This window comes from Macaca mulatta, chromosome 11 (assembly GCF_049350105.2).
Source record: "Macaca mulatta isolate MMU2019108-1 chromosome 11, T2T-MMU8v2.0, whole genome shotgun sequence".
Lineage (NCBI taxonomy): Eukaryota > Metazoa > Chordata > Mammalia > Primates > Cercopithecidae > Macaca > Macaca mulatta.
In genome coordinates, this window is record NC_133416.1 from 134,986,355 (window position 1) to 135,267,607 (window position 281,253).

The 281,253-nt window shown below is 41.8% G+C and overlaps 1 protein-coding gene and 1 long non-coding RNA gene across 15 annotated transcripts; one reads left to right on the forward strand and one right to left on the reverse strand.

Moving 5' to 3' along the window:
* Positions 1–42,984: 42,984 nt before the first annotated feature.
* Positions 42,985–185,197, forward strand: LOC114670999 (uncharacterized). Of its 14 annotated transcripts, none has more exons than XM_077953225.1 (5): positions 43,006–43,181; positions 43,294–43,485; positions 44,369–44,407; positions 179,721–179,840; positions 183,659–185,197. In XM_077953225.1, exons 2-5 carry the CDS (start codon positions 43,396–43,398, stop codon positions 183,893–183,895), a joined length of 486 nt encoding a protein of 161 aa, XP_077809351.1. In that variant the 5' UTR covers positions 43,006–43,181; positions 43,294–43,395; the 3' UTR covers positions 183,896–185,197. The 14 variants fall into 14 exon arrangements, 5 of the variants coding, with proteins under 5 accessions (XP_077809351.1, XP_077809355.1, XP_077809352.1 ...); XM_077953229.1 differs by lacking the exon at positions 183,659–185,197 and adding an exon at positions 181,465–182,570 and having other exon boundaries at positions 43,024–43,181; XM_077953226.1 differs by lacking the exon at positions 44,369–44,407 and having other exon boundaries at positions 43,033–43,181.
* A 464-nt stretch (positions 185,198–185,661) lies between these two features.
* LOC144332716 (uncharacterized) lies at positions 185,662–189,980 on the reverse strand. Its single transcript, XR_013400734.1, has 2 exons — positions 189,354–189,980; positions 185,662–188,122 (listed from the first exon to the last, which is right to left on the reverse strand). It is a non-coding gene; the product is annotated as an uncharacterized LOC144332716 (long non-coding RNA).
* Between the last annotated feature and the right edge of the window lie 91,273 nt (positions 189,981–281,253).

Consider the following 281,253-nt stretch of genomic DNA (forward strand, 5'->3'; position numbering starts at 1 on the left):
AACTTGGTGTTGTATTAAATTTTAATTTGGCCTAAGCTGGAGAAGATGATTCCTTTAGTCAACAAAGAAGGTTGTATTAGCAGGTTACGGATGTAATTAGGCAGAGCTTGACTGAAGTGCTAATAGATTCACATACAGGGAAGGAATTAGAGATGAGCACGTGTGCACTCATTATTCAGTGTAGTTGCTGGGGTCTGTCAGTAACTAGGACCCCCCCACCCAGAATGAGTGGAAACACGGGGCACACAAATGCACAACCGATTCATGTTGAAACCAGGGTGTTCTCCACCTTCTCCTTCCACTCTCTCCTCTATTCTCCTGTTTCTCTGTTTTCTCCCTCCAGCATGCTCTGCGTCTCAGCTATGTGTTTGCTGTCATCTGTCTCCATCCCTCTCTGCCTGATGGTGTATTCATTTCATGCTTCTGCTATAACAAATTACCACCCACTAGGTGACTTAAAACAACAGAAATGCATCCTCTCACAGTTCTGGTGGCCAGAAACCCAAAATCAGCTTTTCAGGGCCCCAATTAAGGTGCCAGCAGGCCGTGTTCCCTCTGAAAATTCTAAAGGGGATCCTTCCTCACCTCTTCCAGCTTCTGCTGGCTGCAGCATTCCTTGGCTTAGGGTCGCTCTCTCCAGTCTCTGCCTCTATAGTCCCATGGCCTTCTCCTGGTCTGTCAAATCTTGTGCTGCCCCCCCTCTTTTAAGGATGTATGTAATTAAATCTAGGGTCCACCCGGATAATCTATGATAGTCATGCCATCTCAAAACCCCTAACTCAATCATATCTGTGAAGCCCTTTTTTTTGTCATTAAGGGGACATTTATAGGTTCCAGGGATTAAGTGTGGACATCAGTCATCAACCTACCACAAAGAGAGTTTCTATCTGTCTTCTGTGTCTTCTGTCTCTCATCTCCAAGAAAGGGGACCTTTCAGAGCGACCCTCATCTGTTCCCTTTTGGCCCATCCCATAGACTGAACCGTCTCCTCCCAAAAATCATATTTTGAAGCCCTAACCCTCTCTGTGATGGTATTTGGAGATGGGGTTTTTGAGAGATAGTTAGGTTTAGGCGAGACCATGACAGTGATGTCCTCCTGCTGGAATTACTCTATTTATAAAAAGGGAAGACACACCAGCACTGTCTGCCCTGAGGCCTCCCCAGCCATGCCTCCTGGACAGCTGCAGAACTGGGGTAATTAAACCTTTTTTCTTCATAAATTACCCAGTCTCAGGTAGTTCTTTATAGCCGTACGAGAACAGATTAATACGCCTTCCATCCTCTCATCTTTCGTCTTGGTCAAAGTGCTGTTCATCTTTGTGAACCCCAGTGGGACATAGTATTACTCCTCATTTTAGAGGTGAGGAAAAGGAGACCAGTCAGACAGCTGATTTGCTGGCATGGGATCACTCAGGAAACATGCAGCGTAACTGAGCGTTGAACCCTCATCTATGACCCTTAGCTCAGTGCCTCTCATGATGACCCCTCTACCTTCCCAGCAGTGAGGCCAAGGATGTGCCGCAGGGAGTGTAGTAGGGTCTATTCTGATCTCTGGCTTAGATGTGAAAAATGTGACCAGGGAAGGTGCCTTAAATTCTTCAGGATTATGTGAAAGCTGTAGAGACCTCAGGCCAGCAACCCTCCCGGAGGACTCAAGATGAAAAGGGCGTTGACTTTAGTTATGATAATGTTAGAGCGTCTTGTGGACAGCAAGGACAGGAACTTAGCCACCCCTCCCTTAAAGATGAGCTGGAACCAATGCTTTTATTCTGCTCTTTCTGCTACAGAAAAGCTCTTTCTCAGTGCATGTCTCAGTCAATGACCACCAACTGTCCCAAGCTTATATCCCTTCTTTTCATGAAGAAAGCTAAGACAGAGACCCAATGCCTAAAGCTAAGACAGAGACTGGATGCCTAAATTTCATTCCTGTCATGGACTGGCCTAGTTTGGGGCAGGTGTTCGCCTATAAACCAGTCAGCATTCCAGGGCAGGCAGGACCATGCTTTCCCTGTTGCTATTTCCATAGAGATGGTACTAAGAAAAGGGAATTTTCTGAGGGGTGGTTAGTACAGCACTGTTTGATGACTTCACATTCTTTCAGTGGACACTGGTTGACCACTCTTAATGTTCTGGACACTAAATTGACCTCTATTTCATGGGCCTTATGGTCTCTTTAGTTTTTCTTGGTGTATTTCCTCCATCTCTCTACGGAATAAACTTTTATCTTTATTGTTGCTTCACTAGCTCCAAGATTTCCACAGAGAGGTTAAAGACACACCGATTTTATATTTTGTTGCATATATTTTGCAGATATATTTGATCAAGAAAACTTGCTGAGCCAAACATCAAGCCATTGGCCAGGAATCTCCCCTGTAGTGACCCCAAGGGGGGTCAAGTAGGTGGAAGTTACTACCTAGTTTCTCTACGGTGCAGATGGGCATGCGCTGCCCACAAGGAGAGAGAGAATGGAAGCATCTTTCAAACACTTTCCACTCTTCCCCATATTGGCTATCAACCCCTTGACATAAAAGTCATGCATTGAGCTGAACTGAATTTTTATTGCATTTTTCACCAAGTACTATCTTATCTGAAATGACTTTCTTCATTTTCTTCAGGGAACAACAGGTATTTGAGTTTTGAAAGCATATACCAAGATGTTAGTATGTTATCAGGGGACACAAAAATAGAGTTGAAATATTGGGCCAGGCAGGCTCCAGAGATATCTAATGCCTAGTACTGGGATGGCAAATTATCATTTGAGTTGAGCCAAACACCCTAGGTTTTCTTTCACTGACGTTTACAGCTGTCTCACAGCTTTAGAAATCAGAACTGAAGGCAAAGGGAGGAAAACAAAATATCATGAGAGACACATCCAGAGACTGGCGTGGGGATGCCAGCTGACGGCAGATAAAGAAAATGAACCTCTGAGTTGATTCTTATGCTGGGGACTTTTTGCATACAGCAGAATCCAGGATATAATAAACTATAAGCCTTGTTGTCAGTGTTTATGAGATTTGAGGTTCCTGAGATATTTCTGCCACTCTTACAACCTCACATTACGTAAAATACATTTAATCAGCTATTTTGGGACATTTTGCTTAATCAAGTGTTTTGAAATTTAATTTTGACTTTTGAAGACTCTTTTTTAGATAAGATGAAATTTTAATTTTGTGTATCTTATGAAATAACTGATGAAGCAATTGTTTTGTGGTAATTATGGACTTTAACTTTTGAGTATCTATTCAAATCTGGTTGTACCACTAAGTAGCCATTATTTCAACTGTATCCGTCAGGTGGTGAGAAACAGAAACAGTATGATATGCACATATTTAAGAGACACATTGCAAGGAATAAGCCTATGCAAAAGTAGGGGCTGTCTAAGTGAGTCCAAAATCCATTTGCAGGTTTTCAGGAAAGAGAACTACAAATCCCTCTGCAGGAACTGATGCTGCAGGACATGGGGAATTCCTTCTGTTTTTCAAGAAAACCTCTGCTCAGCTCTTAAATTAGGCTCACCCAGCCAGATTATTGGCTATAATCTATTTTACTGAAAGTCAGTGATTATAGAGTTTAATCACATCTACAAAATACCTCTGCAGCAATACCTACACTAGTGTTTAATTGGACAACTGGGGTCTATAGTTTGGACAAGTTAATGCATAAAATTGACCCATTACTTTATTCAAAAGGTAAAGTCTATAATCGCCACCAGGCAGTTATCATTATTTTGAACTTCAATCTTTTGTTAATAAAATGAGTACTACAATACCAGCCTCTTAAAAGGGATACCATAAGGATTAATGAGATAATAACAAGAAAATTGATTACTTACTGAGGTGCTTACAAAGTACCAGACACTGTGCTCAGTGCTGCGCTATCATCATATGTTAATATGCTTTGTATGGTGATATGAATGTGTATCATCAAGAGATAATGAATGTACATTACTTAATACACAACTTGACAAATAATTAAGGCTTCATTAAAAGTTGAGTGATATGATTTAAGTCCTTTGTAGCACTTACATATTATTATTTTTTGTATTTGTTTGGTTAATTGTTTTTTTAATCCTTTCTCCTGATCTGAACTCCATAAGAACAGAAACCAAGTCTTAGTTCATTTGTTTTCTCTGTGCTGCACACAGCAGGAACTCAAAATATGCTTTCATTTTTCAATGAATGAAGGTGCATATGAGACAGAAAGAGGTGTCAAGTTTCCCTCAATCATCCATGACATTAATGCAGGCCAAATAACACTTACAATATTCTTCCTGCCCAGGACCAAAGGGAGTCACGGGGAGCTTACGGACAAGAAGGCAAGGTAGACTAATTAGACAGATCTGTTTTGTGATTTCTAGCTTGGACCCTCCTTAGAAGTCTTTGACTCAAATGTCTAGAAATAACCATTTTGTAGGGGTTGTTACTGTCTTATTAATTTGGGAGGGACCGTATGATGTAGGGGTGAAGAGCTAGATTTTAGAACTCTCATATGAATTCAAATTTTGATTTGATTGGTTAGCCCTTCTGGATGAATTATGACTTGTTTTTATTTTGTTTTATCTTGTATTGACACACACACACACACACAATTTGTTTATTACACAAATAATATGTAAAGTACTTACTCAAAAATAAGTATAAAGATTAGGCCCACTCTTCTATTTATCTGTTGATAAACAGAAAATATTTAACACGAAGAAATAGTTTCTCCCTGTATCAAAAGTAGGCAAGAATAGTGCTTGGAATTTCTGAGAAGTTAATAGAGAACTTTGAAAAAGATCAGTACAAATGCTATTGTTGGGAGAGGTTAGAAAGATTTACATGGTTGCAAATAATTGTGTAAGAAGCCTGGCAACATAGTGAGATGATGAAGAAAAAAAGTATCCCAGATCCAAACATAGCTTAAGGACTAGACTTTCAAACTCTAGCATTTTGGTCCAATCCTGGCCCCACCACTTTCTAACTCTTTGAACTTGGCCATATCATCTCAAGTCTTTGAGCCTCATTTCCATTCTCTGTAAACTGTGGATGATAATCATAAAATTGAATTAATTCTTATATGGAATATTGGCTCCAATGTGACCATATAGTGCAAAAGTTGCAAATTGTCAAGGTAACCCTTGGAAAGCACTTGTCATATTCCTCTGAGATTACCAGGACCTGAATCCCTAAACACTCGCAATATAAAGAAATACTCTTTCCTGTTTCTCTTTGCATGGGCTGTCTCCAAACTCCTTGTTACAACACAGAGCAAGATCCAATTTTTTAGAGGGTGTCGGGGGATCAGAGAGTAATTCTATTTTTCTCTCATTCTTCCTTTTGTTCCGAGATCATATAATCAAATGATGTATTTGTTAAACATGTGTATAACGTAATTCTACTGTGAGGTTTTGGGAAGGAGAAAATAAGATGATGTTTATAAAAGGCATTGCATAATGATTTATTATATCAAGAAATATTACTTATATATGAGTTAGTATGTACATGTAGGGGTATATATCTCTATAATTTTAACCCTCACTTAAGTTTAAGTTCCACCAGGTAGAGCACGTCCATTTTATTCACCCATACTTATCATCCGAAAGATACTCAATGTGTATGTAGAATGAATGAATATTAGAGTTATTCCAAGATACAGTGAGCTCCTCTAAGAGTAGCCACCCACACCCAGCCTTGCTAAAACATCCCCAGTGAATGTTCTGCCATTGCAAAGCTTCAAAAAGGAGAGGACCTGAGTTGCAATATCTTTGTTGAGGTGATTTAACTCGGTCTTGAGACCTTAAGAATTATGATCCCAAGTCTTCTTTTGATTTCATGGAATGCTTTTGTTCAATGTAGAGACTGATGATGTCCTCTGAGCAGAGTGATGCACGAAGACCTTTGTGATCTGACAGGATGGAACTTATGTCTCCTGCCCTTTGTGTGTTATAATGAGGCTAATTATAATAAAACGTTATTTTTTTTTATAGCTCTCACTATGTGCCAGGCACTATTATAAGCATGTCCAGTGTATTTAACCCTGTTGTTCAGGTAGATAATACTATTACCATGTGATGTAACAAATGTGGTGACAGAAGCACAGAAAGGTTAAGTCACTCACCCATAGTCACACAGCTCGTAGGGGGTGTACCTACAGGGAGTCGGTGCTTGGTGGCTCCAGAGCTAACACTGAGCAGCACGGGGCCTTTATTAAATTACTATACAGTGAGGTAGTGTCAACATAGAACATTCTTCGGAAGTTCCCCTCCTCCTGCTTTCCCATCAAAGGGATTAGTCAGTCTGAATGAGCTTTTTCTGAATTTTCGAAACTCTTGTATTTTCAAACACATCACCTATAAGTCATGTTTTCTTCTCTTCTATGATGTTTCTTTGAAAACTTGGCAAGAAAGAAGAGAAATGGGATTTCCAGGGTGTGATTATGGACCTTTGAGAGTGTATTTTTCTGGCACCAGGATGAGCTCATACTCTTATGTGATTAGTAACTGTACTGTTTGCCAATTAACACAGAAGTCGATCAAGGATCATCAGCACAGGGCCCGATTCTTTTCACTCTTGGAGAGAAATTGATAAACCCTGTTGCTACTCTGGAAGATAGAGACTGCCAACTTGGCTCTGCCATAATTAAGTCTGCAGCCTTTCGGTATCAGCTGGACTAGGCACTAAGGAGATGCCTAAGACTTATAAAAGAAATTTCACATTTGGAAGCCTTCCCTGCACCCATGGAAGCATCTTGTTTCCAAACTTGTTCTGAGGGGATAAGGTGAGGCTGAGTGTCTTCCCAGGATGTGCTGTTAGACAAAATCTGAAGCTACCTGCCACCTCCCGAGAAATGTGCAGGGAGCTCGTCACTGAATAGCCTGACGTCACCTCTGTCCACAGCTGTGTTTCCTGGGTAAACGTGGGGCAGCTCCAAAAGAGCTCGCATACCAAAGTTTCCTTAAGTAGTTTAATTTCCAGGAAGAACACAATGGCAAGTGGTGTGTGTCTTGAATGCAGTCCTGCAGAGAGGCCTGTCTAGGCCTTAGACAATGAGATAAAGACACCACTGAAGATACTGGTGGGAAGGACCGACATCAGAGAAGCAGTGGGTACTGGCGAGTCTACCATAAATTCCTGAAATAATTTATGGGAGCACTTTGGGAGGCTGAGATGGGAGGATCACTTGAAGCCAGAAGTTTGAAACCAGCCTGGGCCACATAGGTGCCCCACTGGTACTGGAAAAAAAAAAAAAAAGATAGTCTTTTGGTTAAATGTAGTAGAAACCCAAATTAAACTGGCTTAAGCCTCCTCTTCCTTAAAAGAAGTTTATTGGTTCATGGAACTGAAAGGGTTGTGATGATTTTTGTCCAAGTTGGAGTCTGAGGGTCTCCAGGACTCCGTATCACCCCATCACTTAGTTCTGCTTCCTTCTCTGTTGTCTGCATTAATAAGACATTTATTTTCTCTATAGCCACCACCACCCCATGCTCCAATGCCATGGTTTTTATCTTTCCAGTTTTAATTCCAGTGGACAAATTCATACCAACAAAAGCCACAGGAGTAAGCAGAACTGGGTCTGATGCCCATTCCTGAATCAGTCTTCTTTCTCTGGGTGTGAGATGGGTTATGCTGATCGGCCAGGCCAGGGTGCTGTGCCCATTGCTAGAACTGGGGCAGGAACTAATTCAGCCTGAACATGCAGTGAGGGTAAAGAGGCTTAAGTTCTTCAGAGAAAAACCGAGGTATTTTCATCAGGAACAGAAAGGAGGGGGTCTGGAGAGAACTGGTGTCCTCCCTCTCTATTCCCGACGGCAGCTCCCATGAAGCCTTCTCCGAAGACAGAGTGGGCCCACACAGCCTGAGTGTCTGCTCTGTGATGTACTTCAGGCCAGGCACCACAGCAAATCAGGGACGCAGATGGAAACCTCAGTAGGCATTCTGAGGTCTGGTTTGGGAGAAAAATTTCAGGATGCATTTGTTGAGAATCCGCTCTTACAGCAGGTCTTATGGGGATTACAAGGAGCTGAATCACACCCAGATCTCCAGGAACTTAGGTAGGTGGTGGAACATGGAGAAGCAGCACAAAATATTCAAAATTCAACCCAAAATGCGGCAAAGGCCGTACAAACAATATCGTTAATGTGCTCTAGAAACGTGAAAGAGGGAGAGCTGCCTTTTGATCTGCACTGTTGTCCGTCCACACATTTCTTGTGACTCTGTGGTATGCGGCTCTTATGTCTGCCTCCTTCGGTCAGAGCAGGCACCTTGATATGTCAGGCAAAGTGACAATGTGGGGCCCCTCTTCAAACAGCAGGAAAATGTGACATTGAAAGTACTAAATTATAAAGTGTTTTTCTGTCTTTCACAGTCTTTCTCTTAACTTGGCATGCTGTTTTACATTTGCTATTTAATATCATTAAAGAAAATTTTAAATTCAAATTAGCAGTCTGAGTTTTATTATTCATGTTCATTGTGTACAATGACAGACTCAAATGCAGATACAATAGAATTTAACTTGTGTGTGAGATATCTTAAACAATTTGTATTTGGTAGTCACACATGCAAATACATTTTGTTCTTTTTTGCCTGTCTGTTTTTGATGGAGTTTTGCTCTGTCGCCCAGGCTGGAGTGCAGTGGTACTATCTCTGCTCACTGCAACCTTTGCCTCCCTGGTTCCAGTGATTCTCCTGCCTCGCCTCCCAAGTAGCTGGATTACAGATGTGCGCCACCATGCCCAGCTCATTTTGTATTTTCAGTAGAGATGATGTTTCACCATGTTGGCCAGGCTGGTCTCGAACTCCTGACCTCAGGTGATCTGCCCACCTCAGTCTCCCAAAGTGCTGAGATTACAGACGTGAGCCACCACACACAGCCTCAATTCTTCTTTAAATGTTTGGTAGAATTCATCAAAGAAGCCATCTGGGACTATGATTTCCTTTGTGGAAAATTTTCAAATTCTAGTTCATCACTGAATTTACTATAGGTTGAGTCATATTTTATATAAACGTATTTATTGAGTGAGATTTGGTAGTGTCTACAAATTTGTCCATTTCATCAAGGTTAACTAATTCGTTCTTTCATAATTTTCCAGAGTATCAACTTTTACAACACTTTTAGTTCATTCAATAGTGTGCCCCCATTTCATTCCTGGTTTTAGAAACTCAAGTCTTTGCTTTTTTTGTCCTTGGTTGGTCTAGCTAAAGATTTGTTAACGTTAGTGATCATTTTGAAAACCAGTTTTGATGTTGTAGGTTTTCTCTATTGTACTTCTATTCTCTATACATGAATTTCTGCTTTAATGGTATCATTACTACTGTTATTTGGATTTAGTTTGCTAATCCTGGTTTATTGTCTGCTTGACTTAACTTTAGTTTGCTTCTTCTCTATCTAGTTTCTTAAGCTAGAAGTTGAGATTGTTAATTTGAGATTTTTATGATCTTTTAATGTGTGTTTACAGCTCTACATTTCCTTTGACCCCTGCTTTAGCTGCATCTCATAGGTTTTGGTATGCTGTGCTTTCGTTTTCATTCATATCAAAGTAGTTTGTAACTTTTCTCATAATTTATTATTTGACTCATTGTTTACATTGTGTAATGTAAAGTAAAAACTAAAAGACAGAAATGAAATCCACAGGCAGACAGCCCGGCGCGCACCCTGGACCTGGTAGTTAAAGATCGACCCCTGACCTAACCAGTTCTGTTATCTGTAGATTCCAGACATTGTATGGAAAAGCATGGTAAAAATCCCTGTCCTGTTATGTTCCATTCTGATTACCAGTGCACGCAGCCCCCAGTCACGTACCCCCTGCTTGCTCAATCAATCATGAGCCTCTCACACGGACCCCCTTACAGTTGTAAGCCCTTAAAAGGGACAGGAATTGCTCACTGCGGGAGCTCAGTTTTTGGAGACATGAGTCTCCTCGAAGCTCCTGGCCGAATAAAGCCCTTCCTTCTTTAACTCGGTGTCTGCGGGGTTTTGTCTGCATCTTGTCCTGCTACAAGAAGAGAGCAGCAGAGCCGTGCTAACTCGATTTTAGCACCAAGTGTTGAAAACCCAGAGATGTTCAAGGCCACGCCTCCTTGGCAGCCGTTGGCAAAATTTCCTATGAATTACTGGGCATGAATTTCCTTCCCTTTGTCTGTTACCAGGAGTCAAGCATTTAAGTATAAATTGTCAGTTGGTGTGGATGTTATTGCCTGATTTTGTCTTTTTTTACACCTGTAATTTAAATGTTTATTTTTTCTTTCTAATTGGATGTGTGGCATCTATTTCCTGTTGACTTGACTATAGATAAAGCTTTGTTCTTAACCTTTTGCTCTACTGTGTAGATTCCGATGTCAATAATAATTAGAGGGTTCTTTCTTCTCCATTTCTGTTTGGCTCGCTCAGTTAAGAACTCACATTCTTAGTTGAAGTCCTGCAACATGGCCCCTTGCAGCTGCAAGCTTCCCTGCCTCCCCTTTCACGCAATAACATTGCCAGGGGCTTTTCTCCTTCCTCGGCCTTTCCTCACACGCCAAATCTCCAACCAACTGGAGCACCTCTCGCAAAAGAGTGATGTCTTAGAGCGCTTAGGGCTGCCGATGTGTCTCAGACTTCAGACCCTATTTAAAAATTGCCCTGATTGTCTTCTTTTACAGATACGTTTATTTTGTGATCCATAAGAGAAAAGACAGCTTTCTTTCTGTTTTGATGGTTAGTTCACAATTCAAACACCTGTCCTGTGCAGAGTTAATCAGCTTCCTCTTCTTTTTATTGGGTTCCTGTAAAAGTTACTGTGAGCGTTAACTGGGATCTCTTCAGTTTCAAGGGCCAGAAAAGCAACTCCAGCGAAATTAAGGGAAGTGATGGAATATTGATTCACGTCAGATAAACATGACTCAGACTTAGGTCCAGCTGGATCTTGGTTCACGAGCAAGGCATCCAGGGTGCTGACTCCAACATTTGGCTTCGCTTTAGTCTTGATTGGAATTACTTTCAGGAAATGTCCTTCTCAGTGGGCATCAAGCAGTCCAGGCTTAGCAAGCCAAGCTTTCAGGGAACTCCTCTTTCCTAAGAGTTTCAGAATAAGCCCTGAAATTTGGCTTTGACTGGGGCAATTCAGGCCACCTGCTCATGTCCAAAACAATGGCTTTGGTCACAACGATGGGATATGCTGATCAGTTCTGCTTGTATAACTTGACCACTTCTGGATCCAGCCCTATACTCAAATAGCAGGGACTGGCCATTGGAAAGTGGAGGTTATCCAAAAGAGAAGCAGAGCGCTTTTACTTCAAGAAACAGAAATTATTATTAGGCAGATGAACAATAATGAATTTCTTCTCCATCATGACTGATCTCTTGAAACATGAGTACAGCATAGAAGAAATAGCACTGAAGTAATGATAACAGCTAGTGTTTGTGCAATGGTTTCTATGCACCACTTACTGCTCTAAGAAACTCACGTGGCCTAGTTCATTGAAGGCTCAGTCATTCCAAGGGAGGTAATTTTACTATCCTCATTTCACAGACATGGAAACTGAGTGACAGCTTAGGTAACTGGGCTAAGACTTCACAGGTGATAAGTTACAGTTCTGGAATTTGAACCTAGGCATCTATTATCCTGCCCTTCATGTTCATACCCACCACTCTGTTTTGCCTCTAATATAGAGAACCAAGGTTCCTCTCTTGGCTACTGACACTGTGAACATCAGCAGATCAATTCAACTCTGAGCATCTCAGTTTCCTCCTCTTAACAAGAAGATAAGTGCAGGTCACCTCCCAAGCCCTGTCATCATGTGAATGTGATTCAATACCATAATTCATCACTCAGTTAAACAGCAAATAGTAATGTTTCCAAGTGCATATTTAAGCCAAATGGGGCACAGTACCAAGTAAGGAATTTTGAACAATTGGGAATTTGTAAAATGCAAATCATGAAACAAATATAAAATATTTGATTATAATGATTTTTGCTGTTCCTGGAAATAATTCACTTGTGTCTCTGCAGGGCTAAGGAATTAAGCAAGGGAGCATTTTCCAGGTGTGCTGAGAGCAGAAAGGAAAGCCCTTTCCTTTACCACTCAGAAAGGCCATCGCTCAGCTCTGGTCAGCCCTTATTAGGCTCTTTTTACTAAACCTCATAGGCTGTTATTAGTCACAGCTATTAAGGCTGTCAAGTTCTCCCTTGTAATCAGTGCTCTAATACAAAGTGACATTCAGACATTCTGAAATGCAGTGGCAAAACTGTCTTGCATTCACTCAGCTAACACCTCTCAGCATCCTTAGCGGTGGCGGATTAAGCCTGGCTGACCTTTGAGAGCACCTGCTTTGTGGAGCTTGGTTTCCCCCACTCGCCTCTGTCTCAGAAAGCTGATCTTTCCATAAAAGACTGTAAGGTGTAGTACTTGCTTCTACAAAGGAGAGAGCAAGGTGCTTTTAAAGATGTGTGCGGAAAACTAGAGTTTTCTGATTGAAGATTGCCCCTGCCGCCACCCGACTGGCTGCCCAGTTGACATTGAACACGGCAGTGACCTTGCCCCTTGCTAAGTGTGGCTGTCGGGTATACAGATTCCTGAGATTCTGTTGGGCAGCTTTCTGGCAGGTGGCTGGAGTTTAGCCTGAGAGCCAGGCAGACCCATTTGCACCCTTTCCAAGTTCCAGGAGGGCCCTGATTCCTTCTTTTCACTGCTAGCTCACCTAGAGTCCTAGAGGCTTTGTCATTTACTCCCTACTCCACTTTATACTTAAATAGATTTTGTAAACATCCAAATTCCACCCCATCACCTTATCTATTACAGCTTTCCCCAAGACTTCTATTCCTCCTCTAGTCCTGCACACACACATGTTCATTTCACAATGGAAATAAAATGCTTCATTCCTGTTTATTTAATGTTCTGATGACACATTGTAAACAGCCTTTAGAATTGTGGTTGCGTTCGGGTAAACACCTGTGTAAACATCCACACAGCAGAATGCAGAGTCTAGAGCCACACAGGATGAATTCAAATCCTGTTTCCACCACACTCTGTTACCTTGGCAAGTGGCTTCATATTTCCAAGACTTGGTTTCTTAGTCTTTTCAAAATGTGTAGTCTGTTTATGGAAGGGTCCTCTGGTCTGTTTTCAGATCAATATGAGAAGAGTTGCCAGTTTCCTCAAGTTCCTTCTCATTACCCTTTCCTTACAGAAACCAGGAGAGAAGAGGATGGAGAACTCACTTTGCTGGATTTCACGTGTCTGACCCCTGCAGGAGCCCTTTATGTTGATTATTTCATCAGTCGTTTAGGATTTGAACGATATCTCCATTTCACAGCTAGAGATTAAGGCTTGAGAATTTATATGCCCAAGATCATTCAGAGATTAAGCAAGGAAAATGAGCCCGACTCACCCTACTCTGGAATCTGTGTGAGTTGGCTATGGGCAACCACTCATAATGTATTCTATAAATTGAGGAGCTGGTTGATGATGCTCAAGGATGTTTTTTAATTAGGTGGTGTATTTATGGGAGGGTCCTGTGAATCACGACTGCATACCAGTTTCACGATGAGTGCTGGTGGGCTGGGTGGAGGAAGCTAAGGTCAATCAATGTCTAGAATGAGCCTTTGACCCTCTGGGGAAGCAACTGAAAAGCAAACACTGAAATACCAATCAATGGCATTCACGTGGGGCAGCATCTCATTTCACTGTTGTACTGGCGATGAGGTGTACAGCAAACAGCACAGAAGGAAGCAAAAGCAAAAAAAAAAAAAAAAAAAAAGCAAAACTAAAAAGACAAAAACAAACAACATTCCGAAGGGCCTTTCTCTGCAAAGATGGGATCATTTCACTGTTGTACTGGAGATGAGGTGTACAGCAAACAGCACAGAAGGAAGCAAAAGCAAAAAAAAAAAAAAAAAAAAAAAAGCAAAACTAAAAAGACAAAAACAAGCAACATTCCGAAGGGCCTTTCTCTGCAAAGATGGGATCCCTTGAAACTGAACTTGAATCAATAGATGGCCACTCATGTTCTGTATTGAACAGTTCATTAAAACAATCAGTGACCTGCACCAATCAAAAAGACTTCAGGGACCAAGTTTTGTTAAACAGCACAGAGGCAGCAAATTGCAGAAAAATAGGCCTTTATTCTCCAGGAAGACAGAATTCTTCCAAGATAAACAAATAAGCCCACAGCTACAACCTGCATAAACCTTGAAATGTTGATAAAATTGTTTCAAAAACAACAACGACAAAAACAAAAACAGGGCTAATCACTTTGTTGACACTTAATTTAACTTCAAAAGTATGTCTGTAACACTGACAAAAAGGGAGCCAAACCAAGAAGGAAGGAAGTGTTTTTTGCATCCAGTCCAGTGAAGACAGTGTGCAAATGGACATCAGTTCTTTTAGCATGGAAACTTCCCCTCTGTAGAATGAACGTTTTGTGAAGTTGACTTGCAGATGTAACCTGATGGGTTTCCCTCACAAAGTAGAGTGTGTAGCCTTCAGCCTCAGGACGTAGCCTTCAGACGTCTGAGATACAAATGAATTGGCTAGCATTCTTGCTATAAGGGATGAGTGAACAAATGCAGATTTTTCTAACGCTGACATTTGAGGGCTGATCATTTTTTGTTATGTGTGCGTAGGGGACTGACTGCCTTGTGCATTTTGGGATTCCTGGCAGCGTTCCTGGCCTCTACCCACCATCAGTGGGCAACACTCCTCTAAGTTATGAAGACCAAAACTGTCTCCAGATATTGTTAAATGTCCCCTGGGGGCAAAATTGTCCCAGATGAGCACCATTGAACTCTACCTCCAGGAAAAAGGTGGGAAAAAGAGGAATATATTGGATCTCATAAGCTAATAGATAGAAGTCAGGAGTCTTCTGGATGACAGGAGCCAGAGCTGAAACTGAGACTCCACACTTCCTTTTTTTTTTCTTGTTTCTATGTGTAAGTTACCACTTCTCCAGACAAACTTCTCCGGATGGTTGCCATAAGTAGCTTCAAGCTCATATCTGTGCAATTCTATAAACAGGGAGAAAATAATCTTGTTCACTAAGGCGGAACCAAAAGTCTCGAGAAAGAGCCGTGGTCCAGCTTGGGTCAGAAGTCTACCGCAAGACAAGCTGGAGCTGTTTGTGTTGGGAGGTACATGCAAGGTGCCGGCCTCCATTTGCCTCATATCTTGGTCTTTTTGAAGGGGCATTGTTGTCTGGGGTAAATACTTGAGGTTTGTTAGTCTCATGCCAAGGAAATGGAGTACATGGACACACATGAAGTGAGTTTAGGAGCGGAGCTTTAATAGGCAAAAGAAAGAGAAAGGAGAATAGCTCTCTCCCCTGAGAGAGAGGGGGGTGCTCGAGTGGGACTTCCAGCCTACCCTAGTGCACAGGGCTTTATAGACAGGCTTGAGGAGGCAGTGTCTGATTTACACAGGGCCCAAAGATGGGTTGGACCATGTGTGATGTTTATATAACATGTGAAGAAGCCTAATCTTTTGTTATGCAAATGCGTTTTTTAACCAGGCCAGAGCCATGTTGTCTGCTCCTTACTGTGCACCTGGCTGATAAGGCAAAGGGAAGATGGAGCCTCCATGTCAGACACGCCTGGCCCCACGTGGCCTTTTCCTATTGGCACAGCTGCAGGTACTCACCCGTGCAACTTTCCAGCTTGCTTGTCTGTGTCTGCAGATTGATTTTACAGGCTGCTCTTTGTTAGAAAAGAAAATTATTTGGGGCTGCTTTTCATGAAAAGGGAAACCTTTTTGGGGACTTCCTTACCTTATCTGTCTAAATAATTGCTTTTTAACTCCTATATCATTTTGAGCAGGATGTCCAGCTAAGGAGAAAGGGAAAAAGAGCTTCTCATTCATTCACCTGTCAATCACACGCTTTGTGTCATTCACTGTGCTGAGTGTTGATGCTATAAAGATGAGTAACTCATGGTTGAGCTTTTGGAAAGTTTACAGAGTAGTTTATGAAACACACAGGTAAGAATGGGACGATGTGCTACATCAGCTCAGCAGCAGGTGACAATAAACTTGATTTTGGTGATTGGTGAAATGATGGAGAAGGATTCCAAAAGGCAAACAGGAGCTGAGAGGGAGCAGAGGGCTCTGATTAGGAAGACAATGAGAAATCAGGAAGTCTCCCAACTGAAAAAGTCTTGGCTATTTAAAAACCACCTGAAGCAGTGCATGGAGGCTCATGCTATAATCCCAGCACTTTGGGAGGTTGAGGTGGACGTATCAGCTGAGGTCAGGGGTTCAAAACCAGCCTGGCCAATATGGCAAAACCTCATCTCTACTGAAAATACAAAACTTAACCGGGCATGGTGGCACACACCTGTAATCCCAGCTACTCGGGAGGCTGAGGCAGGAGAATCATTTGAACCCAGGAGGTGGAGGTTGCAGGGAACTGAGATCGCACCACTGCACTCCAGCTTGGGAAGAACAGCAAGGCTCCATCTCAAAAATAAAAATAAAAAATAGAAACGAAAACTACCTGATGCATTTGGGAAACTGGGGGATGATAGCGATTTTCTTGAAGCACAGATTGTTGGGAAAGCGTGTTAGGAAATGAGATTGGAGAAGGAACACAGACTGCAGGGGAAGAGCTCATGAACAAAGGAGTTTGGAGTCGACTCCCAGGTCAGAGAAGAGACAGTGTACAATGTTCACTGGGTGAGAAATTTGGAAAATTAGCTGTGAAAATCATGAAATTTAGGAAATAATGTAGGAGTTAGACAGGAGTCGGGGGAAAAGTATGTCTAAAGTTTTCTTCCAGAGATGGAAATAATTCACTGATGTCCTTAAGGAGAGACCAATAAGAAACGTGGGTGATGTCAAAAAATAGAGTTAAACTCTGTAAAATATTGGAAGGAATTTATTCTGAGCCAAATATGAGTGACCATGGCCTGTGACAGCCCTCAGGAGGTCCTGAACACATGTGCCCGGGGTGGTAGAGGTGCAGCTTGGTTGTATACATTTTAGGGAGACATAAGATATCAATCAAATACATTTGAGATGTACATTGGTTTGGTCTAAAAAGGGTGGGCCAACTTGAAGGGGGAGGGAACTTCCAACTTACAGGAAGATTTAAATATTTTCTGGTTGACAATTGGTTGAATTTATCTAAAGGCCAGGGATCAACAGAAAGGAATGTCTGGGTTAAGATAAAGGAATGTGGAGACCCAAGTTCTTATTTGCAGAGGAAGCCTTGAGGTACGTGGCTTTAGAGAAAATAGGCTGTAAAACATTTCTTTTTTTTCTTTTTTTTTTTTTTTTTTTTTGAGAGGGAGTCTTGCTCTGTCACCCGGGCTGGAGTGCAGTGGCCGGATCTCAGCTCACTGCAAGCTCCACCTCCCGGGTTTACGCCATTCTCCTGCCTCAGCCTCCCGAGTAGCTGGGACTACAGGCGCCCACCACCTCGCCCGGCTAGTTTTTTGTATTTTTTAGTAGAGACGGGGTTTCACTGTGTTAGCCAGGATGGTCTCGATCTCCTGACCTCGTGATCCGCCCATCTCGGCCTCCCAAAGTGCTAGGATTACAGGCTTGAGCCACCGTGCCCGGCCGTAAAACATTTCTTATCAGACTTAAAGCCTGTGTTGATGTTAATGCAGAAGAGGTGTAATGAGGCCCATCGGACCCCCACTTCCCATCATGGCCCAAACTAGTCTCTCAGGTTACATTTTAAAAGAGCCTTGACTGAGGAGGAAGTCCATTCAGATGGTTAGGGGAGCGGGGAGGAGCTTAGAATTCTGTTTTTGGTTTACAGTGACAACTGTAGTTGAAATGTGAAAGGCCCAGAGTAGCAGGAGCCACAGCAGTGTCCAGAGGCCCTCTCTGCTTTGCACTCTGACAGTCTGTAAGGCCCTGGAGAATGCAGACCCTGCCCACTGCTCTGGCCCTCCCCTCCTGGCCACCCTCCACCCCACTGTCTTCTTTAGTTTCCTTCAGAGCAAGCACGTGCAACCCGCAGCTCTTGGCCAGCCTGTGGTGCAGGACAGCTTCGAATGCAGCCCAACACAAATTCCTACACTTTCTTGAAACATTATGAGATTTTATTTTTTAGCTCATCAGCTATCGTTAGTGTATTTTCTGTGTGGGTCAAGACAATCATTCTTCCAGTATGGCCCAGGGAAGTCAAAAGATTGGACACCCCTAATTTAGAGCATTTACCTATAGCTGGGCCTTTCCTTCGACTTGCGTGTTGGCTTGGTTATTTTCTGTCTCCCACGGTTGAATGAAATCTCTGGGAGTTTCCACGTCTCTGTTGTCCACGTCTTCACTCGTAACATCTAGCAGCGCATCAGGCGGCTACCGGGTGCTCCGCAAATACTCCCTGAGCTCGTTCATTCATCTCTTCAATTGCTCATTTCTTAATTCCATCTGTATTCAGTCCTACACTCTTTAATGAATGCCCGCTCTAGCCAGTGCATTAGAAGGAGCATTCTTAGTTGGCATGTGGGTATTAGAAATAAAACATTGTCTAAATTGAAAAATAGAAGCCGGAAGATGTTTCCGTTAATGATTTTGTGTCCACATTTAGATTCTGCAAAGAACGCCTGATGCATAGGGCATCATCCCCAACGCAGAATTCTTCCTTTGGACAGACAACTCAAATAAAGTTCTCTTTGAAATGTTTGTTTCTGGATGAGTAGAGAACTCCGGATTGCAACAGCTGGTACTTGATGTAGAAATTTGTTCCCAAAATCACGGCTGTCGAGAGTGTAGAAATGAGAACACTCATGACAGCTGGTGGGTGGGAAAGTACAACGGTGTAGCTGCCTTGGAAAACAGTTTGTTCCTCAAAATGTCAAATGTAGAGTTCTCATATGGTCCAGTGATTCTACTCCTAGGTATACACCTAAGAGATAAAAATAGATGTCCCACCTAAATTTGTACGTGCATGTTCGTTCATAGCAGCTTTATTCATGACATCTAAAAGGGAGAGTCAACCCAACTGTTCATCTACTGATGAGTGGATAAACAGGAACTGGTGTAGCCATAGGATGGAATATGATTCAGCCATAAAGAAGAGCAAAGTAGTGGTAGATGCAACAACATAGGTAAACCTTGAAAATAGGATGCTGAGTGCAAGAAGCCAGCCAAAGATCAATATTGCACGATTCCCTTTATATAAAATGTCAGAATAGAAAAGGCTGACAGCATGAAACTAGTTAAAATAAGAACACCAGATGGGCACAGTGGCTCAGGCCTGTAATCCCAACACTTTGGGAGGTTGAGGCAGGCAGATCACTTGAGGTCAGAAGTTCGAGACCAGCCTGGCCAACACAGTGAAACCACGTCTCTACTAAGAATACAAAACTTAGCTGGGCATGGTGGCAGGTGCCTGTAATCCCAGCTACTCAGGAGGCTGAGGCAGGAGAATTGCTTGCACCCAGGAGGCAGAGGTTGCAGTAAGCCGAAATTGCGCCAATGCACTCCAGCCCAGGCAACAGAGAGAGACTCTGTCTAAAAAAAAAAAAAAAAAAGAAAGAAAAGAAGAACCATTAGATTTTAGAATATTAAATCAGTAATTTATAGATGATACGTCAACTTGGCAAAGGTCTTTGGTATGACACATAAAATGCCTGAAGTTTGGGAAACACCAAGATAAGGTTTAGGAAATTACATTAAGAATGTCAAATTATCTCAATGTTTGCTGTTTCCTTTTGTTTACATTTTGATTATTATTCTGACATGTGAGAGATACTAGGAAGCAAGCAGGTGTGACTTCAGCACCAGGCAGCAAACAGATGGCCACAGTTTACTTCTGGGACCCCCGCAAAGGTGGTGACTGTGTCCATGCCGTGTGAGCAGATTGGGATACAGAGTCCCCAAGTGTCGACATCTAAACCAAAAAGCCTTGACTCCGATTTCTGAGGAAATCTCCACCTTTATGTTTTCTGTGGGCTATTCTGGGCCCTTGGATGGTAACCACATTCCCTCATTGTGCGGCATTTAATTGGACATAGAATTCTTTTGTGGAAGTCTGGGTTTTGTAGTCTATTTTGATAAGCTCGTCTGGGAACTGCTAGGAATGCGTGTCTGTATATTGAAAATGATTACTGTGATTTTGCATTATATCCCACTGTGAGAGAAGGGAGGGTCAGACAACTCATTCAATTTACAAAAGGGAAAAAAGGAGGCTTCTGCAGCTGATGGTGGTTGAAACAAGCCTGTTGCATTTTGAGAGTTACTTGCTGGTATTTAGGGCAGATAATTTTGTCTCAGGCTATTTGTCAGGTTATAGTAAAAATAGGCAGTGAGTAGGCAACACTGCTGTTCTGGGGTTCGATTCAGCATGACACCTCATACATGGACACCCTCAGTGGCATTGTCAAATGACATTTATGAATAATCTACATAAGATTTCAACAGAGCCATTTTAACCGGGCTTGCAGAGTTTTCCAGAAACAAATCCTTTAAGTCAGTGTTTCCTAAATATGTTATATGTATCATTGGTGATTGGAACATGGTGTGCGGAATGGGATATAGAAACCTTCAGAACCTCCTGAGGGCTTTGGGTTTGGGTTTATAGCCCAGAATGGCAGAGATAGATATGCCCAACAAAGGGCCCTGGCACCTACCCGAGGAAGACATCACTAATCAATCCTAGCATGCCTCGCGCCTGAGCCCAGATTCCTTCTCAGGATCCAGCTCTCGAGAGAAGTCCCTATGAATTGATTTTCCATTGACGAATGTGGCGAAACCTACATCTTATTTACATGACAGTCTGTCGGGAGACCAGAAAAGTAGTAACAACTAGAACATGGTGACAATGAGGCACAAATTTGTACCAGATGGTTTTACACATTGAAAACAAACACATACACACAACATAAACCCGCCTCAGTTTCTTTCTCCTAGCATCAGAATCCTACTATCAAAGGTAGCATTATGCCAGAGGCCATACAATGCCAGCTCTTGGGACAAATACAGTCCTAACACTTGCCTTGTTTGACTAGCACACTACTTTATGGATTCCTGCTAGTGGCAAATGTTGAGCATTAGGACAAATACCTAATGCATTTGGGGCTTAAAAACCTAAATGACAGGTTGATAGGTACAGTAAACCACCATAGCACATGCTTACCTATGTAACAAACCTGCACACTCTGCACATGTATTCCGGAACTTAAAGTAAAATTAAAAGAAAATGGATGGATTTCACCCAGTACCTTGATTTCCTGCTTTTCTTGACATATCAGATGCTGTAGAAGGACAGAACCAGCATTCCCACAAGGGCATAATTAGGTCTCATGAAGTGGAGGCTGCTTCTTTTGAGTTAAATATGCTCATTCCAGTTTGCCTGGCTCTCAACATCCCCAGGTATATTACACCAGATGCAATGCCACATCACTTTTCTGGGCCTTTTAAGAATTTTTTTTCCCTTGCTTACCTAGTCATAACAGTACATGATAAAGTGCCACTTCTGTTCAGGAGTCACAAGAACCTGTGAATAAATCACCTGTTTGTAGATTGAATTATATTACGGATGCACAAGATAAGAGGATAATGACATACATTCCTGTAACAGGTGTAATTTCACTGTAGCAGCGTGAGTGTGGGGAGCAGGAATTGTGTTTATAGCATATGCCCCGACAGTTCTTAATTGAGCATTATTTCTGTTGATAGCTTCAGTGCTTGCAGATAGACTTTTTGAGGCAGCCCAGAGAAAGGCTGGTATAGGCAGGGATTTCATCCACCACTAACCTTGGTGGACCAAAGGCAGAGTCCAACAACACTAACTCCTTTTGTGACACTGAAGACATCGCTTGTGCACCAAGCATTTTCTCATAAAACTCACGGGCTTGGCTAGATCCTGAAGGCCTGGGTCCCTTGAGAAACACATACTAAGAGTGTGAATTTGGAAGTCCAGTCTTCTTTTGGCAAAAGGGAACATATTTGTATTTGCCAGGTCTGGTGAGCTTAGGTCTTTCAAAGTCCTTATTTTCCACTTTCTGTTTGTGGAGTAGGTGGTTTGGAGGCCACCGTTTGTTTTCACTTGTTCCCCTTTCCCTGTAACCACAGAGATAAACTTTTCCTATTTGCTGCTTTATGCATTGAGTTTATGACACCTATTTTTTTTTTTATTTTTGTGATTTCTATTCCTAATAGAAGCTTTCCTAAATAATTTCCAAGGAAGTTTGGAAAATTCTGCAGACCTCTCTCTCTATGGTTTTCCCCTTGAAAATCTGTTTATCCTGCCAAAATGTTTTTCTTTTATGTGATTAATTTGCATGTAAACCCCAAGCATCTAAACTTGTGGCCCCAGCATCTGTGCTAATGGCACCTAACAAACAGAACTTCTCTCCAGCAGGGTCAGGGGTGAAGCTAGAGCTGGAGCCAGAAGCTGAGCGGCACCATATGCTGGGCTTTCACCAGATAATCAACTCACAATCCCTTCTGGGGCACCGTCTGATGAATATGAAATGCTTGGATTTTTTCCTAAGCTAACGAAGGTTGGTGGTACTTTTCAAATCTCCCAAGTCAAGGGATAAAATGGTGAAATAAAGACAACATATAAATAAGCATATGCTAAACTTGGTATCAATCATCCTGGGCCTGGGATGCTCTGAAATTTTGAAAAGTGATATGGTTTGGCTGTGTCCCCACCCAAATCTCGCCTTGAATTGTACTCCCATAATTCCCACGTGTTGTGGGAGGGACCCAGTGGGAGATAATCTGAATCATGGGGGAGGTTTCCCCCATTACTGTTCTCCTGGTAGTGAATGAGTCTCACGAGATCTGATGGTTTTATCAGGGGTTTTCGCTTCTGCATCTTCCTCATTTTCTCTTGCCGCCACCATGTAAGAAATGCCTTTTGCCTCCCGCCATGATTCTGAGGCCTCCCCAGCCATGGGGAACTGTGAGTCCAATAAAACCTCTTTTTCTTCCCAGTCTCAGGTGTGTGTTTATCGGCAATGTGAAAATGGACTAATTACAAAACGGAATAATTTTCTTAGGATATATTTGTCTATAAAGATAGAGTGAGGCATTATTGAACATATTTTGGGCAGGGCTCTTTCCTAGGGGAAAAGATCAACACTTCCTGGTTTTCTCATAAAGGTAGTCATCCAACGGAATCCCAAAATACTGCACTCTGCACTCTTGTCCTCTAGTGGGGGTGTGGCAGGTCAAATGAGGGCAGGGTGTCAGGGAAGCCTGTTGTGAAGGTTTCCGCATATCCCAAATTAAAGTGAGCAGCAGTCACTTTTTGTAGTTCTATGATGAAAGCAGCCAGTGAATATGTTTGTCTCCCAGACCCCCAAGAGAACTGTTGGGAAAATATAATTAAAAATAAAATATCCTGCTAACCTAGAAAACCCTTCCACAGAATTGGAAGAGAAAGAAAATGCTTGTATTATTAAATAAGCATTAGACCAGACTGTGATGCTCATCGTAGGAAATCTGCGAAGAAACTACAAAGACAGAAAGAAATCTCACCCTTTTGTACAGCCAGGCAGATACAACCTATTGCATACATTTTCTCAAGATAAATAATAATTGGTCCTCAAGTGACATTTAACAGAATCTCTGGTCACACATAGTTCATCCTAAATTCTCCTGGGAATTCAGGTCACCTCCTATGTTTGCTGATTGTCTTTATCTAAAGGCAAAATAAATTTTTCCTAGCTATTCCAGGAGGCAGTTTGCAGCTTGGAACTAGGAGCTTACTGAAGTTAGGCTGCTACCCTCCTATGGAAGCTGGGAGAGAGGGGCCCTGGCTTCCTTCATTATTATATTACCAAGTGATGACACTTCAGGTCCTTGAGAAAGACATGCCTCAGTGGTAAAGTTGGCAAAAGCCTTACCTAGATTTTTAATAAATTCATGTGCATCTCAAAGGAGCAGAGACAGAATTCAAAATTACAAGTTTTTTTCATGTAAATGCTTTAAGAAAAAGGAAAGTCTGTATTTCTTTTTGCACTAGGAAAAATTAATATATAATTTTTTTATTTTTAATTTGTATTTTCCAGTATGGAACCCCAATTTGTCTACTAAGGACCATGTATTTTGTATGTATCTGTTTCCTCTGTTAAAGTGGATCTTCTTAGGGCAAGAATGTATCTTTATTTACTATGTATTCTCAGTGCTTTCTTTTTTTGTGTTGTTGTTGTCCTTGTTGTTGTTTTTTTGTTTTTGAGACGGAATTTCACTCTTGTTGTGCAGGTTGGAGTGCAATGGCGCAATCTCAGCTCACAGCAACCTCTGCCTCTCAGGTTCAAGTGATTCTCCTACCTCAGTCTCCCAAGTAGCTGGGGTTATAGGCACGCACCACCATACCCGGCTAATTTTGTATTTTTAGTAGAGATGGGGTTTCCCCATGTTGGTCAGGCTGGTCTCGAACTCCCAACCTCAGGTGATCCACCCGCCTCGGCCTCCCAAAGTGCTGGGATTACCAGCGTGAGCCACTGCACCCAGCCTATTAGTGCTTTCTACAGCTGCTTTGCCATATAAGCAAACCAGCAACAAGCAGAGTTTGGTTTTTTAATGGATCAAATTTTAAATATTATTTTTAATTGACAAATAATAGTTATATATTTCTCTCTGTATACATACACACACACGCACACACACACATACATATGATGCAGTGTGATCTTTTGATATCTCTATGTACATTGAGGATTGATTCAGTCAAGTTAATTAGTATATCCTTCACCTCACATACTTATTCTTTTGTGGTGAGCACGTTTAAAATCTACTCTTTCAGCAATACACACTATGTTATTATTAACTGTAGTCCTCATGTTGTACTATAGATCTCTAAAACTTATTTTTCCTGGTTAAATGAAACTTTGTATCCTTTCCCCACCCTGTGCCTCCATGCTGTGGTAACCATCATTCTACTCTCTACTTCCATGAATTCAACATTTTTAGATTCCACATATAAGTGAGATAATGCAGTATTTGTCTTTCTATGTCTGGCTTATTTCACTTGACATAATGCCCCCCAGATGCATCTATGTTGTCATAAATGACATAATTTTCTTCTTTTTGAAGGCTGAGTGGATATCACATTTTTTTTACGCATTCATCTGTTGACAGGCATCCAAGCTGATTCCATATCTTGGCTACTGTAATTAGTGCTGCAATGAACATGGAAGTGCAGATAATTTGGAGGGAACTTCCATACTATTTTCCATAATGTCTAATTTACATTCCCACCAACAGTGTACAAGGATTCCCTTCTCTTGCCAAGGTTATTTGTTCCAGCAGAATACAAATTCAACAGAGTTGAGAGACAATCTATAGATTAGGAGAAAATCTTTGCAAAGCATAGATCTCATAAGGGGTTAATATCTAAAATATACAAGGAAATCAAACAACTCAATAGCAAGAAGACAATCTGGTTTAAAAATGTGAAAAATAAAACCTGAATAGGCATTTCTCCAAAGAAGACATACAATAGATAACAGGTATATGAAAAACTGTTCAACATCACTAATCATCAGGGAAATGCAAATTAAAACCTCAGTGAGATATTACTTTACACATGTTAGAATGGATATTATTAAAAAGATGAACTATAACAAGTGTTGGTGAGGATGTGAACAAAAGGAGACCTCTATACGCCACTGGTTGCAATGTAAATTAGTATAGCTATTATGAAAAACAGTTTGAAGAGTACCCAAAAAACTAAAAATAGAACTGCCATACGATCTAGCAACCCCACTACTAGGCATGTACACAAAGGAATTGAAATCAGCATGTTGAAGAGATATCTGGATTCTCATGTTCATTGAAGAATTATTCACAATAACCAAGACATGAAATCAACCTAACCATCCATCAGTGGATGAATGGATAATGAAAAGGTGGTATATATGCATGATGAAGTACTATTCAGTGTCTAAAATGTAGAAAGTCTTGTCATTTGCAAAGACCTGATGACCTGGGAGGACTTTATGTTAAATTGATTGGCGAGGCCAAAAAGGCAAATGCTGCATAATCTCACTTAAACGTGGAATCTAAGTAAGTTGGACTCAGAAGTAGAGTGTATTATGGTGCTTATCAGGGGCTGGAGTGAGGAATAGGGGCATGATTGGGGAAATGTTTGTCAAAAAATACATTTCAATTACAAAGGAGGAATTTAAGAGATTTATTGTACAACATGGTGACAACAGTTAATTACAACGTATAATATACTTGAACATTGCTGAAAGAGTGGATTTTTAAGTGTTCTCATCACAAAACATTATGTGAGGTAATGCATATATTAATTACCTTGATTTAGTCATCAGACAATGTATACATATTTCAAAATACCATGTTGTATGCCGTAAATATATGTACTTTTTATTTGTCAACTAAAAGGGTGAAGTTTTTTTGATAAGAAGAACATTAATTTTGCATTTAGATGGCATGAGTATGAATCCCAGTTGTCTCTTACTAGCTCTGTACCCTTCGCTGAATGTAATTTGTTTCATTATAATACAAAAACAGAGTACTTACCTTCCAAAATTATTGTGAGGATTCAATGCATATAGTATGGATATAGTACAGAGCTTGATTCAGTGGCCCAGTCTCTGAGATCCATACCCGGTACATGGTAAATACTTGATTCAATGGATCAGGTTCTGAGAACTATACCCAGTACATGGTAAACATTCCATGCAGAGTAGCAAGTATTACCCTTACTCTATTTCCAGAGGTTACTTGAATTTAAGACAAAACCAAAAATATATGTGGGTGATGCCTCAGTATGAAGACTAAGCAATCACTTTTCAAAACTCTGTAATAAATACTAAATATTTGATTCCAATGAAAACTGGTTATTAAGTTTGTTTCTACCTAGTTCACATGGGTTTCTAAAGATTTGTGCCATTTCTTGTGTGTGGGTGAAAAACATGCCATTTGATTCTACAACTTTTCTTCCTTTTCTTCTTTCATACGTAGATTCATAGATTCCTTATACATGGATTCTCAGATTGAAACTGGAATCATGAAAATGGATTATAATTCATGGTCAGGCTTCCTTCCATTGAGACAGATTGATCTGGTGTCAAACTCAGTGTGGAAGGAGGTGGCCACATGGATTGAATTATTGATTCTCTTTTAAATAGAAAACAAAGCAATGAATGTTCTTATGGGATCCATAGATGGAAAGAGGCTTTTTTCCAAAGAGTTTCTAGTTGCCACTGTTGCCCTAGAGAGTAATGTAGCTGTGCTATTTATCAGAAAAATTATTAATCTTTTTCAAGATAATATGTGTGGACCATCCCGCAGTGTGCATGAAGTGGACAGGCATGACCCATCTGCCTTCACTGTCCATGCTCACATTACCTTCAGTTCTTTTCTTACATTAGAATGTTTTTCCTTGACCCTTTTGGAGGTCAGGAAGCTTTAGAGTTATCATATAGCTTGATGGTGGGCTTCTGACTCTGACATTTTTTTCTATGTGTCTATTTTCTTCCCATCCTCTGCACTGCATACATATTTAATGTTTGATGTGATACAATTAGGTCTCATTTCTATGTCAGGAAGTAAAATGTGCCCCTTTGGACCCAAAGTCTAACATTTTTCAGCTTTCTGTCCAGCCTCGCTGGGCTTACATTTCCCACCTTCTCCTGATGTACTTCCTAGCATGATTTGAAAGGATCCTCATTCTTCTCAATGAAGAAAACAAGACAACTTCCTCTCCTTTCCTCATCACTCCTTATTTCAAAGTCACAGAATGAAACAAGGTTAGAGAAAATAGCAGTGGTGAATTAACACAGCAACTTGGAGCTATTGAACACCTTCTGAGCCAGGTACTGTGCTACCTACTGTACCTACAGCAGTAAGAAAGACAAGATTCTCGTTCTCATAAGAATGAATGGGCCTTCTAAGGAATAAGAAAAATGAGAAATAAGCATGGATGTTTCAGATGGTAATAAATGCTATTAAAATGATAAAGAGTAGCAATAGGATGGGTCGTAAGCAATTTGAACAGGAGGACAATTTTGGCTTTGGCAGTTCTCAAGGAGCACCTCTGAGCAGTGGCATCTGAGCTGAGGTCTTGTATCATTTATGATGCTTTTGGCTGCAAGTAACAGAAAACTCACTCAAAATGACCTTAACAAAATAGGAAAAAATTAGATTGCTTCAACCAGTAAGAAATACTCTAGGGGCCTCTTCCAGCTTTGATTAATTCTATGATTCCATGATGTAATTAAAAGTCCAGATTCTTTACTGCCTGCTGTCACTGTGTCCTCACCATTTCAGCTTGTTCCTCAGGCTGCAGCCATTCCAGCAAACATACATGATATGACACTTAAATGCATAAAGGAGAAAACTATTATGGTGTCTTTTTTAAAGCTAGTAAACCTTTTCCAGAAACCCCTATGATCACTAGACTGAATCATGTCGTATCCTCATTCCTACACCCATCACCAGCAAGAACAAAGTATGTGGCAAGTGGAGATAGATAGATTATCTGAATAAAATACTAGTTATTTTAGAAAATAGTAAAGTGTATGAGTGTGTGTTGGGGCATATAAAAATGGTCATAGAATGAGCCAGTGTTAATATCCACTTCTAATGCAAATGATAAGACTCCTGGTTAGAGGAAGACCTGGAAGAAGATTATTCCAAACGGAGCGCAGCAATTGCAGAACCCTGTCATGCTTCCATTTCATCCTCCAATGTGGCCCCCAGGAAAAACAGATGGACGTGGAAAGTGACCAGTGACCATGCCAGGTCGGTCAAATTGTAGCACCAATCACAGCTGCAATTCTAGATGTGGTATATTTGCTGGAACAGATGAGCATTGCCTCAGATATACTAGACATTATATGGGAAACTAATTTGTTTAATACATTATTTACTGGCCTAATCAGGAAAGAGGTTCAGAGACAGATTGTATTCATGTGGAAGAGACAATAACATACATTTATGGTTTTCACTCAGGGCTCTGTCATCTTCTCTGCTGTCTTATAATATCCTCAAAATATAATTGAACTATCTAGGCATACCAAAGAACATCATATTGATCCATTACTTTGATGATAAACTGGTTGAAGAGCATATTTAAAAGGTGGTAGTGGGACCAGTGGAAGTTTAGAAGGGACAGCAGAAGAGGTGGAATATCTGTTTTAACCTTGAGATCACCTGTAGTGACTAGGAATGTTCATCCCACTAACCTCTGCTTTCGAAGTGTGTCATCAACAATGAAGGTATACCATATGTCTGTAAGAGCTCCTCATTCTTCCAGTTGAATGGAAACGTGTATATCAGTGGCTCAGGGTGGACTATGTGCAACACAGAGGTGTGTCACTCTGATTTTCCTTCAACACAGGACTTGCTACGCAGGTGCAAGCAGTGTGGTTTGGTAGACCCTGCAGCTATAAACTTCTTCAAAGTTCAACTCAGTTTTCACCCTAAGTTACCACAAGAGGGAGCAAACGGGGCTCACTTTGTGGTAAGAAGTTTAGGTGTTACAGACAGCACTTCCTACAAGGTATTCAAATCTGAAGCAAAGCACTTTGGGGTTTTTGTGAGTAATGGATCCCTGCCACAGACTGAACGAGGATTTGTGTTCCCCCAAGTTCCTATGCTGAAATCTTAAGCCCCAAGCTGGTGGTATGAGGAGGTAGGGTCATTGGGAGGTGATTAGGTCATGAGGGTGGAGACCTCATGAATGAGATTTGTGCCCTCAAAAGGGAGGCCCCAGAGAGCTCATTTACCCTCTGTCATTCAAGCACACAGAGAGAAGGCGCTGTCTGTGAATAGGGCAGTGGTCCCTCACGGACATGAGATGTGCTTGTACCTTGATCTTGGATATTCCAGCCTTCAGAGCTGGGAGAAACAGGTTTTTGCTGTTTATAAACCACCCAGACTATGGTATTTTTGTTACAGCAGCCCAAACAGACTAAGTCCCATCTCGCATTTGGAAATAAAAGATGTTTAAGATTTAGGTGGTGGTGTTGTTTTTTTGTTTTGTTTTGTTTTTGAGGGTGGGTGGTTAATGTGTTTACTGTTGGTAACTAATAAGTTCATCAAAATATGTCTATATCATTATACAGGTTCTCTACCATTTTAGGGGGTGTATTTTAGAAATTTTTCTTTTCCAGGCTTTAAAAGAAGCCATCATTGTTAGTTGAACAGAAATGATGCTGAAAATAAAATGATTCGCATTTTCTCAATTAAAAATTTCCTCAATATGTTAGTAACTAGCTTCATTAAACTTTTAGAGATTTATGTTAAATAGTCAAATATCTGCTGACAATATTTACTTTGTTAATTGAATTCAACATATCTATGTTATTTAAACATAAAGATAATACATAAATTTAATAATTCTCCTTCCTAAAGTGATGTTCAAAAGAGTTGTTTACTCAAATTGGACACAGATTAATTGCGAGGTGATAATTCAGTAGAAAAAAAATGCTAAATCTAATTATGTGTTAAATTTCTTTTTAACTACGGAAGTTAGATAACTGCTATAAGATTTCAACTAGGCAGGATTGAGTGCTGGTAGTTGGTTGTTTCCAACTAATATGTCATCCCAAAGCAACACTTTACTGGCAGGTGGAAGAGCTATTTTGGAGGCAAAATCAAGGATACTGGTGCTAGATTGGAAGTGAACAGCGGAGAAGATAAAGGCATTAGGGACAACGCCCAAGATTCTGGCTTGTACAGTGGAACGTATGAAGGTGCCAGTTACTGAGAAAGGAAACTCCACTGGGATGGGGATTAGGTATCACGATTTTGTTTGGGAAGTTTGGGGGTTGGTGCTATTTTGAGACAGTCTCCTAAAAATGTTAGGGTGGTCAGTAGATCCGCAGCTCAGCAGAGAAGCCAGAGCTGAGCACAGAAATCTGCGTGAGAGAGATATATATCTAGAATAACTGTATGTCTGTGGCCATGAGGGTCCTCTGGGCAGCCCGTGAACAATGTGGTACTCTGTAAGTAGATGGGTCATCCTGAGCCATGCTGGTCATGCCTCTGGGCCGCAGTTTCTTCATCTAGAGAATAACAATGTGGGACCTATTTTGGCTCAAGACTCTGGAAAGAACTTTTCTTGGACATGGCAACTTTTTTTAAAAAAATAACTTTTAGTTTCAGGGGTGCATATGCAGATTTGTTACATAGGTAAACTCATGTCATGGCAGTTTAAGAATTATGATTACAGATTAAGAATAATGGCCTCCTGCTCCTCCACCCATGTTCCTGCAAAGGACATGATCTTGTTCTTTTTTAATGGCTGCATAGTATTCCATGATGTGTATGTACACATTTTCCTTACCCAGTCTGCCATTCGTGGGCATTTAGGTTGATTCGCTGTCTTTGCTATTGTCTTTGCTATTGCTGCAATGAACATATGTGTGCATATGTCTTTATGGTAGAATGATTTTATTCCTTTGAGTATATACCTAGCAATGGAATTGCTGGGTCAAATGGTAGTTCTGTTTTTAGCTCTTTGAGAATCGCCACACTGCTTTCCACAATGGTTGAACTAATTTATGCTCCCAACAGCAGTGTGTAAGCTTTCTCTTTTCTCTGCAACCTCACCAGCATCTGTTATTTTTAATTTTTTAGTAATAGCCATTAACCATTCTGACTGGCATGAGATGGTATCTCACTGTGGTTTTGATTTGCATTTCTCTGATGATCAGTGATGTTGAGCTTTTTTTCATGTGCTTGTTGGCTGCATGTATGTGCTCTGAACACTGCCTGTTCATGTCCTTTGCCCAATTTTTAAATGATTTTCTTATAAATTTGTTTAAGTTCCTTATAGATGCTGGATATTAGACCTTTGTCAGCGGCATAGTTTGCAAATATTTTCTCCTAGTCTGTATGTTGTCTGTTTACTCTGTTGATAGTTTCTTTTGCTGTGCAGAAGCTCTTCACTTTAGTTAGGTCCTATTTGTCAATTTTTGTTTTTGTTACAATTGCTTAGGTGTCTTTTTCATAATATCTTTGCCAGTTCCTATGTTCAGAATGGCGTTGCCTAGGTTTTCCTCCAGGGTTTTTACAGTTTTGGGTTTTACATTTAAGTCTTTAATCTATCTTGAGTTGATTATTTAATGTGCTGTAAGGAAGGGGTCCAGTTTCGATCTTCTGCATATGGCTAGTCAGTTATCCCAGCACCATTTATTGAATGGGGAGTCCTTTCGCCATGGCTTATTTTTGTTGGCTTTGCCAAAGATCAGATGGTTGTAGGTGTGAGGCCTTATTTCTGGGCTCTCTATTCTATTCTATTGGTTAATGTGTTTATTTTTGTGCCAGGACCATGCTGCTTTGTTACTGTAGTCTTATATTATAGTTAAAGTCAGGTAACATAATGCCCCCAGCTTTGTTCTTTTCGCTTAGGATTGCCTTGGCTATTCAGGCTCTTTTTTTGGTTCCACATGAATCTTAAAAGAGCTTTTTCTAGTTCTGTAAAGAATGTCATTGGTAGATAGGAATAGCATTGTATCTGCAAATTGCTTTGGGCAGTATGAGACATTGCACTTTTTTCTCAGGAAGTTAGACTTGTTCATTCTCCTTCTCCCATGTACATAGATGCAACATTTTCTGAAGGCCCAGGAAAGAAGGTTATAAAATGTCTTATTTCCTCAACAGGAACATGTGAGATACAATGGGGCCTTAACTTATCTAACTCTTAACCTGCTAATTAGGCAGCTCCCTCAGAGGCCTGAAGACAAAGACCATAAGGAAAATGCTTTTCATCAATTTGTTCTGCAAATTACAGTTTCCAGGAGAAAAAAAAAAAACAAACTCATTTTCAAAGCCTTTGTTGAACACTTTGCCTTCTAGAATTTTAATCTGCCAGGAAATCCTACTGTTTGATGGTTTTCAAGGATCCTGTTTATGGTTGACATAAAACTATTTTTTAGTACCATATGGCCAACATTTATGCATTGTCAAAAATGGCTCAAGCATAAAATTCGATGCACCAGAGATTTGATTTATGGAGGACTGAATACATCTGGTAAGGAACACACACACTCACACACACATACACTCATACACACTCACACAAACACGAGATTATGTGATTCCATAAAATTATGCTTGCAGTTTGACTAGTTATAACTGATTAGAACTAAATGCTTTTAAAAAAATCACGTTAGATACAAGTCCTGTTGGTCTGGTTGTTTTGGTGTCTAGAAAATCAGAGCAGTTCTGGTTTCATAAAATCTCATTGTGGGTTTTTGCCTGTGTGTTGTTTCTGTGGACACATCTCAAGAGTTCATTCTTTCCCCGAAAGGTTTCCAACAACCATGAATTTGTATTTGTGAGTGGGAAGAAAATGAAGAGCAAAATGGACAGGATTGGGGACTTCACATCCAGCACCCCCGCTCTTCTCAGTTCAAGGTGACCATCTGGGTGCCCAGAATCCCCCTGCAGATTGAGGGCTCGGACAGGTCGCTGAGCCAGATCCAGGGCTGGAGGAGCTCTGTGGCCTCCAACAGACAGTGAGGAAGCAGAGAGAGGACTGTGGATCTGATGCTCCTGGAGCCCAGAAATCTTTGTAAAGGTGGTAAAACCAACCCTCAGGGCCTAGGCCCCAGGGAAGCAACCCACCGTGCTTGACAATGGTCTGGGCTTGGGGGTCAGATGGATTCCATTCTGTCACCCATTAGTGGTGAGAGAGGCCAGAGAGTATCAGTGAGGACAGGGGCTTGGGAGCCAGACTCTACCCATCACTCGCAATTTGACTTGAGAAAAATTACTGAAATTCTCTGAGCCTCATATTTCTTATCAGAAAATAGGAATAATCATATTACTGACCTGATAGTGTTGTTGTTAACATTACACAAAATGATACATCTAAATAATGCACATAAACTTATCTAATTCTTAACCTGCTAATTAGGCAGCTCCCTCAGAAGCCTGGAGCACAGGCCTGACATTTAGGAAGAGCTTGATGGTTACCTTTCATTCCCCGTTTCCCTGTTGTGTTTTTCTTAGATTAGCCATTTCTTTCCTACTTGCAAAAGTCAACACAAGTTTCCTGAGTGCCTTGCAAGGTGAGAAGTAGACACTGCTGTTGGCCTGTCTGGGGCTTTTTTTTGGTTCTGCCACTTGCAGTTCAGTGAGCCTAGATGAGTAGTTCAACTCCACATTTATCAGTGTCCACATTTACACATTGGGAATAAAAGTAGTACTTCATCTTTCTGTTCTAAGAATTCATAAATTCATACACATACAATTAATGAGCCCATGTTGATATATTATCGAGCTTTTTTTGTTATGACCTAATGTATTAAAAAAAAAATTTTTTTTTTTGAGACACAGTTTCACTCTTGTCGCTCAGGCTGGAGTGCAGTGGCGTGATCTCGGCTCACGGCAACCTCAAGCAATTCTCCTGCCTCAGCCTCCAGAGTAGCTGGGATTACAGGAATGCACCACCACTCCTGGCTAATTTTTGTATTTTTGGTAGAGATTGGGTTTCACCATGTTGGCCAGGCTTGTCTTGAACCCCTGACCTCAGGTGATTCGCCTGCCTCGGCCTCCCAAAGTGCTGGAATTACAGGCATGAGCCACTGAGGCCAGCCTGTACTTTTCACGCTAACTAAAACAAAATGTAGTTACAGGATCCTGCCCATGATATCACATGACATTTAGTTTTTATGTCTCCTTGGCCTCTTCCTGTCTGTGATTGTTTCTGACTTGCCTCTTTGATGAATTCACAATATTGAGTGGTACTGACGAGTTATTTTCTAAAGGTTCTTCTATTGGAATTTGTCGGGTAGGTGTGCCAGTGTGTGTATGCATTCATGTGTGTGTTTTCATGTTTAACTAGGGTTATGGGCTTTTGGGGGAATACCTCAAAAGTAAAATGTCATTTTCATAGCATCGTATCAGGGTGTATGATTTATCACCGTTAGTGTTGGCAGTGATCCCTGGCTCAGATGGTGTTTCTCAAGTGTCTCCACTGTAGAGTGACTCTTTTTTCCCCTTTACATACTATACTCTATGAAAGGAACTCACTATGCACAGCCCACATTTTCTTGGTGGGGAGGGGTTAGGTATGAGCTCCTTCTTGAAGGGCAGAATATTTACATAAATTATTTGAAATTCCTTCATAGGAAAATTTTGTCTCTCTTCCAACATTTAATTGTGTATTCAACAATTCATTTATATCAGTATGGACCCACGAATATCTAGTATATGCTTTCAGTTATAATACAAGATGTCTTCATTTCGTTTGTCAACATTTCTTTTTTAAATGATTGCAGTTTTGGCCACAGGGAGCTCTTTCACTTAGTCCCTATCTCCCATTCACATATTTCCATCAATGTACGTTTTTGAACCCATTCTTACTTTATAGTACTATAAGATGTCTGTTCCTCTTGTATATTTTCTGTCCCATCTTAGGATCATCCGTTTCTCCTAGGAGCCCTAGTTTCTTCTACTGGAGAATATTAGAAACCAAGATCTGGGAACTGGGTTTGTGCTTTGTTGCCCAGTGTTGTTTCTTTTAGGTTCTTGTAGCTGACGGAAAGGAAACAAACATGTGTATACTAGCCCCTACATCCACATAACTGTAAATATTTCTGCGTGTAACCATCTGCATCTGTACTGAGTTCCACATGAATTTCTCAGGGTGTCTCCGACTGTACTCAGTTCACACGTGGATTGTTTCACCTCTTCCTCTGCTTGTCTCTAAAGTCTCTCTCAGCCATTTGCTTAGTTTAATTGTTCTGTGTCAGAATACACATTGGCAGTATCAGAACGATTAACGTGAAACACATACATTTTCTTTTGTTTCCTTTTTTTTTTTTTTTTTTTAGACAGAGTCTCACTCTGTCACCCAGACTGGAGTGCAGTAGCGCAATGTCAGCTCACTGCAACCTCTGCCTCCTGACCCCCAAAAAATTCTTGGTACTGCTGACACTTCCCCCAACCCTCTCTGTGCTGCCCACCCCTCCTCATTATGCTCTGCAGCTGCAGCTCTTTTCTGTGCCGCCTACTCTTCCACCTGAGCCCTTTTACATTTCTTTTTTCTTTTCTTTTTTTTTTTTTGAGACGGAGTCTCGCTCTGTCGCCCAAGCTGGAGTGCAGTGGCGCGATCCTGGCTCACTGAAAGCTCCGCCTCCCGGGTTCACGCCATTCTCCTGCCTCAGCCTCCCGAGTAGCTGGGACTAGAGGCGCCCGCCACCTCGCCTGGCTAGTTTTTTGGGGTTTTTTTTGTTTTTTTTTTTGTTTTTGTTTTTGTTTTTGTATTTTAGTAGAGACGGGAGCCCTTTTACATTTCTAAGCCCGTCTAGGCACCATGGTGAAGCCAGCAAACTTCATTTACCAGAACTTGCTGCAATAAGCAAACCCCAATTACAAACCATCCAGACTGCACAGGGGAAGGTTGTGGGAAGCATAAACAAACTTTACCTACATCCTCTTGTAAGTTCCTTCATCTAGCCGCTACCATAAATGTCACAAGGGGATATATGGCAAAGTTAACCAACAAACAACCCCAGGGTCTCTCTCCCCCATACAAACCCCTCATTCTGTAAGCTCAGGGGTGTCTCCTTTGTCTGTAGTGGAGCAGGCGGCAGGTTCAATAAACTTACTCACCTGACTTTGGGTCTATTATTCCTTTCTCTCAGCTGACCTCACACCTCCCTGGTTCAAGGGATTCTCCTGCCTCAGCCTCCCGAGTAGCTGGGACTACATGTGCATGCCACTGAAAGGTGAAGCCAGCTGGACTTCCTGGGTCAAGTGGGGACTTGGAGAACTTTTCTGTCTTACATTAGGATTGTAAAATGCACCAATCAGCAGGATCCTAAAAGTAGCCAGTCTCAGGGAGGATTGAAAAATCCTGCACTTTGACAGGATAAAAACGGAACATGGGAGGGGACAAATAAGGGAATAAAAGCTGGCCACCCCAGCCAGAAGCGGCAACCCATTCGGGTCCCCTTCCACACTGTGGAAGCTTTGTTCTTTCGCTCTTCACAATAAACCTTGCTACTGCTCACTCTTTGGGCCTGTGCCATCTTAAAGAGCTGTAACACTGACTGCGAAGGTCTGCGGCTTCATTCTGCATTCACTGGAAGCAGCCAACTTGGGACACACCACCATGCCTGGCTAATTTGTTTGTATTTTCAGCAGAGATGGGGTTTCAGCGTGTTAGCCAGGATGGTCTTGATCTCCTAACCTCATGATCTGCCCACCTCTGCCTCCCAAAGTGCAGGGATTACAGGCATGAGCCACTATGCCTGGCGAACACGTACATTTTCAACAGAAGAGCAAGAGACTATAGACCCAGAATACAGCGGCAGATAAGACCCTGCTGTGCAGGAGTCAAATAACTTAATTCTTAGCACAATCCTGTAAGATGAATTCTGTTATCATCCCACTCTCTAGATAAAGGATTCAAGGCACCAAGAGTTTAGTTCATGAGCAGTAAGAGATTTGGGCCCAAGTGGTTTCGTGTCAAAGCTTATGCTTGGCATAATTTTTTGATAGCCAGATGGTAAATATTTTAGAATATTAGTGTTCAAATAGTCTGTGTACAACTAATGCTTCTGCTGTTGTAATGTAAAAGCAGCCATAGCCAATGTATACAAGAATAGCTGTCAACTTAAATGCGCATCAATGATAGATTGGATAAAGACAATGTGATACATATACATTATGGCATACTATGCAGCCGTGAAAAACAATGAGATCATATCCTTCGCAGGAACATGGATGGAGCTGGAGGTTATTATCCTCAGCAAACAAACACAAGAACAGAAAACCAAATATTGCATGTTTTCGCTTATAAGTGGGAGCTAAATGATGAGAACACATGGATACATAGAGGGGAACAGCACACACTGGGCCTGTTGGAGGGTGGAGGGTGGGAGGGGGGAGAGGATCAGAAAAAATAAATAATGGGCAGTAGGCTTAGTAACTGGGTGATAAAATAATCTATATAACAAACCCCCATGTTTACATATGTAACAAACCTGCACGTGTAACCCTGAACTTAAAAAGTTAAGAAAAAAGAATGAGGTGTGTATGTGTTCTAATAAAACTTTACTTGTAAAAACTGGTGAAGGCCAGAATCTGGGCTGTCACATGGGGCAGGAAGAGATAAGGACTGAGGAAAGGAAGAAGCCGAGACAGAGAAATAAGGGAGGAATGTGAATAAGTTCCAAAGATATATTTCAAGCATTTTTAGTATTTTTTTTTCTTAACTTGCTCCTCCAGCAACAATTTATGTTTGTTTATTTATTTATTTTTAGACTAGTCAAGTGGAGTAGTGGAAGGAGGGAAAGAGTAGAACAAGGAGATTGATCTGTAACTGACTGTGAACAGTCGATTGAGATAACTCACTACCTTGGGACCAGACCAGCAGGAATTTTTTAACTGGGGCAGGACGGTGAGAGCGGAGGTGTATTTTGTCAATCTTTAGCATCATAAGCTCAGAGAAAACATTTCTGTAGAGATGTAAATGGCCCCAAAGAATGAAGATGTTGGAATTTGGAACCATTTCAAGCCAATGAATAGTGATTTCTTTTTTCAGTTTTTTTTGTTTGTTTGTTTGTTTGTTTGTTTGAGACAGAATCTTGCTTCGTTACCCAGGCTGCAGTGCAGTGGTGTGATCTTGGCTCACTGCAACCTCCGCATCCTGAGTTCAAAAGATTCTCGTTTCTTAGCCCCCCAAGTAGCTGGGGTTACAGGCATGTACCACTGCACCTGGCTGATTTTTGTTTTTTTTGTATTTTTGGTAGAGACGGGGTTTCGCTGTGTTGGCCAGGCTGGTCTCAAACTCCTGGCCTCAGGTCATCTGCCCACCCTGGCCTCCCAAATTGCTGGGATTAGAGGTGTGAGCCACCGCTCCTGGCTGTTTTGTCTTTTAAATCATCAACAACGATTTAATAGTCAATTGGTGAATCCTTCCTCAATCCCTGGCTGAAAGGTGGGTGACTCTCTCCCAATCCTCTTTTGCATTTGCAAAATTGCGGCAGGGAAGAGGCTTGGGAAGTAAACTCATTTGCCTCCTCCCCACTGGATTAGCAAACAATGTCTCCATCTTCCCTGTGAAAATATCGGGTAGATTGGAGGCCAGTGTAACCGGCACGTTTCACGGAGGAGAAAGCTGTGACCCATCCAGTTTGGATAAATGCCCTGTGGTTGGCGGGTCCAAAGCTCACAGGCATAGTTTGATATTTTAAACCCAAATTCCTAAATATATTTGTCTTTTTGCCAAAGCTGAACCTTAAATACATTTAATTTGGCCTGAAAAACATTATTTTTTTTTGAGACGGAGTCTCGCTCTGTCACCCAGGCTGGAGTGCAATGGTGCAATCTCAGCTCACTGCAAGCTCCGCCTCCCGGGTTCAAGCCGTTCTCCTGCCTCAGCCTCCCGAGTAGCTGGAACTACAGGCGCCCGCCACCTCGCCCGGCTAATTTCTTTTTGAATTTTTAGTAGAGACGGGGTTTCACCGTGTTAGCCAGGATGGTCTCGATCTCCTGACCTCGTGATCTGCCTGCCTCAGACTCCCAAAGTGCTGGGATTACAGGCTTAAGCCACCGAACCCTGCCAAAAAAACATTTTTATAATAGAAAATTCAGCTGTTTATTTTTTTTTAAGATCTCACTTAAAAGGCTAGATTTCTGTTGACAAATCAGGAGAGCTGGCATTCAGGGTGTTAGAGCTGTGACCACCAAGGTGAGGCTGGGGATGAAATATGAGGAGTGGGAAGACCATGGGGCTCCGAGCTTGTTTTCAAGGCTGTTTCTTTTAGAAACTGCTCTCATGTGTTTACTTAGTCCAAACACTCCATCAAGAAACAAGGTGGCCCAGATTAGAACAGTGTACTTGCAGCTTCTTGGTTGCTAACATTGCCACAAAACAAATTACAGCAACAAAAATTTCCTTTTATAATAGCACATCCATAACTGGTATTGCAGAGAGTCTATAACGAGAGGCACGGTATAAATACCCTGGGGCCGTGGAAGAGATAGATGAAGAAGAAAAGAAAAAAAGCTTTCCAAACGCTATCATAAATAAGTGATTTTTGTTGTTGTTGTTGTTTTGCTCTGACTTTAGAAATAGTTATCAGCTCACGAAATCAAGCATTTTTGAGACAATGAATGTCTCAGCATGGGGGCTAATGGGAGAACAGATAACTGCCTGGGGCTGAATATCTGATTTTTCAGGGAGAAGAAAAGCTGAAATGAGAGGATAAAGTGCCTATTCTGTTGTGTAAACAGAAAGTGAATTAGAGAGGAACATGTTTGTATCCTATAAAGTCTAACAGCCACTTAAGTGGATGGTATTATTTGAGAAGACAGAGTTTGCTGCTAATGGCCACTCCGCTCATCTCCCAGCTTGGCAGCTGCTTAGTCTTAAAAAGCTGTGAAAGAACAGGAACAGAGTCCTGCTTAGTGAGTGGACTGAGCACAGGGGTGATTCTGATGCTCTATGAGAGACAGCGGGTGATCGGGAATAGCCCATGGTTAGAAATCGAGTATATAGGAATCGATGATAGTAGCTAATGTTTTTCCAAGAGCTGATGACATACCAGAGACTACCCCAAACAACATTTTGCAGGAATCAACTAAATGTTTAAAACAGTCCTACTGATGCAGGATTTTTATTGGCCCCTTTGCTGGACTCGTAGCAGGGGGCACCGCATCTGCTCAGCCTGCCGTGCTCAGCCCCTGGTGGGAGGGAGTATGTGAGCGAGTGAGTGTGGGGTCCGGCTGGCCACCTGGAGTGCTGACACAGGAGCAAGCTACATGTGGGGCCCGTGACCAGACAGGGCATGTCACCCCCAGGGGAAGGTGGCAGGGCCCAGGCAGGGGTGCTCACCACCCTGAAGCCACAGAGCGGGTATTACAGTGTGCATAGCACTTTTAGTTCCACTGCCTTCCTGCAGCTCGACAAATGGTGTCGTGTTAGCAGCTCAGCCAGCCTCTTGCCCTGCTCTGGTCTGTGGCTCTGGGACTGGTGTGGCTCCAGGGTCAGCTATGTACCCCCACAGCTGCTTCTGTTGCATGGGGCAGCTGCCCTCTACTGGTGAGGGCAAAGGGCCAGTGTTACAGCCTTTCTGGGTACCCACGTCCCCTGGGTCCCAAGCTCTTGTCCAGCGTCCAAGAAGAATGAAGTCATGCTGACAATTGAAGGGCAGTAAAGGTGGAGAATTTTATTGAGTAATGAAACAGCTCTCAGCAGAGAGGGAGCAGGAAGGTCGGGTCATCTCTCCTGAAGTCAGGTTGTCTCTCTCAGTGTGTCTGAATCTGGAGCTTTTACAGGCACAGGATAGGGGAGTGTGTGCTGACTGACTTGCGAGTATGCAAAAAAGGTTAAAACAAAGCGACCAGTCAGAGGTGGACAGAGTGTAAAGACAATTAGGGTAGGTGTATGTAAAATAGGTGAAGGGTGAGGATCAATCAAAGGAAAGCACGCCAAACAGGAAGACGGGTTCTCAATCCAGTCTGTGAATTTGACTTGTAGCTTGGCCTTCAGACTTTAAACTATCTTTGGCTTGAAGGTGGGGTTTCACCGGGAACCTGTCCCTGTCTGCCTAGGATTTTTTTATTGGCCCCTCTGCTGGACTCGTAGCAGGGGGCTACTGCCTCTGTCTCCTGCCTCTGTCACTACAAGGTGAATTCTGTAATAATCCCATGCTCTAGAGAAAGAATTCAAGGCACACAAAGTTTATGCCATGAGTTTTAAAAAATTAGGCACCAGCAGTTTGGTATCAATGCTTATGCTTGGCATAGTTTTTTAGTGGAAGGCCACAAAATAATTTTAGAGTATTACTGACCAGATGGTCTCTCTCACAACTATCACCTCTGCTGTTACAGCACAGAAGCAGCCACAGACAATGTGTAAAGGAATGGATGTGAATGTTTTCTGATAAAACTTTATTTGTAAAACCTGGTGGGAGCCAGGAGCTAGTCTGTGTACCTTAGCTTGCTAGCACCTCTTCTAAACCCACTCTGTTCTGCCTCTCAGAAGCATGCTATTCCAGGAAAAGTGGCTGCAATTACAGGGTCCTGGGCCTTCGGGAACTTGTCCTATATCCTGTTGTGATGTCTCTCTGTCTATTGCTCTTTCTTTGGCCTTGATTCTTAAACTAGAAACAGAAGCTAACATATGCCACTTTTCCTCAAATTTTTTCTGAAGTTGTTGTCTTTTTACAGGATTTCATGTGAGGAGAGGTCAGTGAATACACGAGGAAGGATGCCTCTGAGAGCACATAGTTAGACGAACTAGGAACTTGCCTTGTAGGATCTGTCTGATGAGGGGGAGGTAAAAGATTATATTTGCATTTCTAAAGGGCTAAGTAGGAAGCTGGGAAAAGGGAAGGAGGAGAAAAGAAGATAAAATAATAAAACAATTATTTCCTAGTAAATTAGGGGTTCTCGGTTAGAAAATGAACTAGGTTTGTATCAATCTGTAGCTCAAACCAGTGGTTCCCAAGCTGTTTTTGCACAGTGGAATTACCAAGAGCTCTTAAAACATGTCTGTTCCTGGCTCCGACCCTCTAACATTCTGGCTTAATTGCTAGGACCTGAACCCGGTCATTAGGCAATTTAGAAGGTCTCCCAGGTGATTCTAATCTTCAGCACAGTTGGGGAACCACTGACATAGACTCTTCATCTTATAACAGCCTGTTGGGGGCTTGAGGCTTCTGCTTGGGGGAAGGCAGGGCGAAGGGAAGAGACGATGCCTTTGCCTTCTGAGTTTTGAGCAGTTCCAGTGCCCAGAAACAGCACCCTAGTACCTGACAAATAGACAGATTGGTGAGTGAATAGGTGGATGTGTCAGAGGCATTTGAACCAGAGCGACTCCATCTTGAACATGAGCTGGGTAAAATGAGGCTGAGACTGTCTGGGCTGCATTCCCAGGAGGTGAGGCATTCTAAGTCACAGGATGAGATAGGAGGTTGGCACAAGGTACACATCATAAAGATCCTGCTGATAAAACAGTTTGCATTAAAGAAGCTGGCCAAATCCCACCAAAACCGAGATGGCAAGGATGTGACCTCTGTCCTCACTGCTCATTATAGGCCAATTATAATACATTAGCATGCTAAAAGACACTCCCATCAGCACCATAACAGTTTACAAATGCTGTGGCAACATCAGGAAGTTACCCTATATGGTCTAAAAAGGGGAGGAACCTTCAGTTCTGGGAATTGTCCACCGCTTTCCCGGAAAGTTCATAAATAATACCCTGCTCTTATCATGGCATAAATCAGAGGAAAGTAAACAGACCAAGATGATCTTTGTAAAATTCCTGTAATTGTTAAGTGTGATTGAACAACAGCATAATACTCTCCTAACTGATTCCCACAGGTGCATGCATTGAGCCGAGGGCTGGGAGAGCACTTTGTTGGGAGCCCTAGTTAAGGGGTTCACGGTGCTTGTGAGGAGCAGAGATGCATGAGCCTCCCCGCTGACTTTTCAGGTCCTCTCACCGCTCTCGGACTCCATCCTGGCTGAGAAGACGGTGATCGTCCTGGATGACCGAGTCACCATCGCGGAGCTGGGAGTGCAGCTCGTAGCTGGCATGTCTCTCTCCCTGCAGCCTCACCCAGCAGACAAAAGGGCCATCGTCTCCACAGCCGCTGCCCTGGATGTTCTTCAGTCCCCACAACAGGTGAGCGTCCCAGGGGCCCAGCGTCCCTGGTCAGTGGAGACAACTTCTTTCTCAGCACATCCTGTGAAGGAGAGCAGGAGTCCTCATGCCTAGAACTGGGGATTCTTGAAGCTTCTTGCTTCTTATCCAGGTGGCCCTGTCTCTGAGGAAAGTATTCAGTGGCTTAGACACATTTCCTCTTATGTGCTTTTCCACACCCACCATGTCCCCATACGCCATTTGCTTTACCCTGGGCTTATCTGTGCCAGGCACAGCCTGCTGCTAGACCGTGACCAAAGGATCACGTTTTCACTTTTCTAGAATAAATTATATTTGATATCTGAAAATTCGATTTCAGCAATGTAAACAAATAGAGCTTGCGAACCCCGAATATCAGAGACAGGTCTCAGTCAATTTAGGAAGTTCATTTTGCCAAGGTTAAGGACGCACCTGTGACACAGCCTAAGGAAGTCCTGACAGCATGTACCCAAGATAGCCGGGGTCTACAGCTCGTTTTTATGCGTTTTCGGAAGATACGAGACATCCCTCAGTACACGTAAGATTTACATTGGTTCCATCTGGAAGGGCAGGGCAACTGCAAGGTTGGGGGAGCTTCCAGGTGATAGGTCGATTTCTACATATTCCGACTGGCAATTAGTTAAAAGAGTGTTGAATTATTATCAGTAGAAGGGAATGTCTGGGTTAGGATAAGGAGTTGTAGAGATTTAGGTTTTATCATGCAGATGAAGCCTCCGGGTTGCAGGCTTTAGAGAGAATAAATTGGAAACGTTTTTACCAAACTTAAGATTTGCGTCGATGTTAATGCTGGAGGGGCATAAGGAGGCATATTGGATCCACACTTCCCATCGTGGCCTGAGCCAGTCTTTCAGGTTAAATCTTACAGTGCTCTGGCGAGGAGGAAGTTCACTTAGATGCTGGAACGGTGAGTGGACCTTCGAATTTTATTTTTGGTTTACAAGCTAAAAGGCACCAATTCCTGTTGGTTTATATTAATTATTAACAAGTCTTAAACCACAACCCCATCTTTGAACTTGAAGCAAATCTGTTTCAATTATCCCAAGTTCATTGTGTCTTCAAGCACGCTAATCTCCCATAATACATCTTTCCTCAGATACTTTCAGCATGGCTTCCTAATAAAAATGCTTGACGAGATTTTATCTTGAGCCTGATTAGTTGCACCTGAAATTGATTTGCATGCATCATGTGATCTTTCAAGTTCTTTTTGGAAACGTCAAAGTCAAATCCTGTTATGTGAGATTCAATCCGTTAATATACACATGACTGCATTCATTAAAGTATATCATTTGTTCCTTGCACCACTGGGGCTATAAACCATTATTGACGTCAGTTGAATATATGACAGCCACTGTTCTGGATTCTAAAACACAGAAGCTTATTTTCCGTGGTATGCAGAAAACGTATTTTATAGGAGACCACATTTGTGTACGTGTTCAGAAATTTGAAAGAACCTGCGTTGGTTTCACTTTCTTTAGGAAGTAATAGTCCTTGGATGTTGTTCAGTGATAGTGTGCTCGGTTGATTTTGTTCCATGATCTCTTTAGAGATTTGTTAACCTGAGGATTCTTCAGTTACTGTCTTATCATTGGATGAAATGGTGGTGTCTGTCCAGGCAAACCTGGAGTCCAAATGGTTGGTAGCGATTGCAGAAGGTGAAGGACAGGTGCTCTTGTTTAAATTAGAAATGATGATTAGTGAGCTTTTCAGGTTCGCAATGAAGAAGAGAGTCAAGTTTACTTCCTACATCAGCATCCTCTGAGGGGATAGTGGACCATACACCAACTCTGTCCTGTTTGACAATGATGATAACATCAAGTGGGTCTGCCAAGGTGTGCAGCTGGGGGAACCCCAGGACTTTGGAGACTGCAGTTGGCCTTCTGCATTTGCGGTTCCGAATTTGTGGATTCAAGGAACCTCAAATTGAAAAATATCCTCCCCCAAAACAATGAAAAGTAACAATACAACAGTAAAAATAATGAAAATTTAAAAATAATGCAGCATAAACAATATTTACATAGAATTAGTATATAAGTAATCTGAAGATGATTTAAAGTATAAGAGAAGATGTGCATAGGTTATCTGCAAATATTGCACCATTGTATATGAGGGACTTGAAAATCCTTGGATTTTGGTATCCATGGGGTTCCTGAAACCAATGTCCTGTGGATGCCAAGGGACTATTTAATATGGGAAAACTGCAAGACCAGATGTAAACTCTTTTCTTATGTTTATATTTATCTGCATATCTTTTGGTTGCTTCAGTAGTGAAGTGGTGAGTTTTATCATCAATAGGGGATGATTTAGCAAAGCTTAATTTGTGGAAGTCTTGTAGGATCTCTTTTTAGGCAGGTAACAGAGGTTTGAAGCAGATGGCTTTTAAGTGAGGGTGTGCCCCAGACAATGACACGGAGATGCTGGAAACATCATAGGACAATATTTTCACATACTTCCTGGAACTGGTGTTGTACAATAAATCTAAGACTTTGGATGTTATTAGTCATCTGCGGGTAAACAGCCACTTGGAATCAGAAAGGATTTGGGCATTGATTTTTCTATTCTTAGTCTCTTACGAAGCATAGTGGCCACCGCTTGTCCTTGGCCTGAGAGTAGGTGCATATAAAAGATAATGGAATGTTACCACCCTTATTTGGAAAGAGCACTGCTCTTGTTTTGAATACTGAGGGAAAGGGCCGGGACTAAGGAGCGGCTGCCAGAGGGTAGTGGAGGGTGCCGCAAGGTACTGCAGGATGCTAGATGTTCCTTCAGGGTGGCAGAGAGTGCTGGAGGGTGCTGGAGTGTGCTGCAGGGTGCTCCAGGGTGCTAGAGGGTGCTGGAGAGTGCTGTGGGGTATCGCAGGGTGCACTGCATGACTCCGAGTGCACCTCATCCATCCCTTCCTACACCCTCCCTGCATATGCATTAGCAGCTAATTTCTTTGGCCTGTGTAATTTTTCTGGAAATAGGAATAGAAAACACAAAATCAATGTTTATTTCAAGATCTGTTTGATTGGCATATGTGTTTTATTTCCTGGGATTTTTCATGTCATGTCATCTACTGGGGTATCCATGCTGGCTGTGGGTTTTTTTCCACTTTTCCTCACTTTAGTGTTCGGGGGCAGTACCTAAATTCTTATCCTGACTTTATCTTTTCCTGTTTCCCGTTTTGAAATTTTGAGGTGTTTTTCTTGTTTGTTTTTGTCTGTTTTAATTGTTATTTTAGACTTGGGGATACATGTGAAAGTTTGTTACATAGATGAATACATGTCATTGGGGGTTGTTGTACATATTGTTACATCACCCAGCTATTAAGCTCAGTACCCAATACTTAGCTTTTCTGCTCCTCTCCCTCCTCTTCCCCTCCCCCTCAGGTACACCTCAGTGTATGTTGTTTCCTTCTTTGCATTCATAAGTTCTTATCATTTGGCTCTCACTTGTAAGTGAGAGTGTGCAATATTTGGTTGTCTGTTCCTGCATTAGTTTGCTAAGGATGATAACCTCCAGAAATCGTTTGTATATGAATTGGAAAAGAAGTTTTATTTAACATGTGAGTGTATAATAAAAAAGTACTGGTTTATAAATGATTTTTAGATAAACCTTGTAGAGTTTGGGGAAACACTGAGAACCATATACATATATATATGTAATTTCCTCTCTGGTCGTTGTAACTTCATGGGGAGCTAATATTTTGGGGGGTTAAAATCTCTTCATTAAAATACTATTAGCTCTACCTATGCAAGCATTTTGTGGGCATCATATCTCAGTATGCAATATGAAGTCTAAAAATAGTGTTGATGTGCACAAAAATGAAACTGCCTGGGAAGCTTCTGCAGCTGAGGCTTTCCATTTGCTTGAACAACAGTAAAAATAAATAAATAGAAGCATGTTTCTATTTACCAGTATGTAGAAATCCACCTGTAGGGTGACCAGAAAATATTCACAATTGTTTTTCTGGTAGAGGGAAAACATGCACAGTATGCTCACTGAGGGAGAAACTAGCAGGTAGTACAAAAAAAAATCATAGAAGTGAATGGACACTCTAAAAATTGAGAAGCAATTGTCAGGAAAAGCACAGGTCCTGCAAATCAAAGTGACAAAGAAAACATTGCATAATTTCTGCATTACTTTTAAAATAGAAAAGATTTCTGAATTAACCACAGAAACGATCCTACACAGAGCAAGACTGCAAGAGCAGGAAGATTTAATAACAAATTTATATATAAAGATGGACCAGCTGCTGAGACAAATATTGATCTAGACTGGCTTATGAGAGTCTCCGTTGAGCCATTTCTTCTCTAAGCAATAGAGTTTTAAGGAGCGGGCATTGGAGAGACTTGCAGGAGTCATCTGAGGTAGCTCCATGACTTCAAGAGGCTGATGACTCAGCTATTCAAAATAGAGCGCAGCCATCCTCCGATTATAGATGTCCACGGATGGAAGCATCCCAGGCTCGCTTCCTTGATGATCTCATCACATTAGTAGATGAGTTCTTCCTGTATCTCTAGTCCATGGGTCCATAGTGTGTCTAGGGGCCATGTGCAAATCACGGGTGATGTGATGGGTCTGCCCCCAGGAGCAGGTGTTCAATGAGTTCTGTAGATGTGAAAGTTGTAGTTGAAAGGTGAAGTTGGTAACACTTGATTTTCTTTTTCAATTCCAATGAAGCCGGGAGACCCAAGACATTTGCTGTAAACAGATTATTTAAAAAGATGACTAGTGCTTGTAGTCAGAGCTCCTCTTCTAGCCAGGATACGGCTCCATGGTTTCTGCATTGTTCTCTGGGGAGATACCCCCACATGGCAGAGAGAAGTACATGCTAAGTTAGGCGTAATTATTCAAATGAAACCTGCTGCTTCTCAAAGTTGCTTTCCATGGTCTCTCCTTTTTGATGCTTGACATTTGGCCCAGGCGTAATGAGAATTCATTTCTGAAACCGGAGCCTCAAAACTCCATTACAGGGTGAGTCATACACTGTCAGCCAGGACGGATCCCTCTGGAAATGGAGACTTTGTAGAATTTGGGGGTTGGATGGGGAGAACTTGCCTGGTGGGTGGGAGAGACAATGGGTATCACCTTAGTGATGAAAAACCCAATTAAGGCAGCCTGAAGTGTAACAGTTCCCATGGCGAGAGGGCTCAGTGTGGTACAGGAAGCAAACTCAGAGTATGATGATGTGGCAGAAGTTCTCATCCAAGCTGGAAACTACACCACTTTTTCAAAGAGAACTCTGTCAAGAGAACATGTAGAAATGACAGAAGTGCTCACTGAGATACAGTCTCTCCCATGCAGTCACGACTTTCCTTGTGCCTGAACTTTTTCAGCCCCTCGTCGAAAACTCAACAAAAGGCTGCAGTTTGTTGGATTGTGATTCTTCATTTTTTCTCAGGTTTGCCATTGACTTTCATCAGGTTAATATAATTTTATTAATTTTTTCTTCTCTAAATGTTTCTTGCCAATTAGAAACCGTGGGTTATATTTATCCTTGTTTTCCTCAAACAGAATAGGTATTGCACTCCAAAAAACATAAACCAATATGGAAAAATGAACGTGAATTATTAGATTCTGAGATGCAGCTTTTTCGTGGGTCCTAAGATGTTTGCCTGAATCAAGTAGGATCTTAGTGGATGAGATATTCAAACTTTTGATCTGAAAAACGATTTCATCCAAAATCTGGCATGAAGTCCCTTCCTTTTCTCCAGGATGCAATGGTTCAGATCTTGATCAGATACTAGAACTCCTGACATCATTTCAGCATCCTTTCATTTTGCAAATGCTTCAGGTACAGAAATCCAAATGCTTCAGATGCAGAAGTCCAAATGCTTCAATAAGACCATGCAGCTTAAAAGATTTGAGTATGTGAGATGTCAGTTCCTGTGCTCTAGATCAGCAGTCCTCAACCTTTTTGGAACCAGGAACCGGTTACGTGGAAGACAACTTTTCCACAGACTTGGGGGATTTGGGGTTCGATGCATTCCTATCTGTCTGTTTTGCTTCTGTTGTCTGTACTTTTAGAGTTCTTCCAAAAAAAATCATTGCCCAGGCCCATGTAAAGAAGCTTTGCTGATTATATTCAATAAAGATGGGAATGAAATAAAACACAATACAACAAATAAAACTAAGAAAAAACAAATAAAAAATGCAGGCTGGGCCCATCAGGGTTGACCAAGTCCATTAGCAATAGGAAGAATAATTGCATCCCATCTCGACACAGCATTCAAACCATCCTTTTCTCTTCATTTAATAGTCTCAATCCTCCCCTTCTCTGTTTGTGTAAGCATAGCATATGTGCCTTCCAATCTAAACAGCCATTTCCCCAGTTAAAACCACACTTGACTAATATAACACATATTCTCTACTTTACAAAGAGTACTAATTTAAAAGGATAGTGGAACGTTATGCTAAAATATTGACTATAGAGTTTCATTTATGTAATGAATACAGAATATTGAAACATTAAAATGTATATTGGAACAAGGATGCTTTAAAGTAGAAGCATGCAAAGGTGTAGATTTTAAATGCACAGCCATCGAACTCTGAAATATTTAAATGAAAGGGGAGGAGGCATTTCAAAAGAACAAGGTAAAATGCACTGCATTTAAATATCTGGCCTACGTTTGGGATGGTTGCTGGTATCACTGGCACGTTCTAGTCTTTCTCTGTTTTCCTTGTGATTTTATTTTTCCTGGACTTACTTCAGCAATGAAAAGACTTTATGTTCCAGCATAAGGACATCTTTCTACCACAGGGTGTCATATATTGAAACATGAAAATAAACAGTGAAGCATTCTTCCATTCGGTGCGATTATTGTATTACACACACTTATTTCAGCCCTGTAATTTTAGCCATTCACAAGCATATTATGATATGGGAAAGAGCCCCTGTCCTTGTCCTCCATTCCCAAGCTTAGGACTTGGTAGAAGGGATCAGAGGCCACACTTAGGCATTCAGATGGATGGAAAGAGACGGTTCATTCTGTTGCATGTGCTGGTTGCCTTACGAGGTTTCACATATTCTTCCAGGGATTCCATACACCAAGTAGAACTATGTAAAAAATAGAGGTGACCTCAGTGGTTGCATGCAGGCTTTCGGAGGTGAATAAACTGATCCTGCACTTCTAGTTACCCAGCTGCTTGGCATGGAGGTGGTAGCAAACATCTCTATGATTTGGCAATGTTTCCATCCAAATAATTTGAAGTTGATGATTTTTAATAAATCTGAAAAGATAAATGTGAACTTAAAAGTGTTAAAGGCACTTAGAAATTTTACCTTCAAGAAGCATTTTATTTATTCTCGTAGTATCCAGCCCAATGGTATTTGCAGATGCATATCCCATAGTGTTAAAGAAAGGAAGAGGTAGAGTATTTCTTACACCCCAGCTCAGGGGCCAAACCAGACTGAAACTCAGAGCCAAAGTTAATATTCCGTGTCTACTTGATGGTGATCCGTGTTCCACTATTGGGCTGTATTTATTCATGGCTTAGATGTGTGCATGCATGTGTGTGTGTATGTTTATGTGGGTGTCTATGTATGTGTGTATATATGGTGTGTATGCGTGTGTATGTCTTGGATGTGTGCATATGGTAACTGTATGTGTATTGTGTGTGTGTGGTTGTGTGTATGTGCATTTATGTATTATGTATGGCATGTGCCTGTGTGCTTGGATGATTGTCTTATGTGTATTATGTTTTTATGTGTGTATGCGCATGCATCTGTATGTTTGTATGTGCGTATATGTTTGTGTGTTTAAGTGTTGCATGTGTGCATATTGAGGGGAGGGATTTATATGGGTCCGAGTTTCCTGGGATGCTGATGCTATAGAACAGGAAGACCTACTCAGACATAAGCAAAGTGCAAAATGACTCGGGATTCTGTGCTCCTCTCTGAAGGTTTCTGTAGATGTCTCAACTGGGAGACTGGTTGCACCTGCCAAGACCCCGCAGACTCTCAGCCATCTCTGCACCTCCCAAAACTGCCAGCATCACCTTTGACGTTGTAGCAAATGTTATTCTGTGCTCTCAGGATGAAAAGAGAAATCTTGGCAACCCAGGGTTTGAATAGCTGGATGTGTCTCAGTAATTCCCCTAAGCCAAGCCTGCTCTTTCTCCAAGCCCCACAGGCAGCCCATGAGTAAATGGGGTAGTGCATGTCTGTGCAGCTAAGCCTGTGGAGCAGCGTGCTTGCATGCTTCAAAGAGTCAATAGAATAGGAGGCAAAATGCTCTCCCATACTTACGAGCCCCTTCTTCTCCATCGGCATTACTTCCCACAACTACAGAAAACACTGTTTTCCCTAATAGCTTCATCCTGTTCTTTTTCTACCGGAAAACAGGAGAACCAAGCTGCTGGCCACCGAGAGTTTTTCCCAGACCTCAGCGTGTGTGTATAGCTTTTAGTATAATTGGATTCAAAAAAAGAAGAAACAGAGACATTTTGAAATAAGATTCAGAAAAGAAAAACACTTTGTGTTTGGAAGTTTATTTGCAAAATGCAAACACGGCATTGAAAATATTTTGATACTGAAGTTCTTAACAGTTACTGAAAATGTATTTATGTGTTTAGATAATTTATATGGGTTATGGTAGGAGATGTTTGTTTTTTAGAAAAATTAAAATATATAGAAAAGTGCAGAAAATACATTAATGTAAACCCCTCCCCTAGCTGGGAACCAGCAGGACACTAATACTTTCTTGATGGGAATTAACAACCCAAGGGGTTTCCAAACCCACCAGGGACATTTTCCTCTCACCCTAAGGAGGCTGGGATATTATCCATAGGAAAAACAAGCCAATCTTTGTGTTTTAAGAGAGCTTGAAAATATCTCTGGCATTAACTGTTGCTTTGGGTTTTTTATTTAGATGAAATATTTTAATTTTATTTTAGGTTGAGGATCATCTCTGCAGAAGCTAACAGTAGAGGCAGCCCTTTTAGTCACTGGAATTAAAGTGCTATATGATGAGATGAACAATTTGAAACATAGGGTTGGTGAGAGACTGCCTCCTCTACTCATTTAACAGCATTTTACATTTTTTTTTTAGGATGGCTTAGATCACCATTGGCCTGACACGGTTCCATTTCTTTGGCTTAAAGTCATGTAAAAAAACAGGGAGACACTCATAACTTTTATAATTTATTGCAAATTTAGAGTTAAACACTTCCTCACTTTTATGATGAAATCTGAACCACCAAATGAAATATCAAAAATGTGCAAGTGTAGACACTGCCTGTATAAGGCACTTAATTCCAAACTCTCTCGTTTCCTTACAGGGGAGGGGTCTTCCTTCTTTCAGATCCATTTTAGAAGTTTCTTTATATCCCAGGTTTCTTGGGTACTCAGATGCAGTGCAGGCATTTCCCATACAGGTAAACATTTTGGGTGGGAGTGGAGCAAGGGCAGCTGGCTTCTGTGAGCACACACCACCCATCACTCAGCACTCTTGTTTCATTCCTCTGTTGTTGAAGACTCCACCAGCACAGCTGTGCAATGGCATGGGGTTTGCCACCTCACAGCTGCATTGTGCAAAACTCCATGAGCCAATGCTGCACGGAAGGATGTAGGGTTGCCAAGTGGAACGATGGAGGTGCTCCCTCTTAGCACAGGTTTGGAAGGGTGGAGGTGCTCCCTCCTATCATAGGTTTGGAAGAGTGGAGGTGTCCCTCTTAGCACAGGTTTGGAAAGATGGAGGTGTCCCTCTTAGCACAGGTTTGGGATTACTGCGGGGTTTGTGTTGATTGCTCCTGTGCCCACACCATTTTAACAGTTAGCTTTCATGCAGAGCCTTATTTTCAATTTCATCACTGTAAACTACAATTCAAAAAACAAATTGAAGGACCAGCATTCCTGAAGATGATGTTCTAGGCAGGCCTCACATATCTTTGGAGATTTAGGCAAACTCTTAGACATGGGAAAGGCAGGCACTGGAAGTGAAAAATTAAGTAACAGAAAAGATCAAAACCAGGAAGAAAGAAATGGTTATAAAACCCTGTGAACAATACACACTTTCACTTTACCTAATCGTACCTGGGCTCTTGGGGGGAAATGGCTTTTATGCTGTATCAATGGGAAGTTAATGTTGACAGCATTCCTTATCTATAATATGTGTCTTAATAGCATGCTGTCCTCTCACAAATTAGTTTGCACACCAGTCATTAGTTCTCAGCTACAGACTGTTGTCTCAGAGCAATGAATTCGTTCTGGGCTTCTAGAATAGGTTTGAGAGAGAATTGGAGTGAGGTTCCCAGGAGACTGTCTGATAAGGTGTCTGCATGAATGCAGCAATGCATGGAAGGAGAATGAGGTAGAGATTTCTATGGGTTAGCAAACAAGAAGCTAGTGACCTGCTGGACCAGTAATGTGTTCACGTTGGTCATGGAAGCAGCAAGAGATGAACTTAGCCCAACAGGAATCTCCTGACAAGATCACAGAAGCAACATGAACACGTGCTGGATTGGAGAGCATGATGTTCTTTTACTAAATTAACAGCTCAGGTACAACCTTCCCTAATCCCTTACCTGCCCTCTATCCCTTTCACACCAGAAGCTCCCAGGCAGAGGCCGGCCAAGCTAGGTAAGGGGAGAAAGTCTGCAGTTAAATCAAGAACATAGTTTGGATCTGTATCTGGGACAGTGAGATTGTGTTCATTAACCAAGCTGGCCATGGGTGAATGTGAAGAGGCAGGCCAGCTGCACAGGTTGAGGGACGATCCCACAAGACATTTCTGACACCAACTGCCAGCGTGGAGGTTTCCGTAAACCATCCTCTATTTTAACACTTGACTAGGATGATGTTCAGATCTCAGAAAAGTGCTATCTTTATGAGTACAGTTTTGTTTTAGTGAAATGATGCAAATATAGAACCAAGCAAAGGATGAGACCCATAGGGAGGGGTCCAAGGTGAAGCTCGAGTGTCCCCTCCTCATGAAGGCCTTGACAGTGTTACCGCCTTCAGGCTATGATGTGTGACAGTACACACAGTGATGCCAGCCAGGAAGCTCGCCTGAGCTGCAATGTCCAGAGTTTATGTTGGGGCTGAACTGCATAGAGATGATTTATTGAACCTTGGGTCGCATGGTTATACTCAGTTTTCGGCCCCCTTCCTTCCCTGGAGGTTGGGATGATGTCACCTGGCTCAGAAACTCAAACCTCAGGGCATAGTTTTGGTCTTTCTGGCCTGCCATCCCCTGCTGAGTCATATCAGCATAAGGCATCAGGTGTGAAAAATAAAGGTCCTTCAATCGCTCAAGACATTTCAAGACTTTAGTGGTTACTTCCCAGGAGCTAGGGCAAAAGACAGAACTTGTAATAGAGTTGTTTGCTACACAATGGCCTATTATTTAAACATGAGCAGAAAAGCCAATTTATATAGGAAAAGGGTGATGTTGCCCCTACTGAGGAAATTTGAGAGGGGCATCAGGAAACAGAAGAAAGTTTGTGTTATGATCCTGTGTGACACACAAGGCATTCTTATCAGTCACCTCAAAGATGGGAGGAAATTGGAGTAGATATTGTACAACTGACCACGTCCCAGCTGTTAAATAATTCTCCATGGTTTCTTCTCTTACCCACTGTGTCCCTGGGAGGTCAAAGCGTGGTGCTGGGTTTGACCTCTGCCTTCCTGTTGTGACTTCACAATTGATGGGGTTAGATGTTGACTTAAACTTGCAGGTGCTACTTATTTTGGGAAATAACTTCCCACGGTCCTATTATTTTACCTTTTCAAGAACCTTGGAGGCAGTTAGGTCAGAATATTAGTGTTTCATTTTGCAGATAAGAACCCTAGCCATTGGAACTGGCCCATAAACCCTCAGTAAATTGAGGGAAGAACGATGATTAGGATCCAAGCCTTCCTCCCGTTCCATGGCTCATTCCAATAATCCCACAGGGAAGTCTACCACTGCCCTTGGGTCATGAGAATGAGGCTGCTGCTACAGCTATAAAATGTAGTGCCAGACACCATTCAGTCCCTTTCCTTGTGTCATCCACAAAGTGCAGTTGCTGGAGTAAGTATTAGAGTCATTCCATATGTGTAAAGTAGAGGAAACCCTAAGGTCAGTCCCTTGAACTAATAAACGTTCATTGTAGCACCAGAAGCTTATGCCAGCACCATGCATTTTACCCCAGAAAAATGGATGAGAAAGGAGCTGCTGAGCTGGGGAGGGGAGAAGGGAAATGAGCTATGTCATCAGGCCCTGAGACCCCAGATCAAACAACATTCCAGCACATAAATATTCATCCAAGCAGCATGTCCAGTTGCAGTCCATTTAGCATGACGTTAACAGTGAGCTGTAAGACAAAAGCCCAGGAGCTCATTATCATGAGCCGGGCTTGGGAACATTTGCAGCAAGTTCTGAAATAATTAATATTACATTTGAATAATGTGATGAACATGCACATTTGTTCTATTGTGGGGCTCTTTTTGAGATCCCTGCACCCCTCTCCCTCTTGCAGAATGCCTGGTGGCAAGGGACCTGCCCATCAACATTTGGAGGAAGAATCAGGAGTGTTATTTTTAACTCCTCATTATTAGAGGAAACACACACATCTGGAAGACTGTGAGGAGTGATTATTAGCTGTTCAGCTGAGAAATAGCCTGGTGTCTACAATGCATCATTTTCCAATTATTTAGATATTTTTCAATGCCTTAAATACTGGAGGCATATAAAATCCAGCTCATTTAATCTCCCTAAATTATACTTTCTCCATCTGCCATGGTCTTACAGTTTCATAAAACCTCTACTTTTTACAAGCCCAATAAAATCATGGAAAATATGGAGGAAGCTCAGTTTCAGCTTGGTTTGGTTTTTGTTTTTCTTTTGGGGGGAAATTGATATATCTGAACTGGAAAATAATTTTCATATGTTCAGTTTGCTAATACAGTTTGGAGATTTTTCTAAGGCCACTTACCAAAACTAAGGTACTTTTATATTTTTCTTATGAGATATTCCAAAATACTGTGGCATTAGAAAGTTGTGTTTTCACTGGAAACAGAAAGAAATAAGCCAAACTTCCCCACCTCCATAAATCTATTCCAGATCCCGATGGTTTTGACTGCATTTATCAATCTTTCTTTATTGAAACTGTCTGTCTCGCATGTCTGGCCCAGAGCTCTAAAATGCTGAATAGAAGCAAGGGAGAGGTCTGTGCACTTTGCTGAGTTTGTGCCATGAAATAAATCAATACTCACACATGCATGGACAAGTGCTTGATATTTACAGTGGCAAAGAACTAGTAGTTATGCTAAGGTCAATTTTGTGCTAAAACAATAAGAAATATTCTATATTTTATTAATTTTTTAAAAAAATTGTAGGGCCTCTGGGAATCCTACATGTGAACCCAGAATATATTCTGTCCATGTATTATAGGTTCTGGAACTTCAGCTTTAGAAAATCAGTTTCATTGGAAACCCTCTTCCAATGTGACCTTGTGTTATTGCCAACTAAAAAACACTCAAGTAGAGGATTTCCAAGTCCAAGTTACATTTTTTCCTACAATAAGATGCCTAAAGGCACGCATCCACGTGTTTGGTTCAGAAACTCTCCGGTGTCTTCCAACACCCAGGCTTTTTCCATCCCCCTGTTCCAGTTTCTTCTGCCTACTGGCTTGGTCCTTATACTGTCATCTCATGCCCTAAAATGGCTGCCGGAGCTCCTAGCATCATACAGCCATACAACTGTGTTCACACAACCGTGTTCAAAAGAAGAACAAAGTCAAGTTTCTGCATGTGCGTCTCATTAATTACGGAAGAATCCCCTCACAGATGTGCCCAGAGATGTCTCCACAGGTATCTGTGACCAGGGTTGAGTTACACGTCTTTGACAAAGGAGTTCGGAAATCCTCTCAAGTTTGTGAGTGTATCAGAAAAAAAAAAAAAAAGGAAAACAACTGAGAAGAAGCAAAGAAAGAGCTTCTACATACACCTAGACCTGATTAAACCATCCTTTGATCTCTAACACCCCTTTGTGGTTCATAAATCTCATGAACTCAAATGCCCTTAATTTGAAATTTATGATAATTTGGACAAGGACAAGGTATAAATTAAGAAAATATCTGGTAAGCGAAGAAAATATTTCCAAGTTAATAGTATCAAATGACAAAAGTGCAGAAGTACTGCCAGCCCTTGCAAGGGATAAATAAACAGGTCCACATTTATACTGAGCTGATAAGATAGTGACAATTTAATCTTATCAAGTTCTTTATTTATTTATTTTATCTATCTTTTTTTTTTTTTTTTTTTTTGAGACAAAATGTCATTGTTGCCCAGGCTGGGGTGCAGTAGTGCAATCTCAGCTCGCTGCAACATCTGTCTCCCAGGTTCAAGCAATTCTCCTGCCTCAGCCTCTCAAGTAGCTGGGATTACAGGCGTGCACCACCACACATAGCTAATTTTTGTATTTGTAGTAGAGACAGTGTTTCACTATGTTGGCCAATGTTTTCTCGAACTCCTGACCTCAAATGATCCACCCATCTCGGCCTCCCAAAGCGCTGAGGTATCAAGTGATTTAAAAGGTATTTGGGGGAAAAAAGAGTGTGGTTAGGTGTTTTTAAATTTTATTCGAATACCATAGGTACTATATTTGACAGTTATTATATTTGATTTCAATATTTTAATAATTCAAATTGTAACTAATGGAGAATTAATATTTGTCAATTAGAAGGGTATACGATTTTGCTGCACTTCTATTCTGAATTCTCAACAGTCTTACTTGAAAAGAAAAAAAATTATGGAACAGGAAACTTTAGTTTGTTTTGGCTAATGGGCAGTTGGTCATACTCTTCCTTAACCAGAGTATGTTTATTCTTTTGGAACAACAGATTCTCAGCCTTTTGCATGAAATCTTAGGTCCAAGTTGAGAAAAATAAAAACTGGATTGAGAGGTGCAGAGGTGTGCCTCAGCATCTCCTCACTATAAGAATGAGTGGCTGTGCTGTGATTTGCCCTGAGGGACAGCTTAATTTTGCTGCACTTTGAATGTTAATTGCCAGTTCCCACATGTCCAATTATGCCTGGGAAGAAGAGATGCTTCTTTATCTGGCACTCATTGAGTGTCTTTCTGGCAGAGACAGGATCAAAACTAAGAACAGCATTAAGTGTTACTCTACTATCTCTCCTAGGTCCTGAGGATATTCTGACAAACTCCAACCCTGCACAAATCACCCATGAAATATAATATACACAGCTAGGATCAGCCATCCAAGAATCCTATCCAATACTTTAGCCAGATCCACTCAGTGCCAAGCATCACCACACACCACCTTTGCGCATTGTAGTGTCTCTTCTGATGATCTTACAGTTCTGTTTTATATTGTTGTCATACATGGAATTTAAACTGAAAAATAGTGCATATAAACAATTGTGTTTGACTGTATTCATTGCCCAAGCAGAAGCCATTTTTCCGTTTTCCTGTCAAACAATTTCAATTTTGTGCTGAGAGTAGCTGGGTATCCCATCCCCAGTCAAAAGGAATGAAGCCTGATTGGTTTGAGTCAGACACGTGTTACCACTCCCCATTGCCAGTGATTGGGCTAAAGATGGGCATGTGACCTGATAGTGGCCAATGAGGCAAAAGGGGAAGTCAGAGGTGATGCTTTGGGGATGGGGACAAACAAACTAACAACAATAATGACAACAAACCCCAAATAAGAGGAAGGAGACAAGCCAACATAAACATCGAAAGAAAAAAAACTCGTAAGAAAAACAAGATAGAGCTTTCAAAAAAAAAAAAAAGATTTTTTTTCTTGCCCCACTTTCTTCTTGCTTGGGAGGGTGATAGATTTGGTATTTGGCACCCAGGCAGCAATTTCTGTCTAAAGAAGTCTGGAAGAATTGCATGGACAGAGCCTTAGATCCCTGAGAAAGGGATCTAAACTACTGTCTCCAAACTACTGGTTGTGAGAGCTAATTCATCATCTGCGTCATTCAACTGTTAACTGTAGTTAAGCAATCTGACTGGTGAAAGTAAAAAATGCCCATTGCTATTAGATTCTGATGCTTTCCAAAGGGGCTGAGCTTGATCCTCATGCTGCCTTTGATTAAAAGGAAAACATAGAGGGCTAGAGGTGTTAACGATATTTCATCTGCCAAATGAGACTTTCTCTTCAATGTAATGTGAAGGGTTGAGAGAGAATTGAAATGAAGATGGAAAATGAAATAAAATGTCTCCCATGTGACTCTATGTTGTTTAACACTGTCTGGGTGTCACCTAAAGTCATATTGTACAACACCAGTGAAGCAGGCACCCTTTGAAAAACATTGTTACAATATGTGCTATCCAAAATCAAGACTTTTATTCCTCTGAGGCTATTTTAAAAACACAGGGTGAAGCACAAGATTTTTCTGGGTGTGAAATATTGACAGTGTGTGTATGTAGATGTGCATGTTATGTACACAAAAACATCAGCCTATGAATTCTTCAGTCATTGTAGTTTCATATATAAAAACAAGAAATCAATAGATGATTAATAATGACTGAACTGAATCAGGATGTTTTCAGAAACAATGGTAATTTTGGCAGCAGTTAATAACAAATGGCATTGTTGGTTCAAACAAACTTTGAAACCACACAATATTTTGATGATTAAAATTGTAACAATGTGGGTGTTTGGGGATTGATTGTGGAGCGGCGAGATGCTGTCAGAGGGAAGGAAGACCTGGCGCAGGGTTTATGTTTACATAATTTGCCTTATAAATTAATCTGGAGGCAGCTTTCTGGTTTCCCGTATGGGTCTAGCTGCACTGTCGGCCCGTGTCTCTCCTCAACCTTCTCTCCTACTGTGCTTTAAATAGCATTTTCCAATTTTCAGCCTTTTGTCAAGTATTCTTTTTTTTTTTTTTTTTTTGAGACAGAGTCTCGCTTTGTTGCCCAGTCATGATCTCACTGCAACCTTTGCCTCCTGGGTTCAAGCAATTCTCCTGCCTCAGCCTCCCTAGTAGCTGGGATGATAGGTGCCTGCCACCACACCTGGTTAATTTTTTTTTTATATTTTTAGTAGAAACAGGGTTTCATAATGTTGGTCAGGCTGGTCTTGAACTCCTGACCTCAATGATCCACCCACCTCGGCCTCCCAAAGTGCAGGGATTACCAGGGTGAGCCACAACCCCCATCCTCAAATATTCTTATAAAATTTCCTACAATTACTATAATGGCTGTACTATTATCTACTTAAGTAGATTATCTACTTAATCTACCTAATTTAAAAGTATTATCTCACTTAAATAAATATATCTGGAAAAGATTTTCTAACAGGAAACTATACCAACATGATAAATGGAAAACCATTATCACTTGCCAAAAATAAAAGGTAATTATGGAAGTAAATACCATAGATAAGCATAAAATATCATTACCTGGATACCACTGTGTGCTTCAGGTTTACTGTCTGAGTTCTGCTTTTTTGGGGGGGCCGGAGAGGTGGTCAGAAAGGAAGACTCAGTAGTATCAGGAGAATTTTCAGATATAAAGCATCAAACAGAATTCTCGATGTAGCCAGCGAGAGTCCAAACTGCAGCATTTTGTAAGCCCTGCCATTTCACAGACCCTGATGAGAGTGAAACATTCCATGGGGGCTCAGACCATGAGAAACATCCTACCTAACCACCTGACCACAAGGACAGGAACATCTTGATCATACCTTGCCAGGCAAAGGCTTAACTGAAGGAAAGTCTCCACCATATCCTGCTGGGCTAAGGTCTAAGGAATATCCTATCACATCCCACAGGAGAAAAGGCCAAACCACCTGATCATAGGAACAACTTATCAATATCCTGCTGGGCAGCAAGCCATACTGCCCAGACCTCCCCCCGCCAAACCTATAAATGACCCCAGCCTGTAAGCAGCAGCAGCAGTGCGTGCTGGCATTTAACTGGTCCCTCACCCCTGCAGGTCTTGTGCTGGACAAAAAATCTGCTTTGCTGGCCGGGCGCGGTGGCTCAAGCCTGTAATCCCAGCACTTTGGGAGGCCGAGACGGGCGGATCACGAGGTCAGGAGATCGAGACCATCCTGGCTAACACAATGAAACCCCGTCTCTACTAAAAATACAAAAAAATTAGCCAGGCGAGGTGGCGGGCGCCTGTAGTCCCAGCTACTCGGGAGGCTGAGGCAGGAGATTGGCGTAAACCCGGGAGGCGGAGCTTGCAGTGAGCTGAGATCCGGCCACTGCACTCCAGCCTGGGCGACAGAGCGTGACTCCGTCTCAAAAAAAAAAAAAAAAAATCTGCTTTGCTGTAGAGCTGCCAACTCTCTCTCTGTCTTTTTTTAGCCTTCACCTTCCCTTCAAAACCCAACAGCCAGAAGAACCCAAAGCTCGTGGAAAGGGAATCCCTTAGTCTCCATACAATTTAGTGTAATTTAAATGGCAGATTTTGTGTCATTTAGAATCACGTCCTATGGTAACAATCTCCCCTGTTGTGGCTGACCAGGTTGGAAGTCCACCATGATAGGCAGCTGTAGACCCTCCCCCCATCCCAAGGGATGGCTCATGATTGGCCTAATCCAATGGAGGTCATTCCATTCCCCTGTCAATGACTGGTTGAGGGATGGGGCAGGTAACCCAGTTTTACTCAGTTAGATATTAGGAAATACCTTTGCGGCAGGAAAATAGGGTCTGGAGGCAGGGAACATAAGGCCAATTTACACATCAGCTCTGATAGGAAATATTATCTCCACAGGGCATAGGCTGAGTAAATGACTTTGTAACTTTACTTCATCCCCTTCATTTATTTAGGACTTACACCAAGTAGCCAATGGAAACTTCTAGAGGGTATTTAAACCCCCCAAAATTCTGTAACGGTGCCCTGAGCCCCTATGCTTGGGCCCGCTCCCACACTGTGGAGTGTACTTTCATTTTCAATACATCTCTGCTTTTGTTGCTTCATTCTTTCCTTGCTTTCTTTGTGCGTTTTGTCCAATTCTTTAAGACTCCAAGAACCTGGACACCCTCCACTGGTAACACCTTCTGTGCCTTCTGAACAATGTTTACCTCTTTGATAATAATTGTAATGTAAGAAAGCTCATCATTTGCCTCTGTCTTCCCATCATGTTTTAGAGGCTGTTCTGGGAGGGAGCTTTGGAAAGATGACACAAATTTAAGCCTTAATGCACAAACCCATTCTGAATGTACCTCAGTCTTCGTAAGGAAATCACATCACACATATCCTCCTGTTTTGTTTGTTTGTTTGCTTGTTTGTATTTTAAGACGGAGTCTTGCTCTGTCTGTTGCCCAGGCTGGAGTGCAGTGGCCGGATCTCAGCTCACTGCAAGCTCCACCTCCCGGGTTCATGCCATTCTCCTGCCTCAGCCTCCTGAGTAGCTGGGACTACAGGCGCCCGCCACCACGCCTGGCTAATTTTTTGTATTTTTAGTAGAGACGGGTTTCACCGTGTTAGCCAGGCTGGTCTCAATCTCCTGACCTCATGATCCACCCGCCTCGGCCCTCCAAAGTGCTGGGATTACAGTGTGAGCCACCGCGTCCAGCACACATATCCTCATGGTTTAAGGACCTGTTGGCTGAATCTTCTGTGCCTTGCACCTGGAAACATTTCCAATTAATACACTTGTTTCCTGTTTATACTTGTGTGAACCCCAAATATCCAAGACAGATCTCAGTCAATTTAAAAAGTTTATTTTGCCAAGGTTAAAGACACAGTCTCAGGAAGTCCTGAGATGTGTGCCCAAGGTGTTCGGGCGGTACAGTTTGCTTTTATACATGTCGGGGGACATGAGACATCAATCAATATGGGTAAGATGTACATTGGTTAGGTCCGTTAAGATGGGACGACTCGAAGTGGGGGCTTCCAGGTTAGAAGTAGGTAAGAGACAAAAGGTTGCATTCTTTCGAGTGCTTGATCAATCTTCCACTGAATACACAGTTTAGTCTGGCTCAGTGAATCTGCATTTTTACGTAAACAATAGCAGAGAGGGAGCAATCAGATAGGCATTTGTGTCTGGGGAGTCACACAGGGATGACTTTGAATAGAATGAGAGGCAGGTTTGCCCTAAGCAGTTCCCAGGATAACTTTTCCTTTTAGTTTAGTGATTTGGGGGTCCCAAGATTTACTTTCGTTTCACACCTGCTTATGCCAGGATTATTCCGTGTTTAACTTGGTTCATCCTGTGTTCTTCACTGACACAGTCGTACAAAAATCTGAGGCAGGATGACTTCTATGAGTGATAATATTTTTGAAGGCTCTGATAAAACAAAACTATGACACAACAAACTCAACAAAAATATTCTTCAGGATATTGTACCTGTCTGCGTTTGATCAGAAAAATGGAGCCACCACAGTTGTTACAGGTGCAATTACTGGAAGTTTAATGGGCATAATATTGGAATTAGATGGTGGATGGAACTGGGAGAAGGAAGGTCTAGGAAGCGGCAGCAGGAAGATCAGAGGAAATGCAACTAAGGACTTGCCTAAAGCAATGGAAAAGCCAGGGCTCACAGAGAAGTCTGATACGCTACTTGCTTCGAGCTTATGGAGAGCTGTGTGAAGCCAACACATTTACCTGCATGGCCTGCCAGTGACAATAGCTTTCACCTCATTTTTGTCTTACACATCTCAATGTATTTCCTCTCATTGGGAGAGAGTTTTGGAAAGAGTTCCTAGGCTTAAAAGGAAGTAGTAGTAGGCCAGTCATGGTGGCTCATGCCTGTAATCCCAGCACTTTGGGAGGCTGAGGTGGGTGCATCACTTGAGACCAGGAGTTTGAGACCAGCCTGACCAATAGAGCAAAACCCTGTATCTACTAAAAATACAAAAATTAACTGGACATGGTGGGGCACACCTGTAGTCCCAGCTGTTTGGGAGGCTGAGGCATGAGAATCACTTGAACCTGGGAGATGCTGGTTGCAGTGAGCCTGGATTGTGCCTCTACACTCCAGCCTGGGAGACAGAGTGAGACTCGGTCTCAAAAAAAGAGGAAGTAGTGGGGTGGCTAAGTTACTAAAAAACAACCCAACACGGATTTACATCTATCAAAGAAAGAGAAAAAAATAAGTTTGCAACCATCTTTCATTCATTCATTTATTCAAAATAATAATCATCATGTATTATACACCAGTCACCATCCTGTACCTGGAATGACAGTTGCTATTGACTGAATTGTTTCATCCTAAAATTCATATGGTCAAACCCTAACTCTGCATGTGATGGGGCCTTTCAGAGCTAATAAAGTTTAGATGAGGTTGTGAGGCTCAGGTTTCCATGATGGGATGAGTGTCCTTATAAAAAAGACACCAGATAAGTATGGAAATATAGTAGACGTTGGAGATACATAATAGACATTGGAGACTACCAAAGGTGGAAGGGTGTGCAGGGAGTGAGGGTTAAAAAATCACTTACTGGGTATACTGTTCACTGTTCAAGTGATGGAGAGAAGCCCAGACTCCTCTGCCATGCAATGTATGCATGCAAGAAATCTACACTTGTATCCCCTAAATCTATAAAAATTTAAAATGCATATAAAAAGACATGGGAGAGCTTGCTGTCACTCTCTCTCATGTCCATGCGAGGACACAGCAAGAAGGCTGCCATCTGCAATCCAGGAAGAGAGCCCTCACCAACACCCAACCATGCTGGCACCTTGATATTGGACTTCCCAGCCTCCAGAACTGTGAGACCATAAATTTCTGTTGTTTACGCTACTCCGTTCATGGTGTTTTGTTATGGCAGCCCAAGCAGACTAAGACAGCCATGAATAGAGGAGACATGGTCCATGTTTATTATTGTTTTTACAATTATTTGATGATGACAATGTGATGATGATATTTCCCTTTCATCATTGTACCTGTAAAGGCTTACTGGATGGTTTTATTTCCCTTAGGAAGTAAATTTCATGACCCTTGAATAGGTGTTTGCTGTTCAGAAAACCTATTTAGGAAACTTTAAGTGCCAAATTTATGTCTGATCCCAAGCTAGATGGGGGTTTGGAAGAGGTGAGACAATTAAGAGAAGAAGAAGGAGGTGGAGGGGAAAAGAGAGAGGAGGAAGGGGAAGATGGGAAAGATAAGAGAAACAAAACAACATATATTCTTGTTTATTTTTTCTCATTTTCCCAAGAAACTAGATTCTTGTGGCATCAATTTATCTCTAAATTCAGGAAAACCTCACCAAGATAAGATGTGCATGGTGGTTAGGCTGGACGCAGTGGCTCATGCCTATAATCCCAGCACTTCAAGAGGCCAAGGGGGGAGGATCACCTCAGGTCAGGAGCTCGAGACCAGCCTGGCCAACATAGTAAAACCCTGTCTATACTAAAAATACAAAAATTAGCTGGGTGTGGTGGCAGGCACCTGTAATCCCAGCTACTCAGGAGGCTAGAAGAATTGCTTGAACCCAGGAGGCAGAGGTTGCAGTGAGCCGAGATTGTGCCATTGCACTCCAGCCTGGACAAGAGTGAAACTCCACCTCAAAAAATGTGCTTGGTGGTTAGTGACAACTTCAATGTTTATGAGCTGAATGTGATGGAATTTTGAGTTATCATCTGATGTTCATGTATTTTCTACTTCTTTACAGCATCAGTGTCCACTGGCAATGAGCTAGCCACATTGAGGCAGCCCAGGTTCTAGCTTGAATGGTTATTGATGAAGACTGTATGCCCTGAGTTTTAGTTCTACTTTCCAGAACTCCCTTCCAATGAGAGGAAAACAAATAAGGTGTCTAAGTCATTATTCCTGGAAGGCCATGCGGGTAGATGTGTCTGTCCCACAGAGCTTTCCACAAGCCTAAAGCAAGGGATCACACGTCTCTGAGCTGCCCTTTTCAGCTGCTTCTGGCTGAAGTCATCAGTGGTGGGTGTGTCCTCTGATCCATAACTTTGCATCAGAGGGTACTGGTTTTCCCACTTCTTGCAAGAAGAAAGGTAATAACCAGACTTAGGCAATCCTTCACGTAGTAAGGAGAAAGAAATGGAATAGAATTCTCCATCAGGAATTTTGGCTTTACTCTGACAATTTTACAATTTCACATTAGTGACTCCTGCAGCAAATGCATGTATTTATGTTCAGATTAAACCGATAGAGGGGAGATGATGACTAGAGCCAGCATTTCCTGAGCTGTAAATGGAGGATATGCCATAATGAATTTCAGGTTCCCCGAAGCTTTTGCGTAAATAAATTCATGACACCAAGAATTGGGGAATAAACATTTTAGAGGACAATTACATTCTAAATGAGAATTGCTAAGAGTGGGAGGCCCCTGTCATTTATTGCATTAGTTGTAGAACTGTGCATGAGCCCTGCAATATTTGTTCTGCTGCTGTGGTGTGACTGGTGAAATGGAAAGAGGCGTCCGGGGAGTGCTCAGCAAATGTTCCCCTTCTTTCTGTCATCGTTTTTATAGCTCTGGGAGGCATCTGCCACTCAGAGTTAGAAATTAATATCATACTTGTATGAGAAACAAAAGTGAAGATATGAGATGGAGACATTTTGGCCTCAAAACAATAACTCCATTGATTGAGTTAAATGTGTTTAACTCTGGCAGAAAGACACGCTACCTATGTGACACCATCGTAGCTCCCAGCAGCCAACAGGAACACGTGCAGCCGCTAAGCTGGAGGGAGAACGCCTGGTAAACCAGATGTCCCTAGCTCTCGGGTCTGTGTGTTTTAAATGTCTTGGAATTATTTGTGGATATTGACAGATTGAAATTCATAGATCTCCAGCTCACAGATAGCGTGGGCTATTTCCAAATTCCCCAAGTTAATTTATAGCTGAAGATGGAATTTCAGTCTCTCTCTCTGTATAGTTGGAAAACGATTTAGTGAATCCATATGTGTTCCTGGGGGGCATTTTGAGGACATTTACTGAGACTGACAAATATTTCCAGTATTGTGTCTCTCCATACCCACAATAGCATTAAGTGGAGGCGTGTGGGATTGAGCCGTCGCACATCCGTCTAACCACATTGGCTCAAATGTGATGGGCCAAGGCCTTCAGACATGACCAGGTAACTACGGGTTGAATTTAAATCGGTGCTTTGCCTAAGAGAGAAGAAGAGAAAAATGCACACAGGTAATTGACTCCACTCACATACTATGAATCTAGGAGGAACAAACAATAGAAATTGGGACTTTTAATGTTTTGTTTTAAAGCAGACAACAGGTCGTGGACTACACTCAAAACAGAGAGAGCCCTTCCGTCCCGTCATCAGGGCAGCCACACCCTCTGCCCTCCAGGCACCAGGCTCTTCCTGTGTTCTCTAATGTCTGGTAGGGCAGGACTCTTGAACTCCGTCTACACAGCAGCAGGGGCTTGGCACTTATCGTTCATTTTTTGCTTCTAAGAAAAGAGTCCATTCAGGGCATATGGAAAAGTAAAATAGATAATATTTTTCTGAGTAGCATAATACATGCTCTCATGATCTTTGGGACTGAAAAGAAAGGTAACAGCCTGCTGTCTCACCTGCTGTGGCAGAACCTGCAACCTCCAGTTGAGAAGTCCGAGTCTTTGGATGAAGGGGCTTCCTTCAGCCTGAGTTCCTGAGACAGAACAACGGGAAACAGATCCTGTGACCACCCACATTGTGATAATGCCAAATCAATTCTGTTGTGTCAAGTCTTGGAAAATTTGGGCTTGTTACCTTAGCAAAATCCAGCCTTTTTGGAATAGCCCCGAATCTCAAGTTTCTTATAAACAGAAGGGAAGTGACGTTAGGTCCTCACCATATAAAGTTATTGGGAGAATCATACACACAACCTCACAATGGAAATCATCATCATAAAATCTTGCATTTGTGATAAATTTGTATCTTGATTAATTTATTATTATTAGAAAAGGCAGAAAAAGAACACTGTGTATTCTCGAAATGCCAGGTCATCCTGGGTGACTGGAGCAGGCTGCATGGGGAGGAAGCATGGGTGACGTGGCTGGTGGTGGGAGTCTGCCTGTGGAGGGCTGCTGAGCTCCAGCTAAGCTATTGGCCTTTATTCAGTGGATCCTGGGAGCTATAAAGGGTTTTCAAGTGTTAAAGCAAACTAAATATGGCCTGAGAAAGAATCCGTACTTCTATAATGAAGTCCTTGTGGATGAACTGCAACCTGACTTAATAGGTAGACAGGACGGAAAACCTAACTGAGCAGTATGCGCCTGTAACAGTCGCTGAGTCTTGGCCAATTCCAGAGGCCACACTTCAACCAGTCATACACTGCTGAGTGTTCAAACTGTGTTCAAATAAGGCAAATGCTGAGCTGTTACCAATCCAGCTGTTTCAGTACCTCACTTCCGATTTCTGTATACCGCTTTACTATTTTGGTCTATAAATTTGTTCTAATCACAAGGCACACCTGGAGACACCTCTCTGAATGTGCTGTGATTCTGGGAGCTGCCCAGTTCACGAATCGTTCATTGTTCAATTAAACTCCTTTAAATTTAATGTGACTGAAGTTTTTCTTTTAACACGAGTGACACACATGGTGGTGATTGGATAGCTATCCCTTAAGACTGGTAGAATGGAAAGAACTAGAGCCTGGAAACAGGAAATTGTGCCACCGTTGCTCCAGCCAGTCTGGGTGGACAGGAATGTCTATGGACCCTGTATTGCTGGCCCACTGACTGGAAGCTCAAAATGTCCTGGAAGCTTCGGCGCCTCTCAACTGCACCAGCCAATGCAGCCAGCACTCCTGTCACTGTGCATCCCACACACTGGTTTGAACATATCCGTGAATACCCTCTTCTATGATTTGTTTTCTCAGTTATTTTGTAATTACATATTTCCTTTAATTTTTTGTACATTTGTGCAGAAAATGTGTATAGGTTGAACTTCACGAATTCCGCACACCCAGGTAGAAATCCAGAACATTAACTGAGTCCTATGTAAACTTACAAAAATGTCCCAAGGTGTAAAACCACAAAACTTATGGGATAGGGTTACAGGGCACTTGTTTCTTCTCATGGGATTCACTGGGAGCTATCAGTAGATCTCAGTCTCATTCACTGCCTGAGTCTATCTGGGTTGACTAAGTCTCATACCGTATACTGGGTGGTTGAAACCACAGAAATGTATTCTCATATGTCTGGAGGCTGGAAAGTCCAAGATCAAGGAACCAGCAGATTCGGTGTCCAGCCTCATAAATCGCCTGCTGTCTTCTCCCTGTAACTTCACAGGGCAGAAGGGGCCTCTCTGGGGCCTCTTTCATAAAGCCACTCATCCATTCATCAGGGCTGTCACTCCCAGACTTAATCACCTCTTAAAGGCTCTACCTCCAAATACCACCACCTTGGGAGTAAGGTTTTCCACACAGGAATTTGAGGGGGACACAGACATCCAGACACTAGCACTCACCTTTCTCCTGTTTGCACATCCCATCGACCTTTCAATCCCTGTTGATGGTTAGGAATAAGAAAATCACTGGAGACAACCTCCCCAGACGGTGTTTGACTAGGTGACTAAGTGAGGAATGGGGCAATATAGATACTCCTGAGACATTCCATGGGCACAACAGGTGAGTGATCTCTGACCTTCTCTCTGCTAAGGATGACGTTGATACCTTTCCCTACATCCTACACATGATCTAAAAGGTAATAAGGACTGGATGGTGATATTGGCAAGAATACCATTCTTGATTGAGCACTTAACATGGGCCAGGAACTCGACTTAGAGCTTTGCATTTATTAAATCATTTTAACTTCACAAGAGCCCTGAGATACAGGAACAATTAATATCCCCAGTATACTAATGAGGAAGCAAGGAGAAGTCAAATGAGTCCCCAGTTCACGTGGCCAACAGGCAGTAGGGCAGGACTCTTGAACCTTGTCTACACGGCAGCAACCCAGTAGGACAGCCCTGTGTACACAGCAACAGTCCAGTAGGGCAGGACTCTTGAGTCCTGTCTACACCACAGCAGACTATAGGGCAGCTCTGTCTACACAGCATCATTCCAGTAGGACAGGACTCGTGAACCTCTACACAGCAGCAGGCTCATGACCTTAGGTACTCTCTACTGTGTTCCATGAAAGACAGTGGGATATGGGCTTCAAGTCACACTTGCCTGGGTCAACGTCTGGTATGTCTTTACAGCTTATTGCCCGTGTGACTTTGGGAAAGGCTTTTTAAGTGTTTATCTCAATTTCCATACTTGTAAAATAAAGCATCAGTGAGTTGAATTGTTAGGACAATACACACAGTACAGAGTAATAACTTTAAAAGTGTCATTACTATCATCATTTTACTTTTCTGCCTTTCAGTTGCTACACCGAGTGGTTCCAAGGTGGTCGCTTTCTCAGTTAGGAATTCCTAACCCTTTTCTTTAAAATTGTACCCCCACTCACCAAGTACTCTCTTCCTGGCCTTACTGTTATCAGTTACACTTACAGTCATCTGATACACTATGTATTTAACTTACATACTTGTTTATTGTCTGTCTCGCCCCATTAAAATATAAGCCCCATGAGTGGAGGCTTCTATCTACCTTTATATCCCATGCTGTGTATCCCAGCCCTAGGCAGTACCAGACAAACAGCAGGTATTCAGTGAAGAGCTGGTGTCTTTTTAATCATTGTGGTTAACAGTCCACTTCAGGGCAGACAACCCCTCAATGCTGAGAAGGAATGAGGTTTTTGATGGAGCCTTGGCCCTCCCAAGAAATCCATTCTCCCTCTTGGAAAAGCTCCCCGGTGGACTATTACACATCACTTTATTACATCCAGCCACCTGCAAGATGACCATTTTATCACCACCTATTCATCATGTTGTCTGCTTTTTGGAAGTGCTGTATTAAAATGTTGCCCGCATTCCCATCTGCAGCAGAATCTCTCCGTGTTAGGTACTGCGTGGTCATGGTCAATACAGGCGATAACGTAAAAAATGTTGGCCTAGGAGGAGATTTCTGGACAACTAGTTGATGGTTCAAAACACTAGAGAAATAAACTATGCCCATTAAAGACTCGATGAGAAGACTTGACAAGCACAATGAGAATCACGGTTGAGAAATGACTGGGAAGTGTGCACCACCACGCTTTATACCCAACTGTGGAATGGGGAGGCTGTGACTGTGCCTGTCAATCGCCAATGCTGTCAAAGGCTGGATGGGGGGTGACCTCCCCTCCCTCATGGGGAGCTGCCGTGGAGGCCGCCTATGGGAACCTGGAAGCATCTTGTCCTACACAAGCGTTTATCTTACTCCAGCAGGGGGTGGCTGGTCTCTCAGTCTCTGTCCCTAGAGCAGAATACAATCTTGTCTTGCTTCTGTTTCTGCTTCATTGTCAAATTATCCCAGTTTCCACATTAGTAAAACAAGGATAACAGCAGCATGTGCCATTATTCACTTCCACAATTAACCGTCTTAATGCCTGGTGCTTAGATTTGGGGGTCTGGTTTATAATGAGGTGTTGAGCAAGCCTAGTCTTTTCTTATTATAATTTATTTCTAGCCACCCTCTCTGTTGACCATTTCCTCCATCTGCTCTGCTTCCAATCCTTCCTAGCTTTGGGGTTCTCACAAATACCTTATAACCTCGAGTTATAACCACCTGGTGTTGGGCCTTAGCTCTGTACCACTGACTGGCCCGGGGTTCCAAAGGAGAGTGTATTAGTCCATTTTCACATTGCTATGAAGAAATACCAAAGACTGAGTAATTTATAAAGGAAAGAGTTTTAATTGACTCACAGTTCTGCATGGCTGAGGAGACCTTAGGAAACTTTCACTCATGGCCGAGAGGCAGGCACCTTCTTCACAGGGCGGCAGCATGGAGTGAGTGCAAGCAGAGGAAATGCCAGATGCTCATAAAACCATCAGATATCGTGAGAACTCACTATCATAAGAACAGTATGGGGGAAACCGCCCCCATGATCCCATTATCTCCACCTGGTCCCGCCCTTGACATGTGGGGATTATGGGAATTACAATTCCAGATGAGATTTTGGGTGGGGACACAGTCAAACCATATCAGAGAGGGTATATGCCTGTCCCACCTAGGTCCAGTGTGTACACCTGTTCTCATAGCTGTGGCTCCAGGGATAAGGGCACAAGGATGGAGAAAGGAGGTTTCTTCCAGGCTGGTGAGTTGGGCAGGCTATTTAGGAGACATGATGATGAGGAGGAGAAGGTGGGCATTCCTCAGCTCTTTGTTCTTCAGTATCATGGAACAGTATTTGAACACCAGGACTTGCTCTTTTGTTCTTAACACCTGAAGAGTCAGGGCTTCATGTCATTACGTGCTCAGAATCTCAGTGCTCAGAGGCCCTGAGACCCTGTGTGCCTGGCCCACCTTCCTGCATGAACTTCTCTCCACCCTCCCATTCCCCACAAACCACATGGCCATGTGCCAGTTCTATGACCCAGACTGGTTCCTACTTCTGGGTGTTTCCATTTGAGCCATTCCCTTTCCATAGAACCCTCTTCTTGTGGGTTCATTCAGGTCATTCTCAAATAGTTCTAGTCCTTCTCATATACCAACCTGTTTCATATCCTTCAAAGCATTCCTCATTCTCAAATATTATCTTAGGCATTTACTTTTCACCAATTTATTGTATTAGTTTTCTCACTAGACCACAAGCACCATGAAACGGGGGGTGTTGCTGCTGTCACCCACAATGTACCCACAAGGCATACATAGAGGGGCTCTCATGTTTTTAAACATTGAATGAATAAGCTGGCATCTCTGTCTTTTCTTAGCTGAGATTCCTGTTCCTCTTTTCCCTTTACTTGCTCCAAAAGTGACGTCAGATTTAAATGCACTGTGATCTGATTTCTCTGTGAGTCAAGGTATGATACCAGCCAGGTATTTTCTCCTCTCCATTTCCACTTTCCATCAACCACCTAAACCTGAAACTGAAATGTGACTGGTCTTGGCAGTCAGTTGTGTGTTTTAGATAAATATGTGTGGGCAGGTCATTGTAACACTATGAATTTCCAATAAGCCAGATTTCAGCCACCAGAGAAGTCAAATGGATGGATTGGTTGTGAATGTCCCTGGAAGGCCGGCCATGAGACTGAGTGAGCGGCCCTGATCTGTGCTGTGCAGAATCCTGACCACACACAGCACAGAGGCCTGGGGCAGGGGCGTCACTGCCCCCCAAGAGTGCGTTCTTGAAAGGTGCGATGTCCTCCCTGGCACAGGACCCGGTGACTGTTGTCTCTGGTAAATATCTGCTAAATGCATCGATGAGTAGACTAATGGGTGGATGAACTCTACTTCTCTGATGATGAAAGACTCATCAAATCAACACACCCTGCTCAGGAGTGGAAGTGGGTCCATTGCAAAACATTCTGTGCTCCATCATGTGGAGCAATGCCACCTAGATTTCTATGCCTTGCCATTTAGCCCCAAGGGCTCAGTAGCCAACAGGCCCCACCTGCTCAGGCGGTCCAGATCTGCCTCTGTTGTTGAGCTGAGGCCACACTCCTCCCAGGCAGCCAGTTGGCGCCGGAGCCGAGTGCTGCAGAGACGTTGGGGTCTGACCCCCCATTCCCTCCAATGCAGCACTCCTCTAATGGGCACCCCCACGCTGGAGCCCCCATCTGTGCTGGCTTGGGCTTTGTCAGATCCCTTTCCCAAACCCTCCCTGTCCAGCCCCACTTCCTCCCTCTTCTAACGTTCAGAGGTGTGATGGTTAATATTGAGTGTCAACTTGATTGGACTGAAGGATATGAAGTATATTCCTGGGTGTATCTAGGAGGGTGCTGCCAAAGAAGATTAATATTTGAGTCAGTGGACTGGGAAAGGCAGACCCACCCTCAATCTGAATGGGCACCCTCCAGTCAGCTACCAGCGTGGATAGAGTCCAACATCGAGGTCGTAAGCTCTATTGTCGATATGGACTCTAGAATAGAATTGCGCTGTTATCCCTAGGGTAACTTGTTCCGTTGATCAAATTATTGGATCAATTGTAAGTGTTAGTTCGCTTTGACTTGTGTGGTCTTAGCATGTGTTATTCGGAGGTTTTGTTGTGCTCCGAGGTCGCCCAGAGTAAAGCAGGCAGAAGAAGCTGGAAGTAACCTACTCGCTGAGTCTTCTGGTCTTCCTCTTTCTCCCATACTGGAGGTTTCCTGCCCTCAAACATCAGACTCCGAGTTCTTCAGCTTTCGGACTCTTGGACTTAGGTTTGCCAGGAGCTCTTGGGCCTTCAGCCATAGACCGAAGGCTGTGCTGTCAGCTTCCCTGCTTTTAAGATTTGGCTTCTTTGCTCCTCAGCTTAGGTTCCGTGCTCCTCGCTTGCAGACAGCATATTGTGGGACTCCACCTCGTAATCGTGTGAGTCAATACTCCTGAATAATCTCCCCTTCGTGTATACATCTATCCGATTAGTCCTGTCCCTCTAGAAAACCCTGACCAATACAATGGGTATTGCCTCCCGTAAACGGCCTGCATTCCTAACACGATTTCAGCATCGACTTCCCGGAGAGGCAAATTAAGGACATTTTTCCCATGCATACATTAGAGGTGCCAGACTGTTCAGTTAGTTTAGAAAGATTGAATTATTTGACAACACATAAACACTGGAAGGCCACGAGTAAAAATATAGCTCTCCTATCTTTTCTTGTGAAGGTGGGAGCTCTGGTAACTGGACTCCTTTTCCTCCCTGGCAGCCAGCATGGGTGGTGAGGAGTCCCCTTTGCAAGGGCTCTCTCCTCCCAGTCTCCAGAAGCCCCCGCCCCGTACTATTTATCGGGGCATTGGAGGTGAACGGAAGTTACAGTCACTAGGATGTTTGTGCTGGATTATTTCCAACACAAAATAATCCAGTGGCAAGTGGACCCACTTCCACTCCTGAGCAGAGCATGTTGATTTGATGAGTCTTTCATCCTCAGAGAAGTAGAGTTCATCCACGTTTTAATCTACTTATTGATTCTTTTAGCAGATATTTATAGGGAGAAGCATTCACCAGGTCCTGTGCCAGGGAGGTCATCACACCTTTCAAGAACGCACTGTTGCGGGGCAGTGACGCCCGTCCCCAGGCCTCTGTGCTGTGTGCGGTCAGGGGTAAAAGGGAAATTAAACTTTTTTTGAAAACCATGGTCTTTATGGGTAAGCAGAAGAGAAACTAAGAGGACCAGTTATTTCTAGGGAACAGGGAGAGTCCGTAGTTGTTTTGGAAACTTTTAAAAATGCCAATACAATTATGGGTCTTAGAAAATTCCACAGCGTGCTTCACTCTGACTACCGACCTAGCCCCGTGTGGGGCCTAGATGCTGTCCTCAGCCCCAAGAGATGACAGGGGTCATTGCAAATTCCCTGAGCACTGGGGCCAGGTAAAGGTGGAGTCGTGGCTGCAAGGTTGGGTCAAGGTCAGTGCTGTGCCCTGCCCGCTCTTACTGCTCTTCTGACCCTGGCTGAATCCATGCAGTCTGCCTTAGGGAAATCATTTCATTTGAATAAGATGTTGAGAGTCGTAGGATCCCAGAACAAGTTGGACACAGCAGCTGTCTCCTTGGCCAGCCTTCAGCCGAGCTGCTGTGTCCTTTATCTCAACTTCACTGAGTTTCCTACATCTTGAAACTTGAAAAAATTTATTATTTAGCTGAATTCTTCATTTTATTCCATTTATGGATGAGCATTTAGGAGGGCAATAAAAGTAAAGTTGGGTAAAAATAAAAGCCCTTCTTTTGTTAATGAGAGACATCTGTTTATTTATCTTTTTTCTTTTAATGTGCATTTGCTTAACAGGCAAGTTTTTATTTAAATATCAGTTGAGGCTCTCATGACTTTGAGAAATTTATCAGAGTCATGGCCATTTTTTTTTTTCTTGGTAGTTAAAGATGCATTTAGGAAGGCTGCTGGTGTTTACTGGGATGAGGAAGACTGGGAGAGGGAGGGGCAGGTTTAGGAAAAAGGGGTGAAATAAAGGGCTTGAGAAGGCATGTTCCTGTGCTAGGTGGAATAATGGTCCCCTGAAGACGTCCACGACCGAATCCCCAGAACCTGCGAATACATTACTGTATGTGGAAAATGAGATTTGCAGATTTGCTTAAGAAAAGGATTTTGCTATGGAAGAGATGATCCGGGTTGATCCATGGGCCACTGACATGGTTTGGATCTGTGTTGCCACCCAATCTCATTTCTAATTGTCAATCTCAGTGTTGGAGGTGGCGCCTGGTGGGAGGTGATTGGATCATGGGGCAGATTTCCCTCTTGGTGCTATTCTCATGATGCTGAGGGAGTTCTCCTGAGATCTGATCATTTAAAAGTGCATGGCACCTCCCCCACCTCACCTTCTGCCTCCTCACCTCCCCTCGCCTCACTTCCCCCCACCTCACTTTCCCCACCTCGCCTCCCCCGCCTCACCTCCCCTAACCTTGCCTCTACCTCTCCCCACCCCCTCCCCGCCTTGCCTCTCCCCCGCATCCCCTCCCCCGTGCCCCCGCCTCTCCTCTCCCCGCCTCGCCTCCACCCCGCCTCGCCTCCACCCGGCCCCGCCTCTGCCTTGCCTCCCCACAAAACCCCGCCTCGCCTCCACCCTCCACCTGCCTCACCTCTCCCCCGCCTTGCCTCCCCGCCCCTCTCTCCCCGTTCCCCGCTTTGCCTCCCCACCCCCGCTCCCCCTTGCCTCTCCCCTATCCCACCTCGCCTCCCCCAGCCTTGCTCCTGCTCTTGCCATGTCAGATGTGCCTGTTTCCCCTTCACCTTCCGTAATTGAAAATTTCCTGAGGCCTCCCCAGAAGCCAAGCAGATGCCAGCATCATGCTTCATGTACATCCTGTGGAACTGGGAGCCAATTCAACCTCTTTTCTTTATAAATTACACAGTCTCAGGTATTTTTTTATATCAATGCGAGACTAATGCAACTCATACAGGGATCCCGAGGCTCCTTGTGAGAGTGGGCAGGAAGGTCAGTCAGAGAAGATAATGCGGGGGTACAAACCAAGGAATGTGGGTGCCTCTGGAAGCTGGGAGAGGCGCAAATGAATTCTCCCCTAGAGCCTCCAGAGGAAACGCAGCCCTGCTTATACCATGATCTAAGGACTTCTGACCTTTAGAACTATACGATAGTAAGGCCGGGAGTGGTGGCTCAAGCCTGTAATCCCAACATTTTGGGAGGCCAAGGCAGGCAGATCACCTGAGGTCACGAGTTCGAGACCAGCCTGGCCAACACGGTGAAACCCCATCTCTACTAAAAATGCAAAAATTAGCTGGCCCTGGTAACACATGCCTGTAGTCCCAGCTACTTGGGAGGCTGAGGCGGGAGAATCGCTTGAACGCAGGAGGCAGAGGTTGCACTGAACAGAGGTTATACCACTGCACTCCAGCCTGGGTGACAGAGAGAGACTCCATCTCAAAAAATAAAAATAAAAAAGTACTACACAATAATAAGAGTGTGTGTGTGTGTGTGTGTGTGTGTGTGTGTGTGTGTGTTTAGGCTGCTGGATTTATGGTGATTTATTAGAGCAGCAACAGCAAATGAAAATGGTCTCTAAGCACATTGCTCCCTGAGTGCTGCAGATCACATTCGATATTAAGGGATTTCACTGGCGGATGGGCCAGGAGTACAGCCATGAACAGCATTTTCATGGCATCGGGTAATAACAATAAAGCTAGTCTTCATATGATGCTTCTTACATGGGGAAGACACTGCTAATATTGGCTCATTTAGTTTTCATAACAAACCTGTGAGGCGGGCATATGCACCATTCCCAGTGGCAAATGAAGAAACTGAGGCCCAGAGATGTAGAGCGTATGGCTCCAGGTTGCCCAGCTGGCAAGAGAGAGAGATGGGATCTGACTCAGGCTGTCTGGCTCCAGATTCCAGGACCCTAACTACTGTCCTGAACTGCCTCTTCTGGAAGGTTGTGTTTTGAATATAAAATTTGTACTCACAGAATCAAAAGTGACCTTTCATAGAATTTCACCAAGGGATTCTCACAGCATATAATTTCTTAGTTAGGGAAATTATACCAAAAAAAAAAAAAAAAAAAAAGCACATTGGGGACTTGCAAATACATACTCTGAATTTACAAGATTTAGCAAAGGCTATCCAAGTGGAGGAATTTACAACGACCTTTGAGAAATATTAGCAGAACCATATGCTTTTGTAGTTGCTATTATTATTAACCTGTATATACATACAATACGCTATATAATTTCATTTATTTATTTTTTGAGATGGAGTCTCACTCTGTCGCCCAGACTGGGGTGTAGTGGCATGATCTCAGCTCACTGCAACCTCTGCCTCCCAGGTTCAAGCAATTCTCGTGCCTCAGCCTCCCAAGTAGCTTGGATTACAGGTGCACGCCACTATGCCTGGCTAAGTTTTGTAATTTTTGGGAGAGACGGCATTTCACCATGTTGGCCAGGCTGGTCTTAGACTCCTGACCTCAAGTGATCCGCCCACCTCGGCCTCCTAAAGTGCTGGGATTACAGGCATGAGCCACCGTGCCCTCGGCCATGATATGCTGTTTTTAAAATGCTTTTATCTTAATTTCCTTTAAGTATCCTCAATCATCTTTATTTCTTGGCCCAGCAAACTCTTTTATCTTAGACATGACAAAGGTCCTGTTTATTCCAAATTAGATGAATTGTTCATGTGTTCTGCGTAAGTAATGGACACTAATTAGCTTTATAGAACTTGCAAAACAATTAATGACTATTGTTGGTTTAGAGTTTGATATGGAGACATGGATTTTTTTGAACCACCTGCAAATGACTTTGTAAACAGTTTAAATATATTTCACTGCACCTGAGTAAAAATTGTCCTTTTACTATTCTTACAATCATTATTACAAAAGCTATTTAAATTACTGTTTAATTGCCTCTGTACTACTTAACTAATTTAATGTAAAATTAAACTTTTAATGTGTGACTAAATCTCCTTAAGATCGTAACCTTATAACCCTCTCCCTTCTCCCCTCAACAATTTCAGCACCTAACAGAGGTAACCAACAATAATGGTTGAGGATAAATCATGTTGTACTCTTGCTGGGTATTTTTTTCCATACAGATATAACTGCGTGTGCTATTTTGGAGCTTGTTCTTCATAGTACACACAGGACGCCTCAGTTTGCACCACTGTCTCCATGCTAAGTGGTATCAGGAACTAAAGTGGCATTTTTATCGCTGACTTAAAATTCCTCCTTATCAACTACCATTGCCAGCTCTGCCACTTTTGGGGAAGCTGGTGTGGCAGGCTCCATCTTCCTTCCCTACTTCTGTTCTTTATCCCAGAGCTTAGGAGAAGGGGCATCTCTGGAGATAAGGGAGGCTTGGAGGGTCCTTGCTCTGTGCAAAGCCCCTCCCAGCCAGCCAGCTTCCCTCTAGAGCCTTCCTGATTAATCACTCACTCATCAGTCTCCTCTCGCTGAAGTCGCTGCAGCTAAGCCAAGCGGTAGCAAAGACTTGGATCTAATATTGAAAATTCAAATTTAATTCCCCCTCCTAATGCCTAAAAAGGTTGCGGTTTGGCTCCAGTTCTTGACAATGGCCTTTCATAGCATCTCACCAAGTGGATTCTCACAGCACTAAGGTGCCATCTCTGCATTTGACTTCAGGGCAAGCTTATTCGCACTGAATAAGCAGAACCAGTTCAAGGAACAGAGGCTATTTCCTGGGCGTTGGGGTGGCCTGAGAGAGTGGGCACACATGCCACCTTCCCCAATTCACCTCTCTGTATATAAGAAGGATAATAATTCCATCTTTAAATGTTCCAAGTAGCTAAGCAAACTTGTTGGGAACCTTCCTTCAAGCTTTAAGAGGGAAGTCGCATCCTATCAGATAGATCTTTATTTTCTGCTTCAAAACCTAATGAAGAAGAATCCTTTGCTACTCACGCTTCCCTGATGTGGGGTGAGAATGAAGTCATGCTTTGGCAAATGTGGTCCCTGAGACCATCTGTCCCTTGGGCAGCATCACATACCTGCCCAATTCTTGCTCCTCGTGGAAGCATCTGGGTTAAGTAAGTGTGCACAGACAAGCTGAGAATTTGGAATTGTTTCTTTCCACTTAAGACTTAGAGATCTTTGCTTTTGTTCTTGTTTTCTACATCTTATTATGTCCTATTTGGTTCTCTTCAATTCAAAAAGTGTTTTATAATAATCAAATAACCGCTATCCTACGCCTGACTTTGTGTTTTAGGGACACGGCATAGGGACAATTTAAGCCCAACAGCAGCCCACAGTGTGCTCACAGTCCAGGGAAGAGATGGCCATGTAGACAAAGAAGAACCACAAGCTTACAGAGCCATACTATCTGGGATTGTCACTGGCATTTCATTTTCCTAGCATGAGTTTCTCTGAAGTTGTTCTGTATTTCCAGTACTTTCTCTTTGGAGCATCAATTGAGTAGGATTGAATGCCTAATAAATTAGCCAGCCTGGATGCGACAAGATTTTCTCAAATCACAGTAGATCATCAGCCACCAGTGCCATTGCCATTGGCTTTTCCTTGACCAATTGTCATTGCTGATAATTAACTACAGCTCCTAAATCCAAAGTATCATTATAGAGATAATAAATAACAGAAAGCTTTTCTGTTGGATTCTCTATTTATTTTATTGTGAAATCCCCTCCCTTCCCTTCTCCCAGAGAGCTCCTGCAATGGGTCTTTGTATGCAAAATTCTAATTCTCATTCTTAGATCTTGCATGCCTTTTTTCCTCTCCTACACTGGAACCTTTGTTTTATTTCTTTATATTGTCTATTATTCCAACACTAAAAGGAAATAATTCCATGAACATTGACCTTGGTATGGGCAGAATGTTAATTAACACTGGGAGAAATGCCAGAGTGCCTTCAGGTGCCATCCAAGAAACAATTGTTTTACTTTTAATTGCAAAGTTCTGCATAGAAAGTGAGGAGAAGAAGCAGGTCCTCATTGTTGAATAAGACAGCTGAAAGAGGGCCAACTCTGGGGAGTAGCTTTCTTAGCCAGGGCATTCTGCTAGGTAAAAGCCTGGTTTTGATTTTTTTTTTTTTTTTTGAGACAGAGTCTTGCTCTGTCACTTAGGCTGGAGTGCAGTGGCACGATCTTGGCTCACTGCAACCTCTGCCTCCTAGGTTCAAGCGATTCTCCTACCTCAGCCTCCCAAGTAGCTGGGATTACAGGCATGCACCACTACACCCAGCTAATTTTTGTATTTTTAGTAGAGACGGGGTTTCACCATGTTAGCCAGTCTGGTCTTGAACTCCTGACCTCAAGTGATCCGCTTGCCTCAGCCTCCCAAAATGCTGAGATTATAGGCATGAGCCACCGCGTCCAGCCTGATCCTGATTTTGTTGTGAATTGTGGTTTTGATGCAACAAGAACTCATAGGTAAAAATGGTTGCTCCCAAAAAGGAACTGTTTTTGATCCTTTAGTAATTACTAAAATTACTAAATAAAATAAATCAAATAATGTGCTTAAGGGAACGCAGTCAAGGTTTCCAGTTCTTACTCTGCAACAAAGATGAGAGACTAGACTTGTTGCTTTTTTTTTTTCTCCTAGACCTCAGGTTCCCTTATCAGAAAAATGAGAGGGTAGGTAAGTTCCAGGTGTCTCAAGCATTTTGGGGGAGATATGCATCCAGTGTTGTACTGATCAAAGCCAAACTCTCCCACAGTCAACCCTGGGCAGCCAGGCAAACTATATCCCCATCTTGGAGTTTCATGAGGTGTAATTAAAATATTAATGATTCTGAAAGTCCTGCAAGAAAGAAACTTGTTTAATGTACATGATTCTTCTTTCATTCCATTCACTTCCTTCTCAAATATTTTATAGGAATATCAAAAAGGGATGGATATGAATGGGCTACATGCCTAAACTATGGTAATTCAAGTCAACAACCCTATTGTATCACTTTGCTAGGGTTGCCATAACAAAGTACAACAAACTGAGCTGCATACACAACAGAAATGGATTCTCTCACCATTCTGCAAGCCAGAAGTCTGATATCAACGTATTGGCAGGGCCGTGATCCCTCTGAGGGCACTAGGGGGCTCTCTTTTCCAGTTCTCTCTTCTTGAAAACTGGTGAACTTTTGGCATTTTGTGGCTGGTAGCAGCAGCGTAACTACAATATTTATGTGAGGTCCTTTCTGGGTGTGTGTCTTTGTGTCTCCAAATTTTTCTTTTTCTTAGGATACCAGCCATCTTGAATTGGGGTTCTATACATGTGCAGTGGCCCTAGGAGAGTCAAGATTTCAACCTATGGGTTTTGGCAGGGGACACAGTTCAACCTGTAACACAAGTGCTCAGCGCGTTTCCCCAGGTGGCTTCTGTGTCCTGCCTTTCCACCCCCTTTCCCATCTCCCACTTATTTCCAGCCTCCATCACCTCTACCACGGATGTTCTGCCTTGCAGTTGGTCTCCTGGCATGTCCTATCAGCTCCTTTAATCTAATGGCCGTATTGCACCTCATAGGATTTTTCCAAATGCAGTTCTGATCCTCTCTCATCTCCACCTGTCCTTTGGTCTCCCTCAGTCTTGTAACTCCTCCCTGGCTTCCCACTATCCTTGGGATAAAAACTTCAAATCCTTATCTGTATATGCTTCTGCAGGCTTATCTTTCACTGTGTTCTACCACCTGCCTCCAGTGGTCCCGCCATTCTCCCAAGGCCTCTGTCATTTCTTTTGCACCTGCTCTTCTACCTGGAACACTGACCTCCTCATCAGCCTTTGCCTGGCATCCTCCAGGCACTGACTGTTTCTCCTAGGGGAGCTGAGAACATGTCTGCTTTTTATCTGCCATATCTAAAGCTCCTGGCTTAATATGTGGCATAAGGTAGGAGCCCAGTAAACATTTGCTGAGTGAGTGAATGAAAGAATTAATGAATGACCCAAACTCTGTACTAGATTTCAGAGATAAATGCAAGAATTGGATATGATCACTTTCCATGAAAGATAGATGGGGAGGTAATGGTCATAATGTGTGTGCTGATGAACTTGTGTTCAGAGTGTGGTCACTAGTTATAGCTCTAAGAATAGAAAGGCAATTGCCTGTGGGACAGAGGAAAAAGTGTGGGAAAGATTCCAATGAATGCTTCATTTGAGCTCAGCACAGAAGAAGAAGTCAATGGTAGAGTTGGCCGTGTTTTTATTTGCCTGGCCACCATCCCTAGCTAGTTATTCTGGGAATAACATTAAATCAGTTTTCTTGGGGGGACTTTTCCCCTCAATTCTTTGGTCCATTTGGTTCTGATGGTGCAAACTTATGTGACTGTTTTCAAACTTGGCCACTAATTCGATGAGTATGGGGACCCCAGGCTTATACCTAAGCTGTCCAGGGCAGACCATACCCCTTCCTCCTGAAAACAGCATGAACCGCAGCCCTGGTCTTCAGAGTCCACAGCCCTGGTGTTGTTCAGAGTCCACAGCCCTGGTCTTCTTAGTCCACAGTCCTGGTCTTCAGAGTCCACAGCTCTGGTCTTCAGAGTCCACAGCCCTGGTCTTCTTCAGAGTCCACAGCCCTGGTCTTCAGAGTCCAGCATCCAAGTGGCTTAGTGAGTTGTTCAGGAATGGACACAGCCCAGTTTTGCTTGAAGAGAATCAGGGCCACAATATCTTGAAGTGGTTATTGTTGAGTTGCTGGTGTCATTTATAAGAATGTTAAGAGGCAGAGAGGCAAAGTGAACCAAGTCAGGAAAATTGACCATTAGATGTAGATCATTCACTTTTGTGAATTATAAAGTCATCATCTTTAATTTTATATTCAATATTTAGCTTTCCCAGTCACACATTGTTTTGCTCCATCAACTTTACACTTTGCCTAATGCCATGACCTTAACTTTATTTTTCTAAGAATTGCCTTTTGTATTCTACTGGAAAGTCAAAACTTTATCTTAACTTTATGGCAAATGATCCTTTAGATTTAAGAGAAATCCCAGATGACCAAGAGGAATTAATGAAATCACACACAAAGAAGACCGATTGCCACCCACTTGGATGACATGGGCCAAGCGTGAGATGAGCCATCTTCCGGATGCAGATCCCACCAGCTCTATCTGTGCTGTGATGTCACACATCAGGGTATTTGCAAGCTTTCTTATGCAGGGATTGGCAAATGAGACCAGCCACCTGCTTGTGTGCATGGAATCTGCACTATTTACGTGAGCCTTTAAGAATGTTATAAAGACACTCTCCAGCCCCACTCACTTTTCTGGTCTTTAGAAGCAGCAAGAAATAACACAGAAAATTCGATGGCATTTAGAAAATTGCAGTGGTGTGCTTCTCTCTACACCAAAACTGCCTAAGCTTTATAATTCTACAACTCTTTTCTGCAACTTAGTTTAGGTAGTTAACTCACTATCGGCTGCATGTTTTTCCCATTTTTTTTCCCTAAATTTTCCATGCAATAAATTAATGGCTCCATTTGTACAACTACGACTAGTGACGTAAAGCTCTGGATGGGGTCTCTGTGTTCTGGACTCTTAATTTCTCGTCCATTGGAAATCTGTTCCTGGAAACAGTCCCGTTCGTTTCCGGAAATTGTTTTCCATTTATAAAAATGCTCTGAATTGCCATCTGATACTGAGTCATGGGTATCTTAGGGAGAAAATCTGTCTGAACACATCTTTCTCTGGTTTCAGGGAGGTAAGGAGACAGGGGCACTGAGGTGAGGGCTGATTAGCATTGAGGCTGAATGGGTCCACTTGATTCCACAACCAGAATCACCGGTTTTTGTCTCTCAGAATGTGGATGGGTCTTGGATTTTTGCTTTATCTCTTTAATCCTACACTCAGGAACTAAGCAGTATTTCCTTGTCAGCTACTCTGTTACCTCCCACGATGCAACTGACTTCTGATTTTCCAGCCAGGGTCTAAATGCACCAGATAATCCAGATGGGTATCTTTACACACCAGAAGAGCCACTGGCCAGAATGGAAGGGTAAGAAAGTCACTTCTGGCTTAAGAGCACATTGAAGCAAAATAAAAACAAACAGCAGTCTGTAGAATGACATGGCAGCAAAACAAGCTGGAGAGTTGTCAGATAATGATGTTTTAAAAATGTATGCCCACTTTGGGAGGCTGAGGCGGGTGGATCATGAGGTCAGGAGATCAAGACTATCCTGGCTAACACAGTGAAACCCCATCTCTACTAAAAATACAAAAAATTAGCCGATTGTGGTGGTGGGTGCCTGTAGTCCCAGCTACTCAGGAGGCTGAGGCAGGAGAATGGCGTGAACCTGGGAGGCAGAGCTTGCAGTGAGTTGAGATCGCACCACTGCACTCCAGCCTGGGTGACAGAGTGAGACTCCATCTCAAAAACAAACAAACAAACAAAACCATATGCCACTAGGTGCAGTGGGTCACACCTCTAATCCTAGCACTTTGGGAGGCTGAGACAGGAGGATCACGTCAGGTCAGGAGTTCAAAACCAGCCTGGGCAACATGGTCAAACTCCATCTCTACAAAAACTAAAAAATAAGAAAAATATTAGCTGGACGTGTTCATGCGTGCCTACAGTCTTGGCTACTCAGGGGGCAGAGGTAGGAGGATCACTTGAGCCCAAGAGTTAGAGGCTGCAATAAACCATGATTGTGCCTTTGCACTCTAGCCTGGGTGACAGGGCAAGACCCTGTCTCAAAAAGAAAAAAAAAAAAAGCATTTGCTTTCTTCACTGCTGAAAACGAGTGATTCTTTAATACATCCAAAGGTGTGTTATCTTTAAACATCACAACTTTATTTTAGCTGTTTTGTATGGCATCCTTCCAAAAAGAGTTCTGTATTTGCAATTTTGGTATCTGAAGCAGAGTCCAGTGGATACACATGCATGTGTGTGAGTGTGTGTGTATGTTTGTGTGTGTGTTTGTGTGTGTGTGTCAGTGAGAGAGAGAGAGAATGTCATGGACAGTCTGGGTTATATTTATTTTAATGTTTTTAAGCACAGTGTTGGTCTGTGGAGCTACTTTTCCAAACCTGTTGGTTGTCTTTTATATACTTATTACTGAGAAGCTCTTCAAACGCTTTTCATTTTTACATCTTTCCCTGGCCATTCTTTCCATGATGTGCCATCTCTTTCCACTGCTCTCAGGATGCTCCTTTGTTGGACCCATGTCATTGAATTTGCTTCTTGTGCATTTCTTCTCTGGGAACACATAGAACATTATTTAAGAAGCTAAATTTGAGGAAGGATGAGAGCTTGTTTATCATGGCCACCCTATGTCCTGCACACAGCTGTGCTGTGGTACCCATTCAATATTTGTTTCATGAATAACTGAAGCTAATGCAAAGCAGGAGAGAATTATTCCTGGAATCCAACAAGCTTCCCCTTGCCTAGGTTCACGAATATAAATGCATAGACTCAGTGGGTCCACCATGTGTTCTAAGGAGCTCTTAAAAGAACCCTCCTAGTTGTCGGCAGTGTAATTTGAGACTGCGTTCCTGCGTGCCACAGACATCTATTTTCTTTGCTGAGGAATCCTCATCCATTTCTTCTGGGAAATTCTCCAGCCTTTTTATGCTTCTAGACAGAACTTTGCTGATCAACCTTTGGAAAATCTCTAGTCCAGAGAGTCACTCAGGGTTTGCTTTGTGGCCACGAAGCTGAGAAACCCTGCAAGCCTTTTGACCACCCTAATTTCTCACAGATTTTATTCTGCAGCATATTTTCGGTTCCTTTCCTCTTCCCGAGACTTCATACATCGGCCTCATCTGCAGCTGTGTGCGTTCATTTATTTCCCTCTAAACCAACGAAAGCCACTTGCTATTTTGCTGATAATTGACTGACCTAGGTGTGGACACCTGGAGTATAGCCGAGAATCACGTGCTGATGTTTTTCCACCTTCTATGCTTCATTTCTTCCAGAAATAAAGGTTTCTCACCGTGAGAAGGCAGTTGACAGGTTGCTTTGCCTACTCCTTTCAATTTATTAGAAAATTACACTTTCATGGGACTAATTGTCTTGTAGAAAATTCAACCCAGGAATCTACACAGAATACAGTGACAAACCATAAAAACAGTGTCCTTTGCTCAAAGAAAGCTCTTTTTCAGATATTTGTGTCTAATGAAATTCTAATGATTTTTTTCAATCTCATTTTTTGCACTTTCAAAAATCTTAGAGATACCCAAAAGAACCCACAATAGTATTTGCCTTTAGAATGTAGTGATCATCTTAATAGCTTTCACTTGAAAAGGAGTTCGATTTCATGTGTTTCTGAACACCTCAGTTCCCCAAAAGGATGCTTCTTCATTTATATCCTAGAAGACATTCACTTGAAACATTTGCAACTATTACATTGGGGCCGGGTGCGGTGGCTCATGCCTGTAATCCCAGCACTTTGGGAGGCCAAGGCAGACAGATCACTTGAGACCAGCAGTTTAAGACCAGTCTGACCAACATGGTGAAACTCCATCTCTACTAAAAATACAAAAATTAGCCGGGCGTGGTGGTGCGCACCTGTAATCCCAGCTACTCAGGAGGCTGAGGATCACTTGAAATCAGGAGGTGGAGGTTACAGTGAGCTGGGATTGCACCATTGCACTCCAGCCTGGGCAACAGAGTAAGGCTCTGTCAAAAAAAAATTGAATATTAAGTTGGTGCAAAAGTAATTGCATTTTTTTGCCTTTGAAACTGATGGCAAAAACTACAGTTACTTTTGCACCAACCTCATATAAAACCCTTCCTAGGATTTGGGTTTTTTTAGTTTTGTAAAAAAAAATTGCTAAAAAAATACCTCCTGATAAATTATAATTTCCAAAACTGACATTTATTAAATATCTCAAGTATGATTTTACACTGCAGTGTGGATTATGCATAAGCTTCATGTTTGATTCATTTTTCTTTAAGATTAAAGGTGGTAGATGACACTTATGGGAGGGTGTTGTTTAAAATATCTTCTCCTTGCAGCTCTTCGATGTAGATTGACATCTCTAAGAACTAAGAAAAACATAGAGTAAAAAAGGCATGAATATGCAGAGACTGTTCATGCACTTCACGGAGTCAGAGGCAGGGGTAGACCTGCAGTTCTAAGGAGGTGCTGGGGTGATGGCTCAGGGGAAAAAATAGACAAGGCTAGAAATAGTGGGCAACCTCAGGGAATCCTCAGATACTTCAAGGCTGCAAGCTAACCCTGTGAAATACTAGAAAGGGAAATCATGGTTTTTATTTAGGGTGCAGGAAAAAGAAGAGAAATACTGTGATTGTTTATTGCCTGTGTTTTTATTATGGAATTACTCTTGCTGCTGTGTCTTCCCCAATATAATTTTAGTATGGTATAAGAACATGTAGTCACGTGTGGGCGGATAGTGTCTACTGTGGGCTAGAGAAATATGGAATACAGCAGGGCAGCAGAGAGAGAGCACGGGATTTCTGCTTTTATTGCTATGTTGTTTTGGGTCCTGATGTAGCCATTTCTAGCTGTGTGACCAATGGCAAGTTGTTGGAAGTCAGCTTGCACATCTAGAAATGGAATCACAGTAACTGCAACCTCAGGAACCTTACAGGAAAGTCGTGGGAATCCAATGAGTTAGTAGATAACAACAGTAATAGTTCATAAAGTTCATAATAGGAATACTAACAGTTACCATAAATAAGTTAAACTATTAAAGTTTAACTTTGATTGATATAAGCTATTATATCAATGGAAGGGAATACTGTTACTGAGATTAGATCTGACTTTTCCCAAGGCTGATCTTTGGATTCTATAACGCCTAGAAAATATTAAATTAATATTAAATTAATAAATGTAAATATGTATATGTATGTGTAAAGAGGGAGAGAGAGAGACAAACAGATCATCAGACATTCCTAGTCCTATGGAATACAGAAATGTTCATTGTGTATGTGTGTGTATACTACAATAAAATCTCCAGTGTTGTAAGCATAATGGAATACAGTTAGCCTAGTAGTTTCCTTTCTAGAGTACAGTGCAAATTCTTTATTTTTCTTCTTCCCTCAAACCGTCACAATCTATATCCATCTCATCAGTTTCTGAATATACAGAACACTCCCATTAAGCAGTTGGTTGTGTTATGATTTGCAACATTTTCGGTATTTATCATAAAAACCATCTTTTCAAAAATTAGAGTATGTAGTTGATACTGGCAGGGGACCGACAAATTCCTAGGCAGACGGGCGGATCCCCAGTGAAATCCAACCTTCAAGCCAAAGACAGTGTAAAGCCTGAAAACTGAGCTTCCAGTTCCAGGTAGAGTCCACAACCAGAGTGAGAACTTTCTCTATGCCTTTTAACCAATTGAGTGGTGCCTTTTCAGGGCCACCCATGGACCAATCAGCACACACTCCCACATTCTGAGCCCATAAAAACCCCTACCTCAGCCCCACATTGGGCTACCTGCTTTTAGGCCCCTCTCACACAGACAGCTACCTCCTCTCTGGTCCCCTTTCCACTGAGAGCTTTCCTCCTACTGCTCAATAAAATCCTTCTCCACCTTGCTCACCCTCTGGTGTCTGTGTACCTCATTCCTCTTAGATGTGGGATAAGAACCTAGAACCCACTGAATGGTGGGTGTGAAAGGAGCTGTAACAGTAACCCCCCCTCCTACTCACTGAACAAGAGGGGAGAAAAGGCCGCTGGGCACCACATACTCCCCTCCCTGGTTTACCCACTGCTGTGGGTGGTGGCAACAAGCTGTGACATGAACGAGCTGTAACACAAACGAGCAGTAACACAAATGAATGGTAACGTGCCCTCCAATTTGTTGCTGTGGGTGGTGGGAAGGGGAGAGAGTAGTAACAGTCTTTGGGGTGCTCACACTTTGGGACTCTCCAGGGCAGAGCCCTAACACCCTTTGGGGTTCCACAGTTGCTGGCATCTCTGAGTTTTGGGGTGCCGCCACGTTCCCCTCCTCCAGACTCTGGCACCAAGGTGGAAGCAGATCTCAGCACACCTGGCCCAGCCACGGGCTGAACACTGAGCCACAGTGGGCATGAAATCCAGGCTGGTAACAGGAGCCAAGCACAGCCCACCAGGCCGAGTGGGCAGAGCGAGCCTAGCAGCACGCCCAAGAGCCGAGCAAAGCCCAGGAGAGGCGCACCAGCTCTGGAGATTTCCAGCTGGCAACGTGGCTCTGAAAGAATCCTGTGTCATAGTCATTTTAAATAGTATTTAGGAATTGAAGTTTTTGAGGGTTTTGATATTAATAAAAATATATTTTAAGAATATTCAGACAAATCCCAGGCCAAGACTGGGCATGGTGGTTCATGCCTATAATCCCAGCATTTTGGGAGACCAAGGCAGGCAGATCGCTTGGGTCCAGGTGTTCAAGAGCAGCCTGGGCAACAGAGAAAGACCCCATCTCTAAAAAAATTATTTTAATTAGCTGGTTGTAGTGTTACATGCCTGTAGTCCTAGCTATTGGAGAGGCTGAAGTGGGAAGATTGCTTGAGCCCAGGAGGTCAAGGCTGTAGTGAGCCGTGATCACACCATTACACTCCAGTCTTGAGGGGTAAGGTCCTGCCTCAAAAAATTTAAAAAAAAAAAAATCCCAGGCCACTAACCGGTACTCAAGAGTTATGTTTATTAAATTGCAACAGACACATTGTGAAATGCGTCATACTGGCTGGGATTCTTGGCGGTGGTGCACGGTGCAGGGACTCAGTGAGTGGAAAGGAAGTCGGATCTGTTGTCTGAAGCATGTGCAGACCTTGTCTTCTCCGGAAGCTGGAACCTCGACGGAGATCCCATTCTGGAAGCTAACTAGGAAAGGACATCCCTGTGCACGGAATGGAATGGAGTGAAGTTCAGCTTCTTTGTCATTGGACCCCTAAAGGAGCCTCTCACTGGGTCCTGGGCCCGCCCACCAAGCATGGAAGAGTATTAACACTTCGAAGCTGCGTTGATAATACCCAATGTTAGTTCCAGTGTAAGAAATTAAGGTGCTTTTAGAAAAGAGTAATGGCAAATAAGCCACAAGGAAAACAAAGCAGGAAACTCCATATGGTTTTATATTTTTCTATTCTCAACTCAAAGCAGAGGCCCCTCAGAGATGAACACTAGGTATGGAACAAGACTCCCGTCGACCACACTTAGTTCAAGCTGAAGGAACCTGACCTCTCTTTGCTAATGTGTTTTTGAAGATTGGCATTGCTCATCATTATGGAAACAAAACTCCCAACACCATAATGTTAGTTCAAAGAAGGAAAACAGCAATCATTTGCCAACACTATTGATTTGGAACCCAGTGTTTAATTTCTCATGAATTAAAGCAAAAGACAATCAGAAAGGCAATTACCGGTAAGAGTTAAAGGTATCGGTTTCATTTATTATAAAATATAATAAATTTAAACTTAATTTAAAAATCCAAATCCAGGTTAAGCTTTTGTTTTTCATTCCTTGAGAAATTAAAGTTTTAATATAAATATCTTCTGTTACAAACAAGACCCTAGAGACACAGAAGTTTCAGGCGTAAATCTGCTGGTGTTTCTTTGGCAAGTTTAGCTGAGAATATGAGATGGGAAATGTATGTGATTTTATTCAGTGGGTTCTGATTGTGTAATAAACGGTAAAGGCCTGGGAAACTTTTGCACTTCACTTCTCTGTGTTAGGATTCATTTAACTGTATCCACTTTCCTGCCCAGATAATAAGCTAAATTCCCAACTGCCCACTTGAAAAAAATATGTATATATGTGTGGGCATGTGTGTATTATATATGCAATTTAGTTTCTGAATATACAGAACACTCATATCAAGCAGTTGGTTGTGTTATGATTTGTAACATTTTTAGTATTTAGCATAAAAATCATCTTCTAAAAAGTAAGAGTGTATAGTCATTGTAAATAATATTTGAGAATTGAAGTTCTTGAGGATTTTGATAAAAATATATTTTTAAAAGAAGGAATATGTGTATTCCATATCAATATAAAAAATTTATATATTCTATTACATAATATGTATTGTATTTATATATTGTATAAATACAATGTATTTATGTATTATGTTACATAATTATACAATGTATTATATAATATGTATTGCATTTGTTGTATTGTATTTATATTTTATTTTGTTATTGTATTTATATATTATATTGTATTTCTGTATTATACTTGTATTTATATATTATATTTATTTTAATTATATAATCTATATTTATATATTATATATTGTATTTATATATTATATGTATATTATATACTATAATATTATGTATTGTAGTATATAATATTGTATTATATACAATAGACCCTACATATTTTACATATATCATAGTATATATTATTATATATCATTATATATTACACATAGTATATCATATATTGTATATATTTAATATAATATAATATAATACAATATATAATACTGTATATAATACAATCAATATAGTAGGATGTGTATTATAATATATTCTATATATTATACAGTATATATATTATTACATAGTAGTATATATAATGTATACTATATGTAGTATATATTATAATACATATACTACTGAATTGATTGTATTATATACAATATTATATATTATATTACATTAAGCATATACAATATAATATATAATAGATATATAATATATGTAATACACACAGCTATATATGTATGTATATGTGTGTATACATATGTATATATGTGTGTATACACACACACACACACACAGAGTTTGCTTCTATTGCAAATTGAGCTGGCAGGTTACTTGAAGCTCTTCATCATCCCCAAGGGTCCCATCCCACCTTTCCTGCACTTCAGTGTAGAGTCACTTGCCTCCTTCCCGGTCTAGTTCCAGAATCTAACTGGATCCTGTTCCTTCTTTGCCTTTTATGATGTGTTATCATGATCTGGAACTTGGGGTCCAAGCTATGATAGCTATTTAATGCTCTTTTAAAATTTATTATTTATTTGCCCCAACTCATGCTGGCCACCAAATTAATTCTCCTCCATGTAGTAGACCTCTTCTTGTTTCTTCCTTGTTACTTCATTGTATAAATAATTAGATACTATGCAAATAGAAAGAATGAGTATGAAAAGATTAAGACATTCCATTTCTTGGAAAACCAAGTTAAAGGCGCCTCTATGGGTGCTGGGTGTATTCTATCCTGATTCCCTGATTCCTTTCTTCACCTTCCCACTGGGGCATGGGCGCTTACTTGGAGTTGAGTTTTGAGTCTCTCTCATCTTTGTGTTTTTGTGCCTCCCGAGCAGAGATGGCCACACACATTGCCCAGTGCTCAATGTGTCTGTTTAGTTGGACGGACCTGGACATACCCACTCCCTGGGTGAGCCTCCCGCTTTTGTAATTTTGTGCCAGGTTCTCTGCCCCTTCCTGTGAAACAGACTGATAGAATGCCCTTGCTTCTAGAGAATTTAGGACAGAAAGGTGCCTCAGAGAATCGTGGGGTCTGTTCCATTAATATACAGAACGGGGCCAAGGAGGCTTCCTCCAGTATTTCATCGTCTGGTTCCAGCTGTGGATCCAGGGTATGCCTGAAATTATGGACAGAATATTAGGTTTTTGTGAGTAAAATGTTGGTGATCTGAATAGGGTGAAATCCATAAGAAATGGTCTTCTCTTTCGTTTGAGGCCCTGTGAGTGTTTACTGTGGCTTGCTGGTATTTGAACAGACTTTCTCTCCCGGGGAAGCCACCTGTGAAGGAGAGGTACCCCCTGCTTCGGAGGGACACAACCCTACATGGGAGACACAGACAAGGAGGTGAGCTTTCTTCCAGCTCCAACCCATGCGGTGTCTGTGGAGGTCTTGTTTCTCCCCACTGTCCCTCAAACAGGCTCCGGTTGGGACTGGGTTTTGCTCATTTAGGATAAAGTCTTTATTGGGTCCCATGGCTTTCTGTTCCTTTGTATTCATATTTTAAAAATCTCATTTCTAACACCTAGTGCAAAATAGGGAAACAAATCTGGCTGATGAATCTTCAGTCATCTTCTACCTCTGCCTTGACCTCGTGCGGAAGTCCAGCCAAGAGATCTGGCTGATGAATCTTCAGTCATCTTCTACCTCTGCCTTGACCCCCTGCGGAAGTCCAGCCAAGAGAGGGAGACAGTCTGCTTCCCACAAATGTCTCTGCCTTGCTGTGTTCCTTCCAGCCTTTCTCATTTGTTACTTTCAGTTTCCACCTTTAACAGGGTCAGTCCTGGGAGGATGGGGGCGGGGGGCGGAATTAGGGCAAAGGGCAGAGTTCTATATAGCTGGGCAGGTGTAGAATCTGCCCTGGGGCATAGACGCTCAGTTACTGGTCCTTTCTTGGATGGGGTTTAGTGGTCTCCTCAGATCCTCCTAACCAGAATCCCCCAACCCAGCTCCCATGGTGTGGACCCCATTTCTCTGCCCACTCACCCTTTCCCTAAGCACCCAGGCTCCTCCTGGCCAGCCCCTCACAGACTCTGTCTGTTGGGTTCTCCTTCTTCCCCAGGAATGTATTGCCAGTAGAATCCTCGGTTGAGTTGCCCTAGGCTGGCCTGCTCTCACGAGGTTCACATTTGGTTCTCAGAACCCAGTGCTGTGGCCTCCATCATGGCACGTGTGCAGATTGCCCCCAGTGCAGCCATCTCTTCCTCCAATCTCCCGCCAGGGGAGCAGCCTCAAACACTATCTCTCACTGTTAAGTTTTTCCAAATAAGGGTTTGAGGCCCATCTTGCTTTTCACAAACTCCACTTCACACATATCAAAGTCTCTGATTGGTTGTCTTAAAATCCCTCTCTCTTGACCTGGGGCGAGGACGAGGTCCTCTCCACGCCTGCCTACGAGGCACAGGGAAATAGAAACATCAGTGACAACCTGACATAAGGAAGTCTTCTCCCTTGGCCTCTGCAATCTCAAAGCCTCTCTTGGAATCTGTGCGGGTGATGACGAACACCTGCAGCATTCCTGTCTCAGTCTCTTGGCGTGTGTGGGAGAGATGGTGTAGTGTAGGCTGGGGTGTGTGGGAGAGGTGGTGTAGTGTAGGCTGGCGTGTGTGGGAGAGGTGGTGTAGTGTAGGCTGGCGTGTGTGGGAGAGGTGGTGTAGTGTAGGCTGGCGTGTGTGGGAGAGGTGGTGTAGTGTAGGCTGGCGTGTGTGGGAGAGGTGGTGTAGTGTAGGCTGGCGTGTGTGGGAGAGGTGGTGTAGTGTCGGCCTTGGCACACTTTTCCATAAAGGACTAGGTAGCAAATATTTCAGACGTTGCAGGCCAGGTGGTCTCTGTCACCATGACTCAACTCTGCCAAAGCAGCTGTGAACACCGTCACAGAGCCACAGCCCAGGACTGGAGGACGGTGAGTGATGGTTAGGAAAGAACTGTAAAACCCATCTTCCTTTACTGGACCAAAAAATGACATGCTGTGAATTAATGTTTTTATAAATAATGCAATTATTTTGGATAATCACACAGTATGTACATTCTATACAGTTTCATTTTGGCAAATACTGAATAGTATTGGATTTAATACTATTATTATTGATTATACTATTATTTTGATTATATTGGATCAAAAATATAAATATTTAAAATGTCTAAGACATTTAAGACAGTTTCTATTGCTTATGCTGGCATTTCTCATAGATACATATAGACATAGAGATAGACATAGAGCTAGACATAGCGATCCATGTAGATACAGATCTAGGTATAGATCTATATAAATAGAGGTATGAGGGAGAGACACACACAGCCACGTCGTGGTTGTGTCTTGTTATAGACTGCCTGCTTCTGTTCCCTTCAAGTTCATATGTTGAAACCCTAACTCTCATGTTAAGGTATTCACCAAAATGTAATTACGTGAGACTTATGCCACCATCCAATGGGATGGTGCTAGGAGGTGGAATCTTTGGGAGGTCACAGATCTAGATGATGTCCTAAGAATGGAGCCCCCATGATTGGATTTGTGTCCTAACAGTTAGAAGGGAAAAAACTGGAGCCTGCTTGCTGCTGCATGTGAGCATCCAGGGAGCAGGTGGCCGTCTACAAGCCAATACGCCAGCAGCACAGGACGAGGCCCACGAAACAGCCAGCTGGTCTCCACTCATTGACCCTGCAGCTTCATTGAACTAGAGACCCTGCCTTTCCAGGGTAGGTTAAATTAGTCCTCCTGTATCCTTGTGGCTGTCAAGGTCAGAAACAATCGCTGGGCACCTGCCACAGACGTGGCTTCTAGTGACCCTTGCCTTTGACAAAGACCCCAACCCGTGTTTGTACTGACTCTTGTGCTATCTGTCAATTGCAAGCTCCATTTTGGTTAAAGAGAGGCCTGGCTCTGCCTTGGCAATGCCCTCCACCATTTCCAAATAAATTACTGAGCACAGCAGCCCGCTCTTTTGTTAAGCATGTAGCAGGGTCCAAGGAGAGACCCTTGAACAATTAGCTATCAAGTTGTAGCGTTGCTTTTATGTGTTTAAAAAGGATAGTCTTTCCTAGGTCTGAATATGCAAAAGTATCTGGCAAAGGATGAAAAAACATTTTAAGACTTCAGTGTTGTTTGATTCAGATAATGCCAAGATAAAGCATTTTTTCCGTCTCTCAATTACTGAAAACAGTTGTTTCTCCAAAAGAAATATCCTAGCAGTCCACATTGTTTTCTAAAGAAGGATATTAGCTTTATTTTCAAATGTTTTTCAAAGGAAATGCTTCTAACTTTCTCTGAGGATTCAATGAATGTTTTCCTCTGAGCAGATATGACAGCCAAATATTTTAGATATTCACGCCTAAATTCAAAGAAGTGCAGTGCCCTCTCATGGACACCATTGCAATCTCCACCAGCACTGAAGGCATCCATGGCGTTACTGCAGGCCCAGTAGATGGCTGGGAAACCTCCTGCAGCTGCTGGGAAGGGTCAGAGGCTGTTACAATCCTTTAACCCCAAAGATGCGTGCGCACACACACACCCCTTAGAGTACAAAAAGTCAAATACAGTTTCCAATTCACTTTCCTGCATAGTAACTAAAGTCAAGTTGTGCACCAAAATATTACTTACTGCATGAGACTTACCCTCCAGAAGTCAAAGACCTACAATAATATCTTTTGGCTGAATTAAGCAAGGTAAATTCCACTCGCGACTTTCTGTGACTCCAAGACTCTTCTTAGCTATTTCTGTGAACTCTGCTCATTTCTCTGTAATAGCTTTAATTCTTTGATCATATTGAAAGGATTGCTGGCAATGCAGTGCCACTGGAGAACAATAAATGAAGTCAGGATTATCAAAACCAGTAATTAGAGGCAAATTCATTTTTACGTGCTTGGCAAACCTTGCCACTTGATAGACTTAAGTATCTTGTCACATATGAAATCAATGATAATTATAAATGATGGATTATTTGCAAGAAGGCAGAAAAAAAATAGCTACTAGGCCTGCTTCCAAAGTTAGAATAAATGTATAAACGAGTTAATATTGACCAATTATATATGAAGTCTGCTAAATGTTTCAGCACTGCTGGTGGCAGAGAATTTATTAGACTAAGTAATGTAAAATATAATGAAATAGATTAAGTATTTTTTTAATGAAATAATGGTACCCATTAGATCTGATGACTCTAATCTTAATGCAAATTATCCTCATTATAGACATTCTCGTCCTGAATTGTAGATGGTGTGTTTAAATTCTCATGCTGCTAACTACCTCAAATCCCCAATTGAAAGAGCTACTAATTGTGATAAACTAGACGTAGGAGAGTGGTCACGTCTAAGTGGAGAGGGATAGTTTGGGCAGTTTAGGAAGAGTTTCCAGGTGGCATCAATGGTATTCGTGTTTTCTTCTTAAAATCAGCATTGATGTGTTAGTCTAGGTCTTTGGAGAACAGAAAGCAAGTTGGGATTAGACACGCAGGAGATGTATTAGGAGAACCACTCTTGAGAGAAAATAGGAAGGGAGCCAGGGGAGACGGGAAGAGCCGTCCAACCGCAAAGCAGGTCCAGTTGTCTGGGAAGGGCAGAGGGGTGGCATGGTGGGCGGGAGAGCCTCAGACGGCTGTGGAGTTGGAAATATTTGGAAAGGTCAGCATGGAAGCCCTAAACCAAAGTCTCCATCAAAGAAGACCCCATCCAGTCTTTTGAGGTGGTGTGCCTTAGGGAGCCCGTGGGGCATCATGGCTGGGGCCACCCCGGGAGGCATGGTCTCCACACTAACCTGGGGGTGAGGTCCAGAGGGCAGCAGCACGGGTCACTGGTCCGTTGTTGTCCACACTCGGACATCCGAGTCTCCTCTTGCGGCCAGCACAACCCACCCTCTCCACCATACAGGTCTTTGCTACATCTTGGGCGCGTCTCCTCTGCAGTCCCCACAGGGCCTTCCTTTGTGAGAGGAAGTGTAGAAGAGGGATGTTTGTGGCAGGAATTATAGCCCCAATATCTGTAGTTGATCTCAGAGCTGTAACTGCATCCTCTCCCTCCTGCACAATCCATTCTGAATCCTGTCACCCTCAGCTGTCTCTTGGGCAGGCCTTGGTGTCTCACTGCAGTCTGAGCAGAGCCTTTAGGCTGGGGTTGCTGCCCTTGCCCAATCACAGTAACAGCGAGGTGGGGGAGCATCAGGAGGCATCCATGCAGGTCGCCCGAGCTCCATGTCCATGCCTTCCTGCCCCTGCATAAATGCAGCGCTATGTCACCTCCTGGTAGGTGTCACTAATCAGTAGACACTCTTGCCAATACAGGAGACCCTCTCCTTTCCTGCTCATCCCTGGCGAATTCAGCGGAGTTATAAAAGGGACCACCAGAGCCCCCTTTAGACCTTTAATGAATCCATTTATTTTTGCTTTCTCCTCTTGCTTCTCCAACATGAGATTTTTTTTTTTTTAATTTGTTATCTTACCTAGATAGGTAGTTTCAGAGGTTTCCACTGTGACTTCCTCACTATAAAAATTCTTACCACACAAGACACAGACCCAATATGGAGGTTCTTCCAAATACCAATTGTACCAAATTCAACTGATACTTGGGGACTTCAGAAGTGACCATTGAAGTACATCAAAACATTTTACGCCAAAATACATTTTTTGACATAGTTAGAAATGGCCCTGCAAAGCCGTCTTTTTTGGGGGAAATTTGCCTCTGTAGGTAATCTTCAGTAATGCAGCCAGGGCGCCCTTTCCAGGCCTTTCCTGGATCTAAGAGAGATCCTAAGAGAGAGTCTGACACCTTTAAAAGTCTGGAAAGAGGCAGCTGCCATCTATTCTGCCTGTGGGCTGCTACCTGTGAGACTTCATTCACATAAGGCCACCTTTGCCAGCCAAGACTCTTCCTTTCTCTCTCCTATGACCTGTCTTGCCACTAAAGCCTGTTTTGGGCTGTGCTCTGAGCCCGCATTCTTTCTGTAACCTCAGGATGATGTATAAGCTTCTGTACCTCACTGGCGGGTTAAGCCTTCATTCTGAAGACCCCCTACATACACATTAAATAAATTCATATGCCTTTTCCCCTATTAATCAATCTGCCTCATGCCAGTCATTTTTCAACAGACTTTAGGGGGCCAGGGCCTTGGCTCACATATCATTTAGTTAGGTCTACACATACAGTGGGCTGACTGTGAGCCAAACTTCATCCAGGGATCCATTTATTACCTGGCACCCACAGGAGCCCTTCTAAGAGGTGAGACACAAAGCGTGAGGTCTCAATCATGATGTCTCAATCCTGCTTCCCATCACCGCGTCTCCTTCTCATGGTGGTGCCAGGTCCTTTGTCTTCCTCTTGGGGTTGTGGCAACCTCTTCAGTCAGTGATGTCAGGACTTGAGAAATGGCTTAAGACTGGACATTGTGTAAGGGATTGTAACTTTTTATGGGGCAACCATCCTCAAACTCCTTTCCTGCTTGGTTCTTCTTGCCTCTTTTTTTCTTTTCCTTTTCTTTCTTTTTTTCTTTTTTCTTTTTTTTTTTTTTTTGAGACAGAGTCTTGCTCTGTCACCAGGCTGGAGTGCAGTGGCACAATCTCGGTTTACTGCAACCTCCAACTCCCTGGTTCAAATGATTCTCCTGCCTCAGCCTCCCGAGTAGTTGAGATTATAGGCATGCACCACCACACCCAGCTAATGTTTTTTGTAGTTTTAGTAGAGACGGGTTTTCACCATATTGGCCAGAATGGTCTCGATCTCCTGACCTCATGATCCACCTGCCTCAGCCTCCCAAAGTGCTGGGATTACAAACATGAGCCACAGCCCCTGGCCTGCCTTTTTAAAGATACAGATGTTAAGCAGCACCCTGGTTGCTGGCCCATCCATTTTGTTCTGAGAAAGGCCATTCTCTGCTATCCATCTCCACAATGCCTTTGGGTCAAACTCCCTCAAATGTCCCTGCACCCCTGCTGAGAGTTTTATGTTGATTGCAGCCCTCTGGCTTGTGGGTTTAAAGTGCAGCCACCTGTGTTACCTCAGGGCCTCCACATCCCTGTGGCTATTGATGGTCCTGGTCAGGTGATCAACCAGCCTTCCTGTGGTCAGCTCTGGCCTGCAAAGCAGAACTGCCCACTGACCCTCTTAGAGACGCCAGTGCTCTCTCTCTAGCACATTCCCACGCACATTCAGCATAAGTCGTTGCCTCGGTATCTCCTAGGGGCTTTCTCGAGAAACGCCATCTTCTGCTGAGTGATCTGGACTTAGTATATTCATTCTAACACATTGATTTCCCTCAGCCTCTTTTTTTCTTACCATCAGCAGTGTTTTTTCTAGGCTTCTAAAAATCTTCCCAGCAGTGAATTTGTCCCCAATATCTGGGGCTCTTCTGGGGTGTCAATCCCATGAGACAAAGTGCCCCAATGCAATGAATGCTCACATACGCAGTATTGACATCCTGGCCCTTGAAATCCATCCCCAGAAGGTGAGCAAATTCCCCTCGTTCATGCTAATGCGTGCAGGCTAATCTGTCCCGTGTGTTTTTTTAGTGTCTGATCTCTCTGTGCTGCCTTTTCAGCATCAACACACACCCACCTGGTTTATGCTAGGTGTCAACCCTAGCTGTTCGTCTGGCAGCCGGGGAGGGAACCGGGCGCAGGGTTGGTGGGGAACTTGTTGCCTGAAGGATTTTGCAGTATGGTTGTGGGAGTGCTAGTTCCTAGGAGGAGAGGGTGGTCCAACCCCAGAAGCCATCTGCACAGGGGCAGTGTTGTGGCATCCGCGTCCTCAGCGGGGGACATCCCACCCCATGCTCCAGGACTCCAGACCTTTACACAACAGACCTGCCTTGGCTGAGCCTCCAAATGTCTCTGCAACTCACCAGCTCTAAAAATTAAATGTGTTTGTTTGCTTTCAAATCTGCTTCCTTGAGGTATAATTGTATACAATAAAAAGTTGCATGGGTCTAGCAATCCTATGTCTCTGTCTATATCCAAAAGAAATAAAATTAGGATTCTGAAGAGACATCTGCACCCCCACGTTCACTGCATTATTCACAATAGCCAAACTATGGACACCATATAAATGTTCATCCCAAAATGAATGGATAAAGACAACGTGATATTCACATACAAGGGAGTACTATTTAGCCTTACAAAAGAAGAAATTCCTTCAGTGTGCAACAGCATTGACAAACCTGGAAGACATTATGGGAACTGAAATGAGCCAGTCACATACTGTGTTTCCATTTATAGAAAATGACCAGGATAGGCAAATCTATAGAGAAATAAAGTAGGTTAGTGGTTCCCCAGGACTGGTGAGGTTGGGGAAAAAATGAAAAGCAACTGCTACTGGGCACAAAAATTTTGGGGGAGTATAATAAAAATGTTCTAAAATTCACTGAGATGACAGTTGCACAGCTCCCTTAATACAGTAAAATAATTTGACCCATACACTTTTTTTTTTTTTTTTTCTGAGACAGAGTCTCACTCTGTTGTCCAGGCTGGAATGCAGTGGGGCAGTCTCGGCTCACTGCAACCTGTGCCTCCCGGGTTCAAGTGATTCTCGTACCTCAGCCTCCCTGAGTAGCTGGGATTACAGGCACATGCCACCAACCCCGGCTAATTTTTGTATTTTTAGTAGAGATGGAGTTTCACCATGTTGGCCAGGCTGGTCTCGAACTCCTGACCTCTGGTGATCCTCCCAAAGTGCTGGGATTACAGACGTGAGCCACCAAGCCTGGCCCTGTACACTTTAAGTGGGAGAGTTTTATGGCATTGAATTATATCTCAACAAGGCTATTTTTAAAACTGGGCAAATGTGGTGATGAATTTCAGGGCAGAGCAGCTGAAGCCTGTCGGCCACACTCCCTGAAGAGGCTGAATCAAGTTTCCATGGCTATCAGAATTAGGTCCCTAGGTGTGGCTGTATGATTATATACATTTGTTACTCCATGTTTTAAGGTGGAACTTGCTTTGCTAACCGTGGTATAGGCAAAGATTCTCATATTCCAAAGCAAATCGCAGGATTATCCATCTGCATACTAGAAAACAAGAGTATACAAAAGTTTGGAACTTGAAGAGTTCAGGAAGTGGATGTGAAAGAGAGAAGCCCATTTGAGAGAGTTAACATCAACTGAGAGTCCCTCTTTCTTTTGACCTAGGAAGAGGAGTATATGTCTCTCACCTTAAGCCAAGTGAGAGATAACATTCTAGAATTTTGCCCTGGAAGTTGTGGGAGCACCAAGCTTAGGACCAAAAATACTCCTCAAAATGCCTACAGGAGAGATGCTGCATCTGGAACCTCCTGCTTGGCACTGGAGCAATGATAGGGTCCCTGTGGGGAAGTCACTGCATCCTCACAAAGGCGCTGGTAGGCATCAGGATGTCAGTCTGCAGGTGATGAGACCCCAACAAGGAGAAACAGAACCGGCTGGGAGGAGTGGTCTGGAGAACACTGCCTTCACTGAGAAATGTCTTGTCTTAGGACAACAGGGAATTTTCTCAGTGTCGGCAAAAAGTAGATGTTTGATAAATGTTTGCAGTGGTAAATTTATCTTCTCATGTTGTTTCATTCAGGAAAGCAGGCAGCACAGGCATTTCAAACAGAAGGAATTGAATTCAGGGAAATTTCTGCAGAGGTGATTAAAAAGTCACTCAGATAGTAATGACTGACACAAGTGGCTTTCACCCTCGACTAGAGAGAAAAAGGGACATGGTGATGTTATTAAAGGCGGGAGCCTGGGTCTCAGATTTAAATCTTGAACCACAGCAAACCCATGCAGAGGGAGATGGATCGACACGGGAGACTTAGCTGCCACCAGGATGTTGCCTGTGGCAGAAAGTAAACGAGAGTAAAACCCTGGCTTCCCTTTCCCGTCACTGTCTGCTACTGGGCATCACAGACTACAGCCCTCAGCTGTCAGGTGACCCTTCTCCCAGACGCATGAGTTAGCCGGTGTCCTCCAGAGCAGGATGCTAGAAGAGTTAGACCCGCTGATTTGGAACTCTTGCAATATTTCTGTACTTGAGAAATTTTACATAATGTCAAGAATTTTTGCCATGGAGGGGAAGAGGGAGCGGGCTCCCTTTTTGTTTTAGTTTAGGTATGCTTGTTTTAGTGTTAGGACCTCTGCCAAGCAGATAATTAAAACTGTCACGTTACTTAAAAAGTAAATAGAACATTGCTTTCACAGTGTTCCCAACACAGAACTAGAAGGGGGAATCTTACTGCATTCACTACAGGAAAACTGACTCAGGCCAAAAATGAACTCCAGCAAGGGCTCTAAATTTTTCCAGACCATTTTCCCGTCTTTGGACCAGCTCTTTAAAGAGTGACATGGTCCTAGTTTGGAATTTTCTGTGGAAAGGAAAAATTTTCTGTAACATACAATAGGGCTGTATTGAGTTAAATGGGTGTGTTCCGGACTGGCTAACAAGTCTGCAGTTCTTAAAGTCAGTATTTTAAAACTATAACAACAATAATTGAGGAGAAAGAGAGAGTAATCTATGGGGGAATATTGGTCAGAGGAAATCATTGTTCTCTTTCACTTTTATTGTTCTGAGCAATTCAGCGCTAGCCCCTAATTTGCACATCTACTTTAACTAAAACAAAAAGGACTACAACAACAGTAACAATAACAACAACAGGTCATGTGGTTAATCAGAAATATTATCTTAGAAAATATGACTGGATATTTTTTCTTTATTTTATTTTTATTTCTATTTTTTTGGAATACGTTCTCACTCCGCCACCCAGGCCGGAGTACAGTGGCACAATCTTGGCTCACTGCAGCCTCAGTATCCCCAGTTCAAGCAATTCTCCCACCTCAGTCTCCTGGGTAGCTGGGTTTACAGGCACATACCACCACAACCGGCTAATTTTGGTGCCATTTGTACAGACAGGATTTTACAACGTTGCCCATGCTGGGGGTATTTTTTCTTACTCTATACAGCTCTCTCACTGAGAGGGATTCAGTAAAGATCCTCCTCTCTACCCCTTGACATTTCCAATGCCCATTAAAGGTTGGCATCCAGCAATGCCTAATCTGATGATTTCTTAATATGATCTCAATCTAATTGACTGGAAAATGTAGGTCACTGATGGAATTGACACAAAAGTTGATGTTAAAAGGTGGAACTTGAGGATGGGAGAGAGTCTCAGATAAAAGAGAACAGAGGTGTCTCTAAGGTAGAGTGCTTGGGAAAATGTCTGGGTGACATTTCAGACAGGAAGCTCAGGATGATATTGCATCATTGCATTGGCCCCGTTTTAAATGTCAGTGAAATCCAAAGAGGAAGCATCCATCTGGGACTGGAGCACAAGTGCTCAAGCGAAGCCCAGAAAGTCCATGGAAAGCCTCTGCTCCCATCACATCTGCTAAGGATGTACCAGCCAAAACAGGATACATGGACAGGCCTGAATTCTATGGGGCTACCCTTGCTCCCACACCACAATCCTAATTACTACAGAGAAATCATATATCTTCATAATTGGTAGAAAGTCACCATTTTTTTGTTTTCATTAAAATAATTGTTTCACTTGTTCTGCGCTTGGCGAGGTAAGCCCTGGGGCTCAGACTTGGTTCCAGGATCATGCTATTTTAAGCTAATTTTTATTGAGTGTTAGGATCTCTGCCAAGCACATGACGGTCTCCTCACCAGAGATCATATCATGTGGTTGGGAGTACATCCCAACCCTGCACCTCGCCAGTGAGGAAATGCCAAATCTATAAAAACGAGTGTAATAATAGGATCAATCACATCTGTTGCTTCCGAGAGTAAGAGAATGCATGTAAAAGTGCACAGCCCATCACTCGGAACACAGTAGATGTGTCATAAGTGATAGCTGGTTTTGTTGTTATGTATAAAATTCTGGTTACCTTAGTAGCACCCCATAGGAATGTTAAATTAGGATTAAGTTAGATGGCTAATGTAGGCTAAATTCCTTCACTAACTCCCTTGCTTTATCTCCTTTTTTTTTTTCCTTCTGCTTCTCTTACATTGCATACCCATATCATTTAAATGAGAGGGAATGTGGGAAGAAAAAGTATTAAAGATGAATTTGTACTTCTCTTGGAGTAAAAAAGGTAAATGTATTTTTGGATAGCAATGATCTTCCCAAAATGTTAGTTATTCAAACTCTTGGGACTAATATTATGAAAAGTATTGGGAGTGAACAGAATGTTTTCCATGGGAGTTTAGAACAATTTAATGTGTTCCATTATTCTGGTAGAGAAGGAAAGCACAAATAAAAAGAGAATTACTCTTCAGGAAAAACAAAAATGAAGGCTGTGCCTTCTCTGCACTAATCTTTTCAGATTTTTCTTTCTAGTAAACTTTTAGAATATTTTCTTGATTTAGCATTTGCTAGTAAATATGATGGCTAGTTCAAATCAACATTACTAAACAGTTAAAAAAATGAAAATACCACAGATAGGAACATATATAATTTTTTTCTCATTTCTCTATGTAATTTATACTTCATTTTAGAGCTTCAAAAATCCCTGCAGGCATTGCGTAAGAAGAAAGCATTAATTAAGAACAAAGATGGATTGATTGGAACAATATGTTTGGCTTATTTTATGAGAAAAATAAAAAAGATCTACAAATTGGTTATATAGTGTTGCATATAATAAAAACCTTGCCAATATTTCTGTATATACCAAAACATAAAACAGGACGATAGAATGGAGAATGCTTAGAAAATAAATATTTTAAAGTTGCTATGCAAATGTCTTACATTTATGCATACATTTGGGTAACTTTAGCTGCTTATGACATGTGAATACATAAATGAGAATATGCATGTTTATAATCCTGTGGGAGAAGATCACCCTACCCGAAGAATGAATGCAATTGATGTGAAACTAATTTGGAAAACTTAAATCTCAACCTGAATTCCATATATCTTCTCTAGTATAAATGAATTTACTTTCCCCATACTGATATTAAGAATTGGATTGATTGCCAGGTTGTTAACTGTGACTAAATATGATAGTAGTTTCTCACACCACATACACACTTTGGTGATGAACTTGCTGTACTGCCAGTCATTTGACAGCATGTGACTTGGTGATTTCTAGAATTTGCTTTGATTTTTTGTACCTAATAGAGAATTTATTTTAAAATAGATTTTGGATTAAAAAGAACTTCTGTTGCTGGTCAGTATGAAATAAAAGAGTCTGAGTTTACCTTCCTGGCTGGCACAACAAATAGGAAAAAATATTTGAAACAAGAGTTTCTGACCTTGGGCCTCAGGCAGTGCAGGGCAACTGATCACTGAGAGAGGAGAAATAAATGAGGCAAACCCTACAATTGCTGCAGCTTACTACCTAGAGAAAACTCCCAGGCTGCCGAGTAAAGAGGAAGGTACTGCCAGAGCCTGGATATCTCCAGCTGAAGAGGCAGAGATGGAATTCCAGGAAGACAAGACTGACTGAAGTTCCTAGGCGAGAGTAGCTGGAGAAAGAATTGCCGCAGTTCAATAACCATATACCTAACAGTCTCTACCCATACGCCTCCTCATACATGAAAGGTAACTCAAAATGGATCAAAGACCTGTAAGATTTCTGGAAGAAAATTAGGATAAAATTGGATGAAGTGAAATCAAAGTTTTATTTACTATAATGTCTGAAACATGATTCATAATAGATTCTGAGAATAATACATTTGATTGAATAAAAATGAAGACCTGCTGATCAAAAGACAAGGATGGGTGGAAATGTTTGTGAATGATGTATTTTTTTTTTTTTTTTGATAAAAGGCTTGGATCCAGAATATGTAAAATGTATATAACAAATAATAACATTAATCTAATTAAAAAAGAGAAAAGGATGAAATGTAAGAGTTTGTAGGCCGGGCGCGGTGACTCAAGCCTGTAATCTCAGCACTTTGGGAGGCCGAGGCGGGCGGATCACGAGGTCAGGAGATCGAGACCATCCTGGCTAACTCGGTGAAACCCCGTCTCTACTAAAAATACAAAAAATTAGCTGCGCGTGGTGGCGGCGCCTGCGGTCCCAGCTACTTGGGAGGCTGAGGCAGGAGAATGGCGTGAACCCGGGAGGCTGAGCTAGCAGTGAGCCCAGATCGCACCACTGCACTCCAGCCTGGGGGACAGAGCAAGACTCCCTCTAAAAGAAAGAGAGAGAGAGAGAGAGAAAAGAGTTTGTAAAGATGCTAAACATCATTATTCACCATGGAAATGCAAATCAAAACCACAATGCAACACCACTACCCTCCTATTAAAATATGTCAAATTAGAAAGATTGATCACGCCAGATATTGGTAAGGATGCAGAGGGCCTGGAACTCTCACACATTGCTAGTGGGAATGTAAAAATGGACGTGATTTGGAATACATCGGATACATTTTGGCAGTTTCTTAAAAAGTTATCTATACCCCTACCCTATGACTCAGAAGTCACACTCAACGTATTTACTCAAAAGAAATGAAAGGGTATCTCCATATAAGTTACACGTGAATCTTCACAACAGATTTATTTGCATTAGCCAAAAGAGTAGAAACAGCCCAAATGTCCATCAACATGTGAACACAAAAGCACTTTGCAGTATATCTGTACAAGGCAATGTTGTCCAGCAGTGAAAAGGAATGAGTTATTGGTACACCCGACAGCATAAATGATGAACATCCAAATAAATACACTGACTGAAAAAAAAAGGCAGACAAAAGGACTACACACCATGTGTTTCCATTTGCACAAAATCATGGAAAATTTAAATTAATCTATAGTGACAGAAAGTCAATCCAGGTTTGCCTAGAGCAGGAGTGAAGAAATACAAAAAGCCATGAAGAAAACTTTTGGGAAAGATATTATTGTTCATTATCTTGATTGTGGTAATAATTCCATCAGTATAAACATATTTCAAAACTTATCAAATTGCATACTTTAAATATATGCAATTTATTATGTGCCAATTATAAAGCAATAATGCTCTATTAAAAAGATAATTTTGAAGGATGAGAAAGCATCATGTAGATGAGAGAAAATAAATTACTCTGTGTAAAAGCACCTGTAACTAAGTAACTGAATTGCTTATCTATCATGCAAAAACGACCTCAAAAATGTAAAATTATAAGTATTGTTTTCCTTAGGCAATTTTTGTAGTAACCTATAAGATCCAAATCTTTGATATTCTGTATGTTACTTAAAAGAAAACAAAGCAAGAATTAATCATGTAAGTTTTAGGTTAGGGTTGAGCTGACGAGTTTGATTTCCCAATTTATTTTCTGGAAACACGATTTGCATATATGAGTAAGTGTGCAGTTGCATTTTTAATATTGTCTTCAGTGTTATTTATACAGAGATAATAAGAGATGTGTTATTCACTTCTTCAAAATTCACCCTTCACCCCACAGATGGTCACATCTCTGGGATCTGGGGATATTGGTGGTATTAAGCATCACATCATGTTAGATTCAGGGTGATGAGAATTTTGTGACAGAAGGAAAGACTCTTTACTGGCTTTGTATGCATTCCATTATTATCAGCATCAGTAAAGATACTTAATCACTCTTGTCTTATAACGGTGTTATAAATTCAGGCTAGTCAAACACTTAGTACATCCTTGCCTACCTATCCTAAACCTGCAGCAGACATGATTAATCAATCCCATCTCTTTTTGAGGCAAGGCTTTGGTCTTTGAATTCCTCTCACCACATTACCCAACACAAACACCGTGCACGGGGAGACAGTGCATGGAAGCTGAGCATACTTTGCTATCCTAGCTCTAGAGAATTCTGTAGAAACTGACTGTTCTGGTTGTGTGCAACTTGGCGTGGAATGTGTAATATCTACCCAATAATTAAGAGGCTTATTAAGAATAACAATGGTAATGCTTTTCCTTTTATATAAATTGCTTTTTTTAGTACAAGTGTAATACATGCTCATTAGGGAGAAATTTGGAAGGCACCAAAAATCACAGAGAAAAATCATTATTGCACCTAATCCCGCCACCAAGATAAAAACACTAGTGCCATCTTGCGGTGATTTTTTTGAGATATTTTAGACTTTAATGTAAATGGTAATAATATAGAAATGAGTGAGCGCACACTGAATAGTGCCCAATTCTTGCAAAATCAGTGGTGACTTAGAATGCTACTTGCAAATGATTCAAACAGTAAAATCTGTCTGTTGTAATTTGGTTCCTGTCTATAAAGAAGGAACTAAATACTAGGACAATACCCCTGCTGCGCAGGCAGGAGCCACTGGGCCAGTTGGTGGTAGATGAGGCCTCGGGGCTCATATTCACTTTTAGTGGTGGTCGAGATAAGAGTTACATGAAAAGCAAGGGATGAAGAAAAGGCTTGGTTATGTCATGGGTGAGGGGTTGTTACGACAACCCAATGCAATGGAACATTAAAAAGTGTAATTACGAAAAAATAAGTGTTTAAAAAGGACATCCAGGCTGGGCACGGTGGTTCACGCCTGTAATCCCAGCACTTTGGGAGGCTGAGGCAGGCAGATCACCTGAGGTCAGGAGTTTACGACCAGCCAAGTCAACATGGTGAAACCCCGTTTCTACTAAAAATACAATACATTAGCTGGACGTGGTGGCACATGCCTGTAATCCCAGCTACTTGGGAGTCTGAGGCAGGAGAATTGCTTGAACCTGGGAGGCAGAAGTTGCAGGGCACTGAGATCTCACCATTGGACTCCAGCCTGGGCAACAAGAGTGAAACTCCATCTCAAAAAAAAAAAAACAAACCTCTGTAATCTGTGGTGGTAGACGATGATATCCATCCATTACACCAATCACCTTGCATCGCCTCTTTAGTATTAAGCAGTTATTTTTCTAGACATCTAGTTTCTTGAGGTCAGAGACCACCTTATTCATCATCATGTTTAGAAAATTGTGGTGGTGTGTTTGTCAAGATGGGCTAGGTTACAGTGTGTTAACAACCCCGGAATCTCAGTGCTGTAAGGTAGGGCTTGGCAAACTATGGCCCAAGAGCCAAATCAAATCCACAAACTGTTTGTAAATAAAGTTTTATTGGAACACAGCCATTCCCATTTGTTCCCAGATTGTGTATGACTGATACCACACTCCAAGAGCAGAGGTGAGTAGCTTTGGGAAGAGTCTAAAATTCTTACTATCTGGGTCTGTGGAAAAAACAAGTTTGCCAATCTCTGGCTTAAAGCAACAAGGAACTATTTTGCAGTCATGCTAAAGATGCACAGTCGGTTGGTCTTGGAGGTGAGGCCCTGCTCATTGTATTCACTTGGGGACTCAGTCTGATGGACAACAACCTTGGCATATGCTTCCATGATCACACCGCAGGAATGAGCGTGGAGAGTGAAATGCCAGCAATCAAATTATCCCAGCTGTGGATAATTTCTGCTCACGCATTATTAACTACTCAAAGAAAATTCCCATGCCTAACTTGAAGAAAGCCAACAAGTGCAGCCCCTCCCCATGTATGTGTTCAGAAGAAGTGGACACCTGTAAATCAGGGCAATATATCTGGCACAGAACTAAGTAAAATTGTCATTGAATAAGCAAATAAACAAAAACTCGTAACCAGTTTATGCAGTTCATTTGTTTGTATTTTCAAATACATTCATTAACTATCCTCTGTGAAACATCATTCTAGATACTAGTCATCCACCAGTGAACAGAGTACATCCACCTGCCCTCATGTAACTCACATTCTAGTAGGGGAAACTAATGTTAAATTCTTCATCTTAACGTAGACATTTCTCCATTTCACATTAATCTCTGTAGCTTTCTGGTTTAAAAAAATTATTGTGGGTTATAATGTCTCCTAATTACTAACTAGGGCAGCATACTACTACTATTATTATTACTATTAATAGGAAGAAATTTGGGATGTTTTTCCAAAGTCATCCCGGATGATCAGCAAATTTATTTCTAACGCCATCAGAGTCTGCGCTTCTCAATCAAATCTGAATCTGGGAAGCATTTTTTATTGTTGTTTTTAACCTAGGATCTGATTTATAATTACCTGGCACTTCAAAAATACAACACATTTATTTGTGGGTAATTGATTAATAGGAGCTCTGAGAGAAAAGCCTCTGATTCAAGAGGCATCTCACATGGATTAAAATGAACACCCAGCCAATAGGTAATCTTGTTTAGTTGTAAGAATGACAGGAAGGGAATTTTCCTGGATTCCCATCTCCAGATTTTATTTTTTAGCTAAAAAGTACTAGCTCCTGGTGTGAGTGGACAAAAATGAGGCTGAGAAGCATGAAATGTACATTAGTTCTTTCTGACTATAGCAAAATGCAAAACACTCAATGACTGAGAAATATTTTTATACACCTACAATGGTGATGCCCCAAAAGAGTCACTGTCCCTTCTCCCGCTGGGACTGTACATTAATTACAGAGGAAAAAGTTCCGGTATTGTTTCTTATCTGGTAAACAAATAACATCAGTCTGTTGATGGGGACACAAGCTGGTGTTGCATCATAGAAGAAGGTTTGACAATCTGATGAAACCCGAACATCAGGGCCAAAGACAAATGCTCAGAAAAAAAGTTCAGATAGAGATCAAATGTTTCAACTTCATAATGCTTTTTCTTCCTTGCCAGTGAAGGAAATACAAGTCTACAGGCATCAAGAGGAAACTGTTGCAGCTGAGGTTTTATCGCATGAGCAACATTTACTGGCTGTAAAACCCACACATTATAGTGGAAGAGAAACGTCTCTACTAAAATAACCCTAGCCCAACTTTGAGTATTGACACAAATGTTCTTTCAGTTTCGGTGATTTTTCTCTATTTCTTTTTCTCTTTTCTAACTTCATTGACTTCTATATTTTATTACTTTTTTTTTTATGTTTCCTATGGACTTGATGTGCTCTTTTTCTTTTTCTGATGTTTTAACATAAACAATCAGGTCGTTGATTTTAATACTGTTACTCTAATATGTGTTTATTGGTAATTTTTTTTCTCTAACTGTCCTTGTGGGTTTGTCTCTTTCTACTTTATGCACCATCAGTGTTTGCTGCATCTATTTAGAAGCTCTTTTATTAGGACATAATCATTTGATATTATTATATCTTTCAATCAGTGGCTCATTTTTCATTAGGAAATGACCCTAATTCACAGCAATAGTGCTTTTTCTGAAACCGACTTATCTGATGTTAATAAAGCCTCTTCAGCTTTTTAAAACTAGTATTTCCAGGGTGAATATTTTCCTATATTATTTTTCTTTTAATCTAACTTGTGTCTTTATATTTACACTGGGTTTATCATTGTGGTTTTTTTTTGGTTTTTGTTTTGTTTTTTGATTTAAGTTTCTTGTAGAAAGCATATAGTTTGCTTATTTACATCCAATTTCACAATTTATGTCTTTTTTATTGTGATGTTTAGACCACTTATATTTTTTCAATTACTGCTATGGTTAGGTTTAAATCAAACATCTTGTTATTAATTTTCTTGATGTATCTTTTATTATTTTTATTCCCTTTTAACATCTTTTGCCTTTATTTACACTTTACCTGTTATTTACTTCCACTTTAAATTCCATATTCTCCTATTAGCTTCCCAATTTTTTGATGGGTGATTTAAGATTTATAGTCTTTAATTTGGATTCATTGCAGCCTACTATGAAGTAACAATGCACTACTCCATGTATGGCACAGGAAACTAATAGAAATAGATTTCCAATGTTTCCTGCCCAACTTTTGTACTCCTGGTGTCACACATTTTATTTCTATGTTTTAAGCCTAAATCTCACAATAGTTGTTTTCCTTCCTTAAACAGTCTTTTATCTTTTAAAGACATTTAAGAAATAATAATCATTTTATAATTCTCCCACATATTTATCATTTCTTGAATTCTTTAATCCTTTCTGTAGACTGGCGTTCCAGTTGATTTTATTTTCTGCTGTCTGGTTAACTTTTTTATATTCCTTTCAGTGGTATAGTGGTTTTAAATCTCTCAACTTTTGCATAACTGAGAACATCTTCGTTTCTCCTTCATTTTTGAAAAATATTTTTGTGGGATTTAGAATTTTAGGATGACGTACTTTTGTACATTAATCTAAAGTCGCTTCACCACCCTCTTACTGGCACTGGTTCTGCTGAGAATTGTGCTGTCGTCGTTAATTTTGTCCTTCTGTACATAATGATTTTTTTTTTTTTTTGAGACAGAGTCCTGCTCTGTCACCCAGCTGGACTGTAGGGGAGCAATTTTGTCTCACTGCAACCTCCACCTCCCGGGTTCAAGAGTTTGTCCTGCCTCAGCCTCTTGAGTAGCTGGGATTACAGGAACCCGCCACCATGCCTGGCTAATTTTCATATTTTTAGTAGAGATGGGGTTTTGCTATGTTGGCCACGCATCCTTTTTAAAGATGTTTTCTTTAACTTTGGTTTTCAACAAATTAATTATGGTGCGCCTTTGCATAGTTTTGTTCATGCGCATTGTAACTGAGGATCCTTGAGTTCCTTAGATCTGCAGATGTATAGATTTTATTTTTAAAAAATCTTATTTGAACAGCTCCCCTCCATTTTTTCTGTGACTTCAGTTAAATACATATCGCTGATAGATACTCTCCCGCAGCTCACTGATGGTTTGCTCATTTCCCCCGACTTATCTTTCTGTTATATTTTGGATAATTTTCAGTTGCTGTATCTTCAAGTTCACTATTTTTTTCTGATAGTGCTATTAATCCTAGAGTATAGATTTTCCATTTCTAGAGGTTTAATTCGGGCCTTTGTTTCCATATCTCCACTTACACCCACACTTTTCAATATCATCTTGACCATATTAAATATGCATATAATATAATAATACAATATATTAATAATAAAATATAAAGTAATATATACTGTTATATATTAATAACAAAATACATTGTATATTAATATATACATTATATATTAATAATATGCATTATGTGTTTATATGTAATATATACTACTAATAAAATGCATTATGTATTTATATAATATATTAATAAAATTGTGATACATACATGTATAATAGCTATTTCTATCATATACATATACATATATGACATATATATGTATGACAGCTATTTTATTATTATGGCTTAGTTCTTTTATCTGTGTCATTCCAGTGTCTGTTTCTATTGTTTGAAATAAAACATCCTTATGAACTACATTTTCCCATTTATTTGTGTAACAGTGAAGATGAGCATGGTTATCAGCTAACTGTGAGTGCTGGAGTGACCCCAGCCAGCCCACATGAAACACAGACAAACTCTTCTAACTGAGCTATGCTCAGAGCCCTAACCTACAGTATGGAAAGCAGGTTGATTTTTGTCATTTGCAGCAACTAAGGGTTGGGTTGGTTAGCAAAAGCTAAGTGATATTCCCAGTAAATATTCATAAAGTCATGAATGAATATCTCAGAACATCTCAGAACTTTGAAAAAATTTTAGTGACATATCCATATATCTATATTTGTTTGTATACATATACTGTGTGGATTTTTACATATTTATCTCTCAGTATTCCAGTTAAGGAAATGCAATTCTTCTTGTTAAAACTGAAATAAAGTCTTCCGATTATATATAAATAGTGCCTTATTAAAATTATAAATATAGACATTTCTAGCTGAAAGAAACCTAAGATATCTTCCACTCCATCATCCTGAATTTAGAGACGGGAAACTTGAGGGTCAGAAAGTAGTGAAATCATTTGCCTGAAATCATGCAGTCACTTTGTTTCAAGGTCAGGATTCAAAGCAGGAGACCAGAGCACGGAGGCTGTTCCTGTGGGCAGGGGACTCTTCTCTAATGGGTCCAGGAAGGCTATGCCTACCGATGCTATAGTGAGAAACAGAATTAACACAATCTGTTTTGGGGAATGGTATTGCTGGTGAAGTCAGTGTTATGTTTGTGTGTCATCACCATGGCTTAGACAGACCCTTGGGAGAAATCCGAGGGCAAAAAAAGCAAAACAAGAATGATGGTTGTGTTCTTGGTGTGAGGGCAAGATGAATGCTGATTGCATAGGTTGTGATGGTGATGGCGATGGTGGAGGTGATGCTGCTGCTGGAGATGGTGGTGGTGGTGGTGATAGTGGAGGTGCTGATGATGTTGGTGGTGGTTATAGTAAAGGTGATGATGTGGGTGGAGGTGATGATGTTGCTGGTGGTGGTAGTGGAGGTGATGATGTTGGTGGAGGTGATGATGATGGTGGTGGTAGTGATAGTGAAAGAAATGACAGTAGAGGTGATAGTGGAGGTGATAATGGTGGTGGAAGTGATAATGGTGGTGGTGGTGGTTATAGTGGAGATGATGATAGTGGAAGTGATGGTGGTGGAGGAGACGGTGGTGGTGTTGATACTGGAGGTGATGGTGGTGGTGTTGATACTGGAGGTGATGGTGGTGGTGATGCTGCTGCTGGAGATGGTGGTGGTGGTGGTCATAGTGATAGTGGAGGTGCTGCTGATGGTGGTGGTGGTTATAGTAAAGGTGATGATGTGGGTGGAGGTGATGGTGTAGGTGATGATGTTGCTGGTGGTGGTAGTGGAGGTGATGATATTGGTGGAGGTGATGGTGATGGTGGTGGTAGTGACAGTGAAAGAAATGACTGTAGAGGTGATAGTGGAAGTGATAATGGTGGTGGAAGTGATAATGGTGGTGGAAGTGATAACGGTGGTGGTGGTGGTTATAGTGGAGAGGATGATAGTGGAAGTGATGGTGGTGGAGGAGATGGTGATGGTGTTGATACTGGAGGTGATGGTGGTGGTGGAGACAGTGAAGGTAATGATGATGGTGGTGGCTCTGATAGTGATGGTGATGATTGTGGAGGTGATGGTAATGGAGGTGGTGGTGACAGTGAAAGTGATGATAATGGTTGAGGTGACAGTGCAGGTGATGATGGTGGCAGTGGTGATAGTGGAGGTGATGATAGTTTTGAAGATGATAGTGGAAGTGATGATGGTGGTGGTGATGCTAGTGGTGATGATGGTAGTGATGATGATGGTTGTGGTGGTGATAGTGGTAATGATGATGGTGGTAGTGATAATGGAGGTGGTGATGGTGGTGACACTGAAAGTGATGGTTATGTTAGAGGTGATCATGCAGGTGATGATGGTGGTGTTGATAGTGGAGGTGATGGTGATGATAGTGGTGGTGATGATGATGGTGGTGGTGATACTGAAAGTGATGATGATGTTAGAGGTGATCATGCAGGGGATGATGGTGGTGGTGGTGGTGATAGTGGAGGTGATGATGGTGGTGGTGGTGATAGTGGTGATGATGGTAGTGGTGATACTGAAAGGGATGATAATGTTAGAGGTGATCATGCAGGTAATGATTGTGGTGGTGGTGATATTGGAGGTGGTGATGATTGTGGTGGTGGTGATATTGGAGGTGGTGATGATTGTGGTAGTGACATTGGAGGTAATGATGGTGGTGGCAGTGATGTTTGTGTTCTTTCAGGCATCCACCTTGAAAGCAAAAATAGTATAAAACTGTCAGGTACAAAAAAGGAGTGGCATTACAGAGAAGTGGGATACATTCATGGCTAATGCCTCAGAACTTCAGATATAGTTATTCATTCCAATCCTTGGAAGTCGTAGCAGTATTTACATACCCTAATTCATTGCCAAGGATGCTTTGGTGTATCTCTACAAGAAAAAAAAAAAAAAAAAAAAAAAAAAAAGGAGCCAAAGAAAAATTAAAACTTAGTTACCAGAAAATAGCATATCTCTGCACGTTGTTACTAGAGAAAGTAGCATATCTCTGCACATTAATGTCAGATATTATCTACCTTGAATTTTCTTTATTTAGAATTTAAAATTTCATGTCTTTTTTAGAAGAAAAATTTTTTATTATAATAACACAGATTTGAGTAGAATAAAATTACTCAAGCCCATAATGCAAAACTACATTTTGTCTGTACTCATAATTTCCACAAGAGTGTGTGTGTATGTGTGTGTGTGTGTGTCTGTGTGTTTGAAATATATTCACATTGTTTGCTCGTTAGGTTTTCAGAAGATAGTGAGATAGTTGATATATTTCTCATTTAAGGGTTTATGAGCGAGGATGGGCGTAGCAAAGCCAAGCAATATAAATAACTGTACACTAGCATTTTAGTTAAAAAGATATCATTAAGGAAGAAAAGTAGAAGTTGCAGAAACAAGGTCAGAATTTAATTGGTAAAAATGTGCAGCACTTGCTACCCATTTTCAATGAAAGTGAATTTCTATATGCTATGAATTCATTTCTTCAAGGGGAAAAAATTCTTTATGAGTTTTAATTGTTTAGACTTTTACCAAAATACACTTTAGCCTCACCATGTACCTGTTACTATTTGAGCAGCAAGTGGTTATTTAAAACTGGCCAGAGGTTAGGAGCAGAAGGCATTCAGCTGAAACTGTTTAAAATGACACACCATTTCTCAAGTTTAGAGAAGCCAAAGAATTCATTGAACTAATGGATTATTGATTTCAGTAGGGCAGATGTGTTTAAAAGGTGTTGATTCGGTTTGTAACAGTCTTCAAAATGGCTTGTAAAACTGAGATACAAATAGCACTGCAACGAGGAATATGCTTTCAAACTGCTTCCAGTGGGGTGTAGTTTAGCTCAGTCCCAAAAGCTATTCATAGCCTGTAGTGAATTTCCATCTTTAAAATACATCTCCATCCTATACACTGGGGCTCCGTACCCGTAAGTAATACATCAAAGGAGCATAGTATGTTCTTTCATTTTTTTATGTTAAATTTGGTTTGGAAGTGTAACTTTTTATATGTGTGACATCATCTTATAAATTAGTGAAAATCAACATGAGTTAACAATTTAAGTCATCCTTGTTGTAACCATTTAATCTTGTATGATTCAACATGTATAGGTTTATATTTGCATGAAAAACATGACTCAAATATTCAGACATTTTGTTCTTGAGTGATAGACTTAAGGCAGTTTCAATGATACTCTATTTTGTTTACATTTTCTACTTTTCTTCTTCCTAAAATGATTTTCTAATATGCCGTTTAAAGCTGTGATGGAACTGTGTCATTCAGATTTCAAGAATTTTTTGTGCAAGGAGCACAGTACACTAGCATTCCCCAGCCACAGCACTTCTGCAGCACAGCGTGGAGTCCTGGGTCTGGTTGTGTTACTCAGAGCGAGACGTGTCCATGGGCAGCCCTCCCATGAGTTCCCTGATGGATTGGCCAATACTTTTCCTGAGTTCCACTGCCACCTGGAGCTCTGCCTCTCTGATCTCCCTTCCTTCACCCTGTCCTTTCACGGGTGTCAAACCTGCATTGTGACATGGCTGTCCCTTCCTATGGTCTCTCCCTGTCCATCTATCACCAATGCTATGCTCAATGCATCTCACACTTCTTACTCTGCCTTGGTGTTTGTTTCCTGGAGAAATTCAACGGACATGGAGGATGGACTGCATTCATTTGAAAAGGAGACCGACATCCAGAATTGATGTGTGTTCTGATATGTCCTCTTGTTTGTTACAATTCAGTCTGATGGAAAAAAAAAATGATGGTCCTCCTTTCAGTGACTAATTCATGTTGATTTATGTTCACCTCACTGGGACTTATACCTCACTTGGTCTCATATTCTTTTATCCCCTCAAAAGTATTGAAAGCACAAGTTCCTCTTGAGCAGCTCTGGAATTTAAGGATGTGTTTGTGGCAGAAGTGTTGGATGGGATGTGATCATCGCTTCCTACTGAACCCCAATCACTTCGTTGAATCCCATTCACTTCTTCAGCTGCAAATCTGACCTGGAAAAGCTCATCTAGGCAGGTCTGTCTTGGACATCCATAAACATAGATGCACTTCTTATGAACCTAGTGCCACTGCAACACAGGAACTCAGTGAGGATGTGACACTGAATCTAGGACAGCTGCTTGGGGACACTGACGTAACGAGTCATAGGAAACAAGGCAATGTGTTGTGAGAGGAAGCATGGAAGGAAGGAAAGAGACTGGGTTTCTGATAGTGTTGTGGAGCTGCTGCGCCATCCCTGAATGCAAATGCCACTGGGTGTCTCAAGTCCAGAGCAAATGCCCTGACAGTTTAAGTCACTGTGTTTATTACAGGTGGACAAAACTGAAAAGATATACCTCTTCTCTCATCTTTGTCAGGTTCATTTTTGTTTGTCTCTGTGGGTTTGTTGTTGTAAGCAGCATTGTCCTTTGACCTGAAACCTAAACAACAGCAACAACAAATGTGCTTCTCCTGTCAGAGTCTCATGAACGTTACACCAAATTACCTCTCCCCGCATTCCTCTGCACCCTGTCACCAAACATAGCAGTTACTACCTTGGAACCTTAGGTTTCATGGTACACAGTTTAAAACCCACTAATCCATTTTTAAAAATAGAGTAGATGTATTTAAACACATTGTTGTTCCTTCTTCAAAATAGCAATTCAAGTATTAACACAAATACTGGTGGCATCAGTAAAGTTTCACCTTTTGCTAACATTTATAATTTTTTTAATTGCAGCGATGCTGTCTGGAGAACATAAAAATATCAACTATGACTGACTCTTGCACTGTTATTAGAAATGTTTTGAGAGAGTGTGGTATGTTTTCCTCTGTACTTTTAATCCTGAACAGCTAAGTGTTGTGCTAATTGTCTGTCTATTGGATTCTATTAATGCACATTGAGCTGTCTCTTCCATTCAACTCATGAATTTTTAGTGTCTTTTTGGAACAGGCATCGATTCGAGCTTAATGCTTTATGACTTATTACCTATATCAATATTTTGTGGACAGATCTGACTATGAGACCATTATAAAATTATTATGGGCTGGGCACGGTGGCTCACAGCTGTAATCCCAGCACTTTGAGAGGCCGAGGCAGGCGGGATCACAAGGTCAGCAGTTTGAGATCAGCCTGGCCCATGTGGTGAAACTCTGTCTCTACTAAAACTACAAAAATTAGCTGGGGGTGGTAGCAGGTGCTTGTAGTCCCAGCTACTTGGGAGGCTGAGGCAGGAGAATCACTTGAATCCGGGAGGTGGAGGTTGCAGTGAGCTGAGATTGCGCCACTGCACACCAGCCTGGTGACAGAACGAGATTCCATCTCAAAAAAAAAAAAAAAAAAATTAAAGATAAAAAATAATAATAAAATAAAATAAAACAATAAAAAATATAAATAAAGTTATTATGTATTTCCAGAACATGTAGAAAAACTTATAGGACTAAATGAATAGCTTACATTAAATAACAACTAGGTTTTTAGTCACAAGTATTTAATATATAATAAACATCAACTAAAATGACATTGTATGTTGAAATTATGACAAAACATACAGATTACAAATTAATGATTACAAGTGGAATCATTGAGATTACATGCCAGATGACTTTTATATGCCCAATGAGGTCATTACCTTTCTAGTTCAAGCACGCCATTTCAGAACAGCAGAATTTAGCAAGTCATAGATCTATGACCATAGATATATGATTATATATGCATATATGTACACACATAAACATACTACATGCATATACACACACATTTATGTATACATAGACACAGGTATATGTTCACTTTTCCTTTCTTTGTAATGTTTAATATTATTAGAGCACTTATCAAACTTCCCACAACACATTTGGAATGGTGTTCTCTCTAATTTGTCTCAAATTTTTATATACATCTTTCAATTATATCATAAACTCTATGAGAGAAACCTCTTATTTGTTTACTTTTTAAATACCTTTTATGCAAGAGTAGGAACCTAACCAATTATAAGCCTTCAGTCAACATTCATCACCAGATCGTGTAGAATAAGATTGCAAACACTGTTCATGCCCATGAATTCTCTGTTGGACTTGATTAGTCAATTTATTAGATCTTATTATTGAGTAAGCCAGGCCATCATGGAGCTCACAGATCCATGTTGAGGAAAAATAAGTAAATCAAAGATTTACATTATTAATAGAAAAATTGCAACTATAACAAGAGCTGTTGATGAGAGGAGGTTGAAGGGATCTACCTGCCTTGGCCTCCCAAAGTGTTGGGATTGAAGGTGTGAGCCACTGCATGCAGCCTCCCTCTAATTTTTGGGGCAATCTTATTGGCATGGGACTCTGGTAAGTTCCGTGATGCACACGCACACAAAGTGCTAGGGTGCGCTCACTATCCAAGTACCAATTAATCAGGGACAGGGACATAGAAGCAGTGAAGTGCATGCAATGTTGTGCTCTCAAGGTTAATAGTAAGAATAGATGGCACCTGTCTAGGATCAAGGGGATGTTATCATCCCCATTCTATAAATGGGGAAAGGAGAAACAGGGGGGAAAAAAGAGCTTGAATCCTGATAACTATGCTGCAGTCTGGTTCAGGAACCTGCAGTTGTAACCACCACACCACTCTGCTCTCCCAACACCAGGTCACTCAAAGCAACTTCAGAGTGCTGGCTGGGAGTCAGATCTGAAGGGGCAGGTGGGGGACACTCAGTGAAGGGATTTGAATGTCCTGCTAAGGAATCTGTCCTATTCTGTGGGGCACACAGGGCCAGGGAGGCAGAAGAGATGAGTGATGGGGCCGTGTCCACTCTGCAGCCAGAGTGGAGGAGGCTCATAGGTCCTGCGTGCGTAACTCCTTGTTGAAATGCTCTGCGGCTGTGGGGCCTCTAGTTGAAGCTCTGACATGCAGAGAACTTGAAAGTAGTCATTTCTGTCTTTGCAAGGAAAGGCTGGACCAGCTAAAAATCAGTGACTGTTCTTGGACCATCAGAAAACTGAAGTTGAAGGAAAAACTGCCACTGGGAATCTGGGGAGACAGAGGCACTCACAGAGTCACAGCAAAAATCAGCCGGCCAGGAGCTGGAACTGCTGGAGACGAAGACTGAAAGTAAGATTAAATGGTAATTTTGATGAATTGCTGGAGGCTGAGTTTGACATACTAAGGGACATAAAGTGGATCCATATACAATTCTCAAATAAAAACATAAAAAGTGAAGTGAAGAGAAAAAAGCCACCAAACATAATGAGACCTTTATTACCCTAAGAACGAAACCAAATAAAGACATTTAAAGACGTTAAACAGAGGAAAAGGACAGGTCGCTATCTCTCATAAACATAGGCAATAAAATCCTCAACAAAATAGCAGTGAAATGAATTCAACAACGTATAAAAGGAATGTAAAACTACAAGTAATCAGGATTATTCTCTGTTTCAAAGGTTTGCTTAACATTGGAAAATCAATCCTGCCATTCACAACATCAAGAGGCTACTCATCACATGCTCGTATCCACTGACGCAGAAGAGGCATGTGCCAGAGTCTCATGTCCATTTATGACAAAAACTCCCAGCAAGCTAGAACTAGAGAGGAACATCCTCAGTTTGATAAAGAATATGAAAAATTAAACCAAGTACATACAGCCAGCATCATACTTAATGGTGAAAAATCTGGAAGCTTCTCTCCTACGATCAGAAACAAGACAGATGTCCTCTCTCACCACTCTTGTTCAACATCATACTGGAACTTCTAACTGGTGCAGTAAGATGGGAGGTAAAAATCAAATGTATCTAGATAGGAAGGGAAGAAATGAAACTGTCTGTGTTCACAGATGACATGATTTTCTCTGTTAGAAACATCCCAAGCAACAGTAAAACTCTTTTTATTATTTTATTTTATTTTATTTTATTGTTTTTTGAGGCAGAGTCTCGCTTTGTCACCCAGGCTGGAGTTCAGCGGCATGATCTCGGCTCACTGCAAGCTCCGCCTACTGGGTTCACACCATTCTCCTGGCCTCCAGAGTAGCTGGGACTACAGGCGCCCGCCATCACACTTGGCTAATTTATTGTATTTTTAGTAGAGACGGGGTTTCACTGTGTTAACCAGGATGGTCTCGATCTCCTGACCTTGTGATCTGCCCGCTTCGGCCTCCCAAAGTGTTGGAATTACAGGCATGAGCCACCGCGCCTGGCCCAGTAAAACTCTTTAAAAAAAACAAATATAAATATAATACAATGTATTAAAAAATAAAATAAAGCATTTTGAATAAATAACAAAGGACCCATATTTTGGAAACTATAAAACTAATTTTCTTTAAACTAATGATCTAAATAAATGTAAAAGTATTCTCTGCTCATAAATTGAAAACTGAATATTAAAATGCAATTTTTTTCAACTTGATCTATAGATACAATGCATTCCCAATCAAATTCCCAACAGAAATTTTGTTGATATTGGAAACTGATTCTAAAGATTATAGGAAAAGGCAAAATGCATAGAATAGGTCAAAATGAAGAAGGAGGGGGAGGAAGAGGACGAGGAAGCAGAAGAAAGAAGAAGGAGGAGGAGGAGGAGGAGGAAGAAGAAGAAGAGGAGGAGAAGAGGAAGAGGAAGAAGAAGAAGCAGAAGAAGAAGAGGAGGAGGAGGAGGAAGGACGGATGAGGAGGAGGAGGGGGGAGGAGGAAGAGGAGGTGGAAGAGGAAAAGGAGGTGGAGGAGGAGGAGGGAGGAGGGGGAGGAGGGAGAAGGAGGAGAAGGAGATTGGAAGGCTCATACCACTTGATAGCAAAAATTTATATAAGACTACAATGATCAATACAGCATGTTATTAGAGAAAAAATAGATACGCATAGATCAATGCACCAAAACAGACAGATAATAAATAGAGCAAGTCAAATGTAGTCAACTGATCTTTGACAACGGTACAAAACAACTCAATGTAAAATTGACAGTCTTTTCAATGAATGGTACTGGCAAACTGGATGTTTTATATATATGTATGTGTGTGTGTGTATGTGTGTGTGTGTGTGTGTGTGTGTATATATATATGCATCCTAGCCATAACACAAAAAGCTAGACCCATGAAGTAGGAAGATTAAGTTGGACTTTGTAAAATTACAAATTCATGTTCTGAGAAAGACACTGTAAAGGAAATGAAAAGACACGCCGTAGGCTAAGAGAAAAGATTTGCAAAGCTCATACCTGACAAAGCACTTGTACCCAAAATGTACAAAAAACTCTTAAAACTCAATATGAGAAAATAAACCACTCAATTTAAAAATGGGTAAAAGATCTGAAGAGATTCCACACCAAAAATGATATGCAGATGGAAAATAAGCATATGAAAAAATATTCAGTGTCCTATTTCATTAGGGAGTTGTAAGTTCGACTTTTGTGAATGAGATTGCAGTGAGATACCTCTGCTAATGTCTTAGAATGGCTACAGTCCAAAACGCTGACAACACCAAGTGCGGGTGAGGACCTTGAGCAGCAAGAGCTGGCATTCACTGCTGGTGGAAATAATGATATGGCCAATATGGAAGACAATTTGGTAATGTACAATGCTCAGCATGCATGTGGCATATGATCCTACAGTCACACTAGTAGGAATTTACTCGAATGAGCTGAAAACTTAGGTCCACACAGGAAACTTCACAGCAATGTCTATAGCAGCTTGATTTACAATCGAAGCCACCAACATGTCCGTCAGTGGCTGAGCAGATACACACACTGTGGTATATGCAGACAATGGAATATTATTTTTGTAATAGTCCCAAACTAATAACAGTCTAGAGGTCCTTGAATGGGTAAATGGTTAAACAAGCTGGGGTACATCCATACCATGGGATGCAACTCAACAATAAACCAGAAGGAACTATTGCTCCAGGCAACAATGCAGATGAGTCTCCAGGACATTATGCAGGGCTAGAATAGCCAATCCCAATGGTGACGTAGTGTATGATTCCATTTAAATAACACTTTTTCAATGAAAAAACTGCAGAAATGGAGGGCAGATTAGTGTTTGCCAGAGGCTAGAGACAGCTGCTGCAGGCGTGGGCGTGAATGCAGTTATAAAAGGGCAACAGGAGTGATCCTGGGTGATGCTGCTGTGAGGCTCCACTGAATGAGGTAGCAAATGCATGAACCTACACATGTGAGAAAATTGATAGGACTAATCACACACACCAAACACCACACACACATACACCTGCAAATACAAACAAAACAGGAAATCTGAATGAGATTGGTGGAGTGTATCAATGTCAATTTCTTTAATGTGATATCAATTATAATTTACAAAATGTTACCACTGGGAGAAAGTGGGTAAAGTATACACATTATCACTGTATATTATGTTTTACAACTGGCCTAAATTGACAATAACCTCAATAAAAATTTTGAACTAATAAAGAAGGACTTAAATAGGCATTGATCCAAAAAATCTGAAAGAAAAGTCTGTGAGTGGGTTCCTTGACAAGTCAACAATGGCTTTATTTTCTACAAACAGGGAACCCCTTCTCCGCTGCCCCAGGTTCCCTCTGTGTTGTGCGTGTGTGTGTCTTTTCATGGGTTTCTGTTTCTTTGCTAGTAATTTTCCTCTCTGACTCTGACTGACAGGTAGAGCAGGGTGAGACCACACAGACCAACAAGTTCATTTCTCTGCTTTGCAGCGGGAGCACCTCCCTGCAGTCTCCTGGGATACAGCCCACACCAGACAGACTGAGCTCTTGTGATTCTCAACAGCAACTATTTTTCTGCTCTCATTTTTTCAGCTTCTGCTTTGTATCTCCTCACTTGCATCCTTAATTGACCATAATGTAGAGCTGAAAGAAAAGATTGAATTATTTATCACTATATTAATGAATAGTTTCATATTCCTTGTCTTTAAACTTATAAACAGATGAATGGAGTATTTCACATTTCTCTAAGACGAGTACTCTGAATCAATTGCTTTTTATTTATAAAACCTATAGTGTTTCTCTCATAGGTAATGATCCTAGAAGAAGAAAAAATAGATTTCTTATGGCATCACTAAGCATTCAATCCAGGTACTCTCTTGAAAATATTACAATTACTGTTACTACTCACCGTTTATAATAAAAGTGAACAAGTTCAACAAAACAGCTCTGGGCAGTTTGACAACAGCTCAAGAGACTGACTCTCTTTGTTTCCCAAAATTGGATATATAGTAGATTTTACCAAATATTTGCTCAATTTTAAATCAATGAATGCAGTTTTGCTTCGTTGAACCACTTATTTTGGGAAAATGTCACAGTTCCAAGCTGAGCTTTACTAGTGAAATTTGCAAGTAATTATTTATAATGATATGCAAATTATCATCAGGCAATTCAGTAAAAAGATTAAAGATGGAGTGGCAATATTAAAACTCCAGGAATTAATTGCTGTGAAAAAAGAAATGATTTTTAAAAATAATGTGAGCTATTTGTAAAAATTGAAATTTCTTTTTTAGGTTACTGATTTTGAAAAAGTTAAAATACGAAATGAATCTAAGATCCTTAAATGCCAATAAAAACCTCTTCTGGAAATTACCCTTAACTTATAGCCCAGTTTCACTGATACAACCTTTAAAACACCAGAGATTTGAGCAAAGGAGTCAAAAATGTGTGTATTAGACGGGAACCCCATAACCTGTCTGAAATTGAAAGGATTTCAGAGTGCAGTGGTTAAGCTGGCTGACTCTGAGGGTGGGAGAACGGGGTAATTTGTGGTGTATTTTGAGGAATTATTGAACCTTCCTGAGCCTCTATTTCCCGATCTACAAAATGAGACAGTTTAATATGTACCTTCCGCTTGGGAATTTCATAAAGATTAAATGCAACACCATAATTAAACGTCTTAGTATATTGTCTGGTTTACAATAAGAAAGAAATGTTTGGTAATATAAATATGTGTTATAGTTATTATTTTTGAAGGAGATAGTGAAATAAATCAGTACTTATATGTGATAAATAAAACGAAACTTTATGTTTACCATGATAAAAATATACAGTGCAAATGAACATAAAGGAAAACATACATTTGAAAATAATTTTTTTTTTCTTTTGGAGGCAAGATCTTGCTCTTCGCCCAGGCTGGAGTGTAGTGTGCAGTCACGGCTCACTGCAGCCTCAACCTCCTGGGGCTCATGCAATCCTCCTGCCTCAACCTCCGAGTAGCTGAGACTGCAGGCACATGTCACCATGCCCAGCTAATGCTTGTATTTTTTGTAGCGACAGGGGTCTCACTATGTTTCCCAGGCTGGTCTCGAGCTCCTGAGATCAACGTGTCTGTCCGCCTCAGCCTCCCAAAGTGTTGAGATCACAGGCATGAGTTATTGCACTGTGCCCAGCTAAAAAATCCTTTATCTTACCCTAGGTAAAGAATTGTCTCTACACATAGTCATTATGTATGTGTGTGTGTGTGTGTGCATGCACGTATAGTCCTCCAGAGTTATCCAGTGCATATCCAAGTGTATTTCACCCTTTTTTTTTGAGATGGAATCTTACTCTGTAGCCCAGGCTGGAGTGCAGTTGCACGATCTTGGCTCACTGAAACCTCTGCCTCTGGGGTTCAAGTGATTCTCCTGCCTCAGCCTTCTGAGTAGCTGGGATTACAGGTGCCCACCACCTCGCCTGGCTAATTTTTTTTTTTTGTATTTTTTAGTAGAGATGGGGTTTCATCATTTGGCCATGTTGGTCTCGAACTCCTGACCTCAGGTGATCTGCCCGCCTGTGTATTTCACCCTTTAAGAAACACAAATGGAAGCAGACGATATCCTTAGCTCTGATCCTTTCTGTTGCTCAGTGATAAATCCTTAAGATTGTTCTATATCAACACATAGAGATCTACAGCCATGGCTTTTCCTGAATCTCACTCATCATGTTTTCCTCTCCAGGGGAAAAGAGAAGTCATTTCCACGTTGACGTTGCAGGTCATGACCTTTACTTTCTGCTAATTACATGACAGTGCAGTGTAGTAGGACATGGGCAGATAAGGCAATTTGACATTTAGGTAATCATTCTTGACAATTATTCAAGCTACACCTACAAAGACCAGATAAGGAAAGGCATCCAGCCTCCTGAAATTCTAATCAAAATAATGGCAGATATTTTTAATTAAGCAGTTGTGAAATGTTTGGTGAAAACATACTTAATTTTTCAGAACTATTGGGAACTATTTCAGAACTATTTCTCTTTCTGGAATCTCACGCTGTTTACTAGACCTAATGTCATCATTTCTAAAATGCAGCTGGATAGAGTGAAATTGTTGTAGAAAGTGAATTTTCTCAGCAGTAAATCTACTAATAATGAAATTTAAACTCCTGTGCATATTCTAAAGCCAATGAGTGTAAATCTGGTAGGCATCTTCCGCCCTTCACATTCAAACCTTCTGCAATACAGGAAGTGAGAAACCCCTTTAAATATCTGCTCTCAAGTGTGATCTTCACTCCCCTTTTCCTACCAAGAGGGTGATCACAGTACGGATTGTGGACAATGGGGTCTCCATACTCGGGCCTTACCTAGGCTGAGTGGTAACTGTCTACACTCACTCCACACATGGCTTCCAATTCATGCACCTGGATCTGAAGTTTCTACTGCAGCATGTAATTTGCATTATCTCCTCACTTTTAGAATTTGGACAGAAGACTATTTTTTTTCAGTCGGGACAAAAAAATACTACGTGGGAGAGGAAAGAGTGGTTTTTGCCTTCTCCTATTCACCCTGCTGATGAGGGAGGAATTCCCACACTAGGGCCATGGCAAGACTCAACACTTGATCCCTGGGCCTGGACAGAGGACAATAATGGTAGCTGATCACTCACACAGACTTATAGCCTGGAGGAAGAGCACAGCACACACCACGCATGGGGCCACACAGAGGGTGCACACAGGAGAATAGAGAAGAGTGAGCATGTAGGGGCTATGGGAAGCAGGCTTTGTAGGAAGGAAAGGTTGAAGTAATGAATTAGCCTGTCCTCACATTGCTAGTAAAGACATACTCAAGACTGGGTAACTTATAAAGGAAAGACGTTTAATAGACTCACAGTTCCACATGGCTGGGGAGGTCTCACAGTCATGGCGGAAGGCAAATAAGGAGCAAAGTCATATCTTACATGGCGGCAGGCAAAAGAGCTTATGCAGGGAAACTCACCTTTAAAAAACCATCAACTCTCGTGAGACTTATTCACTATCATGAGAACTGCACAGAAAAACCCGCCCCCATGATTCAATTCCCTCCCACCGGGTCTCTCCCATGACATATGGGGATTATGGGAGCTACAATTCAAGATGAGATTCAGGTGGAGACACAGTCAAACCATATCAAGTAACTTCTGGTTCCCAGGGGCAGATTCAGTCAGCTTGCTATTAAATAATTCTGAAGGGTAGCTGGGAACTGAGATGCAATACTCAGGATTAGACAGGGCCTCTGCCCAGTCCCCATGGTGAGGAGGGCTCTCTGGCTGGGGGACTTAACCATGGGAGCAGATTAGTGAGGAGAACTGGCAGTTGGGCCATCTGAGTCCCTCCCAACCTCCCCAGGTGTGAAGGAAACCCATACCAGTAGGCTTAATTTTAAGCCTTACAGTGTAACAGTGGACACATGGGAGAGTTTCGAGAGTTTTTTTGTATGTTTGTTCGTTTGTTTGCTTTTTTGAGATAGAGTCTCGCTCTGTAGGCAGGCTGGAGTGCAGTGGCACAATCTTGGCTCACTGCAACCTCCGCTTCCTGGGTTCAAGTGATTCTCCTGCCTCAGCCTCCCGAGTAGCTGGGACTACAAGCACGCATCGCCACATCCAGCTAATTTTTGTATTTTCAGTAGAGACAGGGTTTCACCATATTGGCCAGGATGGTCTCGATCTCTTAACCTCGTGATCCACCAGCCTCAGCCTCCCAAAGTGCTGGGATTACAGGCAGGAACCACTGCACCGGGCTGAAACAGTGTTTTTATATTTGTTGTCTGTTTGTTTGTTTTCCTATTTCCTCTTTACTGGGTGACCCATCGAGTAACAGACCCCAAGTGGCACTGGAAAGACCCATGCCAATGACTTTTGCTGACAGCAGCTCTAGGAGACAGGGAGCCACAGCTCACATCCCAGGTGATGGAAGGGACCTCATGGACTTTCCCTCTCAGTGCTTCTGTCTATGAACATCCTTCCTTTACACTCTGGCAGCACATCTGTAAACACTATCCAGCTTTCAAAGACGTGGGTATCCATGGCATGTTCTCACTTTTGCTTAAATACAAAGTTGACGAATATGGAGTTCTCTAGTTGCATCATAACCAATCCCAGCTGTAAAGAGATGCGTGACCATTTAGAACATTCCCAGATGTCTGTGAAATAAACTCTTTCTCTCTTTGAAAATGCATCCTGATGGCTAGCTACACTATGACCTAGCAGGCTGGAGGGGAAAATGGAACAAAAAAGTTTGGTTCTTCCAGATGCAGTTAAAGTATCATCCCTAGTGATAGTGATGTTCCTGAGGAATCGCATATTCTTCTGTGCTGGAGAAAGTGGCATGAAGTCATTTGTATTGGGAGCTTCCATTTGGCAGGATTGTGTGCCTGGAGATCATCTCCAAGGACAGCTTTCAAAGACGGGAGAGAAGAGCCAAGACCAAAACTGCAGGGGTGAGTGTCTCACTACCGCCTCCCTGTGGACGGGAACGGACTCTGCAGAGAATTTACTGTAGAACGAGCCCCAGTGTCAGCTTCTAAACTTGTCCTTTAAACAATAAAGTCACCATCTTCCTCTATTAGGTACCACCTCCGTTATTATTTACTTAATCTATTTTCTTTAAATTGACTCATTTTTCTAAGATACATCTATTTTAAAGAGATTGTGTATGTCACGACTATATGTGAAAGCTAATATCAAATACTGCAGATTAAGTTACCGATAAGTGAAAACATGATCAAAACTATGTTGTTACAATCCAGCCAAATAGTAGGTTTTTCCTGTCAACAAATTAACGAGTGTTAGGAAGGAGCTTCTGCACAGCAAAAGAAACTACCATCAGAGTGAACAGGCAACCTACAGAATGGGAGAAAATTTTTGCAATCTACTCATCTGACAAAGGGCTAATATCCAGAACCTACAAAGAACTCAATCAAATTTACAAGAAAAAAAACAAACAACCCCATCAAAAAGTGGGCAAAGGATATGAACAGATGCTTCTCAAAAGAAGACATTCATACAGCCAACAGACACATGAAAAAATGCTCATCATCACTCGCCATCAGAGAAATGCAAATCAAAACCACAATGAGATACCATCTCACACCAGTTAGAATGGCAATCATTAAAAAGTCAGGAAACAACAGGTGCTGGAGAGGATGTGGAGAAATAGGAACACTTTTACACTGTTGGTGGGACTGTAAACTAGTTCAACCATTGTGGAAAACGGTGTGGCGATTCCTCAAGGATCTAGAACTAGACACAGCCCAATCATAGCACCCCCCTTTTTTCTCTGCAATAGGCCTCCCTGTTCCCACATCTTCATTAAGACAGCTGCCTCCAGGGGTTGCAGGTACCTCATTGCCAGATTCGCTGATTCCCTCAATGTCTCCGCAGCAATCAGAATTTCCTGGGCATTTTCACTGGAGTTTTCTCACACCGGGATTCCAAGGATTAGAGGTTTGAACGGCTGTAGCTGTGAAAAGTGGGAAGGAAGAATAAAGTATATTATTTGGCTCTAAATTGCCCATATTTTCACATTAGTTTTCTAGCATTGTTTTAGACGTAAACAAATACACTACCATAATAAAAAATGTTAACCTTTAATAGAGTAGTATTTCTTATACCTATAAAACTGTTACTAAATCAATAATGTATCTACTTTCTATTACCCTTCTCTGCAGCTAAGAATCCTGGAAATCAGCTAATATTCATTGACACAGGGATGGTGCACAATCATTCAGCAATTCTCAGATAGAGTACTTTATTCTGCATTTCATGGGAAAAGGTTCTGGGGCCCAAAGTGCTAATTAACTTTTCCAGACTCACATGTCTAATGGGTCATGGAGACAAAGGCATTACAGAGCTCAGAGTGGCGCATGGGTCTGAGTTTCCTGACAGGTTGGTTTCACTCCACACCTGAGATTCCCGTGTAACCTTTGCTCCACTGCATGGACCAGCTGATCCACATGTCCTAAGAGGGCTTTCTCAGTGATAGAATCAGCAAGCCCTGAAGATCTGAAAGTCTGCCTTCAGAACCGACCTGTGTGTGACCAGGCGAGGTGGCTCACACCTATAATCCCAGCACTTTGGGAGGCCGAGGCAGGTGGATCACTTGAGGTCAGGAGTTCAAGACCAGCCTGGCCATAATGGCGAAATCCCAACTCTACTAAAAATACAAAAATTAGCTGAGCATGGTGGCCCGCACCTGTAATCCCAGCTACTCAGGAGGCTGAGGCAGGAGAATCACTTGAACCTGGGAGGTAGAGGATGCAGTGAGCGGAGGTTGTACCACTGCACTCTAGCCCAGGTGATACAGTGAGACTATGTCTCAAAAATAAAAAAATAAAGAACTAACCCATGTGCAGCCCACATTCTGTGCTCTGTCTACAAACCAGGTCCTTTTCTATAATTAACAGTTTAACCAATGATTGGAAGAGAACTAGTGTTCCTCAAAATTTTGAGAAAGGTAAATAAACCTTAAATAATAGATATATTAGTTTAATTAGTTAATTCTTCTTCATGTTCAGTTGGGAAGCCAGGAAGCCAAATAGAGCTAATTATAAATCTGTGTTTGACAAATAAAAGGCTGAGTGGTTAGTTAATTAAAATACCCAGGGGCAGGAATTGCCGGAGCGTTGCACTCCTCGTGAAGGAAGTGGGAGGGGGCGCTGGGAGTGGGCAGGGCAGCCTCTGCGCTGCCAGGAGCAAGGCGGCTGAGGGGATGCACCATGGGAACCTCTGCAGTGCTCTCTGTGCACACACGGTGATGATGACTGATCAGAGTGGCAGAACCTCATGTCCCAAAAGTCACGCAATGCCTCAGCTAGCAGAGGCACCCAGTACCATCTCCGGAAGCTCCATTCTTTCAGCTTGGGGTCGAAGGCTTAGAGAGGAAGCATGAACTCCCAAGGTCACCTGAAGACTCTGTGGCAAAAACAGACACAGAACCTAGGGTCAAGGGCTCCACAACCAGTTCCCCATCCATCGCTATTTATTAAGCACTTATTATGTACTTAGCATCTTGCAATATTTCACACAAGGAAACTTGATCGTTTCCCTAAGGAAACAATTACTTATTCATTTAGCAAGTACTTATTGAACTTCTACTATGTGTGAAGTGTCAAACAGCAGAAAGCCAGACTCTTGTTTAAAATGTGAGACATAATTTGGGCTGGGTACGGTGGCTCACGCCTGTAATCCCCGCACTTTGGGAGGCCGAGGCAGGTGGATTACCTGAAGTCAGGAGTTTGAGACCAGCCTGGCCAACATGATGAAACCCCGTCTCTACTAAAAATACAAAAATTAGCCAGGTGTGGTGGCATATGCCTGTAATCCCAGCTACTTGGGAGCTGAAGCCAGAGAATCACTTGAACCCAGGAGGCAGAGGTTGCAGTGAGTCAGGGTTGTGCCACTGCACTCCATCCTGGGCGACAGAGTGAGACTCCATCAAAAAAAAAAAGAAAGAAAAAGAAAAGTAAGACATATTTTATACATACAACTGTTGCAGGAGAGGGCGATTTCAGTATCAACTGAGTTCATATTCAGTGATACAATAGGCAGGAGGCTTTTAAAATTCCTGGGTGTGCTAAGTGAAAAATACAGAAGGATATTAAGGGGAGCATTGGACATGGACATGATTAGGCCACCCATGTTTGCTAAATGGCGCTTATCTGAGTTAGGCTCCGACCCTCCCACAGGACCCAGGAGACAGAGGTCCTGTCTTTATGACCGTGTTTCAAAGGGTTGGCTTCCAGGTCCAGGAGAGAGATGCTTCTAGGTTAAAAAACTGGGAGGAGGCCAGGAGAAGATTTACGTCCTTCAAGGAGCAGAGACAGAATTTACAATGGCAAGTTTTCTAGAGCGAATGCTTTGAGAAAAGAAAGGCAGGGGCATATAGTCAGGACTTGGCTGGGACAAGCAGTAGACTCAGCAGTCTTCAGCTTCCTCAGGAAGAACTTAAGAGGGTGGGGGCCGGGTGTGGTGGCTGACGCCTGTAATCCCAGCACTTTGGGAGGCCAAGGCGGGTGGATTGCCTGAGCTCGGTGTTCGAGACCAGCCTGGAGAACATGGTGAAACCCTGTCTCTACTAAAATACAAAAAAATTAGCTGGGTGTGGTGGCATGTGCTGAGTAGTCCCAGCTACTCAGGAGGCTGAAGCAGGAGAATTTCTTGAACCTGGGAGGCAGAGGTTGCAGTGAGCTGAGATCACGCCACTGCACTCCAGCCTGGGCGACAGAGTAAGACTCCGTCTCTAAAAAACAAAAAAGAGGGTGGGGTTGTCATCCTAGGGACCCAGACTTGAACTAACAGAAACGATGCTAGTGCTTACTCAAGCCTCTTGGGGCGAGGATGGACAAAACTGCTCATGCTGAGGGTCTGTAATTCTCATAGGCCTAGTCTAGAGGAGGCTCAGGGAAGCCTGACTAAAGTTTGGTCAAGGAGACAGTCTTTGTCCTAAGAACTGTGTATAAAACCATGAAGGAAACAGAGAATCATGACTTTACAGCATTTATATAATAATGATAGAGCTTATTACATTCAATTCAGTTTCATCTGGATAAATGTAACTTACTCAAATTCACCTTTCTGTGTGTGTTGCCCAGGGAGAGAGGGAAATGGGGAGGTAGGGGAGAGAGAGAGAGAGAGAGACTGATTTTGAGAGAAAGCGGAAACCAGCTAAATGACTCTGGTAAATCAGTCAGTGGTCCCATTGAGCGTTTGCCTCCAAAGCCAAGTGGGAAAAGAAAGACTAAAATCTAGTGCTGACGGTTTGCTTCAGTCCAAAAGTTTCAGCATCTGAGCCTCTCATTCTACTGCCTGTGATTCCAGTGTTTGAAGATTCATAGCTTTTTATAATCTATCCCTTCGATGTAAGCCAACAGCTTCTCCTGGCGTTTATCAGAGATGGCCATCTGTTCCCATGCTCGTGGGGACTGTCCGTGGGGGATTTTCCAACAGCCAGTCCATAGGTCTTTAAAGTGGCAACTTCGTGCGTCAGTTTGGGCCCTGGGAGAAGACAGGATGTCATTCACAGAAAGTGTACTGAAGATAGTTGAACAAGGGGCCTGTTTATAGAGGACCTGGGCAGGTTAGAGAATCAAGGGCTGTCAAGGCGCCTTCTAGGACCTGGAAGGTATAGAAGGTCTCTATCGAGCTCAGGATCAAGTCGGGGGTAAAGGCATTTGTGAGGCAAGTACCTGGGAAGATGCACTGCTCACTGTAACTGTGGCTACGCAGAGCCACTGGCAGGACCCAGGTGAGGCACGAAGGCAATGGGAGAATGAATTATCCAAGTTCTCTCCTCCACTAGTCAATCACAATGACTAAAAAGCTGAAGGCCAGCTTCAACATGGAGAGACTGCGTTACTCAGACAGTGCTGTTAGCACTCAGTCAGCCCAGCCTGGCCTCACCACACGAATCTGATTTCCTCTTGGCTGCATTATTTCAGGCAAGCTGGCTCCATGTGGAGGCCTTTACGTCCTATCAGCTTAACAACCACAGCAGAAGGCAGGGAGGGGGGACAGGGAACTGGGGTGGGGGGAGGAAGAGTGAGATTGATTTTGAGATTAAACCTCTTTCTCACCAGGTTTGGCCAAAGTCCAGGTTTGTATCCCACCAGAAGGACTTGGCCACATATCCCTTTCTGTCACAGTCCCTGCCGACTGGCTGAGCCTGGAGACTGTGTCCTTCCCTGGAGGTCTGAGTCTAGGTCATTGAATGTCCAGGGGCGGCAGCTCTTTGCACTTCAGGATGCTGCCAGGAGGAAAGTGGTGACAGAGGCTGTGCAGGAAAAATAAAATAAAAATAAAAAACTTCCGCTCAGGTCCTGCAGATGCACAGCAGCTTGGGTCTCTCTATCCTTTCGTGTAACTGCTGCACGTAAAGCTTGTATCCTAGGAATGTGGGGAGACTCTTCATGACATTTTCAGAATCCACCCGGATGAATTCCATCTGCATTAGGATTTTTCCCCCAATGTAGATGGCTTTAATGACTGTCATCCCCCAAATGGGGAATCTGGTATGGTTTCTGGAACATAACAGCATGCAGTTCTTCACAGATAATATTGACTGAATGACTAAATACACTACAAAACATCTTTCTTCTACTCTTTTCATGTTTAGCAGCCTGAACTAATCAGAAGGAAACTCACTTAAAACAAGAACTGACTTCTTCCTGTGAAGGATCATGAAAGTTTTGAGCATTCCATCAGAATGCAGATATTTAACATCCTCTCTCTAACTTGTTTCTCAAGAAAGATTTATAGAATGTAAGATAAGGCAGTTAAGATGACAGTGTTTTTTTTATTAGACATAGCCATGCATAAACCTTAAATCCAAAATCTTTCTCTTAATATTTTTGCATCCATATAATCCACCTCCTCTATGTGTTAATAAATACTTTCTCTAAGAGGGAAGGTAGGAGGGAGAAAAAGGAGGGAGAGAATAAGAGAAATTGTGGAAAAAGGTATAATCATGACTCTCATATAAGATGAACATATTTCAACCATATCATTTAAATCACTAATCAATGAGAAAGCCAGCAAGAGGCAATAACTGGTTCACAGAATATCTAAAGACACATAGATAAACCCACCAGGAATGATGAAATAAATATGCTTAAGAGGTTATAAAAAAAAAAAAACTGTCAAAACTAGTCAATATCTATGTATTAATCAACTGACTCTCCTTCAGACAAAAGTTGCATTTTTATGGACAAGAATAATTTGCATTACTATAAATATTCTACAATTTACAGAGCTATAAATTAGCTGAAAAACAATGAAAGTGAGAAAGACCACTGGTATGGTTTAGATCTGTGTCCCCACCCAAATCTCATGTCAAATTGTGATCCCCAGTATTGGCGGTGAGGCCCTGTGGGAGGTGATTGGATCATGGGGGCAGGTTCTCATGAATAGGTTGGCACCATCCCCCTTGGTGCTGTTCTCCTGACAGACTTCTCATGAGATCTGGTTGTTTAATAGTATGTAGCACCTCCCCCGTCTCTCTTGCTCCTGCTCTGGCCATGGGAGAGGTGCCTGCTTCCTGTTGGCCTTCTGCCATGATTGTAAGTTTCCTGAGGCCTCCCCAGAGGCAGAAGCTGCCATGCTTCCTGTACAGCCTGCAGAACCATGAGCCAACTGAATTTCTTTTCTTATAAATTACCCAGTCTCAGGTATTTCTTTATAGCAGTGCAGGAACGAACTAATACAACCACCACAGAATCAAATAAGTCAACATTGCCTAGTTTCCCACCAAAGGTATCCAGTAATCTTTTTTATCTTTTCAAAGTCACAACTTTTCCCCAATTCAACTTTTTTTTCCTAATTCACAATATATAGAATTAAGATAATAATAGTACCTTTCTCATAAGACTGCTGTGTTGATCAAATAAGAGATAGCAAGTAAAATCCTTCACCTGCAGCCTGACATCTCATAAGCCCCCAATAATTATTACTATTCATGATTATTCTTTTTAACGCAAGCCATGAACATGACACCCTTTTGGTGGTTTTTTAGAATTGCCGTAAACTTTTGAAATTTTAACTTCCCAATAACAAAGATGTCTTAAAATATGAAAAATTATTTTCTGAGAAAGACAGATGGAAATAAGTATAACTAATTATTCCGAGAAATCAGAGATGAATTTCACATGGCCTGTTCCTAGAAGAGTCTATAAGTTGGAGAGAGAAATCACAGGACAAACTGGCCAGGGGGGTTTCGGACCAAGGTGGTAGAAATTAAGCAGAGATCCAGATGCAAATAGAATTCACAAAAAAACAGGGACAGATGAGATCAAAGACTGTCAGGAGAACTAAACACTGGTAGATCCAATATTTCTATTTCTGGAATCTCTACTACAACAAGAGAGCCTGGCTACATTAAATCTACATTCCAAGAGGATGAAGTTGTCTAAGGCTCAGGAACAGAGCATGCATTGAAATTACTTATCTGGTTCAGGAAGATGTTTGAGTTCTCCAACCCCTGGGTAAGACACTTGGGTATAAAGAGTGGGTAGATACGTTCTGTAGTGAAAGGTAAAATCAGGAAATCAGGATTGGAAAGTTAGTTGGAGAAGATGATTTTCCTGACCAAGATCTTCCTGAACTTCTCAATAGACCTCCTACCTAACTTCACGGTGGAATAATAGATCATCATAATTGCAATCACCTTGCTTGGGCTCAGAGTCTAAGGCTTATCTGCGTGATTGACTCCTCCCCTGGATTCTGTGTCGTAATTCTTACAAAGCAGCAGCTTGCATCAAGTACTCACATGTTCTTTCTCCTAATAATAATAATCTCATATTTTACAGTACATTTTGGCAAACTCTTTGCCTAGCCAGGTGTGAAAGATAAAATCATTATGTGTCTACTGATTATTGTCATATGTTATTTAACAACGACATATTTTCCATGAATTCGTTAATACAAGGAGACATACAATGCACATATTTTTAGAAATCAAATTTTTAGGGGGAAGTTTGTCTTATTACTGCTTTATTTCTGGCTGCTCCACACTTTCCATTTTATTGTCCTGAAAGGTGGTTTCTGTACCCAACAGACAGAAGATGCTTTTTCCAAAGTTCTTGTAGGTAAAATGCCTTATGAGAAAATGTGAACTATTTATTCAGAATCTAGTGGGAAATTTAACTCAGGCTTGTCATAAAATTGAGTTTAGGTATGTGTGGAAAACTTGGCTAAATACTATTCAGAATGCATCAAATATTGTACCTGTGCCTTACAGTATTTTATTGTACACTTAAAAATTTGTTAACAGAGTAGATCTCGTATTATGTGTTTTTGCCAGAAGAAAATAAAATTTAAAAGCATACCAATTGTGTGCCTACTGTGCCAGATACCATGGAGTTCAGTGGTGGCGAACAACATAGGAAAACTCCTGCTCTTAATTGGTGGTTGCCTAAGTCGGACCACAGTCAAACACACAGGCAATTAAATGACAGTGTGATCAGAGCTGTGGGAGAGTCAAGAAACTCAGATATTATAGCACAGGCAAAAAGCAGAATATCCAGGGTGGAAAGAAATTCCTTAGAATTTAATCTGAAGTCTCAGGGCAATTCAAAGTAGGCCAAGCAAACGAAATAGAGGGAGGTCTTCAGGCAGACACAACAGAGAGATACAGGTAGATACAGCAGATGTTTCACAGGCTGTCACTGCCCATTCCAGTTCGCTCTGGCCACCTTCTGGCTGACAGTACTCTCAGTTCTCTGCCTCTCTCCTGCTCCTCTCAAGCTGCTGAAAGCTGCCCACCCACAGGGCAGGCCAGACAAGCAGAGGAGTTATTGCCTCCCTGCTTCTTCCTAACCCTCAACCATTGACTTTCTGAAAATCTAATTTCCAACCTATTTACACCCCTTGACTTCATTGTGACCTTGTGACTTGCTTTGGTCTACAGAATAAAGTGGACTGACAATGCAACCTTAATGCACCCAGGTGTCAGGAGATCTTGAATGTTTCTGCTTCCCCTCTCAGTATTCAGCCTCCAACATGAACCTAAGCCTGGGCCAGGCCACTCTGGATACAAGACCATGGGCAGCAGAACTGGACTTCCCAGCTGAGGTCCTACCATGTCAGCCAACCATTCAATAAATCCCTGCCAGACATGTGAATGGGCCTCAGACAAGACCAGAAAAATCATTAAGCTAATCCCAGCCAATATAGGCAAACTCAATTTTGGAATCGTTTGTTACACAACATTACTATGGTGACTGCTAGCTCATACAAAGCATTTCATGATTTTCATCAGACTTGCTGAACATTTGGGGACTGTGGCAATGAACTATATGATGCATGTTCTGGAGCCAACTATGTGTCCTAATTTTCCTCTCTCTCCACTCATTCTTTCCCCTTCTTGCTGCCCCTATTAAATGACTTCCCTCTCACTTCTTAGCCAATCAGAGAACATGTTTGGACTATACATATTTCCCAAATCACATAGATGCTAAAATAACTGACAGTATATGAGACAGTCAAATATATAGCACACTGTGAAGTATACTGCATGTTTTCATAGAACACACACAATAATAGTTAACACTACTCTTACTAATAATAGTTAACACTGTTATTACATAGACAAACACACACAATAGTAGTTAACACTACTATTATTACTAACACTACTATTACAGAGACTGTGCTTAACACGTGTAGAAGAAATTGCTGCCATGGCCTCATGCAATGTATCATGTAGTCTCCAAATAGTTTACAATATGTTGATTAAAGCAATCCATCTACCAGGCTTCCTCCATTAACAGAAGAGTGTATACATTCAAAATTGATATGCAACTGTTTCTATAAACTGTTCAATCATCCAGACTGTCTTTCTTCCATTGCCCTGAATTGGTTGTTTGATCATTTATCTTGGCTAATCTTTAAATGACTGCTTGGTTCTCCTCTCTCATATTTCTAAAGGACTCACGTGGTATTCAGAAGGAGGAAGCCAGCGCCATTCATGTATGATGTTTATCATCAGTTGGGACAAATTATGTAGCTGGAATTCATCACTTAACAATGTTCTTATTCATCCAGAGAAAATCTTAACCAGCCTGAGCAAAAATCTTATTTTCTTCTTATACTTCACTGCGCCTTTTTGACTAGTGACATCAATTAAACTCAGATTTCTCTCTGAAGGACTGCTTGGATTTTTGTTTTGTTTTGTTTTGTTTCCATTTTGGTCCTCAACAAAAGAAAATTCAGTCTCCCATGGTGATGAACAGTGAGATGGTTAACGCTCTGCAATCCCACCGTACCTTCCAACCAGCTTTTCCATGTTTATTCTGTGTGGGTTTTTCTTCAGGCTGTGATATACCCTTGGGGATTGAGGAAGAAACTGGTACTTAAACACAGTCACCCTAGAAAGGCCTAGAATAAGACGAGGTGGAGCCTCTACTCTCCATTGTTTCATGCCAAGAGTCAGAAATGAGTAGCTCATAGAGACCATCTGATATCATTTCTTTTTTTCTTCTTGCTGATGGTTCAGAGATCTCACAGGGGATTGGACTGGCTGCTGGTTCTATGGGGGAGTCAAAGAGAAATAAGAAATCCCTCTTGGTGAGAAATCATGGTAGAAAATAAAGCTATCAACTGAATTTACAATCACATGATCTGGCCAGGCGTGTTGGCTCACATCTGTAATCCCAGCACTTTGGGAGACCGAGGTGGTCAGATCACCTGAGATCAGGAGTTTGATACCTGCCTGGCCAACATGGCAAAACCCTGTCTCTACTAAACGTACAAAAATTAGCCAGGTGTGGTGGCACATGCCTGTAGTTCCAGCATGTGAGGCAAACTGAGGCAAGAGAATAGCTTGAACCTGGGAGGCAGAGATTGCAGTGAGCTGAGATCCCACCACTGTGGCGACTGGGAGAGAGCGTCCAAAAAAAAAAAAAAAATCAGGTGATCTGTACTTCCTGAGTTCACCCACATTCTGTATCCTTTCATGCATGGCTCTTCCCCATGGGACAATCATACATGCTCAACCTCTTGAACTCAAGTATGTGCAAGCTCTTGTTCATAAAATGTGAGCCTCAATAACTTTGGTCACTTTCAGCAGAAGCTTTTAGAAATAAATCGTGTTTTCCCACGTCCTCTTTTTTATCTGGCCTGATGCCCAGAAATGATCCAGGTAGTGACTGCACTGTCATCATGGGTCCTAGAGAGAAAAAGATGTTAAGTGAAGCCACAGTGATTGATTCACAGTGGACATGCAATGGAAGGGATAATTAAGCTTTTTCTATTGTAAACATTTAAGATTTGTGGGAAATTTGTTGTACAGCAAAACCTGGCTTATACTGACTGACAAAATGGATAAACATACAAAGAATGGATAATTTTAATTCTGTCCAGTCAATATTTTGTGCCATGAACTCTCTGACCCCTTCTTTTTCCCCAATGCTTTGTGTTCTGCTTTTATGATTTTATGCCTTTAGCTATATCTATCGTCTATAGATGCCATACATATACTTAATATGTGTGCAAATAGAGAAATGCAAATCAAAACAGCAAGGTGTCATCTCACCACAGTTAAAGTGACTTATACCCAAAAGACAGCCCATAACAAATGCTGGCAAGGATGTAGAGAAAAGAGAAGCCTCTCACACTGTTGGTGGAAATGTAACTTAGCACAACCACTATGGAAAAGAGTTTGGAGGTTCCTCAGAAAACTGAAAATAGAGCTATCATATGACCCAGCAATGCCACTGCTGGGTACATACCTGAAAGAAAGGAGATCAATATATTGAAGAGATATCTGCACTCCCAGTTTGTGGCAGCACTGATAATAGGCTAAGATTTGGAAGCTACCTGAGTGTCCACCAACAGATGAATGGATAAAGACAATGTAGAGCTTATAATATGCAATGAAGTACTACTTAACCATAAAAAAGAATTAGATGCTGTTGGCCGGGCGCGGTGGCTCAAGCCTGTAATCCCAGCACTTTGGGAGGCCGAGGCGGGTGGATCACGAGGTCAGGAGATCGAGACCATCCTGGCTAACATGGTGAAACCCCGTCTCTACTAAAAATACAAAAAACTAGCCGGGCGTGGTGGCGGGCGCCTGTAGTCTCAGCTACTTGGGAGGCTGAGGCGGGAGAATGGCGTGAACCCGGGAGGCGGAGCTTGCAGTGAGCCGAGATCACGCCACTGCACTCCAGCCTGGGAGACACAGCGAGACTCCGTCTCAAAAAAAAAAAAAAAAAGAAAACATTAAAAAAAGAATTAGCTGCTGTCATTTGCAACAACATGGATAGAACTGACGGTCATTATGTTAAGTGAAATAAGCCACTCACAGACAGAAAAACGTCGCAGGCTCTCACTTACTTGTGGGATTGAAATATAAAAAACAATTAAACTCACGGACATAGAGAATAGAAGGATAGTTAGCAGAGGCTGGGAAGGATTGGGGGGTTTTGGGGGAAGTGAGGATGGTTAATGGGTACAAAATAGAATGAATAAGGCCTACTCTTCGATAGCACAAGAGGGTGACTATACTCAATAATAACTTAATTGTACATTTTAAAATAACTAAAAGGGTATAATTGGATTGTTTGTAACACAAAGGATAAACATTTGAAGGGATGCATACCCCTTTCTCCAAGACATGATTATTATGTATTGCCTGTCTCATGTACCCCATAAATATATACACCTACTACATACCACAAACATTTAAAAAATGTATTTGCAAATACCTACGTGCACATATATATGCCTGTAGGTATTTGTGACACATATGCAAATACATAGTTTTATATATATGCAAATATACATGTGTGCATATATATATATATGAGTGTGTACATACGTGTAAATGTATTAGGATGGTGCAAAAGCAATTGCAGTTTCTGTCGTTAAAAGTAATTAAGAGTAATGGCAAAATCTGCAATTATTTTGCGCCAACCTAATAAGATACATAGATGTTGACAGTGAGCTGGAGCTATGATGTAGGTGTAGGTGTAACTGTACCACAGTTAGGTGGGTAAATTTACAGAAAGATATGGCTGTAGGTAGGTAGACATGCCTTGCTCACCCTGCATCCACAGATCCCATCCACACACCTCATGCCTATTGGCTTTCAGTAAATTCTTATTGAACAGACAGATGAACACTAGACTGCTGGGCTCTACTAGGACCTAGAGCTACTTATGCATATGCATGAGCGGGAGCTTGCTCCAGGAGGCATGCTTCCTCCCTGTTCTTCCTTCTTGCCACATCGCCTGATGACCCTGGAAATTTATTAATGTTTGATGAATATTTATAAAAACTGCCACTTCAATTAAAATATAAAATCCCTAAGCTAAATTAATTGAGGTGAGAAAAAAAACCTCACTTGCATTCTAGAAGATAACAAATGAGGAGCAGAGGTTGTCTTTGCACTGAAGAATTTTCAGAGCTGCAGAAAACTATTCAACCATTAAAGATTTAGGGAACTTGAAAACATCGCTAAACCAACAGGCTTTGAAAACAGTTTCCACCTTGGCTCGCTTGGCTGAGTCACCAGGGAATAGGACAGGGTTTAAATGAACAGCCTTGCAGGGCCTTGTTAAACAGACTGCTGTTTTCCCAGTTGCCACAGGGTCATTACTCAGTTCCTCTGAAACACATGGTGTGCACAAGGAACCTCATTCTCTGACCTCACAGTATCACAACATCTTAGCCCCAGCACAGAACGCAACACTTACCACCAACTTACCTCTTCAAACATCTGATGTTGATGGAGAAACAAGATGCAAGTATTCATAAAGGAGGGATGACTGGATTATTTTGGAAGAAGACTTTTTTTCAACATCCTGTGGCTGTTATGTTGATTATCTTGGTTAAAATATTTCTCCGTGTTGTAAGAGCTGAACTGTGAAAATGAGTAACTCAGAAAGGAAGAGGAACCTGCAGGTGCCATTGGGACAGATGGGGTGTGGAGCTCCAGATTTCGGAATTGCGTTCTGCAAGAAACTAAATCTGTCCCGTTTGGGACAAATGAAGGAATGTGAGAGCAATTGAACATGGGCACATTAAGAACAAGAGGAGTTCTTTCAGCTCCTTTTCAAACGGGAGCTACCATTTCCTCTGAAGGGAATTTCAACAAGATTTCTGAAGCGTCCGGTTTATTCTACCTGGACAGTGCAGAGCTCTAAGCCAAGGCTCAATGATAGAAATCAGATCCCCAGAGCACATACTAGTCACTAGGGGAAGAGGCTGAGTTTTAAACACAGATCCCCATAAAAAGAGAATTAGTTCCCACAGAGCCAATTCAAGACCCAGCATAGTCAAGACCACAGGCATGAGGAAATTCTGTCCTGATGATTGGTCACCGCATCTATATATACAAATAAAACCAGCAATTACACCTTTTCTTCAGGGATGATGAACCAGTCTAGCTGTTTTCTTGTGTGTGTTTGTGTGTTTTTTGTTTTTGTTTTTTGTTTTTTTTGTAGATGGAGTCTCATTCTGTTGCCCAGCTCACTGCAACCCCCGCCTCCCGGGTTCAAGCGAATTCTCCTGCCTCAGCCTCCCGAGTAGCTGGGATTACAGGGGCCACCACCATGCCTGACTGATTTTTGTATTTGAGTAGAGACAGGATTTCACCATGTTGGCCAGGCTGCTCTTGAACCCCTGACCTCAGGTGATCCACCCACTTCGGCCTCCCAAAATGCTGGGATTACAGGCCTGAGTCACCTCCACACCAGGCCCAATCTAACTTTAAAGCTCAGAGTGACTGCTCATGAATAGGGTGGACAGTTAGGTTTACTAATAAGGTGACCATATATTCCAGTTTATTTGGTACAGTTGCATTTTAGGGACCTGTTTTCCTAATGTAATAATAAGAGTGACCCCTTTTGCTTTCAAAGAGTCCTGGTCTGGACCATAAATTATATGTTCACTCTACTTATGTGCCAATTCTGTTTTTTGTTTTTTGCTTTTTGTTTTTTAATTTCACTTTTATTTTAGATACAGGGGGCACATGTGCAGACTTGTTATATGGGAATATACATGTGTGATACTGAGATTTGGAGGATAGATTCTGTCACACAGGTAGTGAACATTGTACCTGATAAGTAGTTTTTTAACCCGCTGCCCTCTCCCTCTACCTTCTAGCAATCCACAGTGTCTGTTGTTCACATATTTATGCCCATGTGTGCTCAATGTTTACCTCCAACTTATAAGGGAGAACACGCAGTATTTGGTTTTCTGTTCCTGAGTTAATTTGCTTAGAATTATGGCTTCCAGCTCCATCCAGCTGTGAAAAGCAGTCTGGAGATTTCTTAAAGAGTTTAAAACAGACCTACCATCCAATTGAGCCATCCCATTACTGGGTATATACCCAAACAAAAATAAGTCATTCCTCCAGAAAGACACATGCATTCCCGTGTTCACTGCTGCGTTACTCATAATGGCAGACATGGAATCAACCCGTGTGCCCATCAGTGGTACACTGAATAAAGAAAAAGTGGTACATATACACTGTGGAATACTACACAGCCATAAAAAAGAATGCACACTTGCTCTTTGCAGCTAATTCAACTTTTAAAAGGGGGAAAGGGGAGGGGAAATAGGGTCACTGTGAACTATCCTTGATGCTGCCTGACGGCCACATGTTCTGTAGCTTTCTAAGGATTCTCTAAAGTACAAAGGTTTCTGTGACCACTGCCCATTAGGAAACATTGAGCTTGAATTTGGCAGGCATCTTTCCTAGCTGTAAGCGATGTAAAGGGGAGTTGAGGAAAACGAGTTACCCCCATTTTCCTCAAACTCCAGCTGTTACAGTCATAATTTTGGCCTTATCCCTGTACCTCCACAAATCACCTTTATAAATTTTGCAATATTTATAAAACACCTGTCCTATTCATGAAATATTTTTTGAACAGATCCACACAAATTGATTTGTTTTCAAGATATTTTATGTTATCTTATGAATAGAAAATTAGAATTGCTTGTCATAAACCAAAGTTAAGAGGAGCATCAAGCCAGGGAAAACATGGTGACATTATTAAACCACATCCTGAGACTGATCCATGTCAATGGTTCTTGAAATGAGACAGGCTGTAGTCCTGATTAAAGGGGGATTACAAAGTATTCAAGTGATGTTAACAATAATCTTCCTAATGTTAAACTGTTTTAATACTCTGCACTGAAAAAGCAATGGGAACCGCTGTATGATTCAATGTTATTCAATGATATAATCATGGACCAATAATTACCTCAAATTAAATCAGTGGTTATGACCTAGGCTTTGGGTAACACTGAGTTAGGCTACTCTAGTCTTAAATATTGAAACCTACAAATAACTGTCTTGCTGAGTACTTTTATAATTTAAATGAAATAAGAAAAGCTCAATTGCTAGCATAGTCTGTGGTACCTAATAGGTACGATGTAAGTGTTAATATTGAAATAAAAATCATCATTGTGATTGTAAAAGAGGGTTCGAGAGGGTTGAGCCATGTTTCTAGTCTAGACTCCATAGAGGAAACCAGTATGATCTTACCAGGTGAACTGCCTGTTTGTGTTTTCTTTCTTTCTTTGTAAAATTCAGATGGTTAGAGGAGCAGTTGCCAATCTTTGCTCCCAAGCCTAGAGTTAATCAAATGTGCAGTGAGGTCTGATTTGGAGTGGGGGCTTTGAGCTGACTACATCCAGGCCTCCCTTGTCATTCTCATCACAGCATTTCTGTGTTTCATGATTTCATAGAGGAGGGAAGTATGCCCAAAAAGTTGCTCGACAAAGAACATTTCAAGGCCCTTCCATGTCTTCAAGCTCTACTGGGCCAAGATGCTGAGAGGGCCATGCCTGAGGCTGCTGGGTTCCTGCTTGCCTCCTCTCTCATAGCTCCTCACCCAAAGCACCCCAGAACTCTCGGCAGAATAATCTGTAGGGGACACGGGGTGTGCAGAACTGGACTGAGCAATTTAAGTTTTCCCATTCAGCAACTTTTAGAAGTAACACATTTAGAGGAGCCTCATTCCATTTCCACAAAGTGAGGTTTTATGACTTAAGGTTTAGTGAAATGCAGGACTGGGGGTGCCCACCTCAGTCAGCCATAAGGCAGTGTCATCTCTGAAGTCATGTCCATGGCTACAGCCCTGTTCTGGACCATCACCATCTCCATGGCCTTCTAACTCGACCGTCCTCATAGTCCATCATCCATGCCCCAGGCAGGATCATCTTTGCAAAACCCAGACCGTGTCATGACACTCCAATTTTCAAAGTGGAAGGGGCCTCACTTGACACTGAAAATATGCCCAACTGTCTGCTGTGGCCCATGTGGCTACTGCTCTACCCCCAGTGCATTTCTTGATCTCACTTCCTCATAGGTCACAGTAGTAGTGACCTGACTTCTGGTCCTACAATGCAGGAAATCCGTGCCCACCCCAGGGCCTTTGTATGTGCTGTTAACTAAACCTGAAATCAACTGCCTCTGTATTTTCCAGCATAAATTCCTTCTTCAGAGACCTTCTTTAGCCGCCAACATCCAAAGTGGCAACCTATATTAATCCATTCTTGCACTGTTATGCACACCTGAGACTGGGTATTGCATGAAGAAAGGAGGTTGAATTGGCACACACTTCCGCGGGCTGTACAAGCAGCATAGCTGGGGAGGCCTCAGGAAACTTTTCATTATGGTGTAAGGCAAAGGGAAAGCAGGCTTATCGTACATGGCCAGAGCTGAAGGAAGAGAGAAGGGGGAGGTGCTGCAGGCTTTTCAATGACCAGATTTGGTACAACTCACTATCACTACAATGGGAATGGTGTTCAGCCATGAGAAACCACCCCCAGGATCCAGTCACCTCCCAGCAGGCCCCAGCTCCAACATGGGAGACTACAACTGAACATGAGATTTGGGTGGGGACACAGACCCAAACCATATCACCACCCTAACCCCAATATCACTCTCCCTCACCTACCTAATTAATTTTCTTCATAACACTTATCCCTACCTAGAATCAATCTTTGAATGTCTTATGCATTGATTATCTGCCTGTCTACAGATATAAGCTACATGATAATAGAGATGTTATGTAACTCAAATACTTCAACCTGGCACTTAGAACGCACACGAGTATTGTATTAAGACAGCATCTCAGGTTTGCCACACCACTGGTGCTCAAATTATATTGTAAGATAAATACGTAAATTTCAAGACAGTGTTTATATCTGCTCCAGGTATTTCAGAAGCCACATTTTCTTTTTTTTTGAAACGAAGTTTCACTCTTGTCACCAGGCTGGAGTGCAGTGGTGCTATCTCGGCTCATTGCAACCTCCGCCTCTCAGGTTCAAGTGATTCTCCTGTCTCAGCCTCCTGAGTAGCTGAGATTACAAGCGAGTACCACCACACCTGGTTAATTTTTGTATTTTTAGTAGAAATGGCCAGGCTGGTCTTGAACTCCTGGCCTCGGGTGATCCACTCGCCTTGGCCTCCCAAAGTGCTGGGATTACAGGTGTGAGCCACCGTGCCTGGCCAGAAACCACATTTTTTATTCATAGGGAAGATTCATGTATTTGTTTTTTTATTAAATAACTGTTGGGTGATGCCTATATGCTGGACACAATCCTACACCTTATGAAAAAATGAAATAAAATAAAATAGACTTTCCCTGACTGAACTTACTTTCTGGTGTCAAAAATGGGGATGCTGATTCAAAAATATTCAAAATAAATTGCATAATTATAAACTTAAATAATTTAGGAGGTAAAGGTGTGTGGCAGCATGAGAGTTTTCAAGACTAACTTTCCAATGTGTGGAATGTTAAGGAAGGATTCTTTGAAGAATTTTTAAAACATGAAAAATTATTAGAAACATGTTCTGGTGGATTAGATGGTTTTTCAAAAATATTTATTTCTACCCAACCATGTCTCTCAACTGACTCATACTAGGGTGAGAAAGAATAGATTTTTGTTGTTTTCACTTATTGAGTTGTGTTATGCAACATCAATACCTGACTAATACAGATGTACTTCCATTTTCCTCTTACCTGGAAGCACTTGTCTCTTAGCAATCCAAGTGCCCTCTGAGTAGGACCATCAGTCTCATCGTCTAGGCTGGAGCACCTATTGAGAATCTTGTGTTTCACTAAGATGTGCACATTTTCATTCATACTAAAAGACCAAGCCTGGAAATTAGCTGCAGACTTCCTCAATAGATAGAAGAATGGGTAACTCAACGCTCCTGTCTCAATGTAGCAACCCCAACCCAAATAAGTAACCCCCACATACACCATGAGTTTACTGAAAAGAAGATCTCACTCTTCCCTCGAGAATGTCACAAAACCCTTGGAAGGCATGAAACGAGAAAGTGGAGTGGAGTGGGTTGATGAGGAGCAAGACTCTATACTTTCAATCAGTTCAACATCTGTTTGTTGATCATCTGCTCTATGCCAACTTGCACCCTCGGCCACAGCAGTAAACCAGATACAGCAATCCCCCGGCCATATAAAGCTTAACATTCAGGCCTAAGGAGTCCTTTGGGAGCACAGCCCTACCCAGGACAGCCCATTTCTTCACACAGGCATTTTTTTTTTTTTTTTTTTTTTTTGCTTTATTGACTGATACATAAATTGCTCAAATAAGTTTTCATGATTCAGAATTACAAAGACTAAGAAGTAACATTAAAGGCGTCAAAGGGAACAACATGTTAGTGCCTAACCCTGAATTCAAACCCAGATGCTTTTAGCTTCACAAATAGATGTGTCTCAGGGATTCCTATTTAAGACCCCAAATAAAAACAGGTCTATCTGGAGTCTCGTGGTGATTTTTCGTGTGTATGTTTTGTTTTGTTTTGTTTTTGTTTTATGAATGGCTGTCACCTTATGTACAAATGGTGGACTAATTAGAGTAAAATGGAGACTACATGATTATGGCTATGAATGAAGGTCTTTATAAAATATTTAGGAATGCGTAAGTGTTTCTTTCACCTTTAAGTGAAAGCAGCAGCAAAGAACATAGAAGCTTTAAATGTCATGAGGATGTTTTCACTAGAAAAGCCTCTGTAGACCATCTTTGATAAGTACATAAAAATGCTGAGTAGCTACTTGCTATTTACACTAAATGACGGCTTCCAAAATGTTCCCAGAAGGTATATGGTGCTTGGAAGTGATCTGAACAATTTCCTGAAATATTATTTACTCCCCAGATCGCTTGACTCAATCTACCTCTGTAAAGCAGCCCAAGTCACCTATGTCCTGGCTGTTGAGGGTTCCACCAGCCTGGGTTCCTGGTGACCCCTCTATGAGTCACAGGAGTTAAGGTGAAAATGATCCTCAATTTCTTCTCCATATTTGCATTTCTGAGATGACTGGTCAGGCCTTCAGGGTCTCCGTGACTCAGTAAAAGTAAACCCATTCTTATTCCTACCACCCCTTCATTGTGATTGTAATGCCCAGGGTGGGGTTACCCCTTCCTGCAGATCTCAGTGGGTGGGGGTGCCTTATGGGGACAACTGGGGATTGAGACCTGTGTCACGGGCACCCTGGGTTTGCTCACTGGGCTGGCGCCATTGCCCTCAATGGAAAGCTTCACCTTACACTTCAGTGAACAAAGGGCCTCGTGTTTTGCATTTCAATTATTTGTTTTCATTGAGTCTGAGGCTTTATATTCACAGAAAATTCACCCTTTTGATGCAACATTTGAGTATAATTACAAGGCATGAAACCAAATAAATGAATCATTACAATACTTTAAATTAAATATGACCAGGTCTAGACACATGAGAGGGTTTTCATTACTCAGGGACACAAACGGGTAGAGATTTCAATTATGTCTAACAATATCTTCTACTTTTGACATGAAAGAGTGCCATGAAAATAAAAATGAAATTTATCTTATTGATGCAATTTTGAGAACGATTCATCTGCTTATTGTAACCAGTAGAATTTTATTGTTAGAAGTCAATTAAAATACTTAAAACTTATAGGTAACAAAACCCAGCCATGGTGGAAAAAATGCATTTATTTAAATCATAAAAGGAGAAAAAGTTGCTTAAACACTGAATGTCAGAATAAATGAAAAATATAGAGCCACACAAAAACTCTACATGGACTTCATAGTGATCATATTTATAATAGTCAAAAAGTGAAGGCAACCTTAATGCCCACGGGCAGGTGAATGGATAAACAAAAGGTCGTGTATTGATACAATGGAATATTATCTAGTGCCGGAAGGAGTGAAGTACCAATGTATGCTGGAAATGGACCTAGAACACATCATACTGAGTGAAAGAGGCCAGACACACAAGGCCAGGGACCACATTGCCCCATGTATAGGAAATGTCCAGAATAGGCAAACCTACAGTAGTAAAGGTACATTAATGATTGTCAGGAAATGGAGTCAGGAGGGATTTGATTTGAGATGAATACTAATGGGTATTTTTTTAGGTGATAAATATGTCCTAAAATTAGATTGTAGTCTTATTTGTACAACTTTTAAAATTTACTAAAAAAAAAAAAAAAGAAAGAAAAAAAAACATCAAATTTAGAAATGGGGACTGCAGTGAGCAGTGATCATACCACTGCACTCTAAACGGGTGACAGAATGAGATCCCGTCTCAAAAAAAAAAGAAAAGAAAAAAAGCCAGACATGATGGCTCATGCCTGTAATCCCAGCACTTTGGGAGGCTGAGACAGGCAGATCTCTTGAGACTAGAGTTCAAGACCAGCCTGGGCAAAACCTTGTCTCTACTAAAAATACAAAAATTAGCTGGGCATGATGGCACCCACCTGTATTCCCAGCTGCTCAGGAGGGCTGAGGAAGAAGGGTCATCTGGGGAGGTGGAGGTTGCGGTGAGCTGTGATTGCACCACTGCACTCCATCCTGGGCAGAATGTATGTTTCTTTCACCTTTAAGTGAAAGACCAAGGAAAGAAAGGAAGGAAAGAAAGAAAAGAAAGAAAGAAAGGCAGTCAAGAAAGGAAAATGAATACCCCAGAGTGAGACCCCATCTCAAAAAAAGAAAAGCAAGAAAAGAAATTGAAGTTTGTACTTTAGTTGGGTACACTGTATGGTATATGAATTACAACTCAAGAAAACTGTTTAAAAATTGAATGGAAGATAATACAATGACCATTCTCTCAAACGCCACATATAACTTTAGAAAAACTCATTTATCTTTTTTTTTTTTTTTTTTTTTTTTTTGAGGCAGAGTCTCCCTCTGTTGCCCAGGCTGGAGTGCAATGGCACTATCTCAGCTCACTGCAGCCTCCGCCTCCCAGGTTCAAGTGATTCTCCTGTCTCAGCTTCTCGAGTAGCTGTGATTACAGACACATGCCACCATGACCTGCTAATTTTTTGTATTTTTATTAGAGACGGGGTTTCACCATGTTGGCCAGGATGGTCTCGATCTCCTGACCTCGTGATCCGCCCGCCTCAGCCTCCCAAAGCGCACCGCAGCACTCCAGCCTGGGCAACAAGTGTGAAACTCTATCTCGAAACAACAACAACAAAACCACAAGGACCTCTCTATTCATTCAACCCCATAGAATTTGTGTTTGCACCTCCAAGTTGAATCTTTTCCCATTGGCTAAACTTTTCTCTTAAGATCAATGATCTAACCAGCCTAATGAAGGCTTTGCTTAATGATTTTCCTGTGCACTGATTCTTGCTGCCCTTTCCTTCCTCAGTGTTCTTTCTAATAAACTTGCTTTCACTTTACTATATGGACTCAATTCTTTCTTGCGCAAGATCCAAGAACCCTCTTTTGGGGTTTGGATTGTGTTAGGATCCTGTTACTAGGATTTCCCGGGTAAGTGACAGTGTTGGATCACATTTCTTTTCAGAGGATTATTATAATGACAAGAGGAAAAGTAATATGACTTAGGAAGTACCTCACACCCTGCCTGCCACACAGCAGGTCTCAGCTTTTCTCCTCTTTCTCTTTCTGCTTGCAGTGTCAGTTGATGGGCACTGGGACTGTCTACTCTGCATGTTTTGAGTCACTTAACTCTTCCCACAAACCTGTGAGATACACTGTAATTATCTCTGCATTTTGTAGATGAAAAGACTGAGGCTCAGAGTGATTTTCCCAGGGTTATGGCACTACTGAGTTGAGAGATCAGAATTCGAACCCAGAAGTGACTATCTCCGTTGGAGACCAAATGTTTTTGTCTCCTCTAGATTCAGAGGTTGAAATACTAACCTCCCAGCAATCATAGAAGGTGGGGCCTTTGGAGGTGATTGGGTCATGAAGGTAGATGGAATTCCCATGAAATTAGTGCCCTATTGTTGCTGGAAAATGGTCTGGATCCAGACCCCAAAAGAGGGTTCTCGGATCTTGCACAAGAAAGAATTCAGAGTGAGTCCATATAGTAAAGTGAAAGCAAGTTTATTAAGAAAGGAAAGGGATAAATAAAGAATGGCTATTCCACAGACACAGCAGCCCTGAGGGCTGCGGGTTGCCCATTTTTACCATTATTTCTTGATTATTTGCTAAACAAGAGGTGGATTATTCATGCCTCCCCTTTTTAGATCACATAGGGTGACTTCCTGGCATTGCCATGGCATTTGTAAACTGTCATGGCACTGGTGGGAGTGTAGCAGTGAGGACGACCAGAGGTTGTTCTCATTGCCATCTTGGTTTTGTTGGGGTTTAGCTGGCTTCTTTACTGCAACCTGTTTTATCAGCAAGGTTTTTATTATCTGTATGTTGTGCAGACCTTCTGTCTCATCCTGTGACACAGAATGCCTTAACCGTCTGGGAATGCAGCCCAGTAGGTCTTGGCCTCATTTTACCCAGCCCCTATTCAAGATGGAGTTGCTCTGGTTCAAACATCTCTGACACTATCTACAGAAAGGAGCTCTGCAGTGCTCCTTCAGCCACGTGAGGACGCAGGGAGAAGAATGCTGTCTGCAGCCCCTATGACGGCTCACTCCAGAACCTGACCATCCCGACCCTAACTCAAAGGGCCAGCCTCCGGAACTGTGAAAAACACATTTCTGTTTTTCATGTCACGGTCAATGGTCATTTGTTCCAGCAGCCTGAACTAAGACATTCTCCAAAGCCCAAGCTTTTAACCACGAAGCCTCCCCTACTCTTATTCACTTACACATCTAATGCTGTGGTCAGTCCTGTTTGCACACTCAACTGCCAGCCCGCCTCTACTTTTCTGGAAGATCCCTTTTTCCACTCTAGAAGGCTATAGAAAATGTAACTGCCACCGGGCGTGGTGGCTCACGCCTGTAATTCCCAGCACTTTGGGAGGCCAAGGCGGGGGAATCACCTGAGGTCAGGCGTTCAAGACCAGCCTGGCCAATATGATGAAACTCCATCTCTACTAAAAAAAAAAAAAAAAAAAAAATTTTAGCCAGGCATGGTGGCGGGCGTCTGTAATCCCAGCTACTTGGGTGACTGAGGCAAGAGAATCGCTTGAACCAGGGAAACAGAGTGTGTAGTGAACCAAGGTTGCGAAACTTCGTCTCAAAAAAAAAAAAAAAAAAAAAAAGGAAAGGAAATGTAACTGCCTGAAGTGTTCTTTCTGTTCACTGCACAAACAAAATCAATTCACAGAGGCTTGGCATTGCAGTAAAGAGTTTAATTGGTGTGAGGCTGGCCATGCCATACAGGAGACGGAGTTATGACTCAAGTCAATCTCCCCAAGCATTTGGGGGCTAGGATTTTTCGAAGGTAGTTTGGGGAAGGGGCGGGGGTGGTTAGGCAATGGGTACTTGCTGCTGATTGGCTGGGGAAGGGGTGGGGGTGGCTAGGCAATGGATGCTTGCTGCTGATTGGCTGGGGAAGGGGTGGGGGTGGCTAGGCAATGGGTGCTTGCTGCTGATTGGCTGGGGTGCAATCGCAGGCGTGTGGGAAATTGTCCTCCTGCCAGCTGGGTTGCTTCTGGGTGGGGCCACAGGAGCATTTGGGAGGTCCAGGTGGAGTCATCTGTATCAGACACGCAAAAAACCTATAAAGGTATCTCAAAAGGCCAACCCTAGGTTCTCCAGTAGGAATGTTATTTGCAGGAGTAACTGGGAATTTGCATATCTTGTGACTTCCAGAATAATGGCTGGCAATTTTTTATAGCTGCACCTTAGCAGAATTCAGCCTTCTCTCTCCTCCCAGCCCAGTGGCCTCTCATTAGCTTTACACAGGCAGTTGAGTTTGGGGAAGTGCTATTACCACGTTAACTATAAACTAAATGTCTCCCAAAATTAGTTTTGCTTAAGCCCAGGAATAATTAAGGGCAGCTTGAAGGCTGAAGGCCAGAGCAGCATTGGCTCGATCAGATCTCCCACAATGCCATAATTTTCTCACTGATGTAATTTTTGCAAAGGTGATTTCAAAGATGTGACAGACATGCCCTTTCCAACTTCTCTGGCAATTAGGGCTTAGATATATAACCCAACCGCAGCCAGTGAGATGTGAGGAGACCTCTTCTGAGACTGTGAGGACTTCTTTTTCTTCTGCAATAAAGATATAGAGACAAACAAAAGGACCACAACTCCCACCTCCACCCACTGCCCTTCTAAATTCTGCTATGGTTGTGTAAAAATGCCACCATCAAACTGCCAAAACCATCTTTCAGTCAGCAGTGGGTGAATAACACTGCAGCAACAAAAAGCCCTCTGGCCTCAGTGATTTAAATGACATTTCCTGGCCTGGCACAGTGGCTCATGCCTGCAATCTCAGTACTTTGGGAGGCCAAGGCGGGCAGACCACAAGGTCAGGAGTTTGAGACCAGCCTGACCAACATGGTGAAACACTACCTCTACTAAAAATACAAAAATTAGCTGGGCATAGTGGTGTGCACCTGTAATCCCAGCTACTCAGGAGGCTGAGGCAGGAGAATTGCTTGAACTCATGAGGTAGAGGTTGTAGTGAGCCAAGATCATGCCACTGCACTCCAGCCTCGGCAACAGAATGAGACACTGTCTCAAAAAAAATTTAAAAAATAAAATAAATGACATTTCCCCCAGTCGGTCCTAGTACTTGTCCACTCAGATAGGCTGGAACATTCTGGCCACTGTTTTCACTCAGATCCAGCCTGCTAGAGCAGCCGCCATCTCCAGCATTATTTGTTTTTATTGGTTTATTGTTGATATTTTTAGGCCAGCGGACAGAGAGACCCTCAGAAGTACTTTCTTAAATTCAGTTTCCTTTTTTTTTTTTACATTGGCAGATAAAATTGTATGTATAACTCTGTACAACATGATGTTTTGAAGTATATTTATGTTGCAGAATGACTAAATCTGGCCAATTAATATATATGCACAATTTTATAGATACACAACAATAGATACAATTAGAAACAATTGACTTGAATGCTCCCTTTTCCCATTTTTGTATATTTGAAATTTTCATAATAAAAAATTGACATAAATAAATAACATTAAAGGAATTTTTGGCCAGGCACGGTGGCTCACGCCTGTAATCCCAGCACTTTGGGAGGCCGAGGTGGGCGGATCACGAGGTCAGGAGATCGTAGCCATCCTGACTAACATGGTGAAACCCAGTCTCTACTAAAAATACAAAAAGAAATTAGCCGGGCGTGGTGGCGGGCTACTGTAGTCCCAGTTACTTGGGAGGCTGAGGCAGGAGAATGGAGTGAACCCAGGAGGTGGAGCTTGCACTGAGTCAAGATTGTGCCACTGCACTCCAGCCTGGGAGACAGAGTGACACTCCGTGTCAAAAAAAAAAAAAAAAGAAGGGCAGTGGGTGTCTTCATGAGGTATACGCATGTGCTTCTGATAATATAAATCACCCAAGAGCATTTGTTATCCAGGTATACACACACACACACACACTACTCTGGAAATGTGTTTTCAAGTTTTATTTTCCTGATTATGGGTCTACATTTTCTTGCCATTTTGTGTGACGTCTCTAACAGTACTTAGATCTTGTTCTGAAACTATCTGAATCATTTCTTCTTAACATGCAGCAACATACACTTATTAACAGTGAAATCTACCTTCTGGTTTTTTTTTTCTGTGCATCTTTTGAAAGCATCTTTAGCTCATCAATTTACCTTGATAATTCCAGCTCAGAAGAGCTAAGCATCATCTGCAGACTTAATGATTTCATTGACAAAAAATCCTCCTCCAGATCATGTATTTTAAAATATTAAATAACACCAATCCAGAGGCACGTCGGTAACCTCCCAAAGGATTCACCTTGCCCACTGCCCAGACAGAGCCAATTCATCAAAGGGGGGAATTGCAATAGAGAAAGAGTAATCCATGCATAGCCGGCTGTGTGGGAGACCAGAGTTTTATTATTACTCGAATCAGTCTCTCTGAGCATTGGGGGAGCAGAGTTCTTAAGGATAATTCCGTGGGTGGGGGGAAGCCAGTGAGCCAGGAGTGTTGATTGGTCAGGGATGAAATCACAGTGAGCCAGGAGTGCTGATTGGTCAGGGATGAAATCATAGCGAGTCAAAGCTGTCTTCTTGCGCTGAGTCAGTTCCTGGCTGGGGGCTACGAGATCAGACAAACCAGTTTATTCATCTGGGTGGTGCTAACTGATCCATCAAGTTCAGGGTCTGCAAAAATATCTTGAGCACTGATCTTAGTAGGAGTTTAGGGAGGGTCAGAATCTTGTAGCCTCCAGCTGCATGACTCCTAAATCATAATTTCTAATCCTGTGGCTAATGTTAGTCTAGTCCCCAGGGAAGAAGGAGGTCTGCTCTGGGTAGGGTGATTACCGTCTTTGTTTAAACTATAAACTACACACTAAGTTTCTCCCAAAGTTGTTAGTTCAGCCTCTGCCCAGGAATGAACAAAGACAGCTTGGAGGTTAGAAGCAAGATGGAGTCAGTGAAATTAGATCTCTTTCACCGTCTCAGTCATAATTCTGCAAAGGTGGTTTCATGTCTGTCTGCAATCCATTATTCAGAGGCATTCCCCTTGCTTCCTGCTAAAAAATGAAATATTTCCTGCTGACAAAACATTGATCCTGAGCCCAGGATGGTTAATGGATTAAGTATGTTTGGGTGTCAATCATTGTCAGGGGGGTTTTGAATAAAACCTAAATTAATTGGCTACATTCACTCTATGTTTTCTACATACCCTTTTTATAGAATAAAAGAACTTGCTTGTGATGTTTAATGAAGGCAAACAGCACTTCATTAATGTGTTATCATCAGCACTGCCATCTGTCCCATCAGCCTACATAACAAGCCGGGCAGCTGGAGGGATATAGTTCATGGCCTTTTCTTGGGTTGAGGAGGCCAATAGCAGGGAAACATGACCACCATTAAACAGGCTTGATGAATAGATCTAGTGATGGGATCTATTTTGAGGATGTGTCTTTGTGTGGCTGTGTTTTTCAAGCCTGTTTCCCTGATGCCTGTAGGCCATCAACAATTTTAAGCTGACGTGTGCTTTTAGCAGGGACTGAGCACTTAAATTATGTAAAGGATTGTGTTGGATGGAAACTTTCTATTATCTCTTTAAATCATCAAAGCAGCATGATGGGTTGCAGCTATTCCCATTTCCAGTCGTGGACATGGAGAATCCAAGAATTTGAAGGTTGAAAGTTGTCCTAGGTTCAGAGAGTAAGCCTAAGAGCTGAGATTCGAACAAAACATTGATCCTGAGCCCAGGACGGTTAATGGATTCAGCATGTTCGGATGTCAATCATTGTCAGGGGGTTTTTGAATAAAAACTGAATTAATTGGCCACTTATGTCCTATATGTAGCCAATAGAGCCTCTCTCTCTCTATATATATATACACACACACACATACACACACACATATATATATAAAACCAATATATGTACCCTAACGGTATCCCTCCAGCTTCCTGGCTGGTTATGTCAGCTAATGGGACAGATGGCAGTGCTTATGATAACATATTAATGAAGTGCTGTTTGCCTTTATTAAATATCACAAGTAAATTGTTTCCTTATTCTAGAAAAAGGGTATGTAGAAAATATAGAGTGAACGTAGCCAATTAATTTAGCTTTTATTCAAACACCTGCTGACAATGATTGACACCCAAACAAACTTAATCCATTAACCATCCTGGGCTCAGGATCAATGTTATGTCAGCAGGAAATATTTTATTGTTTATCAGGAAGCAAGGGGAATGCCCCTGAATAATGGACTGCAGACAGACGTGCCTCTGGATTGGTGTTATTTAACATTTCGCCTGTCTGAGAACAGAGCCTTTGCTGTCTTAGGTAACCACCATGGCTGAACTCCTGCAGACACAGCCCAGCTCAGCAGCGTTAGAAGATGCACAGGGTGGAGGAGTTAAGACAGTTTTAGAATACTGTTGATGCTGGCATGTTTCCAGCTTGGTGACATTAAACAAGTCAATTAACTTCTCTGAGGCTCAGTTTGTATTCAATATGAGCAAATCTTACTGGATTTTTTTTTTTTTTTTGAGATGGACTCTTGCCCTGTTGCCCAGGCTGAAGTGCAATTGTGCAATCTCGCTGCAAACTCTGCCTCCTGCGTTCAAACAATTCTCCTGCCTCAGCCTCTAGTCTCATGTAGTTGAGAGTGCACCATCATGCCTGTTTAATTTTTGTATTTTTAGTAGAGAAGGGGTTTTGCCATATTGGCTACACTGGTCTCAAACTCCTGACCTCAAGTGATCCACCTGCCTTGGCCTCCCAAAGTGCTGGGATTACAGGTGTGAGCCACCGCACCTGGCCTAATACATTATGGCATTCACCCCCACTTCCACAGCAGCTGTTTCTAAACCCTGGAGAGCACTAATCTGCCTTCCACTTCTATAGATTCCTTCTCTCCTTCCTTCCTTCCTTCCTCCTTCCTTCCTTCCTTTCTCCTTCCTTCCTTCCTTCCTTCCTTCCTTCCTTCCTTCCTTCCTTCCTTCCTTCCTTCCTTCCTTCCCTCCCTCCCTCCCTCCCTCCCTCCCTGAGGATAGGAGAGGAGAGTGAGGATAGGAATTACAGATAAAAGATAACTCGGTGTGCTTACATAAGCATTATCTTATGTAAGTGTTGAATTAAAGATGCCTTATGATCTGCATTTAAAATTCACAAAACACACCCTCCTGTAGGTGTAATCAGGTTCCAAAGATAAGGAGGACTTCTCAACATCTATGCTCAAGAGCTGAAGATTGCAGCTATTTCAACATGGCGTGGGCCAAGCTCAGTTCTGCTACATAATTAGTCCCAAGTCCTTAATCCTTAGTGTATTTTAACAGGGCATCTTCAGGAACTGCTTCTGCTTATAGCCCCCAAAACCACACTCATACTTACCGTGCCTAGAGGGCTGTGGGCAAATATTTTGATCTGGGAGAATGCAGGCTACATAAGCTTGAGGATATGTGTGTGTGTGTGTGTGTGTGTGTGTGCGTGTGTGTGTGTGTGTGTGTGTGCATGTTTATGTTCATGGATCCGCCAAAGTATCCCAAATTGTCATAGAGTGTCTGGCACACAGCAGGTGTTACACAAATGCTTACGGAAGAGATGAGTGAATGCATGGAGATTCCAATGACAATCACAAAAAATCCTATGAAATACCAAATTTAGGGCCAGGCATGGTGGCTCACGCCTGTAATCCCAGCACTTTAGGAGGCCGAGACGGGCGGATCACGAGCTCAGGAGATCGAGACCATCCTGGCTAACACAGTGAAACCCCGTTCCTACTAAAACTACAAAAAATTAGATGGGCGTGGTGGCGGGCGCCTGTAGTCCCAGCTACAGGCAGGCAGGAGAATGACGTGAGGCAGGAGGCTGAGGCAGGAGAATGGCGTGAACCTGGGAGGCGGAGCTTGCAGTGAGCTGAGATCGCACCACTGTACTCCAGCCTGGGCAACAGAGCGGGACTCCGTTTCAAAAAACAAACAAACAAACCAATAGAAATATCAAATCTAGAAGCTGGTGATGCTTAATATATTTTAAAGTGCCCAAGAAAGAAGAACATCCTTCTAATTATTACATAGTGTTTATTGCAGAAAAATTCTATTTAGGAGAGAGCCATGTCGCTGCACAAAGAAATCTGGGGTCTGACTGCTGGCACTGTGGGTGCTCATGCTGGGGTTGGGGGACACGTTCCAATATGCTGTTTCCCTGTTTGTGTGTGGTGATGTGTTTTACTGTGTAATCATGTGTTTTTCCTCAACCTTTCTTTCATGCTGTGACTCTTTTCCTCCTCCACGTCTCAGTCTTGTGCCAAAACCTCAGGTAAGGGACAACTCATCAGAAAGTGAGAATCAGAAGTGCCTTATTTTTAATGTCCAAAGTTTTAGTCCTAAGGTAGTTGGGGTTGGGGAGGGAGACTGTGAGCAACAACAATGCAGTGTTTTTAGAAAATCCAGGAGAATTAGAGAGAAAATCTCTGTGTGTGTGCTCACATGCTTACATGCCTACATTTCTGGACGATGCACAATTTTGCAGGAGCACAGGATACATTCTCACTCTCAGGAGGGAGAGGAAGCAGCTGGGGAAAGCAAGTCTAAAGTCAACGGTGGATTCCAGAGAAATGGGGACTTGGCCTGTTGGTGAGAAAGAAAAAGCCTAGATAATGTTTAGAGCATTTGAGTGTGAAGGCTCAGCTCCACTTTCCAAGATGGAGCTCAGGGAGATGAAAAATCCCTAGTGTAGAAATGGATGCACCAAGCCCTCTTCCCCCCATCACAGCTGACTTCCAGTGAGGAAGGATCTCCTGCATGGGATGGGGCAAGGTTAGCAAGAAAGAGCCGGAGCTGAAGGAGTCATGTGTCCTGGGACAATTAGGGACCAGCAGTGGACGAAACAAGAGCCCTGCTGTCACCAGCCCCAAGAGTCCCCAACTCTCAATACCCTGGGTGCAAATAAGCTCCTCCTACATGGAATTTAGAGAAAGGGAATCACCCCAAAAGTAACTGAGATTGTTATATCCCTTTGGGGGACCCTAAATAGATATAGAAAATAGAGTCCTCTAAGGGGATAGCTAGCTCCATCTGAACAGAGATACTTATAGAAATTAAAGTGGGTCAATTTCTGGCATAATTGAGCTGGGTGGTAGCCTAAAAGTTTTTGTACATTTTTCTTGTAAATTCATAAATATAAGTTTATGTGCCTAATTCTCCCTGTCTTTCTCTCTCCTTCTCACTCTCTAAGTCAAGCAAGTGATGGTCACGAGTTACGGAGCAGCTGGCATCTCTATCTGACCACACACAAAGCCTCCTGGAAACCATGTGGCTATATTGGGGTTGATAATTCAGGTAGCAGAGTTGGCTTCCAAGCCAGGGGCAGGAAGGACAAACAAACCACAGACTCCACAACAGGAGGAGCTTTCTCTGAAGTGCTACTGCCCAAGGATCAGAGACCTTTCGTGGTGGCCACTGTTGTATAAAACTGAGACACTGGCTTCTGTGCTTGCCTTTCTGGGACCACCCTCCCTTTCGCAGCACATGGAGATGCCCCAGGAGGCCCAGGCCCAGCACAGGCCCAGCACAGGCCCAGCCTCCCTCCCCTCTGTGGCATCTGGAGAAGCTCCATGCAGGATGTGGCACTGGGCCTTCTGAGCCAGGAACCCTCAACTTGGCCATCTCTATAACTCTGGGAAATAGGGCGGGCCAGAGAGACCACCGAGTCCAAAGACCAGAGCTGCACTGGAGTGCCACCTTGTAATGCACAATTATTTGTGGCAATAAAATAAGTGGGAAACATTGACATTTAGCTAGAAAATTGAGGCTCTGACCTATGCACCATACCTATAAACTCCGTCTACCTAAACCTCAGTTTGTTTGTTTTTTATTTGGTCTATTTCATCCTTTACCACCCTGGCTGCTCAATGGAGTCACCCCAAGAGCTGAAAAAAAGTGCTAATGCTCAGGACCTACCCCCAGCAACAGTGACTCAAGTTTTCTGGGATGAGACCCAGCTGTACGTATATTTTAAAAGCAAAACAAACTAACACAAACTTCTCAGATGATTCAAATGTGCAGCAGGGTATAAGCATCTCAGACTCACTTTTGGCATATTTGCAATGCAAGATTTTTAAAAATATGCATTAGCATCTATATTAGGGCAGCTTTGTGCCCCAACAGGATAGAAAGGACTTCTCCCACGATCAAGTGGGAGAACAAGGAGGCAACTCTTTCTGAAGGAAGCAAACACACACACTCACGGTGTGCTGTGCAGGGGCCGTTTGTCATCGGCACAAGCCCACGTCCCATCTGTGTTATGATAAGTGGCTTTAGTTGTGCAAGTTTTCTTGCCCTTCTCAGTTGGGATCCGGGGGTTTGTGCTACTGATGATAAAGAATGGTTCTAAGACACTTCTCTGGCAGAGGAGTGGAAGTTATGGCTCTCGGTGAAGAACAACTACAGATAAAATAAGGCAGAAGAGATGCCGGATAGGGCAAGGTTTATTATTTGAGACCTAAGGCAGAGCAACTGTGGCCTGTCTCAGTCTTCTGACCTTGTACAGGGGTGATGTGCAGAAGCGAAGGACAACGTCATGATCCTCAGGAAAAAATAGCGAATCAGATTTTTCAACGATGTACAATGTGGTATTTTGATATACATATACATAGTAAAATAATTACTACTGTTAAGCAAATTAACATATCTATCTCCTAATTTATTTATTTATTTTTGGTAAGAGCCCTTGAAATCTACTTTTTTTTTTTTTTTTTTTTTTTAAACGGAGTCTTGCGCTGTTGCCTGTGCTGGGGTTCTATGGCATGATCTCAGCTCACTGCAACCTCCGCCTCCCAGGCTCAAGCAATTCTCTTGCCTCAGCCTCCCAAGTAGCTGGGATTACACCCGGCTAATTTTTGTATTTTTAGTAGAGACGGGATTTCACGATGTTGGCCAGGCTGGTCTTGAACTCCTGACCTCAGGATCCAACCACCTTGGCCTCCCAAAGTGCTGGGATTACAGGTGTGGGCCACCATGCCTGGCCTGAAATTTACTCTTTTAACGAGTTTCCAGGATACAATACAGTATTATTCACTACAGTCACCGTGCTGTACAATAGATTTGTAGACTTACTCATACTGCATAACTGAAATGTACCCTTTGACAAATATCTTCTCATTTTGTCCTTCTCCCAGCCCCTGGTAACCACTGTTCTACTCTCAGCTTCTATGTACTTGACATTTTAACATTCTGCATAGAAGTGAGTTGACGCAGATTGTTCTTTCTGTATCTGGCTAATTTCACTTGGCATAATGTCCTCCAGGGTCATCAATGTTGCCACAAATGATCTTCTTATTTTTAGGCTGAATAATATTTCACTGTGTATGTGTGTGTGTCCATATACAGTATTAGTCCATTCTCATGCTGCTAATGAAGGCATGCCTGAGACTAGGTAATTTATGAAGGACAGAGGTTTAATGGACTCACAGTTCCACATGGCTGGGGAAGCCTCACAATCATGGCAGAAGGCAAATGAGGAGCAAAGGCACGTCTTACATGGTGGCAGACAAGAAAACATGTGCAGGGGAACTCCCCTTTATAAAACCATCAGATCTCGCGAGACTTACTATCACCAGAACAGTACAGGAAAGACTTGTGTCAAGTCTTGGTGTGGCCATCAACATAGATAACTCGCTGTCCACACAAGTGGCATGGATGTCACTCTGGCTAAGCAGGTAAACTTCTCCTGGAATTTTATTCATAATTCATTTCCCATCCACTGGGTCCCTCCCACAACACAGTGGGAATTATGGGAACTACAATTCGAGATGAAATTGGGGTGGGAACACAGCTGAACCATATTATATATATATGTATATATACATCTATATGTGTGTGTATACATACACATCACATTTCCTTTATTCGTCTGCTAATGGACACTTAGATTATTTCCATATGTTGGTTACTGTGAATAGTGCTGTGATGAACATAGGAGTATAGATATTTCTTTGACATACAGTTTTTATATCCTTTGGATATATACCCAGAAGAGGGGTTGCTGGATTATATGGTAGTTGTATTCTTAGAATTTTGAGGCACCTTCATACTCTTTTATAATAGCTGTACCAGTCTACAGTCCCACTGACAGAGTGTAAGAGTTCCCATTTCTCCGCATCCTCACCAACACTTGTCTTTTTGTTAATAGCCATCTAAACAAATGTGAGGCCATAGCTTACTGATGTTTTCATTTGCATTTCTTTGATGATCCGCAATGTTGAGCACCTTTTCATCCATTTCATGATGTTGGCACTTTCATAAAACAGGTGAAGTGATGCCTTTACATTAGACATATTGACCTTTGCTTTCTTGTTCAGCACCTTTGAGCTTTTGTGTAGGAGGTGACTATTAGAAAAACCTGCTAATTCTTTAAGAAAGTTGATCACCATTATACGCATTACATATTCATAATACTCTTATCTAATGAGATTCATTTGGAAATTCTGTGAATGCCTGTAATTCATGCAGTTAGCTTCATGGGAACTGGGTGCCAAAACACAAGGAATTCACCCCCTTGCCCACTAATGGTTCACTTAGAGTGACCAACAATACAAATGTATCTGAAAACAAAAGTTTCCCCAGGATGCAGGATTTTCAATACCACTCACAGGGAAATCAGCATAGCTGGTCACCCAAATACTGCAAAACATTCATTGATCTGAATAACCTCACAGATGCACTTATCTTACCCCACATAAATTATGTGCAGACTTAACTTGTGAGTTTAAACTCCCGAGACAGGAAGCCTGCTCTAGAGAAGAAAAGGACAAATTCTGGATTTGTCCAGCTGATGCAAAAAAGTACCTCCTGCCTCCAGTCTACATTTTTGCACGGTGAATCCCTGAATTCATCTTTCCAGAACCTACTCAGAGAAAAGGAGCCCACACCCTGTATTTTAAAACTGGCAAGGAAGGGTTGCTATGGTGTTCATAGCTGTCATTCAGAGACTGGTCTAAGATAAGCGTTGAACACACTGCAGAATCATTCCTTGGCACTTTGATAAAACAGGTGAAGAGATGCCTTTAAGTTAGACATATTGACCTTTGCTTTCTTGTTCAGCACCTTTGAGCTTTTGTGTAGGAAGCAAACTTCATAAAGTGACCACTAGAAAAACCTGTGAATTCACTAAACAAGTTGATCACCATTATACGTGTTACATACCCACTATGTCCTATCCAATATTATATCTTCCAACATGAGTGATCATCACTTTGATACTGTTTTATTGGTGCAGGCAGAAAAAGTCAGGGGAGTATTTTTATAGGGTTTTATGGTCTGGGCTGGGTCATTTTTAAGATAGGTCTTGTAAGGCAGGAAGCTAATTGGGATTAGTTGTGGATTGGTAGACACAGGGAGGAAAAGGTCTCAAATAGAATCTTGATAAGAAAAACATAAATCATGATAAGTAAGCAATTTTAGTTGTTTACAGCTTTAATTTCAGGGTCCAGTATTCTCTGGAGCAAGCAGATAGTGTTTGTTCTGAGTATGATTAAATATAGGAACCAAAATATGCCTACTCTCAGCACAGGAACAGGACATTATAATGGATTTGGTTCTCAAAAAATGTTAATATCATGGTTATTTATTATTTTGGGGGGAGAGCAAAACCTTTGTTTTTGAGACGGAGTCTCACTGTCACCCAGGTTGCAGTGCAGTGGTACAATCTCGGCTCACTGCAACCTCCTCCTCCCGGTTCAAGTGATTCTCCTGCCTCAGCCTCCCGAGTAGCTGGGACTCATGCATGTGCCATGACACTGGGCTAATTTTTGTATTTTTAGTAGAGACGAGATTTCACCATGTTGACCAGGCTGGTCTTGAACTCCTAGCCTCAAGTGATCCTCCTGCCTTGGCATCCCAAAGTGGTGGGATTCCAGGCAGGAGCCACTGTGCCCAACCAGGACCTTTGTTTTTCTCCAGGGTATTATCTTCCCCCATTGTGTCAAGTCTTAGTGGGACCATCAACATAGATAACCCACTGCCCACACAAGTGGTGCAGATGTGACTCTGGCTAAGCAGGTAAACTTCTCCTGGAATTTTATTCATAAGCAGAAGGATACAAAAATTAAAAATGATGATAGTTGATTTTTCCAGCTGTATCACTTTGACAGTTTAATTAATTAATTCCTGCAAACAGTTTTTCCCAAATTACCTTGTATCCTGTGCTTTTTGAGTATGTCTGGGGTTTCCCATCAATCTCTAAGCATTTATATCACTTTAATATTTTTTTGTAGTTGTTGAAGTGAGCCACAGTTTGCTTCTGTTAGATTCAACCAAAGAAGACTAGCTGATACATGTAACAATTATTATAAAAACACTCTTTTCTGTGCAGCTCTGTCTGGTCCCAACAAGCCAACGCATCAGTAAACTACCCTGAGAGTTACTTACTTAAACTCCCTAAACAATACCTTCCAGAATCTCAGAGGTGGAAGATAAGGTCCCTTTCATTGAGAAACTCTTTTTCATTATTTTATTTATTCTACAATTTGAGTTTTTCTCTTGTGCCCAGCAACTGTTGTAGGCACTGGGAGTGGCACAGTAAAGAATTCCTTTGCCTTCAGGGAATGTGTCTTGTAGTGACTATAAAATCCCAATAAGCAAGTAAATATATTACATGCCCAGAGGCAATTCTTATTTTAAAGAAAAAGAAAGATGAAGTATGATAAAGAGAAAGAGAGAAGAGTTGCTATTCTACCAAGGCTTAGTCGGGGAAGACTTCATTAAAAAGTGGCATTTGAACAAAGATCTGAAGGTTGTGAGGGGCCATGAGGCTTTCTGGGGATCCAGGCAGAGGGAGTGGTATGTGCAACCCTGGGGCAGGGGTGCAGCTTCAGAGTTTGGGGACCAGCAGGGCCAGCATGGCTAGAGCTCAGAGACCACGGGAGGGCTGGTAAGAGTTGAGCTCAGAGAGGTAATGCACAGGTGTTCCAAGACAGGTCTTCCAGACTTGCAGGTCATTATAAAAACTTTGTCTTTTGTTCCCAGTAAAATTATAGTCACTGTGGGATATTGAGTAGATGAGTAATATGGCTGATCTGCATTTTAACAACATTAATCTGGTTGGTGTATTAAGAGAGAACTGAAGCAGGGGCAAGGATTAAAACTAAAGAAAAAAGAAAATAGAGAGGAAACGAAAGAAAGAAGGAAAGAACCAGGCCACACTGTGTATAACCAGCTCTCTAAAATTCAATGTCATCAGCTTTATGAGTTGCCTAACTCAAAGTTATTTGTTCATCTTTGGAAAAAGCAATTTGTAAAAACAAGGAGCTGGGCATAGCCTTGAAACTCTACAAGGTACTTCAGACAAGACTGACAACCTTAACTGGGAAATATCAATGTTTATCTCTCTGTTTCCCTAACGATCCCTGTTCTACCAAATCCATTTCAGTCCTGCTTTCGATGTTGATATATTAGGTAATAATGCTCATTGCTAAAAAGTGCCAACGTACTGTGCTTGTTCCCAAGAAAATGAGGAAAAATGGCAGCATCTGAGAGACAAATCAGACCTCTGGTGCCAAACCCAGCCTGTGAAAAAAAAAATCAGACATCCAGAGGCTCCCATGTGTAAACAAAACTGCCACCAAATGGTTTTTTAAACATGAAAAATAAAATTGCTTCAGCCTTAGGAGATGTGTCCCAACCACAGACACAGCCAAATTAGTGCTGGGGCTTCAGACAATGGTTTTACAGGGAAATTCTGATTACATGCAAACTGCAGAGCGTTTTTTTTTTTTTTCTGGTCATGGAATCTCCTCTATAGATGAGTTCCAAAAGGCTTTAGGCATCATACATAGATGTACAAATTATATATAAACTATCTGATATCGTTTGACTGTGTCCCCACCTCAATCTCATCTGGAATTCCCATGTGTCATGGGAGGAACCTGGTGGGAGGTAATTGAATCATGGGGGCAGGTCTTTCATCTGCTGTTCTGGTTGACAGTGAATAAGTCTCACAAGATCTGATGGGTTTATAAGGGAGAGTTTCCCTGCACAAGTTCTCTCTTCTCTTGTCTGCTGCCATATGAGATGTGCCTTTCACCTTCCACCATGATTGCAAGTCCTCCCTAGCCACGTGGAACTGTAAGTCAAATAAACCTCTTTCTTTTGTAAATTGTCCAGTCTTGGTTATGTCTTTATCAGCAGCATGAAAACAGACTAACACACTACCTTATATCAAACAAAACACACTAGCAGTAGCAGCAACAATAATAACTACTTGTGAAAGGAAAATATTTTGTGTTCCCAAAATTACTAAGCTAAAGGAAGTCAAGCTGGGAACTGCTTAGAGCAAACCTGCCTCCCATTCAATTCAAAGTCACCCATCTGCTCACTGAGATAACTGCATACCTGATTGCCTCCTTTGGAGAGGCTAATCAGAAACTCAAAAGAATGTAACAATTTGTCTCTTATCTACCTATGACCTGGAAGCTCCTTCCCCGCTTTGAGTTGTCCTGCCTTTCCATACCAAATCAATGTTCATCTTACATATGTTGATTGATGTCTCATGTCTCCCTAAAATGTATAAAGCCAAACTGTGCTCTCACCACCTCGGGCACATGTTGTCAGGACCTCCTGAGCCTGTGTCATGGGTGTTTGTCCTCAAACTTGGCAAAATAAACTTTCTAAATTAACTGAGACCTGTCTCAAACTTTTGGGGTTCACATACTCCTGAATGACTTGCTTTTCCCTGTAATTTTCAACTTATGGCCTACAAAGTAAAAGTAGGGGGATTTTCCAACATCTGCAACATTCTCAGGAAGGAAATCAATTAATGTAAATTTGTCAAGTGGATAATCAATCATTTATATAATTAGCCAGAATTTTTAACCCTTTCTTTGTACCCCAACCTATGTTAGATGCCCTTGGAGGATGCCAAAATAAAGGAGTCACAGCCTGTATTCCAGTTGAGGAGGTAGGACCTAGAGGCACCATGCTATGAGGAGTTAGTAGCACTGGGGAGATGAATGAGGTAAAGGAGAGGTGTCTTTCTAAGGAGATGCTCCACTGATCCTTGAGACTGAGGCTGGGTGGGAAGGAAGATGGAAGGAAGAACAGAGATACCAACACTTAAGAGAGATAAGCCTGTGTCAGGGAGGAGGAGGAGAAAACTCACCTAAAAATACGCTGAGGGCACCTGGGGCAAAGCGGAGAACCAGGGAATCAAACAGTGATAACAGCTCATTTCTTAAATATTGCTATGTGTGTGATTCTTTTTTGTAATCCTTTTAGAAAGTTTGGCAATCCACCCATCTGACAAAGGTCTAATATCCAGAATCTATGAGGAACTTAAACAAATTTACAAGAAAAAAGCAAACAACCCCATAAAAAGTGGGCAACGATATGAACAGACATTTCTCAAAAGAAGACATTTATGCAGCCAACAGACACATAAAAAAGCTCATCATCACTGGTCATTAGAAAAATGCAAATCAAAACCATAATGAGATACCATCTCATACTAGTGAGAAAGGTGATTATTATAAAGTCAGGAAACAACAGATGCTGGAGAGGATGTGGAGAAATAGGAACACTTTTACACTGTTGGTGGGAGTATAAATTAGTGCAATCGTTGTGGAAGACAGTGTGGTGATTACTCAAGGATCTAGAACCAGAAATACCATTTGACCCAGCAATCCTATTACTGGCTATATACCCAAAGGATTATAAATCATTCTGCTATAAAGACACATGCACACATATGTTTATAGCAGCACTATTTACTATAGTAAGACTTGGAACCAACCCAAATGCTCATCAATGATAGACTGGATAAAGAAAATGTGGCACATATACACCATGCAATACTATGCAGCCATAAGAAATAATCAGTGCATGTCCTTTGCAGGGACATGGATGAAGCTGGAAGCCATCATTCTCAGCAAACTAACACAGAAACAGAAAACCAAACACTGCATCTTCTCACTCATAAGTGGGGGTTGAACAGTGAGAGCACATGGACACAGGGAGGGGAACATCACACACTGGGGTCTCTCTGGGGGTGGGGGGGCAAGGGGAGGGAGAGCGTTAGGACAAATACCTAATGCATGCGGGGCTTAAAACCTAGATGACAGGTTCATAGGTGCAGCAGACCACCATGGCACATGTATGCCTATGTAACAAACCTGCACATTCTGCACGTGTATCCCAGAGCTTAAAGTAAAATTAAAAAAAAAAAAATCTGGGTGTTGGTTATGGAAAGATGTACAGATAAACCATTAAGTAAAAGTCACCAGACATCTACGTTTGATCTTATAGGAGACTAACAGTTTCCAGAAGGTATGTGAGGTTTTTCTCGGACACAGTTGAGAATCGCCCTGGACTGGGGAAGAAAACTGATAGAGCCAAAATTCAGTCCCAGGTGTGTCTGGCCACAGAGCCTGTGTTCCTAACCATTCACAGCCTCTTTATGTTTACACACTTGATCTTTAAAAAACAAACAAAGCCACCTTTAGAAGGGTTTCTTCTGCATAGAAAAATTCTAGCTAATTATGCAGAAGAAATAGTAGAAATTGAAAATCATAATTCCAAGAGCCTGAATAAAATTGCTCCTAGGCCAGTAGCTCCTAGACCAGGAGCAGCAAAGTATGCTGAGACCATTTTTTGAAAGAGGATCGAAGTTGGCACCAGGGGACCCTGCTGGCCAACTGTAATATCTGCCTCCAGATACAATGCAACAAGAAGTTCAAACACAGTCAATGAACTATTTTTGCCTAAAGAACGAAGCCAAATCTAATGAAGGTTGTAGATCTATGTACCAATTGACAGAAGATATGTGGTATAGAGATAAATATGTTACATAAAAGTTCCAGCATGCAGGCAGCTGATCACAATGTGAGAAAAAACACAGGAAAAACAAATCTACCTTTTCATTGAAGAAATGATGGGTCGGTGGCAGCGGGGAGGGAAATGCCTTCCAGGTAAGATGTAAAAGATTTATCAATTAAATGCAATGTGAATACTTATTTTTTTGCACTCTAACAAACTGGCTATAATAAAAGACATTTTGAGGTGATCAGCAAATTACTGGAATAATACTAGATGAGTATTAGATACAAGTTAAGCATCCCTAATCCAAAAATCAAGTCCAAAATGCTCCAAATTTGTGAAATTTTGAGTACCTACATGATACCACAAGTGAAAAAATTCATACGTGACCTCATGTCCAAAACCTTTGTTTCATGCACAAAATTATTGGAAATACATAATTATCTTCAGGCTATGCATATAAGGTGCATATGAAGGACAAATAAATTTTGTGTTTAGACTTAAGTCCTGCCCCCAAGATATCTCATTATGTATATGCAAATATTCTAAAATCCCCACAAATCTGAAATCTGAAACAATTCTAATCCTGAACATTTCAGGCAAGGAATCAACCTGTACTATTAAGTAATTATCATTAATGTTTTAGAGGCCATAATTCCATTGCAATTGTGTCAAAACGCCATTATTTGTTAGATTTATATGCTAAAACATTTATTATTTAAAATAGAATGGTGTCTGTAATTTGTTTTAAAATACACCAGGAAACGAATGGGTGCATCTATAGATTAAACAAGATGATAATTTAAAAAGTAATTAGCATATGGGGATTTGTTATACTTTTATCTCAACTTGCAACATTTTCATAATAAATGTCTTAAAATGTGTAAAAAGAAAAGATATAAAATATTCAATTTCTATTTTAATTGTTTCCTTTTCTTATCTGGGTTGATTTTTCTTCTAGTCACTTCTCACTTCCTGCTGTATATTGTAGCTGTGTTTGTTTGTTTGTTTGTTTATATTTTTTCCTTCATAATGTAAGCCCATGGAGACTAGTGCTTGTTTGACGTTCTCACTGTTGAATCAATCTTCAGTACTGAGACCAGGTCCTGGAGCATGGTAGGGGCTTGCTGAGTGTTGTCATTGTTTATTTATTTATTTATTACTTATTTTATTTATTTATTTATTTATTTGAGATGGAGTCTCACTGTTGCCCAGACCAGAGTGCAGTGGCACGATTTTGACTCACTGCAATCTCTGCCTCCCGGGTTCAAACGATTCTCGTGCCTCAGCCTCCGGAGTAGCTGGGGTTACAGGTGTGTGCCACCACTCCCTGATAATTTTTGTATTTTTAGTAGAGACAGAGTTTCACCACGTTGGCCAGGCTGGTCTCCAACTCCTGACACCAACTGATCTACCTGCCTCAGCCTCCCAAAATTCTGGGATTACAGGCGTGAGCCACCGCGCCTGGCCTGTCATTGTTTATTATTGTGAGTACCAAGTTCTAGTCCAACTCCTGGAGACAGTCTCCAGGTAGCCAACGACTTTGGAGAAACTTGCACTTCATCCCTTCCTCTTAAACACTCGCAAAGCACGTTAATATACTGACATCTCCTTGAAACATCACCTTAAATAAAAATTTGCTTATTTTTGAGGAATGGATTTCTTCTGCCGGAACACTAACATCTCCCAGGATTTGTCTTCACAGAAGACGCTGTGGGTGACGCTGGCTTCCAGCATGAATGCGGTGCTTTGAGAGTCAAGCAGCGGGATCCAGGCTGAGCTGAGGAAGGGGTGGGTGGGGAGCTGGGAAGTGGAGCTTCAGTAAAGTGAGCCTGACTCCCGTTTCTCACGGTCCCCACTCACGAACGTGCGAGTGATTCCTCCAGAGAAACCCCAGCGCCCTCTGACTTCAGGGAGAGAGTGGAGAGGACCCGTGGGACACGAGGGCTGGGAAGAGAACGCTCACGGATAAAGGAGGTCTCTGCGGGGGAAGGCCTGCTGGTGCTCTCAAGGGAGGATCTTCAGACCAAATTCTGCCTGCCTGGGGATGGATTCCAGAGACGCTTTTTAAAAGTCACCACCAGATCCGGAAGATTGTCTCTCTGAAGCTCACACAGAGGTGTCAGATCGAAAGACTCTTTGCCTTGTGTTTCTAGCTCCCCCTGAAATATCCAGAAGTGCTTCCAGAAATGCCTGAATTGGGAAGCTTTTCCATTCCCTAGCCTCCAACCCTGTGCTTACCTCTGGCCTATAGGGAACTCACCTGGAGAAGACAATAAAAAAAGAAAAAAAAGGAAGAAAAACCAAAAGTACAAACAACAGCAAGCAAACACATTAATAGCCGAGCTAGTCTCTCTTAAAATAATAATTTTAAAATTTAATCAATTCATTGCGTTATCTGCTGGTCCCCTTTTAAATATGTTTGAGGGAGAACTCTGCTCAGAAAAACGATACAGATATCTACATTTTCACTGCTGAAGAAATTAAGCGGAATCTCCCCAAAGCGTGGGGTGAATGCAAGCCATCGCACTGTTATGTAATATACAGGCAGGACCACAGAAAAGCAGCGGCTCCATCTCCATGGTATCAACCCACGGCTGCAGAATGTCACTTTCCATTTGCAAGAGCTGGGACATGCAATGCTCCGGACAACTTGGGGGGCGGGGGGATGATACCAAACACTTCCCAAACCAGGGCCCCACCTCTCATCCTGTCCAATGGCTTTCTGAGATTAGTCCCCACCTGTGAGCAAGAACACGTGGTTAGAAATCAGGCTCTCATTAAGCACCGTTGTCCTTGGCTCACCTTCAAAGCCTGGGTTCCTTCTATCTTGGGTCGTTTGCAAGACATCCCTATTTCTTCCTGGGAAACAAGCTTAATTGATATATTTCCCAGTGTGTCGACTCAGTCCTGCAGGAACCCATGGTACTAAATTAAAAGCTAGGTTTCACATTTTGAATGAGATGTTAGTCATGTCTGTATTAAAATTAATGAAAGCAGCAGCCCAAGCCGCAAACTACAGTTTCTTCAAGGCAGCCTGAACATCCTGTCCAAAGTGCCAAGGGAGAAAATGCTGTTTGAGTCAATGACCATATTTTAAACTTTAATAACATTTTGTTTGAAAATAAATAATACAGGTCCCATATGATTTGAATCTTTATATTACATTTTTTTCATTTTGAAAATTATTATCCTGTAATAGCTAATAACTAACCTCACATAGCACTTATTCTTTGCCAAGCGCCCCTCTCAGGACTTTACAATTGTCAAAGTATTTAATTCCCTGAACTGCCCTATGAGGTAGGTGCTATGCTGATCCCTCTTTTACAGACCAGGAAACTGAGGCCAGGCATGTTAAACAACTTGCCCAGTGTTCCATGGTCAATAAGAGGTTTATCCAGGATGCAGATGAAGGCAGATTTACTTGAGTCCAATTTTTTAACTTTATAGCAATGGCCCCCAATTGGTTGTGTGTTTCAGGAGACACCTGGAACACCTTTTAAAAACACCTATACTGAGGCTGATTCCAGAACAATTGTGTAAGAACTTTAAGACCAGGCTGTCACTCCCGAACCCTGGGGTGGGAGTGGGAGTACGGGTATTTAGGTAAAGAATTTAACTTCTCTAACCCTCAGAGGCCTCAGCATTTAACTTCTCTAACCCTCAGAGGCCTCATCTGTAAAATGGGCTAGTACTGGCCCCACCTGGTAAGGTTGTGGTAAGCATTAAATGTGTGGCGTTCACCTGTCCTAGTTTACTTAAACTGAGAGGTTTCCTGGGACTTGGGACCTTCAGTGTTTAAACGGAGACAGGGACAAACGGGGACTATTTGGACACCTTAATTAGATGAGCTGATGCTGTCATATCAATGCACACTTTACCTAGCATGCCTAAGCATAGAGTCAGCAGTCGTGATCCGATTAATGTTTTACACACTTCTATAGTACTTTAAAGCCACCCTTCATGCATACAAAGGGTTTTTAAGACAGGAACAAGCAGTCACGCTTGAAGGTCTGAAGAAGGCAGTGTGGGTGGAGCACATACAACAGGAAGTTGCTTTTGTCAATCTCAGTAGTAAGAAGACAATAAAAAGCCAGAAAACAATGTACAGTGGTGGGGATCCAGTCTGGTCTCATTACTTGCACCACAGCACTGGAGAGTTTGAGATGGGAAGAGGTCGAAATCATTACCACAGAGCAGCCAGTACAAATCACAAGTGTGAGTCCCACTAATGACACCACTTATGAGGACACAGACTCCAAATGCAGTGCTCAGCACACAGAAAGACAGCCCTAACCGGCACTGACTGCAGCTCTGTTCAACCCTAATGAACACAGTCATGGAAGAGAGGTGCAAAGATAAGGTCAGCATTGGAGGGCAAAGGTGCTAACTTCTGACACTTGGCCTTTACTGATCCTTAAAATGTTATCGGTGTGTCTTTACCTTAGTACTACTAGTGGAGTCAGGACATTTCTAAAGAGTGCTGGGACTGTTACTTGATTGTTTCATGTCTTGTGGGTCAAAATTCTTAGGGCGGAAGTTCAAAACCAACAAGCAAAAATGCTTACCTTTTGCTCATGGCTTTTGTTCCATTTCTTTTGTATTTCCTTTTATGAATTTATCTGTCACATTCAATAATAAGTAAATTTGAAAAAAGTTATAACACTGAAATTCTGGCAGAGAGCTAATTTCTTGTAAGTTGAAAATCATATGAATGAGGGGGGCTTTTTGAAACAGCAAGCGGGAAGCAATGCAAAATCCCTTCACTCCCAGATGTCTTTGCCTCTTGCATGTCTACTGTTTTCCATTGACCCTGGGATTGCAAAACCCAGAGCCTTCACTGACCAGGCAGGTAATAGACATGAGCAATGCAGGCCTGGACCAGGAAAACCAAGAGTGCCGATGGGACCATGAAGGGCCTGTTACACCCTTATGAGTGTTAGAGCCAGGAGAGGGAGGCCATCCTCTTACAATGTAGCTCAGACTCCAGAATCATCAGCCTGGTCCCCCCTCTCAGAGTAAAGACCAAAGTTCTTATGGCCATGAATGATCGCACCTCCCTTCCCCGCTGCCCAGACCTTCCTCCATTCGTTTTAGATCTCTGCTCCTGTTTCCTGTGCTCCAGCCAAGCTGGCCTCTGAGCTGAACTTGGGAGATACCAGGTGGGTCTCAGCCTCAGGACCTTTGCCCACGCTGTTTCCAGAGAACCATGTCACTGAATCCCTTCCCTTTTTCAGATCTTCACTGAAATGTGAGTTTCTCAGTGAGATTTTCCTTGGCCATTCTTTTAAAGATTGCATCTCTTATCTCCTGCATTGTTGCTCTTCCTTGTTTTGGTTTTTCTTTTGAGCATTTGCCATTGCCTGACACAGGACATATTTAATTATTTTATTTGCTGCCTCTCCCATTCAAAAATGTAAGCTCCATAAGGGCAGGGATTCTGTTATTTTACACACATATAATTACACATATATATTTTTAATATATATGTTTTACATATAATATATAACATATTATATTTAATATTTTAATATATATTATATGTTATATTATATATTATATATGTTTTATGTACTATATAATATGTATGTTTTATATATAATATGTACTATATATTTAATATGTATTTTAAATATATATTAAATATATATTTTATATATATATTTATATGTTATTATTCAGTATATATATTAAATATATTAAAATTCAGTGCCTAGAATACTTGGCAATATAGCACTTGACAAATATTTGTTGAATAATGCACAAATTAAAGATGAATCCTCAAACAAGAACTACACCTCTGCTTAAAGGGTATAGTGAGGATGTGGCGAATAAAATACGTTGGTGGGTAGAGTGGATCCTGGTGGCAGCCAGTTTGCCAAGTTTCCATCACCATTTCATTGAGTCAATTTATTTTTTTTTGAGATGGAGTCTCGATCTGTCACCCAGGCTGGAATGCAGTGGCACCATCTCGGCTCACTGCAACCTCTGCCTCCTGGGTTCAAGCAATTTTCCTGCCTCAGCCTTCCAAGTAGCTGGGATTACAGGTGTCCACAACCACACCCAGCTAATTTTTGTAGTTTTAGTAGAGATAGGGTTTTGCCATGTTTCCTAGACTGGTCTTGAACTCCTGACCTCAGGTGATCCACCTGCCTTGGCCTCCCAAAGTGCTGGGATTACAGATGTGTCTGGCCCAATTTACTTTTTTATTAGCACACAGGACCTTTCTATACCTTGTCATGGAGAGAAGTGCATGAGAAGTAGAGACAGGAAATAAAGGCAAAGGTGAGGAAACAGAAACGCAAGAGACTTTTAGACTAAGTCGGGCATGATGACATGGTGGCCCAAAGACTAGTTGGCATCAAGAAACAACTTTGGTGGACTCATATAGGATTAAAACAAAAATAAAAACTTTTTTTTTTTTTGAGACGGAGTTTCGCTCTTTTTGCCCAGGCTGGAGTGCAATGGCACTATCTCAGCTCACCGCAACCTCTGCCACCCGGGTTCAAGCGATTCTCCTGCCTCAGCCTCTCGAGTAGCTGGGATTACAGGCATGCGACACCACACCTGGCTAATTTTTGTGTTTTTAGTAGAGACTGGGTTTCTCCATGTTGGTCAGGCTGGTCTTGAACTTCCGACCTCAGGTGATCCACCCGCCTCGGCCTCCCAGAGTGCTGGGATTACAGGCGTGAGCCACGGCGCCCGGCCAAAAAAGAAACATCTTAAAACTAAGGATACTTCAGTTTAAAACAGAGATATCTGGCTTCTCTAGAACAATTGGAGACCTGTCAAAGGAGACCCTCTGTTTCTGCAGGACAAGGATTGGCCGACCCTGAGAGACACCTGTTCCATTTCTTTTCCATTCCCTATAGAGGCCCTGGAGACCCTGAAGCTCATCTGTAGGGTTAGCACATGCAGATGAGGAGAAATAAGGGCCAGGGTGGTCTGCAGTGGTCAGGGAGGGCTGCCTGCGGGAGGAGAAAGTGGAGGAAACAGAGCTGAGCCTGGAGGCATAGGCAATGCTCCCTTCAAAGCATCCTTTGGCTACAGGAATCCTGTCCTTCAACCAGTTACAAAGTTGGAATTTTGATTCAGGAAACTTTGTAGGGAACTGAAATTTTCATTAATTAGAATTCACTTATCGTTTACTTTAAAATTGCAACTGGTATTGTAGGAAAATGTTAATTCCTTTAAGCTGTATATTGTGTGTGATTTTTTCTTATTAATTTGCTTTTCTGATTTCACTTATTTCAAGGACCTGATTGCAGAAAATACAATTGTTCTTTGGCCTCATGGATCTGTGTTCAAACATTTGCCAGTGGAAACCCAGTGCTGCATCCTGCTCTCAATGACCTCCAGCCAAAGCCAGAAGAAGGTACCTGAAGTTGAACAGGCCACACTGATTTCTCTTTGCACTTCATGGGGAACTGAGGAGCTTTCTTATTCAAAGGATGTTAGAAAGAGCCTAGTATAGGATTCAGAGACAGGCATTGGGTGATTTGGGAGGGTTCAAAGAAGCAGGGATTTAAAAAAAAAATTGTGGATACATAGTAGGTGTATATGTTTCTGAATAAAGTACATGAGATGTTTTGATACAGGCATGCAATGTGAAATAAGCACATCATGGAGAATGGGGTATCCATTCCCCCAAGCATTTGTCCTTTGTGTTACAAACAATTCAATTATACTCTTTCAGTAATTTTTAAATGTGCGATTCAGTTATAATTGACTATAGTCACTCTGTTGTGCTATCAAATAGTAGGTCTTAGTCATTCTTTTTTCTTTTTCCACCCATTAGAAGCAAGAATTTAAGCTTCAGTCACTCCTATTACCTGGGGCAAGAAAATGTTTGGAATTTTGTATTTCGGCAAATGTTTTTGTCTTGCCTGTGTTCAGACAAGATTGTGGGATGATCCTACCGTTGTCTTAATCCATCATGGTCACAAAGTGGGCTTCTGTGATATCGATATTCTATGAAAATATTCCTATTTTATAAGAGAATAGCAAGGCCTAGCCTATCTCAGATATCAGGGACAACTTTTCTTCTTTCTCACTGGGTTATTACAAAACAAACGAAGGTCCCAGCTTACCCTCATTGAGCTTACAATCAGGAAACACAGACAGGGATTAAGCAAAAAGTTAGTCATACAATTAGTTAATTCCTTAACCTTGTGGTAAGGCCAGTGAAGAGTAAATTCTACAAAAGTCTGTGCACTAAGCTCAGCAAACTTATTGTGGGAGAAATGGGTGGTGTGGGATAATGAGCCCCAGAGAACACAGGCTTTTCAGAGGTTGAGAATTATCTATGTCCATGTATACTTTATTTCTATTTGTATGTGGAAAAATAAAGCAAGCATACATAAATTTTTGTATTTTAATGCTTACTATTAAAACACCAATTACACACTCAGGTATAAGGACTGATTTTGAGATAAAGTTGCACGTTCACAAGGGAGCCCCCATATGGGTTTGAAGCCAGAGGTCAAATGCTCCTTTAGCCACCTTCTTATGCTGCTAATCTCATAATATCCCCTGAACACTCCAGTGGCAAGTGGATGTCAACTCAGAAACTTTCAGTGAAAGGGAAATATAAAAGAAGTAAGTCATTGTTAAACACTGGCATCTCCGTCTTCATCCAGGAACTGAAGGGCACAACGGGAGCTGCTGCTTTAAAGATGCTTCCAGGGCTGACTCACAAATGAATCAAAAGGAGTGTGGCTGGCCTCTTCCTTATCCCATGCAAGGGTGAATGGGAATAAATATCCATGCCATTATCACTTTCCATGGTGCACCTTCCTGTCATGCAACTTGGCTTGCCAGTTTCAGGACTGGCCTCAGAATCAATTAACAGTGAATTATTTATATCAGCAGCTGCTGCAAAGTGTTTCCAGCTGTTGTTTTAGGAAAGCCATCTTGTTCTTTTCAAATTGTGCCCTTGCCTTTTGTACGTGACCAAATCCATCATCAAAAATGAATGCAGTTTTCTTTTCCTTTTCCAGATACAAAGACACGCTCCCACGCAGCGTCCCTCAGTTCACTCTTGGAAAGTTACATCAGTCCTTGCTGTGTAATTTTCACTGTCATCTTGCTCGACGGGACTCTTAACGACCACTGTGTTTGATCTAATCTGATATGGTTACACATGAGTCCACCAAGTGCAGACACTTGAGAGTCATTTGTAGGTTACCATGCACCACTTCACATGGTGCCCCACAAGGACCTGCCCCCTTTCTTCCATCATCAAGCACTGCTCAGAAACATAGCTCTCTTTCCCAGTAACAGAGCAAAAGGACATCAGCAAGACAAAATCATAACAACTTCCAAAGAAGTTCATTGAAACCATATGGTCCTTCTATTGCTTTTCATATATACGCAAGTCCATTTCCTTTAGGAAGTTCTTTCACTCTCATGGAAGCAACCAGTCAATAGAGAAACTAATTTGGGAAAATACATTCAGTAAATATTAACATGCTAACCAGATTCAGAAGGGAGGATTTCATCTCTTTATGAGTCTTCTGGGAATTTATAAGGGGTTCTGATGTAAGGATGTCTTGAGGAGCCAGGAGAAGACCTAGAATTAATGTCTGCATGGGATTAAATTTGCTGACAACTTCGGAGGAGCGATTGCAGGAATTTGGGATGGGGAAGGCTGTCATGAACCCCAAGCGATAAAGCGAGGAGCAGAGTTGAGGAGAGGATTATTTTTTCTCCTAAAGAAGAAAATGCTGGTAATGACTCTAACCCACCAAGGACTGGTGATTTTAACATTATTACGAGATAGCAGCATTGACATGGAATTTGCAGTTCTCTCCATGGGCTGTTAGCAGGGGTAGTGACAGTGCTCTGCTGTGTGACTGTTCAGGTATCAGAACTGGGGAAGATAAAGGCGGAACCTGGCAGTGAACAAGGACTAGCAAGTTGGTGTGTAGGTACCAGGGAGCCTTCTACTTGGGGTTCTGCAGAAAACTAACAATAAACAAAACAAACAAACAAACAAACAGGAAGATGCTTTGAGGACAGCTGGGTTCTTCTTTTAGTAAGTAGAGAGGTAGAATTCATGGAATTTGTGAATAAACAATACTGAATAAACAATACTGAGTACCCTGAATTTGTCACAACTGAGTTGAAAGGGAAAATCGGTATCTGTGTGTATCTGTGTGTGTGTGCATAGCACAAACTCGCCTGTTCCCTACTTTGCAGATGAAAGGTATAAAGGAAATAATTTTAAAATTTTTACTTTCAGTGGTTATTTCTAGGAGTTGGGATGATGGGCAATTTCTCTTTTCTTATTTACATATTTCTTAAATAAGGTACCAGGAAAACTGAAATTGTAAGGAGTTAAAGATGAACTTTTTTTGAGAGAGTCAACAGAACATAACGTAAAGAATATTGTCTTATGTGGGTTCAGATCCTAGCTCTGCTCCTTGCCATTATAAACCTCAATTTCTTCTCACTTTTAAAGATATTATACTTAATATTGTAAGTGTAATTTAAGATGTCATTTTGTATGTGATAGAGACGTTTTTGTCTGTGACTGACAGAAAACCTGACCACATTAGCTTAAACAAATAAAGATATTTTTAAGAATATAACACAAATTCCAGGAGTAGATAATTTGGACAATTGGTTTAGAAGCTCAGTGCTATCTGGGCCAAGGGCTTTGATTTTTCTGGGCTGCTCTCTCATAGTCACAAGATGCCTGCAGTAGCTCTAGCCATCACAGCTTTGTTCAAAGAAGAAAAAGAGGAGGAGACTGGGTGCAGTGACTCATGCTTGTAATTCTAGCACTTTGGGAGCCTGAGGCAGACAGAATGCCTGAGCCCAGGAGTTTGAGACCATCCTGGGCAACACAGTGAAACTTTGTCTCTACTAAAAATAAAAATAAAAAATGTTAAAATTAGCAGGGCATGGTGGAGCGTGCCTGGAGTCCCAGCTACTGGGGAGGCTGAGGCAAGAGAATTGCTTGAAGCCGGGAGGAGGAGGTTGCAGTGAGCCAAGATTGTGCCATTGCACTGCATGCAGCCTGGGCGACAGAGCAAGACTCTGTCTCAAAAAAAAAATAAAATAAATAAAAATTTAAATTTAAAAAAATGTTTAATGAGGAGGAAAGTAGAGGAGAAGATGGTGTATTTCACAAGCAAATGTATTTTCCCCAACCCCGTGGCTGACTTCTGCTTCTGTCTCCCTGGGTAGAATGTGGCAGTGGCATCTGGAAAGCAACCAGGAAAAGCCTGGTTAGAAGGCCGCCAGGAGGATCGTGGTTGGAATGCGGCCAGGAGGAGCCTGGTTAGAAGGCCGCGAGGAAGAGCGTGGTTAGAGATTGCGCATCAGGTCATCCAAAGAGCGTGTGATCATCAGAGCCCTGTGCCTGACACACAACGGACAATTATTAATGCCGCTCTTATTCTTATCACATTTTTACAGGAATGATCTTTTTTCTTTTTCACAAAGTTTCCTGGAAGTACCATGCACATCCCTAAGGCATACTTGCACCATCTATCCTTTCCCAGTCGTCAATACACAATGATGAGTAGAGTCACTTGCAACCTGTTCACACAGCAGCTTTTATCAGCTGAAGCCATTTTTCCTAGTCTTGTCTGGCAACGCTGGACATTAGGGATCATTTACTTGGGTCCAAAATGGTTATCAAGGGCTCCCTGGAGAAACACATCCTAGAAAAGCTTCCCTAACCCCAGAGGACTGACCTACCTATGAACAGCGGCTCTCACAGACCCCAGAGGGATGCAGACTGCCTGGAGACTCACCTTCAGCCGCTCTGAAATGACACTGCGCTTCGAAGGCTGAAATACGGCACTTTCCATACAAAGGGCGGAGATCGCTGGCAGTTTTGCTTTCTTATTATCTGCTTAATTTATACTTTTCTGGATTCTTGCCCTCAGACGAACAAGATGGTTTAAACATGCATGATTGGAAAACTCAAAGAATGCTGGTTTCGTTTGTTTGCCTTTTAGCCATACAGCAGAGGGGGAAAAAAAAAAGTCATGCTGAGAATATGGAAATCTAAGTTAAAATCCCAGAATTAGGACATATTTTACCCATGTGATCTTTGTCAATAATAATCATGGTTGTGATAACAATAATAATTTATCTAAGGTCTACCATGTAACAGACAACATGCTAAGACATTTACGGTCATTATCCCATTCAACGATTGCAACAACCTTATGAGGAATACTCTGCTTTTTTGGTTTTTTTCTTCCAAGATGGAGTCTTGCTCTGTCACCCAGGCTGGAGTGCAATGGTGCCACCTCAGCTCACTGCAACCTCCGCCTCCTGGATTCAAGCGATTCTCCTGCCTCAACCTCCCGTGTAGCTAGGATTATAGGCTCCCGCCGTCACACCGAACTAATTTTTGTATTTTTAGTGGAGACAGGGTTTCACCATGTTGGTCAGGCTGGCCTTGAACTCCTGACCTCATGGTCTGCCTGCCTCCACCTCCCAAAGTGCTGGGATTACAGGCATGAGCCACCCTGCCCGGCTGGAATACTCTGCTTTTATCTCCATTTACAAATGAGGAGACTGACACTCTGAGAAGGGAAACAATGGGTCCATTTCCATGCACTGAGAAAGAGATGGACCTGGGCTTTTTAATTCACGTATGTTCTCTGTTTCTCACCATCAGGCCATATTGTGACTGGCCTGTGCCCGTCTTGTAAGCATCTCCTGTACCAACCTCTAATTAAACCCATTAAAAATATTACATTTGCCACATCTCCCTGAGGGTCCAATAAAGTTTCTTATTAATTCTTATTTAACATCGTGCAGCATTTAGCTCAATTCTAGCTCTATGTTCCGATTCTTTCAACCTCAGAGAAATGACTGCAGAACTCAAATACTTCCCGCTCTGTATTATCATCTGGGAGTTTAGCCAAATAATGTCTTTGGAGCTGAGGGAGAAGTGAATCCAAAGATGTCTGTTACTTTGTTTATTTCTACAGAAGACTGAGGTGGCTGTTCAAGGAATGTGCCCACCACCGAGGAGGGAAAGGAAGGAGGATTTGAGACAGAGAAAGAGAGAAGAGGAACGAGAGATAGAGGAGAGAGAGGTGGGGAAAAGAGGAGAGCGAGGGAGAAAGAAAGAGAGAGAGAGAGGAGGAAGAGGAGAAGAGAAGGAGAGAAGGAATGATTGAAACACCACAATGGAAAGTACACGGCCACCTGTGTATTTTCACAAATCTTTATCATTAGTCACCCCAATTCACTGACATTAAGGAAGAAGAAAAACGTCAGTGTCTGCAAAGCACATACAGACAATGAGGAGCGAATGCATGGAGACAACTTGCCATGTGCTGTGCTTCCCTTCCCTTCCCTTCTCCTTCGCTGTCTGCCTCATGGGTTCTCTGATCGCACTACTCCTGTCTCTGCGGACAGTCCATGTTTATCCATCAGAAGCAAAGCCTTTAGAGGTGCTCTGTTTACTTTGAAAACTTCTTCTTAGGACACCCCTTGAGAGACCCCACTCTTCCTCTGCCCATGACTTTCTACACTAGTATGTAGCAAAACTAGAGATACGGAATCGAGGGCTGTCCGCACAAATGATGTTTAAAGCCATGGGAACGGGATAGATTACTTCGAGAGTGATACAGTGCCCCATATTCATATTTAGTAATTGCATCCATGCATTTTCTATTTTCCCCAGGAAGAAAACTTCTCCAGGGTAGCATATCCATCATGCAATCCTGCATACCCTGCAGTGCTTGTCTGAGTCGGGGTCCTCATGGTAGGAAAGAATGTGGAATGGCACGTCTGGGTCTGCCCCTAACCACAGCAAAACATCAGATATGCCCCAGTTGAGGCATAGCTATAAAATACTTGAGCAACACTCTTCAAAACTTCCAAAGTCTTCAAAAACAAAGTCTGAGAAACTCGTAGATAAGGGGAATTGAAGAAGACAGGATGACTAAATGTAATGTGGCCTCCTGGACCCTGGAAGAGAAGGACATTGAGCAAAAAATAAGTCAGAATAAAGTATGCACTTTAGTTAATAATAATGTATCAACATTAGTTCAGTAATTGGGGTGGGCATGGTGGCTCACACCTGTAATCCCAGCACTTTGGGAAGCCGAGGCAGGAGGATTGCTTGAGGCCAGGAGCTCAAGACCAGCCTGGGCAACATACTGGGGCCACATCTCTACAAAAAACAAACCAATAAAAATTAGCTAGGCATGATGGTGTGAGCCTGTGGTATCAACTACTCAGGGAGCTGAGGTGGGAGTATCTCTTGAGCCAGAAAAGTCAAGGCTGCAGTGAGCTACGGTTGCACCACTGCACTCCAGCTTGGGTCACAAAGTGAGACCCTGTCTTCAAAATAAATCAATACATAAACAATATTTGTTCAGTAATTGTAACAAATGTACTTTGCTAATGTAAGATGTTAATAATAGGGGCAAACAAGTGTATGGGTATCTTCTAAATTTTCCTATAAATCTAAAACCATTCTAAAAATAAGATATATTATTGGGAGAAAAAAGAAAGCTAGGTCAGTTGGGTCCTGCCTGGGGTTCTGTCCTATCTGGGCACTGAAATATTAGAAATACGATGTGAGGTCGTTCAGATTTTAAACTGCTGCCGGATAATGTAAATGACTTCTGTCCCCATCAAAGCAGACAGAGCCCTCCAGTGGACACTGAAGACGTTTGCAGCAGCACGGGTCTCCGCTCATTTGCGTTTCTATGACACTCACCTGCAGGCTGACTGGAGCCAACACACCCCACAGACACATGAATCAGGCCAGCTGGCCATCACCTGCAGCAAACGTCAACATCTGGTCATCCAAAACCAATCATGACATGGTTTAACAGGAATGAGTTGTTCATTTTACATCAAATTACCAACTTAGCCTTTAAGTGTTCCCCCATTCAATTCTTTACCAAATTCTGCTAGTTGCAGCTTAACTATAGATGTAGATGGTCCACACCTCATCATGTCCATCAGCACCAACCTGGTCCACACGACCATCTACCCTCCTATCTGAACAACTGCGAGAGCCCCAATTGCCCCCAGATCCTCTCATGCCTCTGCCAGAGCAATCCTCTTACAGAATAAATCAGACCTTGCCCCTCCACTTAAATATCTTCAACAACACCCGTTGCATCGGGAACAAAATTTACAAATAAAGAATCCCAAGAGTGTGCAATAGACCCCAGCTCGCACACCACCTCCGCCCTCCATCTCCTGCCCCCTTCCTCTTGCTCACTGTGCACAATCTTGGAGTCACTCATTGGAGACAAAGCAACAGTCAGCCTTCAGGAAAGGGGACCTCGTTTCGACACCTTCACGTAAGAAGGTCCAAAATCCTAGCTGAGCACACAGACTTGATTAGCATTGCTGATTGACTGAGAAGGCGGCAAAATTTGAGAGGAAAGCTTGTCTTTGGCCATTTCAGGAAGACACGTGTGGGTCACAGGTAGGACGGCGGTGGCAGCTGCCAGTGCACATGGCCTAAGAGCCACCGAGCTGTGACGCTCCTGAGCCATTCATCAGCCCTGGCAGCAGGACGTTGATGTTGATGAAGCAGCAAGCATTGGGGGGGGAATGAAAGATGCTCCCGTGCCTCAGCCTTGGCGCCGTCTTCCCTCCAGACGCCAGGGCAGGGGAGCATCTGCCTCCTCAGGTGACACGGACGCTGCTCCCTGGCTGAGAGATGAATTATAAACAGATTGAAGACACTCGCTTTAGGGACTATGCTCTTCCTCACCCCCACCCACAATGCAAAATTCATATGACGAGGGATGAATGCAAATCTCCATTCACATGAAGCAGGAAAGAAGCTTTTAAAATAACATTCATCTGGGAAGGAAGCATCGCATCATGTGGAGATGCTTAATAATCCTCAAGAAAAGCTCCCAAGGGCAGAGAGGAGCACTTGGCAGGGCCCCTGGTGACTCACAGAATGTCCAGGAACAGCCTCCATCGCTGTCCTTTCCTGAGCACTGGGGCTTACCAGCGTGGGGAGGGCCTGAAGGGTGAGCGTGGGCTGCCTCTCCCTTCATACTTTTGACTCCCTCTGCCCTTTGCCAACACCAGGAGGCCTTTCTACCATGTGGTCTCTGCCTGGAACACTTTCCCCTCAGAAATGCCCTCAGAAATCCTTCACATTCTTCTGTTGTTTCTAAATGCCAGCTTCTCAGAGTATCCAATGCTGATTTATTATTGTAATGCTGATGAACTACTATACTGATTTTTTTTTCCCTACAAATTTCTTCAGGATTTTCAAATAATACAATTAGATGGGCCATCTAGCATTTGTAATATGGTCAGATAAAAATTAAAACAAGTAAATAATTTTAAAAAACTTATTTTTAGTAGTAAGAGACCAAGCCCCCAATTTTTAATGGTTTTGAACTGCTTGACAGGTGAGATTCTTGTTTTAGGATTGGAGTTTACAAAACTCCAAAGAGTCATTTGTAGGCCAATGTAAATATTAGTATAAATAGTCCTCAAGTAAAGTTTCCAAAAATCCCCTTAAAATAAGCAAGTGTTCTCCCTAAATTGTATACAGAGCTTTTATTTTCACCACTTAAAAACAATGAAGTGGGCTGGGCCAGTGGATCATGCCTGTAATCTCAACACTTTGGGAGGCCGAGGCAGGTGGATCTCTTGAGCTCAGGCATTCAAGACCAGCCTGGGCAACATGGTGAAACCCTGTCTCTACAAAAAAGTACAAAAATTAGCCGGGCCTGGTGCCACACACCTGTAGTCCCAGCTACTCTTGGGAGGTGAGGTGGGAGGATCACTTGAACCAAGGAGGCAGAGGTTGCAGTGAGCCAAGATCACACCACTGCACTTCAACCAGGACAACAGAGCAAGACTCTCTCTCAAAAAAAGCTTCTAACATTAGCTTACATAATATTGGGTACGTACTTACTGTATCAGGCGGTCTATTAAGCATCTTATATGTATTAGTCCATTTAGTTTTCATAATTTTAAGATAAAGCATAGCTTCAGGCCGGGTGCGGTGGCTCACGCCTGTAATCCCAGCACTTTGGGAGACCGAGACGGGCAGATCACGAGGTCAGGAGATTGAGACCATCCTGGCTAACACGGTGAAACCCCTTCTCTACTAAAAATACAAAAAAAGAAAAAAAAATTAGCCGGGCGAGGTGGCGGGCGCCTGTAGTCCCAGCTACTCGGGAGGCTGAGGCAGGACAACAGAGAGAACCCAGGAGGTGGGGCTTGCAGTGAGCCGAGGTCATGCCACTGCTCTCCAGCCTGGGCGACAGAGTGAGACTCTGTTTAAAAAAAAAAAAAAAAAAAAAAGATAAAGCATAGCTTCATATAACATTAAAATGAAGCACACAAGCAAATGAAACAAAACACTTGGCGCCTTCTCTTCCCTGCACCTTGCTCTCCACCCACGACACATTATCTATTGATATTTTTCACAGCAAAACACCTCCAAAGAGCCACCTGTGACACTCTTTGATGGTTGTGTCTCTTATTGCCATTTTGTTCATAAAGATGAGAGTCTTGTAATTTTTCTAGAGTCACCAAAATAATCAGTGCCAGAGCTCAAAACTGAGCCTGTCTTCTAAGCAAGAAAGCAATACACTGAATTCCAGCTGGGAAAATTAAACACACACTACACACAGGAAAGCTAAAGTCCTCTTTGGTACCTCTTTCAAGACATCAGGCTGTACATAATAAATATTTACCACTTTCATGTGTTGATTAAAGAATGAATGAACTTTAAAAATAAAGTCCTTTTGACCTCACTTTTTCTTCGCGATTACCCTGAGTTAATCTGTATTGTCATCAGTTTGGCATATTACATAGATATCAATGGGTACAGATACACACAGACATATATGCACATGTACGTATGTGCACTTATGCATGCATGCACACATATATATGCGTGCTGAAAGGTATGGTTTGGGTTTGTGATTTTAAAATATTATGCATTGTATCTATCTGTTGATTATTTAACAATGCATGTCTTTGTCATTTAGCCTAACATTTAGCACAGACCTGCTGCATCCTTTGGGCTCTCTGAGAGTTTTGCTACAGAACACCTATGCCATAAGATTATTTCATTGGTAGGTATCTCATTGCTTCTAAAAGTTCCATTTATTACTGCAATGAACATCTTTTTACATAGGCGTCTTGCTGTGTGTGTCCTCAGCTAACATTTATTATGTGCCGGGGAAGATACATTTTACAAGCATTATATAATTTTCAAACCACCCTTTGAGGAGGTGGATAATCTGGATTCATATCCAGTCCATGGTGCTACAGTGGGAATGCTACCCGCTGCTGGGATGTCCATATTCATGAGTGAGGGGTTCATCAGGCATCATGCTTCTTTTTCTCTAAGTTTTCCAAATTTTCTGTCAAATTGCATCAATTATTCTAGGTCTAAATAATGTACACTCATACACAAGCATAAATCAACTTCAGGTAAATGTGTGTGTGTGCAAGAACCCCTAAGTCGACCATGGTTAGAATTAAAAGACAGCAAATTCAGGAGACAGAAAGTAGAAGAGTTCTATGGAACCTAATCCTTAAAGATCACACACTCCACATTTGCTTTTCACCATTCTGAGGGGCTCAGGAAAATCCTAATCAGCCGTTCACCGGCAAGAATGCCTGAAAAAAGACCACCTCCATTGCTCTGAGACTTCTTTTTGCCTCTTTCTTGACTCTCCCATTGCCCTGAGATTCCAGTGACGTTTTTAATCACCCGTGACATGGCCTCTCCATGCTGGCTTGCCTTTCTGCAAAATGTGGATCAAATGGATGGATAATTCAGATACATCCTTTGTTAATAAATGTATTAATAGATCTAAATGCAGATGTCCTTTTTATTTGGATTGATGTGTTGGCAGTTAAACACTATATCTCACCAAGAACAAAATAATTATTTTTGCTTTTGACACAACCAGGATACATATTTCAATTTATTCACTTATGCAATCACTTTTACCATCAGCCCACTCAGAGAAACTCATAAAACACAGTTTGATTTTTCTTTCTTCAAATGGTGCAGGCAGCCAAGCTTCATGTCCTCAGCTACCTTATTTTATACTCTTGCACTCCAGCATGAGAGGCTGAGCAGAGTCCCTCTCCCCCGGCCAGGAACCCTGGACTTTCTGCCCTCCCCAGCTCCCACCTATACCTGGCATATGAATGTGTTTCTACTTCATGCCTTTGTTCTTCTGATTCTGCCTGGATCCTGTAATAGATCTGAAGTGTGTGCCCTATTTATTTGTCTGGATACAATTATGAACTGATTTCCATTTCCAGAGGGAGGGTCCCTTCCCCTCTGGGTGCATATGTGAGTCTCACAATGCCCAGAGCATTTCACTCAATAAAGCGGTAAATTCACATCTGTCCTTGCAGTTGCCAGAAGAGACCATGAATTGCCTCAATTGGAAAGAAAATGTGGTGGACCCACTGGAAGACTGCCCTCTTCTCACCCCACGTTCAGTTGCAGAAATGTTAAGATCGTCTGATGTCTCTTTCTGAAGATGGGCACAGAAAGCTCCAATTTTCACGCTCCACGAGATGTCATTTGAGCTGGGATAGACGTTTTGTCTCTGGGATCCATCAATCTGCTTGTGCTTCTCCCATTAGCTGAAGATTCCCTGAAGCTCCTGAATATCATCCCTTGAGGTCAGGGAGATGCATTTTCAATTTCCACCTGCAAATTAGACTGGGGCATACTTTTCTGGAAATATTGGAAAGAAAAAAATGTAAAACTCTGGTCCTAATTTTTTTTCACACCAGAGGTGGGGACGGAATACTGTTTTAAAGACAAAAGCTCAGTGAATTTTGTAAACCTTAGGAAGGATAATTAAAGTCATATTTTGGAGCCTCACTAGGTAGGAGAGAGAGATCCCACCACAGTAAAGCTGCCCTAGGGCTGTTGAGACCAACAGCAAACTTTATTCTTTGACATGTTGGTGACATGCTGGAGGTGACTTCTGTTTCTTTCTTACCTCAACTCACTGTATCCCAAGTCAATCAATAGATGAGTATGGCACAGCTGATCCCTGCTAGCATGTGCTAGATACTACAGGGACCATAAGAAACATATCACATGCCAAACTTCTTTCTAGGAGCTCACAGTCTAACTAGGAGAATGACTAGTTAAAGTTTAGGTCGTATTGAGCTGTAAGTAATACACAACCTGAAAAAGCAGAGCAATGAACAAGTAAGAACACACACAAGACCTCAGGACTTAGACTGTTTAGGAATAGTATGATGATCCCTCATTGCCAATAGAAGCTCACGCTCCTCCCAGTTTCCTGCTCTGCCACCTTACCCATGTGGCTTTATCTCCTCCTAGTCACAAAACGACTGCTTCACCTCCTGTATCACATGCACATTCCCAAGTTAAGAAAGGGATGGACAAAGCAAAAAGACAGACCCAACTAGATAATCATCTTACAGAAGCTTCCTGGAAGCTCTTCCCAGCAACTTCTGTTTATATCTCTAGGGTCAAAATGGTGACTCATAGCCTCCTCCAGCTGCAGGTAGCCTAGTGGAAAATAGTGTTTTTCCTCAACATGAAAATAAAATCTAGGTTATTAAGGAAGAAAGGTGAAACAGGTATGAGTATGTGAAAGATGCTTGTCGCAGGCAAAAAATAAAGATGGAAAGGTAATTGTTAATGGAGGGCGGCAGGTAGGAAGGTGTTTGAGGATTCAGGAAGGTGGCTCTCAAGAATCCTCAGAGGGGAACTTGATCCCACAGGAATCCTGGTCCTCATTAGGATCATGAGTTAGATGCCGATGGTAACAAATATAGACTTCTGTTTCCCGGAAGACTGCCTGCCGTGTCTTACCTGGAGTAGTGGGAAATAGGTGTGAATGGGTGGCCTTCAGAAACTGGTAGTTCAAGCACCGGGTGCAGTTCCTGGAAGAATGCAAAGCAAGAGGACGGGATTTTTAAGTAGCCCCTGTGATCTGGTTCCGTCCTTTCTTACAAAGCGTGAAGGCCTTGTTCTCTCACACTTGGTTTCCCTCTGGCACCCCCTACATCAATCTCTGCAGACCCTTCATTTTAGATTAGCTGTTCTGAATCCATGCTACACATTAGAATAATGTGCATAACTTAAAAAAATACAAATGTGCAGGCTCCACCCCAGAGAAATTAAATCAGGATCTCTAGAACATGGGGAGAGGGAATATTTTTCAAATTACTAGATTTAATTTTAGAGCAGTTTTAGTTTTATAGAAAAATTGAGTAGAAAGTACAGAGAGTTCCCACATACCTCCTTCCCCCAGAATAAAACAGCACTCCCTGGTCTCAGTATCTTGGATCACTGTGGTACGATGGTTAAGTTGATGAGCCAATTCGAATATTGGCACATTATTAACTAAAGTCCATAGCTTTCATTAGGGTTCACTGTTTGTGTTGTAATGTTCTACAGGGTTTGACAAATGCATTCATCATTTCAAGAATTTTCAGAAAGTCCCGTATCCACCATTTCAGTATGAAACAGAATAACCTCATGTCGCAAAAGTCCTCTTTGTTCTACCTATTCATCCCTCACTCTCCCCTAATTCCTGGTAACCACTGGCCTTTATTTTTTTCTATTTCCATAGTTTTGCCTTTCCCAGAATATGACATAGTTAGAATAATTAGGTATATAGTTATAGCAGAAATCAGTATATTTTGAAGGTCTCCAGGAAATTCTAATATACAACAGCATTGGAAACCATTAGGCTATAATATAGAACGATGTTCTAGTAATGTACCTGTAAGTTTTTTTTAACATACTCAAAGTGCAATCCTCCCATTTGACAGACAAAATGTATGTTCTGAAAGGGGAAGTGACTTGACCAGGGTCACGTGTGAATATGAAGACTCTAAGTGTATCACATTGTTGTTCTCAGATAAATTGGCTAATGCAAATTAAAGTGTTTTCTCTCTTAGGGTTGTCTTTCTTCTAACATCCATGTATTGCACAGATATTTATTGAGAAACATTTCTGAGTCAAGCAGCATCCCTGGTGCAGTAGCTACAACCATATATCTGAAACCACTGTTGATCCCACAGGCCTCGGGTTAGTGGAGGTTATGGACAAGTGAACAGCAGTGTAAGGTAGAATGGTGATATAATGGCCATCCCTGAATACTGCTCTAGGTCCTTTACCATTAACTCCCTTCATGCTCATAAGAGCCCCTTGATGTAAGTGTCATTATAACCTCATTTTATGGATGAGGTTACAGAAACTGAGGCACAGAAAAAAAAAAGTGCTTTGTCTAGGGTTATATAAAATACAGATGGCAAAGTCAACATGTAAATGCAGGAGGGACCGCCCCACGCATTAGACGGTTTCCTGAGAATTTTTCCTGTGTTCTGCAGTATTTTACACTTCCATACTGTGGCCTCGGGGTTCTGAAAGTCTCCTTCTCTGTCAACAACCCTGTGACACATGATTCTGGAGGTGACTGTTGAAGCAGAGCACATTCCATATGGCGTTTCCACGTGGAAGCTGACTGTGTTCACCTGGCAAGCGTTCAATGTCTCCAAAATCCCATTCCTTAGAACAGAAGGGTTGAACATCATTGCATTCAATTGTCTCTCAGAATGAATAGTACCAACTGCCGTGGTTTCAGAGTCGGGTGCTTAAGAATGACGTCATTCGTGGGAGCCTATCTGCTGCTCTGTATTTACCGTTATTGAATAGTTTCACATTGATGAGGGAAATGGCTCTCTTAACCAGGTCATCCCTTATTGGCATTTACAAGTTTTAAATTTAAAATCCAGCCATAGGTCACTGCGTTGCAAACAGCACCTAGAATAGCAGTTACTATTAGTAATAGTATCAATATATTATGACTAATACAATCAGTAATAACTAGGATACTGTTAGTATGTTATTACTAAAAACACACATAAAAACGGTATGTTTCTTTTCATTGACTTTGATAAATAATGTAAAGTGGTTAAAAAACAACAACAACAATCTTAAGCAGGAAACATTGGTATGCCAACCACCCATAAGAAGCCACTCAAGAGCTTAACAAATTAGAATAATCCAAAGGTATCTATAAGTGCCCTAGGGATGTATTAACAAAAGTAGGATATCACAAATGCTGTGAACAGGAGCATTAAAGAAACTCTTGGGCATCACTTAACAGAGATGGCAGCTCATGATCTGCAACTCATGAATTTCCTATCCATAATCTTTTAGTAGAAGATGCTACCAAAGAGGTTGGAAATGCAAGCACCACCCCAGAGTTAAGTCTCTTTGCCCTCTTTCAGGTTCCATGATGATTGCAGAGGCAATTACCATGGGAAGGGAAACACAATGCACTGACTGGCGGAGCTTTGGACCCTTAACCAGAGCTATTGCCAGAAGCTCACGGCCTCTGCTAACAGCAGAGTGTCAAAGTGGAGAACAGGTGTTGTCCTAGGAAATCAGTATTCCATTACCTGGAGAAGGGGGTGGGGATGAATATGGGTCAAAAACAGCCAAGGATGTTCCTTGAGATGTGCATTTATTTACCTGCTCCAGGGCACCATGCTAACCATGCTAAACACTTGGTAATGTCATTGTGGCTGCTCCTGTTATTTAAGATGAGGTCCTTCGTGGATAATGATGATGACGATGATGATGATGATGATGATGATTAAACAGCTATCACTTATTGAGTGCTTATTAAATTTCAGGCATGATACTAAATTGCATTTATCACTCAACTTTAGACAAAGACCCTGTAAAATATGCATTATTATTATTGTTAATACATCACATTTGCAGAGGAGGGAAATGAGCATCTGTCTAAGTCACCATGAGTGTTCTTTTTGTTGTTGTTGTTGTTGAGACAGAGTTTCGCTCTTGTTGCCCAGGCTGGAGTGCAATGGTGTGATCTTGGCTCACAGCAACCTCTACCTCCTGGGTTCAAGCAATTCTCCTGCCTCAGCCTCCTGAGTATCTGGGATTACAGGTGTGCGCCACCACACCCAGTTAATTTTGTATTTTTAGTAGAGATTGGGGTTCTCCATGTTGCCCAGGCTGGTCTCGAACTCCTCGAACCTCACGAGATCCACTTGCCTCAGGCTCCCAAACTGCGGGCATTACAGGGGTGAGCCACCGTGCCCAGCCACTGTGTGTGTTCTTAACCGCGCTCCATCTCCCTCCGCCCCACAGTTACACTTAGTTGCCAGTAGATCCTGACTGTCCATCCTGCTTGACCATACTCTCACTCATGGCAGTCCACAACGATAAGCAAAAATAAAATAAAATAATCACAACCAAAAACAATAAAAGGCGAAATCTTGAGGGCTGAGTAAAAATTTGACAGCAAACAGGCAACCTGACTCAGCACATCTTTATAGGAGGCTTTTGATAAAGGGGCTGAGAGAAGGAGAAATGCAGTGGATTTTTTAAAGCCAAAAATATTGTTGAACCGCCTCTCTCCTACGGTAGGAAAGCGACATTCCTGAGTCGGGTTTCTTGCATGGCTACCTCCTCATCTCAACTTCGTGTAAGCCCTGGATCATTATAGAGACCATCTTCTATGTATGTAGGAACGGTTCCTATGTCCAGATTTGGCATCTAGCTGCCTTGTGAAGAGCCTGGGTTGGGCTTTTATCTCTCAGTCATTTTTTTAAATTTTAACTTAATATTTAATTTAATTTAATTTTTTTTTTTGAGACGGAGTCTCGCTCTGTCACCCAGGCTGGAGTGCAGTGGCCCCCGACCTTGGATCACTGCAACCTCTGCCTTCCAGGCTCAAGAGATTCTCCTGCCTCAGCCTCCCAAGTAGCTGTGATTACAGGCGCCCACCAGCAGGCCTGGCTAATTGTTTTGTATTTTTAGTAGAGATGGGGTTTCACCATGTTGGCCAGGCTGGTCTTGAAGCCCTGACCTCAAGTGATCCCCCTGCCTCAGCCTCCCAAAGAGCTGGGATTACAAGCCTGAGCCAGTATGCTCAGTCCAATTTTAATTTTTTAATTGACAAATAATAATTGTACATATTCACGGGGTACATGGTGATGTTTCAATAGATACAATGGATAATGATCAGATCACAGTAATTAGCATGTTCATCACCTAAAGTATTTATCATTTCTTTGTGTTGGAAACATTCAATCAACTCCTTCTAGCTATTGAAACTAATAATATGTTATTGTTAACTGTAGTCCTACAGGGTCACAGAATACTAGAACTTGTGTATTCCTCTCCCTAGCTGTAATTTGCTTTCTTTTAACAAATCTCTCCCTTTCTTCAACCTCTCCCAGCCTCTAGTATCCTGTCTTCTATGTTTGACTTCTGTGAGATCAACATTTTCAGGCTTCTGCACATGAGCGAATAAAAAACAGGAGTTTTTAATTTTCTGTGTTTGCACAGGTGCCTGAAGATGGGACGGCCAGGTCAGAATTTGTCAATAGACAATAAAAAATGTCCATGGACTGGTTGTGATTCTCTCTAGCTCGATATTTGGCTGATACACAGAGAGATCAAGAAAGGCTTGAAATAACTGTCACCATTATTTCCTTTTCCTCCCCGGTGAGGAATTCTTCTGGACCCTTCTTTGCTCTTTTAAACTCTCCCAGTGGTTCAGGATCATATCATGGGTAAACACACGAGCTCCTGACTGAGTCTGGAAAGACCCACTTCTCTCTGCTTAATAAATATATGAATCCATTGTTAAAAAGCTCGACAGTACTAAGGAGATCCCTCTCTGGGCCTGGGCTTTCAGACACACGCTCGACCACGCAGGGTGGGATTTCTTGCTGTCGCTGAAGTCAGCATGCAGCGCTAGTGATAGAAATGACACATTTAACCTCCTGACCCTGCGGGGAGGAGATGCCTGATTTGTTAATATACTAGACAATCCTGTGAGTGGGGCAGTCACACAGGGACCTAAGCCTCTGAATTCAAGCCGCAGGCAAACTGTCCCTGCTGTATGTCCCCTGGTTCCTCTCCCAACTTCACTCTTTGTGGTTACATTTTCCAACAGGGCACCTGCACCAAATACGTATGCATATATTTAGCATCAATATTTCAAGAAGTCTCATCCTCACCTGTTTTTGGAGAGAAATATGCTGGGGACACACATGGAACTTGTAGAGCGGGAAAAGGGGGTGCTGCACAGTTGAGGGATGCTGCGCTTTGGAGTTTATGAGTCTCTGTGGCAAACCGTACACATTATCACAGGGCATACCTTCAAGAAGCCTCCCTGGGCAGGATTTTTAACCTTTCTAAATGTCATGATTCTCACCTACAAATCAGAGATTAATATGAGTGGTCTCGTAGGCTGAGAGGAGAGGGAACTCCTTGGGAGAGGGCTGGAAGCCCTACCCACAGGAGCCTGGTAATGAGTACAAGAGGAGGTAGGAAGTAAGAGCCAGAGGCAAGTAGACTTGGAGGTGGAGGGTTCTGTGATAGCTTAGAGACTGCTTTCCAGCTGCTATGCACAGCTTAGGAGTCCCATGTTCGGGGAGACGAGGTCTCCAGAGAACTGACTAGGGAGTGGAGGTGACTCTGCAATCCAAGAGGTTCCTTCCTCCACAGAAGCAGCACAAAAACACGTCCTGGGGCACAGGACGTGTTTTTGCCAGAAAGAGTCAGGAGAAGCAGCAGCTTGCCACACCGGGCCCACAGCTCCAGGTCTGCCTCCAAGATGGGGACGTGTCCAGATCCACCATATGCCATGGCTTAGAGGAGAGGTGGCGAGAGATCCAGAAACTCCCAATCCTTCTATCTTTAGCTTTATGATGCAGCAGGACCCAGGGTGGGCATCTGAGTCATTTTCTTGGCACAGACATGCAGTGAATTAAAGACACCTCACTCCAAATTCAAACAAGATGCAGCAAAAATGAAAGAGAAAAACAAATCCTAAAGCTGTCAATGTCACCATCTCTTTGATGGCTCCATCTCGAAGCTGTCCAAGGAACCCCCAGGCCCCTTTGGACATAATTCTAGGTGGTGGAATATGGGGAGAGTCACCCCCAGAGGTGCCAGGCAGAGCAGAGGCTGGTGGACCATGCACAGCCAGGAGCCCTCACAACACAGCAACCCTCAAGTCCAGCACATACCATCCAGCAGTTTGTGGGCAAAACCTCAGACAAATCTCAGTCACAAGAACAACCTCTTCAGTCACAAGAACAACCTCAGTCCACTATTACATGGTGTCACGAGGACAATCGCAGTCCAGTAATACATAGTGTCATACCAAGTCACATCAAAACTGTGAAATGTAGGCAAGTTGATGGCACCACCCTACCCCAGCTGGGGCTGCTTCTGGATGAGAACCTACAGTGAAGTTTACAAAGGCAAGCGGGGATGGCTCCTTCTCTCTGGTTTCTTTCCCTCCCCGGTCACTTCTGATTATGGCCCCAGAGTGAGAGGAAGAGGTAAAGGAGCTGAAAATATCCGCCCTGACTGATTCAGTTAGGACCTGACATCAGTGTCCCCTAGACGGAGCCGATACCCAAGTCTGAGTCTTCCTCCCGTGGCATCATCTGAGTTTTGTGGGGCCCACGGCATGGACGTCGCCTGCATTAGCTTGATCCAAGTGACATCTTTTCCTGATGGCCATGAACAGCTCTCCTGTTCATGCCTTGGCTTCAGGCAGTCCACTTCCTCCAGGCAGTTCCCTATACAGTTTGCCTTTGAAGACCACCTTTGACCCGGCTTTCTTGTACCATCCCAAGAAAACATACAGTTCTTTTTCCCTTTGTTGGTAAAAGCACAGCGTCTCCCAACACATCCCTCTCTGTCTGTGTTCTGTCCCAGCCAGGCCGTTCTGACCCCAGCCTTTCACATTTAGAATTCGCCTGGTTGGACTCAGATCCGAGTTCTTACGCCTCTTGCATGCCAGAGGTCACAGGTCAAACTCTCCGTGTGATTTCTCTGAAGCTCAAATTTATCCAAGTCAGTGTCTCAATCCTGCCCCATCTCAGGCCTGCATTGGGCTTAGAAATCGCAGTGAAGAAAGGAAATGCGACTCACTCACTCTCTTTTGCTTCACCTCTTCTCCAATTGCTAGTTACTAATTACCTCCTTCCTAGTGGTTGCATTAAAGCTACATTCACTGGCTTAGTTGGTGAGAGATGCCAGTACACCAATAACTTCCCTCCAAGTCATCTCAGCACCTCTGATCTTGGCAGGAGCAGGGGATCCGCTGCCGTCGGAGGATCTATGTTCAGTCTTTAGCATGTGCTTCTTCTGTGTTTTCTCTTTAGCCTCTGGGGGACACCTGGTACCTATTTCATGATTCTCATCTCCTGCTTATTAGAAAAATGTAGGGACTTTAATAGATGTTACATTTAATATCTCCACTCCAATTTTTTTTTTTCTTTTCAAATTTTAGATTTAGGGGGTACACGTGCAATTTGTTACATGGACATTTTATGGTGGTGAAGTCTGCGCTGTTAGTGCAACCATCACCCAAAAGGTGCACATTGTACCCAGTAATTAATGTCTCCTCCCTCAACCCCTCATTCTCTCACCCTTCCAGTCTCCAACATGTTATTCCACACTCCGCGTTCATGTGTACCCAATATTTACCTCCCACTTATAAATTAGAACATGCAGCATTTGACTTCCTATTTCTGAGTTATTTCATTTAAGGTAATGGTCTCTATCTAGTTCCCTCCAGGTTGCTGCAAAAGACGTGATTCCATTCTTTTTTATGCCTGAGTAGTATTCCATGGTGTATCTGCATGTGTGTGTGTGTGTGTGTGTGTGTGTGTGTGTGTGTGTGTGTACATACGTCCACACATTTTCTTTACCCACCCAATCGTCCACTGACAGATACTTTAGTTGATTCCATATCTTTGCTATTGTGAACAGTGCTGTGATAAATACACCAGTACAGGAATCTTTTTGGCATAAAGATTTATTTTATTTTGGGTAGATACCCAGTAGTGGGACTGCTGAATTGAACGATCATTCTATTTTTTGTTCTTTGAGAAATCTCCATACTATTTTCCACAGAGGCTGAACGACTTTACATTCCCACCAACGGTGTCTAAGGCTTCCCTTTTCTCTGCATTCTCACCAACATCTGTTATATTTTGATTTTTTTTTTTTTTTTTTTTGAGACGGAATCTTGCTATCTCGCCCAGGCTGGAGTGCAGTGGCGCGATCTCGGCTCACTGCAAGCTCCGCCTCCTGGGTTCATGCCATTCTCCTGCCTCAACCTCCTGAGTAGCTGGGACTACAGGCGCCCACCACCGTGCCCGGCTAATTTTTTGTATTTTTAGTAGAGATGGAGTTTCACCGTGTTAGCCAGGATTGTCTTGATCTCCTGACCTCGTGGTCCACCTGCCTCTGTCTCCCAAAGTGCCAGGATTGCAGGAGTGAGCCACCACTCCTGGTCGGTGTCAGCTCTTGAGAAGTTTGCAGCCTTCATGTGGTTTCTGAGAACACAGAAGGAACTCAATAGATGTGATTGGTGATTAGTGGGTTATAGGGAAGGAAAATTGGACTGCGATTAGTGAGGGGAACTCTCAAGACTGGCTGTGATGGGCCAGGCGTGATGTGAGATGCTCCTCCAGACCTTCCATGCAACACTGGTTTATTTGTGCTGCAAGCACTTCTGACTTTTTCCAGTGCTGCAGCTTGATGGTTCAGTGACATCTATCTTTCCTTTGCCTAGTGTACAGTGGCTTTTACACAAAGCTTCCTTCCATTGAGTGACTTTGTCAATCTCCTTTGTGTAATTCATTGGCATTCCATCTCTTTATGGCAGAGTTTCTTCAGGTAGAGGAGGGTAATTCTCTATTCTTGGTAATAATATCTGCCACCCAAAAAAAAAAAAAAACACTAAAGAAGACACAGAATAGCCATATCTTTACAAGAAGTGCCTAAATATATTTTGATCATGAGTAAGGCACTAGAAAGTCATAGGAGCGTCCTCTTCTTAGAGACTATGGTGTGATGATCCTAGGAACAGCCGATCTCACGTGTAGATTTAATATGATATGTTTGTAACATCAATTCTGTTCTTCAAACTCCCTTCAGATCCTGGTAAGTTCTCAGTATCATCTCAAAACCCTGGGGTTAAAATACTGGTCTTGCTTTGGACACTGCCTGGTGACTGACTTGGTCAGCGTAAAATCCCTCAGCTCATCATCCATTGCCATCAAGACTCCAGCAGCTGCAGAGCAGGGACCCTCTGCAGAGCTAATGACAGCTCCATCTCTGAACCTACTGGCAAAAGAAGGGATTGGGAGACCGTGGAGATGGGCCCAGGTTAGTCCAGCCATATAGGGGGACAGCTTCCTGAGAAGGCAGCTTCTGCAGGCTGCTGTGTCCATCCTCGCTCTGTCATTCCCTTCCCGGGAGATGTCCAGGCCTGAAGAGCATCTCCAGGTGGACCAGTGGGCCACTCTCTTCCCATCAGAGAAGTCCCTTACATCTTCCCCTGCTGCTCAGACCCTCCTTGCACTGCTGATCCCTGTGCATCCGTGGCCTCCACGCCAGTCTGAGGATCTCCTTCTCTGCCATGTGCTCACTCAGGGTCCCTTTCAGAGGAACGAGAAGACAGAAACCCTCCAGTTACAGAAAGTCCCTCTGGAAAACAGGTCCATTCCTATCACTCTATAAGTGTCTCTCAATGTCAACATCAAACTGTAGCCTGTCTCCATATCTTAAAACCATCTAATTAAAAAACATACAATATATGGCCATTTTAGTTCATGTTTGGCATTATGTTATGGTTTCTGATAGATTGTGGTTGACAACGTCTAAAAATTAAAGGGAGTGATAAAACTAATGGATACCTCTTTCACTCAGTATTACTTTTCTTTGGTGAAAGTTCTACAGGGACCATGAGCTAATAATGAGACCAGCTCAGGCATACACGTTTAAGCACTGCACATTTTTTCTATTGTCTGAGAGGTACCAACAGTCTGTATTTGTAATTACTCTGTACATTCTACAGAGCATTAATGATTAAATTTGAGAACACCTGCCCCACCCCAGAAGTATCCTATAATATGGCTGCATAAAACCAAAAGCAAAAACAAAACATAAAAAGCAGACATATTACTCTTCAAGAGTTCAGGCTGACATTCATTTTTCCAGTTCTTATTAGTGAAATAAAATGACAACAGCAGCAAAGTAAACACATGCCAATATTCTTTATTCCAAAGGACAGGCTGTCAGCATGTGTGAGCATCTTTCAGGCTTGCATAGCCAGAGTATCATTATTTTCTACTTCAAACATTAGAAACAGTGGAAATGTTGAACTAAAGAAATGTGATATTTACACTTTGGTAGTGTGCATCTTTCCCCAGTGTAGGTTGTCATATTCCTGGGAAATTCACTTGGATTGGTCTCTAGGAGCAAAGATGTGTGAACTTTAATCTGATTGTCTCAGAATATACTGTCCTGGACCCAGTCACCAGTGAAGGAGAGAGTCTCTAAGACACAGTGAGCTCTCTTGAATCCAATGGGGTAACTGTGCATAGGGGGATTTTAGGATGTAATGCCCCAAATTGCCTTCCCTGATAATGTGAATTCCTCATGGGCTGGTAAATGCCTCCACATACGATGAGCTTTAAATGACTGGAAAAGTGCAATTAGAACTTTGTTTCACAGAGTAGGGTAATTTTGACAGATGAATCTCTGACTCATGAGAAAGAAGTAAAACTGAATGTCAAGAAGATGTAGAATACGATAGACACTTAGCATTAAGGCAACTTAAAATACAATAGACACTTAGCATTAAGGCAGCTTAAAATACGATAGACACTTAGCATTAAGGCAACTTAAAATATCGAAAACCAGAAAGAGCTTTTGTGCCCAACCTAACAATAGGAAACATGGATAATCTATTACATTACAACTTATATTGAACCTATCAGTTCAAAAGGAACCGATTAGATTGAAATTTAAGGGATACAACACGAGTCAGAACCAACTGAGGTCCACGAAAAGGAATAACTGTAAAAAATGTTAAAATGGAATATCAATGACTTTTTTGACCATTCTAAAAGATAATTGTCTGAAGAAAGGCCAGCATCATATTGTGTGCATGTACAATGGATGTACATTTTCATATGTGCATATGTACAATATGCATATGTATATGATGTATATGAGCATACACACAATAGCATACATTTGGATCATAAGTAAAACTGAGCTGTATGGCAGTTCACAAAAGACGAGAGAAAATAATTGGGAGTATACTGTTCAAGATTCTTGCAATGCATGAATCAGATGATAGTGATATAATATTATCTGACATTTGAATTTGATTATTTAAAGATGTATATTGCAAAGCCAGACAAAATATAAAAATTATGAATTAATTAATATTGAAGACACAAATGATTTGTAAAAATATACAGTTAATTGGAAGCAGGCAGAAGACAGGAAAAAGAGGGAACAGGTAAGAAAATAGAAGACAATTAAAATGGTAGACTTGGCCGGGCGCGGTGGCTCAAGCCTGTAATCCCAGCACTTTGGGAGGCCGAGACGGGCGGATCACGAGGTCAGAAGATCGAGACCATCCTGGCTAACACAGTGAAACCCCGTCTCTACTAAAAAATACAAAAAACTAGCCGGGCGAGGTGGCGGGCACCTGTAGTCCCAGCTACTCGGGAGGCTGAGGCAGGAGAATGGCGTGAACCCGGGAGGCGGAGCTTGCAGTGAGCTGAGATCCGGCCACTGCACTCCAGCCTGGGCGACAGAGCGAGACTCCGTCTCAAAAATAAATAAATAAATAAATAAAATAAAACGGTAGACTTAAATTCAAGGATATCAGTTATTAGTACATTCAATGCAAATAGTCTAGGGTCTAGATTACCAATTAAAAGACAGATTGCCAGAATGAACAGAAGACAAGAATCAACTGTATGCTGCAATGAGTATCAAAATAAACAGATGGGCCTGGCACGATAGCTCACGCCTGTGATCCCATAATCCCAGCACTTTGGAATGCCGAGGCAGGCAGATAACTTGAGGCCAGGAATTTGAGACCAGCCTGACCAACATGTAAACATATGCCATGTGAACACTAATCAAAAGAAAGCTGACTGACTCTGGTAAACATAGGCTTCAGAAGAAGGAATGTGTCAGGAATAAAGAAGGAAATTACATAATGATAGCAGGATAAATTCTTCAAAAGACCAAACATCCTCAATGTGCATGTATCTATCAACAAAGTTGCAAAATATATGAAGCAAAACCAGCAAGAAATGATAAGAGAAACAGACAAACTCACAATTGCCATGGGAGACGTAGCACTCCAGTTTTGTTAATAACATCACAAAGAGGCCAGGTGCAGTGGCCCACACCTGTCATCCCAGCACTTTGGGAGGCCAAGACAGGCGGATCACTTGAGGTCAGGAGTTCCAGACCAGTCTGGCCAATATGGTGAAACCCTGTCTCTACAAAAAATATAAAAATTAGCTGAACAAGGTGGCACACTCCTGTAATCCCAGCACTTTGGGAGGCCGAGGCAGGTGGATCACATGAGCTCAGCAGGTCAAGACTAGCCTGGCCAACATGGTGAAACCCCATCTCTACAAACAAATACAAAAATTAGCCTGGAGAGATGGTGCACACCTGTAATCCTAACTACTGAGGAAGTTGAGGTGGAAGGATGGCTTGAGCCAGGGAGGCAGAGGCTGCAGTGAACCAAGATAGTACCACTGCACACCAGCCTGGGGGACAGAGTGAGACCTTGTCTCAAAAAAATAAAATAAAATAAAAAATAAGAAAAATTTAAAAATTTAAAAGACCCAACAGTTCGAGGAAAAAAAAATTAGTGTATATATAGTAGACCTTAAAATAAGCTATCAATCCACCAGTGCCAATTGTTATTCATAAAATACTCCACCTAACAGAAGAGCATACCCATTTTCTTCAGTATACTTAGAACATTCACCAAGATAGTTTATCTTCTATTTCATAAACCAACCTTAATAAATTAAAGAAATACAAATCAAAGTATGTTCTTGGACCACTACAGAATTGAATGAGAATCAACAACAGCAAAATACATAAGAAATACTTAAATATTTGGAAATTTAAGGACACACTAAGAAATTTATTCATGGAGCAAATATTAACTCATGGGAGAAACCAGAGAAATTATAAAACTTGTTTTGGTCACGAGGTCAGGAGATCGAGACCATCCTGGCTAATACGGTGAAACCCCGTCTCTACTAAAAATACAAAAAAATTAGCCGGGCGTGGTGGCGGGCGCTTGTAGTCCCAGCTACTCGGGAGGCCGAGTCAGGAGAATGGCGTGAACCTGGGAGGCAGAGCTTGCAGTGAGCCGAGATCACACCACTGCACTCCAGCCTGGGTGACAGAGGAAGACTCCGTCTCAAAAAAAAAAAAAAAGAAAGAAATATTTTGGGTGAAGTGAACACCATGAATAACTACATTAGAATGATGCTCTGATATTTAATCCTACTCCACCATCTGACCCCAGGACAAAGGAGATAGAAATCTAAGAAACTGGAACATAATCTGGAAGGATACTTTAATATTTGGCGGGAGACCACATATACTCACAAAGGATGAAAGCCTAAATCAGTAACAGTCTTCACACCTGTGACCCAGAGAGGACAAATATGGTAGATGGTGAATGTGGAATATCTTAGTGATGGGTGTTGTTCTGTATTTTTGTTTGCACTCATATGTCCTGATACTAGTTCTTAATGGTAGTTAAACTCTGTACACGAGCTAGACAGAATTATTATAGGCTTTCTACACGTAACAAAGTTATACTATTGAAGCCATTTTGCAACTCAGACTAGAGAGTTATGAGTAATATAAATGTTACAAAAATGCACATAAACTATTGAAATTATTTAAAAATTAATAAAGTACCTACAGAACCCAGATTCCTATTGCTGAGTGAATTTGTGAAGTCTGTTCACATTTGGGAACATTTTCCAATGACTAGTGTTCTTAGTTAAAGCCCAAGACATCTCTTAAATAATAATCCTTCAGAAAAGAAATGCAAACACAAGTACAACTCATAATAATTTATCACTGCTATGGATAATTGGGGAATTAGTCTTTATCAGGCAGTCCTTATTTCCATACTCTTATACAAAACCTTCATGTTATTAGAGAGAGTTCATATCTTAAGAATATTAAGTCTTTCAATCCATGAACATGGTACATCTTTCCATTTATTTAGGTCTTAAATTTTTTTCATCAGTGTTTTGTCATTTTCTGCATACAGCTCTTCCTCATATTTTGTTATATTTGGCTATTTGGTGTTCTTTAAATGGTACTTTTTTCCATTTAAATTCCCAAATATTCATTGTTAATATATAGAAATGCAATTGATTATTGTAAACTGAAACTGTATTCTGCAGTCTTATTAAACTCACATTTTAATTCTAGTAACTCTTTTGTAGAATTTTCGGATTTCTCTAGGAAGACTGCCATGTCATCTGCAAATAGCAATAACTTTATTTTTTATTTTGTGTTTTCTATGTCTTTGTTTATTCTTTACTTATTATGCTGGCCAAGATCTTCAATATGAGGTTAGCTAAAAAAGGTGAGAGAAAATATTATTTTCATGTTCCTTATCTGAGTGGATTAACATTTAAGATTTTGTCATTAAAGGCAATGCTAATTGGACATATTTTGATGTAAGAGATATTCTTTCTGTTCTTACTTGATTACAATTTTTATCATAAATGTGTAATTATTTTTCTCAAATGCTTTTGCTACGTTTATTATAATGAGTGTATGCTTTTTCTTCTTTAGTCTATGTGATGGCTAATACTGAGTGTCAACTTGATTGGATTGAAGGATACAAAGTATTGATTGGCAACACCTATGAGGGTGTTGCCAAAGAAGAGTAACATTTGAGTCAGTGGGCTGGGAAAGGCAGACCCACCCTTAATCTGGGTGGGCACAATCTAATCAGCTGCCAGCAGAGCTAGAATATAAACAGGCAGAAAAACGTGAAAAGAGAGACTGGCCTAGCCTCCCAGCCTCCGTCTTTCTCCCATGCTGGATCCTTCCTGCTCTGGAACATCGGACTCCAAGTTCTTCAGCTTTGGAACTAAAACTAGCCCTCCTTCCTCCTCAGCCTACAGATGGCCTATACTAGAATTTTGTGATCATGTGAATTAATACTTAATAAACTCCCATATATATGTATTCCATTAGTTCTGTCCCTCTAGAGAATCCTGACTAATACAGTCTGCTTATATGTTAAATTATACTGATTGATTTAAGAATGCTGAAACAATCTTGCATTTCTCAGATAAATGGAAGTTATTATAATGTAATAGTGTTAATTTATTTTAAATCAGATTTTAAAATAATTTGTTAAGAATTATTGCATTTCTATTTATGAGGAATATTTGTTTCTATTTGCTTTTCTTGTCATATCTTTGTCTGGTGTTTGTATCAGGGTATGGCTAGCTAATAAAATGAACTCAGAAATGTTTTCTCCTCTTCTACTTTCTAAAAGACATATTGTACAATGCATACTATTTTTTATGAAATATTTAATAAATGTAACCAGCATGCCATTGGGTCTGGGTTTTCCTTTCTGAAAAGCTTTTGTTCCCTTGCCCTTTGAATTAAATTTCTTTGAGTTGTTTAGGACTACACAAGTAATATATTTCTGCTTGAGTGGCCTTTTGTAGTTTCTGTCTTTCAGGGGGTTGGTCTATTTCATTTAACTTAGTAATAAAATTGTTGCAGTATTCCATTATTTAACTATCTCAATTTTCTCATAGCTAGTCTACCAAAGGTCGAGAAAAAAATAAAGGAAAAAGTTTAACTCTTAGTGAATTGTTTTTTCCTGTGATTACTGGATGGAACGTCCTAGTAATTAAAATATTTTATATTCCTTTATGAAATTTCTGTAATCAATCAAACATACTTCTTTCAAGACTGTATTGTTGTCTCCAAAATATTGGTATTCATGATACATTTTAACAACTCTACTGAGGTATCATTGACATAAAATACATTGTATATATTTAAATGTACAATTTAATAAGTTATGACATGTTCATATATTCATGAAACCAACCATGATTAAGACACTTTTTTTTGAGACAGAGTCTCATTCTGTCACCCAGGCTGGAGTGGAGTGGTGTGATCTTGGCTCACTGCAACCTCCGCCTCCCGGTTCAAGCGATTCTCCTGCCCCAACCTCCTGAGTAGTTGGGACTACAGGCACATGCTACCACGCCCAGCTAATTTTTGTATTTTTTAGTAGAGACAGGGTTTCACTGTATTGGCCAGGCTGGTCTCGAACTCCTGACCTCAGGATCTGCCCACCTCAGCCTCCCAAAGTGCTGGGATTATAAGCGTGAGCCACCGCACCTGGCCTAAGACAATTTTAACATACGCATCAGCTCCAATGGACTTCTCACGCTCTCCATACACCTCTGGCCCTCCAGTCACTCTCACCATGCCCAGACAACATTGATTCATTCCTTTCACTATTAATTATTTTGCATTTCTAAGAATATTATGAAAATGGAAGCATACAATATGACGGTTAATTTTATGCATCAACTTAACTGGGTCATGAGATACCCAGAGAGTTGTTCAAACATTACTCTGGGTGTGTCTGTGAGAGTGTTTTAAGAAGAAATTTATATTTTAAATGGTAGACAGAATAAAGCAAATTGCCTTTTATAATGTGTGTGAACCTCATCCAGTCAGTTGAAGGTCGGAATGAAAGAAAATTCTGATCCTCCCTCTAGTGAGAAAGGATTCACCTACCCGTCAGCCTTCAACCTGGAACATCAGCTCTACAGATTCGGACTGGCCAGTCTCCATAATCACATGACCCCATTCCTGATAAGCTTTCTCCCTCTGTCTCACTTTCCGTGTGTGTGTGTGTGTGTGTGTGTACACATACCCTTTTGGTTCTGTTGCTTTCGAGAACTCCAACTAATCCATATAGCAAGTAATATTTTCTGGCAGCCTTTTTTCACTCAGTATAATTATTTTGAGATTTACTTCTGTTGTTTTGAATATCAGTAATTCATTCCCTTTTATTACTAGGTGTTTATAATGTATGAATGTACCATAATTTTTATATCAGTTCACCTGTTGGTAGACATTCGGGTTTGACTACTACCTAAGGAACTTTTACGAACATCTGTGCACGAAACTTTACAAACACAAAGGTTTTACTTCTTTTGAACAAAGACCTAAGAGTGCTATGGCTAGATCAACTAGTAGGTGTATGGTTGCCTCTTAAGAAATTGCCAAACTGTTTTACAAAGTGCTTGTAAAAGTGTATGTTTTCTCTAATTGTATGAATGTGCTCAAGACAGAGAAATAGCTGCTTTACAGATTCTACAACTTCCTGACTGCCCACTGTTTTCTTCTTCCTATGTGACTCTTTTAATATTCATCCATCTCCTTTAGTTTTATGTCTTCTATTTCCTTGATCCTTATTAAAATCACCTCTGTTTACTCTTGCTACCTTGTATCTGGTTTGCACCTTTTTTATATGTGAAGTATTACCCAGAGGCTCCCTGTCCTGGGAGAGGAGGCTGCTTTTATACAGAAGAAACGCTGTGTCCTCTGGAGTAGCCAGTCCTTCTGCACAGGCTGTGTATGAATTGTTCCTGTCTGCTCCTTGTTCCTCCAGAGAGGCTTCTCTTTTTCTGTTTTTGATAAGAGTTTTAAACACTTCGGTTTACTCAAAATTCACTGTATCCACCCCCCTACTCACATAGGCATAGAAAACTGCATGCTTACTCCTCACGGGAGCGAGACATTTTACACAGCAAGTGTATTTACAAAGATGCAGCTAAGTGCCCAGGAGCTCCAGAAACGTGCGATTACAGCATGGTTCCAAGGGCAGGCTGACTTTTAAACACAGGGAGCTGGAGGAGACGGGTGACGTGAGAGTGTGGCTGCTGCACACACTAGTGTAACTGCAGGACCAGCCCAAACTGGGCCTACTCTGTGGATCACGGAATGTCAAGTTACTTTGTAGGTAACAGAGCCAAAACTGCAAGTCATGAAACCCAGGCATGCACAATAGAAAAACGTTTATCCCTAACATTACCTGCAAATAGTAATTCCTCCCTGGGGCACCAAGAAGATTGCATATGATTGGAGCCTGAACCCTTTCAAAAGGAAGGAGACTGTTGGCCCAGATCAGAAGCTAAAGTCCACTTCAACATACGTTGACTACAAATGGTCAAATCTGAAACTCTGCAATCAGAAAAGATAACATTCCTAAATCTTTTCCCTTGCCTCCCAACTCCTTAAAATTTGCCCTAGACCCCAAAACAGAAAGACAGGTTTGAGCCGCATCTCCTGTCTTCTTGCTGTTGGCCTCGCAATAAAGCCTTTCTGTTTCCAAAAGCTGGTGCCATAGCGTTGACTTCTATGTGCATCCGGCAGCAAGCCCACCTGCTCAGTAATACTAGGAAACCTGGAAAGGGAAGGAAATTGGCATGTTGGAAGACAAATGAGGATATATTGTTATCATCTATAAGATTCCATCACTAAACGGACCGAAGCTGGGCAATTTCCTACCACTAAGAGAGTGAGCCATGTGTGGCATCAGAGCTGAGCTGCTGGAGACAGGAAGGAGCGAAGAAAAATCCATAAAGGTGGAGCCCCTTGCAGAGAGCTGGGCTCAACAGCCAGGGAGGTTCCACCGAAGGCGGAAGATTTGAGGGATGAGGCATTTTGGGTGCAGAGATGACCCTGAAGAAGACCGGAGAAGGAACTCAGCAAAGGAATCATTAGGAGTTGTAAACCAAAAATAAAATTCTAAGCTCCCTCAGCCAACCCTCCTCTCCGACCAGGGTATTAAAAAGAAACCTGATTATGTAGGTCAGGCCATGATGGGAAGGGGTGGTGGGACAGGCCTTATTATATTAGCCTTGCTTTGAAGTCCAGGCGCAAAAGACCAGCATTAACATTAAAACGGAGTTCCTAAGGCTGCCAGAACATACTCTTTGTAGCAGTAAGATGCCAGATTCCAACCTGACTCTGGTATAGCATCATATGACAGACAGTAGGCACTGAAATAAATTGAAGTATTTTACCCCAAAATATTTATTTGACATATTTTGAAATGTCCCTGTAACGCTCTCTCTTGTGGGGAGAATCTACATTCTGTAGAGACTCCTTTTCTTTCCAGGTCTTTTTCTGATCCTGAGGAGATTAACTGAGAGCCTAACAGCTTTTAAAGGACTGAATAGGAAATATTTGCCATCAATTGCCTCTAAGGGTGGCCATCTATAAGGCTCCATCTACATAATGAGACTCTTGGTTTCCACGACCCCTTATTTTACCCAGACACTCCCTTCTATTGATTCCAGGTCTTTAGATAATAACAACTCTTTCAACCAATTGCCAATCAGAAAATCTTTGAATCCGCCTATGACCTGTAGGCTCCCTGCTTCCAGTTGTCACACCTTTCTGGACCAAACCAATGTACACCTTCCATGGACTGATTAACGTCTTATGTCTCCCTAAAACGTATAAAACCAAGCTGTAATCCAACCTCCTTGGGCACGTGCTCTCAGGACCTGGGGTTGTGTCATGGGTTATGGTCCTCACATTTGGCTCAGGATAAATCTCTTCAAATATTTTAGAGTTTGGCTATTTCATTGACAGGGCCTAGGAATGAAGAACACTCTGACTGTATCTTCAAGGAGACATTGACAAATGATTAGGTTCCAAATATTAGGTTCCAAAAACAAATAGTGCTTTTGTCACTTTGTTCAACATTATACTTCCACAAAGGGAGCATTCTGTTGGCTGCAGATGGATGATACGCTGAGCTAGCAGGCCAGGCCATCTTGATGAACCACACGCAAGAGGGGTGCATAATTCCCCAAAGTAAGTAGGAGTGTTATGTATAACAAAAAGTGAGACGTGCATTCGAGAGACAAAAACAAAACAAAAAACCTGCTGTTTTTTAACAGCTTCCTCACCGCTCATTTTTTCCTTCTTCCTATGTGACTATTGTAATACTGTTTTTCATTGAATTGAGAGTTGTTGATCTTATTGAAAAGTGTCTGTCCATGACCTTTGAGCTCTTTTATAATCTGCAAGTTGACAATAACTTGTATTTGTTTCCATGGACAAGACAGAATCTTGTTGTCCAGTTGGCAGATTTTACCATGGGAGACCCTCTGCTTTGGCTCCTAGAATTTTAGGTTTCTCATTGCTCCTGCTGTATGAATTGGACCAGCTCTTAGAAGCGGCCCTGTCTGAGACTGAGCCTTCTTATTTTTCTTTTAAAGCTGTGAGCAGATGGAGCGAGCATTTAATTACCAAACCAGTTTCCGGCCAAAGGGAGAATATTCATTCCCTGGGAGGTAAAGGTCCCTGCAACCCAAGACAATCTCAGCTATCATGACCCACGCCAACATGACTGAGTCTCTGAATGCTCTTTTTTTCCCTCTGAATGTAGAATTTAATTAATTCATCATACTCCTTCCAAAAGGGTAGCCAAAATAATACCTGCAACAGCAACCCTTCAAATATAACACCTCAAAAATGTAATTTTCTTACAATATATCTTGGAACATATTTCTTACAATATATCCTTACAATATATTACTGGAATATATTTTCAGTAATGGAACATTTTTTGAAAAACATTACTGTCCCTAGATCTTAAGGTAAAGAGTTTATAACTCAACTGACTTATATTTGTCACTGAAATATTCATACTATTTCACACTACGACTTAAGGACACAGGTTTATTTTTTAGTGCTTTTATTGTGGTAAAATATACCACATTAATAACAGTAATGATAATATAAAATGTACCATTTTAACTGCATTTCAGTGTATAGTTGAGTGGCCTGAAGTATATTCACTTTGATGTGTAAGGTTGACTTTTGAGAAATGGTCGCTCTGCTGTGTTCTCGAGCTCCAATCTATTTTATTTTCCTCCCAAAAAGGGGCATTGTGAATCCAGCCAATACTCCTGCTAAGAACAGAGTGAATTCTTGTTATTGGCTTTCTAACAAAACTCAAGGTGAGGAAAATTGGCACCACGTGAAATCCTGCAGGGAGGGGAGGATGGGGAGCTGAAGCCCCTTCCTGTGCCAGATCAAAGGCAAACGTCCGGGACAACTGAGACTTGACCTTTGATTGTCAACCCATTTCGGTGCTGCCTTCATGTGTGAAAGCTTATCACCAATTCTAAAGGATCAAGGCTTTCTCCTAGAGGGAGCCCAGCCCGACAGCCCTGTCTACTGCTTTTATTTGCAGTAAAGTCCCTGGGGACCTTTTTCAAACTGCATATTTGATATTTGAATGAAAAGCAAAGTGGCTGCTCCAGAAGATGTGCTTTGCTCCGTGCCTCCAGGGCCCTGAGATGCATTTGGTTGTCTCAGAGGAAATAGCACTTGACCCCATCCACTCATCATATGGTTTCATCTTTTCCTTCTATTCGGTCCTTCCCTTTTCCCTTTGTAGAAAAAAGGAAGTGCTTCCGTGGAAAACCATGCATTGTTTAGAGCAGTAGTCAGCACCCACTTTCCATAAAGAACCAGGGAGTAAACACTCAAGGCTTTAGAGACAGCTATTGTACACCGCTTCCCAACTCTGCATTGTGTGAAGGCAGCCGGAGACAATGAGTACACAAATGAGCATGGCTGTGTTCCAATAAACCTTTATGTGCAAAACCTGGAGAGGCTGGATGTGGCCTGCTGCCCTTAGTTTGCCAACTTCTGGCTTAGTAAGATCATCCTGATTATCTGATTCTGATGCAACTTTGCCTTGGAGCTGTTTTATAATCTGTAAATTGTAGATAACTGATAACGATGCCAAATTATTATTTTCATTTTTTTGTAGATAAGAAAATAAATTCTTTCCAGTGGAGATTCAATTAACTTCTTTCTCCCCCATCGACAAAGTCGGTTTCATATCTGCTTGTAAGTTCATTTCGATATAATGTCATTTCATATAAATGTGACTTTATTTGACTTTTCCTTTGAACTGCTCACTGGGTTCTTCATTTAACAATTTATCTGGCCCTTTACGAATGAGTGAAATAATATACTTATTTTATCTCTATGGAGGTCAGAATTTTATCCTTTTTTTGGGAAAATATCCATTAATACATATTCTATACAGTGTCTGTTGAACAATATCCATTTGTAGATATTAACAGATGATGGAATTTTTACCTTCTCTCATCTTTCTGATGAGTGTCTAAAGCCTCCTTACACTGGGCCCCTCCTTTCTAAAACCAGACTCCTGGGTCCCCAGCCCACCTACCACAGAGTCATTGAAGACCTGATCCAAAAGCATGTGTTGATCAGGGATAATCGTCACTGAGGATAATTAGGCATTGGTGTGTTCCAGAATCCAGATTGAGTTTTCACATGCATTTTCACATTAAATCCTCACTGTGGCACGACAAGGGACATGTCGCAAAAGGGAAAATGGAGGCTCAGAGAGGTCAAGTAAACTGCTTGTGATCACACAGCCTATGAGTGGCAGAATTTGAACCCTGGTACCAAGCTCTCAAACACAATGTTATCCATCTTTCTTTCTCAGCTCAGCCTCTTTATTCATATAATGGGTGTTCATTTTGTGGGTTGGGTGGGGCGGTAAAAGGTAACATGGACTGCCACTGACACAAGGATAAGTTGAGTGCTGTGCCCGTGCTGGGACTCCCAACGTGCAGTTCCTGGCACAAGCAGGTGAACACTCCCTATTCGAATATGCGATCTGCACAAAGATGTCTCACGGTAGGTAGGTGCCTGTTCATTTGAGTCCATAGTGGACAGATAGTGCTCCAAGGCCATGCCAGGTCATGTTCTACTACTGATCCTGTCCGCACACATTTAATCTTTTCATCGATACCATCTTATAGATAAGAAGACTGAGACAAAGAGAGGAGGAATAACTTCCTTTCCCCACGTTCACAAAATGAAAAAAAAAAAAAAAACTGGAGCCTGGGTTTGCACTAAAACACGTCAGGCTGGGCGTGGTGGCTCACGCCTGTAATCCCAGCACTTTGGGAGGCTGAGGCAGGCGGTTTGCCTGAGCTCAGGAGTTTGAGGCCAGCCTGGGCAACATACCAAAACCCCGTCTCTACTAAGAACATACAAAAAAAAAAGAAAAAAAAATTTAGCCAGGCATGGTGACAGGCGCCTATAATCCCAGTTACTTGGGATGCTGAGGCAGGAGAATCACTTGAACCCTGGAGGCAGAGGTTGCAGTGAGCCGAGATGGCACCACTGCACTCCAGCCTGGGTGACAGGGAGAGATTCTGTCTCCAAAAAAAAAAAAAAAAAAATTAAAAATAATAAATAAATAAATACAACAGGTCAACCCTGGAGCCCAACCCTAAAACCTCTTTTCCAGGGCACAATAGACTGCAGTTTTCTGCCTTGTGTTTCTTCTCCTTTCCTTCTTCTGTCTCATAAACCAAGCTCCCAGAAGAGGACAATGACAGGAGAAGAGGAGGATAAGGAGTGAGAAAGGGTAGAATGAAAAAAGGGCAGCAGCTTTTCTTCGTGCCCTTCTCCTCACTTTTTCATTTTCTGCTTTGCACCAGGCAATAAATACGGCCACAGAGGAACTTACAGGGTCTGTAGGGGTCCTACTGAGGGTGACCAGCAGCCAACAGTTTCAGCAAGTCCCTGGGGAGACATGGACCCTATTGGTTTCCATTTGCTCTTTCTCTAGCCGGCCCAGTGCAGGCAGAGCCCCGGGGCTCTCTGTTCGTGCTACGCCTTTGGAGGCCAGAGTGGATGCCTGATGATGTAAGAGAGAAAGTAGGAAGAGCATATGGGGGGCTTGCAATTGTCTTTTCACATGGAATTCCTAAAATGGTAAATAGACCCTCAAGAAGAGCTATGACTTACGAGCCCTGGTGTGTAGAACAAGCTGAAATGCTGGTACAAAGCTAGGCCTGATACATTCAGCTCCCAGTATTGTATTCACTATTGCGATCGATCAAGAACCTCACTAGGTCATCTCAAATGCACTGATACATGACAATAATTGGGCCAGGCACAGTGCCTCATGCCTGTAATCCCCGTGTTTAGGAGGTCAAGGCGGGAGAATCACTTGTGCCCAGGAGTTTGAGACTAGCTTGGGCAACATAGAGGTACTCTGTCTCTACAAAAATTAAAAAATAAAAATATTAGTCAGGCATGGTGGCATGTTCCTGTAGTCCCAGCTACTTGAGGGGCTGAGGTGGGAGGGTCTCATGAGCCCAGGATTTCAAGGCTGCAGTGAGCTATGATGGCACCACTGCACTCCAGCCTGGGCAACAGAGCGGGACCTTGTCTCAAAAATAAATAAAATAAATAAATAAATAAATAAATAAATACTATTATTATTAAGTGAAAATGATAATAGTAATAACAACTGAAGCTAGCACTCACTGAGTCCTTAATACCACAACATATCATATCATTTCTCATACATTAACTCACTTTTCTCCACAAAATTCCCATATTCAAGGACTGTTCTTATGGTCCAAGTATAGTGGAATAAATAAAAGGTTTGGAGAGTTTAAATTACCTACCCAAGTTCAAAGAGTAAGCAGGTGGAAGAGCTGAGATTGAAACTTAGACAAAGGTTAATACTCAGGAAAAATGCCCACATCACACTTGCATATTGCTAAAATATATTATGTTCTCAAGCGGGATGCCAGCATATACATGAAGCATTCATGTATCACACTGAGAGGTTAATATTTGTTTTTTCCCTCTGGCATTCTTGTTTAGTTTTGGTTGCTGAGGTTGATAGCTCACATTAAAAATGATTATTTAGTAGCTCTGCCAAAGCGGGGCAGTTTCCAATGTCTGATGCTCCTGGCCAGGTGCTGTGACTGGCATAGAAGTGCCCATGTCCAAATCATGAGCTCTCAGCTCCCAGCGCTCGGCTCCGTTGATGACTTTTCCCTTCGTGGAGGAACACTCTTTGCTCGGTTTTCAGCACAATGCTCCCTTTTAACTTTCATCTCTACTCTAATTACACAATACCCAAAGCAGACTTTCCGGTCTGTGATTTTTATCCTCAGCTTCCAATCTTTTAATTTAGGAGTGTTCCAGGGACCAGGTTCTGTACATAGTCCCTATTAACTCTAAAATGATATTGTATAATGTATACATATATAATTCCTACTATGTATTAGTATGTAATAGTATCCATATGTAATATATGAATATATAGAATTCATATTACTATATTATATATTATTATATAATATAAATTATAAAAATATATAATTATATATATCCATATGTATTCATGGATATATATAATTGGATATATATATTCATATATATCCATGAATATATATAATTCATATTTTACATATGTATATAGATAGGTAAATATATGTATATATTTAATTCATTAATATGATTATATGTGTATATAGATATATACGTATTTTGTTATATATAAAATATGAATTTAGAGTTCATGTTATATATACATATATACACATATAACTTTTAAATTCATATTTGCATAAGATAAATGTATATTATATATAATATGAATATCTGAGTATGTATACGCATTCATATTTCATACATATATATGACTCTACACGCACACACACACCCACATATATACGTTAACAATCAGCCACTAGACATGTCCAGCTTGGGTCTCTCTTCTTAACTTCAGACTCCACAAGATAAATCCCTACTGGGCATCTCTACTCACATAACTAAGATGTTTTTCAAATAAAACATGCCCCAAATGAGTACCCATCCTTCCATCTGCTCTTCACAAGGCCCCTCCTCTCACTCATGCTCTCTCATTCATTCATCAAGTCGGTCTGAAACCCTCTGATTCATCCTTGGCTCCTCTCCATAGCGTGTAACATGCATTCGGTTCATCAGAACATGCCATTGCTTTGCCTTCAAAATAGACTTAGAAATGCGTTGCCCACATCTTCAGCTCATCGCCTTGTCCCAGCCACCCTCCTATTCTTGCCATGACTATTGTCCTTGCCTCCTAATTGCTCTCCCTGCCCCTGCCATCACTTTCCCCACCCCAAGGCCCTGCCAGGATGTCAGCACCATAAGAGCTGGGCCTTTGTCCATTTGGCTCATGCCTGTGTCCTGGTGCCTACAAGACTGTTGTCAGTGAGTAGGTAATCAATAAATGTATTATTTATGGAATGAATGAGTTCACATTTATTGACTATTGAATGCATGAATAAATTCTTTACACAGCATATCATGTGATAATTTTTTTCCTAAGGATGATGAAGTATATGGCTGTCTTTCTTTGGCTTTTTCTTTACATCATGCCATTAAGATTCAAGACAGTTTATGTACTTTAAGAGCATGAGTCTCTAACACTGTATTAATCTTCCTGGTTCCAAGTATCCAAATATAAAATTAAATTAGTTTAAATGCTGATGTGGAATAAGTTCTGGAAAAGAGTTGTACCTTTTCAAATGATACTGCAAAACATTAACCCTGTCCAGAACCATCAATGGAGAGACCGAATCCAGAGCTAATTCTAGAGCCAGAGCAAAGAACAGGGATCTCTCTTCTTGTTTCTGCTGCCTCCCAGGCCAGCACAGCATGCTTTATAAAACAATACACTTACTCTTGTGATAACAGTCGAGCTGCTAATAAAATACCATGTAAGGACATAGGTGCTCCCTTTCATTTTTATCTCTGGGCAATTATCAAGTGAAGCCACAAGCAAATTACATAGTCTGTCAATCAAAGACAAGCTAACCCATAATGCACTGATGCCTTGCATAATTTCTAGGCATATATTTTATTTATGAAACTAATACCATTTCTATTCCCCCTCCTTTAAAAATTGTCCTGTTTTTCTCTCCTATTGATATGTGTATATTACTTTGAGGACAAAGATGTTATTACTTACGGGGGAACATAAAATGTGTAAGTAGAAGAGAATATGCTTATCTAAGGTGGTGACTTTTCTTGGCCATACAAATGACTCTCAGCAAGGCCTTGTTAATGACAGGCCCATGGACATGGCATGGAGGTGAGTTTACTGTGCACACCCACAGGCCTTCCGAAGTTAGAAAGAAATGGCCCAGGCTCAAGGTTGCAAGGCTGACTTTTTCAAAAATTCAATACCAGTGAACTGTGATGGATTTCTGGATCCTGCATGACTCAGCTAAGTGTTTGCATTACATCATGCCTGAGCTGTTAAGAGCTGTGCCATTATTTTCAGGCCCAAGATTATGAAACAGGCTATGAATTTATGTTTTTGTTGCTATGGTAATTTATTTTTCTGCTGTTTTAATAACCTCATCAAATGCAAGCAATCAAAAGTAATGTGGCACCTCTACATAATTCAACCCCAAACCATTCATAATGACTTGTGGTACATTTGAAACATTGCATAAGGAAATTAAAAGCAAATAGAAATAAGTCATCTCAAGTCTGAAACCTATAAATATTTGAGCTGGGAGCATAAACACTCCAAGAATGATCTTTGATGATAGGAACAGATATTTCTAATAAATGGTGCAAGATGATTAGAGTAGTTTAAAAGAAATAATTTTGAGGTATATTTTTCTCACTTCAAAAGAAAAATAAAAAATTCCTGCTTTCCAATTATTCAGACATATAACATAAAATGATTTTTCACAGGCCTTAGTAATATATTTATAATCCTTGATTATTTGAACATGGATATTAGCTCTGGCATAAACATTGGTATTTAAAAGTTATGATTATTATAGATTGAACTTGTGTCCAGATTTTTATAAGGGGTAAAATTGGAAAGTGTAATATGTCTTAAAGTATAATCAAACTTTGTGTATTCTAACACACACACACACAATCATACTAGACTCACTCCAAATGCATATTATTAAGAAACAACATCAGGGTTTGCTTGCTTGCTCTTTTCTGATTTGTCATTATGGGGTTTAAAGGCTTTGCTTGCCTTCATTCATGGGTAATCCCCACCGTTGTCAGGGAATAGCTATCAGAGACAGCTGTAACCACAGAAGCCTGTCCCTTCTGGAAGACAATTTGTGGTGGTTATGTGGGTCTGGAATGAATTTCAGAGTCAGGAAACGTATTACTCAGGGTTCTCTAGAGGGACAGAATTAATAGGATAGATGTATACAAAAAGGGAAGTTTATTAAGCGGTATTAACTCCCACGATCACAAGGGGAAGTCCCACAACAGGCCGTCTGCAAGCTGAGGAGCCAGGAAGCCAGTCCGAGTCCCAAAACCTCAAAAGTAGGGAAGCCAACTGTGCAGCCTTCAGTCTGTGGTCAAAGGTCCAAGAATCCCCAAGCTGAAGAACTTGGAGTCCGATGTTTGAGGACGGAAGCATCCAGCACAGGAGAAAGATGAAGGCCAGAGGATTCAGCAAGTCTAGTCTGTCCACATTCTTCTGCCTGCTCTATTCTAGCCACACTGGCAGCTGATCAGATGGTGCCCACCCACATTGAGGGAGGGCCTGCCTTTCCCAGTCCACTTACCTAAATGTTAATCTCCTTTGGCAACACCCTCATAGTCACACCCAGGAACAATACTTTACATCCTTCGATCAAATCAAGTTGACACTCAACATTAACCATTACAGGAAAGAATCCGCTCCTTTTTTGGAAATCATTCTGAAAATGTGGCATTTCTCTAATCTAGACATTGGGCCATGGAAATTGCAGTAGGGTCTAAGATCTAGATGTGTTTTCAGCAGTGTGGGGAACATGTCCCCCTTCTGCCTCCTCTCCTGCACCATGAATGTGTCTTCCTGCAGCTTGATGAGGAGGGTGGGGGGTCTCTTCATAGTGGACCATTAGGGGAACATGAGTAGACAGCCCGGTGACAGTGTCCACAGAATGATGGACTACAGAGTGGGAAGACCAGAGCAGGGGGAAGGTGATAGGAATGGGAATGGGGTTTTGAGAAATGGACTCACTTCTTTCATCTTCTAACTACTGAGCACCTTCTGGGGACCAGGCAGTGGGCCAGGCTTGCAAACTCTAGTGGACATGGTTAGGAGCCTGCCTCGCATCAGAATCCCTTTTCTTCCTAATACAGCTCTGATTTTATTCAGGTGTACTCCTCAGAGGCTTTAGGAAAAACTGACTTTATCCTGAGGTCAAGGAGTAAGGCTCTAACTATATATGATCAAGGCAAACGCTACTGGGGAAAGTATGAACCCATGACCCAGGCTGACACCAGTTCACCTAGGTGCTTCTTAAGAACACACCAGTTATTAAGAAACACTATCAGTGTTTGCTTGCTTGTCTTCTTAGCCCTTGACTTCATCCTGCTTGGGTCACCCTAGGTCATGGGTTCATACTTCCACTAAGAGCATTTGCCTTGGGAATGACAATTCATATACAATTAAAGCCCTATTCCTTGAGCTGAGGATGGAGTCAGTTGCCTTCATCCTGCTTGGGTCAACCTACAGTGTATAATTGCAGTGAGACTGTAGGTGCATCTCTCTCTCTCTCTCTCTCTCTCTCTGTGTGTGTGTGTGGGTGTGTGTGTGTGTGTGTGTGTGTGAGAGAGAGAGAGAGAGAGTATAAGAAAAGCCATAGCTCTGTTTGCTATTAGAAATCATCCTTCAAGGAAGGAGTAGAGAAACTAGAATTTGATTGGAAACTTTGCTATAGGCAGGAGAGCAGATGGAAAAAACCTGGATCCATAATGACATTGATTAGCTCCTCAATCAACCAACTTTGTAGTCTTCCCTAGATCTTAACAGCTCTTCATATGTGAAAAAAAAAATTCCCCCATTATCTAAATGACCCTGAGTCAGAGTTTTCAACTGCCTGCTGCTGAAAGCATGGTAATTGCTTAGCTAGAATCTTTCAGTTGACAGAACTAGCCCACTTCTTCGTCCTGAAGTGAAGCAGCAGGGAAGTCATTTTAGGAATGACGTGATTCTGGCAGCTTTGTTTGCCCCAGTCAAGAGAGAAAGAAGCAGAGTCTTCAAGCAGCTGCTGAAGGGGCACCTCCCCCCACCCCGCCCACCCCTTCACTTGCCACTCACCACGTTTTCCTGATTGTGATGCCTCGGGACCATGCTCTGTACATAGGGAATCCTGGATTCCCCACACCATAAAGCATCTGCTCCTTGAATCAACTTCAGGCTACATTTGGATGTTAAGGCCTTCTTTCAAAACATAATGGGAGGGGACCTCTGTTTCAGTCCCCACATGTAAAGAGCTTGGAAATCATGACTCCTATCCTTACAACAAAGCAAAGCTGGGAAAACTGAAAATCAGTCACTATTCTTAGACCCATCCGAGAGCTGAGATTTCCAAGCAAACTTCAATCCCCAAATCTGGAGACACAGGTAAACCAAGAGAGCCACAGCCAAGATCTTCCCACCTGGAGCAGAGGCCCCTGAAACCATAAACTGGTAGGATCAGTTCAGAGGGTTTTTTGGTTTTGGTTTTGTTTTTTTGTTTTTGTTTTTGTTTTTTGAGCCAGGCCTCACTCTGTCACCCAGGCTGAAATACAGTGATGTGGTCTCGGCTCACTGCAGCCTTCACCTCCCAGGTTTAAGCGATTCTCCCTCCTCAGCCTCCTGAGTAGCTAGGACTGCAGGTGCATGCCAGCATGCCTGGCTATTTTTTGTAATTTTTTGGTAAAGACTGGATTTCACCATGTTGGCCAGGCTGGTTTCGAACTCCTGACCTTAAGTGATTCACCCTCCTCGGCCTCCCAAAGTGCTGAGATTACAGGCATGAGCCACTGCACCCAGCCAGTTTAGTGGTGATTTTGATGAATTGGGGGAATCTGGATGTTGACTAGCAGGAGAGAGAGAAACCCCTGGGGGTCACGGTTTTAGGGAGACCCCACACTTTCATGGGCTTTATCTCCAAAGAACCCCACTAGATTACCATTGTGAGGATCCAGAAAAGACCTGCTATGGCCACAGCTGGGGCAGAGGAAGAGTAACGATTGTGAAACAAGCCTAGAACTATCTCCACAACAAAGGGCTACTCTCCAGATAAAAAGATTATCAGAGCTTTATTCCACCTGGGGAAAGATGTTTCTCCCACCACAGCACCTCTCTTCCTGATTCACCTAGGAGGGGAAAAATGCATAGTCATCAAAGGGCAGGGTCTTCAGAGAAATAGATTGGAAACTCTGCAAGTCATGAAAGGGAGCAGAGCGTAGGAGGAAAACAATAGCCATAGGCTTAAAGAAATACTCATGAATGTTACAGCCGGAAGACACGGGACCACTAAAAGATGGAAATTTAATTGGAAGATGATAGAAGGATTCCCCCGTACAGCCTATCAGCACGCTTATAGGGCTCCAGTACAATAGCAATGCACTACAACTGAAAGAGTTGCAAGCCATAAACCTTTTATGAGATGGAATATTTAGGAAGACCTAGGGTGAAAAGGAGACAGAAGAAAGAACAGAGAAGAACGTAAAGTCTCTGGCACACAGAGCTATGACAAACATTTAACATTTAACATGTTCCAGCGCCTAACCAGACTGACATAAATTGTCATCACAATAAAGGCTTCTTTTCCTCAGTTCCTAGTATTCAACGCAACAAAAATTTACAAGGTATGACAAAAGGTAAGGGAAACATAATCGGAAGAGAAAAACAAATCATCAGAACAAGACTCGAATAGGTAACACATGTTGGAGTAATCAGACAGATAATATCAAATAACTATGAGGAGTGTATTAAGGACTCTAAGAAAATGTGGGCAACACACAGGAACAGGTGGGTCGTATAAGCAGAAAGAAGGAAATAAATAAGCAGAAGAAAATGCTAGAAATAAAAAAATACTATAGCAGAAATGAAGAATTTCTGGACTGGTCTTGCCAGGAGAGTTCACATGACCAAGGAAAAAATCATTGAGCTTGAAAATAGGTCAAGAAATATCAAAAATTGATGTGGAAAAAGAACAATATTAAAACAAAAACAACAAAGAACCTCAGGACACTCAGGAATTGTGCAACTATTTCGAAAATTGTAACATCTGCATGACTGGAATACCAGGAGGGTGTCAAACGGATAGTAAAGCACAATAAATATTTGAAGTACAAATGGCTTAGAATGTTCCCAAATTTATGATAGGCACCAAATCAGACATCCAGGAACCTCAGACAACACCAAGTAGAATATATATATATACACACGCACGTATATACATACATACATGTAGACACATGCATTCATACATATGTAAAATAGACAGATTGTATTTGAATTGCAGAAAACTAAAAATCAAATAAATATTTTTGAAAGAAGCCCAAGTGGGAGGCTGGGCATCTTACCTTACCTATGGAAATACAAGAAAAATAGTTATAGTAGATTTCTCATCAGAAGCCATGCAAGAAAGAAGAAGTTGGTATGAAATATTTACAGTACTTAAAGTAAAACATCATCGATGCAGACTTCTATGTCCAGTGAAAGATTTTTTCAACAGTGAAAGAGAAATAAAGACATTCTCAGACAAACAAACACCTGAGGGAATTCATCGTTGGCACACCTTCCCTGCAAGAAATGGGAAAACGCTTGGCTCAGTCAGAAGGAAAATGTTATAAGGTAGACACTGGGAACTACACAGAAAAATAAATCATATCAGAGGAGACATATGGGAAGGGAATAAACCATTATTTTTCAGATTATTAATTGATTGAAAATATAACTGTTTAAACCCATAGTAGTAACACTGTAATGGTCGATTACAGGATGTAAACGGTAAAATGAATCACATCGGTTTGCTGAAGGATAGGACAGAGAAATTGGGAATACTCTGTTATAAGGTACTTGCATAATATAGGAAGTGGCAGAATGTAATTTGAAAGTGAATTTAGATTAGTTAAAACGTATACTGTGAACTGTGGGGTAACCATTAAAAATTGTTTTAAGTATAATTCAGAGGAGATAAAATGGAATCAAATACAATGCAAAGTTAAAGCAAGAAAAGGCGAAAAACAGGAGAGGAAACAAGGAACAAATGCCATATATAGAAAATCGTTAAAATGATGGTTTATATTTATCCAGTGGTATCAAAAGTCACTTTAAATGTGAATGATCTCAATGTATTTATTAAATGACAAAATTCATGAGAGTGGATAAAGTAAAAACAAGACCCAAATTGATGACAAGTAACCCACTTTACATAGAAAGACTCAGGTTAAAAGAAAAATGAGAAAGATACAACATGCTAACATGAATCAAAAGAAAACTGTTCCAGCCGTATTAGTTTCAGACAAAGCCGACTTCACAACAAGGATGATTATCAGTGATAAAGAATGATGTTACGTAGAGATTGTGTCCATTCTCCAAGAAGACGTAATAATCCTAAATGTGTATGTACCTAACAAAAGGAGGTTATTCTTTAAATACCGGTTTCCTGTGGTTACCTTCAAAGCTACGAATCATTTTTCTATCACTTTCCTCTCTTTGCTGGTAGGAAAGCAGCCAGACAGTTATTTGTATTTAGCTGCAACGAGCACACCTAGCACCAAGATCTTGACTTTCCAACACAGCTCTTCAATTAAAAAAAAAAAAAAAAAAAAAGCCAAGAGTCCTTGGAGAAATGGCAAATTCTAGGACTGGTGCAGGAAACACAGAAGATGAGCCTCCCCATAAGATGAGTGTTTGAGGTCTCTTGAAATTCACACGCTGACTCCCTCACCCCCAGGGTGATGGTATCAGGATGTAGGGCCTTTGGGAGGTGACCAGATCATGAGGGTGGTGCCCTCTTGAATGAGATTAGCAACCTTATAAAGGAGAACTCAGACAGCTCTCTCCCCCCTTCCTCCATGTGAGGGCACAGCAAGAAAGAGGCCATCTGTGAATGAGGAAGTGAGCCCTCACCATGCACCAAATCTACCAGTGCCCTGGTCTCGGACTTTCAGCTTCCGGGAAGTATGAGAAATAAGTATGTATCAGCCATGCATAAGCCACGCAGTTTATAACATCTGGTGATAGCAGCCTGAACAGAGTAAGACAAGCCTTAAGCATTTTGTAGTTCCAGAAGCTGAGGAAGTGCTCACACACATGAACACACACTTGTGCGCGCGCGCACACACACACACATGAACACACACGAACACACACACACGAACACACACACATGAACACACACACGCACACGAACACACGAACACACACGCCCGAACACACGAACACACGCTCATGAACACACGCACACGCACACACACACAAACACACGCACACGAACACACACACACATGAACACACACACGAACACACACAATGGGGGCATGTGGGAAGAACACAAAGGCCAATTGAACATGTCCTCAATGTGCAAGACTGGGAACATTTGAAAATAAATATATATTGGAGTATTAGCTACATTATAAAGTAAATGTCTGTGAGTTTATACTGATATAAATATGATTGCATTAATCAATAAATGGGAAAAATAAATCTCCTTAGATCCCACTACTGGGCATATACCCAAAAGATTATACATTATTCTATATAGAGACATGCACACATATGTTTATAGCAGGATTGCTTACAATAGCAGAGACTTGGAACCAATCCAAACGCCCATCAATGATAGACTGGATAAAGAAAACGTGGCAGAAATACACCATGGAATACTATGCAGCCATAAAAAAGAATGAGTGCATGTCCTTTGCAGGGACATGGATGAAGCTGGAAACCATCATTCTCAGCAAACTAACACAAGGAACAGAAAACCAAACACCGCATGTTCTCACTCATAAGGGGGAGTTGAACAATGAGAACACACGGACACAGGGAGGGGAACATCACACACCAGGGCCTGTTGGAGGGTGGGGGGCAAGGGGAGGGAGAGCATTAGGACAAATACCTAATGCATGCTGGGCTTAAAACCTAGATGCTGGGTTGATAGGTGCAGCAAACCACCATGGCACATGTATATCTATGTAACAAACCTACACGTTCTGCACATATATCCCAGAACTAAAATAAAATAATAAAGAACAGGAGAGAATGAGTCATGCAGATGCTGCATCCTCAAGGTGAAGCATAACTTTTCACTCTGTGTGTGTGGGTTGTTCATAATGACTTGTTTTCCAATTGTAAAGCAGCGGAATTGAGAACAAAGGGTAGCTTTACAGTGGAGAACTAAAGGCTCTTTCAGCCAGGTGGTCAAATCATCATCAACAGTCATCAGTCATAAGTCACATGGACCGTGTAAGAGTGTACACCTTGATATGATGCGATGAGAACGGCACTCTACCTCGGTGATCTTCTTTCTCTGAAACCCATAATGATAAAAAGCCTCAGGGCTTTTTCCCCAATTCAGGGACATTCTATAGTACTTGACCAGTGTTCCTCAAAACTAGTCATCAATCTCAAGAAAAGCCTGACAAACTGTCACACCAAAGAAGAGCCTAAGGAGACAGGGCCATTAAATGAAATGTCGCATTCTGGAAGGAATCCTGGCACAGAAAAAAGTCATTAGGTTTTAAAGAGGAGAAAAATGAATGGCCTGCCCATAGTTAACGATACTGTATTGGTATTTGTTCATTATTTTGGATAAATGTATCACTTTAATTTAAAATGCTAATAAAGGGCCAAATTGAGTGTGGAGTTTGTACTATCTTCTCCATTTGTGGTAAAGTTAAAATTGTTACAAAATTAAGTGTTCATTTCAAGTAATGTAATAATTTCTATTTACTGGTTTTAGTCCCCTTCCCCCTTTCTACCTTGTAAGAAGCACCAAATGGGGTGTTCCCATGGTTGTGTAGGTCTCGTACATCAAAGCAGTAAAGAGTCACAAATAGTCACCATATTCTAGGTGTTGTGGTAGCCACCGGGGTCTAGAAGTCCATCACAAGAGGCACTGCTGTGGAAAGTACCACCTTCCCCTCCCCTGCCCAGACAGTGAGGAGATCATTAGCACAGAGTGCTTTGGAGATACTTACCATTATTTAACATTTATATTTAAAAATAAAACATAGATATTGGGACTTTTCAGGAAGATGAACTATTTCCTATTCCTTCTGCTAAGTGCAAATAAATCTCAGCACTTTGGGAGGCCAAGGCAGGAGGCTCATTTGAGCCCAGGAGTTTGACACCAGCCTGAGCAACATGGCGAAACCCCATCTCTACAGAAAATAGAATTAGCAGGGCATGATGGTGCATGCCTGGAATCCCAGGAGACTAAGGTAGGAGGATCGCTCGAATCCGGGAGGTGGAGGTTGCAGTGAGCTGAGATTGCACCACTGGACTCCAGCCTGGGCAATAGAGCAAGACCATGGAAAAAAAAAAAAAAAAACTGAACATGACATAAAACACAAGCACCAGCAGACTCTGAAAGGTGGAGAGAAATGGTAGAGGGGTTAGGAACTGGCGAGCCCAGGGAATGCTGTGGGAGTGAGCTGTCCGTATTTTATTTTTACCTCCTCCATCCCAGAAGCTGAAAAGCTATAAATGTCAAAGGGCACACAAAAAAACAGAGCCCCAGCAAAAGCCTACTCTCTGTAACCAAAAGAATAGGAAAGGGGCAGTTGGCAAGGCAAAAACAAAACTAAACAAAACAATAGGACAACAGTCGCTCTACACCAGCCAAACACGGCGGATCACGAGGTCAGGAGATCGAGACCATCCTGGCTAACACGGTGAAACCGTCTCTACTAAGAAATACAAAAAATAGCCGGGCGAGGTGGCAGCGCCTGTAGTCCCAGCTACTCGGGAGGCTGAGGCCAGAGAATGGCGTGAACCCGGGAGGCGGAGCTTGCAGTGAGCTGAGATCCGGCCACTGCACTCCAGCCTGGGTGACAGAGCGAGACTCCGTCTCAAAAAAAAAAAAAAAACAAACAAAACTGCAACCACACTCATCCACGCTTCAAAAACCCAACTGGCACCCTGATTTCCAACCTCAGAAGGTATAAAGAGGTATTCCAACTCCCTACCCACCTCATAACCTGGAGTGGTGTCCAGGAATGCTTAGGAGGAAGCTGTCAGTGGAGATTATCTGGGGAGCATGGACTAAGTTACAGAAAGAGGCAACAGAAGAGTTCTTCCAGATTCAGAATAGAATCCCCAGGGATTAAGGGGAGCGTGAGTACGTTATAAAAGGGTGACGGAGTGATCCTTGTGGGAATGGAAATACTTATCTTGACTGCATCAATACCAATACCGTGGTGCTGGCATCAATGCTACAGTTTTGCAAAGGATTGCCACTGGGGAAAATCCAAAAGGGCACATGAGATCCTTTTTATTATTTCCAACAAGTGTATGTGAATCTGTAATTATATCAAGTAAGTTTAATTGAAAGTTATGTTAGTTAGTTTGCAAACACTTTATGGTTACTAACACAATACCTGGGCCATGCATTTTATATTTTTATGCCACAGGATTTTCCTGCGGCTCCAGAGTGGCCTGGGAGTAGCTCAGCCGGAACTGGCCTTGGAGCTAAGAGTCAGAGAAAGTAAGCTGCGTAGATCACCATGAATTAATTACCCAGGGCTGGGGAGATCACGTGTATCTCAGAAGGCGCAACAGAAACAGATGCAACCAGAGGATCAGAGGCCCTTCCTCGTGGACCTTGGAACTGATACGACCTTGAAACATGGTAGAGAAAGAGCTGAACTGCCTGAGATGAGATGACCTAGAATCAAATGAAATCAAGTTCCTACCACTTAGCACGACGGGGATTTGAAACAGAAACACATTCACTTAGGAAAATAGAAATGTGCATTTCTGGCACCTGATTGTGTAGCCTGAGATTCCCGTCTGCTACAGTGACATCACTGGTGACATTATTAGTGTCCCCACTTTGTCAGCAGCATGCAGTAGCTGGCCTAAGAGTTTCAGGTCACTAACAGTACTCTGGTGGGTTCAGCCAGCACAAAGGTCAAACACCTGATGCATGGCCCTGCCTGGGGAGCAGTATCTGGTTCATCCTCTCTCCTGTCATCGGGGTTAAGAACAGCTGATCCACAGCCCAGGACCCTGGTAGGAAACAGACGGCATACACGAGCTGGGAAAATTAGGGGAAAAATTAACAAATAAAACTATGTGCAAAGGGATGTGCAGGTCAACAGCAAGGACTGGTTACAGCAGGGCACTGTTCCCTTTTCTCAGCCTGCAGAGACAGGGGTTTGCAGAGGACATGGGAGCGCAGAGACAGGGAGCGCTGTGCTTAGAAGGCCACCGGAAAGGAACTGGGGCTGCCAGCGAAGGATGCGGCCAGCCTGCAGCAAGAGCACGGTGTGGGGAGCACGCCAGGGAAATCAATGCCTTGACTTCACTCTTCTCCCTTTCTCTGATCCCCTGCTAGTGTGTGCCATTGTCAGACAGCCATACACATTCCAGGGAAAGAAAGCCCTCTGACGTGCAGAACACAGGGCAGGAGGAGAAGGTGGATAGTAATGCCTACCATAATTCGTCTCTCTTTTCCTCTTTAGGATAAAAAAACTCAATCCTGTGTTTTCACCGCATCCAATATCCCGTGCCCTGTTATCAAGTACTGAATAACAGGAACTCAGCTATGTAGAAGTTCTGGAATGGAGCACATGCAGGTGAGAGGGTGTAATTCATTTGGTTTTCCTGCCTCCTACTTTTTATTGGTGCTTAGAACGTGGACGTGATAACTGGAGCACCAGCAGCTGTCTTGGGTCATGAAGTCACCTTGACTTTGAGTTATGTCAGCTGAACAGAAAAACAGAAGCAGTTTGGGTCCTTTGCCTCATTGAAGGCACCCCACCAGCCTCAGACTGGCTGACTTCAAATTGCTTTAGGAACAGAGAGGGGTGACTTGTATCTTATTCAAGTCACTGACTCTAACCCTAATGAATGGGGCTTCGCATATAAATTGCCTGTAAAGCTCCCGGCACACAACACCTCCCAGACTCTCCTCACACTCCCCGCCCTCACTCACCACACTGTGTCGCAGCCACTCCTGCCGATCCTTACTCCGGCAATAGCTGCACCATCTCTGTTCTCTACCCTTCTTTTTGTCCAAGATTGTACTTTATTTTCCTCCTTCTAGTTCAGTGAAACCCTTTTTTAATGCAGCAGCTATTAAGTAAAAGCGCTCTCATTAGTTTTGAAACTCCCTTGGTTTACCATTTGGGGTGGAAAAAGCCCAACCTCAAAGACACGCAGTAAAAAGAGTCCAGAAAAACAGGGGAATCTCAACTGTGTCTCATGTCGAGGTGACAAAAATTTGCAAATCGAGAATCACAGTTAGAAAGAGCATAAAAATAAAATGGAGCTAAAAAGAAACAGAACTAAGCAACTGGTGACAATGAAGCTGATGGAAAATCTCCAGTGGGGTCACGGCGGGATTGCCTTCTTTTTTAAGGCTGAATAACATTGCACATATATATGGAATTTTATATATGTGTGTGTGTAATTTGAGTCATTCAAGGCATTCAAGGTTTCCCACCAATCTCAGATGCCTGACTTTAAATTGCTTTATGAGGCTGGGCACGGTGGCTCATGCCTGTAATTCCAGCACTTTGGGAGGCCGAGGCGGGCGGATCACTTGAGGTCAGGAGTTCAAGATCAGCCTGGCCAAAAACGCGAAACCCCTTCGCTACTAAAAATACAAAAATTAGCTGGGTGTGGTGGCATATGCCTGTAGTCCCAGCTACTCAGGAGGCTGAGGCAGGAGAATCACTTGAACCCGGGAGGCGGAGGTTGCAGAGAGCCGAGATCATGCCACTGCACTCCAGCCGGGGTGACAAAGCAAGACTCTGTCTTTAAAAAATAAATAAATGAATATTTTTTTTAAAAATTGCTTCATTAACAGAGAGATAATTTTTATCTTATTTAAGCCACTGACTCTAATTTTAACTGATAGACCTTCACATATAAATTGTCATATAACATATTATGTGTGTGTGTATATATGTGTATATACACATATACAAATGTGTGTATATACATATATATATGAATATACACATATATACATAAACACACACACACACATATATATATAAAATTTTATCTATTGGTCCATCTGTCCACTGACATTTAGATTGAATCTGTACCTTGGTTATTGAGAATAAAGATGCAATGGACATGAGATGCTGATTTTATTTTTTAGGGTTAAGTATTCAATAGTGGGATTGCTGAATTCTATGGTAATTAGAGAGCAGAATGGTGGTCTCCAGGCGCAGGTGGAGAGTGAGAAATGGAAAAATATTTGTCAAAGAGTACAATGTCTCAGTTCTGGACACCTAACATACAGAAAGGTGACTGTAGTTAGTAATAACATATTGTACACCTGAAATTTGCAAGAGTATGTCTTAAGTCTTAGTACTACACACATATAAAAATGGTAACTTTGCCAGGTGATGTGAATGAGCTTGATGGTGATGGTTTCATGATGTATGCATCTATCAAAATACCACATTGTATACCTTAAATACATACAGTTTTAATTTGTCAATTATACCTCCATAAAACTTTAAAAAACCTTTAAAAATAAAGACATGATATTAAAGTCGAGGTGAGAAAGAAGAGCAGGAGTCATGTGGGGAAGATACGGTCATGTTCCTGGAAGGTGACTGGGGAAAAGCAAGGTGAGCATTTTAGGGGAGGTTTTTCCTGCTGTGAATAGAGCCACGCGCTAAAGGTGCCTTTTGATTGTTTTTGTTTGTTTCATCCTGTTTTTAAAAAAGGATTAAATTTATATACAAATAATTTATGTCCTAGGCTTAGGAAATTAACAAGCAAAATTCTCACAGGGAAGGCTCATTCCACATTCACTCAGCGATGTGGGTGGCGGCTGAGACAGGACTTGGTGCCATGTGGGAGAGTCTCTGAAAGTCGTTAACAAACTTGGGTTCTGACTCTGTTATTTCTGGAACTCATCAAAGCACAGTGAGGCCAGAGAACTGAAGTGAAATTACCTTTTCTTTCCTCCAAAGATCATGTAATTGACATCAACCATCTGAACCCAGAAGCCAGCAAAGTGTTCTCTTTTTTAATAACTTCTCAGAAAGGCCCAGCAGCCAGGGTCTCTGCATGGCAATTATCCCAGGAACTGTGGACTCCTGGACACGCTGTGCCCCTCCTGGAGAGCATGTGGGTGTAGCCCAGGGAGGTGAGGGCAGAGTGGGCAGCCAGGAGGGGCTGCTGCCAGGCTTTTTCTGTCTTATTTCCATTTTGGTAAATGATCTCACTTTTCTTCTTGAACAACCAATCTGTAACAGGAAGATGAACACGGGGAAAAACTGCAAGTAGTGGCTTTAAGCACTGTAGACTAGAAAGACTTGCAAGGCCAGAGACTCAGGCCCTTGGCATGGATCTTACTTCCCCTGGGGAAGTGGGTTCATTAAGATCTGCGAGGCTGAGGCTTGTTAAGGCTTGCTATGGTCTGTGACCATCATTACTGCTGGTTCGATCCCTTTGGATGCAGAAATAAGAGTTTCTGCAGAACACTCCGTAGATGAGATACCATTTAGACTCCTCCCTGAGCTCCAGGAACACATCAGAGAATCCTCTGATTAAACCTATGTAACCAGGGTCATTTTAACTGAGAGAGAGAAAACATACTAGAACCGGACTTTGAACCTCCGTGCCCACTGAGCTGAGTTGATGTGGAGGGAGGAAAGAGATCATTCCTGCTCTCTTGGTTGGTTTGACTGCCACATCCCACATCCCGGCCTGTGATTCTTGTGCATAGAGTTAACCATCCGCCTTATATTCAGGGGCTTCCATGTAATCCACCTGCTACCGAAACAGACCCAATAGTCCCATAGAACTGATGTTTTGGTTTCCTTTGAATAAACATAGAAGTGGACCCTCCTAGTCTTGAAAGTTGAGAAAGTTGCATTTTTCCTATCTGAGTTCCTTGCTGAGGAAACCAACCATCAGGCCTCCGAGAGCCCAGAGAGTATCAAGGAACTGAAACTCACCAGGTCTCCGCATCTGCATGATGAAACACCAGAGCCCTCGCCCATCGCGACTGCCTAACTGGCCACCTACTTCCTGTTGATCAACTCCTCTTCCTTCCCCTTCCATCATTCCTGTTTACCTGCATGTAGTTACATTTCTACTATGTCAGCCCCTAATAGTATTCAGTCATGGAGATGGGTTTGAGACTGATCTCCCGTCTCCTCGGCTGCAGCACCTGATTAAAGCCTTCCTCTATACTCTGGTTTCTCTTCAAATTCTCTTTAAATCTTCTGATTAAAGCCTTCTTCCTTGGCAATAATTGTTGTCTCAGTGATTGGCTTTCTGTGAGGTGAGCAGCAGGACACAGACCAAACCTCTGATGTTTTGGTAACACTGCTTCTGCCCTGTCCCCCACTGGGTGAAGGACCCCATAAAGTGTTTCATCTCCAGGAAAGCAAACACACACAAAAACTTGACTTTTCTAGGGATAATAGATTAGTTCCAATGTTTCGCTTCTAACTTCAGAAAGCAACTCCCCTCTAGCAAGACAATCCCTCTCTAGATTCTGCCAGGCAGCTCCATGGTGCCCTTGGTGATCCCTGTAAGTAAAGTGGGGCTCTCCAGCACTTCTCTTCCTCCTCACCCTCCTACCTGGTGCATCCCCCATCTCCTATATCAGTGACACAAGGAGGATGAGGGGTGACCCACCTCAACCCCTCAGGCACCTTTAGCACGTGGCTCTATTCACGGCAGGAATAACCTCCCCCAGAATGTTCAGCTTGCTCTTCTCCAATCACCTTCCAGGAACATGACCATTTCTTCCCCACAATGCCCCTTGCCTTCTTCCTTGCCTCAACTTTAGTATCTTGTCTTTATTTTTTAACAGTTGTTTAAAGCTTTATTGAGGTATAATTGACAAATCAAAACTGTATGTATTTAAGGAATAAAATGTGGTATTTTGATAGATGGATACACTGTGAAACCATCACCACCATCAAGCTCATTCACATCACTTGGCAAAGTAGCCATTTTTATGTGCGTATAGTACCCACATTTAAGATCTACTCTCCTGACAAATTTCAAGTGTACAATATGTTATTGTCAACTACAGTCACCTTGCTGTATGTTAGATGTCCAGAACTGAGACACTGTACTCTTTGACAAGCATTTTTCCATGTCTCACTCTCTACCTGCACCTGGAAACCACCATTCTACTCTGTTACTACCATAGAATCCAGCAATCCTACTACTGAGTGCACGCGCGCGCGCACACACACACACACAATATGTTATATGGCAATTTATATGTGAAGGTCTATCAGTTAAGACCACATGCTAAATGTGCTCCACTCGCTCCATCACACTAGAAGTCAGACGAGAACTTAGAAGACCCCCTCCTCACTGCTCTGACCCAGCCTCCATTTTACATTCTAACCTTCTCAGTCCTTTCATGGGATCCACGCCTTTCCCACTCTCCCCAGTTGTTTCCCTACCAGCTCTGAAACTTGAAACCTCTTTCTGCTCCAGTGGCGTCTGTCCTGGGCTTATCTTTGCTTTCTTTACCTGAGGACTGGGATAGGCTCCTGCTATCCTCTGAAAGTGTCTCCTCTCATTTCATCTATTGAAATCCTAATTCCCAATGAGATGGTATTAGGAAGGAGGCCTTGGGGAAGCGATTAAGTCTCGATGGTGGAACTCCCATGAATGAGATGAGTGGCCTAAGGGGACCCAAGTAGACCTGAGTTCTCCCTTTCCGCCAAGTGAGGAACTAGCGAGAAGACATCCTGTGGATCTGAAAGCGAGTCCTCACCAGGCACCATGTCGGCTGGTACCACCATCTTGGACTTCCAGCCTCTGTATCTCTGAGAATGGATTTCTGCCATTCATCAGCAGCCCAGTCTGTGGCTTTCTGTTACAGCCACACTCATGGACTAAGACGCCTCCTGCAGCAGTCTCTGCTGTCATTCTTTCAGCATCGCCAAACCGCCCTGGGCACTGCTCCTGAATGATATTCCCCAAAGCACCCATCGGCTCCCTACTCAAAACCATCAAAGACTCCAGCCCTCCACTGCCTGCAGAGTGAAAAGGAGAACACCCAGTGCTCTCTCCTAACTCCTGCACGCTTGGTTCGTCCCTGACCTTCTAGTCGTTTCTCTCCTCCCCACTTGCAGCTCCCTCACGTCCCCAGTGTGTCTGGAATTGGTTCCTACCAGTGGGTTCTTGGTGTTGCTGACTTCAACAATGAAGCTGCGGACCCCTGCAGCATTAGTTCTTAAAGATGGTGTGTCAGGAGTCTGTTCCTCTGCATGTTCAGATGTGTCTGGAGTTTCTTCCATCTGGGGTGTTCGTGGTCCTGGTGACTTCAGGAGTGAAGACACTGACCTTCACAGTGAGTGTTACAGCTGATGAAGGCAGTGCAGACCCCAACAGCGAACAACAGCAATACTCACTGCAAAGAGCAAAAGGAAGAGCGAAAAAACTCACCTCCCACACCTTAGAAGAACGCCCAAGTGGGTTGCCCCGGTTGGCTCGGGTCGCCTGCTTTTAGTCCCTTATTTGGCCCCACCCACATCCTGCTGATCGGTCCATTTTGCAGAGAGCTGATTGGTCCGTTTTACAGCGTGCTGATTGGTCTGTTTTACAGAGTACTGATTGGTCCATTTTTACAGAGTGCTGATTGGTGCTTTTATAAACCTTTAGCTAGACACAGAGCCCTGATTGGTGCATTTACAATCCTTTAGCTAGACAGAAAAGTTCTCCAAGTCCCCGCCCCACCCAGAAGGGCAGCCGGCTTCCACTCGCACAAGCAGGTGTCCATCCGTGAGCCGTTCCCTCTGTGCACTTGACCTCCATGAACAGTCTTCCTCACATAGCCCAGGTCCACCAGCCACACCTCCATGCTAAACAAAGGCCTGTTTGTTGGATGAATAAACGAATGTGTAGATAGAGCAACATTTGCCTCTCAGTCATTGAGGCTGGCGGTACTGGTGTGGGCTGATGGTTTTATTTTTGTCTGTTGTATTGGTTCACTTTTGTCTGTTGTATATGTTCACTTTTGCTTTGGTCCATAAGGTGTTTTTTAAAAATCGAATGTGTTGCTGGTAATTGTGAGCTTTCATCAGGCATCATGCAACTTGTTTGTTGGAGCTGAGTCTAACTTTCTTCAAAGTTCCTTCTGAACTCTGCTGCTTTTGCGTAGCCGAGTGCTCAGTTCTATGTCGCTTGCACCACTTGGTTCATGGTAGGTGTTCAGTCAAGTTGTTATATTGCTTTTGTGGAGTCTAAGCTTGCTTTGCTTGTGCTAGACACTCCCTGAAACAGCCAAGACATCCTGTGTGAGCCAATGAAACACGCCTGCAGTGCAGTCTGACCTTAGGGCATTCATTTTGCAACCTGAGCAGGGCTGTCCTGAAGAGATGGCTGCAAGGAAAGGAAGCTTTGATGAGTCTTTTTCCTTCTTTAAAGTCTTTCTTTCGAAGCCGATGTCTCACTCGACTGTTTTCACCAAGGCACGCGAGGGCCCGATAGCAATACTGTGTGGGATTGGAAACAACTGGACTTGAACGACATTAAGATTACTTTGTCAGATTTTACCTCCTTCTGCTCTGTGGCCAGAACCTTCAATAATTCACCTGGTTGATATTTTCTTTAAGTGAAGCAGAGGACGTCTAGGGCTTTCCACACCAGAGAATTAAGGACAAACCTGATATTGACTATCCCTGCTCCAGAAAAGGACAATAAATGACTCAAGGGCTCTCCAGAGAGCATAGACTTCAGACAAGCCAGATGCCTGGGATGTTCAGCACTGACTTTCCTGAATGCAGCAAGGGCCCTAGGTCTGGTCGGGGTGAGAAAAGCCCCATTGTAGGTACCACCTCAAATAGACAGGAAGAAGACTGGGCCAGGTGGCAGGGAGCCCGGCTGCCCCGAATGCATTTGGGATCTTGATGATAATCTCAGCACTCAGAGGAAGAGCTCTGCTCTGCAGGATGGCAGGCCAGGGTTCACCCAGTCCAGGACAGAGTCTAGGATGCCCAGATTGTGCATAGAGTTAACCACCCCCCACTTATACTCAGGGGCTTGAATGTAATCCACCTGCTTGGATGTAATTTAGTTATCTTGTAAAAATAAAATGTGGCTCATCCCAGCTTGATTATCAAAAAACCTGAAAACATAGATTAGCCAGAGAAAAAATGTAAAGCACTCATCCTCCCTGGGATAACCCCTTAACTTTTAACACTCAGATATGCCTACTGCAAACCTTATTTGTACAAGCATACATATATGTGTGTGACTATACATATGCATTACATGTACAAGAAGACACACACATTAGACACGTAGGTAGGCAACAGATATTTAAACAAACACACGTTTTCTCTTAAAGAGATATCATAAGCATCTATGGTATATTATCTTTTCCTTCTCAATTATTCATTCTCTCTTAGCAATAGAAATAGAAATAAAAATCCATCCCCCCATTCCACATGACTTCGGAGTACCTTTCACTGAAGTCCTGACCCTCTGATTTGGGTCTTTGTCATGGGATATGTTTCATACATGCGATGTTAGCCATGATGCCATGAACAAAGCTCTAAATGTACTTTGTGTGTGTGACTAGCCTTTGTGTCCCTCTGCCAGCCACCATGAGGAAAGCATGTCTCGATACCTGCTGGTCTGAGGAGGAGAAGCAACAGGAGGTATGTGCAGCAGATCTGACCCCTCTCAGTCACCACTAACATGGGCCCTCCACCAAAAAGTACATGCTTTTGGTGGAAGTCACAGCATTACTGTATGCAGCATTATTGTAGCAATAGCTGCCTAATATAGCCTATGCCCTGTCAATTAAAACACTTAAAATATTCTTAAAGCTGTGGATTATTGCATGCATGCATTCACTCAGGCGATACTAACACATTTCTATAAAGAGTGTTAAGTGCTTAGCACAGTGCCAGCCATTGTAAGTGCCCAATTATTGTAGCTATTGCTAAAAGTGATTCTCCTATTTATTTCACCAACCCTTACTGTTCAACATTTAGGTTTTTCCCATATTTTAATACTTTACAACAGCTGTTATAATCTCCTGTTTGGGAATATTGTTGGACACAATCTTAATTATTTCCTTGGGATAAAATCCTATAAGCAAGATTGTTCAAAGAGGATATGCTCTGTTAAGGATGCCTTATTTTTTGAAACTTGGGTGGAGTTGGTGATATCTAGCACTTCTCTCCTATGATGGATGAAGAGGCAGGAGCTAGGAATAGCTCAGCATTGGGAGTGGCCCAAAATTCTGTGACTGGAGAAAAATAAATTATCAGGCTCTTTCCCACACACATGTGCATTGGGCATCGTTCCAATGCCCATTTTAATTGTTGGAGAACCATAGACCAAGCTAATGCAACAAAAAACCCGAGGAGTTCTCCACGTCTGTATTAGAAGTGTAGAGGGGTTCCAGTCCCTTCTCTTGAGTAAGTTACACTGAAGAATTTCACCCGAGTCATGTCTTTCTGGGACTCACTCAAGCTTGTGTGTACAAGTATTATTAATGGTTTATTTTTTTAACGAATAAAAATACTGGTAACTAATTTATAACTAAGACAATATCATTCAATTGGTATTAGACCTTGTAATCATGTGTCTCCATTCTGACCATTGTCTGTAATTGTTAAAATGCAAAGGGATGTGGAAATATTTATACCCATGAAGTCCTTGGAATTAGTGCTATGTCAGTAACTGGCCCTGGCATTTTGAAAAAAAGAAAAGGATAATATACGAAGGAAGATATAGTTCCTAAGGTAATAAAGTCATTTGGAACTCGGACTAATGACATTGTTTTGTAGGAAAGATTTGTTTATAGATATAAAAGAAAATGTTGGCTTTCAGTTCATCACATTTCGGGGAACAATGGGTTCTTTTTTCAAAGTGAAATGTCATCTGTTTTTCTAAAGAAGAGAAGCTGCTGCAGCTGAGCTGGGAAATTAACTGCTAAAATAGCCGGAGAGAGAGAATTGCTGACAACTGGGACAGATCGGCTGTTCTAGTCCATCCCATGCCTATTTATTTCCACGCAATTGGTGACGGGGTTTCAGCTCAGTCCTGCATCTCCCTTTTTTTTACCTCTTTGGCAATACATAACTGCAGGTCCTCAGTGTGGACTCAAGCCCAGTGGTTGGGGAGTTGATTTCTGAACAGAAAAGGCTGTAACCTGGGAACATTTCCAAATTCACAATTTCATTATATAATTGGATTGGCTCTTTTGTTTCCAGACACTCAAGGTAAGGCTTCACTCAGTTCAAATTTTATGGGATGGTTTCCCTTTTTGTTAATTCTTTAACTTATGAATTCAGCAAATATATGTTAAGTATCTTCTGTGCCCTGGTGGTTGTAGGGGGAAATAAAAGGCCAGGCCCTGGCCTCAAGGGGCTTATAGTCTAAATAAGGAGGCTGACAGTAAATCAGAAGAAAGAAAGTATGATATAATTTCTGGAAGTATCAAGTGTGACCATTTTTAAAATAAATCAATCAAGTTGATGGGACAACGGATATCTGGGAGGAGTGTGTTGCTTTAGACAAAGCATCAAGGAAAGTCCCTCTGAGAAGTGGTATTTGAATAGAGACCTGAAGGAGGTAATGAGACAGCCATGCAGAGATCAAGGGAAACAGTATTTCAGGCAGAGGGCACAGTGAATGCAAAGGCCTGGAGGTGTGAATGAGCTCAGTGCATTCAAAGAACAGCAGGCAGGCCAGATTCACTGGAATTATAAGGCCAGGAAGGCCTCCAGGACCAGAAATACAGGACCTTGAAGACTGGCTTAGATTTTACTCAAAGTACAAAGGAAGTTTTGGGGTAGGGGAATAGAATGACGTGGCTACCTTAGAAATACCTGGACAAGTATTTCTAAGGTAATACCCCGGACAGAGGGGCTATGTCCAGCAGATAGTCACATAGCAAAACTCCATACAGATGATTGGAATCAGATCCATCACACACAATAATGTCATATTTTTAAGAAAACAACCAGCTTGCTTTCTGGATGGAGAACTTTGCCTTTACTGTGTTTATAAAACTTTTATAAAATTTTTTAAAATGTTAATAAAATGCTCCTAAATGGTTTAATACAATTTTATCATTAATGAAGCAGAGTTTTGGGGAATTTCCCACATTGCTACGTATTGTTTAGACTGTGTGAACCCCACCCCCAAACCCAACTATTCAATATTATGTGTTTTTTTTCCATTCAAAAGTGACAGAAGAATTTTGAAATGCTCCCTGGACTCCACTCCCCTTCTCCCACACACACTGAAAGAAAGCACATGCAGTCTGTTGGACTTGGGGACTTATACTTCCAAAAGTGTCATCCCTGTATAGGGAACATTTGGGATAAAAACGAAATTCTCTGAGCAAAAACCTAAAGCGATAAGAATTACCCCCAAGTCTAGAGAAAACACAGACATGGAGAAGAATGCACAGGGAGGCTATGGGGCCTCCGTGGATTCCTGCTGCCACCCTGCAGGGCATGTGGACCTCTGGGAGCTGCTAGCAGAGAACATCAAACAAATGCACAGTCTTTTAGTCCTGGCGCCATGTTAGAAGCAAAGAGGAGCTAGCTAAAAACTAATGTGCTTATGGGTCCTGCAAGGTTCTGGTTTAGTTTTTCCGGGATAAGTCTCAGGCATTGGTATTTCTTTAAAATTTTCCAGTTAGCTCTCCTAGGCAGCCAGGATTGGACTCTCTGGATCCAGGTGCACAGGACCACATGCGGCACTGCAGAGTGCTTGGAAACCCTCCTATGTACCCTGTCCTTGGAATTCACCCATTCTTGGCCCAATGGTTTCTTCAAGACCCTTGTCTCCACAAACTCAGATCAATACACTTAGGAGAGCTGGTTTCAGATATAAGCATGAGGGAGAGGAATGCATGATTTAGGCATGAAGTGATATATAGGGAAATATATGATCGACGGAGAAGAATTATGTTGAGAATCATGATAACATAGACACCTACAGACACTGGCGAGGTGAATGGACTGTTTGGAGACAACCTTAATAATAGCTGTCAGGAGAAGGAGATTGGAGATCATCAAAGAATATTTTTAGTAAGTTTTGTTGTGTGATAACAGGTGAAAAGTTCTCATGACATCTTTTTTTCATAAACTTCCACCAAAGAGCTATACTGGTTGTTCAAGGTGTGAGGGACTGGCTTGGTATTTCTTTGAATATACTCTGTATGGAGGCTGGATTACAAATGAGTCAGAGCACTGCATGTTGAATATGTAACTGGAAGATGATGAGATTGTCTATTTCTCCAAAAACAGTAGAGGTAAAGAGTCGACCTTGGGAATAAGTGGGAAAGTCAGAATTGATAACAGGCACTGTGCACTCAACCCACACACGATGCAAACTGTTTGTATTTTTCCTTGCCTAACACCATCATCAAGTACTGTCATCATCTTCACTTTACCGATGAGGAAAGTAAGAGGTTAAATCACGTATCCAAACTCACAAGGCGATAGGGAGGGCTCAATTACAGTATCTGTGTTACCCTGAAGACTGAGGGAGAGCCACATACCATACTACCCCAAAGCCCCAGAACATTGACCCAAGCTCGCTAGCACAGGAAGGAGGCTGTGGTCCCTTGAGTGGAGATGACCCAGGGAACTTGATGTCTTACAGGAATCCTCACTTAAGTTCACAGTTCATTATTTTGCCATATTTTAAATCTCCATTATAAAATATTAGATTAAGCAGAACAAAACAATATGAGCCGAAATATCTTAGAATCCTATCGTTTTTGATGTGAAATAGGGACAGGGCTCAGCAGTCCAAGGCCTGTAGTGTGGCCCACAGCTTCATCAGGCACCCAGGTTTCTGTCTTTATGTATTCCTATGCAAAGATACTTGAATCTTCGGTGCCTCACTTTTCTCATGGGTAGGATGAGTCAAATAATAATCCCCACTAACCAGGTTGCTATGAAGATAAAATTAGGTGTAATCCAAACAAAATGCTTATAAGATTGATGTCTAGCAAAACTGTTCAATGAATGTTAGCAATCACCATCATCATCCTCACCATCGTCACTACCATCACTATTGGCATCATAATTACATTTTGTGTAGTCAACTATATGTTTTTTTCTTTTATCATCACCATCATCACCACCATTATCATAATTTTCTTCAACACTATCATCACCATCATCACCATCACCACTACCACCGTCATCGTCATTGTCTTCATCACCATCACCATAACCATCACCATCATCACTACCATCATTGTCATCCATCCTCATAATCACTATTTCCATTCAGGCTTAGGAGACATTTCTAGTTCTGCACTAATTCTATTTTGATGACAGACTGGTTGAATAATAAAGTTTCTGACTAGGAGTAATCTTTAGCCCATCTAGTGTAACCCATCCCATATGTAAAAATGTTATTACTTTGTCCAATAGTTAATCCCATATTGCTTAAAGCTTTTCTAAAATCGGGAACTCTTTACTTCACAAAAACACCTCTATCATAATTCCCACCTTGATTATTTGCTTGAAATAAATACTAAGAAGTGAAATTAGGAGGACGAATATGACGCTCCCTTCAACCTAAATCCTTACTGCAAAAGTGTTCTTTAAGACACTCTCACTATGCAAGTGCCATTTTAACATATTTTACCAACAGAGGAAATTATGCCTAAAAAGTATTTGTCAGGCTGAGGAGTAAAACATATCACGTTGAAGTTTTGTTTAGTGCTTTTAAAAATTGATTTTATATTTTTAGAGACAGGGTCTCACTTATGTTGCCTAAGCTGGTCTGGAACTCCTCCTGCCTCAGCCTCAAAATGCTGGGATTACAGGCATGAGTCAGCACACCCTTTCTAGTGTATTTTTTGGTATGACATGCAATATTTTTCTAAAATATATATTCCCTACATTATATTATTTTCATTTCTCACTTGCTTATTCATGACCTTAACCTATTTTTCATTAAAGAGTTTGTATTTATATTGGTTGATTTATAAATGTTCTTTGGATACCAAGGATGCAAATGGCTTGTCTTCTGTATCACAATTATTTCCCCAGGTTTCATTTGCCTTTTAGTTTATTTATAACAAATTTTAATAATCTGAAGTTTTAAAATGTTGTACAGTGGCCTATATAAGTTCTCCTTTATGGTTTATTAATTTTCTTTTAGGATAGAAAAACCTTTCATATTTATATATCAGATAAATATGCACCCTTTATTTTTTGTGTTTATTACAATGGGTTTGCACAGCAATGTAGTAATTGATGAACTTTTGTGTGTTCCTGGTCATCTTTTTCTAGGCCATCGTGTGGTTCTGCTTATATTTCAGCCATGCCAGGAGGCACTCTGAAAGAGCAGGCTGGTGGACCTGGAGAGATGATGGAGGCTCAGAAGCCGCTGTCAGTGTCCCGGGGGAAGCACTGCCCTCTGTGTCCTGCCATCCCCAGCACTTCTCACCCGGCTGACCCTGAGGACTGCGGGGCAGGGAGTGAGGTGGGAGAGAAACGTGAGGATGTCTGTGCCGTGTTTCTCAGGGGATCTGGGGGATGCCAAGATTCACGGTGTGTCCAGCTCCCAGCCCAACCTGAGGCGGGGCAGTAGAGATGCTTCCCTGACCCCTTCAGGTCCCGGGGTGCAGATGCTGAGGTGGCGCCTACACTTTCCTCCCATCCATGCGCTGGAGGAAGCCTCTGAATGGCTCCTGCGCCCGCAGTGCATGAAGAAAAGATGGTGAGAGAGCTCAGGAGATGCCCTGGCCACAAGGCCGCAGCAGTGGTGGAGAGAGGCTCAAGGGAAAGAGCAGCGCCAAGGACCCGGGCCCCGTCCCCAATTCCCGGGGCTCTCTAAGACTCTGGAGGACCCGCCAACATCCCTGGGCCCCGGGCTGACTGAGAAAACCCTAACTAGAAGTGGATTACATCCCTGCCACGCTACGCCAGGAAGATTACAAATAAAAGTGAAGCAATACATAGAAGAATAAAGAGGCATTTCCTGTACATCTGAATGTGGGGGTCAAGCTTTGTATTCATAAAGTTAATTTATGGTGTGTGTGTGTGTGTGTGTGTGTATTTTACTCCTTAATCCAGTGAATCTCTGTAAGAGTATAATACAATGTAAAGATGTGCCATTTAAAAAAATTAATTCCAAATAGGTTTATAAGCCAGCTATTTGCCATTTAGAAGTGTGTGTTTGCGTGCGTCTGTGTGTGTGTATGTGTGTGTGTGTGTGTGTGTGTGAGAGAGAGAGAGAGAGAGAGAGAGAGAGAGAGAGAGAGAGAGAGAGATTTACCAGTAATTTAAAATGGCACATTTATCATGTATCAAATTCCAATGACATTCTAGTAAATTCTGGGTCTGTCCTCTCCGGGCATTTTATTCTATACATTACCTAGTCTCTGTTTTACCATGGGCATTGGATGGTTTTGGGTAATTGCTGGAATCTTGTAAAATGTTTTAGGATTGGGCTACACTCTTGCCCAATAACTACATTCTTGCTGACAACAACTTCCTTCTCAATATCAATATCTTCTTGGAATTGTTGCCCTTTTGGAAATTTCTTGTCATAACCTTGATTTTAAGAAATGCTTTAGGTGAGATTTATACCTTTACTACATTGATCTTATGATGGGATTTATCCTTTACTATATTGATCTTATGATCCAGGATTACAATATGCTTTGCTATTGATTCAAGTCTCCTTTCACTGTCTTCAGTACAGTTTTATAGTTTCATTTATGCAGGTTCTGTACGTCACTTCAGGATCTATTACCAGGTAGTGGAATCTTTTGTGTTTTCTGATTATTGTTTTTTTTTTCATTGTTTGCTTATTGGTTGTTTTGTCATTATACTGGGGAAGAGATAAGGACTGTATCTATTCCAGCAAAGGAACTTCATGTCTCTATGCATTTTCCACATATTGGTTGAAGCTCTTTTACCAGAGGCCTCATTTCCTATGATGTTTTATTTTTTTCAGTAGAGCATCCACACCATACTTTCCATGTGTTTGGGGCAGACTGGTTTTGTACCATGGCTCCTGCCCTCTCCCTGCCTCAAGGAGGGCGCTCTGTATTTAGGAGAGGCCTTGTCCTCAACTCATTTATAATCCTTGCCTCTACATCTCCCAGACAGTGACTTTTACATGGGGTTGTCCACTGCAGCAAGCGAGAACTCTTCCTTTCCCCTATATCTCATCCCCTCGCAAATCAGGACAACCACTGAGGCTGGGCAGAGATTCTCCCATTTTCTTCTCAAAATACTGCACTCCTGACTTTCTCCAGAAAAAATTAAATTCAGTCCTGGGCCACTTGCTTCGATCTAACCAGGAATTGTTTTGAATGGGGAATGCTGCCACTCCCAGGGCATTGGGAAGTCTGTTAGATTGTTGTTGTTGTTGTTGTTGTTGTTGTTGTTTCATCCTCCTAGAGTTTTTATTTTTATTTATTTTTTATTTCCATAGGTTCTTGGAGAACAGGTGGTATTTGGTTACATAAGTTACTTCTTCAGTGGTGATTTGTGAGATTTTGGTGCACCCATCACCCAGGCAATATACACTGAACCCAATTTGTAGTCTTTTATCCCTCACCTCCTTCCCACCATTTTCTCCAGAGTCCCCAAAGTCCATTGTGTCATTCTTACGCCTTTGCATCTTCATAGCTAAGCTCCCACTTCTGAGTGAGAACATACGATGTTTGGTTTTCCATTCCTGAGTTACCTCACTTAGAATAATAGTCTCCAGTTCCATCCAGGTTGCTGCGAATGATATTAACTCATTCCTTTTTATGATTGAGTGTTAGTTTTTTGTTTGTTTTTGTTTGTTTGTTTTGTCACAACGTCTGGAGGGAACTAAAGGGCTTTATTGGATCTTGCCATCCCTGCAATGCGTGGGACAGGCTTGTATGGCAAAGAAATATCCTATTCCAAAGGACAATAGTAAACTGTAGAAAAAGAGGCCATTCTGACTGCACTTTAGCAGCAGAAATCATCATAGATTTTGGTACTCAGGTAGCTATGGTTTCCTAATTTCCTGTTTGGATGTCCCCCTCCTTTCCCCCGGCTTTTTTTTTTGTTTCCTTTGCTCCTTTTTGGAAAGAACACACATCGCTGGTAGAGGGCAGCCATTTATCTGGGATAAACTTTTTTCTTTCCCATCATGAAGTGGCATCGTTCATCTGGGGTGATACCTGAGGTTCATTGTCCCATGCCAGGGAAATCAAGGATGCAAATACACAGCAAGTGAGGTTCAGAGCAGAGGTTTAATAGGCAAAGGAAAGCCAAAAGTTCTCTCCTGCAGAGAGAGGGGTCCTGAGCAGGTCTTCCAGTCCGCCGTGAAGTGCAGGAGGTTCTGTAGATGAACTTGAGGAGGCCGTGTCTTGTTTACATAGGGCAGGAAAGATTGGTCGGACCAGGTGTGCCATTTGCATAGCATGCAAAGAACTGGTTAGGAGTCAGTGTACCGTTTTGCATAGGTGAGAAAAAGCTGGCCACCCCACCCCAATCTTGTGTTATGCAGATGGGGTCTCTACCTGGCGGGCGCCATGTTGCCTGTTTCTTTACTGTACATGCTGTGACAAGAGAAGATGGCGCCTCTATATTGAACATACTAGGCCCCCAATAGCCCCTTTCTATTGGCACAGCTGCCAGCATTCCTCCGTGCAAGATTCCAGCTTATCTATGTCTGCAGCTCGATCTTTTTCTTTTCTTTTCTTTTTTTTTTTTTTTTTTTTTTTTTTTTTGAGAGGGAGTCTCGCTCTGTCGCCCAGGCTGGAGTGCAGTGGCCGGATCTCAGCTCACTGCAAGCTCCGCCTCCCGGGTTCCCGCCATTCTCCTGCCTCAGCCTCCCGAGTAGCTGGGACTACAGGCGCCGCCACCTCGCCCGGCTAGTTTTTTGTATTTTTTTAGTAGAGACGGGGTTTCACCGTGTTAGCCAGGATGGTCTCGATCTCCTGACCTCGTGATCCGTCCGCCTCAGCCTCCCAAAGTGCTGGGATTATAGGCCTGAGCCACTGTGCCCGGCTGGATCTTTTTTTATTTTCCTTTAAATTTCTGGGATACATGTGAGAAACATGCAGGTTTGTTACATGGATATACATGTGCCATGGTGGTTTGTTGCACCTGTCAACCCGTCATTTAGGTTTTAAACCCTGCATGCATAAGGTTTTTGTCATAACGCTCTCCCTCCCCTTTCCCCCACCTCGTGACAGGCCCCATTGTGTGATGTTCCCCTCCCTGTGTCCATGTGTTCTCATTGTTCAACTCCCACTTATGAGTGAGAACACTGCAGCTCTATTTTTCAGGCTGCTCTCTGTTAGAAAAGAAACGATTTGGGGACTGCTTTTTGTTAAAAGGGAAACCTTGCTGAGGACTCCTTTACCCTCACTATCTGCCTAAATAATCTCTTTCTAGCTCCTATATCAATACGATTTTTCCATCTGTGATAGTCAGTTTTTTGCACCAACTTGAGTAGGCCAGTGTACCCAGCAAGTCAATCAAACGCTGATCCAGGGGTTGCTATGAAGATATCTCATCGATGTGGCTCACATCTATACAGTGTCCCTCCCTTATCTGTGGCTTGCTTTTCATGATTTCAGTTACTCACTGAAACCATGGTCTGAAAATATTTAGTAAGAAATTCCAGAAATAAACAATTCATAAAATGTAAGTTGTACACTGTTCTGAGTAACATAATAAATTCTTGTGGTATTAGGTCCTATCCCATCTGGGACACGAATCATCCCTTTGTCCAGTGTATCTGCAGTGCATGCATCACCCAATCATAAGCCATTTAGTGGCCTTCCAGGGTTTAAGATAAAAAAACATAGTATCTATGAAGTTTGGTGTTACCTGCAGTTTCAGGCATCTACTGGGGACCTTGGAAAGTACTCCCTGAAGAGAAGGCAGAGGGTGGCGACTGTCCTCAGTTAACTTTAAAGAAAGTAGATTATGCTGGATAATCTTAGTGAGCCTGATCCAATCAGCTGAAAGTCTTTAAAAGAGAAACAGATTTCTCTGAGGAAGAAAAAATCCCACTTGTGGACACAGCATCAGCTGGGTTTCCCAAGGGTTTCCAAGCCTGCTCACTCACACTACAAATTTCCAAATTGCCAGCCCACAAGTGTGCAAGCCAGTTCTTGAAACAAACCTATCTCCCCTCCCTCTCTCTTGCTCTCTCAATCTCCTCTCCTTGTCTAGACAGATAGATGGGTATTATGTATACACATATATAAATATATTTTCTAGATACTTAATTTATAGATGGTATGTTGCTTCTGTTTCCAGTGGAACCCTGACTGTTGCTCCACTTTATACCACGTGGTGTTTCACCTGTGTGTGACATGGAGAAGTCTCTGAGGTGGGGATAAGATTCTAACACCAGTATGAGAATGCATTTGTCCAAAAGTACTCTTGAAACTCCCTTAGGACGGCTGCAGATGCCTTTGAGGAGTGCAACACAGCTGCTGTGCTACCCTCCAGGGTTGAAAGAGTTTAATGATTCCCTATGAGCAGCGGACAATGAGTTGGTTGTATTTAAGGGGTGAAGAAAGGACTATGTATAGCATTGTTGGGATTACACACAATTGGACAAAATATTCACAGGGCCAGGTTATTTGAGGACTGAGGAAGTTGAAGGAGCATCAGAGATGCAGCTCCCTTCTCCTGCCCACCAGGGCTCCTGCTCATTAAGTGAGATGGTGCACAAAGTTGTCCAGGACCGGAACACAAAAAGTAGAATTGGAGTCAGTTCCAGGCACCTGCATACATGCCCACTGTAGGAACAAAGGGTCTCAAGACACCGGGAGAGGAGAAGTCTGCTCTGAAGTTTCCTGGGAGAAGGTGGTGCAGCTCGTTCCAGGTGGCGAGTTATGAACAGGTGCTCAGCATGCTTGAGAAAATGAAAGAATTCTAGTGGTGCCTCCTCTGGATGAGACCCGAATCTCATGGGTGACCACTGCCTGCTGCACAAGCCCAGCCTGCTATTCCCCATGCTGTGCTGGACCACAGGGTGGTGTCAGAACCACCAGCCCACCTGGATGTCAGTGGTGCTAAGAGTTCAGACTCGGCAACTGTACCACATAGGCATGAAGTTTCAGTTTGTCACTAGCTCTGTGATGTTGTAAAATTTCATAGCCCCTCTGCATCTCACTATTTTTTTAACCTGTAAAATGGAGGTAATAATGCATGCTTCAAAGTCCCACTATGAGAGTCAATGAGCCTTTGAAGGACATACTCTTGTTATCCCCATGTCAACCTACCTGCACCACCCCACAGGGGCAAAGGACATGCCACTCTTTACTTTTCATGTCTCTGCTCCCTTCACTGGGCCACATCTTCTCTGAGGGTCTGGGCTAACTCACCCTGTGTCCCCAGAGCCCCATATAAGGCCTGGTCCACACAAGGCAGCCAGTAGATGTGCATCATAGATATTAATAGAATAGATTAATACATATTAATGTCTGGCCCCACTTTGAGGATTGGAGGTTTGAAGCAGAAAAAGCCTACCCTGAACTCAACTTCCTACATATGCACATGTCTTGAGATCTTTGGGGCCGCTGAAGTTTTGCTTAAGGAAATCCTAAATAGATGCTAGCAAGATTGCAGAGAAAAGGGAACGCTCTCACACACTGTTGGTGGGAGTATAAATTAGTTCAACCATTGTAGAGCCCAGTGTGGCAATTCCTAAAAGAGCTAAAAACAGAACTACCATTCGACCCAGCGATCCCATTACTTAGTATATAACCAAAGGAATATAAATCATTCCACCATAAAGACACATGTTCACAAATGTTCATTGCAGCACTACTCACAATAGCAAGGACATGGAATCAACCTAAATGGCCACTGATGCTACATATACACCATGGAATACTATGCAGCCGTAAAAAGAATGAGCTCATGTCCTTTGCAGCAACATGAATTGACCTGGAGGCCACTATCTTTAACAAATGAATGCAGGAACAGAAACAAAATACTGCATGTTCTAAGTTATATGTGGGAACTCAATGATGAGAACTCATAGACACATCAAGGGGAACAACAGACAGTGGGACCTACTTGAGGGTGGAGGCTGGGAGGAGGGAGAGAAGCAGAAAAATAACTATTGGGTACTAGGCTGAATAACTTGGTGACAAAATAATCTTTACAACAAACCCACAAACCCCCATGACATGGGTTTACCTATATAACAAACTTGCACATGTACCCCTCAATGTAAAATAAAAGTTAAAATTTAAAAAAAAAAGATCACACCCTGTTTTCCACTGGGCTTGGGATTTTTGTTTTATTTTTATTTTTGTTTGTTTGGTTTTGGTTTTATTTTCAGACAGAGTCTTGCTCTGCTGCCCAGGCTGGAGTGCAGTGGCACCATCTTGGCTCACTGCAACCTCCACCTCCTGGGTTCAAGCGATTCTCCTGCCTCAGCCTCCCGAGTAGCTATGATTACAGGTGAGCACCACCATGCCCAGATAATTTTTGTATTTTTAGCAGAGATGGTGTTTCACCATGTTGGCTGGGCTGGTCTCCAACTCCTGACCTCAAGAGATCTGCCCGCCTCAGCCTCCCAAAGTGCTGGGATTACAGGTGTGAGCCACCGCGCTTGGCCTGGGCTTGGGTTTTTTAAATGGAGCTTTGAAGTGATCATCATTTCTCACTGAACACGATAAACCCAGATTTTAGGAGATTAACCACGAGGTTCTCCTTTACTATTTATTAAACAGAGATAATACACAAGCATATCTCCCAACAGTTGAATATTTTTATTAGAATCCATTAGTTAGTAAAAAAGATTGTTGAATGGAGAGAAGATGATGGTTGGAAATGAATTCTATTAAAATTAATTATTCCTTGATTTACAGATGATTTCCCTTTTTCATCTGAAGTCTTATGGAATAAGTGGAAAAAACAAACTTACAACTTTTTCAATTCCGCTGGAAAAAAATGTCATATAGCAATATGTAATTAACATATAAATAGCCATATGCTGTAACACATAACTAAAATGTTTAAATAAAATATAATTCTTGGAGAAGTTTGGCAACACAATCACTTACTAAACATAAAAGAAAGTTGCTTGCTCTTCTGTCTTATTGTTAGAAACATGACAAAACTTCAAGGACAAGCGCTGTACTTAGAAGATAAAAAGCTCACTCAAGAATTTCAGATTGGGGGTATGGCTTAGTAAGCATTGTTTAAGAATCAAGGACAATTTCAGACTTTTCAAGCCTCCTCCAATGAGATCTCCAAATCCACAATGAGCTCACTAGAGCATCGTCAAGGGGCCTGAGTACCTCCTAAGGAAGCTGGACACCGTCTGGGTCATCTCCAGGGAGGGAGGTGAATGTGTCTGTGATTGGGACAGGGATCTAAAAGAAACACAGGTCTCAGGACTGTACCTAAGTCCTCCCCATCCCGCCTCTCACACAAAGGATTGCACCTAGTCCGCTCTGCGTCCAAGACTCAAAAAGCTACCAACAGGACTATAATACCACCTTTATTTTTGTTGTTGGCAGGTAGCAAGGACACAATAAGCAGAGGCCTATTTGCAGGTAACACAAATTAGCACAAACAGTGGCTGTGGCATCTCCAACAAACAGGGCACATGCCCAGAAGCTCAGCCGGGGACACAGAAGGAGGGGAAGGTCCCTGTGGGTAGCAGTGACCACTTTAGCACCCAGGAGGAGTCATGTGCTACTGGCATCACTATTGTCCTTGATCCATCTTTTTCTTCTTTCTCTCCTTCCTTCCTTTCCTCCTTCCTTCCTTCCTTCCTTCCTTCCCTCCTTCTTTCCTTCCTTCCTTCCTTCCTTCCTTCCTACCTTCCTTCCTTCCATCCTTCCTTCCCTCCCTCCCTCCCTCCTTCCCTCCCTCCCTCCTTCCCTGCCTCCCTCCCTCCCTCCCTCCCTCCCTTCCTCCCTTCCTTCCTTCCTTCCTTCCTTCCCTCCCTCCCTCCCTCCCTTCCTCCTTTCCCTCTTTCCCTCTTTCTCTCTTTCTCTTTCTCTCTTTCTCTCTTTCTTTCTCTCTTTCTCTCTTTCTTTCTCTCTTTCTCTCTTTCTTTCTCTCTTTCTCTCTTTCTTTCTTTCTTTCTGCAGGGTCTCAGTCTGTCACCCAGGCTGGAGTGCAGTGGCAGGATCATAGCTCACTGCAGTCTTGTACTTCTGGGCTCAAATGATCCTCTTGTGTCAGCCTCCTGAGGAGCTCGGACTGCAGGAGTGAGCCATGGCACCAGGACCTCGTCTTGTCAATTAGGCTTTAGTCTGTCTTTATGATGAAAAGAGAAACTCCAAGGATATGAAAGAATTTCCGCTACAGATAAGTATGTTTTCTCCATTTTATTTTTCCCTCACTGTCTGAAGTATATTCACTATTTTTTTGAGCAATATGTAGAGAGGGTTTCACAAAATATCCCCTTTTCCAGTCCAGAGACTCATCAGAGTAGGAAAACAAGTAAGAAGTGGCCGGGCGTGGCGGCTCACGCCTGTAATCCCAGTTCTTTGGGAGGCTGAGGCCGGTGGATCATTAGACTGAGAGATCGAGACCAGCCTGGTCAACATGGTGAAACCCCATCTCTACTAAAATTACAAAAATTAACTGGGCATGGTGGTGCATGCCTGTAGTCCCAGCTTCTCGGGAGGCTAAGGCAGGAGAATCACTTGAACCCAGGAGGTGGAGGTTACAGTGAGCCAAGATCACGCCACTGCTCTCCAGCCTGGGTGACAGGGTGAGACTCTGTCTCAAAAAAAAATAAATAAATAAATAAAAAATAAAAAAATATATATATATATACACACACACATATATACACATATATATATATATAAAGAAAACAAGTAAGAAATTTTCTGACAAAAAGTTGTTTGTTGTATTCCTGTGTTGACAACACAGCATCACGAGCTCACTGCATTTTCCAAACACAGAGGGGACCATTCTCTGCCCCATAATTAGCGGTGATACTTCATGCTACTCATGGTCAAAATTTCTATATAATCTGCTGGGACTCAAGTCCAGAGTATGAAGTTCTACCCACCCTGAGAGTAAATGGGTTCTCTCGTCTTCGTAGGGACTGAAAAATCCCTTGGAAAATGGCTTTTAATCATTCAAGCATTTTTTTTCTACCATGTCTTCAGTCCGTGTTCTATAAACAGAAAGTCTCCCCTAATGAATAAGCTGGCGTACACCTTTTGGCCCCAGGTTTCTGAGTCTGCAGCCTAGTGTTAAGGTTGCCATTTATTCAGACTGTTGTTTTGTGAAATGTTAATGCTAGCTTTCAATCAATTTTATTATATAGCCTTCCCATTTAAAAGAAGTCCTAAAACATGGTCTCTCTTTCAACATGTTTCCTATTAAAATTATACTCTGAAACCTGGCTGTGTTTGATAGGATACCATTTGCTGTGGCTTCCTTTGATTCACAAAACATGAAGGGTGGCTGGGAACATAACCTTAGAGAATGATGACCTTCTAGGCCAGTGCTATTGATGTTTAAACAACCAGAGCTCTCGAGAACTCACTCGTCGTGATGAGCACAGCACCACTGAGTGGATGGTGCTAAACCATCCTGAATGATTCAATCACCTCCCACCAGGCCCCATCTCCAACACTGCGTATTACAATTGAACATGAGATTTGGGTGGGAACACAGATCCAAACCATATCAAATGAATTTAAATTAAATAAAACTGAAACTCAGTGCTCAGTAGCCACCTGTGGCTAGTGGCTCATTCACTGGACAGCACAGATGTAAAACATTTCCATGGTCACGTAAGTTACTATTGGCCAGCACTGTGCCTTCTCCAACCAGCAATAGATCAGATAACGTGTCTGTAAATTTGTTTGCAAAGGAAGCCTCTTTAGAAGCTGCCTGGTGACCTTATTTCAAAAGATCATTCATTTTTTATTGTATGTAACTCGATTTCAGTGGTTTAGAGTTTTTGGAAGTTTTAGTTGTGTTGCTATGAAATTTATACATTTTTATTCTAGAAACTTTGGAAAACACAAATTAAACTCCCCCCCCCAAAATCATTAAAATCAACAACTCTTTTGAGAGTCAGAGGTAAGCTCTGTAAAAATTTGGATGTAATATTTTCAGTGATTTTTTTATTTTTTAATTTTACTTTTTAATTAATTAATTATTTTTTGAGACAGTCTCATTCTCTTCCCCAGACTGGAGTGCAGTGGTGAGATCTCAGCTCTCTGCAACCTCCACCTCCCAGATTCTAGCAATTCTCCTGCCTCAGCCTCCTGAGTAGCTGGGATTACGGGTGCACCAGCAGGCCTGGCTATTGTTTGCATTTCTAGTAGACATGGGGTTTCACCATGTTGACCAGGCTGGTCTCAAACTCCCGGCTTCAGGTGATCTGCTGAGCCTCGGCTTCCTAAAGTGCTGGGATTATAGGCATGAATTACTGTGCCCAGCCTTCAGTCATTTTTAAAATAAATATAATTTGAGGGCAAAATAGGATTAATTATACATAACAGCTTGAAACTCTTTGCCACCTATTACTGCATTTTGCACATCTTCTAATGTTGCTAAATATTTGTGATTGATCATTTATAGTAGGTGAGTAGAATTTAATTATTGGAGTCTTTATTTGATCCAAAAGTCATGAATTCAAACACCTTCAGAGCTTAGGCAGATAAAGGGCAAGGTTGAAGAACCTGGATCAAGTCCAATAGGAAACAGTGGGTGCTATGGAGAACCAAGGGATTGATACTGAGTGGAGGGTGGGCAGTTGCCACTTAGAAGTAGAATTTTCTTAAGTTTTAATTATTTTTTTTTATTTTGAAATAGGCCCTCACTTGATCACCCAGGCTGGAGTGCAGTGCTGTGTTCAGGGCTCACTGCAGCCTCCACCTCCCAGGCTGAAGTGATCCTCCCACCTCAGCCTCCCAAATATCTGGGACTACAGGCAACCACCACCACACTGGGCTAATTTTGGTGTTTTTTTATTGATACGGAGTTTTGTTATGTTGCCCAGGCAAGTCTCAAACTTCTGGGCTCAAGTGATCCTCCCTCTCATCTCAGCCTCCCAGAATGCTAGGATTACAACGTGAGTCACTGAGCAGGGCCATAGGTTTTTTTTTTTTTTTTTTTTTTTTTTTTTACATGTCTAAATGCAGCGATACTAGATATTCTAATCTTCCAAGAGGCGTCAAAATTCTGTAACTTCATGTGAGAAAAAAGATTAATTAATCTAGGCTATCTGTTCGTGTTAAATCACTGATTTGGCCATAGAAAACAAGTTTGCATGCTAGATATCCTTCAAGGACTACCATTTTGCAAATTCTGATTAACTTATTTTGCATAGATTATTAGATGGTAAGCAATTTTTCATTGTTATAAACAGTGCAGAAGTGAAAAAAATACTTATACACATCAATAATTTAAAAATTTATTATCTTTGATCTTCATTACCACTTCTCGGCATTGATACTAACAAAGTAACCACATTTATTTGCAAAGATAATAAATTTTAAAATTGTTGATACGTATTGCAAAAATGCTTTGTAAAATTGTACTAATTGACAAGATTACCAACAGCTTATGAAAGCATGTCCCCTGACAATTTTCCTAACACAAACTTGTTTTTCGTTTTAAAAACCTGTCATGTAGATAATATCTATCTTTATAATGTTTTTGTCTTTGGTAATGGTAGGGTTTATTTTCACATCTGTTTATTGCCTATGTATGTTTCTTCTTGGATGAAATGTTTGTGTTCTGTGTGTGTATATATGTTGGTTTTGATTTGCTAAATCTCTTTATAAATTAATAATGTTAACAAAGGCTTAGATTCTGCATCATTTTAACACAGATTTAATATTATCCATATTAACCTAATCATCTTCACATTTTTTGTGCACTATAAACATTCCAAATTTGAAATCTATGAAACCATATTCTAAAGGAGAAGTATACTATTTGATCATTGTTCCACTCTTTGATTAGAACTGCATTTGATACTTGAGAAATGGGAACATATAATGTTTCAACAGTAAAAGAAGATTAAAAACATTAAAATAAAACACTGTGGGAAAAAATAAGATTAAAACTTGCCTTCTGTCTTGGCACAATTATGTGTCCCTCCCACTGAAATCACTGTAAGGATATAAATTATCTCAGAATCCCGTGGCTGTATTTAGTATTCCTCCTCCAGCTTACCACAGAACCCCATGTTTAATGATAGCAGTATTCAAATTTATCTAAATCATCTTTTTATGCATTGGTCTTTCACTTAAAAAATAAGTTGCTTGAATAATATTTCATTGTGTGATTATACTCCATTCTGTTTAGTTATTGATCAGCTGGTGGACATTTGGGCTGCTTTGGCTATAGCATTAATAGTGCTACAAGGAACATTCATGTACAAGTTTTTGCTTGAATACATGGTGGAACAAGGATGAACCTGACACGCATTATGCAAATGATGGAAGTCAGACACAAAAGGACACATAGTGTATGATTCCATTATTTGAAACGTCCAGAATAGGTAAATTCATAGGAGCAGAAAGTAGATTAGTGGTTGGGAGGGGCTGGAAGGAGAGGAGAATGTGGAATGATTGCCTGAGAGGAACAGGGTTTTATTTTGGAATGATGAAAATGTCTTAGAGTGCTACAGAGGAGATGGTTGTATAACATTGTGAGTATGCAAAATGCTGCTTAATTGTTCCCTTGAAAATGGTTAATGGTCAATTTTATATAATGCGAATTTTACCTTAAATGTGCACACATGTGTTTATATATGCATATGCGTATATATTATATGTATAAAGAAATATATATTATATTATTTCTCATGCATATTCATATTAGAAAGAGAGAAAAAATAGAGACAGAGAGGAAAAGGAGAGGACATCATTTACTTCTAAGTCACCATGGTTTATCTCAGTCTCTCAAACACAAGCCACTCAAGAAATGTTTGAAGTAAACTACAGGAATTAAAAATCAATCATTTATAAAATCCATCTGGGGTCTGATATTGTATATTATCTACTATGTAGCTGGCTAAAGAAGAACCGATTATTCTTAATCTAAGGTGTATGAAATGTCAGTCTGCTGGCTCTAGTTTAATTCAAAGTACAGCCACTGTTGGTAAAAGTTCCTTATGATTTATTAAACCTGCTTATCCTATGTGAGTATAATTCATCACATCGAGCCCAGGTAGCTTCATTTCTCCTTGGGACTGGGAGAAATGGCATTTAGAAGGCACACTGCCTATTTTAGAGTTTGGAAACTTACATTTCTCTTACTTGATAACATCCTTTGGCTTAAGCTCACAGGTGCTATACTTGTATTTTGATGTCTGAATAATGGCCTTATCTACATGGGTTGCTTGGACTTGGAGAAAGGTAGTAGAAAGAAAGAGGTGTTTGGCAATTGTAAAAGTGAGATATCCTCTTTCTCAGCAGACAAACCCTGAATAATCAGTAGCTTGACACAGTTAAGGTTTATTTCTCATTTAGGTCTGATGTGAGCAAGACAGCTCTCTTCCATTGTGTAGTTCCTGGGGTGACAAACCATCCTTATCTGTGCAGGGTTGTCCCAGTATAAGCAGTAAAAGTTCCACATCCCAGAAAATCTCTCCCACAGGACAGAAAATGTCCTGATTTTTGGCAATAAGTATATAAGGTTAGGAGAAAAGTACAAAACCCCAAGTCTGCTCTGAAAAATTAGGACCCAAAGCAGCATCTTTACATCACTCTGAGCAATGAGACTGAAGTGGGCAACTGGAAGTGTGTTGTCCTCGTGATGTTACCAGCCCATCTTTGACTTTGCCTGTAGAATAACTGCTGTCCTTTGTGTCAAGGTAACTACAGTTTAATGTTCATTCTTTAACAATGTGAAAATTATGACTATTTTTTTCAAGAGTTTAGATGATAAGAATAACAATTGCAATACGAACACCATATAACAAGACATCACCAAGAAAAGGTGGATTAGCAGGTAAATTATTAGCAAAAAGCATACTGCACAATATGCAGAAAAGGATTTGGGATTGGGCATGGTAGAGAAGAGGATATCAGAATGCATATGGAAATTCCATCTCCCAAGTCCAAGATGAGCCAGGCAAGTACGTCCACATTAATCAAAAGTATTTTTGTCTTTCAGGAGCCACCAACGCTCAAGTGAAAATAGTGGCCACTGAATTCACTTGGCAAACCACACAAGCATACATATATCAACATACCATCCCCATAATTGTACTAGGACTGAACAAAGCTACAGTTTCTATTTCAGAGATTGCAACTAACATGTCCTTTAGGCAAACAACAAAATGTTAATACCAGATATATTGGCCCTTTGTCTGTAGAACTGATTTTATCATGCTTTCTGCAGTGTATCAAATGATGTGTTAAAATCACAACAGAAAAATGTTCCCCCAGCTCTGATGCAGTTTGCTTTATTTTATTTATTTATTCTGAGACAGGGTCTTACTCTATCACCAGACTGGAGTGCCATGGCACGATCTCTGCTCACCACAACCTCTACCTCCCAGGTTCAAGCAATTCTCCTGCCTCAGCCTCTGGAATAGCTAGGACTACAGGTGTGCACCACTGCTTTCCAGTGACATTTTGCTTTTTTAGTGGAGATGGGGTTTCGCCATGTTGGCCAGGCTGGTCTTGAACTCCTGACCTCAAATGATCCAGGCACCTCGGCATCCCAAAGTGCTGGGATTACAGACATGAGCCACCTTGCCTGGCCCTGCAGTTTGGAATAGTTTCAAATTGTGTTCTTGGTTTTATTGAAGATTTTTTTAAACTTTTATTTTAGGTTCAGGGGTACATGTGCAGATTTGTTAATACAGGCAAACTTATGTCACAGGGGATTGGTTCACAAACCATTTTGTCACCCAGGTATGAAGCCTAGTACCTGACACTTATTTTTCCTCATCCTCTCCCTCCTCTCAACCTTCTCCCTCAAGTAGACCGTTTCTCTTGTTCCCCTCTTTGTGTCATTGGTTCTCATTATTTAGCTCCTACTTATAAATGAGAACATATGGTATTTGGTTTTCTGTTCCCCTGTTAATTTGCTAAGGATAATTAATTTGCTAAGGATAATGGCCTCCAGGTCCATCCATGTTCCTGCAAAGGACACCTTTTTTATAGCTGCATAGTATTTCATGGTATACATGTACACACTTTCTTTATCCAGTCTATCATTGATGGGCATTTAGGTTGATTCCATGTCTTTGCTATTGTAAACAGTGCTGCAGTAAAAACATGTGTGTGTGTATCTTTATGGTGGTATGATTTCTATTCCTTGGGTATATTCTCAGTAATAGGATTGCTGTGTCGAATGGTAATTCTGTTTTGAGCTCTTTGAGGAATCGCCACACTGCTTTCCACAATGGTTGAACTAATTTACACTTCTACCAACAATATATAAGTGTTCCCTTTTCTCGGCAACTTCGCGAGCGTCTGCTATTTTTTGACTTATTAATGAAAGCTATTCTGACTGGTGTGAGATAATATCTAACTGCAGTTTTAATTTGCATTCTTTAATAATTAGTGATACTGATCATTGTTTCATATGTTTGTTAACTGCATGCAATTTCTTCTTTTGAAAAGTGTCTGTTGATGTCCTTTGCGCACTTTTTATTGGGGTTGTTATTTCTCATAAATTTGTTTAAGTTCCTTATGGATGCTGGATATTAGACCTTTGTCAAATGCATAGTTTGCCAAAATATCCTCCCATTCTGTAGGTTGTTTACACTGTTGATAGTTTCTTTAGCTGTGCAGAAGCTCTTTAGTTTGATTAGATTCCATTTGTCAGTTTTTGCTTTTGTCACGATTGCCTTCAGCATCTTTGCTGTAAAATCTTTGCTAATTCATATGTCCAGACTGGTATTTCCTAGGTTATCTTCCTGGGTTTTTATAGTTTTAGGTTTTACATTTAAGTCTTTAATTTATCTTGAGTTGATTTTTGTGTGTCGTTTAGAGAAGGGGTCCAGTTTCAATCTTCTGTATATGGCTGGCCAGTTATCCCAGCACCACTTACTGAAGGAAGTCCTTTCTCCACTGCTTGTTTCTATCAGCTTCGTTGAAGAGCAGATGGTTGTAGGTGTGTGGCATTATTTCTGGGCCCTCTCTTCTGTCCCATTGGTCTATGTGTCTGTTTCCACACCAGTACCATGCTATTTTGGTTACTGTATATCCCTGTAGTATAGTTTGAGTTTGTGCAATGTGAAGATTTTAATAAAGCCATAGAAATCATAAGAGAACAGATTTATTTTTGCATCTTGTCAAAATACCAACTAGATTTTACTCATTTATCTACAGATTCAGCCAGTGTGCAAATATAAATGTTGACAAATTTCACTCAGTCTGTAAATTCTTAGCAAAAAAATATAATAGTTATTATCTGCTAAAGTCTTGAACATTTTGTACATAATACTGCTAAAAAGAAATATTATTTACTGACTGGGTGCGGTGGCTCACACCTGTAATCCCAGCACTTTGGGAGGCCGAGGCATGTGGATCATGAAGTCAGGAGATCGCGACCATCCTGGCTAAGACGGTGAAACCCCCTCTCTATTTAAAAAAAAAAAATACAAAACATTAGCCGGGCCTGGTGGCAGGGGCCTGTAGTCCCAGCTACTCAGGAGGCTGAGGCAGGAGAATAAGAATGGCATGAACCCAGGAGGCGGAGCTTGCAGTGAACCGAGATTGTGCCACTGCACTCCAGCGTAGGCAACAGAGCGAGAGTCTATATCAAAAAAAAAAAAAAAAGAAAGAAAGAAATATTATTTACTATTATTTACTTACCTATGACATAGAGGCTTTAATCCTAAAAATGTTTAGGCCGGGCGCGGTGGCTCAAGCCTGTAATCCCAGCACTTTGGGAGGCCGAGACGGGCGGATCACAAGGTCAGGAGATCGAGACCATCCTGGTTAACACGGTGAAACCCCGTCTCTACTAAAAAATACAAAAAACTAGCCGGGCGAGGTGGCAGGTGCCTGTAGTCCCAGCTACTTGGGAGGCTGAGCCAGGAGAATGGCGTACACCCGGGAGGCGGAGCTTGCAGTGAGCTGAGATCTGGCCACTGCACTCCAACCTGGGCGACACAGCTAGACTCCGTCTCAAAAAAAAAAAAAAAAAAAAAAAAATGTTTAGTCAATTTTTAGTTTCCTCAACATTTGCAGAAGTACTTTCTATGTTTTTGCTTTTCTTTCTCTTTTTTTAACTTAATAAAAATGAAAGAAGATAGCCTTCTTACACATGTACCCAAAAAATTCCACAAAATGATATTAAGATGTCAGCCTGCCATAATATGTGTCCAAAATGCGTGGCAAGGAGAACATCCTTCTCTAGTCTGTAAATACATTGAGAATGAGGATACAGAAAAGTATAACTTTGAAACAAGAACCTATGTGGGTTTTTCTAAAACTGTTTGATGATCTTTGAAGATGACATAAAGAGCTTAGAAAAGAATGGACTGATTCATTTGACTTTTTCTGTGTTATGTGTACAAGTTGTGACAGTAGTTCTTACAGGAAAGAAAAGAAATTCCTTTTTCTCAGAAAGACTGCTTCAGAACTCAAGAGCGTGTCACTAAAAAAGGGCAACCATGCTAAACAGTACTTTCTCCTTTTTTTGTAAATAAAAATTCTGACTGACTTAGACTCTAACTTTGATTTTATAGGTTGAAATTACCTCTATGACTTTACATCATTTTCTCTGACAGAAGAAATTCAACTTACAGCACCATCCAATGTGCTACAAAGTATTTAAAATGATGTGAAATTAAACATGTAAGTGACCAGTCCAAGGAGTTTACTGATGCAAATGATGTAATGGACAAACAACTGGTTTACCAAAAAAGACGAATGTGACACAAAGTGAATGGATATTTTTGGAAAACAAGAAAGGAGTGCCTAAAAGGTTTAAAGCACATTGTTGCCAGTGAGGAAAACTGTGTATTCCAGTCAAACACTTTTCCCTAGAGGATTTATAGCATGATGTCGACCCATTGGGCCAAGCATCATTTTAATGTGGATTTAGTAAGAGTGCATTGAATTACATTTCGTTTCAGAACCACATAGAAGAAAAGAAGGACTAGGTATTAGTCCCTTCTCACACTGCTATGAAGAAATACATGACACTGCGTAATTTATAAAGAAAAGAGGTTTAATGGACTCACACTTCAGCATGGCTGGGGAGGCCTCAGGAAACTTACAATCATGGTGGAAGGCAAAGGGGAAACAAGGACCTTCTTCACATGGTGGCAGGAGAGAGAAGAGTGAGCCAAGGAGGAACTTGCCAAACTTATAAAACCATCAGATCTTGTGAGAACTCACTCACTATTATTAGAACAGCACAGGGTTTTAAAACTGCCCCCACGATCCAATCACTTTCCACCAGGTTCCTCCCTCAAACACATGGGATTGTAATTCAAGATGAGATTTGGGTGGGGACACAAACCCTAACCATATTAGACTTCCTTAAGGCCACAGGCAGCTTCAAGAACCATCCCCCTGTTGTGGGGAGTAAGGCATTATCTTTCATCCCCACTGGCACAATGATCACATCTCCAAGTTCTTTTGTTTTCTATTTAATTTTAGGGCAGCATATCTGGCCTGATTTATCAACGATAGCCATTGTTTACTGCAGATTAATCAGAGGCAGGTGACGACCACAGAAGGTCATTCAGGGATCCTGAGGCCACAATTACAGTGATTTCAAGGGAGATTATGTAATTTAGCAGAAACTTCCATTGTTTTATTCCTTTGTCAAATGCATCTCACATGTTTGCTTGCAAAAACTCACAGATGGGGCAAGCTCTTTCTAGTTACTATTTCAAAATCACACAATGAAGGTCCCCAATCTACATTCCTCAGCATGATGGCCTTGACTCCTTTCTCTAACCCCAACTCCATGGCAACCTTTTCTTCTGGCCTTTGCAGCTGCAGCTTTTGAGGAGTCCTGCTTGGGATACTATTTTGGGTGCCCTCATTAGATACAAGGTCAGTGCGACTATGTGTGCCCATTGCAGCTGCACAGAGGGGAGAGATCTAGGATACGATAAACAAACTCAGGATGTCATCTCTCTTACTTTTCGCTTCGCCAAGGCAGCTGAACCCTCCTGAGATATCATTTATCCATGATAAACTTGCGGTCCAGGTCAGGTGAAGAGTGGGGTGGACAAAGTCAGCTCCAAGCCGCACCCTTTGTTAGGAGCAATTGTTTTGAGTGTGATTGTCTTTGGGACACATTCTGTCTGGCTCTCTCCCCCAGGCACATGGTAGGAATGCCCTTCCCAATCCTCTTGAAATTAAGGATAGTTGCATGACTTGCCTCGGCCAAGGAAATGAGCACAAAAGTGTCCCATGCATTCTTTGCTATCTTTCCTCTTTCATTCTGCTGTGAATACCTGTGTTTTCCAACACAGCTGCTGCCATAGCCAGGGTCCTGGGGTGGGGCCAATGTGGCACAGAGAACTCAGGGCCTATACCCAGTGGGTACACAGCATAAAGGAGAAATCAGCCTTTGTGGTGAGGCTCTATGTCTCTGGGATTTTGGAGATAGAGAGTCACCAGAACATAAACCAAATTATTTTGACTACAACAATGTAGTTGATAAAGGGTGTGAAATCTGAAGAATCCCAATGCCAGGTTTTAGAAACAACTTCTTAGACCAGAAGTCCTAAGACTACACTTTGTGTTGAACAAGGAGATGTCGTTTGTGTGGTGTGCACTCATAGAGGGAGCGATTGCAGTGCGGGCACATGGAGAGCAACCAACCAAGCACAGAAGCATCCAAGATCACCAGGTGATCATTAACATTTTCACATCATCTTCTCCACCACAGCAAATACTTGGACTTCCCTTTGTGAAACTCTCACACCCATCGCCACCTTTGAGACTTCCAGGACTGGGATATCTAGAGCCACTTTATCCATGAGAAAATGAAAAGAGAGGTTGAAGGACTGGACCACTGATTTTATGAATTGTGCTGGGTGTTTTCTTTGCTGTGCAGCAGCTTCTCAGTTTGATGTGGTCTCACTTGTTTATTTTTTTAGGGTCTATGCTTTTCATGTTATGCTGCCTTTGTTTGGGGTCCAAAGGGAGAAAAAAAATCATTGCCAAGGCCGATATAAAGAGCTTTTTTCCCTACGTGTTCTCGTAGGCATTTTATGGTTTTAGAGTCTACGTGTGCGTCTTTAATTCGTTTCTAGTTAATTTTTATATGGTGTAAGATGAGGATCGGATTTCATTTACTTGCATGGGCATAACCGATTTACTGCAAAAGGTTTATTGAAGAGAGTTTCCTTTCTCCATTGCGTATTCCTGGCACACAATGATATTCCACGTCTCACCTGTTAGGATACTTATTATCCAAAAGACAAGAGAGAGGTGCTGGAGATGAGGTAGAGGAAAGGGACTCCATCTGCGGTTGATGGGAATGGAAATTGGTACAGTCATTATGGAGAACAGTATAGAGGTGCCTCAAACAACTGAAATAACACTGCGATCTGAGAGTGTCTGTTAGAGCAACAAGGAAAAATTCACCAAAAATATGTGAAAAATCTAAGCATTTCCACAGGCAGCCTGTCGTGTCATTGACAAGAGAGGATATCTCACACAGAAACAATTTTAAGGGTTGTTATTAAAAATACGCTGGCACTATTTCAAACACAGTGGCACCTGGAACAAACACAGGTTCAGCTCCAGTGCAGAAGAAGAGGGGAGGGTATCATTTAGCTGACATGATCATAACTGGAGCTCAGGAGGAGCTGAAATAAGATCCAGGCAGGGAAATCATTGGATAGAATCTTCCCGGTGCTGAATTGGAGCAAGTCTGATTTTATATAAAGATGATTTTAGGACCTTGATAGAGAGAAGAGGGGGAAGCAGAGAGGAGAGGGGGAGAGAACACTGCCAAAAAGGAGGTACACCGCACAGGTATAGCCGATTAATGCAATTCCACCCCTCTCCCCATCAGGCGTGGGTTCAGCAATAGGATTGTTATGTAAGTTGATCTGAGCAAAAGTGTTTCCCAGGGAGTAGCACAGCCGTTATCAGAGGCAAAATTTTATTCTTCTATAGGTACAAGAAAAATACATTATAAAAAATGATTTTTTTTCAGCCAGTTTGGATAAACGTTTCAGGTGTGTGCATTTACAAGGGTATTAGCCAGAGTAGCCATCAGGGCAGAGCCCATGGTCATGCCCCACTTTAGAGGGGAAGGGGCATGTTTAGGCTGTTCTTGCACTGCTATAAAAAATACCTGAAAGGCTGAGTAATCTATACAGAAAAGATGTTTAACTGGCTCACAGTTCTGCAGGCTGTACAGGAAATCATGGTGCTGGCATCTGCTCAGCTTCTGGGGAGGCCTTGAGGGGCTTTTACTCATGGCAGAAGAAGAAGGGAGAGCAGGTGTCTCTCATGGCAAGAATGGGAGCAAGAGTGTGAGGAGGCCACACACTTTTTAATCACCAGATAGTGCGAGAAGGAACTCACTATTGTGAAGACAGCACCAAGTCATGAAGGATCTGCCCCCATAATCCAATCACCTCCTACCAGGCCTACCTCCAACACTGGGGACTGCAATTCAACATGAGATTTGGAGGGGGCATCTAATCTAAATCAGAGCATGAGAAAGGAGCAGACACTCAAGGGAGGGGGCACTTGTTTCTGGGGAGTACACTTCCTTAGCAAATCAGTAGCTGGTGAAGCAGGAGCTGATGGACACTTCCAGGCAAGTGCAGCCAGGAGACCATGCGGAGGCAGACACCGTGTGGCCAGTGCTCCCCCTGATGTAGCAGAAGGGTCCTGGCATGACCACATGGTCTACCACCCTGGGGAAGAGATCTCATCAGAGCCAGATGCAGAGAGCTGAGCTGACTGCAGCAGAGCCGCCAAGCAGAGGAACCACTGTCCACCTACACCCTTCTCCACCCCCAGCCCACCGGGTCTGTGTGAATACACAATGACCAGCTCACCCAAGTAGATTCTTTAGACCTGTTTGTAGCAACATACCAGCCCTGGCTAGTTATTTTCTCATTCACAGGTAAGTCAAACAGTTGGGTGCACAAAAATCACATGTGTGCTTATGAAAAGATCCAGCACCATAAGAGAGTGGAGAGAAGTAAGCCTTAAGGGGCAGAAGAAAAGCACACTTTAGTAACATTTTAGTAAATGAAAAATATATGAATCTGAGACATCACCTACTTTGGGTCCACAAACAAGGCTCAGCTAGAGAGCAGAAACGAGAGAGTGATCACTCTTTCCACGGAGGCAGCTATCCAGATACTCTAAATATTGCCTCTGGCTATCATCTATTTTAGCAAATGAATGGTATTAGGTAGAGGAACCAGGGAAAAGCATAAAAGATGGACACAGCAAACTGAGCAAACCTCCTTCTTTTCTCCGTTTCCCTCATGTATTAATTAGGCAGTGAGCAGAGATGGATGAAATCACTCAATCTGTCCAATCCAAAATGCCCACCTAACCCTTTGCTCCCCTTCTCTTTCTCCAGCAAACGTGCTTCCTCAAGGCCACGTCAACTCTATGCTCTGATTTTCCCAAATTCAGGGCTTACTACTGACAGATTCAATGATTTTTTTTTTCTTTAGTGTAAGTACATCCCCATGAAATATTTGGGATATACTTGTACTAAAAATGTATTCATGGTTGATCTGAAATTCAGATCTCACTGCCCATCCTGTATGTTAGCTGGGAACTCTGGCAGGGAGTGATGCATGTCGTGGGGCTTCTAGGGGAATCAATTGCTTGGAAGCAGACAGCTCGCAAATTAGGACGCCGGGAAAACACAAGGAGGGAGGAAATTAAATGGAAGACACCCAGAATGGCTGCAGTAACTATTCTTTAAAAACTTAATCAGGAGAAGATTCCTTGGGCGGAAAGTCTGGAGTCAACAGGGCAATTATTTTTCCTCTTTAGAATTCTGCTTCTTGTTCCACAGAGGAAACAGGAAATACAATTTTTCTTTCAGGTGATTAAGGCCAAAGGAAAGTCTGTGCTAGAAGTCTTGTCTTACCATCTAATACCAGTAGCAAAGAAAGATTAACTTATTAATACTTTCATAAATATTTAAGACTAGGCAACCAAACACCAATGTGGACCCCCACACAGACATCCTTGATTTCCAAGCCAACTCTTAGAGTTTCCCCAGGGAGATGTTTTATGTTCTTATCACTGGGAAAATTAAGCAAACATTTCATATGAGCTGCAAAATCAGACCAAGATATAAATAATTCACAAGGAGATTAGCAGATTCCAGATATGGAATGTTTATCAGAATAACTGCTCTCTACACAGTTTTTCCTTTTTCTTTTTCTTCTCTCCAGCAGCTGCTGCAAAGCTCCATCCAATCAAGAACCTCTCTTTTCCAGTTTGTTTGTTTTGCTTTGATTTGCTTTGTTTCATTTTGTTTTGAGACGGGGTCTTGCTCCATGGCCCAAGCTGGTGTGCAGTGGTGTGATCATGGCTCACCACATCCCAGCCTGGTTTTAAACCCTAAAAATCTATCTTGGTCTGACTTCTTTGACCTACCTCCAAAGGAAGAAGGAGAGAGAAGCTCAGGAAATCTAAGTGCAGACAATGTGGGTATCTCCTTTCCTGGGTAGATTGCAAGTGGAGCTGAAATGGACTTCAGTGACATAATCCAGGGATAAAGGTGGCTGGGTCCTATGTGTGTCTTTGCAGATGAACCTGAGACAGCGAGACAGAGCATCTTTTGTCCCAGCCTAGTCCATTGGGTTTTCTGGAAACCAGCATCTTGTGAGAATAGTAGAATAGTTTCGACGTTACTAAGAAAGATAGTAGGGTAGAAATAGAGACCAAGAGATGCAAAGGCAACCCTCCAACAGATGAAAAAGAAGACACAGAAGCATCTGCCTGGGAAGTGGGAAAGAAAAAAAAATAGCAAATGTCCTCAGAGACAGATCAAGAATGGAAAGGAAGGAGCTTCCCCTCTATCCCGCATCCCTTTTGCCCAGAACATCATGAGTTCCTGGGATTTAGATGAGATAAAGGGGGAAAACACACAGGAATCCCAGAATGCATAAGACAGCCTCAGTATCATTCAGTATTCATTGACCCAAGGCCCACACATGACAGCTTCCAAAGCCCAAAAGACAGAAGGACAGAAGTGGTGACCTCTCCTCAGGTAGTCCTTTCTTCTGTGAAAGACCAGGCCTTTCCTGGAACCTGCCAACTGACTTCCTCTTATGCCTCACTGGAGGTCACATGCCCACTGCTATGCCAGTGGCAAAGGAAAAGGGGCCAAAGCAAATGACTTCATCCAATCAAAATTCATCGCCTACAGGCTGGGGCTACCTTCTTGGAGATGAGGGCATTAATCCTAACACCTGACCAGAGACAAGAAGAAGCGGGGAAGACTTTCGGTTAGGTCGCTGACAGTATCTGCAACTTGGGGCAAAATAGTAAGAACAAGGACTGTTGCATCCTCACCTCCAAAGAGAACCCAAGCAGGCATCAGCCCCACCTCCCTACACCCTGGGAGCTTCTTATTTTCATATCACACATGAAACCAAGGAGACTGCAGGAGGGGTCACCCGAACAGTGGCAGAGGTGAGTTGGCCATGACATCCTTCACTCCTGACTCAGGTTCTTTCCATAACACTGTGTTTTCTCTTGGCCTATATAAATAGTATTTTCAAAGGGCATTGTCAACGTTTTAAAAAATACGTTATTTTCACGTTTTTCTACCATAAAAATGCATAGAACATTGCATCACCTTTGCTAGTTAGAAGAACTCCGTTCAACTCCTTCTTTAAGAAATAACAGAAGCAAGCACTTAAAGCCAAGGCGAGACACCGTGCACTCTCCCAACAATGTCACACATGCAACTCACCTCATCATTGCAACAACCTGTGATAAAAGCATCATTATCTCAACTTCAGTGATGAGAACTCTGGCTCAAAGAGATTAAATATCTTGCCCAACATCTCACAGCTGGTAAGAGTCAGAGCCAGGATCTAGCTCCAGAGAAATATATCATAAAAGACGTTACGTTTACTCTAGGAACAGAGTTTAGTGCCCAGTGGTATTAAGTGTGTGTATATGGATTTCAAAAATTCACATACCTGGGATAAGGTAAGATAATAAAATCTAATAGGCAATAAGTTTACTCAAGCAAATAATTGGTAAAATAAAATTTTCAATATTATTTTAAAAATGAAATTAATACCACCCCTTTGTAAAATTATTCAGTACTCTCTATTAAAGTTAGCACCTACCAAAGGTAAACATATACATACTTTGTTACCCATCAGCCCCATCCCTTAATCTGTTATCAACACAATTTTGTGCATAATTTTGCCAAAATTCATGTACTAGAATGTTTGAGAAACCAGTATTTTAACACCCAGAAGCCAGAAACTACCCAAATTTCCAAATGGTAGTTTGTGGTATATGTGTATATATATATAAAATTATATATAGTATTATATACATACAGCTTATATAATTAAATAGACTATTCAACAATGAGTGTGGGTAATCTAAAATTGCACATAAAAGCCAGGCACGGTGGCTCACGCCTGTAATCCCAGCGCTTTGGGAGGCTGAGGCGGGTGGATCACTTGAGGTCAGGAGTTTGATACCAGCCTGGCCAATAGTAAAACTTTGTCTCTACTAAAAATACAAAAATCAGTCATATGTGGTGGTGGGTGCCTGTAATCCTGGCTACTTGGGAGGCCAAGGCAGGAGAATCACTTGAACCCAGGAGGCAGAGTTTGCAGTAAGCTGAGATCTCACCATTGCACTCCAGTCTGGGTGACAGAGTGAGACTCCATCTCAAAAACAATGATAAAATAAAATTTCGTGTAAAAATATGAATGACATGAATAGATACAATGTGGAATGAACAAAGCCAGAACCACAAGAACGTATACTTCCTATATATACTGTATAAATCCATTTACACAAAGTACCAACAAGCAAAATGTATCTTTTTGTTGGGAGTTGCTGCCTATGGGCAGTCAGGTAGACCCTGAGTGTATTCCGACTCTTCAGCACAGTTGGAGTGACACAGGCGTGTTCAATTGTGAAGACTCACCAGGTGGGCGGTGATGATACAGGCACGCTTCTACATGTACATGGCACTTTAAGTAGAATATTTTAGAGGGTTAAATGATTTGAACTTCTTCAATATTACCTGTGTTTAAATTTTGCGTATTTTATTTCTTTTTTGCCTTCCTGGCACATCTGTGACATCAAAAAAAGTCTATGTTGTATTTATTGTTAATGTTCTCCCTTAAAAAAGTAGTTTTCTTGCTGTGGTACATAAACTAACCTCTTGGCATTATGATTTTCCTTTTCATTAAATGGAATTGGCAGGGGAGAGTAAAAAGCAAGAACTTTACTGGAATGAAAGAAACTGAGATTAATTTTTTTTCCCTGTTCTCAAGCACTCCTGGAGGACGGGTTGGATCAAGTCTTCCACTCTGGGAGGAACTCCGGCCTCCCTGCCTGCAGCTGAGGGCTGACTTTGGACCAGCGCATGTGCTGGAACCTCCTCCTTACGGAGGATACTTGAGTTGGCCACTGTTGGAGTTAGGAGCCTCTGGGATTATAACTTGTGCTAATCTGAAATCAAGGAGGCAGCTATGCATAAAGAGAGGCATCTGCCCAGGTGTCTGTCTAAGGGTGTAGAGAAACAGGCCCAGGTACACACCTGGATGGGAAATGGGTACAGCCTTCATGAGAAAAATGGTCAAAACAGGTTAAAAGCCTTAAAGGCTGTGAAAATCTTCCACTCAGTAATCCTGTTTCCAAGAAATGATTCTATAAGATAACTGGACAAGTCTTTACTCCATATTAATTACATTTCCATTGAAATTATGTTTCAGTTTTGCTTGGGATAAATATGATTTTAACTTAACTATCATTTGACTAAGTAAGATACAAGTTAAAGCAACTTAACATAGTTGTTGTAAGTTATTGCAAAAATGAGAGTGCTTTGAACCCTATAATTTTCTGGCTGGCAGGTGAAGCAAAAGTCATTTTCTGATGGAATTGTGGAGATGAGATTTCTAAGAAATATGTTCATGTTCGTCCTGGAATTCAGAGGCCAGTCTGGATTTATTGTATCGTCCAGAAACCAATTTTTCCCCAATAGATCACATGGAGAAGTATGTCTTGATTCTCCTCTTGCAACTGACACTCAATATTTTAGTTTATTTTAACCACAAAAGAAATAGAGATTTTTCACAGTTTATTGTGCTGCACACTCCCTAATGGACGTTCTTTGAAACAAATACATGTTTTTCTTTACTAGAATGAGCATAATTACATCAGTGGATGGATCACATTTACCAACAGCTCTTTTTGGAAATCTTGAGACATCTGTTGTAGCTGCTTGAGGCTTTAGTGAATGCAAGCTGGAGCTATTAAATTAAGGCTCTGAGAGTCCCTTTCTCTGGCCAGTGGAGCACTCAAGGGTCATCCATTAGCTTTGGAATTTGTTCCTGTCATCCTGGTCTCCAAGGTCATTTTTTTTTCTGAAAGCTGGAACCTCATCAAAAGGCACCTGGATGGAGACCTTGTAGGCTGAGGGCTTGCTGGTCAGCAACATTGTCAGCAGGGTTGGTGAAAAATAAATTAATTTATCACACCTGCAGTTCTGACCTCCAGAGTCAAAGGCAAAGAAAAAACATTGAACATCATGATCATTCATTAAGGTGTTGAGTTTTATGCCCAGAGCTCAGTGTTTCCCTCTCTCCACCACCAGCCATTAGGGAGAATTAGCAGACAATTATATAACCATCTTACCTAATTTGAGGTTTCTATTCAAAGAGTGTTTTAAAATGCAGTTTTTATTGTGATTCAGGGAGAGTGAGACCAACAGATCACCTACCATGAAACACATGGATTGTGACAGTTCCCAAGAGGTAGGGCATGCAGCACGGGGGCAACCTTCGAAGCACCCGGCTAAGTAAAAAGGCAGAGGGAGTGAGGGGATGGTGCGGGTAAGAGCTTTCACTGTGGTTTCTATGGCAAATAACAGGGGAGGCAGGGTAAACAGGAATAGGATTGATTAGTTGGAATAATTTCAGCCAGCCCTTTGGTGTAGGTGTATTCTCCAGTTTTCTAGTACCTGGCCCTGGGGTAATTAGGGCGGGTGTATCGGATCCCTGAGTATAAGATACTCACCAAGAAGGTTGTTGGGGTCTAGGATCCAGGTTGGTATTTTATATGTGAAAGGAGTGCAGTCTTTCACTATTTCTAGGAATTACCTAATCCTGGGAGGGGCAGTCATTCCCTTGTCAGCAAGATTCCAGATGTCAAAGCATTTGTTTTTGGATTCTTGGTCATGAAATCCTAATTTTCAGCAAATAGAAATTTCATTTTACCTTTTTTAAGTTTTTAATTTTTTGTTTTTGATTTTTTTGAAACAGAGTCTGGCTCTGTCACCCAGGCTGGAGTGCAGTGGTGCGATGACAGCTCACTGCAACCTCTGCCTCCCAGGCTCAAGCAATCCTCCTGCCTCAGCCTCCTGAGTAGCTTGGACTATAAGTGCATGCCACCACACTTGGCTAATTTTTGTACTTTTTGCAGAGAAAGGGTTTTGCCACATTGCCCAGGCTGGTCTCAAACTCCTGGACTCAAGCAATCTACCTCCCTTGACCTCCCAAAGTGCTGGGATTACAGGTGTGAGCGAATGTGCCCATCCCAAACATCAATTTTAAAAATGTGCACTTAATACAAGGGTCATCTCACCTGTGTGGCCAGGGAGTCAGAGGTCATGATTCCCTTCTTGTCCTGCAGCATCCCATTCCACAACTGTGTGAGACGAGCTGATGGTTCCACACTCTTGAAATTCAGGGTGCAAAGGTATGTGGGATCAAAAAAAGTGACCCTATTAAAGGCATCTGGACTTCCTTACCTGCTAAACTGGCCTATTCTATTATCTGAAGAGTGAAAAATAACTATTTTGTACATATTAAATATTCAATCTTGATCTGGTAGCAGAACCAGCAAATGTGTTGTTTTTCTTAATCCTGTAGGTTTATTGGTTGCATTAAAAAAAAAAGTCTAATGAAATTAGGAACACAAATTCCTAGACCATTTCAGGGCAAGAATTCAGTGAACTTCTTAAAAACATATAGGAACTATAAAATTACCAACAACAAAAAAAAGTACAGGACCAGACCGATTCACACCAGAATTCTGCCAGACATTCAAAGAAGAATTGGTAGCAATCCTTTTGACACTATTCCACAAGATAGGAAAGAGGAAACCCTCTCTAATTCATTCTATGAAGCCAGCGTCACCCTAATACCAAAACCAGGAAAGGATATAATCAAAAAAGAAAACTACAGACTGATATCCCTGATGAACATAGATGCTAAAATCCTTAACACAGTACCAGCTAACCAAAAAGATAATCCACCATGATCAAATGGTTTCCATACTGGGGATTCAGGGATGAGTTAACATACACAAGTCAATAAAGGTGCTACACCACATAAACGGAATTAAAAACAAAAATCACATGATCATGGTAATAGATGCAAAAAAGCAAAAGCCAGGATCTCTTTATGATTAAGACTCTCAGCAAAATTGGCATACAAGGGACATACCTCAATGTAACAAAAACCATCTATGACAAACCCACAGCCAACATAATACAGAATGGGGAAAAGTTGAAAGTATCCCCTCTGAGAACTGGAACAAGACAAGGGTGTCCACTCTCACCACTCCTCTTCAACATAGTACTGGAAGTCCTAGACACAGCAATCAGACAAGAGAAAGAAATAAAGGGCATCCAAATTGGTAAAGAGGAGGTCAAACTGTCACTATTTGTTGACAATATGATCATTTACCTCAAAAACCCTCAAGACTCCTCCAGAAAGCCCCTAGAACTAATGAAAGAATTCAGCAAATTTCTAGATACAAGATTAATGTACACAAATAAGTGCCTCTTCTATACTGCACCAACAATAACCAAGAGGAGAACCAAATCAAGAACTCAATCCCTTTTACAATAGCTGCAAAAATAAAAAAAAAATAAAAAAAAAATACAGTACTTAGGAATATACGTAACAAAGGAAAGACCTGTACAAGGAAAACTACAAAACACTGCTGAAAGAAATCATAGATGACACAAACAAATGGAAACACATCCCATGCTCAGGAATAGGTAGAATCAATATTGTGAAAATGATCATACTGCCAAAAGCAATCTACAAATTCAATGCAATCCCCACCAAAATACTACCATCATTCTTCACAGAATTAGAAAAAAATTCTAAAATTCATATAGAACCAAGGAAGAGCCCGCATAGTCAAAGCAAGACTAAGCAAAAATAACAAATCTGATACAAAAAGAACAAATCTGGAGGCATCAAATTACCTGATTTCAAAGTATACTATAAGGCCATAGTCACCAAAACAACATGGTACTGGTATAAAAATAGACACGTAGACCAACAGAAGAGAATAGAGAACCCAGAAATAAACCCAAATATTTACAACCAACTGATCTTTGAAAAGGCAAACAAACACATAAAGTGGGGGAAAGGACACCCTTTTCAATAAAAGGTGCTGGGATAATTGGCTAGCCACATGTAGGAGAATGAAACCGGACCCTAATTTCTCACCTTATACAAAAGTCAACTCAAAATGGATTAAGGACTTAAATCTAAGACCTGAAATTATAAAAATTCTAGAAGAAAACATTGAGAAATTCTTCTAGATATTGGCTTAGGTACGGATTTCATGACCAAGAACCCAAAAGCAAATGCAATATAAACAAAGTTAAATAGCTGAGACTTAATTAAACTAAAGAGCTTTTGCACGGCAAAAGGAACAGTCAGCAGAGTAAGCAGACAACCCACAGAGTGGGAGAAAATCTTCGCAATCTATACATCTGACAAAGGAATAATATCCAGAATCTACAAGGAAATCAAACAAATCAGTAAGAAAAAAACAAACAATCCCATCAAAAAATGGGTGAAGGACATGAATAGACAATTCTCAAAAGAAGATATACAGATGGTCAACAAACATACGAAAAAATGCTCAACATCATTAATGATCAGGGAAATGCAAATCAAAACCACAATGCGATACCACCCTACTCCTGCAAGAACGGCCATAATAAAAAAAATCAAAAAACAGTACATGTTGGCATGGATGTGGTGATCAGGCAACACTTCTACACTGCTGGTCGGACTGTAAACTAGTATCGCCACTATGGAAAACAGTGTGGAGATTCCTTAAAGAACTAAAAGCAGATCTACCATTTGATCCAGCAATCCTGCTACTGGGTATCTATCCAGAGGAAAATAAGTCATTATGCGAAAAAGATGCTTGCACACGCATGTTAGTAGCAGCACAATTCGCAATTGCAAAATCATGGAATGAACCCAAATGCCCATCAATCAACGAGTGGATAAAGAAACTTATCCATAAGGAAAATCAGTGCGTTTTAAGCCACCAAGTTTGGAATGATTTTTGACATAGTAATAATGCTAAAATAAAAGGTTTGTAATATATAGGAATCCTATTAATGTTTGTGCTATTATTTTTTTCTGGTTAACCTCAACCATCCCCTCTCCCCAAACCTAAGATAGAAAAACTAAAAGGTGAAAAGAAATCTGATTCTTAGCAATACATGAATTTTGCATAAAATCTATTACCATGTGAAAAAATATTTCTTTAACAATAATATATTGAGAGGCAGAAGTTTCTATTTCTGCTAATTTGCATATGCATAGATATATCTATACCTATATATTTATATCAATACCTGTATACAGATCTATATTGATAGATGAATACATAATTATTTTCTTACTTCAGTTTTGCGCTTTTGTTCTATAATCAGGATAAAATAGTGATAACTTTTAAATGATTGAATTAAAGTATGTTCCTGTATTTAATAGTAGTTTAACAACTTAGGCAGCATAAATATATTTTCTTATAACAATAAGCATCAATAGGAAGGTAGACACACAAATCTCTAACTCTGAATTTTATAGTATGTAAGCCCATGATTTTTCTGTCCAGATAGAATAAAATTTAGAATGAACATCTTCCTTTCACCAAAGCATGGCACATCTGCATCTTTTAAAACAGGTAGTTCTCTAAGTTCTTTGTAAACACTCACTGAGAGTATTCAGATCACCCAGGAATCCATCTAAGAACCAATAGCAGGGCTAGAAGCACTGGGTGTTCCAGTCACTGTTCTGAGAACCTCTCATTTGCATGCCTACTAATAGTGACCTCGTATTTTCATTTTTCAACTAGTTTTGACTATTTTTATTATTTATTTATTTATTTTTATTTACTAATTTTTTGAGACAGAGTCTTGCTCTGTCACCCAGGCTGGAGTGCAACGGCACAATCTAGGCTCATTGTAACCTCCATCTCCCGGGTTCAAACAACTCTCCCACCTCAGCCTCCTGTGTAGCTGGGATTACAGGCATGTGCCACCACACCCAGCTAATATTTGTATTTTTGTAGAGACGGAGTTTTACCACGTTGGCCAAGCTGGTCTTGAACTCATGATCTCACGTGATCTGCCCGCCTCGGCCTCCCAAAGTGCTGGGATTACAGGCATGGGCCACTGCGCCTGGCCTGATTTTTAAGAATAAAGGCTATGATCATTACTGAGACTGTCCCTTCCAAATAGCATTGCCATTGTGCTTTACTTAATGTAAAAAATAGAAATAAAATTCAAGTGGATAGAGATTTTGGATTTTGAGTTACTCAAGTCAAGATTCCATGGGCCAATTGCAGTGGCTCTGTGGGTCTAGGTTAAAAAAACATAAAACAAAAACTAAAAGACTCCAAAGTTCTTCAGCTTTTCCAATTGCTTAGGTCACTCATGGTCATTAATGCTCACCAAGGTGTCCTTTCTGATTCACCATTCTTTCTAAGGTTCAACAAAGATCCTTGTGTTATTTGCAGGATCTCTGTCTCTCAATCTTTCGCTTTCTTGTTCAAGACAGCAAGTTTACCCATGTTTCCTGCAACCTGCTGTTCACCAAATTCAAAGCCTATCTTCATACTACTACCATATCCATTATCTGAAATGATTCCTGAACTCATTTTCCAATTAGCTCTAGCAATTAAGTCTCAAGGTCTCTGAGAGCAGAGATCTATAGACCCAAAAGAAATATTTCTGAGTGAATATTTTTGCAATGAGATTAGGAGGAAAAAAGACTTAAATATAAAAACTTTTAGGCCCATACTTGAAAATACCAACAATCTCCTTATAAGATTTTCAGCTGTCTGAAATAGTAATAGTATGCATTTTTTTTTACTTCTTGTAATGCTTTCTTTCTTTTTAACTTTTAAATTCAGGGGAACATGTGCAGGATGGGCAAGTTGCTACATAGGTAAATGTATGGTATACAGATTATTTCATCACCCAGGTATTAAGCCTCATATCCATTAGTTACTTTTCCTGATCCTCTCCTTCCATCCTCCTCCCTCTGGTAGGCCCCAGTGTGTGCTGTTCACCTCTATGTGCCCATGTGTTCTCATCATTTAGCTCCCACTTGTAAAAGGGAGCATGCAGTTTTTGGTTTTCTGTTCCTGAGTTAGTTTGTTAAGGATAATGGCCTCCAGCTCTATGTCCCTGCAAAGGACGTAATCTCATTCTTCTTTATGGCTACATAGTATTCCACAGTGTATATGTACCACATTTTCTTCATGCAGTTCTATTATTGATGGGCATTTAGGTTGATTCCATGTCTTTGCTATTGTGAATAGTGCTGCAATTAACATACACGTGCATGTATCTTTATAATAGAATGATTGATATTCCTTTGGGTATATACTCAGTAATGGGATTGCTGGTTCCCCAGCAATGATAGTTCTGCCTTTAGCTCTTTGAGGAATCACCACACTGTCTTCCACAATGGTTGAACTAATGTATACTCCTACCAACAGTGTAAAAGCATTTCTTTTTCTCCACAACCTTGTCAACATCTGTTATTTTTTGAATTTTTAATTATAACAATTCTGAATGGTGTGAGATGGTATCTCATTTGCATTTCTCTAATGACCAGTGATGTTGAGCTTTTTTTCATGATTTTTGGCCCCATGTATGTCTTTTGAGAAGTGTCTTTTTATGCCCTTTGCCACTTTTTAGCAGGTTTGTTTGTTTTCTTCTTATATATTTGTTTAAGTTCCTTATAAATGCTGGGTATTAGACCTTTGTGAGATGCATGGATTGCAAAAATTTTCCTCTCGTTTTGTAGGTTGTCTGTTTACTCTGTTGATAGTTTCTTTTGCTGTGTAGAAGCTCTTCAGTTTAATTAGATTCCATTTGTCAATTTTATTTTAAATTCCAAGGCACACTGGTGTTCCTTCAGGGCTACACAAAATTATTTGTTCTCGTCTTGCAATTATCTGATTTATCAACTTTTTCGCTGGATGCCCAGAATTACTGTGGACCATAGCAAATACGCAAAGTCATTAAATTCCTGATTTCTTCCTGATACCGCATTATAGTGTCTCCTTGCTGATGGAGAGTAACAGTTTGCTCAGTCCGAGATTCTACTGCACTGACATAATCTCATCATCTTTCAAGGGGACATTTAGCTTCAACAGTATTTCTCGACTGTGTAGCTCATTTCCTCATCAGCAGTAGCCATTGAGTCTCCAAGTCTCTGTTAGCCGAGATCCGTAGCCCCGCAAAAAAAAATGGTTTTATGTGTCTTGACATTTCCCCAATGAGAAAAGAAAAACCTAAATGTGTAAATTTTTAGGCACATAGTTACATTTACTCATTTAGTTAAACCTATTCTATCACTGTATTATAAACAGTTAGAAGTGTTGCTTTTACTCATTCTCATATTTCCTAAAGCCATTTACTTAAACACATGGTATGTATATCATATGTATATTTGACATCAATATACTTTTCACTCTTGAAACACCTGTCTAATGCAGTTTTCCAGAGCACATTTGTCAAGTTGCTTGAGATAGAACACAAGCTATATTTACTTATGTTTTATGTTTTGCCTGGAAATTTTATCTCAGACCACCAGTGCCTATTTGCTTAACCTTAGGATATTTATTTTTTTCCTTGTCAAGTGAGTACACATAATCACAACAAAATAACTTCAACATTATTTTATTAAAGAGTTCTTTGGATG

Excerpts from the sequence above, each read along its gene's own strand:
- LOC114670999 (XM_077953225.1), top strand. The coding sequence starts at position 43,396 with ATGTCTCTCTCCCTGCAGCCTCACCCAGCAGACAAAAGGGCCATCGTC. Across the intron at positions 44,408-179,720 it reads TTCACTTAGATGCTGGAACG|GACCTGATTGCAGAAAATAC; the intron begins GTGAGTGGACCT and ends ACTTATTTCAAG. Across the intron at positions 179,841-183,658 it reads CCAGCCAAAGCCAGAAGAAG|AATGTGGCAGTGGCATCTGG; the intron begins GTACCTGAAGTT and ends CTCCCTGGGTAG.